At 40.5% G+C, this 288,358-nt stretch overlaps 4 protein-coding genes and 3 pseudogenes across 12 annotated transcripts in view; 4 read left to right on the plus strand and 3 right to left on the minus strand.

The window, feature by feature from the left end:
• The window catches only part of TOR1AIP1 (torsin 1A interacting protein 1), a 40,610-nt gene extending 9,855 nt beyond the window's left edge, over window positions 1–30,755 (plus strand). For 2 of the 4 annotated variants that reach the window (XM_032393011.1, XM_032393012.1), the window contains exons 5-12: window positions 7,853–7,894; window positions 8,694–8,780; window positions 11,764–11,820; window positions 14,838–14,879; window positions 15,628–15,696; window positions 25,460–25,504; window positions 25,868–25,924; window positions 28,355–30,755. In XM_032393011.1, coding sequence (XP_032248902.1) covers window positions 7,853–7,894; window positions 8,694–8,780; window positions 11,764–11,820; window positions 14,838–14,879; window positions 15,628–15,696; window positions 25,460–25,504; window positions 25,868–25,924; window positions 28,355–29,139 — 1,184 coding nt within the window. In that variant the 3' untranslated portion in view covers window positions 29,140–30,755. The remainder of the gene's footprint in view (window positions 1–7,852; window positions 7,895–8,693; window positions 8,781–11,763; window positions 11,821–14,837; window positions 14,880–15,627; window positions 15,697–25,459; window positions 25,505–25,867; window positions 25,925–28,354) is intronic. The other 2 variants (XM_032393013.1, XM_032393014.1) reach the window with 1 other exon arrangement.
• On the minus strand, window positions 19,692–20,864 carry LOC116624819. Its single transcript, XM_032393018.1, has one exon. The coding sequence runs from the start codon at window positions 20,766–20,768 to the stop codon at window positions 20,253–20,255; it is 516 nt and encodes a 171-aa protein (XP_032248909.1). The 5' UTR covers window positions 20,769–20,864; the 3' UTR covers window positions 19,692–20,252.
• Window positions 30,756–51,030: 20,275 nt separating the features above from the next.
• On the plus strand, window positions 51,031–206,976 carry CEP350 (centrosomal protein 350). 5 transcript variants are annotated; one of them, XM_032393212.1, is made up of 39 exons: window positions 51,031–51,474; window positions 77,443–77,528; window positions 78,502–78,548; window positions 80,403–80,517; window positions 81,550–81,709; window positions 85,269–85,882; window positions 90,931–91,029; window positions 94,382–94,495; window positions 97,978–98,124; window positions 99,581–100,239; window positions 100,999–101,120; window positions 103,856–104,913; window positions 106,399–106,549; window positions 107,972–108,144; window positions 116,478–116,664; window positions 119,058–119,278; window positions 119,637–119,800; window positions 122,953–123,063; window positions 123,511–123,651; window positions 125,450–125,586; window positions 126,369–126,491; window positions 134,493–134,662; window positions 140,507–140,703; window positions 141,295–141,479; window positions 141,957–142,044; window positions 149,772–149,918; window positions 153,636–153,793; window positions 160,733–160,855; window positions 161,949–162,148; window positions 167,660–167,871; window positions 171,016–171,160; window positions 176,372–176,532; window positions 179,293–179,429; window positions 182,120–182,202; window positions 183,835–185,837; window positions 186,689–187,096; window positions 187,198–187,344; window positions 190,851–190,973; window positions 203,079–206,968. In XM_032393212.1, exons 2-39 carry the CDS (start codon window positions 77,456–77,458, stop codon window positions 203,241–203,243), a joined length of 9,468 nt encoding a protein of 3,155 aa, XP_032249103.1. In that variant the 5' UTR covers window positions 51,031–51,474; window positions 77,443–77,455; the 3' UTR covers window positions 203,244–206,968. The 5 variants fall into 5 exon arrangements, with proteins under 5 accessions (XP_032249103.1, XP_032249105.1, XP_032249101.1 ...); XM_032393210.1 differs by having other exon boundaries at window positions 51,032–51,474; window positions 90,916–91,029; XM_032393211.1 differs by having other exon boundaries at window positions 51,032–51,474; window positions 78,505–78,548; window positions 90,916–91,029.
• Window positions 112,870–113,160, minus strand: LOC116624941 (annotated as a pseudogene).
• Window positions 165,404–167,234, minus strand: LOC116624845 (annotated as a pseudogene).
• A 5,362-nt stretch (window positions 206,977–212,338) lies between the features above and the next one.
• Window positions 212,339–213,338, plus strand: LOC116624907 (annotated as a pseudogene). The gene has a single exon (XR_004297972.1). The product of XR_004297972.1 is annotated as an oligosaccharyltransferase complex subunit OSTC-like (transcript).
• A 28,332-nt stretch (window positions 213,339–241,670) lies between these two features.
• On the plus strand, window positions 241,671–274,476 carry QSOX1 (quiescin sulfhydryl oxidase 1). The gene is made up of 12 exons (XM_032393175.1): window positions 241,671–241,957; window positions 248,860–248,960; window positions 256,312–256,357; window positions 256,913–257,015; window positions 258,570–258,660; window positions 259,985–260,130; window positions 261,902–262,036; window positions 264,065–264,194; window positions 266,383–266,505; window positions 267,223–267,370; window positions 270,727–270,906; window positions 272,627–274,476. The coding sequence occupies exons 1-12, from the start codon at window positions 241,696–241,698 to the stop codon at window positions 273,361–273,363; spliced, it is 2,202 nt and encodes a 733-aa protein (XP_032249066.1). The 5' UTR covers window positions 241,671–241,695; the 3' UTR covers window positions 273,364–274,476.
• The last annotated feature ends 13,882 nt before the right edge of the window (window positions 274,477–288,358 follow it).

Genomic DNA, 288,358 nt, shown 5'->3' on the forward strand with positions numbered 1-288,358 from the left:
TTTGCAGGTACTTGTAAATGTCTTGTAATAGACATCACTATTTATCTTTAGAGTCTGTGCAATATGAGAAATTAAACTCTTCTGCATTAGAGACAACAGTCTCTGATTAGCTGTGACTCTGAGATATGTTAAATAACTTTTAGGATGACATTCTAATAGTAGATTTGGAATTCTTGACCTTCATTTACTAAAATGAAAATCATGTTTTAAAAAATTGTAAATATAGGCAAGACAGTGGGTAGACTGATACAATGATGGTTATTATAAAATCAAATAAACCTATAGGATTTATTATTAGAACATCTAATTCATAAGATATCATTGGATTATGCATAGGCACAATGATATTAGTGATATCATCAAGACAACCTTGTTTAACAAGTTACTGTTCATGTCTTGAATACTATTGATAAATATTGTTAGAAACATAAAATTCTAAAGAAAGGACTTAAAGACTAGAATCAAATCTTTAAAAGTGTTCAAAAATAGATAAAATCCATGAAATAGTGAATACTTCAAAAATAATGGTATAAAAAATAAATGGGGAGCTCCCTTATATAAGTTGATTAAAAAAATAATTCTTAAATTCTCTCCCAGGCTAATTAGACAATACATACATAAACAAGACAAAAGAAACTGAATTTTAGGCAACCTTTATATGAGGGATTGATTATTAGGTGAATTGGCTCTGAACAAATTGACCTGGAGTTTAAAAAGTATGCGGAAATAAATTAGGATCAAAAAGAGAGGGATAACTACACTATTCATTTTTTTTTTACTGGTAGCTCAATGAAGGAGTATATAGATTCTAAAATCAATTCGGCCTTAAGTTTTGCTATACCAAGTAATTTTTAAATTATATAAAACATAATGCCCTAATATAAATGTGACTTTAGCAAAGCTGCTGTTGTAAATGAGTTACCCTTAGAAGTTATTGTTTGTTGGAACCTCAGAAGAGTTCAGCCCCTCTGTCTTTTCTTCATCAATTTATTAAAAAAATTATTGAGAGAGATTTCTGGTTTCCCTCCCATTCCACATGTAAGAAGCTTGGAAGTCACCACACCAACCTAACAACAAATAAACACAACTGAAAAATCAAAAGCTCTTTTTGGATCTGTGAGAAAGGAGAGAACACAGGGCAAACCCCTGCCTCCCAGAGTAGAGAGACAAATACAGGATATCATGGCTTCTCAAGAGCTGACTCAAAAGTGGAGATTTCTGCAGGTACCAGTTCTGGGGTAGAAAAACCTGAGCTGTAACTGATGAATTGCAGGAGGCTCCATGTGGAGAAGTCTGAGAGTGAAAAATGCCAAGGAGACCCAGTCTCATGGGGCCCTCACTGTACCGTGAGATTTACCTCCAGGAGCTCAGCCAAATCCCCGTAGTATATATCAGAGAAAAATCCCGTCATGCTTTGGCAGGGAGAGGGGAAAGGAATCATTTTGAAATATGTCAGAGCACTCTGTTCTTAACAAGGCCTGCCTTCAGGGCAGTCTAGTTAACCAGAGCCTGACCTACTGGAGTATTATCAGAGCCCAGCTGAGCTAGGGGAAGGAAATACCCTACTTTGGGCCACTCTAGACATCCTGTGCCACCTAAGGAGGAAAGAAAAACATTGAGAACCAAAGTTCACAGTTCAGAGGCATAAAGTCACTGAAAAACTAAGAATTATAGGACTATGGAGCCCTTTCCCTCCCCTCAGACCTCATCACCACATTACTAAAGGCCTGTTTACAGCAGTTCTTTTACCCAGTACATCATGTTCAGCCATCAGGACATAATCTTGAGATTAAGATTTGGTATCAAGACATACCAAAAGGCGGGGTTCCTGATTTCGGCTCAGGTCATAATCTCAGGGTCGTGAGATGGAGGAGCCCTGTGTCAGGCTCTGCGCTGGGCATGGAGCCTGCTTAAGATTGTCTCTCTCCCTCTTCCCCTCACGTGTGTGTGTGCATGCATTTGTTCTCTCTCTCTCAAAAGAAAAAGATACCAAAAGGCAAAAAACAATTTGAAGAGACAGCCAACATCAGAACCAGATATGGCAGGAATGTTGGAGTTACAAGACCAGAAATTTAAAACAACTATGATTAATATGTTAGAGATTCTATTTTTTTTTTTTTTTAAAGATTTTATTTATTTATTTGAGAGAGAGAGAGAGAGCACATGAGAGGGGGGAGGGTCAGAGGGAGAAGCAGACTCCCCGCCGAGCAGGGAGCCCGATGCGGGACTCGATCCCGGGACTCCAGGATCATGACCTGAGCCGAAGGCAGTCGCTTAACCAACTGAGCCACCCAGGCGCCCAATATGTTAGAGATTCTAACGGATAAAGTAGACAGCATGCACAAACAGATGGACAATGTAAACAGAAATAAAGAAATCCAAAGAATCAGAAAGAAATGCTAGAGATTAAAAATAAAAACAAAAACAAACACTCTAATAGAAATGAAGCCTGCCTTTGATGGACATACTAGATTGGACTGTGCTAGAGGGCGTATCGATAGAATTCTCAAATGATAATGTGATGTGTTAGAGGTGTTAACTAACACTGTGGTGGTGGTAATGCAGTATATAAATGTATCAAGTCAGCATGTTGTATACAAACTTACACAATGTTATGTGTCAGTTATACCTTAATTTTAAAAACTAGAATTCTCAACCAAAAAGCAGAAGAAACAAGGACTAAAAAAAAAACATCCAAGGACTATACAGCTATAAAATGTGTAACACACATAATCAGAGTGCCAAAAGAAGAAAAAAGGAACAGAAGAAATACTTGAAACAATAATGATTAAGAATTTCCCCAAGTTAATGTCAGACACCAAATCACAGATTCAGGAAGCTCAGAGAACACCAAGCAGAATAAATGCTAAAAAAAATACACGTGGGTGTTTATCATTTTCAAACTACAGAAAATCAAAGATAAAACCTGAAAGAAGCTAGAGGAAGAAAACACCTGACCTATAAAGGAACAAAGATAAGAATGACATCCAACTTTTCTTCAGAAACCATACAAGCAAGAAGAGAGTGGAGTGAATGATTTTAAGTGTTGAGATTAAAAAAAAAAAAATGACCAAGCTAGAATTCTGTACCTTGCAAAATTATCTTTCAAAGGTAAAGCCTTTAGCCAGGCTAACCAAGGAAAAAAGAAAAAAGAGAAACTAAGAAAAAAACGACACAAATTACTATAGATAGAAGCAGAGGAAATACTTCCCAACTCATTCTGTGAAGCCAGCATTCCCCTAACACCAAAACCAGACAAATACAAGAAAACAAAACTACAGATCAATATCTCATGAACATAGATGCAACAGTCTTCCACAAAATACCAGCAAAATGAATCCAAACTACAAAAAGAATTAGGGGCACCTGGCTGGCACAGTCAGTAGAGCATGGGACTCTTGATCTAGGGATTGTGAATTCGAGCTCCACATTGGGTGTAAAGATCACTTAAAAATTTTTTTTAAACCTTAAGAAAAAAAAAGGCACACTAGAACCAAGTAGGATTTGTTCCAGGTACGCAAGGCTGGTTCAACATTTGAAAATCTATCACATCAACTAACTAAAAAAGAAAAGTCACATGATCATGTTGATAGATGCAGAAAAAGCATGTGACAGAATCCACCACCCATTCATGATAAAGACTCTATCAGTAAACTAGGAATAGAGGGGATCATTCTCAACTTTATAAGACTACAAAAAATCTTAACAGCTAACCTCATAATAGTGAGAAACTGGAAGCTTTTGTATTAGTATCATTGCTAAAAATAAATAAGCTATCAAGCTATGAAAAGACATAAAGGAACCTAAATGCATATTTAGGCAGAGATGGCCCTGCTCACCATTCCTTATCAACATTGTGCTGGAAGTTCTAGCTAATGCCGTAAGACAAAAGGAAACAAAAGGTATACAGGTTGGGAAGAAAAAATAAAACTGTTCACTGGTAACATGATCATCAGTGTAGAAATCTAAAAGAATGGACAAAAAATAGGAACTAATAAGCAATTATAGCAAGGTTACAGGATGCAAGTTTAATATACCAAAGCTAATCACTATTGTACATACCAGCAATGAACAAGAGAAATTTGAAATAAAAAACAATACAATTTACAATAGCATCCCTTCCCCAAATGAAATACTTAGGTATAAATCTAAGAAGTTATGTACAAAATCTGTATGAGAAAAACTACAAAACTGATGAATAAAATCAAAGAATTTACTTAAAAAAAGGAGGGAGATTCCTCATTTATGGATAGGACGGCTCAGTGTTGTCAAGGTGTCAGTTCTTTTCAACTTAATCTATAGATTCAGTGCATTCCCAATGAAAATCCCAACAGCTTATTTTGCAGATATTGAAAAAATGATTAAGTTTATATAGAGAGTTGAAAGATCCAGAATAGCCAGCACAGTATTAAAGAACAAAGTAGGAGGGCTCAACCTCCAGTAATCGAGACAGTGTGGTATTGGTGAAACAGTAGACAAATAGATCAATAGAATAAAATAGAGAACTCATAAATAGACCCACGTGTAGTCAGCTGATCTTTGACAGAGGAGTGAAGGCAATAGAATAGAGGCAAAGAGAGTCTTTATTAAAGAGTGCTGGAACAACTGGATCTACAGGTAAAAAAATGAATGTAGACACAGACCTTAAACTCTTTGCAAAAATTAAAATGTATCACAGACTTAAATATAAATTTAAAAAAAAGTAGAAAACAACTGGAAGATACCAGGAGAAAACCTAGAGGACTTTGGATGTGGTGATGCCTCTTTAGATATAAACCAAAAACACAACCCATGGAAGAATTGGTAAGCTGAACTTCACTGAAGTTAAAAACTTCTGCTCTGCAAAAGACAATGACGAGAGAATAACACAAGCCACAGACTGAGAGCAAATACTTGCAAATGACACATCTAATAAAGGACGGTTATCCAAAATATACAAAGAACTCTTAGAACTCAACAATAAGAAAACAACCCGATTGAAAAATGAGCCAAAGACTTAACATTGACACCTCAACAACAGATACACAGATGGCAAATAAGCATATGAAAAGATGGTCTACATTAAATGTCATCAGGGAAATGCAGTTTAAAACAAGATACCACTACATACCTATTAGAATAGCCAAAATCCAGAAGACTGGCAGCACCAAATGCTAACAAGAATGTGGAACAAGAGGAAGTCATTCATTGTTAGTGGGCATGTAAAATGGTACACTTTGAAGACAGTTGGATAGTTTCTTACAAAACTAACCACATTCTTACTATATGATCCAGCAATTACACTCCTTGATATTTACCCAAAGGAGTTGAAAACTTAATGTTTACAAAAAAAAAAACCTGCACACACATTAATAGCAGCTTTATTCATAATTGCCAAAACTTGGAAGCAACCAACATGTCTTTCAGTAGGTGAATGGATAAATAAACTGGCACATCCAGACAACGGAGTATTATTCAGTGCTAAAAAGAAATGAGCTATCAAGCCATGAAAAGACATGCAGGAACCTATATGACATTCTGGAAAAGGCAAACCTATTGAGACAGTAAAAAGATTAATGGTCATCAAGGATTTGGTGGTGGTGGTGGTGGTAGGGGAAGGATGAATAGGATAGAGCACAGAGGATTTTTTAGGGCATAAAAATACTCTGTATGATACCATAATGATGGGTACATGTCATTATACATTTGTCTAAACCCACAGAATATGCAACACCAAGAGTGAATTGTAATGTAAATTAGGGTCTTTGGGTGATGTGTAAATATAGATCCATCAATGACACCACTTTTCAACAAATAGAACACTGGTGAGAGATGTTGATAATGGAGGAGGCTAGGCCACGTGTAGGACAGGGACCATATAGGAAATCTATCTGCCTTCCCCTCAATTTTGCTGTGAATTTAAACTGCTCTTTATTTTTTTATTTTTTTAAAGATTTTATTTATTTATTTGACAGAGAGAGAGACACAGTGAGGGAGGGAACACAAGCAGGGGGAGTGAGAGAGGGAGAAGCAGGCTTCCCCGGAGCAGGGAGCCCGATGCGGGGCTTGATCCCAGGACCTGGAATCATGACCTGAGCCGAAGGCAGACGCTTAACGACTGAGCCACCCAGGCGCCCCTAAACTGCTCTTTAAAAAGAATTAATTAAAAAAAGTAATTACGCCATTATAAATGAGACTGATGCAGTGGTAGATGGGTAGTAGACTAGAAATCAAAAGAGCTTGTGTTCAGGTCCTTTTTTCATCATTTGTTCAGACACCCTTAGAAAAGTCACTTAATATCAATGAGCCTTACCTAGGAGAGTATTTCCTTATGACGTTATGGGAATCAGATTGCAGACATGAAGGTTTTTTTTGAAAACTAGCAGCATGCAAATATCAAGGGCTTAACTGTTTTTAAGATAACGACTTAAGGCGTAACCATTGATTCTTCTTTTTTTTTAAAGATTTTATTTTATTCATTTGAGACACAGAGATACAGAGAGAGAGCATGAGCAGGGGGAGAGGCAGAGGGAGAAGCAGGCTCCCCGCTGAGTCAGGAGCCCCATGTGGGGCTCGATCCCAGGACCCTGGGATCATGACCTGAGCCGAAGGCAGACGTTTAACCATCTGAGCCACCCAGGCACCCTGTAACCATTGATTCTTAAGAAAACATCTTTTGTTTGCGTGCTATGAGATTAGTTATATGAATAAAGAATGTAAACTGCTGTACAAAAGATAAGTACAATAATAGTTACGTGCTTAGAAAACTCCAAAAGGGGAATGATATCTTTTTGTATGAATGGAAGTATTTATGAAAAAATTTTAAGAGAATAGCACTAAGGCAAGTTTGACTTTCCATTTTTCTGCTTGGAAAAGAAAATTGAAAAGACAGTCTCCCTAAAGATCCTAGATTAAAATGCAATATAATATACCAGATTCTAGCTTTTTAAGAGTACATAGTATGTGTAGTTACGGTTAGTTTTTTTCTTCTACCAAAAATACTGGCAAAAATATTTACATGTTGATTTACACTTGCCACTATTGTAGTAGGAGTAGTTTGACTAGTGTTATATTAATATTATTAAACTGATCTGAAGAAAAGATTCCCAAATTCACCATATAATGTGTTGGCACTTGCCTTCCACAGTGGTTTTCCCTTTTGAAAAGCAAATAGGGATTAAAATCATTAGAAGGAAAAGCTAAAAAGAAACAGATTCAGCTTTGTGAGCAGTCTGATTCATGCTACTTCTCAAATGATCACTCAGCAATGTTTTAGCCCAATTATGCAATGCCACATTTGGGTTTATCTCCCTTTAATAAAAATCTTTCAGAATAGCCCTACATTTAAAATTTGTTTGATACATTTTCTCATTTATCTTTGTCCAAATTCTCTGGCTCTTAGAAATAGTGGTGTTCATGAACTTGCTGGAGCTAGACAGTTTCTTTCCCTCTTTCTTCCTTTTTGGATGTATCAGTGCAATAAAAGAACTGGTTCATCAGTTCTGCCAGGATGGTGGGTTTCTTAAGAGAGTGTAGGGAATCTGGCAAATAGGAGAAGGAGAATACAGTTAACCTTTATAGGGACTGGAATATTTGTCAACGGAGAATTTAATGTTTTCTGCAAACAGGGTACATTTAGAGTACAAATGGACCTGCGGCTAAAGGAAAAATAAACTCTTCCTGATTCTAGTTTGTATCAGACTTATTTCTGAAATAACCTAGAGGGATATAATATATATATTTTTAAGATTTAATAGAAAAAAAAGCTTAGTTGGTCTGTCTTTATGTTCACTTTCCTAAATTGTATGCTCTTGTTTATTCCTGAGCTTTAGCTTCTGATACTATGTATGACATGTCTGCTTTTCTTTTCTAGAAGCCACCGGTGTCCAACAGAAGGTCAATTTTTCTGAAGGAGGTATTTTCTTTTAAAATATTCTAAATCTTTTTTTCCCCCATTAACATGAGGTGCAATTTTGACAGGTATTGGAGAGCAGAAAATCGTGTATTTTTCTTCACAAAAAAAGAAAAAAATCCATGCTTATCTGATGGGCCAGTAAAATAGGATAGTGTGAGCAATGATAGTCTTTATATGCATTTTAAGCATCTTTTTTCTGAGTTAATAATTTTAAGCAAAGTTAGTAAAAAAAAGGTTCTGGCATATGCTGGCCTATGACTATGGTATTAAAATAATCATTTTTTCAAAATCAGTCTGTGAATAGTACAGTAAAATTTAATCCATTTTAGAACCCACCATAATCTAAGGTTACCTGCATACTGAAATGTTTGTTATGGGTGTATGTGTACATCCCCCTTTCAGAAACACAGATGGACATATGTAAACACATATGTGTGCACATACTAATCTTGTCTGAATTTGCACACTGACTATATGTAGTTCCTCCCATAAGGTAGAATTTTTCCACTATTTAATGTTCATTTGCTTACTCTCTGACTCTACAGTAAATATAATCAGAATATCATCGTGTAGATACTACTCTGAATATTTGAGATATAATTATGTACCTCAGAGAACATTAATGTGCTCGATTTTAGCTTATATGAAAATTTGTGATCCAGAATAGTAAGCATAATAAATAGCAATTCTGTATCTGATATTTAGAGAAGCTTCATTTTAATGTTGAATTACTTATTTTTCTAGATCTTTAGAGCATTAGAATAAAGACTATACTAGTGTATTATTTACTTCTTTTTAGGAGAAGCTGAACAGGATGATCAAGACAGCTCTGACAGTGATATCACTACTGTTAAGGTCATATCTGGGGATTCTCTTGATTCTGGAGGTAACATTGCTTTATATACATATGACTGTATTTTAGGAGCTGTCTTTTTAGTTAAAATATAAAGGTATTTGTGAATCTGCTTTTTAAAAAAATACTTCAAAGTATTTTATAAAAACTACTTTTTAAAAAGTTGTGTACTTTTTAATATTTATTAAAATTATTGATTTCATGTGTGCATCTAATCAGTAATGTAGTGCCATGTAACATCTAAACAAATAAGTCACTTTTTAGCCTACTTTGATATTGATGAAATAGAAGATATTTTTTGTGCTCAAAAGAAATAGTTTTTTAAAAAAACATTATAGAGAGGGACGCCTGGGTGGTTCAGTCAGTTAAGCATCTAACTTAGGCTGTGGTCATGATCCAGGGTCCTGGAATTGAGCCCCATGTTGGGTTCCCCTCTTAGCAGGGAGTCTATTGTCCCTGTCCCTCCACCCCTCCCTCCTCTTGTGTACTTATGCGTGTGTGTGTGTGTGTGTGTGTGTGTGTATGCACGCCCTTGCTCTCTCCCTCTCAAATAAAATCGTTAAAAAATTTTAAAAATGTTTTGGAGAAACTGATCTCATTGGCAGTGGTACTCATTACACTATCAGGAATGTTAGTTAGCTTTTAGGAAGTTTTGTTTTTGTTTTTGTTTTTAGTTTTATTTTATTATGTCATGTTAATCACCACACATTACATCATTAGTTTTTGATGTAGTGTTCCATGATCCATTGTTTGCGTATAACACCCAGTGCTCCATTCAATATGTACCCTCTTTAATACCCATCACCAGGCTAACCCAGCCACCCACACTCCGCCCCTCTAGAACCCTCAGTTTGTTTCTCAGAGTCCATAGTCTCTTATGGTTCGTCTCCCCCTCCGATTTCCCACCCTTCATTTTTCCCTTCCTACTATCTTTTTTTTTTTTTAACATATAATGTATTATTTGTTTCAGAAGTACAAGTCTGTGATTCAATAGTCTTACACAATTCAGAGCGCTCACCATAGCACATACCCTCCCCAGTGTCTATCACCCAGCCACCCCATCCCTCCCACCCCCCCCACTCCAGCAACCCTCAGTTTCCTGAGATTAAGAATTCCTCATATCAGTGAGATCATATGATACATGAAGTTTTAATATACCTAGGTAATTGCTTTTATCTCTGGATTGTTCAAATTCACACCAGGTCAATAATAACAGTTTATGATTGTTCACATGAATTTGTGTTTTATTAAAGGAAAGAATTGACTGAAGAGAAAAAAAATACCAATTGAGGCTTAAGAGAGTGCTGAACCAATTTGTAAACTCTGTAAATAATGAATAATTTGTATTTTAGTCCTCTGAAAGAGTAATTCTCCACTTTCCCTCACCACCTTTTGAGAATTTCTGTAATTCCAGTTTTACCTCATCATTCCATTTTAAAAATAAGCTCATAAGCTGGTTTATGGGCATTTGGTATTCTCTATATTTCCCACCCTTCCTCATTTTCCCCCATTCTTTCTTGATACAGAAATCCCAAAGGAGATATGCACCATTCTAGCATAGTGGTTAAGAACATGGGCTCTGGAGCCAGAATCCCTGGGTTCCTTCCACTCCTCCACTACTAGGTTGGTGCCCTCAGGCCATTGTTTAACTTCTGTGTTCCTCAGTTTCCTCATCTGGGTTGTTAAGAGGTTAAATTAATTCACATGTGCAAGCACCTAGAAAGTACCTGTCACGTAGTAAACACTTAAATTAAGTGTTCTTATTAGTTTTGGTATATGTATACACAAAGCTCTAAAAATTAGAGACTGATTAAGCCATTCATATAGCCAGTGATTTGATGCCATTGCCACTAGCATATAGCTCTTCAAAACTACATAAACCGCAGGCTCTGTGATCCCTTTAGAACTCTAATAAATTCTTAATGAAGCACAGACCCACATGCAGAAGAGAACTCTAGCTAAAGAACAAAAAGGGGAGCATATTAAGAAGACTACAGATCTTCCTAGATTATTTTCTGGGCTATTATCACCGAAGAGGTACAAGAATAAACAAATGAGCAAAGGGGATAAAAAGAGAGAGAGAGAGGCAAACCAAGAAACAGACTCTTAACTGTAGAGAACAAACTGACCAGAGGGGAGGTGCGGGGGGGCGGTTGGAATGGGTGAAACAGGTGATGGGGATTAAGGAGTGCACTTACTGTGATGAGCACCAGGGATTGTGTGGAAATGTTAAATAACTTAATTGTACATCTGAAACTAATATTATACCATATGTTAACTAACTAGAATTTAAATAAAAACAAAACAAAGATCCATTGGAGTACAGGAAGAAAATACTAGAATCTCATGTATATTTGTATTTTATTTCATTTAAAATGTCTATTTTTATTTTATAATAAATGCAACACATTAGTTAATACATTATTTCGGTAATACATGTAAATGTTTTGGAGATAGATGCTCAAATTTTTTTAGTAATGGGAATACGGTAGCAAAAATATTTAGCTACCACCCTGAATATGTCAAATGCTCCTGCTTCTGATCGCTTTTGAACAGGTTTAGGTATGATTTCCATTTTTATATGAAAACAAGATTTTAAAGAGAGTAGACTAAAATATGTAATGTATTGGCCACTTACAAGAAAAATTTGAGGCAAAATGGGTATTAATGAGGCAAAATGGGTATTAATGATTTCAAGAAGATCCATTATAAACTTTCAAAATGTTCCCCAACTCAAAGCTTTTTATTATCTCCCTTACCTCATGCCATGTTCTATATCTTACATCTTTTTCTTTAGGAAGTGGTTAAGGAAAGAGATAATTAGTTAATTTTTTAAATACAACATGACTCTTTAGAAACTTTTTAAAAATAAATTGTGAGCCCAAGTGTTGAATTCCCTGGGGTATTACTGAATATCTTTGCTCCTTTGATTATTCATTGTTCTCTTATAAAATATGCATTTAAAAAGTATAATATACTTTACAGTGTACTATATTTATTTTTGTTGTTTTTTTAGATCAAACCCCCAGATCATCAACTCAATATCCAGAATCATTTTGGCAGTCATCACGAAGTAAGTAAAACCATGTCTTCAACTCTTAAAAGTCTACCTGTATGTGTGGTTAAATGTTTTTATTTTTGAAGATCCTCTTTTCCAGTTTAACATGAAGTGTTGAAAAAGAGGTCTAGTGAATGCTAAAAAACTCACCCAGCATCTTGAATTTGCTTCAGCTCTGTACTCAAGCTTGAATTTTATTTTAAAAAACAAGAATCTGCATTCCGTGACTTGTTGAATGTCCTTGCTTCCCATATAAATTTGTTGACTGTTTTAGTTTAATTTAACTAATGTAGTTTGAACGTACTTATATGGACATTTTCTAATAAGAATATAAAATTTTATATGTAGTATGATTTGAGCTCTATTGCAAAAGTTTGGAAGGTTGAATAAGTAATAAACCAAGGTATAGTAAAAAGTTAATGATAAGCTAGGTGGTAGGTATATAAAAATCTTAGAACCTCGCTTACAATCTTGAAAATTTTCACAATGTGTTGAGCAATTTTAACAAAAGAAAAGATTGGAAAGTAATATACTAAAATGCTAATAACGATTTGTTGAGGATGGTAGAATAACTGGTGACATTTTTCTTTTCCTTTTCTTCTGTATTTTGCAGATTATCTACAGTGGATATGTATTTCTTAGGTTAAGCAGAAATGATCTGTTTTTTCTTTTCCATTTTTAAACCAAGTCCCAGACTTTGAGTTAGTTATTAATCAACCTAAAATATCCTTGTATATAAAATCTTCAAGGACTTATTTTTCTTTCCACATCACCTTTTTTGAAATACGAGACTGTATTTATTTATTTACTTATTTATTTATAAAGATTTTATTTCTTTATTTGACAGAGAGAGAGACAGCACAAGCAGGGGGAGCGGCAGGCAGAGGGAGAGGGAGAAGCAGACTCCCCTGCTGAGCAGGGAGCCCGATTCAGGGCTCGATTCCAGGACCCTGGGATCATGACCTGAGCCAAAGGCAGACACTTAAACTGACTAGCCACCCAGGCATCCCATGAGACTGTTTTTAAGGAAAAAGTCTTTAGAAATCTGTTTTGTAATTACTGTGTGTAGAATTCCACTTTATTTCACTTTATATATATTTAGTTTTTAGAAGGTTCTGGGTTTGAACTTAAAACTGCAAAAAAACAAAACCCACTAAGACACAAAAATAAATCATTTGTGGAAAATTACTTGCTGAATCATCTTATATCTTTGCCCTTTGTTATTCTACATCTTTGATTTTTGGAAGCTCTTAAAAGTATCTCCCTATATAAATTATGCTACATGCATACAGTGGAATACTTTTTAGTTATGAAAAATTAGTACTTTGTATACTAATGAATAGGTGATCAAGATATATATCCTTAAATCTAAGATGCCATTATTTTATGTGTCACTGAGAAAGATAAACCATCCAGTTAAACTATGACATATCCTTGATTATAAGATACAGACCTAGGTCAGAGGTGTTTTTTAAAAAGTACTTCTTGGGGTGCCTGGGTGGCTCAGTCGGTTAAGGGTCTGATGTTGGTTTCAGCTCAGGTCATCATCTCAGGGTTGTGGGATTGAGCCCCGTGTTGGGCTCTGCACTCAGCACAGAGTTTGTTTGAGATTCTTTCCCTCTCCCTCTCCCCCTCCTTCCCTTCTCCCCCCCCCCCCCCACACCACTCTCTCCCTGCCCCCTCACATGTACACACGCTCTCAAATAAATAAATCTTAAAAAAAAAAAAGTACTTCTAGGGCGCCTGGGTGGCTCAGTTGTTTAAGCGACTGCCTTCGGCTCAGGTCATGATCCTGGAGTCCTGGGATCGAGTCCCGCATCGGGCTCCCTGCTCAGCGGGGAGTCTGCTTCTCCCTCTGACTCTCCCTCTCTCATGCTCTCTCTCTATCACTATCTCTCTCAATAAATAAATAAAAATCTTTAAAAAAAAAAAAAAAAAAGTACTTCTAGAGGTGCCTGGGTGGCTCAGTCGTTAAGCGTCTGCCTTCGGCACAGGTCATGATCCCAGGGTCCTGGGATCGAGCCCCGCATCGGGCTCCCTGCTCAGCGGGAAGCCTGCTTCTCCCTCTCCCACTCCCCCTGCTTGTGTTTCCTCTCTCACTGTGTCTCTCTCTGTCAAATAAAATCTTTTAAAAAAAAATAAAAAGTACTTCTTAAAATCAATGATGAAAGACATTTTAAAAAGCATGTGTCTATTTTTTTTTAAGTATTTTGTTGGTATAGACTGAAAACAAATCTAAAAGAATATTCATATGTCTTATTCACCATGGTATTCCTGCACATAGTAGGCACTTAATAAATATTTATGAATTTTTAAGTTGTACATTTCTAGAATGTTTTATTTCGTTTACAGCTAGCATATATTGCATTTGTATGCAGAAAAAAAATGGAAAAATTTACAGTGATTCTTGTAGCAATGGGTAGAAATAACTCATTTCTTTAGGGCAGATTTGGAAATTTACTTTGTTATAATTGTTTGAAATACATTTCTCATCATCCCATTGTATCATTTTACAGTTGTTAGATACCATCCCAAAACAAAAAATAGCATCTCTCTCTTCGTAACTACTTTGCAATGCCCACATTGCTTACATACTATATATTAACATATGTGGACTGCCTGGGTTTATATCTCAGCCCTACTACCTTTAGATATGTAATCTTGGGAAAATGATCAGTTTCAGTGTCCTGATTTGTAAATAGGAATAATGGTATATCAACCACATAAAGTTTGAGAATTAAGTAAAATTATACTTCATACCTGGTAAGCATTCAGTACATGCAGCCATTATTTTGATGGTATTGATCCTAAAGTTGACTTATTATTATCCAATTCTTGAATACTTTGAAAGTTTAGAAAAGGGAAAAAAATGGATATATCGCATGTTTGGGACTGATGAAAGAAGGGTTTGATTTTTGTGGGGATTTTTTTGGTTTATAGTATCCATATTATACAAGTAGAATATCTATGCAATATCTTCACTGTTCTTATTTCCAAGCATTGTATGACCTTATCTTTGTTTTCTGTTTTAGGTCGAGACTTCATAACTCTTGAGAAGCAACCTTCTGTGCTAAGTAAGTGGTTGGTTGTCTGTTCTTTTATCAGTCAAGTAATTCTGACTTTGTCAAATTTGGCTTTGAATAGGGTTTCAAGTTATTTTACCCTCTTTGCCTTTTAATCCCACCACACATTGGTACCAAATGTGTAATTATTCTGTGATGTGGAAATGTGTTTAGGACTATTTTACCTAAAGTAACTTATTTACAAGAATAAATGGTTGGGCGCCTGGGTGGCTCAAATGGTTGGGTGTCTGCCTTCGGCTCTGGTCGTGATCCTGGGGTCCTGGGATCGAGGCCCACGTCAGGCTCCTGGCTCAGCGGGGAGCCTGCTTCTCCCTCTCCCTCTGCCTCTCTCCCTGCTCATGCTCTCTCTCTCTCTCGCTCTCTCTCTGTTATCTCTGTGTCTCAAGTGAATAAATAAAATCTTTAAAAAAAAAAAAAGGTTAACTTTTTTCTTCTTAATATTGAAATCAAGTTCAAATATTACTGAATTCAGTCATTCTCAGACCAGAACAAAGGACTTGTACATAGTTTTGTCTATTAGGTGATTATATATTTATTTGCTGCCTATTTTGCTGTAAGTAGTGGTTCATCCTTCACTGGTATGATCCTTTAACATTATCTTTTACTTCTGAACCTGTTGCTTTTGTTGTTTTCCTCCCCAAATTTGTTTTGCCTTTCTGATAAATTTACCTTGTAAATTTGTATGGTATACATTTTCAAAGTATGTGAAATGATATTTTGATATATGTATTTGCTTCAGGCTCGGGATATCAAAAAAAACCTCAGGAATGGTTTGAACAAACCACAAGAACAAGGGCTAGGATGCAAAGTAAGTTGATAAATCTCTACCTATTGTTGAGGTAATTTTAAGTTTATTTGCTGTTTTTCTTTATTGTTCAACATACAAAAATATTTAGTTCTTCAGATAGACATTTAGACTGTAATTTCATTAATAAAGAACAGCTATGATTACTAGTTATTTCCAGCTGCTTGGAGGAGCAGGAGATGGTCTGGATGTAAACTGTAAATAGTGGTGTGAGAAAGCCTGCGGATGGTGGGTCTAGACTTAACAGATTGTCAGCTCTATCTAGCAGCAGTCCAGTCTGTACATGATCATGAAATCTACTCTCTTAACAGCACCTGTTTTTTATTTGTAGCGGATTTTGTTTACTTTTATTTAAATAACCACTTAGAGCAACTCTGCCTGCCCATTATATTAAGTAATAAAGGTTGAAACCTACAAGTAGTATATTCATGTTTAGGTTTAGGGTGGATTAAATGTCACAGAATTTGAGAAATACCATAGATAGATGTGATGAAATAATCATGCTTTGAATTCAGTGTCTGTCATAATTTCTGTAGTTGTGTCCACATTAAATCTTGACTGTTTTAAAAAAAAAACTAAGTCACTCTTAACCTTTTATCCCTTCTTTATTCATCTAACCACAATAAATCTCAAAGTCATTAGGTACTCCCTTACTTTTATTTAGATAATATAAAAATCCCCATCACATATCTCTTGCTCAAGAAATGACTTAACTATAGGGGGGCACCTGGCTGGCTCAGTCGGTAGAGTGTGTGACTCTTGATCTCGGGGTTGTGAGATCAAGCCCCGTGTTGGATGTAGAGATTACTTAAAAATAAAATCTTAACAAAAAAAGAAAAGAAAAGGAAATGATGAACTGTAATAGGACAAGATTACCTTGTGGTAAACAAACCTCTGTGGCTTTGTTTTTCCATCAGCAAAGTAGTGATGGTCACAATTCATTCTTTCCCACTAGTGAAGTTTTATCCCACATGTGAGTTCTTCAGCTGTCTAAAACTGAAATAACATTCTGTCCTTGCTTTATTGTTGACTGTCATTCCTTATTGTTGTATGTACCTTGCTATCAGAAAACCATTTCTTCTTACAGTTTGCTCTTTCTGACCTATTATAATTAGGAAGGCAAATATTCGTTATTTAGCTTACTAGGGTTGTGTTTATAGCAAGTATCAAAAATTAAAACCTATGGGGCACCTAAGTGGCTCGTTAAGTGTCTGACTGTTCGGCTCAGGGCATGATCTCAGGGTTGTGAGATGAAGCCCCACGTCAGGCTCCATGCTGGGTGTGGAGCCTGCTTCTCTCTCTCCCTCTGCTCCTCCCCGCCCCCCCTCTCTCCCTCCCTCTCTCTCTTTCTCTAAAAAAAAAAAAAAAAAATTAAGACTTACTTTATAGATCTGAGATATATACTCTTAGAAGTAAAAATGGATGAGTTTAAGTATATACACTATGTAAATCTCAGGGACTTGTTATGTTGTTTCTTAGTTCTTAACTATATATTCTGGGTAATTTATAACAGATACATTTCTTCCACGTAAGTGAAGTGTAGTACACATTGTTACCAAAAAATGTTTGTATAATTTTTATTTCCTCTGATAAGACAGTGTGCAAATGCAATGCAGAAGGGAAAATAATTATATTAAAGATCTGATTGGAATGTAGAAATAGATCTTTTTAGTTGCTAAATTGATAGCTAAGTCTTAGTACTTTATCTTTTTGCATCCCTACTTTGTCTTAACTTAGTGCACTTATTATGGCTTAAACGACGGGTATACTGATTAGTAGCCATCTACCATATGTAGTTTTGAGAGTTATATAGAAATTATATACCAGAAGTTTGTGCAGTAAGGTGCAGATAACAGAATTTTTTAGACCTTTAACCACATGAGGACTTTAAGATAAGAACAGTGAACACGAAGAAAATATTTTCAATAAAAGTGCAAGACTGCAGGGGCGCCTGGGTGGCTCAGTCGTTAAGCGTCTGCCTTCGGCTCAGGTCATGATCCCAGGGTCCTGGGATCGAGCCCTGCATCGGGCTCCCTGCTTGGCGGGAAGCCTGCTTCTCCCTCTCCCACTCCCCCTGCTTGTGTTCCTGCTCTCGCTATCTCTCTCTCTGTCAAATAAATAAAATCTTTAAAAAAAAAAAAAAGTGCAAGACTGCAGTGATTGTCATACAGCCTTACAGATTCCTTTTCAATCCAAGATCATTTAAAAAAAATTGGTTGCTTAGCATTCTGAATTTCATATTTCATTAAGTTTACATTTCTGCCTGCTTTAGTGAGAAAAAATTAATTTTTAGATTTAGGTGTTCAAGAACCTGGAATTTTAGATCCTTATTGTTATCCCATGTTAGCACCAGTTTCCTGGGTAGACAGGTCCCAGTTTGGGTTTCTGCCTGTGTCCTAACCTTTAGGGGAAGATGGTACCACTGTCTTTATATTTCCTATTTCCCAGGGGATAAAACGATGAGAATAGGGAAGAGTTTCTATGGAGAGGTCAGACCTCTGAGTCAGTGCTTCATCAATACATATGCTTTGGAACCTATCTCTAAAAGTAGTGCAGAGACACGAAAGAGAATTTGGAGTTAGAGCTCCAGTCCCAACCTCTCCTACTTAGTAATTGAGTGATACTGGTAAAGCTACTTAACCTTTGTGAACCTCAATTTTCTTACCTTTAAAGTAGAGACAATAGTGCCTATAATTAAGTTATTCTAATTAGTTTAAGTCTAAATAACAAATGAATAATTACTAATGTTTATTGTTAACAATATATTGTGTAGTAATCAATAATAACTACTCTGAAAGATTCATGCCCTCTGCTCTTGACTTTTATAGAGTGATTGATTGTTATCGTAGTCTTCAAACTGGAAAATCTTGAGTTTTATCTTTTGTATGTGTGTTTTTGAGGAATTTCTGTCTCTATTTCTAATAATATTTTTAATAAGAGGGGTAGAGATTATCTTAGAGAATGCTCTGCCGGAGCAGTAGATACCTTGCTAAGTTTGTGTTCTGTGAATTTTATAAATATTACATGTTATATAATAACTTACTTAGCTATCCTTCATCATCAAAATCATCATAGAAGAGCACTTAACAGAATTTTCATATATTATCTCATTTGAACTTTGCAACCGTGGAGTAAAATATTCAAGATAAACATTATCTTGATGGATTGTTTTTTCTAAGACAATTGTATTATGTTTCACATGCTCTTTCACTGCAGGTTCCTCTACTTGCCATCCTCATATAATAACTTTTTTAGTCATTTTATTAAAGTATGGTTGGCATGCATTTAATGTATACAACTCAATGTGCTTGGAGATAAGTATACATCTGGAAAGCATGACCGTGTGGGAAACTATGCCATAAGCATATCACCTCCAAAAGTTTCCTCCCACCCTCTTCATTTATTATTATGTGTGTGTATGATAAGAGCACTTAATATAAGATCTACCCTCTTGGCAAATTTTTAAATATACAGTACAGTATTGTTAACTATAGGTACTAGGCTTTACAGTAGATTTCTAGGACTTACTCATCTTGTATAACCGAAACTTTGTGCCCTTTAATACCTCCTCATTTTCCCCTTCCCCCAGCAACCACCATTCTACTCTCTGCTTCTGTGAATTTGACTATTTTAGATTCCTCATAAAATGAATTGTCTGTCAGAACCTACAACTCTATTGTCTTATATGATGCAAAACATTGTAGATTTTATATGTATTATTGACACTAACCATTAAAAATGAGAAGATAGGGGCACCTGGGTGGCTCAGATGGTTAAGCGTCTGCTTTCGGCTCAGGTCATGATCCCAGGGTCCTGGGATCGAGTCCCACATCAGGCTCCTGACTCAGCGGGGAGTCTGCTTCTTCCTCTCCCTCTGCCTCTCCCACTGCTCATGCTCTCTCTCTCTCTCTCTCTCTGTATCTCTGTGTCTCAAATGAATAAATAAAATCTTTAAAAAAAAAAAATTAATTAATTAAAAAAAAAATGAGAAGATAATATGAAAAAGAAATTTGTATTTATTTACAGGTATAATGATTCATAAATTGATAATGAAGAAGCAGCAGTATGGTTGTTTTATGGTAGCCTAGTGTAATTGATTGCTTCATAGTAGCCTAACCTATACACTAATAAATGGATCATTATAACATTTCTATAGCATACAGTAAGTATTACAGTCATATTCATAATACAGTATTGGAAACATTGTTACTTAAAAAAATTTTTACCTGTGAAGATAGGCCAATAGGCAGTTTCTCCAGTTACTAGAGAGAGAGGTATACAGTATCCTATTTCCTTGAAAGCAAAGTAATGAAATAGTAAGAAAACTGACATTATTAATTTTATGTTAAGTATCACTCATCTTGTGCCTATATAAGGATAGGCTATCCTCTTCCATACAAGTCTTGTACACAATGTTCTACACAGTGAGTACTTAGGAGACGATGATGACACAAAAACATCTTCTACAGTTCTTGCCATACAGTTAATTAGATTTTCACACAAAGACACTCATACACATCCAACAGATAAGCTCCTTAACTGTACAGCATGATGGTTATTTACTGTTCATTAGGTGGAAGTGCATCATCATAAAGGTCTTCAACCTCGTCTTCTTTGTATTGAGTAGGCTGAGGAGGAAGAGGGAGGGTTGGTCTTGCTGTCTTAAGGGTGGCAGAGGCTGAAAAGGTGGAGAATGTGGAAGGGGAGGCAGGCACATTCCAAAATAACGTAACTTCTGTCTGACTTTGTTGCCTTCTCATGTCTCGAAAAATGTGTCTATATGGTACCAACTTACTTCCACCATTTTCTTTAGTTTCAGTGCCTCTATCATAAAAGGGTCCATGTCGTAAAAGAAGTAGAAGGCAGTCTTGAATAATTGGAACCCTTCTTGCCAGATTATCTAATGTCGGTTTGTTTTCTGGCACTTCTTCTAGGTCTTCTGCCTTCTTCCTCAGTGTGGGAGCACTCATCTCCATCAAGTCATGGTCTTTTAATTCTTCTGCTGGGTCTATTTGCTCTAAAGTTTCTCTAAGATTCGTTATCTTTTTTTTTTTTAATTCCAGTATAATTAACATACAGTGTGATATTAGTTTCACATGTACAGTATAGTGACTCAGCAATTACTCAGAGCTTATCACAATAAGTGTGCTCTTAATCCCCTTCACCTATTTCACCCATCCCCCCACCCACCTCCCCTCTGGTAACCATCAGTTCTTTATATTTAAGAGTCTGGTTTTTTGTTTGTCCTTTTTTCTTTGTTTGCTTTCTTTGTTAAATTCCACATATGAGTGAAGTCATATGGTACTTGTCTTTCTCCGACTGACTTATTTATTTCACTTAGCATTGCACCCTCTAGATTCATCCATGTTGTGCAGATGGCAAGATTTCATTCTTTTACACACATACACACACACACATATATACCACATCTTCTTTATCCATTTCATCTATCAGTGGACACTTAGATTGCTTCCATAATTTGGCTATTGTAAATAACGCTGCAATAAACATAGGGGTACGTGTATCTTTTCAAATTAGTGTTTTCATATTCATTGGGTAAATACCCAATGGTGGAATTACTGGATCATAGGGTAGTTCTATTTTTAATTTTTGGAGGAACCTCCATACTGTTTTCCACAGTGGCTGCACCAGTTTGCATTCCTACCATCAGTTCAGTGAGGATTATTTTTCTCCACAACTGTGCCAACACTTGCTTCTTGTGTTTTTTATTTTCACCATTCTGACAGATGTGAAGTAATACCTCATTGTGGTTTTGATTTGCATTTTCTTAGTGATGAGTGATACTGAGCATCTTTTCATGTGTCTGTTTGCCATCTGTGTGTCTTCTTTATAGAAATATCTAGGTCATTCTCCCGTTTTTAGTTGGATTATTTGTTTTTGTGTGTTGAGTTGTAGAAGTTCTTTCTCTATTTTGGATACTAATCCTTTATCAAATATGTCATTTGCAAATATTTTCCCTTATTCTGTCTTTTAGTTTGTCTTTTAGTTTGTTAATGATTTCCTTTGCTGTGCAGAAGCTTTTTATTTTGGTGGAGTCCCAATAATTTATTTTTGCTTTTGTTTCCCTTGCCTCAGGAGACCTATCTAGAAAAAATGTTGCTACGGCTGATGTCAGAGACGTTACTGCCTGTGCTCTTTCTTAGAATTTTTATGGTGTCAGCTCTTACATTTAGGTCCTTAATTCATTTTGAACTTATTTTTGTATATGGTATAAGAAAGTGGTCCAGTTTTATTCTTTTGCATGTAGCTGTCCAGTTTTCCCAACACTGTTTGTTGAAGAGACTTTTTCCCATTGCATATTCTTGCCTCCTTTGTCGAAGATTGACTATATAATCATGAGTTTATTTCCAGGCTTTTTATTCTGTTCTGTTGATCTATATGTCTGTTTTTGTGTCAGTACCATACTGTTTTGATTACTACAGCTTTTTAGTATATCTTGAAATCTAAGATCCATATCTTGAAACCCTTCATCCCCTACCTTTTTTGCCATAATCATGATCTCTTTCATGATTTCTTTGATTGGCTGTTTTGTAAATCCTGTGAGGTCATACACATCTGGACAGTTTTCTCCAGCAGGAATTATTGTTTTGGGTTTGATGGCTCTTTCTGTAAAAACTATGGCATTATTAAAGTATGTACTACCATTAATTTTATGCAATTATTATTTAATACTGCATCTTTATGTTTGTTTACATTTCTTTCAGTTGCAAATGGCACCATGTACAGTCTGTGCGTAAATTCTGATAAATTTTAACTTTTTGTAGTTTGTGTGTATTTTATGGTAGCAAATGATAAAATAGCATCTATATATATTTTATGCATTCATGAAATATCTAACTTTTTCTTAATATTTTAAAATATTTCTAGGCTATGCAGTTCGACTGAGTTTTTTCAAATTGTTGCAAATCTTTAAAAATTTTCCAATGTATTTATTTTTAAAAATTCACATATGGGGCACCTGGGTGGCTCAGTCAGTTAAGCGTCGCCTTGGGCTCAGGTCATGATCCCAGAGTCCTGGGATCCAGCCCCACATTGGGCTCCCTACTCAGCAGGGAGCCTGCTTCTCCCTCTCCTCCCTGCTTGTGCTCTCTGTTGCTGTCTCTCTCTTTCAAATAAATAAATAAAATCTTTTTTTTAAAAAAATCCACATATAAGTGGACCTGCACAGTTCAAACCTATATTGTTCAAGGATTAACTGTATATGCTACATTTTTTTATCCATTCGTCCATCACTGGACATTTAGGTTGCTTCCGTGTCTTGGCTGTTGTGAATATTACTGCAGTGAACATGGGCACACGGATATCTCTTCAAGATCTTAATTTCATTTCTTTTGGGTATATATCCAAAAGTGGGATTGCTGGATCATATGGTAGTTTCATTCTTCAGTTTCTGAGGAGCCTTCATACTCTTTTCCATAGTGGCTATAGCAATTTAAATTCCTACCTACAGTGTACAAGGGTTCCCTTTTCTCTACATCCTCTGTACATAACTTGCTCTGGTTTTTTGGATAATAGCCATCTTAAGAGGTGTGAGGTGAATCTTACTATGATTTTGATCATGTAGCTCATCATGTTTTTTAAGTGTGCTATAATCCCATGGTATATTTTTGCTTTTGTTGCCTATGTTTTTGGTGTCATATATGGGAAATCATTGCCAAGACCAATATCAGGAAGCTTTTTCCCTGTTTTTTTTTCTGGGAGTTTTATGGTTTGGGTTCTTTTTTTTTTTTTTTTAGTTTTATTTATTTAAGTAATCTCCACACCCAACATGGGGCTCGAACTCACGACCCCAAAATCAGTTGTCACATGCTCCTCAACTGAGCCATCAAGGCGCCCCCTATACTTTTGGTTCTTATGTTTATGTCTTTAATCCATTTTGATTTTTTGTGTATGGTCTGAGTCCAATTTCATTTTTTTGCTTGTGGATATCCAGTTTTCCCAGCACCATTTATTCAGGATACTGTCCTTTCCCCATTGTTTTTTCTTGGTACCCTTGTTAGAGATCAGCTGACCGTATCTGCATGGATTTATTTCTGAACTCTGTTCTCTTCTCTTGGTCTCTATGTCTTTTTTTATGCCAGTACCATACTGTTTTGATTACTCTAGCTTTATAAAGTATTTTGAAGTCAGGAAGTGTGATGCCCCCAGCTTTGTTCTTCTTATTCAAAATTTCTTTGACTATTTGGAATCTTACGGAATCTGTGTTTCCATACAAATTTTAGGATTGTTTTCTATTTCTGTAAAAAATGCCATTGGAGTTTTGATTGGGATTGTACTGAATCTGTAGATGGCTTTGGGTAGTATAGACATTATAAGAATATTAATTCTCCAGTCCACGAATGTGGGTATCTTTCCATTTAGTTGTGTCTGCTTTAATTTTTTATTGGTGTTTTTTTTTTTTTAAGATTTTATTTATTTATTTGAGAGAGAATGAGAGACAGAGAGCATGAGAGGGAGGAGGGTCAGAGGGAGAAGCAGACTCCCTGCTGAGCAGGGAGCCCGATGCGGGACTCGATCCAGGAACTCCAGGATCATGACCCGAGCCGAAGGCAGTCGCTCAACCAACTGAGCCACCCAGGTGCCCCTATTGGTGTTTTATAGTTTTCAGTGTACAAGGTTTTCACCTGCTTGGTTAAGTTTATTCCTAAATATCTTATTCTTTTTGATACTATTGTAAATGGGATTATTTTCTTAATTTAATTTTAAAATTTAAAATGTTTTCTGAGTTATGTAAATATTACATTTGTTACATAATAAGTGTATAACTAATGTTATATGATAAGTATAGTATATATTATTATAGTTATATATTGTAGTTAGGTATAGTATAAAAAATTACCTCATTTGATCTTTTTATATAATAACTACCATATTATAGTTTTATATTATTATAGTTATGTATTATTATAATATCATATATTATTTCATTTGATCTTTGCAACCATAGAGTAAAGTATTCAAGATAAACATCATTTGATGGAATTTGTTTGTTTTAGTAATATACATGTTAACTTGGTGACCTAACTTAGAAGTTTCTAAATAATGTAATTTCCTAGGCTAAAGCAGTAATTATAAAACAGTATGCCTTTAGAATGAAGGTTGATGTCATTTTGTTTCATTTGAGGTTTTTTTTGTCATATGACCAAAAATAAGACTATTTTTATATCTTAGCAGTGCTAATTTTATACCTCTAGTTTAGTCCAGTGTTTCTCAAATGAAAGCTCTTGCTAAACACCAGGAAGGTCATTTATAGATACATAAGTTATAAAACTCCAGGCAAATAATAGATGGCAGAATTGGTAAAAGTAGGTCATACGAATTAGTAATTCAGCCTCTCCACCTTCTGAACCCTGTCCTTCCATTTCTTCTTTCTTTTATAGTAAAATCTGTGGTCATGCCAAGAAGGATGAACGGGAAAAGTAAAGAGTTAGGATAGTTTTTGTTTGCTAAAATAATGATAGAAATAGAGATTTGGTGGATTCATGAGAGAAAATTATTTTTGAAATCTGTGGTTTAACCACAAACCTAAATAAAACAGAATTGTCTATTAATAAAAATGGTGAAGAGTTTTTAATATAATTTAAAAAATATTACTGATATTTGAAATGATCAGAGGCACCAGAGTAAATATTTGTATCAGTCTGAGGTAGAGAATAGGATTAACATTGCATTTTACCTTAAAACCCCTTAGCCAGGTAGCTCTGTAATCCATAATCCATATTTTGTCCTTTTTTCCTTCTTACAGCATCGTCACCAAGCAAGAGTTCAATATATGGCAGTTTTTCCGATGGTATAACATGTTTTCTTTTCTTTTAGTTGTGCTTATTTTCTTCTCTTAACTTTGTGCCGTAAGTTTCACTAGTTCCATTAAATAATTTGGGTCAAATACTTTAAGGCTTTCTCACAAAACAAATGTATTAAGAGTATGCTTTATACTAGACCCCATGGCATGCTGTGAATAATTATGAAAGAAATAACTCTTAAGTCTCAAGGAGCTGTCAGTCTAATGGGCACTTAGATCTTTTACTTTTTCTTCTACTTCTGGCTGATTTCTGCCTTATATTCTCTTGGTGGAATTTGTATTTTCTTTCTCTGTTGGAAATACTTAAATTATGAACCATAAATTGATAGTCTTTATTACTCCTATCATTAGATGACAGCAGTCAGAAATCAGAGCTTGGAAACTGGTCTCCATCAACCTCCAGCCAACGTAAGTTTGTCTGTTCAGTTTTTATTAAGTGAGTTTCTAAAATTGGTCATTCATAATTGTTTTAAATTTTTTTGACCACAAATAAACAATGCCATTTGAAAAATTGTATTTTAAGCACTTAAGAGGAAAAAGTATATATTTTACTAGCAGTGAAATTCTTTAAGGACAAACTGTATGAAACAACATCTGGTTTTCCCCTTCGCTTAATTAGCCGTAAGACCAAAAGTAAAAGTTAATAAGCAGAACTACTAATACCAATAACCAGGTGAACCTTGCTGAGTCAAAAGAAAGATGGCACATAGCATGATGTAATATGTTTACTGTGGGTTTTAGAGTCCACAGACCTGTATTTAGATTAGATTGGACCACTTAACCTTCTGTTACAGCCTTGCAGCAAGCTTTTTTAATTCTCTAAGCCTGTTTATTATCCCAAATGAGTACTAAGAAAATAACTTCACAGTGACTCTCACTTTGGTCTCAATACCACTTTCTACTAGCAAAATTAGTACCTAAAAGAGCGTTGTTTTTTTTTTTAATATGGGCTATACCTATCCATGTTTACCTAGAAATTAAAATTGAAACATTTTAAAAATACCTATTTATTTTTTAAAAATTTAGTAAGAATAGTGACAAATTGCTTATATTTTCTAATCTCTTTAATGTCTGGCTTAATAAAATAGAGCTGGATTCGCATCTGCTTCTGTATTCAATCTGTTACAATATATTGTTTTGGTTGTAGTATATACAAAAATCCAGCTTTATACAGATAATATAGATTTTTTTAATAGTCTAAAGATAATTTTGGATATTCTCCTTTGATACTGTCCAAAACTCAACAAGTTACTTAAAATGTGAGATCTGAAACCAAATTAATGAACTTTTTTGTTCTATTACATTCAAATCCATTGGTCTTTCTTGTACTTTGAATGGAATATCATGCACTGATCATTTGGAAAATAAAGGTTCACTAAGTTATGTAGATCTTCCAAATTTTGACACATTTCTAATACAGTATAAAAAGATCACATTTGTTAATATCACCACTAATCTCAAGACAAAAAGTCTTTAAGGATTCAGGAGCTGTCAAGCTTATAGTGGCAGATACAGTATTTCCACAATCCTAATTTTCACTTTAAACCGTGAATTTTATAATTGGCAACAAATATTGTCAGTTGTTTTCCTAGAAACACAGACTCACTTTGTTCATTTTCAAGAAAATGTCTGCCAAATACTCAAGTCTAACCATAGTTTGTCACTTGTTCTTAAAAGTACTAGTTCAGCTCAACTGAGTTGCACAAAATTCCTTTCCTTGAGAAAACTGTACTGTGCTAGGTATCAGAAGTGCTTTATGTATATTTCTCAGTTCTTCATATACTCTACTGGATTTGTACTCAAGGGTTGAATTTTAATAAGGTGAATAATTTTAACTGCTTTATGAAACAGTTTCACTGATAGCCTTAAATGCATGGCTGTGAATACAAAGACTACATTAGCACTGCCCTGTGGTCCATGCTAAGGTATCATTTGTTTTTCCCACCGTGGCTTTGCACCATCAATGCAAATGTCAACATGCTGGGAAAAGTTAGATAACATCCTAGTGTTAAGAGACTAGCTTTAACCTCAAGGACCCTCTTGGAAGGATCCTGAGGTACCCAGCAATTACACTTTGAGAACTATTGCTCTAAAAGGTCCATAGTACAAATAAAATAGAAGGTGTAAAAGTATTATTGTTGCTATCCTATTAAATGAAGTGGTATGTGACAACGTGCTTATAAACTGAAAAGCACTAGGTAAATGTAAATTGGTATCATTATTGCTAATAATAATTAGGGATGAAATGCATACTCAATTTTACTGGTATTAACTTGCATTCCACAAAAGGTGGGCATCAGTGCAATTAAAGGGACAGTTAGCTATTATAATATATGGAAGATGTTCAACTTACAGTGCATCCTTTTTCAATCCCTTTACATACTTCAGAAACATTCCACCTTGGATAATAAGCTGTATGAATTCTCAGTGTCTAAATTTAAAAATATTTTATCAAGTGACTTTTATTATTGCTTGCCTCCCAAATATTAGCAGTAGTAATAATAGTTTTGCTTTATAAATTATATTATTTCTGACTTGCTTATGCCACTTCATATCTTTGAATTCTACTTTTTCCTCTAAGGCTTTTTATCATTTTGACATTGAAGAGACACATGCATACTTATAATACACCTAAAACCTATGGGTGTGAGATTTTCTTAAATACATGTGATGAACATTTCTTTAAGAAAGTAAATTACCAGCTCCATTCTTTAAATTCCTTCCTCTTTTATCTAATGTTTGTGAAGATTAATACTGATTTTAAAAGTCACTTGTCCTTGAATCTAAGAAAATGGTATTTGAATCTGTCTTTTTTTTTTTTCTTTTTGTCCTGAGCAGAAGTGACTGGACAACCCAAAAGTGCATCTTTTATCAAGATGTGGTGGTGGCTATCTGTTCTCATAGTTTCATTGGCTGTTGGGAGTTTTTTGTTCCCTCGCAATCCTGAGGTAGAAACCACTGCTGTTCAAGAGTTCCAGAACCAGATGAGACAACTAATGACTAAGTATCAAAGTCAAGATGAGAAGCTGTGGAAAAGGAGCCTTACATTCCTGGAAAAACATCTTAATAGCTCCCAACCTCGGCCTCAGCCTGCTATCTTGCTGCTCGCCGCTGCTCGGGATGCTGAAGAAGCGCTCAGGTGTCTGAGCGAACAAATTGCTGACGCCTACTCTTCTTTCCGGAGCGTCCGTGCCATCCGGATTGATGGGGCGGGCAAAGCTACTCAAGACAGCGATATTGTCAAACAAGAGGTAGATCAGGAACTGAGCAATGGATTCAACAATGGCCAGAATGCTGCTGTGGTACACCGCTTTGAGTCCCTGCCTGCAGGCTCTACTTTGATCTTCTATAAATATTGTGACCATGAAAATGCAGCCTTCAAAGACGTAGCCTTAGTCCTGACTGTATTGTTGGAGGAAGAGACACTGGGAACCAGTCTAGGCCTAAAGGAAATTGAAGAAAAAGTGAGAGATTTCCTCAAAGTCAAGTTCATCAACTCTGACACACCCAACTCCAGCAAACATATGGACCCAGACAAATTGAGTGGGCTCTGGAGCCGTATTTCTCACTTGGTCCTGCCTGTCCAACCTGAAAATGCCCTGAAAAGTGGCATCTGCTTATAAAGGGTGACAGACGACAAAATCATGTCTCAAGTTCTGAGAATTTTTCAGACTTTCTAGCCAGAGACGGGATTCAGAGCTCTTTTTGAAAGAACTGGTTTCTTTTTAAAGGAAATTAAGTTCTTATCTAAACATAGAACATCTAAATCATTTATTCAACCTAAGTATCTGTTACTTGAGAGAATCATTTCCCTGTTTCCATTGAGATCTGTGTTAATGATCTCTGAGGACTATAAATTATATGCAGTCCCATAGAGGATCTGTTTAGATTCGGGGTTGAAACATTATTGCTATGGTATGACCAGACCAGGTTGGGGGGGATTGGGCTCCTTCCTATGAATCCTCTCAATTTTTTAAGTTAGATTTTTCAGAGTTTGCTATTAGTAAGGCAGCTCTCTAAATGCAACTGTGGGTTTTCCCATTTTGTTCTCTTTTACATCATTTAGGTGCGAGTTCCTTAGTCAGCTTCCCCTCATAGGAATAAGAGTAATGAAAGGTCACCTGAGTGTGTGTTTGGATTTTTTTTTTTTCTTTGTTTTTGGAGGGCAGGAGAAGGGGGCTAGGGAAGAGAGAAATTGTGGAATAAGGAAGGAAAGGGGGAAAAAAAGTCTTCAAGATGAAATTTAAAATAAGCCACTGAGACTTAGGTCACTCAGGCATAGCCATATGAACTCCATTCTCAGTGAATTCTGTTGGGGTTTGTTTTTCACATGTCCTTTTTTTCCTTTAAGAAATTTTTGGTCCTCCCAAGGATTTTGAAGCATGTATATTACAAGGTTTAGCGTATTTGTTCATTTGACTCTGAAGGGTGTGGTCAATTCAGAGCATTTTATTTTGGACATATCCTGAAGCCTTTGTTTTGAATTCAGAAAATATAGTTGCAGGAATTGGTAAACCATCAGTCAGCCAGGACTGTCTGTCCTGGACTGTCGAAGAAGGATTTGGTTTTCTGCGTGCAGTCTTAAGTCCTTTAAAGACACTCTTATGACAAATGTAAAGATTTACTATGCATGTGATAAATTTTATTAAGAGTGCCTCAAGCCAAAAGGAAATGAACTTGACCATATGTGAAGAATGTTGAAATGTACTATTGTGCATTCCTGTACTACTGTTGCATTTCAGGTGTCACTTTGCTTCTGTAACTGAGCTTTCTCAAAATCTGTCGCCTGCGTTGTTTTTCTTAAAATCTTAAGATTCTGGATCTACCATGTTTTGTTTTTAAATGAAAATACTGTTTTTAGAATAAGAGAGGCAGTCATTGGCTTTACGCTTTACCTTTTGAGGATCCCATGCCTGGTAGTGGAGTGTGGTCTGGTTTCTTCCAACTAGAACAACCACTGTTCATAAATTTATACCCTTTATTGAAATTTGCTCCTGACTGTCACAAGTCAGGCCATCTGATTTATAGAGGATTCTAAAACAAGAGTTTTTGAAAAGGCTTATTTTATACACATATATTATATGGAGAAACAAATGTTTTTATTAAATGTTTCGCTGACCAAAATAATTTTAAAGAAATTAATGTTACTTATATCTTTCAGGAAAAAATAATTGTAGCAGCTGATCTGTAAATGACTTTAGAAGCTATTTTAGTAATTTAAATAAATTTACTTTCTTGGTTTGTACTCTGTGTTGTGAACTTAATGATTCATAAACCTTTTTTTTTTTTCCAGTTAATCCTAGAGTTTTCTTTACACTTGAACAATTTTAGTAACTTTTTTTTTTTTTTTTAAGATTTTATTTATTTATTTGACACAGAGAGAGAGAGACAGTGAGAGAGGGAACACAAGCAGGGGGAGTGGGAGAGGGAGAAGCAAGCTTCCCGTGGAGCTGGGAGCCCGATGCGGGGCTCGATCCCAGGACCCTGGGATCATGACCTGAGCCGAAGGCAGACGCTTAACCGACTGAGCCACCCAGGCGCCCCCAATTTTAGTAACTTCTGCTAAGAGAAACAAAGGCCAAAGGACTGGAGCCATTCACAAATACATTGTTTAAAGATATAATCACCATGGTTTTCTGTTTCATGCTGGTATTTGAATTACCACTATATTGGAATTAACTTAGGTTTTCCTGACTTGGCAAAAGTATCTACAGCAGTGTTTCTCAAATTTTTCCTTCTCACCTTGCTAAAGAGCCTTTTTAGATAATTTTTTTACTAATTGTCTACCCCCTTGAAATTCTAATACCACACATATACTATATATCTGTTTATGGACTATATTTTTGTCCTTTATACATAAGAAGAGTAAGATTTTTTGCCCTCCAAGAACCAGTATTTGTTGCCACTGAGAATGCATGCTCAAGAACATCTGTCTATCTATACTTAATTTATGTATGTATGTATGTATTTATGTATGTACTTATCTATTCATTAACTAGACTCCATGCCCAGTGTGGAGCCCAATGTCAGGCTTGAACTCAGAACCCTGAGATCAAGACCTGAGCTGAGATTAAGAATTGGACGCTTAACCGACTGAGCCACCCAGGCACCCTGAGAACACCTGTATTTTTGATGCTGCCTAAAACATTCTATTTTCGGTTTATGTTATTACCCTTTTGGAAGGGAAAATTTAATAAGTCATCAGCTTGAAAATAGGAGCTAGGGTTTCTAGAAATCAGGCACATTGTGACTTTGGGTGGCAACACTGGCCCAGGGAAACCACAACACAGTACTGGTCTTACAGATTTCTAGAAACTTAATTTGCTTCCCTTCCTTTAATGACTTTCTTATATTATCTTTAGGGAAGTTTTCTAAACCTCCAATTCTCAAAAGAAAGGTTGGAAGTAAACTTGATTTTCATTCTATGAAGAGAACTGTAACTTGTTTGCATAGTTCATGCCATTAGTTAATGCCTAAAGATACAAAATCCAGTTTCCCTTTGATCTTAGGTCTTTGGAAAGTGGCCTTTATGTCCTATTGAACAGATAATGGACTGTTCTGCTATACTGTCTCTATCAAGGTCATAGAGTAAGATCTTACAGAGGATTCTACTGGCATTAGCCACCTGGAAAGAAGATGTGAGTCCTGAGCTGGAAAACAAGCCGAGAAGGTTGCCATCGACTAAAAGGAAACTCCTGCCTGGAATATCTTTCTCTCTTTGGCCTAGGTTCAGAGAAGTCCTGGTTTGCTTGCAGGCAGGCTCTTGGGGATTGTAGGGAAGATAGCCTGCACCTGAGCATAAATAGGCAGAAACCTCTCACCATTTACATATTGTACCCTTGTCTTTTGCCCATTCTTAGACACGTCTGGAATATTTCCTCCTTTCCTGCCCTCTCCCTTTCCCCAATTTTATGCTTTGCTAATTCTTACTTGTTTTTTCTTCAGGGCTCAGTTTTTTAGGCAGAACTTCACTGAAACCTTCACTAGTCTCCTTCCCCCAATACTGATTTAGGTGCCTCTTTTTTATGCTCTCATTCATCGTATATTCCCCCTGACAGAGCAGTTAGCTCACTGCACTACCGTATGCCTCTTGAGAGCAAGAGACTGTCATCAGTATATGCACAGTGGTAACCACAGCCTGCTCAAATACTTGTTGAGTAAAAACTGCACACACTACCTAGCTAGCTAAAATAGGGAAGTTGCATCTTAGTACTTTACTTGCTTTTTCCTGTTATTCCTGAGCCTTTTTCTAAAGCTATATAACTACTTCAACCTCAATTCAGTAGTGCTATGAGTAATTTAAGGTAGAGGACTGATGCCATGGGATACTGGCACTTCTACTTCTTGTAGAAGCAAGGATTATTAGTGGGGGATCCCCAAGGGCAAGGTGAATGGTAAGAGACAAAACTGGGAGGCCATGAGGTCTTCACGCTGAGATTTGGAATTTGAGTTTTCTTTAAAAAGCAAGTTTCCTTACATCTCATATTGCCTAAGAGGGTAGTATAGTCCCAAATAAGAGATGGCTATAGGTGTGGAGAGAAGACGGATAAGAAAAAATACTTAGGTAGAAATGACAAGGTGTGGTTAATTGAATATTAGGAAAAATACCTCGTAGAGGTCTTTTCAAAGGGTTGTACTGCTAAAAATACCTCTTCATTCAATTTAGCCCCTGTATCTTCTCTCCCCCAAATACTGAGTACACAGTGGTAAACTCTTATCTCTGTATGTCTTTGTTGACTTTTAGCAGTTTGAAGTACATAGACATGTATTTAGTCAGGAATTGTTTGATTGTAAAACACCCTGTCTAACCAGAAGAGAAAAGGAGGGGTGGGGTGGATGTTGTAAGAAAGCCTTTCAGCCTCCAAGACCAGAGACTGGGCACGAGAGGACTGTTGATGGACAGATCAGCTGCCATTCCCTCTGCCTCTCCACTTCTGGCTTGCTTCACCTTAGTAACCTCGCCTTTGTGACTTAACCACGTCAAGAGGATGAATTTGATTGGCTCAATCCAGTATATGGATGATCCCTGAAAAGAATATATAATGAAACAAAGATGCCTAGGTCACTCCTTTAACACGGACCATGGGGTGGGAATGGGGAATGGCATTCTCCTGAAGTCAGGCCAACAAGTGGGCAGATAGGGTTAAGGGACAACTAAAAACATCTTCAAATTTATAAAGACCTTTATATGACATGATGCTGGTTATTTCATTTCATTTTCACTTTAAAAAATGAAATAAAATGATGGAAACACTATTAAAATTTTAAAATCTGGGTCTTGATCATGGCTCTGTCTAGAGAAATTTGACCTAAGGAAGTCCTTGATGTGGCTCTGCTACAAATGTGTTCTGATTTCTTCCCGTTGCTTCTGCGTTTTTTATGCTGAAAAAAGAGAACAGTTATCAAAACCTCAGGTACTATCTTAATATATAATGGCTGTTATTAATTTGTTATAAGTCCCTCAAAAGAACACTGAGCTTTCTTTAGTTTTCAAACTGTGTCTTGGGCAAGTGTAGTGGTAGGAGACTATGTACCTGATTCAAATTTGATTTTTTAAGTTTGTTCCCCCCCCACCCCAATTTTAGAGAGTACCATTCTTAGGCTAAACTTGAGAATCTTCTCCATGTTATGCAGCTCCTTACAGAGAACATCGACTCAGTAGTTATTCTTGATGGGCAATTTTTAAAAAATCTCTCAATCTCTCATAGTTTAAGTGGACTTCCTCGCATTTTGTCTACCATATAGATGGAAAAGATCTACATAAAGATCTTCATATTTGAATATGGATTAAGTTGTCTGTCACCCTTTCCTATTTTTTGTCAGCTACTTACTAAGTTTATTAAAGCTCCAAACACCGTTTCAAGTGCCTCACATGTATTAACAGGTTCCAGTCTCATGATAGCCCTGTGAGGTAGTATTGTTATCCCAATTTAATAGGAAGCTGAAACACAGAAAGGTAAAGTGACGCTCAAGAATACCCAAGGAAAAAGTGGGGAAGCAGAAATTTGAATTTAGGCAGTCTGGCTTTAAAACATCTATTGTCAACCACTATGTACATAGTTTCTAGAACCCCTAAATATGGTATTTCCCCCAATCTATTCAGGTTCTATACAGCTTGGAGTATTTTTCCATTTTGTAGGTTATTTGTGGCTCTCCTTTAAACCTCTGTCTTTCTTTCCTCCTTGCCCAGCTTTGTGGAATCCAATATTGCACACACTGAGAGTCTGAAGAATTTTGAGAAGGGTGAGACAGTCATCACGCAGTCTTACCTGTTGACTCATACTCCTGCTTCTGGAACTAAAGACCTGCAGTGTGGACTCACAGTTGAATTTTTTGAAATACCTATATGTAGCCTAGGTGTTAGCTGTCCCTGCAGACCACATAGCCTCTGTTTGCCCTCTCTCAGTCTTGATGCAAAATGGCACCTCTTTGAATTACTGAGAAAGAGTCTGCATCAGAAACATTGGTAATTGCACAGAAACAGAGGGGAAAGTTGGACCAAGAGCACACCCCCTACAGTCTGGAGTCTGGAGTCTGACTACCTGAGTCCAAATCCCAATTCTACACCTTTCTCGCTCAACGACATTGGCAAATTACTTAACTTCTCTCTGACTCAGTTTTCTCATCTCTAAAATGGGGAAAATAATGTAAATACTATCTTATAGTGTGGTTGTGAGGATTAAGTCAGTTGATCTATGCAGAGCACTTAGAAAGTGCTGAGGACACCAAAGGGTACAATGTTAGCCATTTTTGTTCACTTAATTGTTACTATTAATTCTCCTCTCTTCTGTGTGACATCAACTGGCTGGCTTCTATTTCCACCTTCCTAAGCAACCCTTATTATGCAGAGTACTTGGGCTTTTTCCTAGCCTCCACCACCACTACAAACCCCAACCCTTCGCAGTTCATTAAAGGTCTTCCGGTGAACCAGAATCCACCCTCTCTAAAAATCTGGGGAATTTTAAAGAATGAGAAAGCTGTCACACATAGAGACCTCTTTCTCCCATCTTTCCATGGCTTGTTCAGCTTCACTATCCCACTTCCATCCTTAAAGACCTCACTTTTATTCAAGCGATTGTAATTGGTTGAGATTCTTTTCCAAGTGCAGCACAGAGTATCCTGTGTTGAACACAAAGATGTACCACCTAGAATCCCTTAAAGGAAGGCTGTGTTGCACCCAATGCTGGGTGTGCAGTCAGTGAACAGCCTTCACCATCAGCCACTTCGTGGATTACTTCAGCTGCAGGGGATCATTTTGCCCAAGGTCATGCCAGGTAAGGGGGAGGGTGGTACGCATCCAACGACTGATAAAGAGAATGTAAAGGCTCGAGCTTCTCAGCCCAACACAGTGCAATTTGGACAGACCATTTGCACTCCAAAGTTTTCCCATGGAGTTAGCTGAGGCTATAGGACCTGTATTATAGTGTGACGCCCCCCTCAACCGCATCCTGCTTCCTCCGCCTCCTCTCCATAGATGTTCATACCAAGGACATTCCCTAGTAAACATCCAGCACGCTAAATTTTGTCTGAGTCTGCTTTTCAGAGACCCCAACCTGTGCCACACTCTAAACTTAGTGTATAAATGGAGTGAATGATAGCTAACGTTTTTTGAGCACTAGTGCCAAGCACCATGACCGGCATCATGCACGTGGTATCTCATTTAATTTTCATAGTGTTTGGAAGTACATACTATTACTATCTCCCTGTTATAGATGAGAAAACAAAGACACAAAGTTATACTTTGGAGATAGAATTTGAACTCAGACCATGACTCCAGAACCTACATTCTTAACCATCATACTACATTCTATCCCATCATATTATCTACTTTAAAAAAAAAATTATTTTTAAGTAATCTCTACACCCAACGTGGGGCTCAAAACTGCAACCGTGAGATCAAGAGTCACATGCTCTACTGACTGAGCCAGCCAGGTGTCCCCATAGTATCTACTTTTTAAGTGAAATATTAAACCATATCTTATAAACCATAAACATATAATAGATACAATTTAGGGAAACACAGTGACTGACAGAATCACTTCATTATCTGGTGAAATTTACACCTCTCTATAGAGATAAAACCTGGCAAAAAGATTTGAAGCTCTGTTAGAAAGAATACCTTTCTAATAACAAAGGCAAGCTGCGGTTCTGATTTTCCTAACTCAAATGTACATGCAACTAGATATTTAAAATCTCTGCCAATGCCAATTCTATAAAATTGGCAAAGGTTCTAATATCTGAAAATACTGTAAAGCCCAGAGTATTTTGCTCCATGTCTCCTCTGAAAGAGTCTTTATCTCTGGCAGTTCATTATCTGTCCATTGTTCAACAGATGATTCAAACTGTGGTTGCATAGTGTAATACTTGCTGTTCGAAATAGAACATCTTCGTGGGCAGATTCCAATGAAATCTTTCTCTTTGGAAATAGTCCCAAAGAATTAGATTTTCTATCGTTAGCTGGTAGGTTCCAAAGACCAAAGGTTTGCTCCTCTGAAAGATTTGCATTAGTCTTGGATAGGCAAGTTGACAGAGAGGAAATGAAGTGTTTTTCTGTTCCGGAAACGTAGCCAACTTTCTATCTCTGACTTCACCTCTAAGTACTAATTGTTACTGAATCAGCAGCTCTGCTTTTTGAGTGATGTGGTTATTCTTGAAGTAACTATTTGGCCTTTGCCATCCCCTCCCCCTCCCCGGGGAGATCAATGTATATTAGACGATTGGACTATAATTTAAGCTCAGATTTAGTTCTAAGCAACGAATCTTTTGCCTTTGTATCATGTTATCTCATTAATGCCTCTAGGAAAGTGGCACAAACATCAAAATTTACAACAGTCTCAACATCTGCCTTAAATCTTTCACAGTGTTCAGGGAGGAATGTAAATATATATGTGCATCCTAAAAATTACTTTTTAATATGAAATAAAATATAAATAACACAAACAAGTGGGATGGATGGATAAGGTCAATATAATTCACATAGCTATGTCTCCCATAATTAGAAAGTTGTTTAAGGGAGCCTGGGTGGCTCAGTCGTTAAGCGTCTGCCTTCAGCTCAGGTCATGATCCCAGGGTCCTGGGATCGAGCCCCGCATCGGGCTTCCTGCTCCGCGGGAAGCCGGCTTCTCCCTCTCCCTCTGCCCCTGCTTGTGTTCCTGCTCTTGCTATCTCTCTCTCTGTGTCAAATAAATAAATAAAATCTTTAAAAAAAAAAAAAAGGAAAGTTTTTTAAGTGCTCTATATTTGTTTCAAATCTTAAACATAAGCATATGAGTTTAAACAAACAAACAAAAAACCCCAAACCAAACAAATTAAAGCATGGTCTCGTGGTTTCTTCAAGGAATCAACTCTCCTCAAAACAATACAAACAGCACAATGAAGTTAAAATATGTAAATAGTATAGACAGAAATGTGTAAAGCCAGAAAGCAGCTGAACAGAAAAAGTTTGGAATTAAGGTGCTGGGATAATCAACAAGCCTGGTAAAGTCCATTTTTCAGACAGTATGAGGTCATGCTTAAGATAGCAAAATACTTCAGGCGCCTTTCATCTGAGGTTCTCCAAGTGCTTTGCTGACATTATCTAATAGCAAATATTATTACCCCCATTTTATAGGTGGAGAAACTAAGATACCAAGAGATTAAATAACTTACTTAAGCATGTACAATGAGTCAGTGGTGGAACCAGAAATTTATTTCAGGAATCTAATCTACTTTTCTGTTCATATCACTAGGTCAGCTTTCCAGATGCAAAAGACATTTATCGGTGTAAATTTGTATTAAATGTACTTTTAAAACCAATATTATCTTCTGTAAACAATTAAATGAAAATGCTTTTGCTGGAAGTCATGGTTGCTTTTCATGGGAGAAATTTAAGAGGTGATTCAAAAATAAATTATCTCAGATTCAAAAAAGTAGCCACATTAGGTTTAGGTTATTTAGTAGAACCTATGTTAGGTATCTAATATAGAACCATACGAAATTATGTCAGCTTAGTATCCAATGTCCTAATGGTTATTCTGTGTGTGTGTGTCCTACATTATTTTTAGTAAGGTAGACATGAACAGAAAAGGTTTAGGGATTATTCTATACTTTCTACTCCCACTCAGAACTGTCCCTGAAAATTCTGTAATTTCTATGGGAACAAATTATGAGGGGAGAGGGTGGTTCTTGTTTGTTGTCCTTTCAAGACTGTTCCTTTGATTTTAGTCCTAATCTCTAAGCTCCTTTAACTCTTTTATAGTCTGCTTTATGAACACAAACTTTTCAGTGCAGAGTTGGTATTACTACTTCTGACAAAAATCACAAAAACAGGGGTGCCTGGGTGGCTCAGTTGGTTAAGTGACTCATTCTTGGTTTTGGCTCAAGTCATGATCTCAGGGCTGTGAGATCGAGGCCCATGTCAGGCTCCATGCTGAGCATGGAGTCTGCTTGAGATTTTCTCTCCCTCTCCATCTGCCACTCCCACTTGTGCTCTCTCTTTCTCTAAAATAAATCTTTTTTAAAAATCACAAATACAAATTGTTATATTTATATATACTGATATCAAATACTTGTGCTAGAAGTAAACTAATCACAGGACAAAAAGTTTGATAATATTAACTGCATGCGAACTCTAACTACATTTCAAAATGGAGAATTCATAAATTTCTCCTTCATTTTGGCCTGAGCTCAGGATTAAAGTTACTGATGAGAGATCAGGTTAATTTAGGGCAGAGAGCTACATTTATTTAAACATTCACAGATATACACGTCCTTTCGTTTATCACCTGTGTGGTATGGTTAAAAGGTTACCAGATAGTTGGGCAAAGAGAGGAATCATGAACCCAGCAAACAGAACTATTTCTCCCTTAGTCACCCCTACCTTATTTGTTCAGCCAACACACAGAAATCCACAGCCCAGTGGGGTTTTTTGTTTGTTTGTTTTTGTCAGACAGAGAGAGAGAGCACGAGAACACAAGCAGGGGGAGCAGAAGGAGGAGCAGGCTCCCTGCTGAGCAAGGAGCCCGATGTGGGACTCGATCCCAGGACCCTGGCATCATGACCTGAGCCGAAGGCAGACGCTCAACCGACTGAGCCACCCAGGCGTCCCTTCCAGTGTTCTTTCTACAACTGCTTAGAGTGGCCACACTGTGTAGCGGAACAGGCACACCTTCTGGACTCAGAAGATGGGGGTTTCACATGTAGTTCTTCCAGTCTTCAGCCCGTGACCGAAAGCAAGCTACGTCATGGCTCCAGGCTTCAGCTTCCTCATCTCTGAGGGAGGGGTTGTGGTGATACTGCATTAAGGTTTTACTGATCATTAAGCAAGACAATGTGTGTGAATTACTGAGGTTACTAAAGGTTGTACAAGAGTTATTTATATATATATATATATGTTATATAAAATTAGTTATATGTATTAGTTATAACCATTTATATACGTAAAATAATTATCAGCACGTGTTAGGACAGTACATATGTTTGCACAAATTTTTCCATCCATGCTTAATCTGTGCAGTCACTTGTATTTCCAAAACCAGCTCTCTCTTCACCATCGCTCTTCTTCCCGCCTGTCCGTTTTTCTGTCTGGCGGCTCCAGCTGCTTTTTGCCCCCTTATAACATTTGGTTCAGGCAGTAGGATTTGTAAGCAAATGCTCACATGTTCTCATTTCTTGTTTCAACAGGTGGGGAGCACCCAATCCTGGGATTCCAGGAGTGTTTTTTAGTGGCTGATAAGCCCCATTAAAACCTGTGGGTCTTCTTCCACGCTGGGCACCCAGCTGCCTTTTTCTATTTTTGGAAGGGCCACAGAAAATCTCCTGTCAAGAGTTTAAAACTTTCCACAGCCTGAAAATAGGGTGGTTCACCCCTTGCAAAATATAACCTGGTCTGGTTACATGTAACCTTATTCTGACTTATATTCTTCAGCAATTTTTTTTAATTGCAGCTGTCTTGCTCTGCAATGTTCCACTGCATATTTCATTTGTATTATTGGTCCATAAAACAGCATTGAAACAGAGAGATGCTCCAAAAAGAGACACTCTTCTCTTTAAGAGTGTTCTGAGGAAGAGGGGTTGCCTTTGTACAGTAAAGGGATTTCCATGCCTGTTAGCTAAGCTATTTAAAAGAAATGCCAATAGGGAAAATACTAAAAAGAAGGCACTCAACATTAAAAGAGACTAACCTTTGAAGGTGCATGGAGGTAAAAATAGGAAAATAGAATTTTTAAAGCTTAAAAAATTTCAAAATCACCCATTTCAGAAGTACTCTTGTTCTTAACAAGTATAAAACTTAATTTGTGGAAAATGGCAAAGACTCGGGACTTAAATTTAGACATATTGGTTGTTTCATTCACAAATCTTGTTGAGGAATCCTAAGAAGATGAAAGCAAATCATAGTAATAAAATGATCAAAAGTCAGCCTCACCTAATCCAGACCCACTCCCCAACACCAGAGTCTATTATTTTTATGTACTGTTATATACTGATATATAAATATGTATATATATATACCTAGAGAATACGTCTAGAATTATTTCGATTTTTATTTACATAAAAGTCAGATGGCAGACATCGTTTAAGCAAGTTTTTTTTTTACACTCAACAACGTTTTTATTAAAAAATTTGGGGGGGATGTACCCATTGTTTCCAACATCTCACAATTACTACAATAAATTAATCTATGATTTCAAGCCTTTATATTAAAAAAAAAATCAGCCTCAGATTTGTTTTAAAGCCTAGTTTGCTTTTGACCTTATCAGAAATAGAAAAAGGAAGAAACTCACTAACCCCACTTCTTGGCTCTATTCCAACAGCACTTCAGTACTCATTGTAAGGGAGGGATTAACCATCAAAAAAAGTGTGGATTTGAAGTAATTTTCCAGATAATTCAATCCCCAAAAAGCTACTTTGAACTGAACAACCATATATCTAAGGAGTGGACTTTGTTCTTTCTTAAATTTTCACCTAATTTTCCTAGTCTACTTCCTTGGTAGAATGAATTCATCCATCTGTCCATTCAGTGAGATTTTCACTAACTGTTAGACCTAAAGGCACAGCACTCTGTTGAACAGGTTTTATTTATTTACATTATTTGTTTTTATTTTTTAAATTTCAGTATAATTAACGTAGTGTTAAATTAGTTTCAGGTATACAAAATAGTTATTCAGCAATTCTGTTTTTCCTTTTAAGATTTTATTTATTTATTTGACAGAGACACAGCGAGAGAGGGAACACAAGCAGGGGGAGTGGGCAGGCTTCCCACAGCAGGGAGCCAAATGCCTGGCTCGATGCGGCGCTCGATGCGGGGCTCGATGCGGGGCTCGATCCCAGGAACCTGGGATCATGACCTGAGCCGAAGGCAGAAGCTTAATGACTGAGCCACCCAGGCGTCCCAACAATTCTACACATTATTCAATGCTCACATCACAGTAAGTGTGCTCTTAATCCCCATCACCTATTTCACCCATCCTCCACCCAACTCCCCTCTGGTAATCACCAGTTTATTCTCTATAACTAAGAGTCTGGTTTTTTGTTTTGTTTTTTTGTTTTGTTTTGTTTTTAGAGAGAGAGAGAGCATGAGCTGTAGGAGGGGCAGAGGGAGAATCGCCAGCAGACTTTGCGATGAACGCAGAGCCCAATGTAGTCTCTATCCCAGGACCCTAAGATCATGACCCGAGCTGAAATCAAGGTTGGGGTGCTTAATCAACTGAGCCACCCAGGTGCCCCAGTCTGGTTTTTTTAAACAGGTTTGTTTTATTTGTGATCATGAAGAAGGGGCGTGCCCTTTGTGAAGGACATGTTTATCCTTTTCATGTTAACTTTACACAATACAGGATGTGCTTCCTAAATTCTAGCTACCTTTACCAACCAGTATGAATGAATAACTCAAAAACAGGGTGGGAGAAAGTGTAGATCCTACTGCCAATTTAACTGCTTGTCCTACAGTCCCATTACATCTTGAAGCCATATCCTATACCTCAAGAAAAAGATACATACCCTAAAATCAGAATCCCTACTAACGTTAGGTCCATTCAGGTTACTTTCCTTGTTCTAGAGTCACAGGGCAAGTCATTGTGAGTAGAGGGTTTGTAATCAGGTCTAGGCTGGTTGAATAATGCCCTGCTACTCAATATGAAAGTTTCAAGCCCTTATAAACCCTGAGGTGTTTTATCACAAGGATTTCATTCTCAACAACGGGTTTGTGCAAAATCAATATTAATTGTATTTAGAGCTTATTTTGAGTGGGTTTTTTTTTTTTTTTTTAAGACAGAGAGAGAACACATGCACACAAGAGTGGGAGGGAGAGGCAGAGGGAGAGAGAATCTTTTTTGTGGGGGGAGGAGAATCTTAAGCAGGCTCCACACTCAGCACAAAGCCCCAAGTGAGACTCAATCTCGCAACCCTGAGATCATAACCTGAGCCAAAATCAAGAGTCAGATACCTAACCGACTGAGCCACCCAGTCACCCCTGGAGTGGAGTTTTAAGATCTTTTTTAATATTAGAAAATAAATCCCCAGGCCATCTAAATACAAGTTTGTGCTTACTTAGGCTTGTTTGCTGCTAAATTCATTTGAAAATCTCTGATCTTTTTCTTAAGAGTGATGTCTTGACTTTCCCAGATAAGGATAAACCTTTTACCTAGGGGTAAAGCAGAACCAATCTGTTTTAATATTTACACAGGAGGTTGTAAGTAAAGTAAATGAAGTAAAGGGCTCTGTTTTAGCTTTACTAGACCTGTTTTATTGGAATTTCTTTTCTTCCAAGCTACAGCCTTTTGCAATGGTCAGGTAACTTTTTACATTAAAGAAGAATGAGATTATGAGCCACAAATGAGCTCAATTCCCAAGTTCCTCTTTTTCAGTGAGGTAGACAAACATTACTTGCTGCCTTATTGGTATATTTTATCTGTGACTATGAATGACTGAATCCTCGAAGAACTTTTAGGTACATTCTACATTATGTATTTCTGGCAGCAATATGCTTCATAATGTGCCCTCTCACAGAATCTCAAAATCTCAGGGCAATTCTGCTGAGCTGAGTCATGGTCTCAGGACTGATTAAGTGACACCAAGCATGAGAAACACAATATTGTTAAGCATAGACTTATATCTACAAGTTTGTCCAGTAAAAAACAGACTCTGCTGAGATGGTCCAGTGTGTTCTTACCATAGGTAAATTCTTGCCATGTTTTTCATTTAGGGCTGTAAGGATGATTAAACCAGTGGGCCAAAGCCCACTGCAAACCCTGTAATAATATCATACCTAATTCTCAGCTGACATTTAGTCTGCACTGGTTTGGTTGTTCAAATATTAAAATAGTTCTGCACTAAATGACATATCTGATAAAGAGTTAGTATCCAAAATATATAAAGAACTTATAAAACTCAACACTCAAAAAACAAATAACCCAATTAAAAAATGGACAGAAGACATGAATAGACATTTTCCCAAAGAAGACATCCAGATGGCCAACAGACACATGAAAAGATGCTCAACATTACTCATCATCAAGGAAATACAAATCAAAAGTACAATGAGATACCACCCCCCCCACCTGTCAGAATGGCTAAAATCAACCACACAAGAAGCAACAGGTGTTGGTGAGGATGCAGAGAAAGGGGAACCCTCCTGCAATGTTGGTGGGAATGCAAACTGGTGCAGCCACTGTGGAAAATAGTATGGAGGTTCCTCAAAAAGTTGAAATAGGACTACCCTATGATCCAGCAATTGCACTACTAGATATTTACCCTAAGAATACAAAAAATACTAATTCTTTTTTTTTTTTTTTTTTTTTTTTTTTTTAAAGATTTTATTTATTTGACAGAGAGAGACACAGCCAGAGAGGGAACACAAGCAGGGGGAGTGGGAGAGAGAGAAGCAGGCTTCCCGCGGAGCAGAGAGCCCGATGTGGGGCTCGATCCCAGGACACTGGGATCATGACCTGAGCCGAAGGCAGACGCTTAACGACTGAGCCACCCAGGCGCCCGAAAAATACTAATTCGAAGGGTTACATGCACCCCAATGTTTATAGCAGCAGCATCTGCAATAGCCAAATTATGGAAAGAGCCCAAATGTCCATCAACTGATGAATGGATAAAGAAGATGTGGTGTACATATGCAATGAAGTATTACTCAGCCATAAAAAAGAATGAAATCTTTCCATTTGCAAGCTAGAGAGTACTATGCTGAGTGAAATAAGTCAGAGAAAGACAAATACCATATGATTTCACTCCCATGTGGAATTTAAGAAACAAAACAAATGATCATAAGGAAAAAGAGAGAGAGAGAGGCAAACCAAGAAACAGGCTCTTAACTGTAGAGAACAAACTCATGGTTACCAGGGGAGAGGTGAAGGTGTGGGGGGGGTGGGGGAAATAGCTGATGGGGATTAAGGAGTGCACTTGTGATGAGCACTGGCTGTTGTATGTAAGCATTTACTCACTAAATTGTACACCTGAAACTAATATTACACTGTATGTCAACTAACTGGAATTTAAAGAAAAACTTAAAAAAAAAATTAGTTCTGCACTGGTTGCTAAATAGCTGCTGTCCCTTAGCAAACTGATTCCCAAGATCTAACAACTAAGACGTTTATTCTGGCCAAAAAGGGAGGTCTCTAACCCTGCTCCATTCTGCTTGGCTTCCAACCTTACTGGTTATTGTAAAGTTTTAGTGTCACTCCGGCCTAAAACAAATGTGAAAATAAAAGTGAATGACATAACCAGGGTGTGTGTGTGTGTGTGTGTGTGTGTGTGTGTGTAAAGAGAGAGATACAGAGAGAAGATGTAGGTTGGATCAACAATGCCCTGCTACTCAAATATGAAAGTTTCTTTTCTGTTTTATCACAAGGTTTTCATTCTCAGCAACTGGTTTATGCAAAAAAAAATGTTAATTTACTTATAGATTATTTGGAATGGGAATTTTAAGATTTTTTAAGGTTAGACTTTTTAATATTTTTTAAGTATTGTATGCATTAATGATATATGATAAATATATCATGTGTGATATATTTATATTTTATATTTATATGTATATTTATATGTCATATATGACATAATATATTAAAATATATGATATATTTATGTTATGTTTAAAATATAAATATATGATATATTTATATGTTATGATACATAAAATATCATACATAAAACCTATACTTTATATATTTTTATAAATATATCATATATTTATATTTTATATATCTATCTTTTACTCTTCCATTTTGGCTGTTCTTCCTCCTATTCTCTACATGTATTTTAAAATTCTCATTTATTTATTTATTTATTTATTTATTTATTATTTTTAAAGATTTTATTTATTTATTTGACAGAGAGAGAGCACAAGCAGGGGGAGTGGGAGAGGGAGAAGCAGGCTCTCTGCTGAGCAGGGAGCTCAATGCAGGGCTTGATCCCAGGACCCTGGGATCATGACCTGAGCCGAAGGCAGACGCTTAACCTACTGAGCCACCCAGGCGCCCCTGATTCTCATTTATCTTTATGTTTAAAATATATTATTTAATATTTTGGAAATATAAAAGCGAAGAAGAATAACAATACAAACATCCACACCTAGCTTGAGAAATAAAACATTACCACCAACACTGTTTTTTTCGTGTCAACATATTAATTCCCCTTCTGCTACCTCAGACATAATTATATTTCTGAACTTACTCTTTTTTATTCTTTGGCATTTAAAAATATTTAGCTACATTTGTATGTATTCTTAAATAACATTTACCAATACTGCACGTTTTTAAGCTTTATGGAAGTGGTATCATACCGTTTATCTCCTTTTGTAATTTGCTTTTTAATTTTTACTTAAGTTTTATTTTTTTTGAAGATTTTTTTTAACTTATTTATTTGAGAGAGTGAGCAAGAGAGAGAAGGAGAGAGGCAGAAGCAGACTCCCGGCTGCAAAGGGAGCCCCACTCTGGGATCATGACCTGAGCCGAAGGCAGGCGCTCAACCGACTGAGGTTCTCTGGCGCCCCTGTATTTCACTTTTTAAAAACTGTATTTGTGAGATTTATTCTTTAACTGATTTTCATTGCTATTTGGTGTTTCACTGTTTAATTTTCCTCTGCTTGCTTACTCATTCTCCTACTGATGGACATATTATTTTCTATTTTTTCTATTATAAACAATGCTTCCGTAAAAATTCTTGTATTTGTCTCCTTGTGCACCTGGATTTTTTATGTGAGTTAGCTATTTAATACAAATCTGAGATGGGATAAGGATCTTGGGTCAGAATATAAATCAGTATACCATCTCCTTCGTCAAGAAAATCTTACCTCAAAAAAAGTGTCAGCTCACCTGAAATGTGCTTAGTGATGCATTTGATTTATATAAATGGACAAGCTCTTCATCTTATTGTGGTCCAGTAACAATGAGTTTGAGAATGTGGACCACTTTCAGTGAAATTGTTGGGTCATAGGCACATCTTCAACTTCACTGCGTATTTCCAAACTGTTTTCCCAAATCGTTATACCAATTTATACAGCTATCAGAAGTGCATAAAAATTCTCATTGCTTCATGTCATTGCCAACATGTGGTATTGCCAATCTGGTGGGAGTGAGATGGTTTTTCATTATGGTTTTATTTTGTCTCTCTCTAATTGCTAGTGATTAGAACATCTTACCATTTAAAATTTTTTAAAATTATTTTTTATTGGGATATAATTGACATAAACATTGTGTTAGTTTTAGGTGTACAGCATAATGGTTTGATATATGTGTATATTTTGATCATACAGTATTTGTGTTTCTCTGTCTGATTTACTTCACTTAGCATAATGTCCTCAAGTTTTATCCATGTTGTGGCAAATGGTTGCCATTTTTAAAAATTGGTTTTTAGGTTGTTTTTTTTTTTTTTTAAGATTTTATCCTTAAGTAATTTCTACCCCAACATGGGGCTTGAACTTACAACCCTGAGATCAAGAGTCGCATGCTCCACTGACTGAACCAGCCAGGCACCCGTTTTTTGTTTTGTTTTGTTTTGTTTTAATCACTGAACTTTTCTGAACTGTTGCTACTAATCTGCAATTATTTTCTGCATTTGTACGTTTTTTTTATTCAATGTTCCAAAGGTGGACCATGTCGCCTTACTGCTTTTTATTTATTATTATTGTTATTATTATTTTTTTGATGGTGGTATTTTTATATTTATTTATTTATTTTATTTTAAACCCAGTATAGTTACCATACAGTGTTATATTAGTTTCAGGTGTACAATATAGTGATTCAACAATTCTATACATTACTCAGTGCGCATCACGATAAAGGTACTCTTAATTCCCTTCACCTATTTCACCCACTCCCCTCTGGTAACCATCTATTTATTCTCTCTGGTTGAAGGTTTGTTTTTTTGGTTTGTCTCTCTCTCTTTTTTTTCTCTTTGCTCATTTGTATCGTTTCTTAAATTCCACAAATGAGTGAAATCATACGGTATTTGTCTTTCTCTGACTTATTTCGCTCAGCATTTAACTCTCTAGATCCGTCTATGTTGTTGCAAATGGTGGGATTTCATTCTCTTTTATGGCTGAGTAATACCACATTGTATGTGCACCACATCTTCTTCTCCATACACCTATCAGTGGACACTTGGGCTGCTTCCATATTTTGGCTACTGTACGTAATTCTGCAATAAACATAGGGGTGCATATGTCTTTTCAAATTAGTTTTTTTGTATTCTTTGAGTAAATACCCAGAAGTAGAAGTACTAGATTATATGATAATTCTATTTTTCATTTTTTACTCTTTTCTACAGTGGCCGTACCAGTTTCCTTGTGGCTTTTTAAATCTCCTCCTCCTTCTCTCCCTTTCCCCATTTTTGACCATTCCATTCTTGCCTGTGGAATGTTATTGATGCTCCTGTGACTGCCCCTCCTTCAGCTGGGCACTCCCAATGTCCCCTCATCTTCTGCCCCCAGCCAAATACACTTCTTTCTCTGGGTTCTACTCACCCTGGCAGGCCACTGTTCTAGGAGGATTCCTTCAATTTTAACTTCTTCTTCTTCTTTTTTTTTTTTAAGGAAAATACCTAATCTTTATTTTAAAATACTTATTTTTATTTTTTTTTTTTTTTTTTTTTTTTTTTTTAAATGTGTCCTTCGCTGAGTAGTCTTTTTTTTTTTTTTTTTAATTTTATTTATTTGACATAGAGACAGAGAGAGAGGGAACACAAGCAGGGGGAGTAGGAGAGGGAGAAGCAGGCTTCCGGCTGAGCAAGGAGCCCGGACATGGGGCTCGATCCCAGGACGCTGGAATCACGACCCGAGCTGAAGGCAGATGCCCAACCATCTGAGCCACCCAGGCACCCCAAAATACTTATTTTTAAATGGTTAATATTTTCACATGGTTCAAAATTCTTAAAGTATAAAAGAGTACATCTGATAAATCTCCCTCTTACTCCCAGTCATCAGTTTCCTTCCACACAGACACCCAGCATTAGCAGTGTCTTCTGCATCCATGTAGAGATAGCTTATACATGTACAAGCAAATATTATATATCTCTCCACCTTTTCTTAACTCAAATAGTAGGGTACTATTTACATGGGTTCTGACTTCAGGTTCTGTTATCTCTGACTTCTCTTTTGGAGCCGGAACACTTAACTTGATGGATACCATTCTCTACTTGGCTGCTGAGGCTTCTGTATCTTTTTCAGGCTGAATCTAGCCTCTGGTTCCTCTGGCTTCCAAATTCTGGTGCACACATCAAACTTTACATGTTGTCTCATCAAAGCCCTTCTCATTAGTTTGAGGTAAAGAAGCAGCTACCTATGCACCCCTCTGCCTGTTCTCTCCAAAAACCTCCCTCTCAAATCGTGTGAATCTACAATCTCTCAAGCCTTTCATATCACTGACCAGGTTGAAGGGTCTTGAGAGAGCAGCCAAGAATTGCATAACTGGTGTCAGATTACTTCTTTGCAAATTTGCTACTTGGACGCCTGTCTCATAATTTACTTGCTGTTATCAGTTTGTCTTAGGACCTCACTCAAAAATCGCAATTTAATATTCATTATAGTCAAATATGGTTAAATGCTGTAAGAGTTAACGTGTAGGGTACAAACAAGAGTTACGGCATGTCAAAAAGGTGGCTGTGTTTGAGGTATTTGGGAGGCGAAGGAGAGGCAGGGATCAGCACAAGATATGAGAGGTGGAAATTGGGCATAGGCTGATATGAGGATAACATTGCACTCCACACAGTGACAGGAACTTTTGGTGTTTTCTCTGTTACCCAGGAGGCAGCATGGGGGTAGAGAAGTATAAATAAGCTTTAGAGTAAAGGAGACCTCCAATCCTATATTTGCCTTTTACTGATGGTATAATATTGGGCAAATTGCTTAGCTTTTCACAACCCAATTCCTCTTCTAAAAAAAGTTTTACAATACTTAATAAGGTGGTTGTATAAATTCAGCGAAATAACATATGAAAAGCATCTATCCCACTGCTTTACATAGAATGGATGGGGAAAACAACTAAATAACTCTTTCCTTATGTTGTTTTTCTTGCTACCGCTGGCACCATTGGGATACCCACATTTCCTGTTCTTCCCTCCAGCACAGCTTCCTAGAGACACAGTACACATTTTACATATGTGCAGGATTTTTGTACATCCACTTACATCCTATTCAGGCACAGCTAGAGGCCCTACAAAGAGGGGGCAGTTACTGTCTCCCGCTTCTCCTGATGAGATCTATTCAACAAGCAGTTATCGAGCACCTATAATGTCCTAGTTACTGACCTAGGCCCTACTGGGGTACAGAGAGAAGAAAGGGTCTTCAAAATACTTAAAGATGAGAAACAGTCTCTGGATAAACAGCTATCTGAGTTCAGAAGGGGGAGGAAAGTTATGGGCAGAGAGCTTGTGTGAAGTGAGCACCTAGCGGAAGGTGGCATTATTTGCAGACAGGTCATTTAAGCTCAGTCCTGACACATGACAGAATTCACCATGCGGAGACTGGGGAAAGAGGATAAAGATATTAGAAGATATGTTGATCGCAGATAGTTTCTCAAAGCACTGTTCTGTCGATGCCTATACCTAACGGGAGGAAACTCCGTTTTACTTGCTCTGGAATCTTTAGCCATTAGACGGCATGCTGAACACAATTGCAACTCTCGCGAATAAGACCGCCACAGTGACAGCAGTGGGTAACTGCAGCAGCCACAGAACTGCAATTACTCTGAAACTGACTGGGGTAAAGAAGATTTACTTGGACGACAACTGGTGAAACATCGTAAACTCTGAGAAGCTGCAATTTCCACTTTGGAGTTCACCCTGGTCAACCCCCCCCCCCCTTTTTTTTTTTTGGCCGGGGACGAAATGCGCAGCAAGAAGGCCCAATTAGCGTCCGAAGAAGGAGGGCGGGGGGAAGGGGGGAGGTCTCCGCTGCGGATCTACTCTGGCTCCTCCCGAGTCCTGCAAGGCACAAACTAGCCACACTAAATATGGCGTTTTCGAGTGTCCTTTCTTCGTTTTATTTCGCTCTCACCTTTAGCCACACTCAACATGGCCCTAACCGAAGGTTTTATTCCTGTGGAACCGTCTCGGGACAGTTATCGCGAGGCTTGCCTGGGCCCCGACTGCTCCCGCCCTGCCTCGCGCGGCCGCCACTGCCACTGCCGCCGGCGCCGCTCCTCCTCCGTGTCAGTTGTTGGGCTGTAATGGCGACTGGGCCGCCGCTGCCGAAGTGACTCCCAGGCGGGGGAGCGGGGCCGGACCTGCGCCAGAGGGAACTGCAGAGAGCCGCAGCTCGGGGGGAGGCTTGCTGTGGGGGAGGGGAGGCAGCCTTTCCGCCTCTCCTTCCTTCTCTGCAGCCCGGCGGATCCCGGGAGCCGGTGCGAGGCGGGCACCCGGTGCGTCCCCGGAGCGGGGAGGCCAGGCCCGGCAGCCCTGGGGCCGGTCGGTGCGGCATCACTGCACCCTCCGCCAGGCCCCGCGGGATGCACCGTGGGAGCCGAGGGCGGAGGCGACACTCTCAGGTGAGCCGCGGGAGGACGTGGCTGGGACCGCGGACGCTCGCTTAGCCTCTGCTGCCTCTGTCCGCGGTCCCGGGTCCCCGGTGGCGGGGAGAGAGGCGGGGCGGGGCGCCGGGAGCCCTGGCCCTGCCTGGCGTCCCCCTCGGGGAACCTCCCTGGGTTCTGAGCCTTTGCGGGGAGGGCCATCCTGAGACCTGGATTTCAGGTCCCATCGGTGCCTGCCGAAGACGGATTTCCTTCCTTACCTGTCGGTGCTCCCCCCCCACCCCCGTTCCCCGCCACCCGCCCCTCCTCTCGTCTGCGAAAGATGTAGGATACATCTCGCCTTTGGTCTCCGGAGAAGTGCTCCTTCTTCACTTGCAGATCAGGCATATTTTAGGAAATTCCGGGCCACTGGCTCCAGTGGCAAGGATGACTGGTTTCTGTTCCTTTTTGGTGAGGATAAACATTCTCAAGTATAGGGAAAACTTTGATCTTCTGCTCCAGTCTAGCAGCTGCTGAATGTAGTCTACCGATTTATTCACAAATAATTTAGTGGGGGATTTAAAAAGCTTTACGCTTTGAAAGTTGTCAGTATTTTTCCCCGCCTTCTTTTTAAATGTAGCCCAACATGGTAAATAATATTGAACTAATGTCACAAATACGGTTTGGAATTTCGCTGGGTATTTAGTTTTCAGATAGGAAGTTGAACATAGATATAAGATTTTAATGTGGTTTTAGTGTAGTAGCAAATCTTTCATAAAGGAAAAGGTCCTTCATATAGGACAGGTTGTCAGTAGTAATCGGTATCCATGCACTCCACCTGATTGTTTTGATTTTTTTGTTTTGATGGTGATCCTTGTTTTGAATTTGGAAAAGTCGTTAATGGTTATGTTGTCATGTTAGCGATGCCTCCTGTCTTGTAATTAAAGGTTTTAAAGAAAAGGCTATCTTAGGCCAACCTAGCAACAGCTTGAAAAGGTTTGTAAAAGCAAAGATAAAATACTGAAAGCTGCTCTCCACTTCAAACATTTCTTAGTTGAAAATACTGTTTTTAAACAAGGCAGTGTGCAGCTAATAACATGAGATTGTGACTTTGGGGGATTGGTTGTTAGACCCATGGTAGAAGTTGCTTCAAACCCATGGGTGTGTAATGTGAATTAGTTTTGGTGTGCAAAATTGACGAACTCCACTCAGTGTAATAAAATCTGAAGCATTGAAGCGTGATTGCATTGAATTTAAGATGCTTTGATCAGAAAATAAACATCAAGCTAAAATACATTGTATGTGTGGATAAGTACATGTATCTCATTTTTTCCTAGTAGCAGGACCTGTGTTTGTAATGATGGTGAGGTCTAATAACTAAACAATTTCATACATACGTGAGGTAATTTCTCTGATTTTTTGAGATAGATTATTATGTAAGAGTGTTACTTAAACAACCAACCCGTGGGGGTAAATCAATTTATGAATTATGAAGTTGTGAATTTTTTCCTAATGCTTTTGATTGCCAGTCTTTTGCCCATTTTACAACACTTCTGTCATATCATGGACAGAAGAAAGGAGATGGAGTCCCTGTCTAACCAATTTTATTTGTTAAGTTGCTATGTTATAGTGGCAGCAAAAAAGGAGCAGCTGTTTAAAATAATTGACATCATTTTTTGGTGTATCACCACATACGTTATTTTATTTAGTCTTTATAGCAGTGCGAGGTAGGTTTGGCAAATATTTTTGTTTTGCAGTTGTGGAAATTGACACATAAGGAAGTTCATTTATTTATATGAATGATGCTCTTATTTCTGCAGCTCTAGAATTGTTTATTTTTAGAGGTATAATTTACAGATTAGTTTCAGGTGTACAACGTAATGTTCTGTATATGTATGTATTGTGAAATGATCACCACAAGTCTAGTTAACATTGTAGAATTAGTTTTATTTTTAAATTGAATATTAATATAGATACTTCTGGACCTTGGTATTTTTAAAATCTAAAAAAATTCTATTTTTGTTTCTTTTGACATGCCACACTAACTCCTTTATGCTGATTGTCGTTCTTTAAAAACAGTACTTTCAGTAACTTTTGTTTATTATGAGCAAATCATGAATCATTATAATGGATGGCTTTATGGCTGTATATACTTTTTGCTTGAACAGTGTTCTTAAGAAATTGTAGTTGTCATCTCTCATTTTGTTTGCATACTCATAGTTCTGTCAAGTTTGGTAATTCAAATCATTTATACTCTTGGTTATGAAAAACCAGTATTTGGGCCACATGGTAGCATAACTGAAAAGTAGTAACATCTTGGTGATATTATTGTAGAACTGATGATTTAAAAAGTTAACTTGCCATCTACACTTGTGATTGCTCTTTTTGCAGCGTGGGACAAGTTGTGAAATAATTTTCTTTATTGACGTTTTCTTCCCATGTCAAACCATTTCTAGTGTCGCAAATAGTCCAAAAAACACAACCAAAAGATTGAATAGTGTTTTTTTCCTGCTCTAATAGCTTTTTGTTTATTATTATCACAGGTATAACTTTACATATACTAGTGATTATTTTGGTTGGTTATTTGCCTTTCTCATTTAGTCTGTAAGTTCCATGATGGCAGAGATCTTCTGTTAACTATTGTGTGCCCAGTGGCTAGCATATAGTAAACTAATCAATAAATATTAGTTGAATAAATTGACTAAAGAGTGGTCTTGGCATAATATTTAGAAAACAAAACAAAACACTGGTTCATGTTCCTAGGCACACATCAACTCTTATTAAGAATATACTCTAGAGATATGTTCAAGTTTGCTAGGTAGCAGGGAATGACAGCCTGGGATTAAAAAGCCACTGAGAATAAGCCACAGGTGGATCCTGAAAACTTTATTGGATATTTTAATGATTTGCCTGGGTGTTCTGGCAATAGTTATTATAATTTAAAGAAAATAGAAGGTTTAAGACCCTAACCTAATTAGTACTATAATTATAGGCTCTTAATAACTTTAAGTCACTTCTTAATTACAGCATTGGGAGTTTTAAATCTTAAAGGCCAGCTAGTCCAATTCCCGCATTTTACACGTAAGTGAACAGTATCATATAGGGGAAATATCTCACCTTAAGTGGTTTCATAACTGGATGAGGAATTCACTATACAGCTGCTAAGTCTTCACTTGTTTAATGTCAGATAATTATCAAATCAGACCATGATTGTGACCAACTGGGCAATGTATTCATTCTACATTAGAGTGAAAATTCAAAATAGACCTCTCCATGAATCAAAAATATTTGTTAACTTAAAAATGAACCTCAACCCTCCCCTCTGTCGTTGGGACTATAAATTGGTACAACTAGGACAATATCCTGGAAGGGAATTTGGTGTTACTTATCAAAATTAAAAGTGCACATATTTGATAGAGTCATTTCATTTTTAGGAGTTTATCTTACAGAAATTTTAACACAAAGCACAAGAGCAAATCTGTAAGGATGTTCATTTGAACATTATTATAAGTAAATGCTAGTAGTATTTATAAATAAAAAATATTCTAAATGTCCCATTGGTAGGGGAGTAGTTGAAATTATAGTATATTTATGCTGTGAAGTACTATGCATTTGTTAACAGGTTGAGGGATAGCTTTCTTTACTTCATGAGAAGCACCTGAGTGTATCACTGAGCGCAGGGACCATGCAACTAACTTTCTGGGTTCAAATCCCAACTGCATCATTTATTAGATATGGCCATTAGCAAATTACTTAAACTCATCTATAAAGTGGATATAACTATAGTTCTCACCTGACAGGGCTGTTGTGAGAATTAAATGAGTTGCTATTTAAGCCATAAGTAAGCATAGTAAGCACCAAGTTTAAGTGTTTGCAATTACTGTTATGTACTGACATGGAAGAACGTTCATGATATAATATTGAGTGAGAAAAATAAGTTGCATAACACTGTGGGATATGATTTGGTTTTGAAAAAACAAACACGTGAGCAAAGAAATTCAGTTTGATTTTATTATGATTTTGTATGTGCATAGGAAAGAGTCTGTAAGGATAGATATTAAACTATTAGCTGTGTTATCCCTGGGGGAGTGGATGACTTTCCTTTTTTTTACTTTAGACACTTTTGTTTATTTTAAGTCCCACTTTTACAATTTTTGAAACATTTTTTTCTAAAAAAGAAAACATAGAAACAGAGTTTCTTCTATTAAACAGTCATATAAATGTATTTTTGAATGTAGTTGTTTTTCAGAGATCTGTAGATTTCATCAACATGATATCACAATGAGATTCTCTTTTAAAACTTTTGTTGATGGAAGGCTAAACTTATAAGTGTACTTATTTTCTTTTTTTTATTATGTTAATCACCATACATTACATCATTAGTTTTTGATGTAGTGTTCCATGATTCATTATTTGCGTATAACACCCAGTGCTCCATGCAGAACGTGCCCTCTTTAATACCCATCACCAGGCTAACCCATCCTCGCACCCCCCTTCCCTCTAGAACCCTCAGTTTGTTTTTCAGAGTCCATAGTCTCTTATGGTTCGTCTCCCCCTCCGATTTCCCTCCCTTCATTCTTCCCCTCCTGCTATCTTCTTCTTCTTCTTTTATTTTTTTTTAACATATAATGTATTACTTGTTTCAGAGAAGTGTGCTTATTTTTTACTAGCTTTGTGACCTTAAGTGTCATTTCTTAATTTACAAATTAAGTACATAGGCTAGATCAGTGTTTCTTAAACCCAGTATTCCCAGATTGTGCCATGAGGTGCCTTAGAGCACTGTAGTGAACTCACACAGGTACTGTGGAATATTTAAAAATTTTCGAGGGAAACACAGTAATATTTGACAGCTGTGGGATATCTGTGTGATATTTGACGTCTGTGGGACACTGTTCAACTATTAGTTTGAGGTAGTGTCTGTGAGATTGTGCTACATTCCTTTGGATGACAGGATGTCTTCAAAAAGCTGGGTTTGGGGGGGCTGCTGTAATAAAAAGCAAGTACTGTGCAAAAATCAGTGTGAATGGTAAATGAAAGTGGCAGTGTCCAAAGTGATTTTAAGGTTTGAGAAGTTGTGTAATGTATAGCTGGTGCATACATCCCATTAATAAGTAATTGTGGTTGTATAGTAATAAAACATTTCTTTCAATTTATATGTATTTTTTCAAACTGCTACTAAGTTGTTAGGACACAAATACTTATTAGATTGTATGGATCTAATAAATGGAACTGGTAGGTATTTTTTGGTGCCTAGGGGCACCATGGGAAAATTACTGAGACACTGAGAGTTCTGTGAACTGAAAAGGCTTGGCAACCTCTCCAACTCTTTTGACTAGGACACTCACAGTAAGAAATATATTTTTTCATAGGGATATAATATACATATATATGTATATACCTATATATAAATGAATTTTATACTTTAGGGCAAAAAATAATCCTGACATGTGAACCATGAGACATTTTTATAGACATATATTCCTTGAAATTAATTTGGAAGAGTAAGCATTCAGGATAACTAGATGGTGGGTGAGCAAAGTATAGGCTCATATTTCTAGGACCCCCCCCCCCCCTTGTTCCTGGTCTTGTTCATTGTCCTTACTTTTCCTTAAGTAAAAGAGGAGGTGCACCTGTATTCAAGTATCGCTCATCTGTCAGTGGGGGATAGGACGTTGTTTGTGAGCCTCACCCTGCCATTTACGTTGCAAAGGCCAAACTGGTACCAAATGTTACATAGTTTTCTTCTGGATTTCCTAGATTACAGTAGATCAGCCTTATATTTGTAAAAGTAGTTGTTGGGGTTTTTGTATTTTAAATGTAGAGAGAGGTGAGGCTAAATTCTCAGGTCATTTGTATTTGTGTATTATACTATATTATGCGAGTATTGGTTATTCTGAGAATTTACTTGGAACAGTGTAATAGGTCTGACCTAGAGCTAGAATGTTTTCTCTTTTTTCCTAGCTGGTCCCTACTAAATTTGTCCATTTTATATTTAGACGAGATAGTATGACTATTGCAGGGTTGTCTTTTCTCATTCTTTCAGGCAGCCGTGGTTGTTACATAGGATCTGATAGAGGTGAGAGAACGGAAATGTAGCAAAGGTACCATGAGAGCCAAAACAAAGTAATTTCTTTCATCTCTATCCCCAGGGCCGGGCACATAATAAGAGCCCAATAAATAATTGAGCCAAGGTGCACCTGGGTGGCTCAGTCGTTAAGCCTCTGCCTTCCACTCAGGTCATGATCCCAGGGTCCTGGGATCGAGCCCCGAATTGGGCTCCCTGCTCGGCGGGGAGCCTGCTTCTCCCTCTCCCACTCCCCTTGCTTGTGTTCCTTCTCTTGCTGTGTCTCTCTCTGTCAAATAAATAAATAGAATCTTTAAAAAAAATAATTGAGCCAAATCTGTGTGACTGAATGAGAGCCCTATCAATAAATGTAAAGGGAAAATTTGCAGCTAGAAGATACTTGAGAATTGGGTATTTCAAAGAATGTCATCTTGTATCTTATTTGTATATGTACCATAAGTATAGATCAGCATTTCTCAAACTTTCTGGTGTCCAGACCACTTCATACGCTTGAGTTATTAAAAACTTAGAGCTTTTGTTTACATGGGTTCTATCTATTGATATTTACTATGTTAGAAGTTTTAAAAGTATATATTAGTTTTTTAAAATTTTAATTCCAGTATAGTTAACATACAGTGTTATATTAATATCAAGTGTATGATACAGTGATACAGCAATTCTATACATTACTCAGTGTTCATCATGATGAGTGTACTCTTAATCCCCTTCACCTATTTCACCCATCCATTTGTTCTCCATAGTTAAGAGTCTGTTTTTTGGTTTGTCTCTTTTCTCTTTGTTCGTTTGTTTTGTTTCTTAAATTCCACGCAGTGAGTGAAATCATATGATACTTGTCTTTCTCTGACTTGTTTCACTTAGCATTCATTATACGCTCTAGATACATCCATGTTGTTGCAAATAGCAAGATTTCATTTTTTTCATGGCTGACTAATAGTCCATCACACACACACACACACACACACACACACACACACACACATCTTCATCCATTCATCTATCAGTGGACACTTGGTCTGCTTCCATATTTTGGTGATTGTAAATAATGCTGCTATAAACATAGGGGTGCATATATCTTTTCAGATTAGTGTTTTTGTATTCTTTGGGTAAATACCCAGCAGTGGAATTACTGGATGGATCATATGGTAGCTCTATTTTTTTTTTTAAAGATTTATTTATTTATTTGACAGAGCACAAGTAGGCAGAGCAGTAAGTAGATAGAGGGAGAGGGAGAAGCAGGCTCCCCGCTGAGCAGAGAGCCCGATACGGGGCTCCATCCCAGGACCCTGGGATCATGACCTGAGCTAAAGGCAGAGGCTTAACCGACTCAGCCACTCAGGCGCCCCGTAGCTCTATTTTTAATTTTCGGAGGACCCTCCAACTTTTCTGTGGCTACACCAGTTTGCATTACCACCAACAGTAAAATGAGGGCTCTTTTTTCTCCACATCCATGCCAACACTTTTTCTTGTGTTTTTGATTTTCACCATTCTCACAAGTGTAAGGTGATCTCTCATTGTTTTGATTTGCATTTTCCTGATGGTGAGTGATGTTGAGCATCTTTTCATGTGTCTCTTGGCCATCTGTGTGTCTTCTTTGTACAAATGTCTGGCTCATATCTTCTGCCCATTTTTAATTTCAATTTTATTATTTTTTTCTAGAGAGGGAGGAATGGGGGGAGGGGTAGGGAGAAAGAGAATTTTAAGCAGGCTCCACACGCAGCATGAGCCCAACGTGGGGCTCGATCTCACAACCCTGGGATCATGACCCGAGCTGAAATCAAGAGTTGAACACTCAGTGGACTGAGTCACCCAGGAGTCCCCTCTTTTGCCCAATTTTTAAAATATATATATATATATATTTTAAAGATTTTATTTATTAGGCAGAGAAAGTGACAGAGAGTATGAGTAGGGAGGAAAGGGAGAAGCAGGCTCCCTGCTCATCTAGAACCCTGGGATCATGACCTGAGCTGAAGGCAGATGCTTAACTGACTGAGCCACCCAGGTGCCCCTCCTCTTCTGCCCATTTTTTAATTATTTGTTTTTGTGTGTGTCTTGAGTTGTATAAGTTCTTTCTATATTTTGGATACTAACCCTTTTTTTTGGGATATGTCGCTTGCATCTATCTTCTCCCATTCAGTTAAGTTGTCTTTTAGTTTTGATGGTTGTTTCCTTAGCTGTGCGGAAGCTTTTTATTTTGGTGTAGTCCCAATATTTTGCTTTTGTTTCTCTTGCCTCAGAAGACCTAGTAAAATGTTGCTACAGCTGATTACTGCTTGTGCTCTCTTCTAGGATTTTTATGGTTTCAGATCTCATGTTTAGGTCCTTAATCCATTCTGAGTTTTTATTTTTGTGTATGGTGTAAGAGAGTCCAGTTTTATTCTTTTGCATGTAGCTGTCTAGTTTCACCAACATCATTTTTTGAAGACTGTCTTTTTCCCATTGTGTATTATTGTTGAAGATTAATTGACCATTTGTGGGTTTATTTCAGGGTTTTCTAGTCTGTTCTTTTGATTTATGTGTCTGTTTTTGTGCCAGTACCATACTGTTTTGATTACTACAGCTCTCTAATATATCTTGAAATCTGGGATTGTGATACCTCTAGTTTAGTTATTTCAAGATTGCTTTGGCTATTTGGGGTTTTTTGTGGTTCCATACAAATTTTAGGATTATTTGTTCTCGTTCTGTGAAAATGCTGTTGGTATTTTGATAGAGATTGCATTAAATCTGTAGATTGCTTTGGGTAGTTATGGACATTCTACTTTATTGAGGGTTTTTATCATGAATGGATGTTGTACTTTGTCAGATGCTTTTTCTGCATCTCTTGAAGTAATCATATGGTTTTTATCCTTTCTCTTGTTGATATGATGTATCACATTGATTGATTTGTGAATATTGAAACCACCCTTGCATCCCAGAAATAAATCCTGCTTGGTTGTGGTGAATGATTTTTTTAATGTATTGTTGGATTCAGTTTGCCAATATTTTGTTGAGGATTTGCATCTGTGTTCATCAGAGATTTTGACCTGTAGTTCTCTCTCTCACTCTCTCTCTCTCTCTCTCTTTTTTTTTTTTTGTAGTGTCTTTATCTGGTTTTGGTATCAAGGCAATGGTAGCCTCATAGAATGAATTTGGAAGCTTTCCTTCCTCTTTTATTTTTTGGAATAGTTGAAAAGAATAGGTATTAACTCTTCTTTAAATGTTTAGTAGAATTCACCTGTGAAGCCATGTGGTCCTGGACTTTGTTTGTTGGGAGTTTTATTTATTACTGATTTAATTTCATTGCTGATAATGGATCTACTCAAATTTTTTGTTTCTTCCTGATTCATTTTTGGGAAGTTATATGGTTCTAGGAATTTATTTCTTCTAGGTTGCCCGATTTGTTGGTGTATAATTTTTCATAATATTCTCTTATAATCCTTTATAATTCTAGGGTTGGTTGGTATTTCTCCTCTTTCATTTGTGATTTTATTTGAGTCCTCTCTCTTCTTTCTTTTTCTTTTTTTAACGAGTCTGGCTAAAGGTTTATTAGTTTTGTTGATCTTTTCGAAGAACCAGAGCTCCTGGCTTTATTGATTGTTGTGTTGTTTTTTTTTAGTTTCTATTTCGTTTATTTCTGCTTTATCCTTTTCTGTTTCCTTCATTCTATTGATTTTGGGTTTTTTTTCTTTTTTTTTTTGTATCTCTTTTAGGTGTCAGGTTAGGTTGTTTATTTGGAATTTTTCTGCTTCTTGCAGTAGGCCTGTGTTGCTATCAACTTCCTTCTTAGAACACCTTTTGCTGCATCCCAAAGATTTTGGACAGTTGTGTTTTCATTTTCATTTGTCTCTATGTATTTTTTGATTTCCTCTTTGATTTCTTGGTTGATCATTTATTTTTTAGTAGCATGTTATTTAACCTCCATGTATTTGTGTTTTTTTCCATATTTTTTCTTGTGGTTGATTTCTAGTTTCCTAGCATTGTGGTTGGAAAAGATGCATGATATGGAAGTTTTAAATATACTTATTAATTTATTTAAAATAACAAATCCATATTAAAATAAACAGGTAACATTTTTTAAATGAAAAGTGACTATTTTTCCAAAACAGAAACATTTAGTGAAAGGAGTGACATTCTTGGACATTTTTCAATTTTTTTCTTAATGTCTAGCTTAATAGAAGACATCTGGATTCTCCTATCTCCTTCTGCATTCAGTCTGTTGTGATATCATATATCATGTAGCCTTTGGGAGCCTGCACTGTACATACTCAGAATGAAAGTGAAAAAGAGGAATAATGTCTTAATGTTATTATGGAAATAGTTTTGATTTCAAAGACTCCCCCTGAAAGGTGGACCCTCAGAGATCCCTGGACCATGGTTGAAACTGGTGATAAAGATTATAAATTTAGAGTAGAATAGGACCTTAGAGGTCATGTAGTAATAATCACCTCTTGTGGATATTTCTGGCTTTTACATCTGGACTGAGAATACCTTGAATACCTTAAGCTTGGTTTTTGGGAATAATCATAAGTTGGCTTTTGGAGATGTTGAGTAAGATGTGCCTTTGAGGTTTCTGAATAAGAGGTTTGATATGTGGGTTAGCATATCAGAGATAAGATCTGGGCCAGAGTTTGGCAGTCATTGGCATATACATGGTATTTGAAGCCTTGGGCATGGTTATGTCACCCAGAGTATAGTGTTAGAAAAGAGCCCATGGTCAAACCTGCTTGACTCTCTAGATTTTAGAGAAAAGGACTAGCTAGCAGAGGAGACTAAGAAAGAGAACTAGAGAGAAGATGGAAAACCAGAGTGTAGTGTATGGAAGCCAAGGAAATGAGTGTTTCAAGAGAGTAGTTAACTGTGATGAATGCTGCCAAGAGGCCAAGCAAGATGAGGACTTTTTATTTGAAAATGCCTAGGGGTGCCCGGGTGGCTCAGTCGGTTAAGCATCTGCCTCTTGATCTCAGCTCAGGTCTTGATCTCATGGTCATGAGTTCAAGCCCTGTGTTGGGGGGGAGAAAATGAAAATGCCCATTAGATTTATTTATTTATTTTTAAAGATTTTATTTATTTATTTGACAGAGAGAGACACAGCGAGAGGGAACATAAGCAGGGGGAGTGGAAGAGGGAGACGCAGGCTTCCCGCTGAGAGGGGAGCCCGATGCGGGGCTCGATCCCAGGACCCTGGGATCATGACCGGAGCCAAAGGCAGATGCTTAATGACTGAGCCACCCAGGCACCCCTGCCCATTAGATTTAGAGATGAAGAGATCTTTGGTGATTTTAGTGAGAGCTGTTGTGGAGAAATGGGGATGCCAGCCACATTGGAATTGCTTGAAGAGTGAGTGAAAAGTATCTCTAAATGGAGACTGAGTGTATTTAGTCAACTTCTTTGAGAAGTTTATAAAGGAAAAAGAGAGCAGTAGTGGAGGAGGGTGCTGGGTTGTGGGACTTCGGTGTTGTTTTAAGTAAGAAGTTTAAGTATAAATGCTGATTGGAGAATCTTGGTGAGAGGAGGAGGCCAGACATACACATGAGGGAAAATGTAATTGATGGTTGAAGTTTCTTGAAAGAACTTGGAGATGGGGAGATCTTCAAACAGATGAAGTATTCATATGGCTCCTTTCCTCTAAAAGTTACTTTTTGTGTTGTTTTCCCATTCTCCCTCTTTATGAACTCTTAGCCTGCATGATAAGTGGAGAAGTTAAATGGTAACTGTAATTCTTTTAAATTTCTTGACTATTGTTAGTTTTCTCTGAGCCTTTGTGCTTCCCTTATGAAGTGAGTATTTGGGTGATACTTTGAAGTGTGGACTTCTTGTTTGCTCAAGTAAGTAGTTTTTTTAAAGTTGCATACTTGTTTGATATAAGGTGCTTCTGCCTTTTATATGTTTAATCTTAACCAGATTCTTTTATATTGTTTTTATAGCTTTAGTGAAATTCTATTTGTTTTCTTTCTTTTTCTTTTTTAAGATTTTATTTATTTGACAGAGAGCACAAGTAGGCAGAGAGGCAGGCAGAGGGAGAGGGAGAAGCAGGCTCTCCACTGAGCAGGGAGCCTGACGTGGGGCTCGATCCCAGGACTCTGGGATCATGACCTGAGCCGAAGGCAGCCGCTTAACTGACTGAGCCACCCAGGCGCCCCTATTTCTGTTTTCTTTTGGCAAGTTACAGTGTTCCTTAGCTAACTTTTGGAAGTTGATTATTGTTTGAGCTTTTCATATTTTACGTGATGTAAGTAGAACCATGTCAAATATAGTTTCTTTTTTAGTCCTCGTGATATTTGACTTTAGTCTGAACAAAGGAGCATTGTTCATTTATGCTTCTGACTTTTGCATGAAACAGCCTGTTTCTCTGCAAGATGCCAGTTAAACTCACTTACTGTAAAATGGACATTAGAATGAAACTCTTGAGTCACTTAAATGAGTAATAAAAGTATTCTTAAGTTTGGGGTGTCTGGGTGGCTCAGTCAATTAAGTGTCCGACTCTTGATTTCAACTCAGGTCATGATTTCAGGGTTGTGAGATCGAGCCCTGTGTCGGGATCTGCGCTGGGCATGAGCCTGCTTGGGATTCTCTCTCTCCCTCTCCTGCTACTCCACCCTTTCTCTAATTAAAAAAAAAAAAGTATTCTTAAGTTTTCTGAAATTTAAGAAGCTTTGCAGTATAGTAAGGAGACAAAATGCAATAGACTGATAGAGATTCTGTGTTATTGGTTTCTCAAAACTGGGGTCATAAGAGAGGAGTGGCCAATAATTGATCCTTTAAAAACAAATCATGTTGGAAACCCTACATGATCTTGTTCCTTTCCTTCTCCAGCTTCATCTCTTGACATTTTTCTTTTCCAACACATGGGACTTTTTGGTTTTTTAAACTGTGTCGCATCTTTTTTGTCTCAGGGCCATTCTAAATATTGTTCCTACTGCCTGGAAAGCTCTTTCTTGCCCACCTGTATTCATCCTTTAGGTCTTAGATTTAATGACACTTTCCTCTCCACTACCCAGATTAGATGAATTTCCTTCTGTTACATGCTTCTATGGCATTTTCCTTTTTTTTCCCCTTGGTTATTTTCATCCCATTTGTAATAGTTGTTGAATATCAACCTTCTGAGTAAACCTGTAGATTACTTTAGTGTGGGGGCCATGTTTCTTTTCACTGCTGTATCCCCAGTACTTAGTACTTTTCATTCCCACTAATGCATGGCACTCAGCAGATATTTGTTAGAGTGGATGGCATGGGTCAGATTGAGGAAAAGGTTTTTCATGAGTGAGGAAGAACAGTCTGATGCAACACCAAGGAGGTTGCTGAAACATCGTACCTGCCCTGTTTAGAATGGAGGGTGGAATAAAATGCTTCATCTGTAGACAAATGTGAGGAAGTCCTGTCCTTTCCTGTGAGTTTGAGAATGGTCAAGATGTGTGGGTTAAATGAGCATTCTCTAAAGAAGTTAACGTGCCTTGAACTTAATGGAACAGAGGTTCTAAAGAGGATAGAATTGAGGTGAGAAAGCCAAGTGCCTTGTGATGAAATTATGAGAGAGGATAGGGGATAATGTTATCAATAGTGGCTGAGTTGGAATATTCAGAGAGGCATTATGTGAATGCCTGTTAGAGGCTTTCAGAGGTTTGAGAGAGAGAGAGAGATATCTAGATTTAATTTCCAGATCTGTCACTGAATGACCTTGGACTGTTTCCATAGTCTGATACTGTTTCTTCATCAGTAAAATAGATACATAAATAGTTCTTTTTCACACTTTAAAAAGCTTATATAAAAAACTCTTTTTTTTCTTTTTTTTTTAAGCATTAACAAGAGAGAAAGAAAAACAGAAAAAGGTATGGAGCAGAAGATATGTCCCTTAATAGTGTTCGGTGGGAGGTGGAGTTTTTGGTTCTCTGGAATTGAATGTTTAGTGTTTTTATAAACAAAAAAGAAAAAAAAATGTTAAAGGTTCCCCAAAGCCCATGGCTGTTCTGTTACACACACCCCACTGAGAAAAAGAGCACCAGGAAAAGAGCAGAAGAGGACAAGAGAAACCGAGAGCAGAGCCAAGTGCAGATGGGGGCAATTTTCTCTGTGCCGTATGTTGTTAGGGTCACAGAGAGGAAAAGCCTCTTTTTTTTGCCAGAAAAGGAGTGGGAAGAAATGGGGGCGGGGGGGAAGGGTAAATAAGGGATTTTAACGCATAGGGGAAAGGGTGGGGGGTGGTGTGTTGTGCACTTTTCTCCTACCCTGTGGCCTCAATATATAAGGAAAGGGGGACAGAAAAGGATAAAGATTTCCAGTTGCATTCAACAGAGCTTTAGGTTAAGGGGAAGAGTAAAAGGCAAACAAGGAAGAGGTTTGTGGGTTGTAACGGAGACTGAAAATAAGATGTGGAAAGCAATACAGTCCTTGGCCCACATATAAGGAACACAGAAAATGGTAGGTATGATGATTAACTATTAACTGCCTTCATGGTCACGCCCCCCCCCCCCCCCCCCCCCCCCCCCGCATTGAGGTCTGTAGCTTTAGCTTCTGGTTTAAAGGTTTTTTTTTGCTTTCAAGTGTTCTGGAACTTCAGAAGAGAAATGGTCTCAGGTAGTTGGGGAATAGGATTAGTTTTCTCCACTGATGCTCATCTTTATGTGTTTTTTAGAAGCTTTGGGCTTCAAAGAGTAGAATTGAAAATAATCTCTAGAGCTATAGTTCTCAAAGCTGAGCGTGTATTGGGATCCCTGTAGACCTTTAAAAATACAGGTTTTTGGCCTTTCCTCAGACTCACTGATTCAGAATCTCTTGCGGGTGGAGCGTCACCATCTCAGTTTTTAATGTTATCCAGGTGATTCTTCTCCTAGAGCTGCTTGAGAAAGCCGGCTCGGAGACAAGAACTCTAGCTGCTTAGAGGAGGGCAGTAAGTAGCTGCTCTGAAATTCACTTGCAGTGGGAATGATTGACAATGTACGTGTGGGTTATTTGGGAAATAATTATCTTTATAGGCTTAAAGACTGGCTATAGAGGATAAGTAGAGGGAGTAATGATTTTAAAATACTGTATTTAAAATCCATTTAAATACGAAGTATGTTTTCTGTGTGTCCCTATTTGCTATGGATTAAATAGCAGCGATGATGACTTTATGAGTAAAGGTACATTTTGAGTAAAGGTACATGTTATACTGGCATGTTAAGACTAATATTTTGTATGTTATCCTTAATACTAGTTCACATCATGTGCCCACATTTTTTAAAAAGAAGCCAAGCATATTATCAGAATATGTTTAAATAAATGTGTATTTGTGTGTTGTGTGTCTTGTGTGTGTGTGGGGTGTGTGTGTGTGTGTGTGTGTGTGTGTGTTGTATATCTCATTCATTGTAGTAAGGGTCTTTTTGAGTTTCCAGAGAATTTTTATGTTGCAGGTTTATTCGTACCTTTTTTTAGAATTAGAAAAATTAATCATAAGCACGTTTGGTATAAATATGAAATAGAGATAAAAATAGGGAAACTAAAGGTGAGAAAGGGAGGTGAGGAAGTCAGATAAGAGAATAATATGGAAAACAAAAGGAGTGAGAGGGAAAAATGTAGAAGAAAATGGGAGGTAAATGGGGAAGAAGAGGAAAAATATCCTAGTATTTGAAGAGAATATAATAGATTTGTTTTTTAGTGAATGAATTTTAGAGAATTTCTCTAATTTTAAGCAGATTTTCTTAAGTAAAACTGTACTAGTGAATGAAAGAACCAGAGATGATAATAGAGAAAAGTATTAGGAAACCCACTTTCCCCTTTTAGCTCACTTTAGCTTGTAGGATTTTAGAAGAAGGAATGGTATGGTATGGGTTTTAGGAGAAAGGATACATTATTTACTGATTGAATTAATCGAATATGATCTAGGACAGTGTGCCTAGATTTCTAATTCCATTTAATTCAATTTTTGTGTTAGGATTCTGGCTTCTTACTGTCAATTAGAGACTCTTGGCATCTTGGAATCTTTGTCACTAGGTTTCATTGTCAGTCAGAGTTCAGGTCTGTTGAGGATGGCACTCAGCAGTATCACCATACTTCCAGAATCGGGGAACTTGATTGCTAACAAAGTATTCTTAACAAGGTAGATGTATTTGTCAAATTGTAGCCTGGTAGTTAATGGTACCTCTCTGTTAATTCCCACAAAGAATCTGTTTAGATGGGGCTACTCCATTCCCCTCTAAGAAACACTAAGACTTTATATGAGGTTGCAGCCATGGGTCTAGTAGTTCATCTTTGCTCTGGGTGAGTAACTGGGAGAAATGTCTTCCCTTTCTGAGTAGTTTCTGCTGTTCATGGGCTCTAGATGGTAATGTTTTACTGCTCCACTTTAACTGCTCATTACTTTGTTCATGTCCAGAGTGAATAAATGAACTTCCAATACAGTTTATACATAATTCTTGTACTTTTTTTTTTTTTTTTTTTTTTGCCTAATCATAGTAAGGCTTTTACTTGGTTATATAGGCAAATCAAAAGCATTATCTTTTGCTCCAGTCATCTATTCATTGCACATTAATGATGATATGCTTTTATCAAATGACTCCCATTGTTTCCATGGTATCATATATTTATTATATAGTCACCTGTAGCCCTCTTCTTTACACTGTTATTATCAGCAAGGTCAATTATGCTTTTTGGGTGTGGCTTGTTTCTTTTACTATATAATCTTACAGACTACTTGCAAAATAGTATATGAATTTCATTCCCTTGTTTTACATTTCTTTTTTTTCCTAGCTTACTCGCCTAGTGATGATTGTTAATTGTGTTCTTTTTCCTTTCTTTTTTTAAAAATGATTTTATTTATTTGAGAGAGAGCATGCACGCTCAGACTTGAGAGAGAGAAAGCATGTGGGTGCCCATGAGCAGGGGGAAGGGCAGAGTGAGAGGGAGAAGCAGACTCCCTGCTGAGTAGGGAGCCTGGGTCATGACCTGAGCCAAAGGCAGATGCTCAACCGACTGAGCTACCCAGATGCCCTCCTTTTCCTTTCTTATGGGTAGTTTTCCAACCTGGCTTTTTAAACCATCTCTTCTGCTGCTGTGATCATGTTTCTTGTTACTTCTGTTGATTTACCCCGCTCTCTTCCCTGTTTGTCCTTTCACTGGCAACCTTGCCTTTGATTCCTCTATTATTTTCTAAGTTGAGATCATAACAGCTTTCAACATTGCTGTTTGTTTTTCTGTTCATGGAAGGTCTCTGTTGATGGGAGGGTAAATAAGACGTAGTCCTTAAGGACCATACAACCTTGTGGAGAGACTGATACACATGTGCTATTTGTAACTTTATAACTTTACCACATTATATACTATTTGTTTATGTGTGTCACTGCATTGTGAGCATTAAGTGCTCAAGGAATATTCATTGAATGAATGAATGGTGTGTGTGTGTGTGTGTGTGTGTGTGTGTGTGTGTGTGTGTCTAATGATAGGGCTCTAAAAAGTTAACAGAGTGTGGGACGCCTGGGTGGCTTAGTCGGTTAAGCGTCTGCCTTCAGCTCAGGTCATGATCCCGGGGTCCTGGGATTGAGCCCCACATCGGGCTCCTTGCTTGGTGGGGAGCCTGCTTCTCCCTCTGCCTGCCGCTCCTTCTGCTTGTGCTCTCTGTCTCTCTGACAAATAAATAAATAAGGTCTTAAAAAAAAAAAAATTAACAGTGCTGTTGAGGAAACAGATGAAGTAGTAATTCTGTTAAGGAACAGTTGGGGAAAGATTTATAGTAAATGGCATTAACATTTGGACTTGAAGGTTATTAACTGCCAGAGAAAATTTAGGAAAAGAAGATACAGAGGTAATGAAAATTTCTGCATGTTTAGGGAATGCACTCTAACTATGGCTTTTTGACAAAGAACAACTGGTATACAGTGAAGATAGCAAGGGGGTTAAGACTAAATTAAGGTTGTGGAGGATCCCAAGTTCCATCATGCTAAGGAATTTGGAATTTTATCCCATAGGTGATAGTCATTGAGGAGCTATAAAAACAGAATTGCTAGGTTCTGTTTGCTGAAAGATAATTGTGGTTGCAGTATGGAGAATAGATTAGGAACAGAATAATTTAGGAAGCTTTTACCACAATTTAGGCTAAAGATAATACTCTGAACAGAGGTAAGGGGAAGAGAGAGAGAGAAATTAGAAATATCTTGAAAAATTTTTTTCAACAGCTTTATGGAGGCCTATTTTATGAGAGAAACATCTTAAAGATAGTATTGACTTGGTAACTCAGTAAATGGTGGTGAGAGAGAGGCAGAAATGTCAAAGATAAACTGGATGCATGGCAACCCCATTTGCTAAGAGAAAAAGAAGGAACAATTTTGAAGATAGACAATAATGAGTTTGGTTCTGAACTTGATAAATTTGAAGTGCCAGTGGGATTTGGAGCTGGACAATCTAATAGACTGAAAACTTGGGTCCAGAGTTCAGAGAAAGACCTAGGACGGAAATAGGATGACATTTAGGAAGTGGTTTGAAACCATGAAAGTGTGTGAGATTGCCTGGGAAGAAGGAGCTAGGAAAGAAGAGGCCTAAGAATGGAACCTTTGGAAATGTTACCATTGATGAATTGGACCAAAGTAGGGAAGCCATCAGTTAAGGAAAAAAAAAAATCAAGAGGTTAAAGAAGGTAGGACAGATATGTTTTACTGATCCCAAGAGTAGTGAGTATTTCAAGATGAAAGCTTAAAACCCCAAATGTAATAGAGTTATAATACCCAACTGGAAAATTGTGTTACTACAAAGGTATATTTCCTAGATTTTCTGGACAGATAATTATATATGTGTACCTATATGTATATAATGTTTCATATGTATATGATGTTTAAACTTAGTTTTAAGACCTTCATAAAAAACAAACTTACAAATCAGGAAAAAGAATTTTTAGATTTTAGAAAATACGGACTTTTGGGGGCACCTGGGTGGCTCAGTCGGTTGAGCATCGGACTCCTGATTTTGGCTCAGGTCATGATCCCAGCGTTGTGAGATCAAGCCCCGCAGGCTCCACGCCGAGTGTGGAGCCTGCTTGAGATTCACTCTGCCCCCCTGTGCCCCTCCTTCCCTGCTCATGCTCTCTTTCTCTCTCTCTCTAAAAAAAAAAGAAGAAAGGAAAAGAAAGTATGGACTTTTTAGTTGAAGGACTGTTTATAAGAAAATGAATTTGAAGGATAAAGGGAGATTTTCTCAGTGGATCAAAAAGAAAAATGGTTTCTGGTGACCAGAGATAACCCTCTCTCAAAAGAATTGTCATAGAAATTGTCATTGAAATTTTCTGTATTTTCTTTCCCTTTTTTTAAACAATGTATTTAACACATTTTTTTCTATAGTATATTTGAAATATATTTCACATATATTTCTCTTAACTTATTTCCTCTCTATGAGTTAGAGGCTTGAAATGAATGATTTCATGGGATCCTCTTTTTTTTGTAGGATTCCCGTTTTCCCTTAAATAAAGAGAAATAAAAAGAAGTTTGTTGTAAGACTTCAGAGAGGTCTCAAGGAATGCAGGGGCAGAAAGTGAGGTAGTGGTATTATGGGAACTGGAAAATGGCTAAGAACAAGGCCACTTTTTCCTTTTCGGGAAACTACATGATCTCTCATTTGTTTTTCTTTGATCTTCATCTTGCTTTTCATCATGATTTTTCGACTTGACTCCTCACAGCTCATTGACTCAGTTGCTTAACATTTCATTCTAAAATTCTTAGATCTCTTCTTGCCAGGGACTGGATAGGCCACTCTTGAGTTAGTTCTTCACTGTTCTTCAATCAGCTATAGCGGGGGTGAGGGGTTATGGATGGGAATGGGGATATTTGTTCTTCAGAGAGGGGGCTATGGTTGGGCAGACACAGTGATTGACATCTGTAATATATTCATACACACTTTGATTTAATAAATCTTTTGGGGAACATTATATATATATGTATATATAGTTGCCACACAATGTTACATTAGCTTCAGGTATACAGCACAGTGATTACGACAAAGGTACTTTGAGATCATTTGTTTTGTGCTGAATAGGAAGGATTGCCATTTGTATTTTGGAAAATGCTGAGAGTCCAAGGAGGACATACATGATAAGCATTGAGTTTAGGATAGTGGATGTTACTTCTGGATGGGGGGAGATGGATATGAGTAGAGGTATACAGGGGACTTCAGCCAAATTTCAGTAGTTTATTTCTTAAACTGAGAGATGAGTACCTAGGTGTGTATTATTATTTCTTAGACCTTTTGGTATGCCTTAACTATAGTAAGGGGCAGAGGGAGAAGCAGACTCCCTGTGGAGCAGGGAGCCTGATGCAGGACTTGATTCCAGGACCCTGGGATCATGACCTGAGCCAAAGGCAGACTCTTAACCGACTGAGCCACCCAGGCGCCCTGTAGTATCTTAAAACACAGTAAAGAAGAAAGTCTACTTTGTGGATGATTGACAATCATTTAAATTTGGACTTTCACAGATAATGTCTTAGAAAATAAAGCAGTCTGACAGGCTCTTACAAATTTGTTAACCCTTTCCTGAAATCATAGTTATTGACATTATGGGTTTTAGCTAAACTAATACAATTCATAAAATAACTTTTAAAAATGTCAACTTAATGAGATGATCTAGTCTAACTCTTAGAAACATAAGAAAACCATGGCTATCTGCCATTGTAGAAGTGAAGGGTTGTGACAAATCTATTACTAGATAACAGAATACTTAACTTTTATGAACATGGTATGCTGATGCCATTAGGGCTCCTGATGCGTAATAGTCTCTGTCCCTTCTTTCTCCTTCATACCAAACATATAGTAGGCATGTCCTAATTAATATGGTGTCTTTAAGGATTTACTCCCAAAAAGCTTTAACAGGTCTCCACCAGTAGAATTAGGCTCCCCTCCCTGTTCTTAGTCTTAACAAAGATTATTACATTGGATTAAAAAGTTCTAACTATGGGGCGCCTGGGTGGCTCAGTCGTTAAGCGTCTGCCTTCAGCTCAGGTCCTGATCCCAGGGTCCTGGGATTGAGCCCCGCATCAGGCTCCCTGCTCAGTGGGAAGCCTGCTTCGCCCTCTCCCTCTGCTCCTGCTTGTGTTCCCTCTCTGTGTGTCTCTCTGTCAAATAAATAAAATCAATAAAAAAAATAAATAAAATCTTTAAAAAAAAAAGTTCTATTTTCTGTATACAGGATGCATCTAAAATAGTGTCCCAGAAAGCTTAGAATTGAAAGGATAGGGCAGGTATAATAGAATAAAGCAATACTTGCTTTTTATTAATAGCATACATAATAGAACTGAATACTAAAACATAGTTCTCTATGGACAATGATGGTTATTTTTTATTGAAGAAATATAAAACCCACATGACAATATAACAACCATGAACCTTTATGTACTAAATAATCCTATCAAACTATATAAACATTAGTTTATAGAAATAAGAGAAGGAGACAAAAAGTAGTTATGGTAGTTTTTTGTCTGCCTTTCTTAATTCTTGACAGATTAAGTAGGCAAAAAAGAATGCACAAATGTTCAATAATTCCAAAATTCCCATATGGCTATAGAATAAAGTTGTCATGTTGCCTATAAAACATTTAACTGGGAAGGTAGTTTCATTATTTCCTAATAAATGATCTTGAATAAGTTTAATCTATTTGACTTAGTCATCTTAAAGTGGTTAGAAAAGGCATTTTACAGATTGAGATTTATACTTTAAAGATAGTAAGAGTTTTGACAGATTAGATTCTCTTCTTTCTATGAGGAGATTTTTTTCAGTGTACTTTTTCCTCAATTTTTCTATTTTTATAGAAAATGGTGATATTTACATATATATTCTTACATAAAGAACTGTTCTACTTAAATAGATTCTATTTATAATAGAATTAGATTCTATTCTATTCTATTCTTCATGTGTGAATTATTTTTTCATGTCCTTTGCTCATCTACCTACCAGGTTCATCATGTTTTTCTTATCAATTTGATGAGTTCTTTACATTATGAATATATGACCTTTGTCACGTGTGATAAAAATAATTTTTTTCAACCACTGTTTGCAAAGGCAGTTCAGTACGTTGTATATTAAAGAACCCTAGATTAATAGATTCTATTAATAATACTTACTAGGTATGGGATAACCTGGGATTTTGAAAAGTAAAATATTGAAAAACTGACATTCATGAGACTAGACATACTATAGAACTGAATTAAAACTGTAATTATAAACCTAAACCAGGCATGTTATCAGAAAATACTTTTAATTGATGTATAATGTACATTGAAACAGCATGTAAGTGTACAGCTTGATGGAAGTCTCATACACTGAACACACTCATGTAATCAGCACCCATATGAATAAACAATATTATCAGTACCTCAAAAACCCTTCCTTGCTCCAATTCCAGTCACCACCCTCCTGCCCAAACTGTATGTAACCACTATTCTCACTTCTAACACCAAAGATACTTTTGCCTGTTTGATACTTTATAAAATGGAATTATACAGCATGTACACTTGTTTCTGGCGTTCTTCACTTAACATGTTTGTAGCATGTAGTTGTAATTAGTTCGTTCTCATTGTTAAATGGTGAATATAGGGGCGCCTGGGTGGCTCAGTTGGTTAAGCGACTGCCTTCAGCTCAGGTCATGATCCTGGAGTCCTGGGATCGAGTCCCACATCGGGCTCCCTGCTCAGCAGGGAGTCTGCTTCTCCCTCTGACCCTCCCCCCTCTCATGCTCTCTCTATCTCATTCTCTCTCTCAGATAAATAAATAAAATCTTTAAAAAAAAAAAAATAAATGGTGAATATACTATAATTTATAAGATGAAATTTTACATAAATGTCACACTCCTGATACTGAGTCACTTGCATTTGACGATTAACCATTAAGAAAGTTTTTATTTTGAAGTAGATATAAATGCATTTCTTTTTACTCATGTACTTTGTCTCAGCCTTATCAGTGCTGGCCCCTGAACATAGAGATTATGGAGATATATGCAGTTTTTATTATTTAGTCTATTTCTCCTTCTCATTGGAAAATTGAGAATTAATATATATTTTAGCATTTAGTTTTAAAGCAAAGAGAGGTCTGCTCAAAGAAAACTTTTGTCAAATCGTTGATAAATTATTTAGTAATACAGAATAACTCATGTTGTTATCATTTTGATAGTTGGCTAGGCCAAAAGCATTTTTATGAGAAGGAAAGTAAAATGAGTTGATTTTTTGAGCTATGTTGGCACCACTGATGGAAGTTTTTATGGTTGGAAAATTTTTGAACTATTGGCATATGTGTTGATTTTAGTTTTTCTATCATTCCTATCTGACTTTTTAAAAACAGATTGACATTTCTTAGAGACGTGTTATATAATTTATAACAAATTTTATTTTTAGAACATTTTTGAAGTTTTTTAAAAGAAATTTTAAAATGAGGATTATTTACTGTGGGTGAAATTAACTCTCCTAAAAATTAATTATGCCTTCAGTTTTATGTGTTTGTATTTTAGTAGGTAGGTTTTTTCTTTAAATTTATATATTTTTTAAGATTTTATTTATTTTAGACAGAGAAAGAGAGAAAGCACAAGCACGAGGGGGAGCAGAGGGAGAGGGAGAGAGAGAATCTCAAGCAGACTCCGTGCTGAGCGCGTAGCCTGACATGGGGCTTGATCCCATGATCCTGAGATCATGACCCCAGCCGAAAACAAGAGTTGGTGGCTTAACCGACTGAGCCATCCAGATACCCCCTCTTTTCCTTAGATTTAAATTGGGTTCTTTAATATACAATATACTGAACTGCCTTTGCAAATGATGGTTGAAGAAAATTATTTTTATCACACATGACAAAGGTCATATATTCATAATGTAAAGAACTCATCAAATTGATAAGAAAAACATGATGTTCCTGGTAGGTAGATGAGCAAAGGATATGAAAAGATAATTCACACATGAAGAACTAAGATTAAGATCTATGGTAGAATGTTTAGTCCTGCTAGCAATCTGTTGAATTCAAATTAAAACAACCATTTTCTTCCTATTAAATCAGCAAGTAAATAGAATAGATATGATGCTGAATATTAAAAGATGTTAATGAAACTAGTAGGCTCATTGTAAATAAAAACAGTTGTAAATTATAAATTGGAAAACAGTGTAACATTGGATCTCAAGAGCAGCATGTTCTTCACATTCTTTAGTTCAGTTTTAATATTACACTTTGTAGATCCTGTTCTAGATAAATCCAAATAAGCAAAAATTCACAGATACACAAATATGTTCATTTCAGTGTTACTTGTAATAGAGAAAATGAGGCATAATATTGTACTGGTAATCTGTTGCTATGTAACTCCAGAGAACAAGCAATGCCTTTTGTGACCTAGACTTAAAAGTCACATATTGTCACTTCTACCACATTTGATTTGTTAAAAGTATATCCTTACCACATTTGATTTGTTAAAAGTATATCCTTAAGTCCAGTCTACATTTAATGGAAGAAAATTAACCTCTACTTCTTGAAGAAAGGAGTATCAGAGAATTTGTGAATATATTTAAAAACTACCACAAACATCCAGCAGTTAAGTGGGACACAAAAATAAAAATTTTTTACTTTTTACACAAATTAGAGTAAAAATGGGAAAATTAGAAAGAATAGAAGGGACTATCCAAAATAGCTTAATGATCGTATTAAGATTTGGGGAATAGGAATGAGTTTTCCCCTCCTGTATTTTCCAAACTTTCAGTGTTTTGTGAGTTTTATAACAGAATAATTCTATATTCATAGGAAAATATGACTATTATCAAGCTGTCTAGTCAGCATAAGCAGATCATGATCTTTCTCTTTGAGTCATATAATATTTTCTTTTTTTCTTTCATTTTTTGTTATGATAAAATACACAATATAAAATGTACGACCTTAACCATTTTCAGTGTATAATTTAGTGGTATTAAATACATTTTTTTTTTTTTTTTAAAGATTTTATTTATTTATTTGAGACAGAGAGAATGAGAGAGAGAGAGCACATGAGAGGGGGGAGGGTCAGAGGGAGAAGCAGGCTCCCTGCCGAGCAGGGAGCCCGATGCGGGACTCGATCCAGGGACTCCAGGATCATGACCTGAGCCGAAGGCAGTCGCTTAACCAACTGAGCCACCCAGGCGCCCGGTATTAAATACATTTATAGCATTGTGCAAGCGTCATCACTATCCATCTTGCATCACTTTCCATCTTGTAAAACTGAAATTCTATACCCATTAAGCAATAGCTCCCCAATCCCCCCTTCCTCAGCTCTTGGCAACCACTATTTACTTTTCTGTCCCTATGATTTTGACTACTCTAGTCTAGGTACCTTACATAAGTGGAATCGTACAGTATTCATCTTCGTAACTGGCTTATTTCTCTTAGTTGATGTCCTCAAAGTTCATCTGTATTATAGAAAATGGCAAAATTTCCCTCTTAATGCTGAATAATATTCCACTGTATGTATATACCACGTTTTACTTACCTTTTCATATGTTGATGGACATTTTTGTTGCTTTCACTTTTTGACTATTGTGAACAATGCTGCTACGAACATGCGTGTACAAATGTCTCTTTGAGACCCTGTTTTCAGTTCTTTTGTGCTGGATCATATGGTTAATTCTATTTTTAATTTTTTGAGGAACTGCCATACTGCTTTCCATAGAGGCTGTATCATTTTACATTCCCACCAACAGTGCACAAGAGTTCCAGTTTCACCACATCAACACTTGTTATTTTCTGTTGTTGTTTTGTTTCTTTGTTTTTGATAATAGGCATCCTAGTTGGTGTGAGGTGGTCATGATAGACTTTTTAATGGTTTAGTTTTCCAAGGAAAAATAAAGTTACTGGATTATAAGGGACTCTAAAGAGGGCATAAAGATAACTTTTAGAGTTGACAAAATCCTTTTCTGACTTTCATGAAAGTTAAGATAAAAGAGTATTTTCTTTACTAATATTATAATATTGATGTTTAATGAATGGTGATGATGTGATTGTAGGTAATTTGGCAGGATGAGGAGCAGCAAATCAAAAGAGGTGCCTTTACCAAATCCAAGGAACTCTCAAAGCAAGGATACTGTTCAAGGTATGATTTGTTTTTTTTTAAACTTTAGAAGTTAGTGCCTGCCTTGTTTAGGTCATGTGTATAAAATCCTGGACTAATCAATAAATGAAAATTATACATATACTTTGATTTATAAAAAATGGATAATTTTTGAAGTTCAATTTGTTTTAAATATGCAAGGTACCTCACCTTCAAAGGCGTCCTATGGCAAACTGTTTTATAAAGGAAAACAAAAAAGAATCAGTATATGTAAAATTGGTTTTATAGAGTTTCTTGGAAATTCTGATTAATGTCAATAAATGATATAATATAGCTCCTAATACAGTTTTAGACCTATCATGCACAGATAAGAAAAGGCAAAGTCTCATTGAACTATTTTTTTTTTAAATGATGCATTGGGGGTTACTTTAATTAGGACATGATATATTTTGACGTGCATTGACAAACTAGAGTATATCTGGAGGAAGATTATCGGGTTTATGAGGGATCTGGAAATCATGTCACATGAGGAACATTTGGAGGGAAGGATGATTTAAGGGAACTAGGTGGCCTTGTACCATTTGAAGGGCTGTTATCTGAAAGACTAGATTTTACCTTTGTTTCTACTGGTAGATTGAGGTGTGGAGTAATTTTCTAATCTTTTCAACATCATAATTGTGAAATACACTACAATACAAAATTTTTTGTTTAGGTCACTGAGATAAATCGAGGATATTGCTTATTGATGTCTGATGGGGCTCTGAGTGGGGGTGTTGTCCTAAGAACTAATAGGATCAGTGTCTAATACAATTCTAAACTGTGTACTAGGAAGCTTGGCTTTATAGAATGGGAAAAGAACCATGTTTTGGTTCAATATGATAAAGCATTTGCTGAGAAATAGTTCTGCCTAATAAAATGGTTCTCACACTTTTGAGTGCATTTAGGAGCTTATTAAAATGCAGATTTTGAGGACTACTTTAGAGATTCTGATTCAGTAAATATCAATGTTCCCCAGCAGATAAAACCACATCGTGGGATGCACTTTCTCAGACTAAGGCTGCTGTAAGTAGTTAGAGCTTCCATTTATTTCTTTCTGGTTTAAAAGTGGTTTCCTGTTATGATTGAATAGATTAAATTTTTTTCTATAGTACTTTTTTCATAGGAAAATAAAGATTTTGGTAAGAAGTTAAGTACCATATATTACAAAATGAACATTAATAATGACTATTAAATAGTAAAAGGATAATCAAGACACTACTTTAGGTATCAGGAACATTAACACTATGGCATATAAATTACTAAAGTAATTTGTGCTATTTATTTTCCTTTAATAAATTTGTTCATTTGGTATATTGAAATGAAGATTTAAAACAAAAATGATTTGGGAATGTGGGGCTTTGTCTATGTAGAAGGCCCAGAGTCAGAGAGGAAAGGAAAGGAACAGTTTCTTTAATGGACTAGGTATTACCTCTTTTGTGGCAATGACAGACTGCTTTCTCTCAGTACTGCTGAAGAATAACTATGGGCAACCTGTTTTCATTTGTATTCTGTCCAGTCTTGTCTGGAGTTTAGGAATCCAAATTTGCCAACTGATGCATAGTCCCTTTGAAGGGAGATTCTTTGCTTTTTCTTTTCTTTTTCATTTGCTCTCCAGGAAAATTACTCTCCTAATATGTCCTTTCTTGTTTTCTTTTGTATCCTACCTAAATTTGAGTCACCTGTTTCTTTACTGTGTAAATATGGTATTTTCTGTCCCCTAATCTTTTGAACTGGTATGAAAATGCATCTGGAAAAGGTACTATAATCTAGATTTGGTCATAATGTAGGGTCAAATACAACATTACACATGAGCATTATATATCTACAATGTAGGAATAGTTTTTATCCCCAGTTTAATTTAGAGTTAACCTAATTTAGAGCTGAACTGTTAATAGTCGTTTTTCAAAACTATTGTGTTTTTAGAAATTATTTTTAAGGATGATAAGGGGCTTATAATATAAATGGGAGAAAAAGCCTGATACAGATTATGAAGATTTATTCCAATTTTGTGAGTACATTGTACCACAAAAATTTGAGAGAAGATAAATCAGGATTTTACATAAAGTGTTTATCTCTATGTGGTGGAATTTTGATGATTTTAATTTCGCTTTTTATACCTTTTCTGTGTTTTCCAAGTTTTCTCTTGTAAGCATATAATTAGGGGAAAATGCTTTATTAAATAATTAAGAACATTGGTGGTTTTACCGGAAGTTGACTTATATTGTAAAGTGTATGGAAACCTGAGTTTTCTATCTTGTGAATTTTATCTTTATTGTGAAACTTATTTTATAGACATAAGACTATTAAAAAGTTGTAGTTGTTTGAACAGTTCTAAATTTTAGTCCATCTGAATTGTTCTTTCCTAATTTTTGCATGTAAAATGCACAGGATATATAGCATAATGATATGTGACATATAATGTTAGAAAATATACTGCTTGCTTAAAAAAAACTCAACAATAAAAAAAATTGGTCAAGAAGACAAATAGAAACTTTTTGATATTCTTCAGAATCTTTTTGATTTTGTTGTCCAAATTTGGGCAGCATTGTACCACTTCTTACTATAGGTGAAGTAATAAGTAATGAAAAAATGAATATTGAAAAAAAATATTGAAAAAATTCCTGAGTTGTTTTGACTTTGGAGAAAGGTATTGGACAATATAATTTAAATAACTTTGTAAATTGGGGCGCCTGGCTGACCCAGTCAGGAGAACATGTAATTCTTGATCTCAAGCTCATGAGTTCAGGCCCCACATTGGGCATAGAGCTTACGTTAAAAAAAAAAAAGGTAAAAAATAAAAAATTAACTATGTAAATCAATGGTAGCTGGTTTATTTACAGAATTAACCTATTTGTTGTGATGGTGTTTAAACTTTAGCTGAGACACATTGAAAACAAATTAGAAGTAGCCCCTACAAGTACAGCTGTGTTTGATTCTGTCATGGATACCAAGAAATCTTCTGCAAGTGCTACCCGAAAAATAAGTAGAAAAGGTATGTATAAAGTTACTTCCAAAGATACAAATATATTAAATATAAATTTTGATATTAGTTTTGTTTCAGTTTAATTTCTCTTTATAGTCCCTTATATTTGCTAGCTCTTTTGTCAGAGATGATACCTCATCAACATTTAATTTTTTTGTCTTTGGTACTGAGTAGTTATGAAGCTGCCTCATGTTCAGTGACTGTAGATGATGTTTTCACCATCTTTTTTTTTTTTTAAGATTTTAAAATTTATTTATTTTAGAGAGCAAGAGCGAGCAGGGGGAGGGGCAAAGGGAGAGGGAGAGAATCTCAACCACGGAGCCCATTGTGGGGCTTGATCTCACAACCCTGAGATCATGACCTGAGCAGCAATCAAGAGTCGGATGCTTAACCGACTGAGCCACCCAGGTGCCCCATGTTTTCACCATCTTTTGATCAGGGACTTTAGCATCACTACATCACCTTTGACAGTGAGTTTTCATTGGTTTTTAGTGATGAGAATTTGATTTTAAGTGTTTGGAATTATCTGTGTCTTTTTTAAAATTCATAGATCTATCAACTTTGAGATTTAGTTGACTTAATGAGTTTTACATATTTTTAGGGGATTTAAAATCATAATTGGAATATCTAACATACTGTCATAGATTGACAAAATGCAAATACTTTCTTTGATTATCTTTCATATATGTAATTCTGTGGTTTCTTAATTAGTGGGCTAAAACCTAGAGGTTAGTACTTTCCATTAAAACTAATTTTTTTTTTTAACCTGTGAGTCTGATGGGTTTTACTTGATAATTCTTTTTTTAAGTGGGTGGCAGCCTTTGACAAAAAATAATTTTATATGTAGAGTTTTTCATTGTTTGGAATAGTTTTTTCTCTATAGATTGAGTTACTATAATAATTTAACCTGAATGTTTCCCATCTACTTATCATATAACATCCAACTAGAGAGGCCAGAAATAATAGATACCTGTTATTGTCACAAATACTAGTCAAATTCAGAGGCAGTCGTATGTTCTTACAGATGTCCTTTTTCTTCAGATGGTAGATACCGGGATGATTCTTGGGCTGATGCTCCAACCGCCAAATCTTGCACATCACGGAAAGAGAAATCCCGGAGCCCTCTCAGAGTTACCACCCTGGAGAGCAACGTAAAGAAAAATAACCGTGTGGAGTTTCGTGAACCTTTGGTTTCTTACAGGTTAGTGTTCAAAAACAAATTATCAAGTAGGTTTAGCCTGTAATATTTACAATAAGATTATGGTTTATTTTCTGAGTTTTTCATAGCACTCTGACTCTAGTATTATTACCTCTTTCATTTTCCAAAAGGATAAAGCAAAAATCTTTTATATTATGAAATACTGACTTGCCACTCTTTTACAGATTAAATATTTGGGGGGAAGAAGTAATAGCCCAGGCTAAATAAACACCCTTATATGTATTGAGCGTTGAAGCGATAAAAATGGTGAAGAAGATACAGAGAGAAGGCCAGCGAATTAATCTGGGTAAAAGTTCATAGTTTAGTAAAAGGAGAAAGAAAAAATGTGAATAACAACCATTGTAATATATATGTTTCCTGCAGACAGATTATTCAGTCTCTGGAAGTATGGATATTTTTTTCCTTAATATCTCAGATTAGGTGTTGTGCATAATGAACTTTTTATAGCTTAGTTTCTTCTTTTTTTTTTTTATAGCAGTAATCAGTTACCTAAAATTTCTTTCCTATTGAGAATGTGAGTTGGTTTATTATTTCACTTTGTTGTTAGTGGCTCCTTTCAGCAACTTATTTTATCAGATGTTCAGGAATGATGTATGAGTTTTGATAGTATGGGTAATATCAAATGATACGTATTTTTGTTAGCTGATAATTTAGGATATTCAATAGATAAAATGATAGAATTTTATATTTGAGGAACATTTTACTAATGTTATAAAATATGTGTTAATGCTCTCAGTATAGCAAATAGTCATAAGTAATAAACACTGGACCTTTTATTTCTTTGTTTCACTTATTAACATTTTTAGTGTTATAAAATGTCAGTCAGTAAGTCAAGGAGTTTCATGATGTGCCAGATATTACTGGGTGTATGATTGTACTCTTAAATTTGAGATAAAGAATTTGGGAGATGGAGGTAGATCATGGGTTCATATCAGTTCATAATATCAATATTTGATTTGATACAGTTTTGAAATAATCTAGGTGAAAATATTCAGTAGGCATTTGAAAATTTGAGCAGGAATGTGTGTGAAAAGGTCAGGGCTGGGAATATAAATTTGGGAGTTTTTACTAGTGTTGAAGCGATAAAAATGGTGAAGAAGATACAGGGAGAAGGTCAGGGAATTAATCTGGGTAAAAGTTCATAGTTTAGGGGTGCCTGGGTGGCTCAGTCAGTTAAGCGGCTGCCTTCGGCTCAGGTCATGATCCCTGGGTCCTGGGATCGAGCCCCATGTCTGGCTCCCTGCTCAGTGGAGAGCCTGCTTCTCCCTCTCTCTCTGCCTGCCTCTCTGCCTACTTGTGCTTTCTCTCTCTCTGTCAAATAAATAAATAAAATCTTTAAAAAAAAAAAAGAAAAGAAAAGTTCATAGTTTAGTAAAAGGAGAAAGAAAAAATGTGAAAAATAATCAGAGTTCAGAAGTCTTTAACCACACAAATATTAAGCAACTTGCCTGGAAACATAATCATCATCGGAATTGAAACTATAAATTACTCTTTATCCATATTCTGGTATTCTTCCTGCAAAGAATACTACTTGATATTTAAAATTTTGTAAATTATATATCTTTTAGGATTAAAAGAAATACCCATAGGATAGCTGTGAATAGAACATCCTTCACCTGGCTAACTCCATCACTTAAGACTCACTGTTAGCACCTTTTATATGAAACATTGTCAGATCTGTTTCTATTCCACTCCATTCCCGCAGCCTATTTAATCCTTGTTGTGTGCTCTTATAATACTCTATAACTTCCTCTGTTAAAGCATTTTCATGTTGCATTATATTTTGATTCCATATCTACCCATTACATAGCTTATGTAAGGCTGTAAATCTATCTTATTCTCAAAACATTAGCTTAATGCCTGTCATTTACTAAGTATTCCATAAATATTTTTTCCTAACATTTATTATGAAAATTTTCATATTTACAGAAAAGTTGAAAGAATTGTGTAATAAACACCCTTATATGTATTTAGTAAATATTTAATGAATGAGTTAATGAAAGACTGAAATTACTTTTTTTTTGGTGGTGTGGGCTCAACTGTCCTTCCCTTTTTAAGATTGTGCCATGTTACGTAAACTACCTTTTTATGCTTTATTTTATTCTTTATATGTGCTAATTTTATACCTAAATTATTTTAACTATGAATTATTGTGGTCTGGTAAAGGTAGTGCAAATAACTGAATTTAGTCTTGATCTCTAGTGGAAGCTACAGGAGTCAGTTCTCAGCCCCCATCTTGTGTAATAATCAACCATTCAGAACAGGGTCTAATGTTCTTTGGGTCATGGATTCCAAAGAGAATTTGATGAAAACTGTAGACTATCTCCTTAGAAAAATGTACATACCCATAGACTCACAATAGATATAATTACTATATTACACTGTAACCGAATTACGGCTTTAAGAATTTTTGTGGTATTTAGAGTTTTATGCCTTTACATGAAACATCTAAATCAGTGGTATATAATAGAATTGTTAACGTGAGCCACACATAATTTAACTTTTTTAGTAGTGCCATACCTAGACACATGAAGATGTTTTACATTCTTTTTTTGTTGTCATTGTAAGTCTTTAGAATCTGGTATATAATTTACACTGTAGCATATCTCCCATTTGGGCTAACCACATTTCAAGTGCTCAGTAGCCACATGTGGCTAATGTCTACACTTTCAGACATTGCAGATCCAGATTGTTATGTTCACTTTTATAATTTTGTTGGGTATTTTTTCATCAATTATGTGCTCTTCTTACTGCTGAGGCTTGTCTTCATTAACCTCCCTTATAATAAACTGTTTCTGTTCCTAAAATATAACTTACTAGAATGATCATATAAATAAAATAATAAATAAATAGAATAAAATAAAAATAGCCTCTGGAGGAAGACTTTTGCTAATGTTTTTATGAGTAGAGAATATGGACTTTGTGAGGTACTTTGGCAATGCCTAGTCTTTGCTTACTCCACAATTTCTAGATGTGCTTTACGTTGTTTGAAGATACCAAAAAAAGTGGCCTGTGGTTCAGAGACACTTAACTTTACTAACTACATTTATTTGGAGGAAAATATTTATTGTACCCCCACTTTACTTCTACTTCCAATCTGTTTGTTCATTTGGTACATTATTTAGAAGTTACAAATACAAAATTTGAGAACTTTTTTTCCTGTATTTAAGATTTCATAGGGGGAAAAAAAGATTTAATAGAGAAGTAAAATATACATTTTGGTAATAGATGTCAAGTGAATATCCAAAGTCAGATTGTCATCCTGTTTTCTGTCATCCTATATCTCTCCATATATCTTCTGCATATTTCTTATTTTATAATATGCAGATTAATGATTTAGGTTATTTGCCATCTAACTTGATAGAGGGTGCATTGAGCATTGAATCTTAATATTAGTAATGGTTATTTTGTTATTTAACCTACTGGAATTCCAAGACTTTTTTGGGGTCTCTAATGTTAGAGTTCTCCCTTCAGTTTGTACGACTGGTTTCAATTTGGTTTTTGAAATCTTTATTCAAAACTTATTATTTTTTAATAATAGGGAAATCCATGGTACAACTTCCAATATAAGTCCTAGCCATCTAGAGTCAAAGCATGTATATTGTGTGGATGTTAATGAAGAAAAGCCTGAGAACAGGAACCGGATGATATGCAATCGAGAAGAACAGAATATACATTGCTGTGATTTTGAGAGCTCCCAGTCATCTGTCATCAATGATACAGTGGTTAGGTTTTTAAATGATCGACCAGCAATTGATGCATTGCAAAGTTCTGAATGTTTGATTAAGATGGCAGCTCCTGTGAGAACTGAGGAAGAAAATCCTAATAGAGCAAAAGGAAATGAGAAGGCTTCTGTAAGTAACATGGGCCATGATGTTGATCCAAAAGTGTTACGGATAACTGACTCTTCTCCGTCCTCTACTAGTACTTCTAATTCCCAAAGGTTAGATATCTTAAAGCAGCGACAACATGATGTCAAACTGGAAAAACTCAAGGAGCGAATTAGAAAACAGTGGGAACACTCAGAAGAAACAAATGGCCGGGGTCAGAATCTGGGTCATATTGACCATCCAGTAATGGTTGTTAATGTTGATAACTCAGTGACAGCAAAGGTCAGGAAAGTGGCAACAGCACCACCTGCTCCAACATATAAAGGTTTGTAATCAGTCTTTGTGTCTTTCTGTCTCCCTGCCTTCTTGTCCCCCTTTCTCCCTAGGATGTATTTGAATAGAGAGGATTATCTTCAGAACAGGGTGTGATTCTCAAATCAAATGCTTAAGAAATTAATTCAAGGTACAGGTTAAAAACTCAGATTCTTGGATGCCACACTGGACCTAAATCAGAATTTCTGGGTATAGAGTCCAGAATTGGAATTTTTAACAAGTCCCTCAGGAGATTCTTACAGTTTAAGAACCCCTATTTGAACAGTTAATAAGTTGAACAAAAGAGAAAATAAGAATTAGTACCATTTTCAGAGAACTGGAAGAATATTACTCTTATTCTGCCATTGTATTTGGATTGCTGTTAGGTATTCTTTCAAAAGTAAATATTTAAAAGATAATTTAGTCAATTCCAGTTACATTTGGTTACAGAATATTTTGGCACTGATATTTTGATCCTGTTGTTATTTTAAGTTTTGAGTTTTGACAAAAAAGGTTTTCCCCCCATGTTTGAGAAATATTTAAATCAGATTTATACCAATATAGATAGATTTTCATTGAGAAAATGCTTTTCCCAGAGAATTTCTGTTTTGTAGGCAACTCAAGTTTTTACATATGGTGGTTTTAAGGAGTTTGTATTTTTATGTTCCTGAAATTATTTTCAGGGTTATTCATGCATGTGAAGCTTTTAATATAAAGAGTTGATTCGGGGCGCCTGGGTTGCTCAGTTCTTAAGCGTCAGCCTTCAGCTCAGGTCATGATCCCAGGGTCCTGAGATCGAGCCCCACGTCGGGCTCCCTGCTCCGCGGGAAGCCTGCTTCTCCCTCTCCCACTCCCCCAGCTTGTGTTCCCTCTCTCACTGTGTCTCTCTCTCTGTCAAATAAATAAATAAAATCTTTAAAAAAAAAAAAAAAAGTTGATTCATTGACCAGATTAATCTCTGTTAGACTTCTGTCATTAAAACTTCTGCTACCATAGCCTTTCTTTTTTGATACTTTTCAAAGTTCAGTTTTTCTAGATCAGTATATAAAGATCAAAATATTATCAAGATTCATTTTTTTCCTGTTAATTTTAAGTTGTTAACAAACTAGGACAGTTTTTGCTATAGTTAATTTTGTTTTGTATTTTTCTACCAAGTCTAACTTTTCTCTGACCAGCTTTGCAGTTCTTTGTAGTCCTAAGGTATTTAGTCTTTTTCTCCAGAACAAATTTTATATATACAGTTAGAGGAATTATCCATTTTATTTTGTGTTGCTTATCATGTTTTGCTAGTGCTATTCATTTTGAATTAGGTAAAAGATGGATGATTTGCATTTTATTCTTGCTAACTTGTGATAAAATTGTGAGCAGTTACCTTTAGGGAATACTGAAAACTTGCTCTGTTATCCAGGATTGGTCTAATGTATTATTAATTAAATTATTTCATATCCTTCTAGTCATTTGTGTACCATGTAGTAATTGTCCACACTGTTAACAGAGCAAATAGCAAATGGTGGGGTCAAAATGTTCTTGTTGGTTCTGAGATAGTGATTATCTAGAACTTTTGCTATATAATGTCAGATCCATTAAATGAAGATTGTACATTTAAGATGTGTTTATTCTAGAAGTCAAAGTTCTGAAATTCCAAAAGTTATTCCACTAAGGCAAACTTAAGATGGTCAACTTAAATCCATATTTTATTTAATAATTTACAAAAATCTAAAAATTAAAAATAGAACAAAACAAAACACAACCCTAAGAACCAGAGTGAAAATCTTAAAATCTTAACTTCCTTTGAGTTGGTGGCTGTATTTCCCATATATTCTCCTTTCAAGGAAACATTTATCTTATCAGAGCCTTTCTTTATATTTGCATCTTTACTTATAAATTAACTTGAAGAAGCTTTCAATATCTACAACAGTTTCTTTTTCTGTCCCCCAATTTTAGAGTAGTCCCCCCATTTACACTTTCTGCAGTTTCCGTTACCTCCTGTCAATCATGCTGGCTTATTAATTTTTAATATTTTAATATTAAATAATAAATAATTTAATATTTTTAATAGTTAATATTAAAATATTTTACAAATAGAACTTTTGGGGGGCTAATTTATGAAATGTAGCATACATTTGAGAAATCATAACAATATGGTTTCCAGTGTCCTGAGCAATGGATTTATTTTTTCCAACAGTGAAGAACTATTTTTTGTCAACTTTTTGGCTTGTAAATGTAAATGAAAAGGATCTTAATATGCTGTATTCTAAAGTGACATTTTAATTTCATTTGTTCAAATACTTAATAAATATACTTGGTTCACAATTCAAAAGATGAAAAGGGTGTACCTTAAAAAGCTCTTGTGCTCCAACTACCTGTTCCCTTTCTGGAGATTACTTGTGTTAACAATTTATATATCCTTCCGGAGATAATTTTTGCATACACAAACTGTGTGTGTTTATTTTCTTTCTTTTTTTTATAACTTTGTTAGTATATAAGCCTATTCTAAACCTTGGTTTTTCATATATGTTTTTTCTTTCTTTAAAGACATAGGAAGTGTTCTATGATTCTGCTTTAAAATTTGAAGTGTGAACACAAACAGTGTTTATGTGATTTTTGTTTTATACTTAGTTGTTTGCATACATTTTTCTCCCTGGTGTAAATGCCCATGAAGTTTACGACCTTATATTGGTCATCCTTATTTTATTTCAGAGCCTAGTACGGTGTCTTGAACATAAATGCACCGTAAATTTTTTGTTCTATTTAATAAGTTCAGCTGGTAAGAAAAAAAGGGGACAAAGAGTGGAAATATAATGGTCCCCTCTATCCTTGGGGGATACATTCCAAGACCCCCAGTGGATGCCTGAAACTGGACAGTACTGAACCCTATAAATACTCCTTTTTTCCTATACATACATGCCTATGATAAAGTTCAATTTATAAATTAGATACAGTAATATATTAACAACAATGACTAATAATAAAATAAACAATTATAACAATGCCCTGTAATAAAGGTTATGTGCTGTCCTCACCTTGTTGTGATGCTGTGAGGTGATGCAGGCCTGTGTGAGGAGATGGAGGGGGGACACGGGCACTGCTGTAGCATTAGGCTACTGCTCTTGGCCTTCTGACAACGCGAGGATCACCTGATCCCGCACTGTGGTTGACAGGAGGTAACAAACTGCGGGAGGTGTAAAGGGGGGCTCTCTAAAATTGGGGGACAGAAAAAGAAACTGTTGTAGATATTGAAAGCTTCTTCAAGTTAATTTATAAGTGAAGATGGAAATATAAAGAAAGGCTCTGGTAGAGAGAAATGTTTCCTTGAGAGGAGAGGGGAAAAAAATGAGAGTTGAATGTAGAGACATGAGTTGGGGGTGATGGTGATGAAAAGTTGAGAGAGAGAGAGAGAGATTGGCATGGGATTGCCATACTTTCTTATTACAGACCATAGTTTGCAATAAACTAGATGCTACATTTATAAAATTTCTCCTCGTATAGGCATGATCGCATGCCCCTTGCCACAAATGTCAGGTGAAATTAAGCTTATGCTCTTGTGCCCCAGAGCTGAATAGGTTAATTTCTATTAGACATGTAATCAATTTAGTACATTTTATTTAACACTTCTAGAGTGCTTTTACCAATTTCTGACTCCAGTCTATTCTTTACATTGATTTAATTTTACAAATATTTATTGGCTGCCAATTCTTTGGTAAGTTGAACCCATCTGAAAATATAAATCTTTATACTACCCTGGTTATCATCCATACTCATTATTTTATTATTTTGTAAAATAACATTCCAAGTTCAGTGTATTTCTTAAAGAGTAGAGATCAATTCAAAATAGGAAATCAGAATATGAATCCCTAGGAAATAGCACATGTGTAATGTTTGTTGATTGTTGAGAAATTGAACAAATATGTTTTCAAGACCTGTTTTCCACACTTTGGGTGCATTTTGCTTGTATAGATAGCAGCTTGTCTGTTTGTTCAGCCATAGGCAAAAATCAGACAGACAGTAGCAATTAATGCCTCTCTCCAGAGAAAGAAGAATTAGTGTTGTCTCTTTCTTAGTCCTGAGAAGAGTAGTTCTGTGTCTGAAATCCATAATTTATGAATGATATTCACTTATCATTTAATTTAGTGCTTCTCCATTTCTAGTCTTTTTGAACAAATGTATATTGCTTCATCTCAGTGAAGCTTACTTTTTCCAAAGAGTATTTACCAGTACATTATGTGGTAGCTAATTATGCATCCTTCTTTAAAAAGCTTATAAAGCTGCTCAACACCATTTGTTATCAGGGAAACACAAATCAAAACCACAGTGAGATACCATTCACAACCACTAGGATCCTCATAAAAACAAGACAATAACAAGGATGTGGAGAAATTGGAACCCTCGTACATTGCTGATGAGAATGTCAGATGGTGCAGCTCCTTTAGAAAATGGTTTGACAGTCCTCAAAAAGTTAAACATGAAGTTACCATATGACCCAGCAATTCCACTCTGAGGTATAATATGCAAGAGAATTGAAAACATATGTCCACTGGAAAACTTGTACATGAATGTTCATAGCAGTGTTGTTAATACTAGCCAAAAAGTAGAAACAGTTCAAAGGTCCATCAGCTGATAAGTGGATAAACAGCGTTGGTATATTCATACAATGCACTGTCATTCAGTAATAAAAAGAGATCTTTGATACATGTTACACAGTCATTGAAAACATTATGTTAAGTGAAAGAAGGCAGACACAAAAGCCACATATTGTATGATTCTATTTGTATGACATGTCCAGAATAGGCAAATCCATGAAGATGGAAGGTAGATTAGTGGTTGCCAGGGAATAGAGAGAGTGATGGAGGAGTGGCTACTAATGGGTACAGGAAATTAGATAGTGGGGATAAGTCCATAACTTTGTGAATATACTAAAAACCATTGAACTGTATACTTTAAAAGAGTGAATTTTATAGTATGTTAATTATATTTCACTTAAAAAAGTGTAACAGAATTTATAAAGCAATTTTGATAAGAATGTTTTGTATTGTTGGTATAAATTAGGCTTCAATCCTTCAGAGACCAAGATTCGAACACCTGATGGGAAAGTGTGGCAGGAGGCTGAATTTCAAAACATGAGTAGAGAATTGTATCGAGACTTAGCACTTCACTTTGCAGGTGAGAGTAGAGCTTTCTTAAATTTTGCATATTTTATCATGTATGCTATCTAACATCATATTTAAACATAAAATTGTCACCTAACTAAAGATATTTCCCTTTTTTAACTGCATGGTATACTTAAGTTGTTGTGGTTTCAGTCATAAGGCTCTCTTAGCCTCTAGGCTCTCCTCCAGGATTAAAATTAGTATACATGTCTGATGATACAGAAACTAGGCTATTTTTAACCTGAGGGACTTTCAAAGTCAGGCCTGTCTGATTTGAAGGAAACATAGCTGAGTCTAGTTGAAGTTTATTTCTACTAGGCCTCTGAGATCTTTGAGATGGTCAGTAATTTGGCAGGCAGCAGATAAGATGATACGAACAAGAGGGCAAGATGCAGAAAGAAAAACATCAAAGGAAAGGAATACATTTACAGAATTGGAAATAGAAGGGAGTTATGAAAGATTAGAAGAGGGAAATAGGAAGATCATATAATAATGTTACTAGTTATTGAACACTTGCTGTGATTGGGGGCAAGGTGCTGCATTCTTAGACTTTTGTATTTTTTTATAGTTGTGGAAATGGAGGCTCACAGAGCAATTTTCCCAAGGTTGTATAGGGTAGTTTAGAATTGAAGCCAAGATTCAGAGCCAACCCTGTCTGACTCTAAAGCCCGAGACTACTAAGCCCCAGTAGAGATTTTACTAGTAAATTTTGTGGTATTAAGTGTCCAGTTTTCCTACTATTATTACTGGAACACTGTATTTAGAATTTTTTCCCTCAGGTGGAAAGGGAGTATAATATAATAGTTAAGAGCAAAGATTGTGGAATCAACTTACAAGTGGAGTCAAATTCTAGCTCTGCCTCTTATTACCTATGTGTACTACCAGTGTTACATAACCCCTCTTCCTTGGTTTTCTCATCTCTAAGATAGGGATAATTAACAGTATTCCTTCATAGGTCAGACTAGTAGAATGATGTACACCAAAGAATTCTTCAAGAGGTCTATTAAGACTGCCTTCTCGCGGCGCCTGGGTGGCTCAGTTATTTAAGTGTCCAACTCTTGATCTCGGCTCAGGTCATAATCTCAGAGTCATGAGTTTGAGCCCCACTTTGGGCTCCATGCTGAGCGTGGAACCTGTTTAAAAAAAAAAAATCCTTCTTTCTCATGGTGGTTGAACTCTGTTCTTTTGGCTAGGACTGACCCATCTACTTGTGTTTTAGATTCCATTTACTCTTGTGTACTTAAGGACATTACTTTGTCCTTACTTCCTTTCTTTTGTGTCATCAAGTTTTCCTTCTCTACAAGGGCATGCCCATCAACACACTGATGACGTGCTGTTATCTCAGCCATCATAAAAGAACCCCTCTTTTGGCCCTGCTCTCTTCAGTTATTGCCTTGTTTCTCTCCTATTTACCTTATACTCATCGTCTCCAGGTTTTTTCCTCCCTTTCACTCTTGAATCCTTTCTATTTGGTTTTTGCTCCAGCTTCTCTGTGGACTGCTAATTTTAGGGTCATCAATGACTTTCGCATTGCTAAACCCAGTGTTTAATTCTCAGTTGTCATCTTGATCTCTCTGCAACAATTAGACATAATCAGTCACTTCTTTCTTGAAACTTTTTACTTGACATCTAGGATACCTTAAATGTTTGGTTTTCCTTCTGAGTCTAGGTGCTGCTTTTCAGTTGTTTGTTTGTTTTTTCCCCCTAATCGGCTCCCTGATATCTAAACAGAGCCATGCCCTGGTCGCAGTACTTGGATCTATCCTTTTTTTTTTTTTTCCTCTTTTCTTTTCTCTTCCTCTCTCTCTCTTTCTTTTTCTTTTCTCTTCTTTTTCTTCTACTTCTCCTTCTACTGCTACTACTACTGCTACTTAATTACATACACACTAGGCAAACTCATCTAGTCTCAGGGATTTAAATATTTTCTGTTGCCGATGATTCCCAAATACATGTCTCTAGCCTAGACTTCTCTGAACTCAGAGTCATATCCAGCTACTGACTCCACATCTCCCTTTGGATGTATAATGGGTGTCTCAAACTTAATATATCCAAAATAGAGTTAACTAAATGGGGTCATGATATATCCCTTAAACCTACTCCTCTGATAGTCCCTCCGTCCTATCTTTCTACTTGTTCAGGCCCCAAATCTTTTTTTTTTTTTTTAATTTAAATTCAATTAGTTAACATATAATGTATTATTATATAATATTATGTAATAATAATATATAATGTATATGTATTATTATTTATTTCAGGGGTGTAGGCCCCAAATCTTGAGTTTTCCTTGATTCCCGTATTTTTCTGAGACCTTATATTTCATATTGTCCAAAATATGTCTAAAAATATAACCACTTTCCCCACCTCTGTCACTACTCCCTAGGTCTAAACCACCATGAGTCTCTTGCATGATTATTGCAGTAGCCTTCTCACTGGTCTTCTGCTTCTCCTTCTTCTAATTCATCTTTTCTCATCACAGCTGCTAGAGTAAGCTTGTTAAAATTTAATTTAGATCATATCACCCCCTTGCCCCCAAACTTCCAAAAACATCTCAATCTCATTCTTAGGAGAAACCTGAAGTTCTTACAGTGACTTATAAAGCCCAACACGATCTGGTCCTCAGTTATGTCTCGGACTCTAGTTCTTAGAATTCTGCTTTTCTCTCTGTTCATTTCACTCACACCGGCCAGCTTGCTGTTTCTCAGGTATGCTCCTGCTTTAGGGCCTTTGACTCACACTTCCACTTTGCCCAGAATGCAGAGCTCTATATGTAGTTTAAGTTTACACTTCTTCAGATCTGTAACTGAGGTTGATTTTTAAATTTTTATGTATAGCTAGTCTATTCCCCTAGATTGGAATTTAAAAAATTAGTGACAAGTGATTTATATGTGAAATACCTTGACATTATTTGGGAATATTATACTGAGTATTTTATAAAGTTTTATTCTAGAAGTTCATGAATATCTCAGTTACATAGGAATTTTTAAGTGAAATAGGAATCTGTGAAAGTGCTCACCTGTGAGATTCTATAAATGATATGACCCTGGTTTGGAAAGCATTACTTTTATAGCTTCTTCTAGTTTGCGAAAGTGAGGTAAATTTCTCGAGGGTTTTCTGAAAACAAAACAAAAATGAAAGACAGAAAATAAAGAATTAGAACCTAACAGTGGGGGTAGTGGTAATCTGTAGACTGTTCCATATGAGGAGTTGGCATTGGTAGCTTATGGGTCACAGAAATAGCCTCAGCGAAGGTTTTTTTCCTCCCTACCTGAATCATATACTTTACAGTGATTTTTCATACTGGGGAGAAGATGAGTGGGTGGGTAGGAATCATTATAATATTTACTATAAGTGTTTCTGCTTTTCAGATGATATCTCTATGAAAGAGAAACCTGCTGAAAAAAGTAAAGAGAAGAAAGTGGTCAAGCCAGTACGAAAAGTCCAAAAGGTAACACAGTTATCAAGTCCAGAAGGCAAAACAGGTTAGTTTTCTCAATATCATGTCCAACCTAAAATTACATAATACTGAAATGGCATTCTATATGGAAATAAATGTTTGTTAACCAAATGGCACATAGAAAAATTCAGTACATTTTATGTATCTTTATTTTATATATGTGTTTTATTGAGGTATAACTGACAGAATAAGATGTACATAGAATGTTAGTTTGATAACTTCTCACATCTGTTATACCCATGAAACCTTATGTTCACCATAATACTGAACACATCTCTCCCCCCCCATTTTTATATCATTTTTAATAGAAATTAACTAGATTAAAGATAATGATTTTTATGTAGTGAACTTTTATATATATAAAGGGATTGCTTATAACTGTCACTAAGTCCCTTCACTTAGTCTCACAAGAGAATGAATGTTGCATAAGAAAAGCATGGCAGCCCATACCAATAGTGGTCAGGCCAGACTCTAAATAGATCAGGACAGGGAAAAAGAGAATTCCCTAGTTTTGTTTTTTTTTTTTAAGATTTTATTTATTTGACAGACACACAGAGAGAGAGGGAACACAAGCAGGGGGAGTGGGAGGGGGAGAAGCAGGCTTCCTGCGGAGCAGGGAGCCCGATGTGGGGCTCGATCCCAGGACCCTGGGAACATGACCTGAGCCGAAGGCAGACGCCTAACGACTGAGCCACCCAGGCGCCCCGAGAATTCCCTAGTTTTATAGTGATTAATACTTCAGGCCCAATTCAGGTTGTGTGGATTTATAGCCTAGTCCTGTCATGTCTAGCTTTGTTCCTTTAGTAAGTTAATTTTAGTGTCCCTTGGTTTCCCCATATGTAAAATGGGAAAGCAGTAGTACTTCTCTCACAGGGTTGTTGTGAAAATTAAAATAGTTAATACCTAAAGGAACTCAGTATTTGACACGTGGTAAGCACTCAAATGTTAGGTATGATTCCATTAATAATAATAATAATTTCTGGCTGTCCTGAGAATGGTTATTTAGCTGTCCTATTCATGTTAGTGGGTAATTTGGGCTGAGAGAGTGGAGGAAGTTTGGAATTTGTCACTTTCATTTTGGAGACATTCAGAATCAGTCATTCTTACATTCATTCATTATGTAGATATTTGTGAGCACTTGTTATATGTGAGGCACTGTGCTCTACTAAGCTTAGGCAACACAGTGGTAGGCAGGATACACATGGCCCCTGCCTTCTTGAAACTTATAATCTTGTCAGGAAAACAGTAGATACATAGTTACAATAAAATGTGATGAATGTATAGTAGGGACTTTACAAGGTCTAATGGGAACATGGAGCAGGAGTGATGGGGCACTGGTTTTTAACCAGGTACTTGTTTTTCTGGTCATAGACTAATCTATAGAATGTCAAATAACATATTTTGTGACATTCATTGTTAACTCTAGATGTCAGAATGACCTGGCTATATACAAATAAAAAATAAAAATTTTTAAAAAAGATTTTATTTATTTATTTGAGAGAGAGGGAGAGAGCACGAGCTGGGGGGAGGGGCAAAGCAAGGAGAGAGAAAAGCAGACTCCTCGCTGAGCAGGGAGCCCAACGTGGGGCTCGATCCCAGGACACTGGGATCATGACCTGAACCAAAGGCAGATGCTTAACTGACTGAGCCACCCAGGCACCCCCAAAAATAAGATTTTATAAGAACATGAATTATTGGAATATAAACTAATTTTTACATGAAAAAATAACGACAAAGTGTTATTTTCATGTGGTATTATCTGATATTCTTGCCAGGGGCATAGTTTGAAATGAAGCATTGAGACCAGTATAACTTGTAAATACTGATCTTGGATTGTATTTATCCAGTTTTGTGTTAGGCTGATTCCCATGTATGCACTGTGAAGTGACTGAGGGACAGAGTCATTAAATGTGCTAAAGCTGTATTAATAGTTTATCTATACTGAAAGTCTTCTTTTTCTACCATCGACTGCATGAGACTATTCCAGAAAGCCAGAATTTAGAAATAACCACACAGCATATTCAGAAGCCAGCATTTATAAATAACTACCCAGTATATTCATGGTTGCTTGCTTTTGATTTGGAAAATTAAGCTGAAATCGAAGAGAAGCCTGTTCTCTCATTTTGCTTAAGAACATAAAGTTTCTTATAAATAGATTCAGCAATAGACTTAAAGCCATTTAAATATTTTAGATAGATCATTTAAGGTTAATAACAAGGTGCCAAAACATAAATAGCACACACAGATTTATAATTTTGTTTCTTTGTACTGGATGTTTTCATTAAAACTGTACTTTCACTTAAACTTTTAAATTGAAGCCTTTTTATCTTTTTTAAAAAAGATTTTATTTATTTATTTGAGAGAGAGAGGGAGCACACAAGCAGGGAGGAGGGAGAGAGGGAGAGAGAGAAGCAGACTCCCTGTTGAGCAGGGAGCCCGATGCCGGACTCGATCCAGGGACTCCAGGATCATGACCTGAGCCGAAGGCAGTCACTTAACCAACTGAGCCACTCAGGCGCCCCTGAAGCCTTTTTAAAAGAACTCTAAATACAATAATTATAAATACAATAAAATAGGATCACAGAAAGCTTGAAAAATAGAAGAAAACAGAGAAAACCACTATCCTCACTTGAAGAACTAGTATTTTATTTCCTTACAGTAGTTTTAAAATCATAATAGTAGGTGATCATAATCATAACATTTTATCTTTTTCTCTTAGCATCTTACCACAAGAGCATTTCTCTAATTTCTTATGGAAATTATAATTTAAAGTAGCCACACAGTAGTACTCCACCTATGTTGGAGTATGATGGTCTAATTTTAATTTTTTTACAATCTGAAAGTAGTAAATGAAAAGTTTCTCTCTTGGTCAACAGCTATATTTATTGGACCATACTTTTATTTTTATGAACTTTTATAATGAGGGCAATTTAAAATGTTGATGATACTTGCTTTTTGAGTATCATTGTTTTATTCATAAAAAGGTAATGTGTACTTCTGATATGTATCTATAAATATAATGTGAAATTCCCTGTAATACTATCCCCTTCAAAGGTAATCACTGTTAACTGTTACATGTTTCTTCAGATTTTTTTCCTATGCTTAGTTTAAGTCATTTGTTCATTCAGCAAACATACATTTTACTATGTGCCAGGTACTGTTGGTAAGCCAAACCCTTACTATAATTAAGACATATTTTTGTTCTGTGTCCAAACTGTTGGATTCAGTGTTCTACTTGAGGTTGAGGTTTTGGGAATCGTTAACATTTGGTACTTAATTTGCAAAGCATTTTACACTTATTTGAGGTGTGTGGATAAATCAAAATTTAAACAAACTGCTATTTGATTTTTGGGACATTGTGTTAAAAATTAGATTGTAAACCTTTTGACTTTGGTGTAAGATAAGCATAAGATTAATTACAAAACCTGTATGGTTGACTAGATATACTTGTTAGAGATAAATTTGAAGTTTTAAATTCAACCCAATATGTACGTATATATTTTTTAGGTAGCAGTCGTCTGATAAGTACATCCTCTTGGCGAGATGGACAAAAATTAGTAAAGAAGATCCTGGGGCCTGCACCCAGAGTGGAGCAAAAAGAGCGAAGAACAGCATCAAGTGACAGAAGTGGAAGAGAAAGAACTACTAAATCTGGTGAGTAATTATTAAATTGTTTCGATAATTAAAATTGTTGAGAAGAGCAATTAAAAATTGCTTGTGTAAGTACTTAGAGGAGATGAAAGTACTCTTGAGAATGCTTTAAGAATTTGGTTTATAATTGTGAATGTGGCTCATAAAAGAAGAAATGTTCTGTTGGGCTTATCTATGGATAATTTCTATATATAGACATTATGATGACTTTTATTGTTTGTTATATTAATTACATTTAGCTGCCATGTATCATTTAATTAGAGTTTATTAGACTTTTATTTTTTATTTTATTTTTTAAAAATTTTTTTTTTTTAATTTTTTATTTGCGAGAGAGAGAATGAGAGAGAGCACGAGAGGGAGGAGGGTCAGAGGGAGAAGCAGACTCCCTGCTGAGCAGGGAGCCCGATGTGGGACTCGATCCCGGGACTCCAGGATCATGACCTGAGCCGAAGGCAGTCGCTTAACCAACTGAGCCACCCAGGCGCCCGAGTTTATTAGACTTTTAGAGACCTTAAGGGAATTAAGTCCAATCTGTCTTATCCGTGTATACAGAAACACAGGCACACATTCACAGTATTGGGTTTTTTTATTTGACAGATTAGGAAACAGGCCCCAAGAGAGAAGTGATTTTTCTCAAGGGTATATACATTAAGTGGGTGGCAAAATTTGATCTAGGATCTACAGCTCTTTGGTTTGACCCTCAAGTGCATTGCTTTTCTCTTTTTGAAGTGTCTTAAATGCTCTTTGAAATAACTAGTTATCATTAACACTAATTTTGGGAAATGAAATGTAAATACCTACAGGCCAGCTTTCCTTTTCAGTAACAAAATTTGCTTGAATTAATTTGAACTTCTAGAATGGATTCAGTAAGAAATCAATTAAAACTATAATTAGGTATATATAGAAGTCAATATATACTTTGCATTTACTCCTCTTCACTCTCCTCTAGCTTGTAAAAACTCACATGCATTCTGTTTCAAATTAACCCACATCAACAAACATTTAGATTATAAAATGATTGTTTTTCTGTATATTTAATTTCTTTTCTGTTACTCTTTGGAGAATTGTGGCAGCTTAACATTGTTGGTTTTTAAACACCTGTTTTAGGGGTTTAGGGATGGAGAGAGATAGTAACATTAAATATGTGCATGGGAGAGAAATAGTAACTCTCTATTAATAGTTAAATATTCACGTTAACAGTAAGATCTGTCTTTACTTCAGAAATATTAAAAATCCATTTTTTAAATGCCAAGTAAGTGTAGTTCTTTTTAAAGATCGAAATTATTCTCTTCTAAAAAAAAGTTTTTCTTTCCTTCTATAATATTCTTTAAACAATTTCATAGGATATTTAAATTTGAGTTTAAGATAAAGTGAAATTCTCTAATTTTTTCCTCACTACAATAAATCTTAGGAATGAATATAGGATTTTAATACATCACTAACAGTTCATACTTTGCAGGGGGTCATATTGGAAGAGCAGAATCTGATCCTAGATTGGATGTTTCACATAGACATCTTCCACGAAACTCAGAACGTTCGAGAAGTAGAGCTCGGTGTGAAAATAATACAAAGAAATTAGCTCCATCTCTTCCAGATAATAAACAGGAGGAAAATACTGCCTTAAATAAGGACTTTTTACCTCTTGAAATTCGTGGAATTCTTGATGACCTACAGCTGGATTCTACAGTTCAGGCTGCAAGGCAAGAGACAGGAGAGTTACAGAATCAGAAGTCATCAGCACCAGCACAAGCTCCTAGGAGTCACAGCCCAGTAAAAAGAAAACCTGACAAAATAGCAGCTAATGAAGATCCCCCTGTTATTTCCAAAAAGCGCCACTATGACACAGATGAGGTACGACAGTACATTGTTAGACAGCAGGAGGAAAGGAAGAGGAAGCAAAATGAGGAGAAGAAGGCCCAAAAGGAGGCCACAGAGCAGAAGAACAAACGATTACAGGAGCTCTATCGGAAACAGAAAGAAGCCTTTACTAAAGTAAAAAATGTGCCTCCTTCTGAGCCATCAGTAGCTAGGCGACTGCAGGATACTTATTCCAAACTGCTACTAGAAAAGACCTTGCTCGAAGAGCCGCCTCATCAACATGTGACACAGGAAACACAGGTAATAGTAGTGCCAGAAATGCAAAAGGAAGTCATTCGTGATTAGAAAAAGCTTATTCGCCATTTTGTTGCTATCATTCCTAATATTCAGGCATATGCTCAGATAATATTTGTAGTAATGTTGACCTTTTCATGAAATTTATTGTATGTGGAGAGTAATTTGATAAACATGATTGAAAACAAGTGCTCAGTTAGCATTTCCTAGAGTGATTGTTGCTGATCTCTATTCCTCTCATCACTGCTATTAGTTACATCCTTGCCTGGTTTTCATTGTATTACTGAGCAGAAAGTTAGATTATGTCAGTAAAAGCCTGTTTTTGTGATCTGTGCTGAAATGAGAGAATATCCTACTGTATGTGATAATTTTGTGAGTATTGCTTTTAAGAAGAATGTTGAGTATGTACCGTGTACCACAGACTGTTCTAAAGGCTTTATAGGCTAAAGCTTCAGTAAATCCTTATAACCCTGAGAAGGTAAATGCTACTAGTATTTCCAGTTGAGAAAACTGAGGTTTAGAAAAAGTATTACTTCAAATTATGCAGTTAGTATTAGGTGCCTTTCTTGGATTTCAGATATAATTTTGCTCTTAATTATAATGGCTGCTTAAGGCAACCAAATTTGAACCAGTTTTATTTAAGAGAAAAAGCCCCTACATTTCATGATCTTTCTAAAGTTGAAGTGACTTAGTATTTGTCTTATGTACTCCCTGAGTATATCTTTGTGATAGTAGTCACATAAATTTGATGTCCTTTTCTCCTAGACCAGACCAGGGTATCAGCCTTCTGGAGAATCTGACAAAGAAAACAAAGTACAGGAACGTCCCCTAAGTGCATCTTCTAGTAGTGACATGTCTCTGTCAGAACCTCCACAGCCTCTTGCAAGGTAAAAAGGAGAGAATGAAAGATGATTAAGCTGCTTTTTTTCCATGAAATTTAGTATAGTGATCTATGTGTAGTGAATTTTGTTGACTGACCTTCTACGTGAGCAAGTTGTTTATTTAGAAATCGGTTAATATCTTCTGATGGGTACTTAAGCATGGTGTACAACTATACATATGCAAAAATACCCTCTTCTACTGTTCAACTTTTACCTGTCCTTTTATATCCAATGTAAATGTCAGTCCTCCCAGGGATCCTGCAGTTGCTTTCTCTGGACTAAACACACAGTAAAACTGTGTGGATGAATGAATCACAGTGAAATTAATATTTTAAAGTATTTGTGGTGAATAATTTTCAAAAGCTATGTTTGTATCTATTACTAATCAAACTTTCTTCATATGACTCATTCCAGTTTATCCATTGTACCTTTCAAAAGCTGTATTTGGATATGCATGTGAACATATGAACAGGGGCTAGGAACAAGGGCTAGATTGTTGATCAGGGACTATGTTACCTTAAGTTTTCTTAAGAAAAATTTTTTTCTTGCTGTAATGTATTATTTGCAATGAAGTAAAAGTAAACTGTGTATGGAATTTGAGGGGATTTTGAGATGATATAGTTTTAAATACTTTAACCATTTTGGCTTCCTGTCTTCTGTTTTACCTTTCCCTGAATTTCCTTCTAATTCTAAATAAGTTATACAGTGTTAAAAACAAATCAAATGTAAAACAGATCTATTATTACCTTGCGTGTGTTCCTTTCCTTTTCTTTTTAATATCAGATTTCTTCAACTTGTGATATATAATCTATTGCCTCCACTTTTCCCTCTACCCATTACTTAGGTTCCCCATTTCTGTTAGTAGTTTCAACATATCTCTGTTACTTTATACTTAGAGGCATGGCATTTCTTTTCCTTGCCCTTCATGTCCCATATTCTTCATTAGCTACCTGGGAGGCTCCAAATTACATATCTGACCTTGAAGACCTTGAAGATCTAGCTCAAAAGCCACTTTCCTTGGCTAGCAGAGTTTATTGTTTTCTATCTACACTCTATTGAACTTTACATGTCTTTATATTAGTATTTATGACATTCTATTTTAACTATTTATTAGTCTCTCATCCCTGCTAGATCTTGAGGAACTAAAGAGTAAGGATTAAGTCTTAACTAGATTAACTGAATTTTTGTCTCCCCTGTTACTCTAGCATCAACATAGTGCCTGGCACATAATTGGCATTTTAAATACTTGAATTTAAAGATCTTGGATTTTTACTCAGCAATATCTTTTATATTTATAACTTTCTTTGTATTCCCATTACTACCAGCTTAGTTTGAGCCCTGATAACCTCACACTCTATATTTTGTGGCATAGAATCTATGCACTAGTCTTCCTTCATTCCGTTTTCATAGCATCCCTTCAGTACACAAGACTGTACAATATAACTTCCAACCAAATCTTGCATGACATGCTTTGCAATTCTCTTATCACTCTGGTTACCCTCCTCCAAATGATTCTTTTGAATTTAATTGGTAAGACTTTACATTTACCCATACTAGTTTGGTCAAGGTTGTAGCCTGTCCAAATCACTTTGAATCATAATTTGATAATTTTTTGGGTTAGCCATACCTCCTAGCCTTCTGTCATCTGCAAATTTGATAAGCATATCTTTATGTCATCATCCAAAAAAATGGACAAGACCAAGGACAAAAATCTCATGTTGTTTTTTTATAAGCATCTACTTAATAGTTAACATTGACCTTTCATGTTTTTATAATATCCCTTAATATACACGGTGTCCATGGTCTGGAAACATGTTATTTATATAATGTCATCTGGGACATCTTTATTCTGACTTTATGAACTTTATGACTTTCTGACTTTATGAACACCCTACTCTGTGTTGTATATTTATAATTGGTATTCATAGTTTTGCAATGATACTCATTGATGTTCATTAATTTTTTAAAATTGAGATTATAATGATCTCATTTCTTCAGTATGTACAATGTTAAACATAAACATTTATTAAATATTTGTTGATTAGAATAATGAATATCATGCCAATGTTAGTATTTAGCAATCTTAAGCATTTCTCTTTATATAACATTATTTTTTTTAATTTTAATTTTTTTTTAAAGATTTTTATTTGGGGGAGAGAGCGAGCATGAGCGAGAAAGCACAAGCAGGAGGAGGGGCAGAGAGAGAGGGAGAAGCAGGCTAGGTGCTGAGCAGGGAGCCCGCCGATGCAGATCTTGAACTCAGGACCCTGGGATCATGACCTGAGCCAAAGGCAGACGCTTAACTGACTGAGCCACCAGGCACCCCTGTATAACATTATTTTTAGAGGAACGGGTAGAGCCAATGTTGTAAAGAATTTTGTTTACCGAGTTTTAAAGGTTATGAAGCCTTCTCTTTAATTAATAGTTTAAAAATATGTGTTAGTTGAAGAAAGCAGTTTGCATGATAACATTCCATTTTTATGAAAATAAAAATGCAAAACACATCACACACATAGAAAAATGTTTTGGAAAGTTATAATTCTAAATGAAATATTAGTAGTGCCGCTTTCTCATTGTTTAGCTATGAGTGATCTTTACCTTTTTTTATCCTCTTTGCCTGTCCTTTTTTTTCCAGTGGTGAGTGTGCATTACTCTTATGAGAAAAAAAAAAAAGTTAAAAAAACTGGTGGCTTAGTCATGAGTTACTGTGTTAACTAACATACTATGACTCTCATTTCCAGAAGGGACTTGATGGAACCTACATGGATGCAGCCTGACAGATTGAGCCCACGAGTCCAGAATTCTCAACCACAGGCTCTTGTTGGAACAGCTGGAAATTTACTCTCCCATCTCTTGAGTCTAGAGCATGTAGGAATTTTGCATAAGGATTTTGAATCTATCTTACCAACCAGAAAGAATCATACTGTGGCCTCGGGGCCACTAACTTTTACACCTCAACCATATCTGACCTCACCAGCTGCTCATCCAGATGCCTTGTTAAAACCTAGTGCCAGCCAATATAAGAGTAAACTGGATCGTATTGAAGCCTTGAAAGCAACAGCTGCTTCTTTGTCCAGCAGGATTGAAAGTGAAGCCAAGAAATTAGCTGGGGCTAACATAAACTATGGGTCAGTCTGGAACGCTGAGTATGATATACAGCAAACACCCCAAGAAGAGGGACCGTGGACCAAGGCTATAAGTCCACCTGTGAAAGAAGATACTGAAGATGTTTTCTCCGCCCGAATTCAAAAGATGATGGGAACCTGTGTATCTCATGCAACTTTTGATGAGGATCTTCCTGGTGTAGGCAACCTCAGTGAATTTAAAAAGCTTCCTGAGATGATAAGACCTCATAGTGCCATATCAAGGTTCAGAATGAGATCCCCTGGTCCCAAACCAGAAGGGCTCCTGGCACAGTTGTGTAAGAGGCGGACTGACTCTTCCAGCTCTGATATGCAAGCTTCTCAAGACAAAGCCAAATTGTCTCTTGGTTCCAGCACAGATTCAGTCAGCGAAGGGCCTCTTCTTAGTGAGGGGAGTCTTTCTGAAGAAGAGGGAGGCCAAGATGGACAGCCCACGTTGAAGGTAGCAGAAATCTTAAAGGAAAAGGAATTTTGTGCTGGAGAAAGAAATGGTTATGAACCCATAAAAGAGTTTCAGAAGGAAGCTGAAAAATTCTTGCCACTTTTTGGGCACATAGGTGGTACACAAAGCAAAGGACCATGGGAAGAATTGGCAAAGGGAAGTCCACATAGTGTCATTAATATTTTTACAAAGTCGTATCAGTTGTATGGAAAAGGTGAGAAAAATAAGTAAGCCTTGTGCTATTTGTATGTTATCTTAAGATAAATCATTTAATAATTCTGTACAAGGTAATACTTAAGTACAAATTTTCATTTGTTCATTTATGAGGATAATAGAGACTTACCTAAATTAATCTAAATTATCTGTAAGCTTCAACTAAAGTAGTGCAATTTCATTGTTAAAATTTCATTTTTTGTTGTTATTGTCATGAACCAATAATTGATTGGTAGTTGTAGAAATTTTGGTCTAATTTAGAGAAATTCATTTGTGGTGTTCAGGATTTGTGTGTACCAAGTGTATGCTAGATTTTCTGTGACCATAGTTATGTGTTTAGATAGAAAATAAGTATATTAATACAGTGATTTGTGAGTCATTGGGAATATAGTGGTCAAGAATCAAGAGGGGCAACTGTAGTAACATTCTAATATGGAAACTATTAGTGCTTGTTAGAACTAATTTTAAAAACAGACTTTGCTCTTGATCTTGGGGTTTTGAGTTTGATCCCCATGTTGGGTTTAGAGATTACTTAAACTGAAAAAAGAAATAGACTTTGGACAGAAATGTAACTACATTTATTTGGGTCATGAAACAACTGACTTCTAAAGTTTCTTATCTCTGAAATCCTGCAGCATGATTTTCCTTTTCTATGATAAACTCAGTTCCTTCAAGTCCCTTTCTCTTTTCTTCCTACTCTAGGTAGATTCTACCCATTTTATGCTAACATAACTTTAGAATTTCCAGGTTGGAGAATGAGGCTGACCCTTCAGTCAGCTATCCATATGCTGTGGTTTTTTATTTCCCTTCTACATAGTGAACAACTTACTTGATAAATGAATTGATTTCATCTGTTCATCTTATGCTTAACTGGTATCACAGTGCATTTTCCTAGAATTCATATTTAGCTACTTTGTTATGATCTTGTGCAGACCTATACATGCCATCAATCTCTTTTGTTAACACTTATTCCTATAGGTGGTAATTTTAAAGTTTTTTTTTGGTGAAAGCAAAGTGCTTTTAAATCAACACCCTCATTTTTTTTTTTTTGCAAGAGAATTGTGTTTTTTTCTTAAATTGTATTAGGTTTTCATTAAGATTTTATAATTATACTGAAATACTTTGAGTTGAAATGATGTGTTATCCAGGATTTGCTTCAAAATAGTCTGGGAGGGGAGTGAGAAATGGGGAGAATAGGAAATTTAGTTGAAACTAGATTGGTCATGTATTCATAATTGTTAAAGCGGGGTGGTGGATACCTTGGTTTCATTATGCTATTTTCTCTACTTTGTTGTATGTTTGAAAATTTCCTAATAAAAAGTTAAAAATGTATTGTTAGATATAAAGATAGATTGAAAAGAAGCACTAATAAAGCAAACTAAAAAGTTCCTAAATCCATGTTGTTAATCCGCATGTTGTGGAATGCTTTGCTTGTAGTTTTTTAATTTTTGTTTTAAAGCACATTTCAACGACTTACTTTTGACAGGGTTTGAAGATAGGTTGGAAAGAGGAACCTCAGCATCGCTTCCTTTAAATGTCATTACAACCCCTCTAAGCAGTGTTTCATATGAAGATGATTTTGTCTCCTCTCCAGGGAGTGGGACTTTGACAGAAAGAAAATCAGCTCTTGAACCTAAGTAAGAATATGTTGACAATATGGGATAAAATCCAAAGAGTGAGAAAAATTTATAAATGAGAAGTGTGGTGTGACTATGAGTCAATTTGTTTAAAGATACATGTAGAGTCTGCATAGCATAGAGATTATTAAGAGCATGGGCTCTGGATCCAGACTGTCTGGGTTTAAATCCTGGCTCTCCTGATATTAGTTATTTGCCTTCAGGCATATTTACTTAACCCCCTGTGCTTCAGTTTCCGTCTTTGTAAAATGGGGAAAATAATCGTACCTGCCTCAGAGTGTTATGAATATTCAGTGAAATATAAAGTACTTAGAACAGGGCCTGGCACACAATAAGCAGAAAATACATTGTTAAGTCAATCTGTGAATTCCAGTAGAGGATGGTATTGGGCAAGTCTCCCATGGTATACTAATATAAAAAGATTAAGTAATGGTTTTCTGTGATAGAATCAAGGATGACCAGATAGATCCTTGACTCCATGATCCCAAGTAAATCAATACATTTTTTTTCTAATTGGGAGAACATCTAAACTTTTGCAAGGCTTTGAAAAATAACAGTATTACAATATTAATATTTATTGGACACAATGTGCAAGGCACTGAGAGGACTGAGGGGGTTTTGCTTGTATTAACTCATTCTTATAATAGCCTGATGTGATAAGTATTTTTGTTACTGTTCCTACTTCAGAGAGGACACTGAAGCATCCAGGTTATGTTACTTGTACAAAGTCATACAGTAAGTGAATCAGACTTTGCCAGAGAGAATTTCCTCCCTAAATTTTGTTACCATATAAAGTAATCTGTAATTACTCACATTCAATATAATTTGCTTCACAAATTACAAATTATAGTCCACATAAAATTATTGGGTGATCTTTTGAAAATTAGTTATATCTGATTAAACTTATGAAAATAAGTATTACTAAAATTAAAGTGGGCAAAGTAGAGTTTTAACTTTTGAACTCTAAAGAAAAGATTAAATTTTTAAAACAAAACTTAAAAAGATTTAATTGTGACATTTAATATCAATCAAGATGATTTATTGCATTTTATTTCTAGGTTGAACATATTATTGGGAGGAAAATAATTATAACATATTAAATGATGAATTTGAATGGAAATTGAGACCACATTTTCCATTATCCAACATTATATTTTTTCTTTTATGTGTCTGAATTATCCATTTTTTATTAGTTTCACTTCAGTAGACAACTCCCGTAGATTTTTCTCAATAATAAATTGAGCCATAGGGAACAATCCAAGCTTATGGTAGTAAGAAAACAAAAAAAGAAAAGTGGAAGCCATCTTCAATTATAGTTATATTCTCCTTGTGATTAAATAGATTTTAAAATATCCATAGTTTTAGCTGTGTTTTAAGACTTTTTATTTTGTTCTTTAACCACTATTGCTTGTTCTTTGACAGTATTAGTGGTAGCAATTTGGGCGTTCAGGAGGACCATTCTAGCAGAAAGTCTGCCTACGATCTGTCCTCTGTGGATGTTACCTCCCAGCATTCGTCAGGAACCCAGTCTGCTGCATCGTCTCGTTCATCTACTTCTTCTAAAGGGAAGAAAGGAAAAAAAGAAAAGATAGAATGTAAGTGGAATTCTACATGGTGACTTTTTCTCTTACCAATCATTTTGTGGTAGTGATCTAAAGTTATAATTTGATTCCATAAGAAGTTAGATTTATTTCTTTATGATAAAATGTGATTAGTTTTCATATTTATTTGTCATTACAGCAATACCTTTTTGATATATAACAGTGTAAATCCTTTGCTTAAACAAAAGGAATACATTTGCAATGATAAAAAATTAAGGATTATAGATAAACAACTGTAAAAGAAGTATTAGTCCCCATTGATCCCTCTGCTCAGAGATAAACTATTAACATTTTTGGTGCCTGTTTTTCCAATGTATACATAAAACCATGTATACCCACACACCCCTTTATTTAAAAAACAGAAATGAAATCATTTAGTTTTGCAACTGCTTTTAAAAAAACTTTAGGGGCGCCTGGGTGGCTCAGTTGTTAAGCATCTGCCTTTGGCTCGGGTCATGATACCAGGGTCCTGGGATCGAGCCCTGCATCAGGCTCCCTGCTCAGCGGGAAGCCTGCTTCTCCCTCTCCCACTCCCCCTGCTTGTGTTCCCTCTCTCGCTGTATCTCTCTCTGTCAAATTAAAAAAAAAAAAATCTTTAAAAAAAATAAACTTTAGAGTATATCTTGTACACCTCAAGCATAATTAAAAGTACTCAAATTTCCTTATCTCTAAAATAAAGATGACATCAATAAATGGTATCAGTAGATGTTTCATATGGTAATTTTGGAAGCTTATGTGAAATTAACAGATAAAATGTATACGTTCCAGTACTTGGCCACAGTACCTGGCCTTTGGCACTCTAAGTATTTTTGAGTGATTGAGGAGAACATCTATCAGTCCCTTCAGTTCTACTCTTGGCTATAATTTGCTCTGTAAGCCTAGAGGTAAGAAGATAGAGTAATTAGGAAAAGCCTCTTAGACTCACAGGATGGCCCCTAGGGAATGATTTTGCTCCCAAAATTGTTTTTTCTTTTCTTTTCTTTTTTTTTAGGATTTGATTTATTTGACAGAGACACAGTGAGAGAGGGAACACAAGCAGGGGGAGTGGAAGAGGGAGTGGGAGAGGGAGAAGCAGGCTTCCCGCTTAGCAGGGAGCCCGATGCAGGGCTCGATCCCAGGACCCTGAGCCGAAGGCAGGCGCTTAGTTACTGAGCCACCCAGGTGCCCCCAAAGTTGTTTTTCCCAGTTGCAAAAATTGTTCATTAACTTAGCAAACCACAGGGGGAGGAGAAATCAGTAAAAAAACCCCAGAAAACTGTTTAAAAATTAAAATCACCTATAATCCCTTTACTTGAAGATAACCAATGCTAATGTTTTTTTAAATTTTGTTTTAACAATTGTGGTAAAATACACATAACATAAACTTTATCATCTTAACCATTTTCAAGTGTACAGTTCAGTGTCATTAAAACACATTTACATTGCTGTGCAACCATCACTGCCATCCACCTCCAGAACCTTTGCATCATCCCATACTGAAACTCTGTATTCATTGAACAGTAACTCTTCCTTCCTCCCATTCCCCAGCCCCTGCAAACCACTATTGTGCTTTCTGTCTATGAATTTGACTACTCTAGATACTTCTAGATGCCACATAGTGGCATCATACAACATTTTTCCTTTAGTTTGGCTTAGTAGCATGTTTTCAAGTTTCATCTGTGTGGTCGCTTGCGTGAGAATGTCCTTTTTGAGGCTGAATAATATTCCACTGTAGGTATACACAACATTTTGTTTATCCATTCATTATTTGATGGACATTCTGGTTGTTTCCACCTTTGGGCTATTGTGAATATGTTGCCATAAACATTGGTTTATCTCCCAAATAACTGTTGGGAGTCCCTGCTTTCAAGTTTTTTGTGTATATCACCAGGTAGGGATTTGTTGGATCAAATGGTATATCTATGTTTAACTTTTTGAGGAAATGGCATACTGTTTTCCTTTGTGGCTGTGGCAGTTTACGTTTCTGCCAGTAACGCACACAGGCTCCAACTTCTTCACATCCACGCTAACACTTTCTCCTTTCTTTTTTTTTTTTTTAAGTAATAGATATTCTGATGGGTGTGAAATGTTAAGATTTTTAGTAAGTATCCTTCCAGATAATTGTAGGCATATATAAATAGGAAATGTTACATGTAAGGGACCGCATTTGTTTACATGCTCTTTTGTTTTGTCAGTGGGTTATAGATCTCTTTCTCTGTCAGTAAATATGGATAACCCTTGTTATGATTATCCAGTGTTTTATTATTTTAATATATTATAATTTATTTAGCAAATTGTTAGACATTTAGGCCACTCTATTTCTTTTTCCCATTATGAGCACTGCTCCATTGAATATCCTTATAAATGTATCTTTATGCATTAATCTGGTTCTTTCCTTTAAGGTAAAATTCTAGAAGTGAGGTAATGGGGCAAAGAGTATGTCATGTTTAGAATTTGGGTACATTTTGCCAAATAACCCCTTAGACAGCTAATGCCACTTTATACTCCCAATATGAGAGTGCTAGGGAGAAATTATTGCTTAATCATTAACCTAGTATAACTCTCTTGCAGATTGTTCTGAAAGTTTTTGGTGGGAATTAGACATCATTCCACCAGCACTTCCCAATGTCTGTCTTTTCTTGTGAAATACTGTTTCAGTTGGATAAGCTGTCTCATAAGTGTTCTGAGTATAAAAGAGCTCCATGGTTCCATAAATTTGGGAAATGCTTTTAGAGTGAAACAGGCTTCTTTTCTACAGGATTTATCAATACTCCTGATATACTAACATGCATTATTTATTTTAGGATGAGGATGAGGCTGTAGTATGAAGTATTTTCCAAATTTATTTGACCACAGAATCATTTCTTCCATCAGCATGTTAAGGCATTTGAATTCAGCTGAACATATTTTGGGAAATGCTGAACTTACTCAGTTCTTTTAGTTTGCAGTTGTTTTGCATTGTTTTTTTAGTGTCTCACCTGAGGTTACCAACTAGTTATTGGTAAAGCCTGGATCATGACTTCTGACTCCCAAATCCAGTTTACCTGCTACTATAATATACTGTAAACAACTTAAAATATCATGATATATTGGATATATGAGTATAAGCAATATGATTCAGTACAGGTTTTTAAAAATTGTTATCTGAAACATAATTAGATGAAGTACAGGTAGTGTTTTGTGGCTTTCTGTTTCCCTGATCCCCTCTCACAAGGCCTTAAAAAACCTCTTTGTATCGTATTTGATACAGCATTATCTAAAACTTAGTTTCTCCTTTATCCCCAAGTTCTAAAGTTAGTGTCGTTTTTGTTGTATATGCTCCATCTGGTGGTGAGAAATAGTGTCTGCCTGCTCTGTGCAAAAACTTCCCACGTGATTGCAAGTGGTTGGTAGATTAAAGTGGTAATTATCATAAGAAAAAATTTTTTTATCTTAATGTAATTTAAAACCTATAAATAGAATCTTTTATTTATTTTTTTAAAGATTTTATTTATTTATTTGTTTGCTTATTTGTTTAAGAGAGAGGGAGAGCGTGAGCATAAGCATGAGCCGAGGGAGAGGCAGAGGAAGAAAGAGAGAAGCAGACTCAGCTGAGCAGGGAGATCAATGTGGAGCTCGATTCCCAAGACCCTGGGGTCATGACCTGAGCTAAAGGCAGATGCTTAACAGACTGAGCCACCCCGGCGTCCCTCATTTGGCAATCTTTTAAAGTAGGGGCACATATTTCCTTTGTGTATGGGTCCCTTGGTTGGAGTTTAGGTCTTTCTTGCATAGACCGTTGTATTGTCTACAATTTCTGGTTGTTTGAAATCAAGAGCAATTTTTAAATTGTGTATTTATTTTCAAAGGTTAATATTAAATGAGTAAAGAAATGCATTTTTATTATGAAAAAATTAGAGATACCCAGTATTAACAACTTGCTTTTAGTCTAGGGATTACAAATAGATTTTAGATTATAGAGTCCATTCAAACTGATTGATAATCCTTTAGATTATTTGTGTGTCTCCCCCCACCACCCCCCCGTTGTGGTAATGCATTCAGCATATCTAATTCATGGTACACATCTTTACATAGCTTCCTAGGATGAATTACTATGAATGAGATGAAATTTCTGATTCAAAGGGGATCAAAAATTATTTTCATGCATATTGTAAGTTGTTCTCCAGGAAGAATATATCATGAAAACAATGTATGAGTATCCTTTTCTGTGTGTGCTGAATAACACTCAAGGCTTTATTATTTTAAAAATATTTGCTAATCTAGTAATGAAAAATGGTATCTTATTTGAGGTGGTTTTCATTTCTTTGTTAATATTTTCATATGCTATGACTTTTCATTTTTCCTTTTTTAAACTAAATTTTAATGAAAAGTTGTTATCCTATTACTGTGACTACAACAGAGTATATTTATTTGTTAGTTTATTTTTTATGTGGTAAAATACACCCAACATAAAATTTGCCATTTTAAATATTATTTTCTTTCTTTGATTTTGTTTACTCTTTTTTATTTTTTTAATCCAAAATGCATTTATTGGGATAGTTTCCACTCATCTTGATTCAGGGTGCTTTTTTTTTTTTTTAAAGATTTTATTTATTTTTTTGACAGAGACACAGCGAGAGAGGGAACAGAAGCAGGGGGAGTGAGAGAGGGAGATGCAGGCTTCCCGCTGAGCACGGAGCCTGACGCAGGGCTCGATCCCAGGACCCTGGGATCATAACCTGAGCCGAAGGCAGACGCTTAACGACTGAGCCACCCAGGCGCCCCGATTCAGGGTGCTTTTATTGCTGCTCCTGCCTGAAGGAGCATCCTTCTGTAAGCCTTGCTTTTCTTCCTGTGGGCTGGCAGAGGACAGTGGAGCAGCCAGCACACAAAACTACCATTTGTGCATGGCTAAAGACAGTGGTGCTTTTGTAGCATCCTGGGTACTTCATGTCCATGAAGGAGGAGTTGGGGCTCAGCACCAGGTGCATCCTCTTATGCTTCCTCTTCTCCCCTTCCGGGCAAGTGGCGGAGGTCCTTTGTGAGGAGCATGTTTTCATGGGGAGGTCATCACCACCGGAAAGCTATGTACACTTTTTTTTTTTTTTTAAAGTAGGCTCCACATCCAGTGTGGAGCCCAGCGCAGGGCTTGAACTCACGACCCGGATCTCAAGACCTGAGCTGAAATCAAGATTTGGATGCTTAACTGACTGAGCCACCAAACACTTTTTTTTTTAATTGAAGTATAGTTGACACACAATTACATTAGTCACAAATACACAACATAGTGATTTGACAACTGTAATTATGCTATGCTTACCGAAAGCGTAGCTACCGTCTGTCACCATACGGTGCTATTACAACACTATTGACTTTTTCCTATGCTGTACCTTTCATCCCCATGACTTAGTCCATAACTGGAAGCCTGTACCTTCCACCCCCCTTCACCCATTTTGCCCATCCGCCTATCCCGCTTTCCCTTAGGCAGCCACCAGATTGTTCTCTATATCTACGGATCTGTTTCTGCTTTGTTTTTTTGTTCAATTGTTTTGTTTCTTAAATTCCCACATACGAAATCAAAAGGTATTTGTCTTTCTCTGCCTCATTTCACTTAGCGTAATACCTTCTAGGTCCACCCAGGTTGTCACAAATGGGAAGATCTCATCTTTTTTTATGGCTGAATAATATTTTGTGTGTGTGTGTGTGTGTACACACCACATCTTCTTTATCCATTCATCTATTGATGGACAATTAGATTGCTTCCATATTTTGGCTATTGTAAATAATGCTGCAATAAACATAGGGGTGCATATATTGTTTCAAATTAGTGTTTCAAATTAGTGTTGAATAAACACCCAGTAGTGGAATTACTGGGTTGTATGTATGGTATTTCTATTTTTTATTTTTTGGAAACCTCCATACTGTTTTCCACAATGGTTGCTCCAATTTACATTTCCACCAACAGTGCAGAAGGACTTCCCTTTCCTCCATATTTTGACCAACACTTGTTATTTCTTATCTTTTTGATACTAGCCATTCTGACAGGTGTAAGGTGATATCTCATTGTGGTTTTGACTTCCATTGCCCCAATGATTACTGATGTTGAGCATCTTTTCACATACCTGTTGGCCATGTGTATGCCTTCTTTGGAAAAAATGTCTATTCAGGTTCTTTGTCCCTTTTTAAATCAGATTATTTGGGGTTTTTTTGGTGTTGAGTTGTGTCAGTACTTTATATATTTTGGATATTCACTCCCTATCGAATATATCCTTTGCAAATACCTTCTCCCCCTTATTTTAACAATTTTAAGTGTCCAGTTCGGTGGCATTGAGTTGTTTTTTTTTTTTTTAAACACTGTTTGCAACCCTTATCATCATCCATCTCTGTAACTTTTTTGTCATCCCATACTAAAACTCTGGGCCCATTAAATAAACAGTGACTTCCCTTCCTCTGTTGTTGCCCCTGCCGCACTCCTGGCAGCCACGATTCTACTTTCTGTCTTTGAATTTGATTAGGCGATTTAACTGTTGCTAAGTGTACATTTCGGTGGTATGAAGTACATTCATGTTGTGTAGCTGTCACCATTGTGCATCTCCAGAACTGTTTCAGCATCTCAAGCTGAAACTCTGTTCCTCTAAGTAATAACTCTCATTTTCTCTCCCCCTTGTCTCTGGTAACAAGTGTCTACTTTGTGTTTCTATGGATTTGCCTACTCTACGTACTTGTTATAAGTGTATGATCATACAATTTAGTCCTTTTGTGATTGGCTTATTTTAGCATAATGTGCTTTAAGATTCATCCATGTTGTAGTGTGTGTCAGAATGTCCTTCCTTTGAGGCACCTGGATGGCTCAGTCAGTTAAGCATCGGACTCTTGACTTCAGTTCGGTCGTGATCTCAGGATTGTGAGATCGAGCTCAGCTTTGGGCTCCATGCTCAGCGCCTTGGCTTGGGATTCTTTCTTTCCTTCTGCCCCTCCCTCCCTCACCTTTCGCACGCACCCGTACATGCGCGTTCTCTCTCTTAAAAAAAAAATAAAAAGAATGTCCTTCCTTTTTAAGACTGAATAATATATCATTGTATGTAAGTACCACATTTTGTGTATTCATTCATTGTTGAAGGGCACTTGGGCTGCTTCCACCTTTTGGCTACTGTGAATAATGCCGCCGTGAACATGGATGTACAGCATAATTGTTTCCTTTTTCATTTACTTTTGATCTTTAACCATATATCTACATTAGAAATATTTTTGCTGTCATTAAAGTGTATATGCAGTTCTTTTTTCTACTTTTTAAAATGTAACATTTTTTCTCATGTTGCTATTGAAACATAAAATCAGGCTGCCCTAGACTTAAAGTCATGAGACCTGTTTTTATGTTTTATTTCTGTGTGACCATGTATATCCTCTAGCAAGTTATATAGCTTCATAGATTTCTAGTTACCTCATCAGTAAATTGAGCATATGGTATTCAGTTCATAAGATGTTTAAGAGTGATAAAGTAATATATGTGGAGTGCATTTTAAATTACAAAGTGCTAGTTAATGTTCAAGTTACTATTATCTATGTAATTTAGACAACTCTTCAGTTGTTGGAGATTTAGGTCAAAATTTAAAAAATTTTAAAGTTTTACATTCAATATCATGCATAATTTTTGTTTATTTCAATAATCTCCTTAAGATACACCTAGAAGTAAGATTATTCTGAGTCAGAAAATATGAGCAGTTATATGAATCTGGCTACGTAGTTCTTGTCAAAAAGTTTTTCAAAATGATTGTGTAGTTCAGTTGGCTTTTTTTTTTTTTTTTGAAGATTTTATTTATTTATTTATTTATTTGACAGAGAGAGAGAGAGACAGCGAGAGAGGGAACACAAGCAGGGGGAGTGGGAGAGGGAGGAGCAAGCTCCTGGTTGAGCAGGGAGCCCCATGCGGGGCTCGATCCCAGGACCCTGGGATCATGACCTGAGCCAAAGGCAGACGCTTAACGACTGAGCCACCCAGGCGCCCCGTTCAGTTGGCATTTGATACTGTTTTTCTCCCAGCTCTGGGTTTTATCCTTAAAGGTCTTCAAAAGGTTACTTTTTCATAGGGATAGAACAGTACTTCATTCTTGCTTAATATGCTTGTCTGTTTTTTACCATTTTATTTAAGAACAATTTATTTTTTAACATCAAGTGGGGGTTGTTAATAGAAGAAACTTTATTCTTCTTAAACGGAAGCAGAAGGATGAACTACTTTATTTTATATATGAAAAATAACTTCTAAGAAGTCTGATCTGTACATTTTATTACTTTCTTGAAATATAGGTATCAATTATTTCTCAGTAGCTTCTGACATTGGCAATCAGCTTTATAAGAAATTTGCTTTATAGGGCTGGATTCACTCCCTGGAAATATTCAGAACTCACTTCTTGACGAGGAGAAGGTACACTCTGGCTCGGAACGTGGCTCTCATCAAGGAAAGAAATCTGGGACCAGTAGCAAACTTTCTGTTAAAGATTATGAGCAGACTCTTGACACTGATAGCATTTTGGAGGATCTTTCTGGGCATTCTATGAGGTAAAGTAATGTATATTTTGTACCTGTAATTCATATTTAATTAAAGTTATAATATCATTGATGTTCAGAGAATCCATTCAATAAATTGCTGTATTTTCTGAATAGACTTGGTAGTTTTGTTCATAGTTTGGGTCTTTATATTTTAAAATATGGTCATCTCTCACCTAAACTATTACAGCCTCTCTCAGGAATACTTTGCCTGTAGCACAATCCACCTTTCTATTCTAAATGCCATTGCCACTGTTGTTATCTTGAATCAATCCTTTGACCAAGAAACTGTTCTCCTTAGGGTATCCTGGGAGCTCACAGCTACTCTGTGGATGAACTCCCAAGAACTTAACTTTATTTGAAGTGTTTCACTAGGCTACCAGAGACTATCTCATTTCCTTTATCTATACATTTCTTCTCATCTGTGTTCATCCACTCTTTCAACACAACTACTTAGCATCCTTTTGTCTCATCTGTTTCTTCCTGTGAACTTTTCTCTCCTCAACTTATTTGTTGACTCAAGCAGATTTTGAAATCTCACTCTTATAATGATTACAGAGAGCTTGCATACTCTTTTTTTTCCTTCTTTTTAATTATCATACAGTATTATACACGGAGTCTGTGGCTTATATATGACGTTTTGTGATTGCTTCATATGCAGTTTCTACTCCTTTGTCTGCATGGCTTTTTATCTATTGCACTAGTTTTGTCCTTCTGGAAATTTAAGCTATGAGAAGACATGGATTTATTTTTTTCTTTTAAAACTAACTGTTTGCTTTTTCTAGTAGAGTCACATACAGATAATCAATTTTAATGCTTTCATGTTGTAAATCTTACATTGTTAATTCCATCATTGCTATATTTAAAATTGAATTTTAATTTTTTTGTCAGAAAACTTTACCTTTCCTTAGAGATATTCATGATAATTTATTTGGCAAAATCTGCAAAGTTAAACATTTCTAAAACAGAATCCACAGCCAAATAAATTTGATAAATGCCCCACACTATAGAATAGACTTCCCCCACCACCTTCCTCACCTATAATTTAAGGCTTTGATGAAGAGGTGTTCACATTTTAAAAAAAATAGTTAACGTATTTTTTTCTTTACTTATTTGGCTATAGTCACTTTCTGTCCCCAAGCTCTTTACTTTTCTGTCCTTTTTATTTTTTGGAGAATTTATTAACATCGTTGGAAGCATAATTTTGGAAATGCTAGTCTAGGTGAATCTTCTTTGCAGAGCAAATACAAATTCAGTTTGTAAAACCACAAGATGAGATTCAGGCAGAGTACTTGGGTTTTGATATTGTGTTGGAATTCTTTCTTGGAAATCTAGTAAGAGACAGAAGTAATAAAATTATTTTTCTGTTCCATAAATGAGGTTGTTAGACTATTAGAAATAGTAGTTCTCTAAACCATCAATAGTAAATTAAAGGTCACTGTAAACAAGTGAGTATCTCTCAAGACTACTTTTATTCAAATACTTATATGCTGGATTTAAGAGAAATGTCTATCTTTGAAAACTATCTCCTGGTTTTATTAAAGCTAAAAGTAAACTTCTTTTACTATGTTAAAAATATGTTAACTGGGCTAACTTGCTTTATGAAGTATCTTTAAGTAATTTATTCAATAAATGAATGTTTAGTGCGTGGCATCATCTTTTTGTTATGAGAAACAGTAACTTTAATGAGTCTAATTTCTCAGAGAGGGGCTAGGCATGTGCCTTGTATTGAAATAAATACATTAAGAGTTATTATAATCAGACTGCTTATATGAGAGGTTACTTCTTATTAGAAAGTGCAGGAAAGAACTATAACATTAAAAGATAGATGAAAACAAATGAGTACATATAAAGTACTTAGAGATGGTTAGTAGGAAAATAATTTTTTGCTGTGACTTTTTGGGTTAAGAGGAATAACAAAAGAGTGGATTTTGTCATTTCTTAATTTTTAATACAAAATGATAACTTTATTCTCTTTCAGAGATAGATTTTAAGACATTTTTTATATGATAGGCTTGACCTTACCTTTTATATATGACTGTAATTTTATTGCTATATGAGGTCTATGTATTTTAGAAGGTTTTGCCTCATACTGTAATAAGTGATTCATTATATATGTACGTTGTAGAAGAAAGAGTTAAGTGCCAATTTAATTGAGACTCCTTTTCTATTTTATTATTTTGGGCAGGGTTTGTGCCTGGCTCATTCACCACTGTAAGTCTAGCAATGAGAGCCATACTCAGTCATTCATTCAACATGGCAACTATGTTGAATTATTAAATGCCTGAATCACAGCCTTTTAAATGTCAATAAAGAATGTAATGCATGATGTTCTTATGAATTGTTTAGCTGGCTCTTGAAGTAGTTTTCCTTTCTCTAACGTCTTTATGAAACAAAACTTCTAGTGTCTCATCAGACAAGGGAAGATCTCAGAAAACTCCAACTTCTCCTCTGTCTCCAAGTTCCCAGAAATTGTTGCAGTTTGACCTTCCAGGAACTTCATTAGAAAGATCTAAATCCTCGGTAATAACGCCTCCATCTATAACAGGATTTAAGCCTAATGCACCTTTTACCGATATGAACCTTGCTGCCAGCAGAACAACTACAGAGATGGCCTCAACACCAGGCAAGTAGATCTATGCACTTGTAATTTAAGATACTACTTTTGTCCCTTAAAATCCGTTTTATTTCAGTTGAACTGTAGGGAAATGTTATCCCATCAAGTGAATGTGATTACTTTTTGAAGTATTCAAAATTGTGCAGGAGAAGAAATATTGAAAAGCATGACAGATTCAACATTGGTGATTTTTCCCCTTTTGCCAGCCTGAGTCAGAACACACCTGGAAAATAGACACCGTGCTAATTAAGTCACTGTCTTTCATGCAATGGAAAGCAAACTCTTTTTGGTTCTTAAAATGAAAAATGAATTTCAAAAATCTGAGAGGTCGTTTCTTTTACATTTGACAGTTGCTTATGCCTTCTAGGTTCTAAGCGCTTTTCTCCTGCTGGCCTCCAGCATCGTATGGCGGCAGAACTCAGTTACCTGAGTGCCATTGAGGAGTCAGTGCGCCAGCTATCAGATGTGGAAAGAGTTAGAGGCATATCACTTGCTCAGCAGGAGAGTGTATCTCTGGCTCAGATCATAAAGGTATTTTTGGAGTTTTCTTCTTTAGCTTTCTGTGTTTTTTCTCTTTTCTTTACTATTTAAAATAGTTTCAATGATGAGGTAAAAAACCAAAAACCAGCACACAAAACTTTAACCTGCTAAGTAGAAAAAAATAGTCTTGCCATATAGCACCTATGAATAACCCTGGGGAAAACTGTCATATAGAGTACTAAAAAAGTTAAACATAGAATATTTGACAGCAGAACAGTAATTCAGCCATTTTCTCTCAAATATTTCATTTTCCTCATTCTTTATTTTTTTTAAATGACTGTAAAAATCAGCTCATCAAGCAGTTCTCAATATTTTCTTTCATTGACAAATCAGAGATGACTGAGTTTTTATTGTTTTGTTTTTAATGCTTTATTTGTACCAAAAAGAAAAGTTTCTGAGATCCAGGTATTTAATAAAGCCAGGATAATGTGGACTTTTCCTTAGCTAACAAAAATCCAGTAAAGGTAGAAGCAGTGTTCTAATGTGGAGTTGCTGTTGCTATCTTTAAAAAAACAAACAAACAACAAAAAACCCTTAGTATTTACATATAAAATACACAGATTTTAAGTGCATAGTTTGATGAGTTTTGATCAATGTAACCACAACCCTAATCAAAATAGAGAACATTTCTGTCACTTCAGACAGTTCACCCATGGACCTTTTCAGTTAATCCCCTCTCCCAGAGGCAATTACTATTCTGATTCCTAATCACCACAGTTTATTTTTGCCTGTTCTAGAACTTCATATAAATGGAAATATACTTCGTACTTTGTTGTGTTTAGCTTATTTTATGTGGTATAATGTTTTTAAGATTCATCCATGTTGTTGTATCTGTTGTTTTGTTCGTGTTGCTTTTTTGCTGAGTAATATTCCATTGATCAATATAACATAATTTGTTTATCCCTTCTCCTCTTGATGTACATTTGTATTTTTTCCAGTTTTTGGCTATTAAAATATTCCTGTTATGAATATTTTTTACAACTCTGTATTCAGCATATGTTTTCATTTTTCTTGCTTTAATACCCAGGAGTGTAATTGCTTGGGTCAAGTAAAAGTATATACTTAATTTTATATGAAACTGCTATACCGTTTTCCAAAGTTGTTGTACTATCTTATACTCGTACAGCAATCTATGAGAGTCCCAGTTGCTCCACATTTTTGCTGTCATTGGTATTCTAGGCATTCTAGTGACTATGAAATAGTATGTCATTGTGGTTTTAATTTGCATTTCTTTTATGACTGATGAGGTTAATAATCTTTTTGTTTATTTATTGACGATTCTTACATCATCTTTTGTGAATGTCCAGATTTTTTGCCTATTTCACATAATAGGGTTGTATATCTTTTATTTATTGTTGTAGAAGTTCTTTATATATCCTAGAAACAAGTCCTTTTTAGATATATTTCAAATACTGTTTCCCAGTCCTTAGCTTGCCTGTTAATTTTTTAAAAAATTTTTTTGTCTTTTCATTTTTAAACTATCTTTTTAAGTGCAGAATATTTTCATTTTAATGAAATCTAGTTTTTAATTTTTTTCTTTTATGGTAGTGCCTTTTGTTTTCTACGAAATCTTTGCCTACCCTAAGATGTTAAGATACTTTAACAAAGATATTCTTTTATGTTTTTCTAAAAAACTTTATAGTTTTGGCTTTTATATTTAATTGTGTGAGCCATCTAGTTACTTATGGAGTGTGAAGAGGGACCAAAGTTCATCTTTTCCTCCATCTGGATTTTCAGTTGTTCCATCACCATTTTCTTAAAAAGACTTAAATTACCTTGGCACCTTTGTCAACAGTTAAGTAATCACTTATATGGAGGTCTATTTCTGGACTCTCTTCTTTTCCATTGATCTATTTGTCTATCCTTAACACCAGTGCCATACTGTTTTACTATGTCTTTAGAGTGAGTCATGAAATCAAGGTGTAATTATTTGTTCTTTCTCAAGGCGGTTTTGGCTATTCTAGGTTTTTGCATTTCTATATAACTTTTAGAATTAGTTTGTCAGCTTCTACAAAAAAAAAAAAAAAGGCCTGGTTTTTTGTTTTTACTGATTTTGATATGACTGGCATTGAATCTGTCAATCAGTTTGGGGAGAGAATTTACAACTTAACAGTATGTCATTTTCTCATTTGTGAGCATCATACCTCTTTCTATTTAGGTTTTAAAAATATTTCTCTCTGCAATGTATTTTTCAGTGTAGAGACCTTACACATTTTTAAATTTATTCCTAAAGCTTTTATGTCTTATGATGCTGTTGTAAATAATTTTTTCTCAATTTTGTTTTGCATTTGTTCTTCCCAAAATACTTAAAGACCGTTCTTTGTGTGGAACTGTCCCATACTTTTCAAGGAGTTGAGCATTCCTGCACCTCTCCCAAGAAATAACAGTAATGCTGTTCAGTCATCATGACAGCAAAAACTCCCCAGACATTTCCAAGTCTCCTTGATGGAGACTGGAGACGGACTGGTAACAACTTGGTTAAAAATCACTGGATTGGGGAAATTGGCCCCATTGTAGTGGCCATTACCTTGAAATCTAAAATAGTACTGAGATTTTCTACCATTTTAGGGATACATTATAATTCTGGGCTTCCAGATTTGTACAGGGCATTACATAACTTTATACGCAGCCTTTCCACCTTTAGAAAATCTGTATTTAGCACTATTCCAGAAGAAGTGAAAAAATATAAATTGATTGATAGTGTTGTATGAAATAGTGGAAAGAAAGGGTCTTGGCGAGAAGGAGACCTTTTCTGGGGCAATATTTTCATGAAACTACTCCTGTAAAGCCAAAATAAAGGAATCCTAAAATTCTGTTATCTTTATTTTTACACATAGGACATTTTAATCTCTTTTAAAGAGTTGGGTACTATAGCTTTTGCTTTAAAACTAGCTTTTTGGTATGAGTTCTTAGTCCTGTATGCCTTGGAAATTTTTTATGCTATTGCATTATTTGACACACGGTAGGTGGTCATTAAATATTTTGATAAACTATTTAGTTTGCTGTCTTTACATTCTAATTGGTTGCTTCAAAAAATATTACGTTAGGAAAATAGTATTACGGGTAATATCGTCACTGTGTTAAAATGGTTTAGTATATTAGAATTAATAGTTAATCTTTTTTTTTTTTTTTTTTTTTTGAAGGCACAGCAGCAACGCCACGAAAGAGACTTGGCCCTTTTGAAATTGAAGGCTGAACAAGAGGCTTTGGAGTGTCAGAGACAGTTAGAAGAAACCCGAAACAAAGCAGCTCAGGTACTTATGTTTGCAGCAGGCACTGGTTTTTTAAATCTAAATTTGTATCTTTGAAATCACTTCAGTATTCTTTTAATTATATAGGAGTAAAAAAGAAAAGATACAATAATGCTTTAGTACATTATGCCATTATGGGTTAATTTCATGTCATTTGACTCTTGTAGCAATCCTGTGAGTTAAGTTAGTCAAGATTTATCCCCAATTTAGAGAAGTGGAAGCTGAGGTACATAGTAGTTACTTGCCTAAAGAAACATCAGCTCATGAATGGTGGAATTAAAAATTACACTCCAGCAGTAATTTTAAGACTCTAAACTCTAGATTTTAAGACATGAAATCCAGATGATAGTCAAGTGTTTTGTTTTACAAGGCATTTGAGCCATGAAACACTTGGGGTGGGGAGAGACTGAGACATAACAGATTCTCTTTTTTACTCCCTTTTATTTTCAGGTCCATGCAGAATCCATACAGCAGGTGGTCAAATCACAAAGGGAAGTAACTGAGGTCCTGCAGGAAGCAACTTGTAAAATAGCCGCTCACCAAGCAGACACTGCTCGCCTCACCACAGATGCGGCTCGCCAAATCTGTGAAGTAAGGCCATTGAGAAACCCTTTTCTTTTTAGTCAGTCTGAATAGATTTGGTCTTAGGAATTTCTGACATCTAGCAAATACGTACTTTTGATTGGTGACTTTCAGTGGGAGCCATGCATTGAATTAGGAGGCACCATTTATTGCAGTATGTTGTACGTGTGAGTGATACAGAGGCAGAAAAAATGGAGAACTCTTAATGTCTGCCCTTGAGTAAGCTTTTTAAAAATGTGTTGATTTTATTGATGTATAATTTACAGACAATAAAATATATCCATTTTAAGTATATTATTTGTTGAGTTTTGACAAATATATAGATATAGGTATCTAATCAGATATATGTATCTCTACCTACATATTTCTGTGTCTTTTCTTATCTATCTGTCCATCCCTATAAACACCACCATAATCAAGAAATAGAATACAGTTGAATCTTGAACAACATGGGTTGAAACTGTGAGGGTCTGCTTACGTGCTCAATTTTTTTTGACAAATACAGTACAGTACTATAAATGTAATTTTTCTTCCTTAGGATTTTCTTAATAACATTTTCTTTTCTCTAGCCTACTTTATTATAATAATACACTATAAAATACATAAAATGTATAAGATATGTGTTAATCAACTATTTATGTTATGGATAAGGCTTCTAATCAACAGTAGGCTATTTAGTAGTTCCGTTTTGGGGGAAATAGAAGTTATCCACGGATTTCGGCTGCTTGTGGATTGGCACCCCTAACCCCCATGTTGTTTAGAGATAACTGTATTTCCAACACTAAAAAGTTTCTTCATGCCCCTATCCAGTCAGTCCCCAACTTCGGTCCCAGGAAGCCATTGATCTGCTTTGTATGAAGATGATTCCTTTTCACCTACAGTGATGTTAGTGTCTTGTCTTTTACTATACCAAGGATAAAGCCAGAAATAGTTTTACTCTTGTCTGTATATGGAATATCATAATCTATAGCTGTAGTTTCAGTTTATTTTATCTGGTACAATTTAGGATTGTTTGTGAAATGATTCTGTTATTAATATTAAAAAGTCAGGAACCTACTGGGTTGGGTACTATGGGATTGTGCAAATAAGTGTAGATTCTTTTAAGAAAATTTTAGACAACATTAGCAAGGATTTCAAAAACACTTCAAGTTGTCAAGGCAGTGATTGAATGAACACCAAATGAATAATACATGCAGCAGTTGCAGTAGTGGCGAAGAGTAGGGAAAATACCTCACATTTTAAGTCAGAAAACAGATATAGGAAGTAGTAATTCAGTTGATTCTTAAGATTTATTTTTGGTTTATTATGGCTTGTTATATGACTTGAAGATTTTGCTTTAATTCATAGGTTGCTATAGCTAGATGAAACCTTAGAAATCTTGTGGTCCATCCAACCCTTTATTTTTATAAGGAAGCTGTTGAGACTTAAAAAATCTAAATGACTTGCCCACAGTGTTTTACCTATTTTTTTTTTTTTTTTAAGATTTTATTTATTTATTTGAGACAGAGAGAATGAGAGAGAGAGAGAGAGAGCACATGAGAGGGGGGAGGGTCAGAGGGAGAAGCAGGCTCCCTGCCGAGCGGGGAGCCCGATGCGGGACTCGATCCCGGGACTCCAGGATCATGACCTGAGCCGAAGGCAGTCGCTTAACCAACTGAGCCACCCAGGCGCCCCGTGTTTTACCTATTAATGGCAGAATTTACTTGGTCTTAATCCAGTGATCTTTCGAAGACACTGTGCTCCTTCTCAGTTTTCTGTGATTTTTTTTTTTCACATCTACTTTTGCCTTGTGTGTGTTCTTATTTAGATGGCAGAGTTGACTCGAACTCATATCTCAGATGCCATCACTGCTTCAGGAGCTCCCCTGGCAACGCTATACGACCACCACCGACAGCATGCTCCAGACTTTGTGAAACAGCTGAGGACCAGAGCTGAAACGGATAGGTTAATATTCATTCGTTCAGCTAATATGCAATGAGTATCTCCTATGTCCCAGGCACTGTTGTGGGTACTGGGAATATAGTTATGGGCATACAGTGTAGTGCGGAAGGTAGATATTGTAATCAGATATTCACTTAAGTGAATGAACACTTACAAACTGAGACAAATGTTATGAGAGAAAAGAACATATATCCCTGAGACATATAACAAAGGAATTTGAATAGCCTGGGGGTACAGCAACGTCAGAGAAGGTTTTCCTGTGGAAGGAAAGCTTATGGTGAGATCTAATGGATGAAAAGGAGTCTGTGATTAGATAAAGAATAGGCAGGTCAGTAGGAAGAGAAAATGAGGGAAGAATGTGACTGGAGGCAGAGAACAAAGGGGAGAATGGTAGGAGATGATGCAGGGATCAGATTATGGTAGGACATTGCAGACCTTGCGGATTTTGGAGTTTATTCTAGGAACAATGAAAAGTCATTAGTTTCTTAGGCAGCCTGGGTGTTGTGATCATGTTTGTGTGTATTTTTTTACATCACATTTCGACTGTCTCAAATTCATAGATTTAAGTCCTTATTCACGTTTATTGATACTTGGGGTGATATGTGTTTATTTCTCATAAAGCAAAAGATACTCTTTTCTATGAGTGAATGTCTTTCTTAAATACTTTTTTATAGCTATTTCATAATTTCTCTTCAAGATTTTATCTCATTAATATTAAATGACATTTAAAATCCTTCTCTTATAAGAGACTTTAAATGTTTAATCAGTTTTTATTCTCTTTGCAGGAAAAGTCAATCTGTTTCACTCTCTCAGAGTAAAGAAGGGACCCTTGACTCAAAGCATCAGAAGTATTCCCCTTCATTTGATAGTTATTCTGAGTCTTCAAGATACAAGAATCATGATCGAAGGTGAAAACACTTTGATTTAGTAAAGTGTGATAAATGGCTTAGACATTGCTTTCTTTTTTTACTTCTTAATCTCATTTCTTTAAATAAAATAGTGTCTTCCCTTCAAAGTTCTGACTTTCCCCTATTTGACTAGCTGATTTATAAAATAGTTGTTCTATGTAATAATGTAACTACCATTCCTTGAGAGCCTGCCTTGTATAAGCTCCGTGTCAATTTCTTTTTCCTGCATTTAATCTTGACGACAACCTTCCAAGACAGATATTGTCCTCTTTTTATAGTAGGGAACAGAGGCTCATGGAGTTGCTAAGAAACTCACCTAAGGTCACATAGATAGTAGCACACCAAGGAATTGAACCTTGGTTTATCTGGCTCCAAGGCCAATGTTTATTGGGCATTGCTTTGCTAACATCCATATTTCTTGACATTACTGTATGTACTAATTGTTGTAATTATAAAAGAAGATCGAATACTTTGTCATTGGTTCTTGCATTGTATTAACATCTGTAGTTTTCAATTATGGTTCTATCCTTGGATTAGAAGATTTTCGAAGCTCCTTTTCCAGCATTCTTAGAGGTAGGATACCTACATTGTCAAAGTAAAACCTCATTTAAAAAATTAAATCATGAGACTAAAAAACATTAGTGTGGGGTATTAAGTACCTACTATATCTCTGGAACTATGTGACTTTCATTTGACCTTCACTGACCCTTAGTTCATTGAGGCCGTCAGCTGGGTCACTACAGGGGATTCCTCATAGTTTTCCCAATCTCTTCCCAAACCATTCCCTAATCTCTTCACTAACTACTTGGTAACTAGAGTGATTTTTCTAAAATTTGCAGCCAATTTGTTACCTGTTTGAAACCTTCAGTATTCCTTTAGAGCCACTCACTTGAGTGGAGTAGAGCATTTATTATTGAGGCTTTGGTCCATCTCCAGCCCTGTCTCTTGGCATTTCCCGTCTTATCATATTCCACTAATTATAACTACTCTAATGTAATTCTCTAATAAAAGAGCCATGCTCTCTCTCTCTTTTGTGCCATTACATATGATATACCTTCAATTTTTAAAATTTAAATTCAATTAATTAACACATAATGTACTATTTCAGATTTAGAGTTCAGTGATTCATCACTCGTATAATACCCAGTACTCATTACATCACATGCCCTCCTTAATGTCCATCACCCAGTTACCCCATCCCCCCACCCACCTCCCCTCCAGCAACCCTCAGTTTGTCTTCTATGCTTAAGAGTCTCTTATGGTTTGTATCCCTCTCTGACTTCATCTTGTTTCATTTTTCCCTTTCTTCTCATATGATCCTCTGTTTTGTTTCTTAAATTCCACATATGAGTGAGATCATATGATAATTGTCTTTCTCTGATTGACTTATTTCACTTAGCATAATACCTTCTAGTTCCATCCATGTCCTTGCAAATGGCAAGATTTCTTTCTTTTTTTTTTTTTTGATGGCTGAGTAGTGTTCCATTGTATGTATATACTACATTTCCTTTATCCATTCATCCGTTGATGGACATCTGGGCCCTTTCCATAGTTTGGGTATTGTGGACATTGCTGCTATAAACATTGGAGTGCACGTACCCCTTCGGATCCCTGCATTTGTGTCTTTGGGGTAAATACCTAGTAGTGTAATTGCTGGGTCATAGGGTAGCTCTATTTTCAACTTTTTGAGGAACTTCCATACTGTTTTCCAGAGTGGCTGCACCAGTTTGCATTCCCACCAGCAGTGTAAGAGGGTGCCCCTTTCTCCGCATCCTCGCCAACATCTGTCATTTCCTGACTTGTTAATTTTAGCCATTCTGACTGGTGTGAGGTGGTATCTCATTGTGGTTTTGATTTGAATTTCTCTGATCCTGAGTGATGTTGAGCATTTTTTCATGTGTCTGTTGGCCATTTGTATGTCTTCTTTGGAGAAATGTCTGTTTATGTCTTCTGCCCATTTCTTGATTGGATTATTTGTTCTTTGGGTGTTGAGTTTGATAAGTTCTTTATAGATTTTGGATACCAGCCCTTTATGTGATAAGACACTTGCAAATATCTTTTCCCATTCTGTCAGTTGTCGTTTGGTTTTGTTGACTGTTTCCTTTGCTGTACAAAGGTTTTTTATCTTGATGAAGTCCCAGTAGTTCATTTTTGCCCTTGCTTCCCTGGCCTTTGGTGATGTGTCCAAGAAGAAGTTGCTGCGGCTGAGGTCGAAGAGGTTGCTACCAGTGTTCTCCTCTAGGATTTTGATATCTCACATTTAGGTCTTTCATCCATTTTGAGTCTATTTTTGTGTGTGGTGTAAGGAAATGGTCTGGTTTCATTCTTCTGCATGTGGCTGTCCAGTTTTCCCAATGCCATTTGTTGAAGAGACTCTTTTTTCCATTGGATATTCTTTCCTGCTTTGTTGAAGATAAGTTGACCAGAGTTGAGGGTCCATTTCTGGGTTCTCTATCCCGTTCCCTTGATCTATGTGTCTGTTTTAGCTTGAAGTCTGGCATTGTGATGCCACCAGCTTTGGCTTTCCTTTTCAACATTCCTTTGGCTATTCGGGGTCTTTTCTGGTTCCAAACAAATTTTAGGATTATTTATTCCAGCTCTGTGAAAAAGTTGATGGTATTTTGATAGGGATTGCATTGAATATATAGATTGCTCTAGGTAGCATAGACATTTTAAGAATATTTATTCTTCCAGTCCATGAGCATGGAAGGTTTTTCCATTTCTTTGTGTCTTAATTTCTTTCATGAGTGTTCTGTAGTATTCCAAAAACATACCCTTTGTCTCTTTGGTTAGGTTTATTCCTGGGTATCTTATGGTTTTTGGTGCAATTGTAAATGGGATTGACTCCTTAATTTCTCTTTCTTCTGTCTCATTGTTAGTGTATAGAAATGCAACTGATTTCTGTGGATTGATTTTATATCCTGCCACTTTGCTGAATTCCTGTATGAGTTTTAGCAATTTTGGGGTGGGTCTTTTGGGTTTTCCACATAAGAGTATCATGTCATGTGCAGAGAGTGAGAGTTTGACTTCTTCTTTGCCAATTTGGATGCCTTTTATTTCTTTTTGTTGTCTGATTGCTGACGCTAGGACTTCTAGTACTATGTTGAACAACATTGTAGTGGACATCCCTGCCGTGTTCGTGACCTTAGGGGAAAAGCTCTCAGTTTTTCCGCACTGAGAATGATACTTGCTATGGGGTTTTCATAGATGGCTTTTATGATATTGAGCTATGTTCCCTCTATTCCTACACTGTGAAGAGTTTTAATCAAGAAAAGATGCTGTACTTTATTAAATGCTTTTTCTACATCTATTGAGAGGATCATATGGTTCTCGTCCTTTCTTTTATTAATGTAGTGTATCACATTGATTAATTTGCGGATGTTGAACCAACCTTGCAGCACAGGAATGCATCCCATAGGTTTTGAATAGTTGTGTTTTCATTTTCATTTGTTTCCATGAATTTTTTAAATTCTTCTTTAATTTCCTGGTTGACCCATTCATTCTTTAGTAGGATGCTCTTTAACCTCCATGTATTTGAGTTCTTTCCAACTTTCCTCTTGTGATTAAGTTCTAGTTTCAAAGCATCGTGGTCTGAAAATATGCAGGGAATGATCCCAATCTTTTGGTACTGGTTGAGACCTGATTTGTGACCCAGTATGTGATCTATCCTGGAGAATGTTCCATGTGCGCTCAGAAGAATGTGTATTCTCTTGCTTTAGGTTGGAATGCTCTGAATATTATCTGTGAAGTCCATCTGGTCCAGTGTGTCATTCGCAGCCCTTGTTTCCTTGTTGATCTTCTGCTTAGATGATCTGTCCATTGCAGTGAGGGGGGTGTTAAAGTCCCCTACTATTATTGTATTAATATCAATATGTTTCTTTAATTTTGTTATTAATTAGTTTAATTGGCTGCTCCCATTTTAAGGGCATAAATATTTAAAATTGTTAGATCTTCTTGTTGGATAGACCCTTTAATTATGATATAGTGTCCTTCTTCACCTTTTATTACAGTCTTTGGTTTAAAATCTAATTTGTCAGTATAAGGATTGCTACCCTAGCTTTCTTTTGATGTCCATTAGCATGATAAATGGTTTTCCACCCCCTCACTTTCAATCTGCAGGTGTCTTTGGGTCTAAAATGAGTCTCTTGTAGACAACATATTGATGGGTCTTGCTTTTTTTAGCCAATCTGATACCCTGTGTCTTTTGATTGGGGCATTTAGCCCATTTACATTCAGAGTAACTATTGAAAGATACAAATTTAGTGCCATTGTCTTACCTGTAAAATCACTGTTTCTGTATATTGTCTCTGTTCCTTTCTGGTTATGTTACTTTTGGGCTCCCTCTTCGCTTAAAGGTTCCCCTTTAATATTTCTTGCGGGCTGGTTTAGTGATCACAAATTCTTTTAGTTTCTGTTTGTTCTGGAAGCTTTTTATCTCTCCTTCCATTCTGAATGACAGCCTTGCTGAATAAAGTATTCTTGGCTGCATATTTTTCTCATTTAGCACCCTGAATATATCATGCCAGTCCTTTCTGGCCTGCCAGGTCTCTGTGGATAGGTCTGCTTCCAGTCTAATGTTTCTACCCTTGTAGGTAATGGACCTCTTGTTCTGAGCTGCTCTCAGGATTTTCTCTTTGTCTCTGAGATTTGCAAGTTTCACTATTATATGTTGAGGTGTTGACCTATTTTTATTGATTTTGACGGGGGTTCTCTGTGTCTCCTGGACTTGAATGCCTGTTTCCTTCCCCAGATTAGGGAAGTTCTTTCCTATAATTTGCTCCAGTATGCTTTCTGCCTTCCCCTTTCCTCTTCTTCTGCGATCCCAATTATTCTAATATTGTTTTGCTTTATGGTATGCCTTATCTCTCAAATTCTGCCCTCGTGATCCAGTAGTTGTTTATCTCTCTTTTTCTCAGCTTCTTTATTCTCCATCATTTTGTCTTCTGTATCACAAATTCTTTCTTCTGCCTAATTTATCCTAGCAGTTAGAGCCTCCATTTTTTATTGCATTTCCTTAATAGTCTTTTTTATTTCAACTTGATTAGATTTTAGTTTTTTTATTTCTCCAGATAGAGATTCTCTAGTGTTTTCTATGGTCTTTCAAGCCCAGCTCGTATCTTTATAATCATTATTCTGAACACCAGTTCCAACATCTTACTTATATCCATATTGATTAGGTCCCTGGAAGTCAGTACTGCCTCTTGTTCTTTTTTGAGGTGAGTTTTTCCATCTTGTCATTCTTGCAGAAAGTGGTCGCTTTTCTATTTGTGGAGTTGTAGATATCTTCTTAGATCTCCAGTTGAGTTCACAGGTGTTCAGAATGATTTAGTAGCTATCTGGCTAAATTCCTGGGCTCAGATAAAGCTAAGGTCTCCTATTCCTCTGCCATCTTGGACTCTTCCAAGATATACCTTCTTTCTAGACTACTGTTTTGGTGGTCTATTTCATTTAGTTTCCTTTTGCTCCCCTCTGAGTCAGTGTTACCCATAGTCTGTTTTAGATATCCCTTCTATGTTCTCCTATAATACTCCATATATAACTGTTAGAGCCTTTACCACCTTCTATCTCCTGTTCCTTTACTTTTCAGTTATGGACTACACTAGAAATTCTTTGAGGTCTTCATTTTCATCACCCCCAAAAAAAGGCCTCTACCCATTAGCAGTCATTTCTTATGCCCTCTCTTGTTCATCTTCTGACAACTACTAATCTACTTTTTATTTCTGTTCTCTGTGGATTTGTCTATTTTGGACATTTCATATAAATGGCATCATACAATGTATGGTCCTTTATGACTGGTTTTTTGACTTAGCATAATGTTTTTAAGGTTCATCTATCACATATTAGTATGTTATTCCTTTATATGGCCAAATAATACTCTTTTGCATGGATATCCCACATTTTATTTACCGTCAGTTGATGGACATTGGATTGCTTCTACTTTTTGACTATTATGAATAGTGCTGCTACGTACATTTATGTACAAGTTTTTGTGTGAACATAGGTTTTCATTTCTTTTGGGTATACACTTAGGAGAGGGATTGCTGGGGGGCGCCTGGGTGGCTTAGTCGGTTAAGCGCGTCTGCCTTCGGCTCAGGTCATGATCCCGGGGTCCTGGGGTCGAGCCCCGCATCGGGCTCTCTGCTCAGCAGGGAGCCTGCTTTTCCCTCTCCCTCTGCCTGCTGCTCCCCCTGCTTGTGTTCTCTCTCTCTCTCTCTCTCTCTGTCAAATAAATAAATAAAATATTAAAAAAAAAAAAAGAAGAGGGATTGCTGGGTCATATAATAACTCTGTTTAATTTTTTGGAAAATTGCCAAACTTTTCCAAAACAGCTGCTCCACTTCACATTCCCATAAAAATATAAAATTATTTTTACATCCTCACCCAACATTTGTTATTGTCTCTCTTTTTTATTATGGCCATCCTAGTGAGGACCATCTTATACTGCTATCCCCAGAACTTAGCAAAATACCTAGCACACAGTAGACAGTTTACTACATGTTTACCTAGTGAATCATTGGCACATAACTGTTAAGTGGAATAATTGAGATTAATTCCATATCCTTCTGACTCCAAAGCACTTGCTCTCTCCTGCATTATATCTTTTACCTTATAGCTGTATTATATGGTTTATACTTTCCAAAACGTTTATTAAACCAGACAAATAATTGCACAATATTCTGATAAATACTATCATAGAAGCATACAAAATAAAACAGTATAAACACAGAGAAGTGACCAGACCTTCCTTGGGAGTGGGAGAAGGTATCCGCAAGCACTTTGCAGAAGTGATACTTGAACTGAGTCTTAAATCAAGGAGGCAGAACAGCCTTAAATAGGAAGACAGGGAAGGAAGGGCATTTCAGAAGAGGAGATAGCTTATGGAGTGGATCTCAAAACATGGCTTGTGATTGGCTCTCTCTCTCTATATATATTTAAATGAATGAATAAACTAAGGAAAGCAAAGGGGGAGGAAGAAAAACACTGACCTTATACACAGCTAATGAATCGTTGAACACTATATCAAAAACTAATGATGTACTATATGTTGGCTAACTGAACATAATAAAAAAAAATAAAAGAAAAAAGAAAAAAAGAGAAAACAAGTTCACTAAGCATTTGGAAACTTGAGGCTTAAAGTCAGGGGAAGGGCAAAAGTTGTTGGTATAGGTTTAAGGCTCAATCTAAATGATACTAGTTAAAATTACAGCGATGCATAAGATTGCCAAGGGACAGTATGTAGCATAAAAGAGAAAGAGACCAGAAACAAAACACTGGGAATCACCATCATTTTAAGGAAAGCCAGGAAAATTCAAACAATATAAAAGAAACAGAAAAACTGGTTCGGGAGATAGAAAAGCAGGTGAGAGTAGAACAAGGAGTGTAAGAAAGGAAAGTCTTTTATTTAACATTTAATTTTGATTTAATTTCAAGCTTACGGAAATGTTGCAAGAATAATACAGAGTTCCTAAATATTTTTTTATCCTGATGTTAACATTTTACTACATTTGCTTTAGCTAGTGGAGCTTTTAAAGAAGGAGGTAGAGATCAACACCGTATAATGTTGCAGAAAAATTATCCATTGGATTTGGGAATTCAAGTTTAGGTAGAGGTTGAAAGGACAATTCCAGTAGAGTAGTTGGGATTGAAGTAGATTTTGATAAGTTGTGATGTTGATGAAAAGTAAGGGAGTTGAAACAGCCAAATAGAAGCCCCTTTTCCTAGTATTTTGATTTTAAAATGAAAGGAAAAGGGGAAGTGGTAGCCTGAGAATAGTGCTTACTTACCATGGCTATTTAAGAGTGAAACCTTCCTCTTTTCTACAACAGTTTCTTCTCAGACTTCTGTCTACTTAGCATTTTATGTTTTATGTTACTTGTTTCATCATTTCATATCTTGATCATGAGGCACATTCCCCTTGCCAAATAAATTTACTTTGAATTTATGAACCTTATTTTATCACCCTTTTTCTTTTTTGTTTGTTTCCATAATATCTATAAACAGAAGTAGTAGTGGTAGCAGCCGTCAAGAAAGCCCTTCAGTTCCATCTTCTAAGGAAAATGAGAGGAAACTTCATGGTGAAAAGATGGAGAGTTCTATTGATGAACAGGTTCAGACTGCTGTGGATGATTCTTTACGAAGTGACAGTGTGCCATCTCTTCCTGATGAGAAAGGTAATGTTCCTTGCGTGTGTATATACAGTTCTTTGTTTGGGAGGCTTCCAGAACCCTTTGACATATTTGTGATTGAGCTAGTTAATATAATTAGAACATGGTTGTGTGTGTGTGTGTGTGTGTATGTGTGTGTGTATTTGAATCTGATATTAAGTGTATCCAGGTGAAACTATTTCAAAGCTATACATTATGCCAGTAACCCTTGCCAATATTTTAAACACGATTGTGTGTCGTGATCCTAAGGGGAGGCAAAACTAAACCTAGGAGAGCATACATGTGAATGGAAAATAGATATTCAAAAAAATTACTTTTATCCTATCATCAATATATAACATAATCATAAAAAAGAGAATACGTTATTAGAACTTTAAATTTTAAGCAACTTTAAATTTTAAGCAATATAAGCAATTTCTTATAAATAATGATAACATTAGATATAGCAACTAGATTAAAATTCATTAGTTCTTTCTAGATCGTAGGTATATCCTTATCAAATCATGGGTAGTAGACAGTATAATTAAGAAAACAGAATTTGGCAACAAATGACACCTTTAAGAATTTTTTTTAAATGACTGGCTCTTAAGCAGTGTATTTGATTGATGGCCTAGAGAACTGTAGTCTTCAGAGCAGGATGGGCAAGACAGTCTTTAAAGGGAAAGAAGATGTTTAAATAATGATTTTTTTCTCATCCTTTAAATTTGTTTGTAAATTTTATAATGAATGTAATTTATGGGTATAGTAGTCTATATTTAATGAATAATTAACAATACAGATCTTGTTACCAGAAGTAATTAATTAATACCACCTGGCTAATGAATATAGATCTTGTTATGCAGAAGTAGGGTGTTCCTATAACAAATGCCAAATACGTGGAAGTGGCTTTAGAACTGGGTAATGAATCGAGACTAGAAGAGTGTTGAGGTACATGCTAGAAAAAGCCCCCAATGCCTTGCAGATCCTGTTGGCAGGAATATGGATGGTTAAAATGATTAAAATATGGTTAAAAATGATTCTGATAAAGTCTGATGGAGATGGAAATTAGGAATATATTATTGGAAACTGGAAGAAGGTCAGTCCTTGTTCTAAATTGAGAAAGAATTTGGCTGAACTGTGTTTCTAGTGTTTTGTGGAAAGTGGAAGTTAAAAGTGATGAACATGGATAGTTAGCCAAGGGGATTTCTGAGCAAAGTGTTGAAGGCATGGCCTTGGTTTCTCCTTATTGCTTTTAGTAAAATAAGAGAGGAGAGATAAATTGAAGGAATTGTTAAACGAAAAGGAACCAGAACTTGAAGATTTGGAAAATTCTCAGGCCATCCATGTTGTGAAAAATGAAAAAGCATGTTGTGGACAGAACACCAAGGATATGACTGGACAATCACTCCGTAAAAAGATTATCCATGGATCTAAGCAGCCATCTCAGCAGAAGCCAGTAGTAGTAGAGATGGGATTATACCGGCAGAGGCACTGCCAATTTGGACGAAAGAGCACAGAGATGGGATGAACTTTTGGACTTCTGGGCTTCTACTAGATGAGACAGTAGAGCTAGGCTGTGAACATGCCTTATCCTTCCAAAAAAGGGAAGAATGACCCCGAGGGTGATTCAGAGATCAGCAGGGCAGCCACCGCCACCACAGGCCCAGGCCTACAAGCCCAGATGGCAAGGCTCCCTCACTGATTTCAGAGCGTGGGGCCACCTCCTTGGTTTCAGTTGTCCAGGTTGCCCTGGCTTACGGCCTCAGGAGCAAAGCACTGCCAGTGGCTGAGGGGATGGTGCTACCACACAGGGTTGAGAAGGCAAGGCCACCCCAGTGGGCCGGAGGGCAGAACATCCTTCCAAAGAGGACCATTCTTCAGCCTTCAGAGCTAATGGAATTTGCCCTGCTAGGTCTTGGACTGGCTTGAGACCCATCACCCCTTTCTGATTTCTGTCTTTTGGAATGGGATTGTCTATTTTATGCCTGTCCCACTATTGTATTTTGGAGGCACATATCTGGTCTTGTTTCACAGGTTTGCATCTAAAAAGGAATTTTGCCTCAGGATGAATCACACCTCGAGTCTCACTGATACCCGATTTAAATGATATTTAGATGATACTTTAGACTTGTAGTTGGTGCTGGAATGGGTTAAGACTTTTGGGACTGTTAGGATGAGATGAATGTATTTTGTGTACAAGAAGGAATCAATTTTGGGGAATGAGAGGGTGGAATAATTGGATATCCTCAATATTGATACAGTAAAATTCTAACTTCTAGTGAAGTTAAGGAGGTAACTAAGGTTAAATGAGGTCAGAAGGGTGGGCCTCTAATCCATAGGACCTGTGTCCTTATATGAAGAGGAAAAGACCTCAGCAGTGCACATGCATAGAGAAAAGGTCTTGTGAGGACACAGAAGGCATCAGCCTGCAAGCCAAGGAGAGCGGTCTCACCAGAAACCAACCCTGTCAGCACCTTGATCTTGGATTCAACCCCTCCAGAAGTGTGAGGAAATAAATTTCTGTTGTTTAAGTCAGCAGCTTGTGGTGTTCTGTTATGGTAGCCCATGCAGACTAATACATTGGTGTTAAATATCGAGAGGCATGCTCATATTTTTATACTGATTGATGAATGTTTTTCAGAATGTTTTCAAAAATGTTTTATGGATTGCTGGATTAAAAACTAATGAAATTCATTCTAGGATCAGACTTAATAATAACTTCTACATAATGAGATAAATAAAGGATATAGGAAAACAATAAAGAAATTACCTGTTAATTTTCTCCTATAGGATGAATTTAATCTCTGCAAAATTTTATCTTAATAATAGTGCTTGTAATTAAAACAGTGAAGACAAGTTTATTTATTGAAAGTGTCTTTGAGTCTCAGAAGGAGTAAATAGTAATCATCCGTGACTTGTTTAATGTTGTTCTCAAGTTGTTTGCAATGGTGCCTGGCTCCAATAACTGCAAATTTATCATTGTCAAGTGACTAATCTGAAATGTCATGAACCATGACTTTTTGATATATTTCACTTCTTTAAACAGTATAAAATTGAACTACTTGGACTTCTACTTCTGGCCACAATGGAGGAACAGGATCAGATTTACCCTCCCTCCTAAAACAAATACCAGACAAAACATATGAAATAACTGTTTTTTAAGACATTGAATATCAGGCAATGAATGCTATTGATTCATGAAATATGAAAAGCAGATGAGGTGAGCACTATGACTGCTCCAGCTTACTGCCTGAAGGGAGTCTCCAGGCCGCACGGCATGGAGTTCCAGTAGTCTTCCTGAGTGGAATAAGTGGAGTTGGGAGTCTGGAGAGACTGAGGCAACTAAAACTCACAGGACAACCAAGATCCAAAGAAACTACACCATTTTAAAAACCTGTATGTAGAAGAAAAGAGAAGAAAATCCAGGTCACCTTTTGTTTAGCAGTGACTTCTTAGATACAACACCAGAAGTACAATCTGTGAAAGAAAAAACTGATAAGTTATGCTTTGTTGAAATTAAAAAACTGCTCTGTAAAAAACACTGTTAAGAGAATTGAAAAGAGAAGCCACAGACTGTTAAAAATATTTGTTAATCACATATTGGATAAAGGACTTATATCCAGAATTATATAAAGGACTCTTAAGACTCAACAACAAAAAAATCAACAACCCTATTAAAAAATGTGCATAAGATCTGAACAGACACCTTACTGAAGAAACTATACAAATGGCAAATAGACTTAGGAAGGGTGTTCAATATCATGTGTTGTTAGGGAAATGAAAATTAAAATCACAATGAGATACTACAACATGCCTATTAGAATGGCTAAAACCCAAAAAGCTGACAACAAAGTGGTGACAGCAAGGATGCAGAGCAACAGGAACTTGAATTCATTGCTGATGAGAATGCAAAATGGTACAGTTACTTTGTAAGACATTTTCACAGTATCTTCTAATGATCCAGCAATCACATGCCTAGGCAAATGAGTTGAAAACTTAGGTCCTCACAAAAGCCTATACACTAATGTTCATAGCATCATTTTTCAACTGGAAGCCACCAAATGTCTTATGAAGAGAATGGATAAGCAAACTGGTAAATCTGTACAATGGAATACTACTATTCAGTGATTAAAAGGAACAGGCTATTGATTCATGCAACATAATGGATGAATTTTAAGTGAATTTTACTAAGTGAAAGAAGCAAGCCCCAAAAGGCTACATAGTGTATGATTCCATTTATATGACATTCTGGAATAGGCAAAACTTTAGGGAAGGAAAACAGATTAATGGTTCTCAACTGTTAGGTAAAAGAGGAAGTGGTTTAACTACAAAGGGGATCTACAGGAGAACTTTTAGTGTGAAACAACTTATGTAAGGGATGTCCTGTATGGTTCTTTATGTACTGACTGATGCTGTGCATTTATCAGAACCCTAGAGCTGTATTTCCCAAAGAGTAAACTTTAACATGTGCAAACTAAACACACACATCAACCAGGATGTTGGGAGATCCTAGAATGGAATGCAGTCTATGACAAATGAATCTAACTGTATTACAAATGTATGGCATAAGCACACTGAAGAGGGTGGAAGAAAAAGGAGCTGACCTAAGTAAACTTGGAAAATGGCATTTTTGAGTAGAAATTGTAAGCCTAAATATAAACAGAGCAGTATATAAACACTGTATTCTAATTGGTAAATGAGCTTTTCACAGGGGTACAGGTAAACAGTTCTTAGTATGTATGGGGTTGAACAAATAAGTAAATTGATGTTGGATGGTAGGAGCCGGGTTTCTCAGTGGTGGAGAAGGATATTAGATACACAAGAAAGAAAGACTAAAATGAACCCTATGGTGCTGGATTAGAGTCAGTGACATCAGTATGAATCCATCTTTGGATGGATGGATGGATACAGGATCTACTTACTCGGTGTGTGTGTGTGTGTGTGTGTGTGTGTGTGTGTGTGTGTGTGTGTGGGTTAGTATACATGCTCTAGCTCTGTCCACTGACAGAGGAGAGAAACAGTGATGCTCTAGTAGTAACAAGAATAACCCAGTGCTGGGGTGCCTGGGTAGCCCAGTTGGTTAAGTGTCTGCCTTTGGCTCAGGTCATGATCCCGGGGTCCTGGGATTGAGCCCCATGTCGGGCTCCCTGCTCAGCGGGGAGCCTGCTTTCCTTCTCCCTCTGCCCCTCCATCCCCCTCTTGTGCTCTCTCTCACTCTGCTCTCTCTCAAATAAATAAATAAAATCTTTAAAAAAAAAAACAAAGAATAACCAGTGCCCATAATTGTGGTTTCTAAATATTCTCCAATGAAAGAAATTAGAGCTCTTTGGAGAAATGACTGATTCTAGGACTGGGCAGGGAAAATACAAAATGAACCTGGAATATCTTATAGTACTAGAAAGTAAGGCTGTCCAAATAAGAAAAGGATTGGAGGTGAGGCGTGCATGTCAAAGGCACACAAGAACCAAACTAAAAGAGCGATCGTGTTTTAAATTACCATGGTATTGATGAGTTCTAAAAAAATTTTGATTTGCATTTCTTTGACTGCTAATAATGTTAAACTTTTTTTTTTTTACTTTATTTTGGCCATTTATGTTTTCTTCGTGAAGCATTTGATCATGACTGTTTCTCGTTTTTCTATAGGATTATTAGTAGTTTTCTAATTGGTTTGTAAGAGCTCTTTACATGTAAAGTGTATTACACTTTTACCATATTTCTTGTACTAGTATTTTTAGATCAGTGAATTTTTATTATTCCATACCGATCAATTCTATGAATTTATGTTAGATTGTCCCATAAAGAGGCAGCAGGGGCTACTAATTGATGAAAACTGTTATAATGATAAAATCTACTTGTTCCAAATTCTTTTAGATTCCACTTCTATTGCAACAGAATATTCCCTGAAATTTGATGAATCTATGACAGAAGATGAAATAGAAGAAAAATCATTTCGATCTTTACTACCTTCTGAGAGTCATCGCAGATTTAACATGGAAAAGAAGAGAGGCCATCATGATGACTCTGACGATGAAGCCTCTCCAGAAAAGGCAACACTGTCTTCTGCCAAGGTGCGCTGCGGTTTACCTGTGGAGAGTACTTCATACGTAGTCGTGGATGCGTTCTCTCAAAGAGATGACCATGCATTTTGTACTTGAACTCAGTTGTCATCTACCAGAATGATTTTCCTAAGATAGCAGTTTTATATTATATTTTTGCTATAGAATCTGGCTTCGCTTTCCTTACAGAGTAGAACACAGACTTACTCCTTGGGGTAATTCAGAAGGCCTTTGAGGATTGGAGCCAGTGTTATGTCTCTAGTGTTTCATTTGCTTCACTCTTATAACACTTTATTCCAGTTTAAAAGTTTATATCATCTTGCTAAATTGTTAGCCTTTTGGACAACAGGGACAATTCTTACTGGGCTTTATGCCCCTGGGACAGTACCTGGCTTATGTAGTTCTTTGTTCAAATTTCACTGGCTGAATAAATTAGCTGATGCATGTTACGACCTCTCATGTGCCTTTTTTGAGGAGTGTTCTCTGACATGGTCAGCAGCCTTTTTATATACACAGCTTACTTTTATAAGTGCATGCCTCTTTTAACAATGTTAATTAAGTTCCAGAGGCTTAGATAAACTTGAAATAAAATCTCCACTTTAGGAGCTGAGCATGCCATTCTCAGGAGGACAAGATAGTTTTTCTAAATTTACTATGGAGATGGTTCGACAGTATATGAAAGAAGAGGAAATGAGGGCGGCTCACCAGTCTTCACTCTTGCGTCTCCGTGAGAAAGCCTTGAAGGAGAAAACTAAGGCTGAATTAGCCTGGCTAGAGCATCAGAAAAAGTAAGTTGTTTCAATGAACATAGTTTTCGCTTTCCAATTTCTTCTTTAATTGAAAGGAAATGCTTGTCTTTAAAGATGTTTTTGTTTCCTCATTTAATTTAATTTGATTTGACCAACCCAGTTTCTTAACCTAGAAGTATGGCAGTCGTCTTTGAATCCTGTTGCTGTTCAGATCTCCTACTCATAACATTCTCTTTGCATTTCTCTTTTATCAACTAACTGACTCTCATATTGTTATTTAATACTTAATTCCTTTACTGTGTTGTAAATTTCTCAAAGCAATTTTATCTTTAAAGGACACAGTCTAGAGTTTGCATATATTATAATGCAATAAAATATTTGATGGGGTAGGCTTTGCTGCATGTTTTCCGCGTTTGAAAATGTTAAATTGTTTTAGAGACTTTTTAGTGGTAGAGAATTCTTGACGTTATAATAGAAATTTAATCTACTCTTTGTCTCAATGTGAAATATTTGCAGACATCTACGAGACAAAGGAGAAGATGATAAAATGCCCCCACTTCGGAAGAAACAGCGTGGTTTGCTTTTAAGGTTGCAGCAAGAGAAGGTATGTTAGAAAAAAACACTTTTTAAGAGAATTCCTCCTAAGGCAAATTAGATGGTGGAATCTATTATTTTGCCTAATCTCTTTTTCTTACTATCATCTTAAATGAGATTTAGTTGATATTTATCACTGTCTTTGCCTATACTACTATAATTACAGAAACTGCTTGGTAGTCTGCTATATTTCTGATTTTGTGTCACTGCTAACTTAATACAATATAGAGTCAAACCTGCCTTCCTTTGTTAAATAAAATAGTATTTGAAATGCGTATTTAGGGAAGCCTGTGGCTCAGTCAGTGAAGCGTATGCCTTCGGCTATGATCCCAGGGTCCTGGGATCGAGTCCCGCATGGGGCTCCCTGTTCAGCAGGGAGCTTGCTTCTCCCTCTGCCTGCTTGTGTTCCCTCTCTCGCTCTCTCTATCTCTCTCTGACAAACAAACAAACCAAACAAACAAATAATAAAATCTTTAAAAAACGCATATTTAAAAAATTAAGATATTTGTAAAAGAGTCTATTTGGGGCGCCTGGGTGGCTCAGTTGGTTAAGCGACTGCCTTCGGCTCAGGTCATGATCCTGGAGTTCCAGGATCGAGTCCCACATCGGGCTCCCTGCTCAGTGGGGAGTCTGCTTCTCCCTCTGACCCTCCCCCCTCTCATGTGCTCTCTCTGTCTCTCTCATTCTCTCTCTCAAATAAATAAATAAAATCTTTAAAAAAAAAAAAAAAAAAAGTCTATTTGGATTAATTTTTTAGTCACTATTTTCCTGAATAGACTTTCAGGACATACTCATTACAAATTGAGTAATATTTTGGCTCAGTGAACTCAGAAACACCTCAGGTTGGAATCCTGGAGAGATAACATGGTTTGGTAGTTAAGAGTTCAAGCACCAGAGTCAAGTTGCCTGGGTTAAAATTCTAAATCTACCAATTATTAGTTTCATAACCTTGGACAAGTTACCTGACTTCTCTGTGCCTCAGTTTCTTTATCTCTAAACTGAGGATAATAATGATAACATACTAATTCAGCCCTAGTTTTCTCCTTCAAGAAAGTTGGTTGTTGGGAGGAATAAATGAGTTAATACATATAATAAATTTACAGTAGATCTTGGCACAGTGGTAAATGCTCAGTGAATGTTAGCTGTTATCTGAATTCCAGTTTTGTCACTTGCAGCTCTGTAATAATGGTCAAGTTTAAGTAACTCTCTGAGACTTAATTTCCTCATCTGTATGAGTAAGATATTACTTCATGTGGTGGTTGTGAGGATTAAAATGAGGTAACATGTGTAAAATGTGTTTCACAGTGCCTGGTAAGTATTCAGTGGATTCTAGTTTTCTTTTCCCTTATTGACCTGTTACAAGGTACTGGCTCCTATGTTGGATGAACTGTGTGAACATAATCATTTAAGTTATAGATTGGATTATTGCTCAACTAGTTTTTTTGGTTTTTTTGTTTTTTTTAAATTCACCCCAGGGAAACATCATTGACTGTATGAACTTTAAAAATTTAGAATTTTGGGGGTGCCTGGGTGGCTCAGTCGATTAAACATCTGACTCTTGATTTTGGCTCTCCTTTGACCTCTGCCCCTCCCCGCTCCTCTCTCACTCTCTCAAATAAAATAAATAACTCTTTAAAAAAATAAATAAAATAAAAATTTGGAATTTTTTTAAAGAAGTTTTATCTTTTTAATCCAGAAAAATTGGTTTCAAGAAAATAAAATATTCTTAGTTAAAATAAGTAAATAACTTTTTACATTACAATAGCTTTCTGTTTGTAAAGTAGAGTAAAAGCTAGATTTACCAGTATTTTCTCTCATTCTGTGAGGTTGTGTTTTCTTTCTTTCTTTCTTTCTTTCTTTTTCTTTCTTTCTTTCAAGAGAGAGGGAGCAGTGACGGGCTGGCTGGGGGTTGGGGGTGGGTGGGGAGGGGAGACAGAATCTTAAACAGGCTCATGACCCTGATATCATGACCTGAGCCAAAATCAAGAGACCCACGCTTAACTGACTGAGCTACCCAGGCACCCCCATGTTTTAATTTTCTTAATAGTGTGCTTTGAAGCACAAACCTTTGGATTTTGAGGAATCTTAATATTTTACTGCATGACTGCTGACAGCACATGCAGTTTTTGTTACTTGGAAAATACACTTGTTTCACCTTCATTTTTGAAAGATATTTTTACTAGCATAGAATTATTTTCTTTCAGCCTTTTTAAGGATATTTTCCGTTGTCTACTAGTTTCCATTGTTTTTATGAAGAGGTCAGTTGTCTTAATGTTTTTTTGAAGGCTGCTTTTAAGATTTTTAAAAAATTTGTATTAGATTTTTTTTTCAGATGTGCTTAGGTGTGATTTCTATTCATACTGTTAGGATTTGCTGAGCTTCTTGAATTTGTTGTTTGTTGTATTTCAGTTTTTGAAAATTATTTCTTCATGTGTTGGTTCTGCCCCACTCTCTCTCTCTCTGCTTTTCTTCAGAGACTCCAAGTAGAAATATTCTGAAAGTAAATTCTGACCATTTACTACATCTTTCTTCTGCTCTGTTTTGGTTTTATATCATTCTTTAGAAACAAACAAACAAAAAAGCCCACTAGCTTCAATTTGGAAAGTTTCTATTGCTCTGTCTTTAAATTCATTAGTTGTATATTCTGCATGTCATGTGTCTTGTTAGTCATCCAATGATTTCTTAATGTGATGTTTTTTGTTCTATAATCTCTCTTTTCTTCTTTTTTACAGATTTTTTTTAAAGGTTTTATTTATTTTTAGAGAGAGGGTGGGGGGAGGGGCAGAGGGAGAGGGAGAGAGAGAATCTCAAGCAGACTGCACTGAGCATGGAGCCCAACGCGGAACTTGATCTCAGAACCCTGAGATCATGACCTGAGCTGAAACCAAGAGTGAGACAGTTAACTGACTGGTCCACATAGGCACTCCATCTTTTTTATAGATTTTGATTCTTTGTTTACCTTTTTATCAATTTTTCTATTTTTTCCCATATTTTTTTGAACACATTCATAGTCATTTTAGCTTTCTTGTCTGCTAACTAGATATTTGGACATCTGTGTGTCTGCTACTGTTTTCTCTTTATATTTTCTATTATCACATGATTTCTTTTTCTTTGCATGTCTAAATAGTTTTTTTTCATTTTTTAATTTAAATTCTAATTAGTAGCATACAGTGCAATATTGGTTTCAGGAGTACAGTGATTCATCACTTACATATAACACCCAGGGCTCAACACGACAAGCGCCCTCCTTCATACCCATCCCCCTTCTAGCCCGCTCCTACCCACCTCCCTCTATCAACCCTCAGTTTGTTATCTATTATTAAGAATCTCTTAATTTGTTTTTTTTAAAGATTTTATTTATTTGACAGAGACCCAGCGAGAGAGGGAATACAAGCAGGGGGAGTGGGAGAGGGAGAAGCAGGCTTCCTGCTGAGCAGGGAGCCCGATGTGGGGCTCGATCCCAGGACCTGGAATCATGACCTGAGCTGAAGACAGACGCTTAACGACTGAGCCACCCAGGCGCCCCTCTTATAGTAATTTTTTATTAAATGCTGGATACTGTATAAGTAACTGCAAAGGCTCCAGATGATGTTATCTCCCCCACCAGAGAGGACTTATTTTTTCCCTCTGCTGTGCTGTTAGAGTGCTCAGCAATTCACTTAAATCCATTCAGGAACTAAGCTGGGTTAGTGTTGGGTTGCAGAGTTGGCAGGCCTCAGTCTGCTTCTGCTTTGCATTGACCCTAGGTTGTAACTTTCCAGGGATTTCAGTTGAAAGCCAGGTAAACCAGCACAAAAGACTGTGGGGATTTCTACCTTGCTGCTGAGAGGTTTCTGGTGTGTAGCTCCTTAGCCTTCTGTCTGTGCTGCTTAAGAATAGGCAAATGATTTGAGGGAGAGACTGAGTTGGAAGCCTTTTAAGTCTCCAGTTTTGTCACCTGAGATCTCTGTACCTGTGGAAATGGTGACTGGTGTAACCACTTAGGAGCAGTTTGACTATATCTGGTTATGCTGACAACACATATAATTTGTGAATCAGCAGTTCTGTGTCTTGGTATATATAGTAGAGAAGTTTTCACACATGTACGGGGGAAATGGAAACAGCTTAATTCTTTCATTAAGAGAATAGATGAAACAAAGCATATTTCTGCAAGAAAGTACAATACTGCAGGAAATGAATGCATTACATATCAGCACTGTTCAATAGAGATTTCTGAAATTATTATTAACGTTCTGTATTTGTGCTGTCCAATACAGTAGCTACTAGTCACATATAATTTTCGATATTTAAAACATGGCTAGTGCAACTGAGAAACTGAAATTTTAATTTAAATAGCTACATGGAGCTGTGGCTACCATATTGAATAGTTACAGCAGTAGATCTTTATCAAAAATCATAATATTGGTTTTTATAGAAGAGCAAGATGCAAAAGAATATGTACAGTATGATACCATTCTCGTAAATATTTTTAAGGATTTATTTCTTTGTTTTAGAGAGAGCATGTGAGCAGGGGGGATGGGTAGAGGAAGAGAGAGAGAGAGAGAATCCTCAAGGAGACTCGCTGCTGAGCACAGAGTCTGATGTGGGGCTTGATCCCAGCACGTGAGATCATGACCTGAACCAAAATCAAGAGTTGGCCGCCCAACTGACCGATCCACCCAGGCACCCCTATAGTACTTCAGAATGTTTTTTAAGTAAATGTGCAAAATCACTCTGATCTATCTGTCTACCCCTGGAAAATTACCCTGCAGAAATAAAAGCACCAGCGTGGAAGGATGTATGTACTAAGATATTTACTACAGTTGTATCATAAGAATTATTTTGACTGGTAGTGAGATTGTATAACCACTTTGGCCACATATCTTCGCACAGCTGTATCCAAAACGAGAGAGAACATATTTTCCTATGTCTTATTCTTTTTTTGTTTTTTGAGATAAAAATCACATAACAAAATAACCATTTTAAAGTATAATCCACTTACACCATTAACTGTTTTAAAGTGAATAGTTTGTACAACCTTATAGCTTATTCTGAAAAGAAAAGCAAACCTCTTCCCTCAAGAATCCCCTTGAAACAGTTTCTTTTCTAGGCTTGGATTGGGTGAATGTATACAATAATTGGTTTAGAAACTCATGGCTAAGCTAATAGCAGTTTTTCAAAATGTGCTCTGTGGAACTCTGGGGTCCCTGATACCCTTTCATGCGTTATGGAGGTCAAAACTGTTTTCCTAATAGTGGGATATGAATTTGCCCTTTTCATGGTTTGACATTTGTACTAAGTGGTACAAAAACAATGGTGGGTAAAACTGCCAGTGCCTTAGCACAAATCTGGGCAGCAGTGGCCCCAGACTATACTAGTAACTGTCATGTTTTTCAATGCCACACACAGTGAAACAAACAAAAAGCAGTAGTTTCACTGAAGAATGTCTTTTTTTTTTTTAAAGATTTTATTTATTTATTTGAGAGAGAGAGTGAGCAAGTGAGAGAGAGAGAGCACGAGCAGTGGGAGAGGGAGAAGCAGACTCCCTGCTGAGTAGAGAGCCCGATGTGGAGCTTGATCCCAGGACCCTGAGATCATGACCTGAGCTGAAGGCAGTCGCTTAACCTAACAGACTGAGCCAGCCAGGAGCCCCTTCACTGAAGAATGTCTTGCTTAAGTAGTAAAAATTATTACTTTTGCTGAGTGTTGACCTTTGAGTACTTTCATTGTCATACTCTGCGTGACAAAAATAGGAAGTCCACAAGGAAGCACTTTTACCAGATGCCAGAGGACAGTGATTAACTCAAGGAAAGGCATTTGTGCAGTTGTTTGAGTTGCAAGCTGAACTAGCCATTTTTTTTCATGGAATACCGTTTTTCCTTGAAAAAATTATTCAGAGACAAACTGTTTATTCAGATTTGGGTATTTGACAGTCATTTTCTCAAAAATGAACAAAGTGTGCCTGTTAACTTTATAGAAAACAGCTGTAACACTATTTGTTGCCAGTGACAGAATTCAGGCTTTCAAGGCAGAATTTTAGAAAATTTCTGTCCACCACCTAATACTAAAGAACTTTTCTTTTGAGATCTGTGGTGATGTGAAAGAATGTGATTTTTTTATACTGTATAATGAAATGTGTCAACACTTGGAAGATCTGCATAACTCAGTGAACTGATATTTTCCAAATGACCAATGCATGATGTTTCAAAAAATCAAGTCAGTAAATAAAGAGATTTGCAAAAATCTAATAATACTAATTATTTGTTTGTTTTGGAAGATACGGTTATTTTCTTTAAAACGCATACAATGCCATTGTATACTCCTGAGAGAGTGAGAGTGAACAAAGGCAAATAGTGTCTTAGTATTATGAAGATTGTTTGACTGAGAGTCCCCTGAAAGGACCTTGGGAATCCTCTAGGGTCTATGGACCACACTTCAAGAACTACTGCTCTAGAGAAACTCATACATGTGCCAAAGACAAAAACTATAAGGCTGTTCATTGTAGCATTGTTTGCAATAGTGAACAACAACTTTATCTACACATGGGGTAATGGATACATGAAATAGTATATGCTTCCAATGTTATGCAGCATTTAGGTGTAAGTCAACACAGAGAGGTAGCAAAAGCAATGTCCAGTAAATAAAGCAAGGTTGAAAATATATATGTGTGATATTATTTATAAACTACTTAAAAACATACAGACCAAACAGTGTGTGTTTTTTGCAGGTAAGTACAAATATCTGTAGAAGAATTTTAAAAGAATGTGCTGGAAGGATATATACCATGGTAGTGATTACCTCTAAGGATGTGGGATTGCATACTGGTTTTATTTGTAATGTTTTATTTCTTCACAAAATAAAGACTAGGATAAAATATGACAGAATATTAACAGTTGTTAGTATGAGATTTTAGAAATTAGATACTTTTGTGCACGTCTCTGCATTTTCAGATAGTTTACAAAAATCAAACATGACTAAAAGAAATTATACATCGCTAATTATTACTGTCTTTATAGGCTTACATTATTGACAGGAACACAGATTAAAATAAATTTATGGGAAAAAAAAGGACAGGCTCTTAAATTTTAACAATTATTAACAGTGAAGTGTATCATCTTTTGCCCATTTAGTTAGTAACAGAAAACTTAACAATACCCTGTGTGGAGAGAGTTTGATGCAGTATAGTCTTAAATGTTTCTGGTGGAGACCATTCTTTTTTGAAAGCAATCTTTAAATGATTTTAAGGGCCATAGTATGATTTATCCTCTTTGATTTGTTTGTCCTACGTTTTGGAATCTCTCCTAAAGAACAAATCCATAGTATGAAACAGTTATAGACATTAAAGCATTATTTGGAATGGTAAAAAATTATAAGGGGCCTAAGATTTTAGCAGTAGAATAATGGTTACGTTAACTACTTTACTTGTTATGCAGCTAATAAATAAGTATAAAGACCAAGTAACACTATGGAAAAATATGAAGGGTATCTTAAGTTTAAAAGGGGGATAGAAAATTGTCAGTCTGTTGTAATTATAATTATTTAAATTAAGGGATCATGTTTATTATTTTAGGATGATGGGGTTATGAGACTCTTTTTTCCTCCTTCACTACTTCAAAATTTTTCAATATTATTACTTTTATCTTGAATATACTGTATGTTTTTATTTTTGATACATGTGATGATTGGGCTTTCTTAACATACTACTTTGGACTTGTATCCTCCAAATTTCAGTTGCTCTTCTAATTCTTTAAACCTTAGGCAGAAATTAAACGTCTTCAAGAAGCCAATAAGGCAGCTCGGAAGGAAAGACAACTGATTCTGAAACAGCAGGAGGAGATAGAAAGGATCCGACAGACCACCATAAAGTTACAGGAGAAGTTAAAGTCAGCAGGGGAGAATAAATTGGTAAATTACACGAAATTACTATTTGTTTGTTTTCTCTCTCATGTTGCTTGCTAATACCTAATCCTGCCTCACTTTCTCGTCTGATGGATATGTTCATAGATGTTAGATGAACTAGAATAAAGTTCTATGTATGTATCTTTATGTATAGTGAGAGTTTTTATTTTTTTTCCCATGGAATATTCAAGTTTTGAAAGGGACACGTTGGTTCATATGATAGTTGAAAAATGTTTTCCACTTATAAACTCATTTGGGACAGAGATCCTTGTTCTTGCTTATCAATCCAGATATATTCCTCAGAATTAATGAGACCATTTTTGCTCTTGGTACTTAATTTTAGCTATTCAGTATTAATATAATGATACAAGAGTCAAAGGAGGTATTCAGATAAAAGCAAAATTTGGATCTATTCTGACATGCTGTGAAGTGTTAATATAGTGTTGGAGAACCCACACTGGATAATTGTATAGTTAAATAAATCTTAGCATTTTCTGCTTTGATGTTTAAAATACACTTTAAATTTTGAAACAATCTTAAATTTATAGAAAATTTCAAACACTGTACAAAGAATTCTATCTTCCTGGAGTATGACAGTCCTCCAGTTGTCACAATAATGTGCTTTTATCAGAAGGTAAGTTCAAGGGGGCGCCTGGGTGGCTCAGATGGTTAAGTGTCTGCCTTCGGCTCAGGTCATGATCCCAGGGTCCTGGGATCGAGCCCCACATCGGGCTCCTGGCTCAGCGGGGAGTCTGCTTCTCCCTCTCCCTCTGCTTCTCCCACTGCTCATGCTCTCTCTATATATATATCTCTGTGTCTCAAATGAATAGATAAAAAAAAAAAAAAAAAGAAGGTAAGTTCAAAATCACATATTGCATTTAGTTCTCATATCTCTCTAGTCTCCTTCAGTCTGGAAAAGTTACTTGACTCTCATGACCTTGACACTTTGGAAGATTGCATGCCAGTTACTTTGTAGAATGTTTCTCAAACTTGAATTTGTCTGATATTTCCTCATAATTAGGTTCAGATTGTGCATCTTTAGCTGGAATATTACGGAAGTGATGCCATGTTCTCACTGCATTCAATCAGGTGGTGCCTGATTTTGATTTATCCCATTACTGATGATGTTGACTTGATCACTCGATTAAGAGGGCGGCTGTCAGACTTCACTATAAAGTTACTTTCTTTCCCTTTGTAAATAATAAGTACTTTGCATGAGTTATTTTGAGACTACATAAATTTCTGTTCTTCTTTAAACTTACTCTTTTATTTATATTAGTATGGACTTACAGATTCCTATTTTATTCAGCATTAAATCTGTTACTATCATTTGTTTTGATGCTCGCTTTGTCCCAGGTCAGACCATTAGGAGCCTTTTCAAGTTTCTGTGTGCTTTTGATATGTCCCCAGCAGTCTGTGAGCACTTCCATGTTTTCTGCAACAAGGTGTCTCAGTGTCATCTTATACCTTCCCTGCCCCAGACTTGGAATCAGCTGTTTCTCCGAGAAGGAAAGTTATTCAGAAACCAAGATCTGGTGCTAAGCATGCTCATTACTATTCAGGTTTTGGTCCTCCTAAAAGCAACAAATCTAGGGGCGTCTGGGTGGCTCAGTCATTAAGCATCTGCCTTCGGCTCAGGTCATGGTCCCAGGGTCCTGGGATCGAGCCCTGCATCGGGCTCCCTGCTCAGCGGGAAGCCTGCTTCTCCCTCTCCCACTCCCCCTGCTTGTGTTCCCTCTCTGGCTGTCTTTCTCTCTAGCAAATAAATAAAATCTTTAAAAAAAAAAAAAAAAAAAAGCAACAAATCTAGACAATATGTATGTTTATGTAGATGTAATAAAAAATACATTTTACATGTATGTTTATTTCTGTATGTTCATATACAGTATACAGTATATATACATATATAGTATTTAGGTATTATGAGTTCATACTGATCCTTCCAGTTCCAATGCAGCACCATAAGGTTCCATTCTAGTTTTCTTTTTTTTTATTAAAAAAGAACAGTACATCATTAGTTTTTGATGTAGTGTTCAGTGATTCATTAGTTAGGTATAACACCCACTGCTTATCAGATCACATGCCCTCCTTAATGCCCATCATCCAGGTACCCCATCCCTCCACCCCCCTAGTTTTCTCTCTTTTGAAACTTCCTTCTCTGATAGACAGCTGGTTAACATTTTCCTTAATATAGATCATGATTTGCTCATTCCTCTGTGTAACCCATCTCCCATAACCACTGCCACCCCTTTCCTCATGTGGATATCCTCACCACCCCTGGATTCTGACTCCCAAGTCAAGCTATTCCCCCATCTCCTTGCCCTTTCTCTGTACTCTCCTTAACCTTTCTGTACTCTGTGGGAATGCCACTTCACTCTATTTGGGCTTGTAACATGCCATGTAGGGCCACTCCCCTGTGGACATCCTCTTTGTTCCACTTGAGTAATAACCCTCCTGTATTAGATGCCCTCTTCATCTCACTCCAGTTGGGACACCCCACTCTAGGTCCCCTTGTCCACCTCTACCTTTGCATGGACCCCTATCTTGTGCTGTTCCACCTAATGACTTTAGGGCTGAATCATTTAGGAGGCAGAAAGGGAAGGAGAAGTCCTCTGCTATATGTATTGTTCACAAAATAAAAATGGTCACAATTGTCCCTACTCATCTTCCTGAAAAGTTATGAGAATAAATGACTATTCTCTTACTTAAGCATTTAGACTTATTTAAGCATTTAAAGTTAGTTTTTGCTCATGAGAAATAATATATCAATTAAACCAAATGTTCTAAATGTTTTTTTCTTTAAGATTTTATTTATTTGTCAGAGCACAAGCAAGGGGAGCGGCAGGCAGAGCAGGCAGAGGGAGGAGCAGGCTCCCCGCTGAGCAAGGAGCCTGATGTGGGACTCCATCCCAGGACCCTGGGATCATGGCCTGAGCCAAAGGCAGATGCTTAACTGAGCCATTCAGGCGTCCCCTAAATGTTTTCATTATAAATTTTGCTCGTGAGAAATAATGTATCAGTTAAACCAGTATTTCTAAATGTTTTCATTTTAAACTTTTTAAATTGAGAAAATACTGTTTTTCCCATTAGAATTTGGAAAGAAAAAAGATCCATCCCTCAGTAGTATTAAAATAAGTTTATGTGTTCTCTTCATTCTTATATCTGTACGTGTATATATAGTGTTTATATTCCTTTTGAGTGGTTCAATTTAAAAGAAATTAGGATAGTGAAATACTAGATTGCTAGTAGCAGAAGATTTTTTTATTTTTTTCAATCTTTTAAAGAAATTGTACTTTGGGGGGCGCCTGGGTGGTTCAGCTGGTTAAGTGCCTGCCTTCAGCTCCGGTAGAGATCCCACAGTCCGGGGATCAAGCCCCAAGTCGAGCTCCCTGCTCAGCGGGGAGTCTGCTTCTACCTCTCCCTTTGCCCCTCCGCCTACTCATATTCTCTCTCTCTCAAATAAATAAATAAAATTTAAAAAAAAAGAAATTATAATTTGTGATTATATATAAATATATGTAAGATATATATAACAAAATCTATATTTTAGCCATTTTTAAATGTTGTATATAATTTTTTGTCTTTTAAGTAATTCCTTAATTGCAGCTATTTTATAAATATGGTTTTGAGGATAAACTTAATTTTGAAACAACAATGTTTGAAGTCATTTTGAGATCTTAAACTCCAGTAAAATTATAAAACTTTACCCTCTTTTGTTTTTAGGACTCCCATAGTGATGATGATACAAAGGATAATAAGGCAACCAGTCCTGGTCCAACTGACTTGGAGACCCGAAGTCCTTCCCCCATTTCAATCTCCAGCAGTGAAACTAGCAGCATTATGCAGAAACTGAAAAAAATGAGAAGCCGCATGGATGAAAAGTAATTTATTTTTATAAATATTATCCTGTTCACACTGAAAATGATAGCAAAAATATTTTTAATGTACTTCATTAGATTAGATTGATAAAATGTAATATTTTATGAATCCAGTAGCATTTTAGCAGAACTTACTATAAAACAGATTTTCTTGTTTTTAATACAGTCAGGTTTCTTATTTTAATAAAAACCAACATAGTAATTGCACATATACCCAGGACAATGTTTCCATCTTTCTTTTATTAAAAGCTAAAAGTAAGTGTGAAATTTATACCTTTCCTGAAATCTGAGAATATGTGTACTAACTTGGGGAAGCAATTAATGGTATATCCTGAGATCTCATCCTATGGCTCTCTGACCACTCTCATGCGTAGGTCAAATAGAAATTTTAAGCTGTGAGAAGGTGTGGATTGCTCATTTGAAACCAGAAAAACTGAAATTCTTCTGGGATGTTGAATGATTCTGAAACATTTCTAAGTATTATTTTTTTAGAGGCTCCTTTAAAGAAAGCTGCTTCTACTTAAATGTAGCTCAGTTGTATGTCAGTGTTGACCATGTAAAGTTACATTTATGTGAGAGTGTACTCTTCTGGGTATACATTTCATTAAATATGCTTGTGAAATATCTGCTTGCGGACCCTATCCTTTACTTTATAACCTCTACCTTCTTTAAATATGAAAGAGAGACCCATGAAAATGTTTTGCTGACTGTTATTTTATTTTGTTAACAGTTTGAACCACAGTTGTATCTTGATATCCTTTGTCAGTGTACCACACATTACCAAATTTAATAATGCTCTATATTTATGTGACATCAACCTATGATTCAATTAGTTTCTGAACAGTCAAGCATTTGTAAATCAAACCTTACCTACTATAGGTACAGTGTTACACATTGGCGCTTTATTGCTTGTTAAATTGCATTTCATAACTTTAAAATACCTAAATTGGTGATGAAAATAAGTTTTAAAAAATAAATACAGAATTTTAAAATAAATATAAGGGGGTAAAACCAAATATTTATAAACGTGTAAATACTCCTTTTGGATCATTCTGTGGGATAGACTAAATAAGGCTTTTTCATATAGGAATTTATTGAAATGTAGACTAAAGATGCTTTCTTCCTTTCCTGATAAAATTTTCCCATAGTCTGTATAGGCATACTGTTTTGCTTCATGGATGTTTGAATTCAGAATAATCTCTCTCATGAATTTTTATAACTGACTTGACATTTTAAATATGCTTCCAAATGTCTTTGAATGGTAAATATTGGAGGAAAGACAGTTTCAGTGGTAATTTCTTCATTGATCCCTTGCTCATCTATATTAGTAAGGTCTTCATTGCTGGTCTTTATGAATAATATTCTAATAATTTTAATCACATTTGTAGAAGAAACTGCTAATCCTAAATCTGTTTATGAGATGAATCCGTTTATGTGGTGCTTATTTCACATTTGGTTAAAGCTTTAAAAATTCTAAATAACAAATTGAAGATTACATTTATTGATTTTGTTCCAACTTTTATTATTTTCTCAGAATCTGAAATATTAAACACATGGAATTTTTGTATTATTGTTCTACCTTCTACCTTCCTTTGTCAACTACTAGAGGAACCATTTGAGCAATTTGTCAAAGAAATAGGCTTTGAAGTATTCAGTGACTTGATTTGTTCTTTGAAGCAATGAAGTTGTGTTTGTGGGTAGGGATGGGGTAGGGACAGCAGTGGCAAAGGAATCATTTTTAATGTTTTATGATGGTGCTGAAATTTGAGGATAAACTGGAGTATTTTTCAAAATTAGCAATGTACTATAAAGGAAAATTATTATGTGATATTTTTTAATGTCTAGAACAAAATAATGTGAAAACTGGTTTTTAAATACCATTCAGATCACCAAAACTTTACAATTAGATTTCCTTCAACAGTATTGGAATGTCAGTAAATAAGTGTCAATAAATAGAGTTAATTTTATAGTCGTTTGCTGCGGTAGATACCTAGTAACTAAATCATTTGAGCCTTTGCTACGAGACACTATTATTTGTGGTGTAGATTTGCAAAGGCAGTCTTCCAAGAGATTACTATTTTACTGATAAAAGACACCTGGCATAAAGCAGTCCTCCCTCAGTAAGTTTAGCTAACTTCTGGGAAGAACTTTTTCATTATATGTCATTGCTTATTGTTAATCCTCTGAACTCTGATTCTGTGACAGATTTTTTTTGAAACTATCAAACTATTCTTGGCTACAGTGAAAGATTTCCTTCTTTAATGTTTCATTGAGACAGCGATGCCTTTGTTAAAATTTATATTTCTAATCTGTGGCTTTTCCTGACCTTTTTATTGATCTGACATATTAATAATTTTCATTTCTCAGTGTAGTGAAAAGCAAAAGGAATTTAAGCTGTGAAAAAGATTAGTCATAATGAATGTATGTTTGCAAAAGCCACAGACTGAATAGCCGTCAGTCTTTTTGGTACTGTTGATAAAAGAAATCTGAGTTTTGTTTATTACTGTGAGGGGCATTATTTATAATATAAGTGCATTGTCTGTAATCCTGAAACATATATTCATAAAGAAAACACTATGCATTGACTTTTTCTGTTAATTTGCCAGTTCCCTTTCAGGAAAATTTTTTACTGAGCAAATGAAAAACAGGATGGGTTTATCTTCATCTTCAAGTGTTAAAATAAGACACAGTGTATTTTCTCTTTAATAGCAGCTATTCTTCCATATTATTTATTAAATATATACTTACTCTTAGCAGTTATTTGTTGGGAAATGTGTGAATGTGCTAGGTTCTGAGAGATATGAAGATGAATCAAACATAAACCTTGCCCTTAAAAAGCATATGGTCTAGGTGGAAAAAAGAACAAATATCAGTCCTATAGAGAAGTGTATATAAATTAATTGCTAAGGAAATTCAGAAGACGAAGAAATTTTTACTGAAAAGAATATATCAAGTCAGTTTTCAATGGATGAGTGTTCCAAGTTAAATATACTTTTGAATTAGTAAGTACTTTATAGCATAAGAAGAAGCAAAAAAAAAAAAAAAATCCCACAAACATAAGTTATATTTTGATTTGATCATCGCAGACTAAGTTAGCATGGAAAAATGAAGACAAAACTTCTCAGACATTCATTTTAAATATTTAAATATTTTATTTACTTAAAATTTAAATTTTTAAAAATATTCCCAGTTAGCTTAGAACCACTAAAGGAACAAATTAACTTATTTGGTTTTAAATAATCATAAAGTTAAACAGATATTGTATGACGCAGCTCTGATAACAATATTTGTGGTATTGTCTGGTCAGTATTAAAATCTTCATTAATCTGCTGAGTTTAAAAAGTTAAGGATTTGCAGGGGAAGACTTTTGATATTCCATTAAAGAAGAATTCTAAAAAATATACTAAGTACTGTTGCCTTAAATTAGAATTTGCCAGTATTTTTTTTTTTCAAGCCGAAAGTGGGGCTTGAACTGGTGACCTTGAGCTCAAGACCTGAACTGAGATCAAGAGTTGGGTGCTTAACGACTGAGCCACCCAGGCACCCCTGCCTTAAATTAGAAATAAAATTTCTTACAAGGTTCTAGTTTAAGTGTGGTAGCTGGATAAATCCTGATAACCTGATAATGGTTTTTATTTTCTTTACTTCCTAGGTTAGGAATAACGTACCTGCATGTTGTTTAATTATATGCAAATCATTAGACAGTTTTAAGTAATAGAATAAATTTTGCTTAGGAAAAAATACAAGAGTGCATTTTCTTTTTTCTTTTTTTTTAAGATTTATTTATTTTTGAGAGGGAGAGAGAGTGCGTGCATGTGCAGGCGTGTGAGTAGGGGGAGGGGCAGAGGGAGAGAATCTCAAGCAGACTCCCTCCTGAGTGTGGAGCCCAAAGTGGAGCTCGATCTCATGTCCCTGAGATAAACACTATGTTTCATTTTTATTTATCATAATAAAAAATTTAATTTTTGGTCCAGAAAGAATTTTAAAATGATTTAAAGTATTAGGTTTTTGCTTGTTTTGTTTAATATCTTTCAGAGTCAAATTATTTTATAACTCAAAATTTCATTTAAAATTTACATCATAATTCTGCTCTTTCAAATGATAGCGTGGTTTTATAATGTGTTGGAACACAATTTACAATTATACTAGCTCAATGAAAAAAAAGTTCTCATTTATGTCACGTGGTCCAGCAGTGTATTGAGGTATTTAAAAAAGTGTGAGGAGGTACTTGAATGGAGAAAGAAAGCATTATATACTGCTGGAACTAAAAGGGCTCTTTGAGAAGTCATCTAGTGTAGTCCTTTGGTTTCACAGGAAGAAGAAATTGAGGCCATGGAGATAAGTAACTCATCCCAGGTCACACAAAGAACTAGAACTAGGACCCTGCCCTCTGGACCTCAGCCAGCCAAAGTTAAAGTTGAGTTAAGTTAGCATATCTGCTTTCAACCTCATAGCTTTTTTTTTCTTTTTTCTTTTTAATTAACATATAATGTATTATTTGTTTCAGAGGTACAGGTCTGTTATAACCTCATAAGTTTTTTTTAAATCTAAACTACAGTGATGACTTAAAGTTATCTCAATAGAAATTGACCCTTGTAAATAGGATCTGTTTAAATTGGAAAAGTGTTCAGTGGCTGATTACTGGGCTTGAATAGCTGTACAGTTCAAGTTTAGAGTGTGAAAGTGTGACTTTAAAAGAGAACCAGGGGTGCCTGGGTGGCTCAGTCAGTTAAGTGTCTGAGTCTTGCTTTTGGCTCCTGTCATGATCTCAGGGTGGTGAGATTGAGCCCTGCATTGGACTCTGCACTCAACGTGGAGTCTGCTTGTCCCTCTCCCTCTGCTCCTTCCCATGCACGCGTGCTCTCACTCTTTTTCTCTCTCATAAATAAATTTTTAAAAAAGAGAACTAATTACTAATGAATTTCTTAAGATTAAACATTATAAGAACACAGTGATTTACATTATGATTAAATCTATTATGTCTAATCCTATCCAGTCCAGTGTTCTGTTACCATCAGAAGCCTTGCTGGGGGATGCCTTGACACCAACCATTAAGCATGTTAGCAGTGTTTTCTGTTAGTAGGCATTTATGTCTCCATCATTCACAAATTTTATTTATTTGTGCAGCATCTTGAAGGATTGTTAACTCTAGTGTGAAGTACTGCTTCTTTTATTTCAACTTTATTTAGCTTTTAAATGACACTATTTCTAGAATATACATATATTAAATAAGGAATATATGTTTCTGGGAAGAAGTTTTAAGTTAAACTGTTCTCACACTATTTCTTAAACTATTTTCTTTCCTTTTTCTGTTAGCTATTTCTTTTGTTGTCCATTTCTAACTTAGAGCTTTTGAATATATTTAATCCTTATAAATGAAAAATAAATGGTCAGTACTTGTGCTAGTAGAGAAAATGATTAGTCTCTATATTGGGCTGGACAAATTTAAATTGTAATTTTTTTTACAGTTTATTTTACATGTTCCAATACTATTCTACTTTTTGTACTAGGTCATGCATGCATTTAGCAGTTATATACTTAAGAGGGTGGGTGATATTTGAATATTATGAATAGATTTTTTGGACCTTTTGCCGAGTACATTTGTTTTTGTGTAATATTTTGATAATTAGCACTAAAATAAGTTATACATTCATAAAGAATGGCAAGGAAGATTGCAGTGTCTTACTAAAATTTGGCAAAATTGTTTTTCCTTGAACTTCGGTGCAGAAAATCAAGGCAATCCAGATATGAATGTGTATGTATGTGTGTGTGTGTGTGTGTATATATATAAGTAAATGAAGGGGAGGTGAAATATTAAGTTGTATGTGGGGAAACAGACATTGAAATAGTCTGTGTATCTAAAGATACATGTATAGGCAAGATTGTACATATTTTTAAAAATCCAAATGAATAGCTGGATTTATACCTAGATTTTCTCACTTCTGTGACATACTGATATTATTCCTTGCCCTTCCAAGGCAAAAAATGTTGCCTTGATCTACAGGTTATTGTTGTGTGCATGTGAACAGGAGCATGCTCTGTCAAAGAGAACTAACCTTTCAGACTATTACTGGACTTACTTAACCTCTCAAATATATATATTTATATTTACATATATAAATGATCTATTTACTGTTTAAAAAGAAGAGAATTTTCTACTTTTATAACTTTAACATATGAAATTTTCTTCTTTTAACCTTATGATTGAGCTGTCCATAGCATGATTTTTTTTTTAGCCAGGAATATTTATTGTGACTAGCTTAGTTTATTCTTAATTATGCATTCTAATATTTTATGGAATGGATATTATATTTCAATCTTACTAAAGTGGGCCTTTGTTAAATATAAAGCAAGATATCTTCAGTAGGTCCTGTGAGCAGTAAATTTTATGCTGTAGAGGTGAACAAGGTATTTTTAACTCTAAATTTATTTTCTAAATTATTATTTTCAAGCTAGATCACGATGATAAAGGTTAAGTGAGGCAAACATAGTGCTTTTTATTTAATTTCAAGCTTAAAATATATGACAAGGTACAGATATAAAAGTCATTTGCTTAGGATTATATATGTGTGTAGAATTACTGATGTACTAGGTTCACAGCCATAATTGTTGTACTCTATGTTAAAGCTTATGGGAAAACTTATTTAGCTCCATAGTGTACTTCTCATAACTTTACTCACATAAAGTAAATTTACCTGAAACTATAGATGATGGTTAAGCAACATCTGAGAAGAAAGGCATGTTTATTCAGAAATCATTGGTAAGATCTGTAATAGTACATGTTTTATATGTCACACAGAGTATAACAACTTGCTTTGAGTAGCTTATAATGTTATTCAGGAAGCATATTAAAAGTTCTCCACTCAGCTCTTTTGCTTTCCCTTTCTCATTCTTTCTGCCTCTTGATCTCTTGGTTTTAAAATCTTCCTCCTTATTTTGTAGACACTGCTCTCCTGTTCACTACTTCTTCTCTGTCTTTACGTCTCACCACTGGGCCTCTCTCAGTGTCTGTTTTCCCAACCTTCATCCCAAATTCCAGCTGTATATCTACAACCAGTTGGTCAGGTAACTTTGCACCTTTTTCAGTGCACTCTTTGATAGAGCATGCTCTGTTCTTTTTGTTTGTTTTGTTTGCTTTTCTTCTTTTTTTTTTTCTTAACAGCCTGGGGGCCTCTTGTCAAATGTCCCATAAATTATTTTTGTTTCCACATTAATTTGATATGCTGATTGTTCAAGAAGTGGAATGACAGTTTTTGTGCTTTTTATTAAGTGTTTGTTGGATGTGTGAATGCATTTTTGTTGATTAGCCACCAGTACAGATCTAACACCAATAATATGAGCAGCCCACCTTTTGTTTAGCTTTGGCATCTACATATGAGGAGCGCTTAGTAATAGCTTTTTAACTACTTAGATAACTTTTTCCTAAATCCGTAATTTCTTTTAATCCTTTGGAGCTAAGATATATTGGGCTATTTAATTTCAGAAATTGGGTTAAATTGAGAAATTTGAGGCATTTGCTGCATCCTTTTACATAAGAAAATAATTAGTTTTGTCTATATGCAAAAGGCATCTGACCGTGGTGCTCAGTGTTCTCTCCGTAATTATCACCTCCCATTGCATCTCTTAGGCAGTGGGAACCAAAGAGCAGTGTAGTGATACCTGAAATAAAAACAGACTGAATTTGAAAGTAAAAGTCAAAAAGGGACATGAACATATCTTTTTTGTTTGCTTGCTTGTTTGGGGGCTTTGAGATTTGTTTTTTGTTGTTGTTTTGGTCTTTGTTGTTTTGGGTTTGGGTTTGTGTGTTTCTAGTCTGAACCTTCAGAATAAATTCCTTGTGTCTTCTGTTATGAAAAAGAATCACCTATGAGAAGTGAATATGTAAGTTAAGTATTATCAGCCATGGGTGTCCAGATATTCTGAAGATTTTCTTTTCTGAATTTGTCTTTACAAACAATCACAAGTAAAACACTAATTCTTTCATTTTCTAAATATGTTGACTCATCAAAGCTTCTGTTATTTCAAAGTTTTTTCAAAGGAGTAGTATGAATGTCCTGTTTTTACACAGCTTGTTGATAAGGCAATGAGTGGTAGAGCTCTCAGAGTGATTTCTGCCCCTAGATTTGTTCTCTGACTGTTCTTCATGGTGTGACCATAGGTTTCTTACAAAGCGAGAGCAAAAACTAATGCAACGGCGACAACATGCAGAGGAACTGCTCGAGTGGAAGCGACGTTTGGATGCAGAGGAAGCCGAAATTCGTCAAATGGAAAAACAAGCTTTGGCTGCCTGGGACAAAGAATTAATAAAACCTAAAACTCCTAAGAAAGAACTTGAGGACGCGAGAACAGAACAGAAAGGTAATAAATACTAACTCTGTTCAGACTACAAACCAAAGCCTAAGATAACTGGAAGATTTACTTCATTATATTTTGAGTGTGAAGAAGGCAATACAATTGCAAATGCCACCAACATTGGAAATATGAGAATATTGTGAATAACTTTATGCTAATATACTTGAAAACTTAGAAGAAATGGGTAAATTCCATGAAATGAAAATGGGTTATTCCATGACCAAGTAGGATTTAACACATTCTAAAAAAATCGATCATGTGGCAAATTACTTAAACAGATTAAAGGAGAAAAATTACGTGACATCTCGATGGATTTAGAAAAGGTACTTGATAAAATCCAGGAAGCATTTGTAATAAAACAAATTTCAGATAAAGTAGCAATAGAAGGGAGCTTTGTTTACCTGATCTAGGTATCTATTAACAAAAATGAAAAACCAAACCTACAACAAGGTACCATACTTAATGATAAAACATAGAAAACTTTCCCTTTGAATTTGGAAATAAGACAAATGCTTTTATTGTCACCTAAGGAGTGAAAGGAAGAAGCAAAACTCATTATTACAGATTTTAAAGCTGTGCACATAGAAAATCCTGCATTTATATGTCAGTTATTAGAATTAACAAGTGAGTTGAGCATAGTTGCTGGATATAAAATTCATAAACAAAATTCAATTACATGTCTATAGAGCAGCAGAAATTGGTTAGAAAATCGAATTTTTAAAAGAGGTACTATTTATCATAGAAATAAAAAATAGGAAGTACTAGGTATAAATTTAAAAATATGCAAGATCTTTATGGAGAAAAGTTTAGAATTGTATTAGGATTATTAGAGAAGACCAAAATATATAGAAAGCTTTTCCATACTCACAGATTCAGTGTCATAAAGATGTTAATTCTGCTTGAATTTATTTATAGATTCAAGGCAATTTATATCAGAAACCCAGCAGGATTTCTTCATAAGTTTGACAAGCTCATTTTAAAATTTATATGAAAGAACAAAGGACCAAAAAGCAAAGACACTGCTAAAGAAGAACCACAAAATGGAGAACTTACTTTAGTAGATATCAAAATTTGTAAAAGTGTATAATTAAAATGGGATTATTTGCACAGAGATAGACAAATAGACTATGAAACAGCACAGAAAAAGACCCTTGCATATATGGAAAGTTGACTTCTGACACAGGTAACTTTACAGAGCAGTGACGAAAGGAGAGACTCTCCAATAAATTTGGGGGGCAGGGAAAAATGAATTGGATCCCTACATTGACAATCTAGAAATACTCAGCTAAAGGGTTAAAAAAAAAAAAGACTTAAATCTAAAAATTAGAATTATAGAACTTTTAGAGGACCATGTAAGAGAATATCTATATGACATCAAGGGGAGGGAAAGATTTCTTTAAGATGTTATACAAAGCAAAACCATAAAGGAAAAGATAAATAAATTTGACTCAATAAATTAAGAATTTCTATTCATCAATACACCATAAAAAAAGTAAAACAACAAAATAAGATATTTGCAGCACATATGACTGTCAAAGGAATAGTATAAGAATATGCAAGCAACTCCTATGAATCAAAAATAAAATGACAAACATTTTAAAAAATGGGCAAAAGAGCAGATAATTCATAAATGAAGAACTCCAAATTATCAACAAACATCTGAAAAGATGATCAACTTTATTAGTAATCAGGGCATTAAAACCATAAAGAAATACTATTTCATACCTGTATTCATTTCCTAGGGCTGCTGTTACAAATTACTACAAATTTGGTAGCTTAAAAAATGTTTTATTCTCTCACTTCTGGAGGGCAGAAGTACAAAAGCAAGGTGTTGGCAGTACTGTGCTCCCTCTGAAGGTTCCAGGGAACAATTCTTCCTTCTTCGAGCTTGTGGTGGCTATAATATAGGTATTCCTATGTCTGCCTAACTCCAGTCTCACACTGTCTCTCCTCCATGTCTGCTCCTCTTTTTGTCTCATAAGGAAACTTGTCAGTGGATTTAGGGCCTACCCAGATAATCCAGGATGATCTCGTCATGAGGTCCTTCCATTGTTTTATTTATTTTTTTATTATGTTAATCACCATACATTACATCATTAGTTTTTGATGTAGTGTTCCATGATTCATTGTTTGCGTGTAACACCCAGTGCTCCATGCAGTACGTGCCCTCTTTAATACCCATCACCAGGCTAACCCATCCCCCCACCCTCTCCCCTCTAGAACCCTCAGTTTGTTTGTCAGAGTCCATAGACTCTCATGGTTCGTCTCCCCCTCCGATTCCCCCCCCTTCATTTTTCACTTCCTGCTATCTTTTTTTTTTTAACATATAATGTATTATTTGTTTCAGAGGTATAGGTCTGATTCATTTTATTTTTTTTTTTAAGATTTTATTTATTTATTTATTTATTTAAGAGAGAGAGAGAGAAACAGCATGAGAGGGGAGAGGGTTAGAGGGAGAAGCAGGCTCCCCGCTGAGCCAGGATCCCAATGTGGGACTCGATCCCAGGATTCTGGGATCATTACCTGAGCCAAAGGCAGTCACTTAACCAACTGAACCACCCAGGCACCCCCTTCCATTGTTTTAAAACGATTTTATTTATTTATTTCAGAGAGAGAGAATACGTGTGCACACAAGCTTGTGAACAGGAGGTGGTGGGGGTGAGGGTGGGGGGGTTCCAGAGGGAGAATCCCAAGCCAACTCTGAGCTAAGCACAGAGCCCAGTGCGGGGGTCAATCCCACAACCCTGAGATCATGACCTGAGCCAAAATCAAGAGTCAGACACCTAACTAACTGAGCCACCCAGGCACCGCTCATCATGAGATCCTTAATTACATCTGCAAGGAAATTTTTTCAAAATAAGATTACATTCATAGGTTCTGGGGGTTAAGACATGGACATATCTTTTTTAGGACCATCATTCAGCCCTTTCACAATACCCATCAAACCTGTTGGTATGTAGGTAGAACAAGGAACTGCTGGTATATTAATTGTTAAACCTAGTTTGAAAAACAGGTTGAAAAAAGAGGCATTAAAAATAATCAAGGGTCACCTGGGTGCCTCAGTCGGTTGAGCCTCCAACTCTTGATTTTGGCTCAGGTCATGATCTCAGGGTCGTAAGATCGAGCCATACATCGGGCTCCACACTGGCTGTGGAGCCTGCTTAAGATTCTCTCTCTGCCCCTCCCCCCCTTATGCTCATGCTCGCTCGCTCTCAAAATAAATAAATAAAAATAAAAAATAAAAACAATAAAAGAATAAAAGTGAGGTACACATATCCTGCAATTCAGTGGTTCCAATCCCAGGTATGAATCCTAGAGCAGTGGTTCTTAAAGTATGGCCCATGAAACCCTGGGGGAGTCTCTGAGATCCTTTCAGGGGGTCTGGGAGGTCAAAATTGTTTTTATAATAATACTAACATGTTGTTTGCCTTTTTCACTGTGTTGACATTACACTGATGTAGCAAATATAATGGTGGGTAAAATTGCTGAAGCCTTAGCTTGAATCTAGGCAGTGGTGCCAAACTGTGTTAGTAGTCGTTGTGTTCCTCACCACTTCGCACTAATGATAACATGCCAGTTTTATGTAAGAATGTCCTTAAATAAGCACTTACAAATACGAATTTTGTTGACTCTCAACCTTTGAGTGTATATCTTTTTAATATTTTGTGTGACAAAATAGGAAATACGCATAAAGCACTTGCATGTGCCTAAGGACAGTGGTTGCCTTGAAGAAAAGCACTTAATGCAGTGATTTGAATTGTAAGATGAATTAGCCATTTTTTTTATGGAGTACCATTTTTACTTAAATGACTAAAAACCATGGTTACTTATACTTAAGTATTTGGCAAACAGTTTTTCAGAAATAAATGAAGCAACTCTGACTCTTGAAGGAGAACAAGTGACAGTATTTATTGTGAGGGATAAAATTTAAGGTTTCAAGTGAAAGTTTAGGATTTTAGAAATGCTGTTTTCCCCATTGTGAGCTGGACCGCTTTCCAATACTTAAAAGACTTTCCTGATATGATAGGTGATGATATTAATCGGAATCGTCTTTTTTTTGGGCGGGAGGGGGCAGGGAGAAAATCACTATTCTAATTAATTCACAAATGAGAACATCACAAAAGGTGATTTAAGGAGGCACACAAACATCTGCCCAGCCCCAAATTCTGACCATCTCGATGAACTTCTATATAGTAAGAACACCCTTTTTCATTCCAGTTCTCAAGAAAGCTGTATTTAATGATGAAGCAGAGGTTTAACTGGTGGTTTTATACTTTATATATTCACTATTAAATATATTTTTATGCTAAATTAACCTGGTCATGAGAGATGATTTTCCATATCTTCAGTTTGAACTTCTTGATTAGGCTAATCCTTTTGCCCATCTGCACTGTTTCAGCACCTCGCTGAAACCTTCACAAAGCTTCAGGTCACCCTGGTTCTGGGCACACTCCAGAAACTGTTTCATCTCCTAGTGGCATGGTCCAGTCTGCTGCTGCTGCTGCAGGTACGCTGGCTGGGTTCCCTGAGGCTCCTGGTAAGTGATGTCAGGCCTTGAAGGCTCAGCATTACTTCCTCAACCGAAGCCCCCAGTGATGGCACGATCTATCCGGTGCCCAACAGCAGAGCCCACAGCCACGCCAGCTGCAGCGGTTGCCATCTGGGCCATGAGACCTGGCCGCCGAGGCACAGCAGCAGGTGAGCCGACAGCAGCTGATGGAGCCGCTGCTGGCGCTGGTCTAGCTAGCAGCTCTCATCTGAGGTGCCTGGCTGGCCGGAGGTGCGGCTCCGGCTTCCACGCGCCATGGTTACTTGCAGAGCAGCTCGGCGTCTAGAAGTCCGAGATTCAGCCCAGAATTCTCTTTTCATATTGTATGATGCAATATGTCAACATTGGGAAGATCTTCATAACTCAGTGAACCAATGTTTTCCAAATGTCCAGTGCTGATTTAGAAAATCATGCATGAGTAAAAAAATCCATTGACTAAAGGATTGTAATGTAACATTACAAAAAGTTTATTGATATGACTTCAAATTCCACATTACAGCTAACATGTAAGAAACTACCAATTGTCAAGTTTTGGTGTAACATCAAAAAAGAATATCCACAATTATCTGTAGAGACTATTGGAATACTCTTCCTTTTCTAACTACATATATTCTTTGTGAGGCCAGATTTTCAGCATGTGCTTCAACCAAAACAACATAAAGCCACAGATTGCAGACAGAAGCAGATATGAGAATCCAACTGTCTTCTGTTAAGCCAGACATTAAAGATATTTTTTAAAATGTAAAACAATTCCTCTCCTTTCAAACTAAGCCCTTCTCTCAGTTTGCATCAGCCAAAATTCTTAGACTAACAGACTTTATAGTAATGTGATTCATTAAGTGATGGGATTAAAAATTATATCTAAATGCAACAATTGAAATTATGCAAAAGCAAATGTAAAGTATAACAGTTGAACATTTCTTTTGACCAAGATTGTGGACTTTTTCTTGTTTTTACTCTCTCTGTAGAAATAGCAAGTGAAGCAGAATCTCCACTACCTTCTTACTCTCACCTACACAGTGAAAGCTCTATTCCAGAAGAATTGGGCAGCCCTGCTGTTGGATATATACCATCTGAGTCTATAGCTCAGGAGCAGCCAGGGAGTCCAGATCATAGTGTACTTACTGAAGAAATGGTTTTTTCACAAGAACTGGAATCTTCTACCTCTCCTAGTAAACATGTAAGTTAATATCTGTTTATCCCTTAAAACTTCTTTGGACAAAAGCCTATCTAAAAGGTATATTATTAACAGTTGTTTTCTTTTCTTTTTTTTAGCAGTTATATTCTTGTAGTTCATGACAGTGTTGACTATCGCCCATACCTGTAACATACATGACATTTGAACAGGAGTGAAGATTTTCATTGAATTCTAAAGATTTATGAGTATATGAATTTTAGCTTTAGTGGCAGTTATAAAATTATATATTATTAAGTCTCTTAATATTGAGGGAATAGGAACTTCTAAAATCTTTTAAGATATTTACTTATTTATCTGACAGAGAGTGAGAGAGAGAGAGCACAAGCAGGGGGTGGGGAGCAGCAGAGGGAGAGGGAGAAGCAGATCCCCGCTGAGCAGGGAGCCTGACATGGGGCTCCATCCCAGGACCCTGGAATCACAACCTGAGCCAAAGGCAGACGCTTAACCGACTGAGCCACCCAAGTGCCCCAGGAACTTCTAAGATCTTTAAAAGATAATTTAAGGTTGGGACACCTGGCTCGCTCAGCATTAGAACACGTGACTCTTGATCTCAGGGTCATGAGTTCGAGCCCCACATAGGGTGTAGAGATTACTTAAATAAATAAAACTTTAAAAAAAAGATAATTGAAGTTTAATTTAAAGATAATATGTAAGAATAATACAAGGTCTTATTAAAATCTGTATTCTGTCATATAATAGAAAGAGGATCTTAAACTGTAATACCATTGTGGCTATCTATAATTTAGTTAATAACTGCCCTTATAAATCAGAATAAAAGTAGTGGTTTCATCTCTTTAAAGCAGATCTGAAATGGTTATTGACTCTAAATTAGAATAATGGTCACTATTAGAATAAGGTTTTCCACATTGTCCTTAATTCTGTACTTTATTAAAAAAAACCTATCTGATAAAAACTTAAGCTAGAAACTTAACTGTTTTTCTTTTTAAATTAGATTTTATAAAGTATATAAAGGAGTTAGCATAATATTATTAAATATTATGGAGTTAGCATAATATTATTAAATATTATGTGAACAGAAACTTTGTTAAAGTTTCTCTATGTCTAAAAAAAAGGAATATCCTTAAATTCAGAATGGAATATCCTTTGGTAGAGTATTTTATTGTGGATATGAAGAATGAATTGCATTTCCCCTATTGAAAAATCAGTCAGATTCATGTGTGTTATGGCACCTGAAAGATTTGGGGGGAAAACATTTTTTAAACAATGATCTAATGAAGAATCTGTTCTGTGCTGTGTTGCAAAATATTCCAATGCCTTGGGCGCATACCTGAAAACAGAGGTTTTAGATTATAAAAGGCTTCTAATTAAATTATGTTAGCAAATTCTTAGTTATTATGTGAAAATAGGCTTGTATATATAATTGTAGCATGGAATTTACAACCAAACTATGTTTTTTGACACAATCTTATTATTACTTCCTGTGAATTGATTAGATCATACCTAGCATTGAGATTCAGAATAGCCATCACCTGATCAAACTCTAAAAATTAGTTTTTTTCCTCACAAGAAAATATGTCAAAGAAATAAAACTAGTGTGTCTTAAAGTGGCTTTTATAATAAAAAACTAATATTTATTGAGTGCTTACTTACCAAGTGTCAGCTAATAATGCTAAATGCCTTATGTGGATTATCCTCACAACAATTCTGTAGATACTGTGTTAAGCCCCACTCTGAAGATCTGCGGGCTAGGAAACTTGCCCAAATTCACAGATATAAGAAGTAATGATAGCTAGATATCAAAGTAGGCATTCTCACTTCCACCTGATGTCAGGGTAGAAATTATGTCCTTTGTAATACTCTCTTGTGGACAGTCTTCTTATGTTCTCTTTTCTTCCCTTCCTCTTGCCTCTCTTTTTTCCTTCTTTCCACAAAATTAGTACATTTTTAGTATTTTTAAAGTTTCTTTTTTCAGTTTTATTGAGATATAATTGATACACAGCACTGTAGAAGTTTAAGGTGTACAGCATAATGGCTTGACATGTATATATTGTGAAATGCTTATTACAGTAAGTTTAACTGAAATCCCTCACTTCATAAAGTAACCAAAAAAAGTCTTTTTCTTTATAATGAGAATGTTTATGCTCCTCTCTTAGCAATTTTCACATGTACCATACAGCGATGTTAACTATAGTCATCACATTGTACATTACATCCCTGGGACTTATGTATCTTATAACTGGAAGTTTGTACCTTTGCCCACCTTCACCCAATTCTCCCCACCTCTGGTAACCACAAATCTGATCTCTTTTTCTGTGACTTTGGTTTTTTTTTTTTTTTTTTTAGATTCTACATATAAGTGAGATCATACAGTATTTGTCTTTCTCTGTCTGACTTATTTCTCCTAGCACAGTGCCCTCAAGGTCTGTCCATGTTGCAAATGGCAGGATTTCCTTCCTTCTTTATGGCTGAATAGTATTCCCATGTGTGTGTGTGCACGCGCATGCACATGGGTACATACACCACATTTTCTTTATCCATTTATCTTTCAGTGGAGAACTACCATATGATCCAGCAACTCCACTTCTGGGTGTATATCTGAAGGAAATTAAATTACTATGTTGAAAAGATACCTGCACCACGTTTAGAATTTTTTTAATTAAAAAAAATCAGAGGGTAAATATAACTTAAACAATAGCCACTCCTACTTTAATATAAACATTTTTTTATTTATTTTTATTTTTTTTAAAGATTTTTATTTATTTATTTGACAGAGAGAGACACAGCGAGAGAGGGAACACAAGCAGGGGGAGAGGGAGAGGGAGAAGCAGACTCCCCACCGAGCAGGGAGCCCGATGCGGTGCTCGATCCCAGGACCCTGGGATCATGACCTGAGCCGAAGGCAGACACTTAACGACTGAGCCACTCAGGCGCCTCTATTATAAACATTCTTAAAAAGCATGCTTCTTTATAAGTTTTTTTCTGTAACTTTAAAAAAAAGTTGAGGTCTTATCCTTTGTATAATTTGTACTGTTTTTACTTTTCATGTCACAGAGTTACTTAAAACTCTTCGTAAATATTATCTTTAACCGCTTGGTATCTCAAATGTTAAATAGATTTTACAAATGTATCACAAAACCGTTCCCACTTGGTTTTCTGTTTGAACAGTCACCTCCCAAAAGCTGCACATCCATGTCAAAGCAGGAGTCTAGCAAAGGAAGTCATAGGACTGGAGGACAGTATCGTCTACCTGTCAAATCCCATCAACACTGTTACAGTTGGTCTGATGAGTCATTATCTATGACACAGTCAGGTAAGACTAATAACAAGGAGTTAGTTTTCTTTGTATTATATTTGAATTCCTCTTTAATAAGCTTTGTCTATCCATCTGTTAGTATAATGTTATCCTTTGTTGCATTTTTAAAGGCTTTTTGCTTGCCAAAATTAAATCACATTTCATTGCTTTTCATTGATAATTATTTCCCTTATTATACAAAATATGACAAACGGTTATATTCTTGGGTTGCTAATGGGCAGTCTTTTATTTATCAGACATTTGTTGAATTTTTTTTCTATGTGCCAGATACTGCTTATGTGTTCCCATAGTGCTCTGTGCTTCAGCTTGTTATACCAGACAGCATATAAATTGTAACCAGACTTTACCCAGTGGGTCTCCCTTACTAGCATGTAGACTCCTGGAAAGGAGTGTCTGTACCTTGTTAACAGCTGTGGCACCAGAACCTCGCAGGTACTTTGCATTGCAAATGGCAGGTATTTATTAAATGTTTCTTGAATGAATTAATGATGACCATGAGGAGAGATAGGAAGAGGTAGTGCAAGATAGTGTAAGTTTCAAAGGAGGAAAGGTAGAGAATAGACTGCAAATGGCAGTGGGGGACATTGTCTATTTTTCTGTAATCTCTATGCTACTATAAAACTCTGTGCTATTAAACTATGAAAGAATGAACAGCCTCTATTCTATAAGACTTCAATCTACAAGATTTGATCTTGGGAAACATACCTGTATAGGGAGTGCTCAGTTTATGTAGGGTTCCACGGATAATTAATACTGTATTGAGTGTATGCCTTTTGGGCTCATTTTTAGTTTGCATTTGAGAGTAGAAATTTAATAGAAAAAAAGTGAAAAATATTATTCATATTTTGGTCTTTGATCCTTTTCTGTACCCCCTGTTTTCAGTGTTTCAAATGATAGTAAATCATGGGATTTTCCCACACCCATATTTATTTTATTTTATTTTATTTTTATTAACATATAATTTGTATTATTTGTTTCAGGGGTACAGGTCTATGATTCATCAGTCTTACGCAATTCACAGCGCTCACCATAGCACATGTCTATCACCCAGCCACCCTGTCCCTCCCACCCCCCTCCACTCCAGCAACCCTCAGTTTGTTTCCTGAGATTAAGAGTCTCTTATTATTTGTCTCACCCATATTTATAAATCACTCTTTTTCTTTGAATAACTGCATAATATTTCAAAGAGTAGTTATACCATAACTTTTATTTAACCATTTCCCTAGTGATGATCATTTAGATTTTCTCAAAATAGCCAATAATGCTCTAGTGAACATCTTCATGAATATATTCTTGATGAATATTTCAGTAAGAATAAATTCTTAGAAATGGAATTACTAGGTCAACCCAGTTGAAGAATGTTGTCTACCATATTTATTTGTTGAAAATTATTATTATTTTATATATTTGCTTTCACGTACTCTGGTGAAAAGTTACAGCCAGTGGAGTAACATGTCAATAGACATAAACTTGATAACTTGGAAACATGAATTCTTATCTTGTCTCTCTTACTCACTAGTGACTTTCTCCAAGTTTCTTTCCCATATTGAATAATCTTTTCCATCTGTTCCATGGAATAATATTGTAACCATCCTTGCATGAGTTACAGACCAAGGATTAATGATAATGTTAATAAGATACTGTTTTATTGATAAAATATAATTCAAGTAAGAATAGTTTTAGAGAAATAGCTCTGAGATTTTTAAACTATAGATGTCATCTACCTATTAATGATGACATCATATATGCAGTGTTTGTGGTCAGTTTTAATGTAGTGGAGTTATATAATGCCTTTCTCACTTAAGTGATGGAGAGTTTGTTACCAGCCAAATTAATATAGGCCACATGTGTCAAATAATCAGAAACTTAATTTTTTGATTAGAGCATTCTGTCCATCTTGATGTGTTTAAAAAAATTGAAGTATCATTTACCTGTCCCCCCTTTCTCCCCCACTACCCAAAATATCCCCGTAGGAGAGAATTCCATAAAGGCAATAAATTCATCTAGAGATTCTCTTAGATGTTACTAATGATAAGTACTATGCAATAATACTATAATTGATCAGATTAAATATATCAGATATAAAGTCCCATTCACTCTCATAGACTTTAATAATTTCTACCCTTCATTTGTATACTTTTGGTTTCTTTAGTACTCAAAAGTAGAAACATTTTCCAAGGTCTTTCATCTAAAAACTCCCAAGTTTTTCATCATCCACTGTTAAATCTTTACAACCGTAGATGATGAATATTTTTATTAAAATAATCACTGCTGGTATATGCAATTTTCAAAATATATTAATTTAAAATAATCATTTTGGGAGGGGGGCAAAGTTGAAACTAAGTCTGCAGGAGTGTAATCGTCCTGTATATAATTTTATCAGAGTAATGGCTCAGGTTTTGGAAGCACATAAAAGCTTATCAAGCTAAAGAAGCACAGTTTTAGAAGATGCAAAGGTATGGGATTATACTTCATTTTAGAAAGATTTTAATTTTTAGATCAGCCTGCAGTCCTACTCAGAATCGTTATACTAGAATCATCGAGTCTCTACAAAGCCTGCCACTAAGTGTTCAGAACCTTTTAACCCTGAAATCAATTGATTATTTTTTCAGAAATTAAAAAAATAAATAAATAAAGGAGATAGTTGCTCTCTCCCCCCCACCACCATTTTTAGCTTTAGACCAAAAAATATATTTCCTAAAATATAGCTACATAAAATGTTGGTCTTACGTGATTATGAATCCTACCACCATTTATTGAGTTTTTATGGTAGTTGAGGTGCTGTGCTGTGTGCTTTGTTCACCTTATTTAATCTTCCCATCAATTCTAGAAATCAGTAGGGGTCAGACACCTTACTGACTACCAGTAGTAGATCTGGAGTTGAAAATGGCCTTTATTATTACGTTATTTTGTGAGTGTTGATCAGTAAATAGTGAGCTTTGCCCATGCTCAAGGCTCAGTATCATGCTACTGCTGGTATAAGATGGGTGTAACTTTCCTGAAGTATCTTAAGTCAGTGGTATGGAAGTGACAGGAACTTAGATTTCATTATTTCTAATCCAGATATTGGATCACACTATCAAAAAAGACTATAATCCTTTTGCATTTAAATAAATTCCATAACTAATTCTTATGCAATTTAATCTGAAGTACCTGGAAAACACCCGGTTATTTATGGTATAATGTTGTAGTGTACATCTGAGTCTTCAGATCTATATACTATAGTATTTCTATTGTAATAGTATTTCTATTGCTATTAAATGTCTCGCTCAACATTAGTGTGTGGAAATGATACCATTGCGTGATTTTAGGAGGAAGTGTGAGGAATAGTCATTTTTATTCTATGTAATTTCCATATGTAGTGAAATAAGCAGCATGTTATATTGGTTGATTGATTGATTGGGGGGCAGCAAAGCAATGGCAAAGTGATAGTACAAAGCTCCCGAGGAAGGAGGGGACTCGAGAGGATTGCGCTAAGCGGCATCTTTAAATGATACTATTTTCATAGCATGTGTGTGGCACTTATTATAATGAAATGTCTTTTTCATGATTTTGCTATGACTGGACATCTACTTTGTGTGTTTGGGAACTGTTGGGAAGAAATTAAGATTTAACTAGCTTCATTTCAGTTATTTTAAATATTTTAAGAGCTTCTAAAGAAAGGTTACAGCAGAGTATATTTCTTTTTAATTTCTCTCTTTCCTTTTATGTGGTATTAAGACATCATCTGATGATTCACAGTCAGTTTAAAATGACAAAATTTCAGGGCGCCTGGGTGGCTCAGTTGGTTAAACATCAGACTTTTGGTTTTCACTCAGGTCATGATCTCAGGGTCATGAGATCGAGCCCTGCGATTGGGCTCTGCACTCAGTGGGGGCGTCTGCTTGGGATTCTCTCTCTCCCTCTCCCTCTGCCCCTCCCCCCGCTTACACACACACACACACTCTCTCTCTAAAATAAATAAATCTTTAAAAAAAATAAAATGACAATTTCAGGGTGTCTGGGTGACTCAGTTAAGTACCCGACTCTTAATCTCAGCTCAGGTCTTGATTTCACGGTTGTGATCAGGTCCCACAGTGGGCTTCATGTTGGGCATGGAGCCTACCTTAAAAACAACAGACAGAATTTCAGTTTGATTTTATTTTTTTATTTTTTTAAAGATTTTATTTATTTGACAGAGAGACACAGCGAGAGAGGGAACACAAGCAGAGGGAGTGGGAGAGGGAGAAGCAGGCTTCCCGCTGAGCAGGGAGCCCGATGCGGGGCTCGATCCCAGGACCCTGGGATCATGACCTGAGCCGAAGGCAGACGCTTAACGACTGAGCCACCCAGGCGCCCCTCAGTTTGATTTTAATATGACTTAAAAACTATTAACAACTAAGGGGAAGGACAGATAAATATGATTATCTTGTCATCAGGAAATAATTCCTTACAATGTCCAAATTTTACTAACCTAAAAGTTTTTCAACTTCTAGTTGCTTATCTCACCAAGACAGGGTACCTTGAGATTTATTTGCAATTTCAAATAGTACAATTAGAAAGTGAAAATAAATAGGAGGAGACCCCCTGCTCCGCCCATTAGAGATTTAGGGGACAGGAAGGGGAATGTAAATCACTAAAAAAATTTTTTCAAAGCTCAAGTTCCTTAATTTTAAATGTTAGATTGACTTTAAGTTTATTTATTTATTTATTTTTTTAAAGATTTTATTTATTTATTTGAGAGAGAGAGAGAATGAGAGACAGAGAGCATGAGAAGGAGGAGGGTCAGAGGGAGAAGCAGACTCCCTGCCAAGCAGGGAGCCCGATGCGGGACTCGATCCCGGGACTCCAGGATCATGACCTGAGCCGAAAGCAGTCGCTTAACCAACTGAGCCACCCAGGCGCCCCTTGACTTTAAGTTTAATATCACATTGCTGCTTTTCATTAATAATATAATTAATAGTTATTGAATTAACTATTCTTTTTTTTTAAGATTTATTTATTCATTTGAGAGAGAGAGAGGGAGGAAAGGGGGCTGGGACAGAGGGAGAGAGAGAGAGAATCTCAAGTAGACTCCTTGCTGAGTGTGGAGCCTGAAGCAGGGCTCAATACCAGGACCCTAAGATCATGACCTGAGCCAAAATCAAGAGTCAGACACTTAACCAACTGAGCCACCCAGGTGCCCCAAATTTAAAGTTAAAGTAATAAGAGATTTTGTATCTCTTTCAGAAACAACATCTGACCAAAGTGACATTGAAGGTAGGATCAGAGCCCTAAAGGATGAGCTGCGGAAAAGGAAATCAGTTGTGGACCAGCTGAAGAAGGAACAGAGAAAACGGCAGAAGGAAAGATTGAAAGCCCAAGAAGCCAGTCTGATCAAACAGTTAGAGGTTAGACATAGGAGGAAGTGGGTTCAGTATCAAGGCTAATGTATATGTGAAGCCTAAAATGTTTTTAATGTTGTTAATAAAGTAATGGATTAGAATTTTTCAGTATTAGTTTGGTGCCACATTTTAACCTCTTTTTAAAAAATCTGAGACTATCTTACCAAACTCTTGCTTAAAACATTAAATTAAATATTAAAATAATCTTATAATATCAAGTATTAAGTAAATATTAAAATCAAGTATTAAAGAGTTTTTTCTAAATAAGAAAGATTAAGCCTATGAAAGATTGATATCCATGCCCTCTGAAGCAAAGAATCATTAGATAAATAATTCTATTTTTAAAAAAGATCAATAATTCGAGCTATTGGAATTGTTACTGCCTTTTTAAAAACAATTTGTTTTTTAAGCAGAGTGATATTTCTTGCTACACAGTTTATTAATGTGACTCTTTGTACTATTTGAATGGCTCCAAAATGATAATTCTAAACTTGACTCTTCTCCCAAGCTCTAGCAGCCTTCCCTGATTCTTCCCCAGGCTGGAAACCTGGTTTTGATAGCTTCCTTATTCTGTTTTCTCCTATCCATTCGGTCGCCAGATCCCATTGATTCTTTTCTTTATAAATCTTCTTGCTTGTCATTTTCCATTCCAACCGACATCACGCTGTTTGGAACCTCATGACCTCTCTGCATAGCTACTTGAATGTCCCTGTCTGTGGTTACTTCCCTATTGCTTGCATACCTTCTGCCAGCTACGTGTTCCTAAAATGCTACATTCATCATAGATTCGATCTAAACTTCTTGCTCCTCACAAGAATTCCTTCTCATGACATCACCAGAGAAGATCATTCAGCTTCTACCTGAACACTTCCATTAATAGGAAATTTCAAATTTTCAAGGCAGTTGGTTTCATTGTTGGGCTCTAGGTTCTCTAAATGTTAGAAAGCTTTTTGCTATGTTTAGCCAGTATTTCTGTCTTTTTAATGGTCCTTGTTGTGGTCACACCAAATATGTGTTCCTCCTACCTTTATTAGTTTAATCATCAGATATTTAGGTGCCTATTTGTATGCCAGGAACTCAGCTAATTACTTCATACATATTCTTCATTTATCCTCAAGCAACAAGGTATGGCTTTACTGTCCCTGTCTTATAGATGAGGAAACTGAGTTTGAGGGAGATTAATGATACTCAGGGACACACAGGTCATAAATGGTAAAGCTAGGATTTTAATATATCTCTAATTCTAAATTTTGTACCCTTACCATTATACTGCACTATCTTCCACATAGAAAATGAGGCTGTTAACAGATGTGGAGAAAATAGACATTTACACAGGTACATGATACAGAGATGGGAACAGGGATTATAACTTGCACAGATGTTTGGAAGTAGGAAAAGTGGCTAAGGTAGAATGACCATACTGGCAAGATCATGTTGGAATGTATTAGGAAACAATACTTTATTTAAATTATTTAAAAATAAAGATCATGTTCAGGACCTTAGAATCAGACTGATGAGTTTGGACTTCCAGTCAGCAGTCTTCAGCCTGACCACCACACATTAGAATTAACTGAGGAGCTTTTTGAAAAATACAAATATTCAGGCTCACTCCCAGAGGTATTAATTGGTCTAGGGTGGGGCCCAGGATTTAAAAGCACTAGTGTAGGTAATGAGGAGCCATTGAAAATTAAATGAAATACGCTTAGATTTAAAAACGTTGCTCAAAAATGTTCGTTAATGGATATGCCAGCCAGAAAGACCTCTAGAGAAGTGCCATAGGATCCATGTCATTCAACATTTTATTAAATGGTTTACAGACAAAAGAAAGTTCTGTATTTAGGTTTTAGAATTATAGTATATGATGGAGAAATACATAAAATATAGCATTTCATATAAAATCTTTTGGATTTTATTTAATCACAGATGTAATCAACTACATTCATGTAAGTATAGCTTTCAGATCAGAATTCAGAGGAAGGTAATATGGATAGTGAAAGTTGTAAAAGTAGAGATTTTAGCCCAAGTTTTAGGGATCTGTAGCAATTGAGTAGCATCCATATGTTCATTCATTCAGTCTTAATATTTATTGACAGCCTATTTGGGGCCATGAGTAGGTATTGAACATACAGTGTTAAACAGAACAGCTGTAGTCTCAGATAATGATGTAAAAGTGGGATTTTAGGCCAGAAAATTAAAAAATATAACAGATGAAGGGCTTCCCTTAGATTTCATCCAAATTAGAATTATATATTAGTGATAATGGATACAGAATGGCTGATAACATTTTTTGTAATTCTGAAATCATCATATTCTTCACCACACCCTTCCTTCTTCCTCAGGATTTGTATTCCCTAGTATTCCCAAGAAGGTGCCATTGAAGTCAGCATCATGGCTAAACTTCTTAAAAATAACATGGAAGTATTAGGACAGCCTTTAAAGAATAATTACATGATCAGCTAAAAAAGTTTCTTAATATGGCAGAGCCTGAATTATTTCTTCATTAAATTTTTGTAGAGTGGAGACTGTCATTTCCTAATTGATTTAGGGTTATAGTTACACATCTTGCTTATATGTAGACTATTTCAAGAAGGATCTATGAATAACTATTGATAGCACTCTGGGGAATGACACTGGTACTGGGAGAAAGATTTTTACATTACATCTTCTTTACTATTTGAATATTTTACCATAAAATATACTATTTTCTTATTTAAAATAGTTTTTAAAAATTCTGTATAGTGACTCCTCTGATTTTTCTAAACTTAGTCATATGATGAATTCATTAAGAAAACTGAAGCAGAGCTTAGCCGAGATTTGGAAACATCACCAACAGCCAAGCCTCAGATTAAAACGCTCTCCTCAGCTTCTGAAAAACCCAAGATCAAGCCCCTTCCATTACACAGGTAGAAATTTGTGATAACTTATCTATATTCTGCCTTGTTTGAGAAAAGTTTGTGAAAAGCATAAGGAAAGACTTTTAGTAGAGCTATCTTTTAAGTAATTGTGAAATTGTAGAAGTAAAAATATTGGTTAATATTTTTATTTTCACTAAAGTAATTTGTTATGTATGATACAATCACAAATCAAATGTATAATAAGGTACAGATTTAAAAATATATTTTGAATTCTGAAATCTGGTGGTTGCAATGAAAATAGTATCCACCAGTATTGCTATAGTAGCATTGTAAGTTGATATAGACCTTTTGAAAAGCAGTTTGCCAGTGTTTCAAAAGTAAAAAACAATCTGTAACTTTCGACTCAGTAATTCCACTTCTGGAAACCTAACTTGAGAAAATATGGGCTACCAGAAGTCTCAATTTGCGTGAATATGTTTCTCATAACATCCTTTATCTTAATATAATACATTGGAAGCAATCTTTATGTCCAAAAATGGGTGACTAGCCCAATAAATTATGGTTCTTTCCAGGGATAGAATATTATGCAGCCAGTTAAGGCAAATACAGAAGATATTAGGTAATGACATTCAAGTATATAAGATAGTGTATAAAAAAGTTGCAATATTTAAAATAGATTTTGAACAGTGAGTAGGGGGTAAACAGTCAGTGGGACTGAGAAATTGGGGGCATTTCAGAGAGAAGGGCATTCATGAATGACCAAAAGCAGCAAGGAGCTTGGCATATCATAGAAACTAAGCGTAATAGGATGTTCATTGCTAAAGTTAGAAGAGACTGGAAAAATAAAAACCAAATTGTGAAACCTTGAACTCACTCATTCTTAGTAGTTTCTACCTTACTTTTCAGAAGAGGTGAAGCCTTTGAAGGTTTTTAAAGAAAATATTTAGGGATTTTTTTTTGTCTGTTACAAAAGTAATGTAGACTTATTATAATTAATTTCACATTACCCGAGTTTGAATCCTGGTTTCAATACCAGCTACCTGTTTAACTTTGTTGGGCAAGTTATTTAATCTCTCTGTGCTTCAGGTTTTTTTAATAGGGATTTATATCCTATGATAACACCTGACTAACTTGTTATGAGGGTTAAAAGATTTAACTTAACTTAGAACAGAGCTTAGCATACAATTAGCACTATGTATTAGTTACTATTATTACTATTATTATTATTATAATACTGAGGGAAACAGTAAAAAGAAGAAAAGTTTAAATTATGTACCCAACTACCCCAAAATTGCAAATGTCAATAATATTTCTTTTTAGGATTTCTTATGCTTAGATTTTATGTATATTTTTCCACTATATTATAAACTGTAAATTTTATTTTTAGATTTCTACATAATATACTATTGAATAGCTTTATAGTTTTATTAACCAGGCTATTGGAAGATTTTAACAAGAGAATGATGCAATCACACTTATGTTCAGAGAGATCTTCCTGACTACTCTATGAAGGAAAGATAGAAAAGAGTAAGCTTAGAAGCAGGGAGAACAGGAGTCTAAGCCAGGCCTCAAATAATCAGTGGTAATAAGAATAGAGATAGGAGATAAATTTAGAAATATTTAAGAAGTAGGGGTGCCTGGCTAGCTCAGTCAGTAGAGCATGCAACTCTTGATCTCAGGGTCGCAAGTTTGAGCCCCACATTGGGGGTAGAGTTTACTTAAAAAAAAAAAAGAATTTATCCTTAAAAATACTTAAAAAAGAAATATTTAAGAAGTAGACCTGCCTAATCAAAGTGCTAGATAGTGAAGCAGGAGAAATCTAGAATGACTCCCAGGTTTCTCTTAAGTAGTTGGTTGGGTCAGAGTTCCATTAACCTAAATGGAAAATCGGATGTTCTTTTGTGGGGATCTTATGATTTTGGTTTTAGAATACTAATTGTGAGATGCCCATAGTTCACCTAAGGGAAATTATCCAGGAAAGATGTCAGGGTGAGATATATGAGGATAATCAGCATAAAGACGGTGGTTGAAACCACAAATATAACAACCATCACCCAAAGAAGATATGCATTCAGAGACAATAAAAGGGAGCCAAGTACTAAATATGATAAAATAGTATTTAAAGGAATTATAAAGAGAGAAATAGAAGGCAAATACTGTGACTTCACAAATAAAGAGCAGGCAAGAAAATGAAGAATGTACTCTTCCTGTTAACTTAATGAATAAAAGAGGACAACAGCGGGATGTGGAAGAATAAAGAACTGAGGGGCAAAATTTTGAGGCTCATAACATACTTACAAGCTAAGGGGGAAAAAATCTCCAGGTTGAAGGACTAAAGATTATAGAAAAGAGAATGTATAACTGAGGAGCACCATTAATGTGGGACTGTGTGAGTTTTTAGGAAGAAAGAAGTTCAAATAATCAGTTTTGAATAAGAGTGAAAGACACCCCTTTTTCTTTCCTGCAGACGGGAAGAAAGACTATGAATATAGATATATTTGTAGGTGGAAAGTTTGGTGGTAAGAAAGTTCATGCTGGTGGTCTCTGGTTTTCTCACTAAAAGAAGCAAGATCATCTACTCAGAGTGATGAGGCCCAGAAATAGCCTTGATGAAAGTGACAGGGTGGGGTGCCACCTGTGAAGGAGAAGTAGTTGTCTAAGACTTGACTGCTTTTTGTTACCAATTACTTTAGTATCAGCAGTACATTTATTTCTGCTCATTAATTTTTCTGTTTCAGATCTGAAACAGCAAAGAACTGGAAATCACTAACAGAATCAGAACGCTCCAGAGGATCATTGGAGTCCATTGCTGAACATATTGGTATGTAACTAGAAAAAATAATTGTTCTGTGTCTACATAGACAGGATTAATGCAAATGCCTGCACAATTCTACCTCTATACCTTGTTGATTAAAAAATAAATTTCTTAAAGATAATAATTATTGAAATTGTCAGTTACTTTGATATTTTAAAGTGATTTATTGGTTATATATAAATTTTTTGAGTAAGTCTTTATTGTCCCAAATTTACGATAAAAAATGAAGCATAAAGACATTAATCTAAAATGGTTGAGTGTATCATTGGCATCATTAATCAGATTTTATAACTGAGTATATATTTTTTAGCTTATATTATTGTTCAGGGTTAAGTGGTCATATATATTTTTTTCAACTTAATCCAAAAAATGGTAAGAATTACAGAAAATAAAGTATAATTCAATGAGGAAATAAAACTGAGGCATAAAAAAGCCTACTTACAAGTAATGACAAAATAGAGATTTGAATTAAAAACTTTTTTTTTTTAAAGATTTTATTTATTTATTGAGAGAGAGGGAGAGTGAGAGAGAGAAGCAGACCCCCTGCTGAGCAGAGAGCCCCATGTGGGACTCGATCCCAGGACTCTGGGATCATGACCTGAGCCGAAGGCAGACGCTTAACCGACTGAGCCACCCAGGTGCCCTGAATTAAAAACCTTTAATTCTTAAAAAAAAAAACAACTTTTAATTCTTGGTTTGTTAGCTCATCACATCTTTTTTTTTCTTCTGCAATTTTAGCTCTTAAAATGCTATATTTGGGGTGCCTGGGATCGAGGCCCACATTGGGCTGTGTGCTCAGCGGGGAGTCTGCTTAAGGATTGTCTCTCTCTCTCCCTCCCCCAACTCGAGTTCTCTCACTCTCACTCACTCTCTCTCTCAAATAAATAAATTTTTTAAAAATGCTGTATTTGCAGAAATAGTTTTCTTTTTTCTTATGTTTTTTTTACATTTGAGAGCTTAGTTGAAGTCCCCAGGAAAATTCATTCTTATCAAAGTATATATAGAAGTATATTTGTCCGGGTGCCTGGGTGGCTCAGTTGGTTAAGCGACTGTCTTCGGCTCAGGTCATGATCGTGGAGTCCCAGGATCGAGTCCCGCATCGGGCTCCCTGCTCGGCAGGGAGTCTGCTTCTCCCTCTGACCCTCCCCCCTCTCATGTGCTCACTCTCTCTCATTCTCTCTCTCTCAAATAAATAAATAAAATCTTTAAAAAAAAAAAAAAAAAGAAGAAGTATATTTGTCCTTCCTTCATTGTTTTTCTATATGAAATATGTATGTAATATCCATTGTACAGTTCTGGTTTTGCATGGTTTGAGGATGATCATGCAAATGTCTCCATAAACTTAGAGTCATTTTTCTTTACTTTATAAGTGAAGACATTTAAGAAATTGATAAGTTAAGACAACATTTAAGAAATTATTTCAAACTTTAAATTTTCAGTCATTCTAAATGTTCTGGTTATTGTTGGTACAATATATTCTCTTAAAGGAAAAATTTACCTTATAAGGTAACAAAACAGGTTATAGTTGTTGACCAAGTTTTTCCTCATAAAGATTTGGCTTTTATTTAGCCTTTGGTTCTAGAAGTTGAAAGATTGTAATTAAATAATTTTGATAATGATTTTTTCTTTTCCTTTAAGATGCTGCACTGGCAGGTTCTGAGAGATCATTATCAGAAAGGTCTTTATCTGCATATGCAAAGAGAGTGATTGAATTGGATAGACAAACAGAAGAGCATTTTCAGACTTCATCTCCAATTCTTAGATCATCAAGGAGAACCAGAACAGAATCTGGAGATTCTCTAGAAAATGTACCTTCATTACCTCTTCTCAAAGAATTGAATGCCCCTAATAGAATTCTGGATGTGTCAGAGGCCAAGGTTGAAGAAGACTCTAGTCAAAAATCAGAAATACAAGAAGTAGACTATACAAAACTGGAGGCGAGTGTGATTGAAGATGCCTATTCGAAACAATCTAGGAAGTCTGACGTCTTACTGAAACTAGACCTGGAACAGGGAGATTCATCTGAAATTCTTTCAAGGAAAGATCTTCCTTTAGATTCTGTAAATGTTCAGAAAGACTTAGTTAGATTAGCCATTGAAAATCTTCATAGAAAGGAGTTGAAAGAGAAAGAGTCAGATCAAGATACAGATCATAGTCCAAACATCAAATCAGAAAAAGACATTCAAGAACAAAAGAACATAAAGGAAAGGGACTTGTCTTTGTTAGAACATTTTTTTGCTCCTAAAGAGATAGCATACTCTGAAGATTTTAAAGTGTCTTCTTTGAAGAAAGACATTTCATCTGAATTATACAAAGATGACTTTGAGGTGTCATCTTTGTTGTCACTCAGGAAAGACTCTCAGTCTTGCAGAGACGAATCACAGCCAAGCAGGAACTCTACAAGTAGAGCCATTAGCTTTGGCAGTGATGATGAAATCAGTGAGTGCCTCAGTGAGAAAAGCCTTTCTGTTCGTAGCAGTGTCCACTCTGAGAGGCTGTTGGAACTCAAGTCCCCTACTGAGCTTATGAAAAGTAAGGAGCGCAGTGATGTAGAGCATGAACAGGGAGTTACGGAGTCCCCTTCCTTGGTTTCAGTTTCTGTGGCAGATGAGTTACATGATTTCCACATTGGTGATAGGGTGTTGATTGGCAATGTTCAGCCAGGAACTCTTCGATTCAAAGGTGTGACTAGTTTTGCTAAAGGATTTTGGGCCGGAGTGGAGTTGGATAAAGCTGAAGGAAATAACAATGGAACATATGACGGCATTGTATACTTTGTGTGCAAAGAGAAGCATGGTATTTTTGCTCCTCCTCAAAAAATATCTCATATTCCAGAAAACTTTGATGACTATGTAGACATAAATGAAGATGAAGAGTCTTACTCAGATGGACAGTATCAATACTATAATCAAGAACAAAAAGATAGAACAGATTCCAAGTTTGATAGAGAAAAGGATGCAGTTGAATATTTTTATGAGAACTCTCTACCTAGTATGCATGATATAGAAGCCTCACTTGATAGAAGCCTTAAAATAGAAACAGACAACATTCAGGACATTTCTGGAGTACTTGAAGCCCATGTTCACCAGCAGTCCATGGTGGATTCACTGATCTGTTCAAAGGAAAACAAAGACCTTGTTTCTGGTGCCACAGAAAAGGTTTCCATTGCTGTAGAAGGCGATACTTTAGATAATAACTTTTCTGAAGAGTTAAAGAAGCAACAGCAGTTTACAGAAAAGGAAGAGAACCTATATTGTGAGGTCTCGGAAAAGCTTTCTACTCCACTTCTGGATCTTTTAACAAGAGAAAAGAACCAATTGGAAGCCCAGCTGAGGTCATCACAAAGTGAGGGAAAAAAGTCAAAGCAACAGCTAGAAAAAGTCAGCTTACTGACAGACAGTTTACTAACAGTCTTTGTGAAGGACACGGTCAGTCAACTACAGGAAATCAAAAAAGCTAGGAATGAGAAAATCCAGCTTAGCAATCAGGAGCTTCTTGATGATGATCAAAAGAAAGTACCGCCCCAAGCCCTATCCCCAAATCATGAGGAGCAGTCATCAGGTGTTCCAGGTTGCTTCTTAAGGTCTGAATTGGAAGATGAAAAAGAAGAGATTTCTTCACCAGATATATGCCCCAGACCTGTAAGTATTTTATCTAGACAGAATGTCAATTAACCTTATCTTTGTAGTGCATTTTAATTCTGTAGCTCCTGGTAGGTTTTTTGTGACATGTTATTTATTAGATAAAAATCACTGTACTAGTTTTTAAAGGCCTTGTCACTGTTTTTCTGTCTGAAGTATAATTGTCCTCTGTTATGTCATGAGTGGTCACTATAGGGTTGTCACAAATACTAGCAGCTTTATGCTGGATTGATGACCCTCGTGTGCTGTCCACAGGTTAGAGTCCCTTCCAGATTCACTGAACAGATTTATTCCATGGAGCTTTCCAGTGGTTCTCAATCCAGTTCCTTTTTTGCCTATAAAATTATTTGTCCACCTAGCTACTCAGTTACCCTGCAGATATTACCAGTTGTGATGTTGATTGTGGTAAAAAAATATATCCACTATGACATATACTCAGACCATCAGCTTACTTAGGTTGCCCATGGACAGTTGAACAAAAGTAACGATTTTGAGTAACTTGAGCCAGATAATCACAAAAGGTGAGAAATTTTGTATACAATTTCCATACCCCACAGACAAGAGAGTACCTCAGAAACAAAATAATGATGAGTCAAAAAGAAACAACTAATCAATAAACATTTTATAAAAATTCAATTTTAATGCTTATATAAGCATAATTATGGGAAGCAGGGTAGTTTTTTTTTAATTGTTTTTTTAGTAGCCACCATATTGTTTTTGTTTTGCTTATAGAGAAATAATAAATATACAAATAATATATTTGCTTTGTCTTTAAAAAAAAAAAAAAAAACCCAAATGAGTGATCTGAGGTCACTAAATGGTGCTCTATTTGAATGGTTCCATTTCTGTAGGAGAGTCCAGTATTTGGTGCCAGTGGGCAGGAAGAACTTGCGAAGAGACTTGCTGAACTTGAGATCAGCCGGGAGTTCCTGAGCGTGTTAGGAGATGATCAAGACTGGTTTGATGAAGACTTTGGTTTGAGCTCTTCTCACAAGATCCCCAAAAATAAGGCAGAAGAAACTATTGTACCTTTAATGGCAGAACCTAAAAGAGCTCCCCAGAAGCCATGTGAAACACTATTGGCAGTTCCACATACTACAGAGGAAGTAGAAATTCTTGTACATAATGCAGCAGAAGAACTGTGGAAATGGAAAGAATTAGGTCATGATCCTCATAGCATCAGCATTCCTACAAAACTGCTTGGCTGTGCCAGTAAGGGTCTAGATATAGAAAGCACTAGTAAAAGGGTCTACAAACAGGTATGTAACATGAAAGGATAATTTTAATTTTTAAATTTTTCTCCGTTGTCTGAAATTCAGATTCTTAGCCATTTTATTTTGTTTTATTTTTCTCTATCAAGGCGGTTTTTGATTTAACAAAAGAGATTTTTGAGGAAATATTTGCAGAGGATCCCAACTTAAATCAGCCTGTCTGGATGAAGCCATGTAGAATCAACTCCAGTTATTTCCGACGAGTGAAAAATCCAAATAACCTTGATGAAATCAAGGTAAACTGCAAACTAGAGAGTATCTCCTTTTTTGACTTGCTGTTCATTTATGCAGATCTATAAATGCCATAAAAGCAGGTACTCTTCTGTATTATTCACCCTCTGTCCTCAAGGCCTGTCACATAGTGGGTATTCAATAAATGTTGAGTCACTGAATCCATGAGCAGTGGAGGGATGGGGGAGAGGGAATCCTAAATCCTCAGGATTTTGCAAAGCATAATTTTAACAGTCATTTCCTATATATACATAACTATAATACTTAAGAAAAAATTAGGAAATAGGAAGATAAATTACTGTGATTCATTGGAGTTTTAGGTAAATTTTTGGCAATTTAGAGATAGGTATTCTAGAAGTACACCTGAAAACATGCCATCTATCAAACATGCCAGCCCAAGACAGGTGTTACCTTTTCATCTTTGATTTTGCAGGTTTCAAATTAGTAATGTGGTTTTGAAGTATGTGAGATAGTAATATGATATATAAAATATATTATTTGTTATCTAAGAAGCCTCTGAAAAGATTAAGTGCCCTGAGGCTACAGTGACTCCCAGCAAAACTTCAGTCACGTTGGTGGAAATCTCTGCCTGTTCACATGTTTCTTTAATATAGCAAAGGTTATATTTCCAGTGCAGTACCTCTCAAACTGTAATGTATTGAATATGAATCATCTGGGGATTTTGTTAAGATGGAGATTGTTACAGGTCTGGAGTAGGACCTGAGATTCTGCATTTTTAACAGGCTCCTTAGTGATGAGGATGCTATTGACCCTAGAACCACTCTGAGTAGCAAGGCTCTGGAGTTGTGTTTTCCAGACTATTTGATCATAGAAAGCTAATTTTTCCCACAGATAGCATACCTCCAACTATAGTTGATCCTTGAACGTTGTCGGCGGTTAGGGATGCCAACCCCCTACTCAACTGAAAATCTTTAGATACTAATAGCCTACCGGAAAGCTTATGGATAACATAGTTAACACATATTTTGTATGTTATATGTATTATATACTGTATTCTTACAATAAAGTAAGCTAGAGAAAAGAAATGTTATTAAGAAAATCTTAAGAGAAAATACATTTATGGTACTGTTATGTATTCATTGAAAAAAATCCGTGTATAAGTGGACCCACACAGTTCAAACCCATGTTGTTCAGGGGTCAACTGTACTCATCTTACTGGTGTATTTTCTTAAAGTCATCGAGGAGTGTATGTGGACTATTAAAATACAGTAAAGAACATATATAATATTCTGGTATATAATGTGGAGGCATTGCCTGAACAATTTAGTCTTTTTTAATTAAAATATAGTTAACATATGACATTATATTAGTTTCAGGTGTACAACATAATGATTCAATATTTGTATATATTGTGAAAAGATCACCACAAGTCTAGTTAACATCCATCATCACATATAGTTACAAATTTTTTTGTATGATGAAAAATTTTAAGATCTGCTCTCAGCAACTTTGAAATGTTCAATACAGTATTAACTATAGAGAGCTTTTGAAAATATTTTGTACTCATAGAACGCCAACAGATGTCTATGAGATGCAGTGTATGCTTACATCGAAGTTAGGCAAACTGTGGCCCACAGGCCAAATGCAGCCTACCACCTGTTTTTATAAATGAAGTTTTATTGGACCACAGCCACACCCATTTGTTTAAATATTGTCTATAGCTGCCTTCCTGCTGTAACAGTAGAGCTGAGTAGTTGTGACAGAGACCACATGGCCCACAAAGCCTAAAATTGTTATAGTTCGGCCCTTTACTGAAGTTTGCAGACCCCTGCTTAAATTGAAGTAAGTAGTGCCAAAAAAAAAAAAAAGTTTTCAGAGATTAATTTGATTCATTAAAAGAAAAAACAAGTTTAGAATGATTTTCAACTTTGAAGAATAGAGTATCAGAACCACCTGGGGAGCTTTTTCAAAACACAGGTGTACTCCATTTCTTTCAGCCCTCCAAAGTTGATACATCCTTGAGAGAGAGAGAGAGAGAGAGTGGTGGTAGAGTTTGGGGACATATTGGTTTGAAAATCTTCTCAAATGATTCTGATTCATAAATGTATCTTTTCCCCCATTAAGAACATTGCTTTTTTGTTTAATTTTATTTTATTATGTTATGTTAATCACCATACATTACATCATTAGTTTTTGTAGTGTTCCATGATTCATCGTTTGCGTATAACACCCAGTGCTCCATTCAATACGTGCCCTCTTTAATAAACAGGCTAGCCCATCCCCCCACCCCCTCCCCTCTAGAACCCTCAGTTTGTTTCTCAGAATCCGTAGTCTCTCATGGTTCGTCTCCCCCTCTGATTCCCCCCTTAATTTTTCCCTTCCTACTATCTTTTTTTTTTTTTTAACATATATTGTATTATTTTCAGAGGTACAGGTCTGTGATTCAACAGTCTTGCACAATTCACAGCGCTCACCATAGCACATACCCTCCCCAATGTCTGTCACCCAGCCACCCCATCCCTCCCACCCCTCACCACTCCAGCAATCCTGTTTGTTTCCTGAGATTAAGCATTCCTCATATCAGTGAGATCATATGATACATGTCTTTCTCTGATTGACTTATTTCGCTTAGCATAATACCCTCCAGTTCCATCCATGGCGCTGCAAATGGCAAGATTTCAGGGGTTTTTTGATGGCTGCATAATATTCCATTGTATATATATACCACATCTTCTTTATCCATTCATCTGGTGATGGACATCTTGGTTCTTTCCATAGTTTGGCTATTGTGGACATTGCTGCTATAAACATTGGGGTGCACGTACCCCTTCAGATCACTACATTGTTTTTTAACAGAACAACCATAAAAAGTAGTAAAAACCCAACTTACTTTATTAATAACAAAGAATAAGTTGAAATAAGACAAGATACATAATATATATCAACAATCATCAGAATGCATATATCAGTATAACACATAATGATGCTACCCACCAATTTCATTATTGAAATAGCATTTTGTAAAGTTTTTTTTAAGGGTAATAGTTTAAATATTGTTAATAAAATTATCATGGTTTGTATACTGAAGTGTTGATTAATATTTTTTAATTCAATATATTCAGTCATGGTGCTTCAAAATAAACTGTCCTAGCCTAAGCCTGTACTTGGCTCACATGGCATTGCTTCCAACATTTATATGGGATTTTTCAGATGCAGAGATTTATTTTATGCTTCCTTTAGTAGTTTTGCCAGCTTGAAGTTAGCTGATGGTGGTTCTTGGGTAGAGGGGACTCTAAAGTGATTTTTCTTTGCAGATTCATCAATGGGTTTTACTTTTGTGTGTTGTGTAAAAACAAAAATTCTTTAAGTGAATAAAGTCTGAGCATTTGGAATGCTTTTGTCTTCAAAATGCTAAGTGGAACTGTAAGTGGAAGAAATTTGTATGATCTTTTATTATAAATACCATATTATTAGCATAAATCTGCATTGTAAGCACTAAATCTCAGGAACTTGGTTGTTTGTGTTTCATTCCCTCCTCTTATTTTCACAGAACTTTATAGCCACAGAAGTACTCAAGTTGTTTAGTCTTAAAAAGGAACCAAACCACAAAACAGATTGGCAGAAAATGATGAAATTTGGAAGAAAGAAAAGAGATCGAGTGGATCATATCCTGGTCAGTGCATATAACTAAAATATCTTTATTTTAACTGTCTCTTCTAAAATCAGAATGTAATTAGAGTCTAAAAAGAAAGGGAAGGGGCACCTGGGTGGCTCAGTAGGTTAAGTGTCTGTCTTGGTTTCGTCTCAGGTCATGATCTCGAGGTTGTGGGGTCGAGCCCAGTATCAGGCTCTGTGCTCAGTGTGGTGTCTGCGTCACATTCTCTCTCCCTCTCCTTCTCATTCACCCTCTCTCTCAAATAAATAAATGAAATCTTTTTGAAGAAAAGGGAATATAGGGGCACCTGGGTGGCTCAGTCGTTAAGCGTCTGCCTTCGGCTCAGGTCATGATCCCAGGGTCCTGGGGTCGAGCCCTGCATCGGGCTCCCTGCTCGGTGGGAGGCCTGCTTCTCCCTCTCCCACTCCCCCTGCTTGTGTTCCCTCTCTTGCTGTATCTATCTCTGTCAAATGAATAAATAAAATCTTTAAAAAAAAAAAAAAGGAATATAATTGATCTTAAGTCTATGATAGTAAAGCCTTAAATTCTTCATTTGCTGCATTTCTGCCCCTCAGTTTTGGAACTTGCTTTCTTTTGAACTTGGTAGATGAATATTTAACTTAACAGTATTTTGTGAGTATGGAGAACTTGAGAAATAAAAAGCTGAGTGGAAGCAAAGTTTAAGGTACCAAATTAAAAAGAGACCAGTGTAGATTCTGGGGCCAGATTGCCTGAGTTTAAATCTCTTTTCTGCCACATACCTGGTCTGTAATCTTGGACAAATTGTCTAACCTCTTTATGTCTCATTTCCCTGCCTGCAATCTACCAATACAGTTATTAAGAGAATTAAATGAGTGTTTATATATGTATATGTAGAAGAATTCCCTGTATATAACTTAGTAAATACTAATTGTTATCATTTTGTCATCATTATTATTATCCAGAGCTTTAGCTGGATAGGATTTATTCCATTTTGTGATATATTTCTCTAGCATTAGAAAAATGTTTATCAAGGTGTCTTGGCTCAGTGGGTTAAGTGTCTGACTTTTGATCTCAACTCAGGTCTTAATGTCAGGGTTGTAAGTTCAAGCCCCGCATTGGGCTCCATGCTGGACATGGAGCCTACTTTAAAAAAAAAAAAAAATTGTTTGTCAAACAAAAAAAGAAAGAAAGAGTAAAGAAAAAAAGGTCTTTCATCCTTTTCTTTCTTCTGTAAAAGAACGTTAAGTAATAGCAAACTTTAGGAAACTCGTTACTTGATTCAGGTTTATCTCTAAACATTTTCATTCTGGACTTTCTATCCTGTTTATATTCATATAATGAAAAACGAGTGTAATACTTAATCAGTTTTCCGCAAGTATATGCCTTTCCATTGCTTCATTTGCTTAGTAGCAGCTATACTTATTAGATAAACATTTATTTAGTGTTTATAGCTTGCCATTCTTTTTCATGCCTTTTTCATGCATGAAGAGTGGCAAACTGTAAAACATAGTAATTATATGAGGTAGGAAGGACTCATGTGATTCTGTTTTATAAATGAGGAAGTTTAGACTCAAAGATATTAAATTGTCCAGCAAATGAGAGCCAAGATTTTTTTTTTTTTTTTAAAGATTTTATTTATTTATCTGAGAGAAAGAATGGGAGACAGAGAGCATGAGAGGGGGAGGATCAGAGGGAGAAGCAGACTCCCCGCTGAGCGGGGAGCCCGATGTGGGACTCGATCCCGGGACTCCAGGATCATGACCTGAGCCGAAGGCAGTCGCTTAACCAACTGAGCCACCCAGGCGCCCCCTGAGAGCCAAGATTTTAACCAACTGGTTCTTCATAGATCTTTGCATCTCAAGAATGTGAACTTATTCTCCTGTTTCAACAAGATTTTATTTATTAGAGAGAGAGAGCATAAGTGGTGGGGGTGGGGAATGGGCAGGAGAGGGAGAAGCAGACTCACCGCTGAGCACGGAGCCCGACTCGGGGCTCGATCCCAGGACCCTGAGATCATGACCTGAGCCGAAGGCAGACACTTCAACTGAGCCACCCAGGTGCCCCTCAAATAAATAAAATCTTAAAAAAAAAAAGAAGAAAGCATGTCAAAAACATTCATTTATCCTTGTATCAGTTCAATTGATCACATCCTCTATAAATCATCTCAGTGTATACATTTGAGTCAAGAACTGTGCTAATTAAGGACTGACGTGACAGTAGTAAGCAAGACATGCATAGAGCCCGCCTTCATGGATTTACAGTTTGCAGCCAGAAACTAGCCGTTGATATATAATTTACACACATGTGTAATTCTAAATTAAACGATAAAAATAGAGGAATAGGGAGCTGTTGTAAAAGCATAAACCAGAGGAAACTGACCTAATGAGGATGGTCAGGGCAGGCTTCCCTGAGGAAGTGACATTTGAGCTGAGATCTTAAAGATGAATAAGCATCACCTGAGTTCTAAGATAGAAGAACAATTCAGGGGGAGCAAACCACATTTGCCAGACCTGAAATGAGGAGAAACATGGGTTTGAGTGGAAATGTTAGTGGTTGGAGGTGACATAAGATAAAACTGGAGAGGTAGGTCTATATCCTCCAGTGCTTTGTAAGCCATGTTAAGGATTTTGGATCTTATTGTAAAAGCAAGAAGTTTAAGCAAGAGAAATTACAAGATCAGATTTACAGGTTTAAAAATGCTTGGAGGGGGTGCCTGGGTGGCTCAGTTGGTTAAGCGACTGGCATCGGCGCAGGTCATGATCCTGGAGTCCTGGGATCGAGTCCCACATCGGGCTCCCTGCTCAGCAGGGAGTCTGCTTCTCCCTCTGACCCTCCCCCGTCTCGTGCTCTCTCTCTCTCTCTCTCTCTCTCATTCTCTCTCTCAAATAAATAAATAAAATCTTAAAAAAAAAAAAAAAAAGCTTGGAGAGTGCAGCACCTGGGTTAAGCATCCGACTCTTGATTTCAGCTCAGGTCATGATCTCAGAGTTGGGGGATCGAGCCCCGTGTCAGGCTCCCCGCTCAGCGGGGAGTCTGCTTGATATTCTTCTCTCTCCCTCTGCCCCTCCCCCCCAAATAAGAATAAATAAATAAATCTCTTTTTTTTAAAGATTGTATTTATTTATTTGACAGAGAGACACAGCGAGAGAGGGAACACGAGCAGGGGGAGTGGGAGAGGGAGAAGCAGGCTTCCCGCGGAGCAGGGAGCCCGACGCGGGGCTCGATCCCAGGACTCTGGGATCATGACCCAAGCCAAAGGCAGACGCTTAACGACTGAGCCACCCAGGCACCCCTAAATAAATAAATCTTAAAAATATATATATATATATGTTTATATATATATATATATGTTTATATATATATATATGTTTATATATATATATATATAGTTATCTGCTGAGAGAATGCTTCAAAAGAACCAAGTGTGTGGAGGAAAAAAGACCAGCTAGAAGAATATAGCCTATATGGCGAAGGTGGCTGTTGTTTATTAAAGCAAAGCTTCTTAGCTAAATTTCTCTTGAGCATACGTCAAAGTAAATGAGGAAACTAGCATTGTGTGCCAGTTCAAAATGACACACAGAGTGAAGGCGTGCTACATACAGCCTCCAGCTAGTTACAGACGGCTTTTACTTCACATGGTTATAAAAATGTCATCTTAATAGTGAAAGGATTAAATACATTGGAAGGGGAGGCAGCGATATGGAGGCATCTTCAGACTTGAATTATTAATCAGAAATGACAAGTAACGTATCTCACAAGTGAACAGTAAGCAGATTGGTTTGTGGCTCTTTATTAGACGTACCAAAAAACAAGATACTGTCCTTGGATGGCAGAGGCTTCCAACAGTGCCAAATAGGGTCACTTATACAGAAACATCTCTCTCTCTAGCAGTTCTCAGAAAATTCTCAAATAGCAAACAAAAAATTCTTTTGCTTGTATAAGATTATTATAGTTTGGGTGAGGGTGACGTCTGTGTATAACAATTCAAGAGATTTAGGAGTTGGGAAATAGTAACATATATATATGTTATGTGAATATCCCCTTTACTGGTCATAAAATACCTTTCACCTTCCTACAGAGAGACCTGGGCCTATGTAACTTGTTTCAAAAGTTCGCTCTTCTTTTTTCCCGCCCCCACTCTTCTTAATATGTAGCTAAATGGTACTGTTAGCTCCTCAAGTTAATTATTAAGAAATGCTAAATAAACTTCTCTCCCATAATTAGATTTAGCCAACCTAGCATTTGGAGATTCTAATATTTTTGCATTTTAGAGAGATTGAGATTCAAAACAACAATTCTTTTAAAAGGTTTATTTATTTGTTTTAGAGAGAGTGCACACATGCATGCGCAAGTGTGGGAGGAGGGCCAGAGGCAGAGGGAGAGAGAAATTTAAGCAGACTCCATGCTGAGCACTGAGCCTGTCGCAGGGCTCGATCTCATGACCCTGAATCATGACCTGAGCCGAAACCAAGAGCCAGCCGCTTAACCAATTGTGCCACCCAGTGCCCCTCAAAACAACAATATTTTATAACACGTGAACCAAAAATTCTTCCCTTAGTACAAAAGAAAAATCATGTTTATTATAATCATGCTCATTTTAGAAAATTTAGAAAATACTGATAAATCAAAAGAATATCATGATAATCTCATCACCTAGATAACTTTTAATATTGTGATGTATGGTCTTAGAGTCTTCTTATAAAAAGAATTTTTTTAAACAAATGAGATCATCGTCTCTTTTTTGTGATCCGATTCTTTTTACTTAATAAAATGAACTCTTTTTTTCTTGTCAGTAAATGTTCCTCTTTTATATCACTTTTAATAACTTTATACCATTTTATTTTCCTGGAAATATAGTAATCAATTGAATGGATGTACCATTATTTAACCAGTCAATATTTTTTTTGCTCTTTTAAACAGTGTTGTAATAAACATCTTGCAGTATGAGATTTTTGTACTTATTTCCAATAATTTCCTTAAACTCCTAGAAATAGAATTGCTGATTAAAAGTATATGCAGAATGTTAAGGCTTTCGTATGTGTTGTCAAATTGTTCTCCAAAAAGGTTGTACCAATTATACATACTCACCAACATAATACAAGAATGGAGGTTCCCGCCTTTGCCAATACTAGCTGTTACCAATTTTTAAATCTTTACCAAAAGAATGAGCTCATTGTGCTCTATAATTTTATTATTAATGTGGTTAATTTTTTACTTGTTTATTGGCTATTCTAAATCTTTTGCATGCTTAGTATATGTGCTGCTGAAGTGAGCACTCTTTTGCATGTTTAATCATTAAATATTTCAAAATTAGAAAATAGTACAGAAACCATTGTTTCTGAATCCCCCTCTTTCATTTAGTCCAGTTTCCATCTTCCTAAAGTATGTACTTGAGTATTTCATTAATCTCACTAACTTAATGTAAGCTCTGTCTTTGTCTGCAGATGTTTTTATTTCAGCTCTTACTCTTGAATTATAGTTTACTTAAGTTTTGAATTCTAGGATGATAGTTCTTTTACTTCAGCAATTTGAAGGTACTCTTTTATTGTAATCTGACCTCTGTTGTTGATCTTAAGAAATTTGCTGACAGTCCTGTAGGGGAATCTGTCTTTTCTTCTTGGTTTCTATTGAAGATTATGTGTGTGTTGTTTGTGTGTTCATTTTACAATTTCTCTGGATATGTCTAGATATGGATTTCTTTTTATTTTTCCTGCTTTGGACTCACTGTGCTTATTAAATCTTTACTCAATTCTGGAAAATTCTCAGCTATTGTCTCTTAGAATGTTACCTCTCCCCAAGTCTCCAGTTCCTTGTGGCACTTTTCTGGACACAGCTTTGGCCCTATTCTCTCTTTCATGGTCCTTAATTCCTCTCCTAAGTAGATGCAACACTTGCTGCTTTTTTAAGTTCCTGTTTGTTCTGGTACTTAAGATTTTCCTCTTTTCTCAAGATTTCTTTATGCATTACAAATATTGTTTTATTTTATCCAATATTTCTGTGTTTATATGAGAGCTTTCTTGCATTATCTTACTCTGCTGTTTGCTGCTGCTGCTGCTGGTGGTGGTGCTGTTGTAATGTACTCCAGGTGTTTTTCAAATTTTATTTCTAAGTAATATTTGGATATTATAATTTAAAAGAGCAGGAGAAGACAGCGGTTAATATTTTGGTCAGCACAATACTATAGATAAAATGAAGCCATCTTTTCTTATAAAATTGATGGGTTTTATTGTTTTTGTAGAATTTTGACTGTTGGTAATTTTGCTTAGGATCTTAAGTTTTTAAAGGTCCTGAAACTTCCTGAGCCTCATTTAATATTATTTGATGTAATGAACCTCAAATGCTCCCATGGACGTTAGTGCCACTAAAATGAGAAAATAAAGGGGCGCCTGCGTGGCTCAGTTGTTAGGCGTCTGCCTTCGGCTCAGGTCACGGTCCCAGGGTCCTGGGATCGAGCCCTGCATCGGGCTCCCTGCTCCCCAGGAAGCCTGCTTCTCCCTCTCCTCCTGCTTGTGTTCCCTGTCTCGCTGTGTCTCTCTCTGTCAAATAAATAAAATCTTTAAAAAAATAAATAAAAAGAGACAATATGGCTTAGCAGTTAAGAGCAAGATCTATGGAATCAGACCTCTTGTAAGGTTCCAAACTTGTCTCTACCACTTAATAACAACAGTGTGACTTGGGGTAAGTTACTTCTTTGTGTCTCAGTCTCCCCATTTGTAGTGTGGCAGCCTCATAGAATTGTTGTAATGATCAAGTGAGCTACTCTGTGTCCTAAGTGGCATATAGGAAGCTCTCAAAAGTACTAGGTATTATTAATACCATTTTTATTGATTTACAATCATTTTCTTACTTGGTCCCCACCCTCCCTGTCTGCAAACAGCCAGAGTCTAAATTATGTCAGAACTTGGGTCAGAAATTTGACTTGGTGCTATGAGATATGTAACTATGAAGCTTTTTGGTTTTTTTGAGTTGTGAAAATTCCATCTTTTTATTAAAAATGTACATGCCCTTCAGCTGTGTTTGAATTTGCCACCTATGCCTGATCTAGCATTCTTGATAAAAGCACTTTGATTCAGAATAAGCAGACACTGTCACCTCTGCCTAAAGATCCTAACAATACTAGTAGATTTAATTCCCAGAATGTTGTGGCTCTATCTTTCTATATTAGATAATATAATATGTCAGCCATATTGTCAAGGTTTTTGGTACAATTTTCTGACCAATTCCATTATTTTCTTTCATCACACTGGTTCGTCACCACGCAGTCCAGTGTGATAAAAGAAAAGATGATTATTAGTACAGAATTAAATCATGTGAAAACAGTTTAATTGGAAAAGGGACTCTGATGTGTGTATGCATAAATACCATGCTTCACAATAGTTAAAGAAAGAACTAGAGAAAACTATTCACATGTTTGCCTGTTAAAGCATTATTGAAAAGGATCCACTGAGCTCCTAGGAGCACCTATGGCCAGTTCAAATTAACCCAGTCACTCGGTTATTTCTTATGTACCTGCTGTGTGCTAAGTGTAATACTCTAGGCCCTGGGAATACATTAGTGAACAAACCAGACAAAATGCGAGGAGCTTTCATTCTAGTGAGGGAGACAGATACACAAGAAAAATAAGTTAAATATATAGAGCCATTAGGGAATATTGGGGTTGCAGTTTTAGATAGGATGGCTGGGGAAGGTCTTGCTGAGAAGATGACATTTGTTTAAAGGACTGAGGGCAAACGTGAGCCAAGCACTCATCCAGGGGAAGAACATTCTGGGAAGATATATTGGCCCTTGATTACTGGGGGAAAGTCATTGGGTATGGAGCAGAGTGCAGGGTCAGAAATAGTAGTGGGAGATGATGTTCCAGAGGTATTGGGGTGTGTGTGTGTGTGTGTGCGTGCGTGCCAGATCATGTAGGGTCTAATAGGCCTTTGTAAAGACTATAGGTCTTACTCTGAATAAGATTGGCAGACATTTAACGATTGAGCAGAAGAGTGATGTGATGTGATGTACATTTTAACAGGATCACTGTGGCTGTTGTGTTGAGAATGGACTGAAGGAATGGTAGCAAAGGTGGGAGGAAGGAGACCAGTAGGATATTGTAATAATCCAGGCAAGTGATGATAGTGGCCAGAACCAGTTTGGTGATATTTAGGTGATGAGAAGTGTTCAGATTCTTGACATATTTTCAAAATAGAACAACAGAACTGCTGATAAATTGAATGTGGCATATAAGAGAAAGAAAGGTAGTAAGAATAACTCCGTTGGGTTGGTGGGAGCCACTGGAAGGATAGAATTGCCATTTGCTGATTTGAGAAAGACCGAGAAGAGTGGGTTGGCAAGGAATATCAGGAGTTCTGTTTTGAACATATTAAATTTGAGGTGTCTGATAAACATCCAAATGGAGATACTGAATAGGCCATTGGATGTATGAGTCTGGAGCTCAGGCAAGAGACCTAGGCTGGAGATATGAATTTGGGAGTGGTGGACATAGAGATGGCAGTCAAAGCCATGAGGCCAAGAAAGAGGAGGGCCAACGACTGATTCCTGACACACTCCAGTGTTTCAAGCATTCAGAAGATGAGGAGGAACCAACAAAGGAGACTAGAAAGGAGCAGCCAATGAAGTAGAAGAAAGCCAGGAGAGTGTGGCGTCCTGGAAGCCAGGTGAAAGCATTTCCAGGAGGAGGGAGGAATGAACTGCATGGGCTACAGCTAATTGGTCAGGTAAAATAACTGAGGATTTACCATGGGATTTAGCAATGTGGAGGTCTAGACTGTCCTTAACATTAATGAGGAAGTAGATTGGGAGCACAGAGGAAAAAGCTCCTGAGTCTTAAAGGCGGAAACTTCCTTGCAGGTTGGTGGTTATGTTGTCCTTTAATCAAAAAAGCACAAATCCATTTAACTGACCTGTTTCTATTTCCCCATCTTGTTCACAAGGATATGGTGGAAGACCGTGCCATGTGCTTGCTGAAATCTGGCCACGTTTTATTTCCCACATTTCTCTTTTCTAAAACCAGCCTCATACCCTGTCAAAATAAAAGAAAATAAAGTTATTATTAGACTGACTTTTTAATATAATTTAATTTATGTAATATATATTAACTTACCATACATGCATAATACATGTGTAGGAGCAAGGGAAATGTGTAATAAAATAGAATAGACTCCAAAAGCCAGAAGGAAAAAAATGGAGGCAGATCTGCAGGCTGTGAGACCCCTTGGTTGCCATAGTTGAACTTCTGAGTTGGGCTTTGTGCTTTTGGATGGCCAAAGCAAAATGGAAAGCATGATGTTGGTCCTCACCAGCTGAGAGTGAAGTGGTTCTTGCTCTAAGGAGGAGCAAAGCTTTTGCTAAATCTGACAAGGGCACTGTGGGGGCCCATCATCTTTGTGCTGAAATAGCGGGTCATGTCCCGAGCATATATTCTAAGCCACAAACGATTTCATCAGGACCGTGCTTCCTAAATTTTGTCACTGAGGAAGAAATTGCTCAAAGAAAAAATTTAATATTAAAGGTTGAGAAAACTTATAAAAAGGAAAGCTGTGCAAGTTTGTTTGGACAAAATTTATGGGAGATAAGAAAGGTTTTGTAGGGACACACCTTTTTTAGCTTTCCCAGAACATGGTTCTCCCTCAACAACAGTTTGAGAAGTGTTGCATTAGGCTGTTGCTTACAGCATCCTTCATGAGAGGAACACCAATTCCTTGGTAGGTTAATAATATTTCTTACACAGCCATACAGAATAATTCTTTGATCAAATATAAGAAACTGAATTAAACAAGTTTCTTTACTGGTGGACTTCTTTTTAATAAGCTAATATGCAATGTGAACCTCGCAGAAGGAGTTTTCTAAAACTTATTTGGCCATGGAGCCCTTTTTGGTGGCATATCTGTTCATGGATCATAAATTAGGGAACAAAGGAAATGGATATTGTGCAAATCCTTCAAACACCCTCCTCCAAGAGAAGGAACGTGGCAGCCACCGTGTCATATATTTGTCAGCCCTGGCCAGGGGCACCTGTTGGGCTCTCCTTCCTTCTTGTGCTCTCAAACTCCAGGGCGACAGGCTCGCTCTCCCGAGAGCCTTCTCATTTGCCTATAACAGGAAGCAGAGTACAAGTTCCTGTCCTTGCTTCCTCAACCTTTTTCGAGATGAAACTATGATCAGTGCAAGCCAGGCGTCTGTGGTCCCATGGCCTTTTCGCCAAGTTAGACTTCTGGTTAGACACCCCCATCACTGCAGTTGATTTCACTGAATTTTCACTAGATCGGGGTTTACAATCCACTTTCACCACCTGGCCTCCATGCCGCGCACAGTCTCATTGTGTACTGTATGTCCCATATGTTTCTTTTACGAGTTAGTCTTTAAAAACTATAAACAAGCAAAAAATCTTGGACAAATAAATAAAATCATAATAAACTTAAGCAATAATACATTTTAAAAATACTCTAATGAATATTAAACTTTATTCATTTATTTATAATACTCTAGAATCACATTCAGTATTTTCTTTGGATATATGCATTTTAGAATTGTAAATAATTGGACAGTCCTAATTTAATTAGTTTTGGTTTTCTGTAGGACTCCCCAAACCCTAAAATGTAATTAATATTATAATAACGGTGTATGGTGGGACGCCTGGGTGGCTCAGTCATTAAGCATCTGCCTTCGGCTCAGGTCATGATCCCAGAGTCCTGGGATCCAGCCCCACATCAGGCTCCCTGCTCAGCGGGGAGCCTGCTTCTCCTCCCACTTGCCCTGCTTGTGTTCCCTCTCCCACTGTGTCTCTCTCTGTCAAATAAATAAAATCTTTAAAAAAAAAAATAACAGTGTATAGTGACAGATGGTAACTACACTGATCACGTCGAGCACAGCATACCATATGGAGTTGTCGAATCACTATGTTGTACACCTGAAAGTAATATAACCTTGTGTGTCAGCTATGCTTCAACTTAAAAAAAAAAAAAAAAAAAAAGAGCAAGTATTGCATAACTGATTTTTTTTGAAGATTTATTTATTTATTTTGGAGAGAAAGAAAGAGCAGGGGACAGAGGGAGAAGTTGAGAGAATCCCAGGCAGACCCCCCGCTGAGCACAAGAGCCTGACATGTGGCTCAGTCCCACAACTTCGAGATCATGACCCAAGCCAAAATCAAGAGTCAGTCAACCAACTGAGCCACCCAGGGACCTCGCATAACTGATTTTTAAAATAAACTTAAGTAAGGGCGCCTGTTTGGCTCAGTCAGTTAAGCATCTGCCTTCAGTTCGGGTCATGATCCCAGGGTCCTGGGATCGGGCTCCCTGCTCAGCAGGGGAGTCTGCTTCTCCCTCTCCCTCTGCTTGCCGTGCCCCCTGCTTGTGCTGTCTCTCTCTGTGTCAAATAAATAAATAAAATCTTAAATAAATAAATAAAATAAACTTAAGCAGTAATACATTTAAAAAATACCCTAGGAATGCCTGGGTGGCTCAGTCGGTTAAGCGTCTGCCTTCACTCAGGTCGTGATCTCAGGATCCCGGGATCGAGCCCCTGCATCGGGCTCCCTGCTCAGTGGGGAGCCTGCTTCTCCCTCTACCTCTGCCCCTGTTTGTGCTCTCTCTCTCTCTCTGACAACTAAGTAAATAAAATCTTTAAAAAAAAAATAAAGATACCCTAATGAATATTAAACTTTATTCATTTATTTATAATACTCTAGAATCACATTCAATATTTTCTTTGGATATATGCATTTTATAATTGTAAATCCATATATCTAATAATTTACATGCTTCTCTCCCCCTTAAATCCTTATACACATTCCCTTATATTGTCATAGACAACAATATACTTGTAAACCTTAGTATGTATAAAATCCTGGAATATTATCAAATTCCATTTTGACAGATTTGAAGCCATTTTGACAGTTTTGAAGACACTTTTATTTGGCAGTTGAGTCTTTTCAAACTTCTTGCAACTTCAAAAGGGGTATTGATATCATATAAACTACCTTTTTCTCTAATTTCCTTGGGCTGTATTCTCATGGGAAGTGGTTGAGAATATAATTAATATGTCTATATAATAATATATAATATAATATCAATACAATTAATTTTCTAGCTTTTGTGTGACACTAATTTTCTGACCTTTCTGTTCTCTAAATTCTAGGTCCAGGAGCTCCACGAAGAGGAGGCACAGTGGGTGAACTATGATGAGGATGAATTGTGTGTGAAGATGCAGCTAGCTGATGGGATCTTTGAGACCTTGATCAGAGATACTATTGATGTTCTGAATCAGATCAGTGAGAAACAGGGGAGAATGCTACTTGTGTGACATCTTGCAAATAAACCGAACACTGAGTGCTAACATGAGTCCTGGGCCTTTCTGCCTCCTGATACACACCCCATCTCCATCATAGCAAGAGTGCTTCTGGACTTGCTACCTTTCCTTAAAGACTACTGGTTTGGAGTTCATGGGACAATGCGGTATATCTGGTACGGCAGCCCTTGCCTTTAGAGACTGCCCACTGGATTAGCTGGTGACGTTCGGTGGGCAGGGTTGCACTCCTGATGTTGACACACAGTATAATCCTACACCCCTTGTTAATACCCCTACTGGGTCTCAGATACGGGCTGAAAACACCAGACTTACCTCTTAGCTTAGACGAGGCTATCACTTCGTTGAGTCTGAAGTCAGGCAGGAGAGGTATATAGAATTCTGCGTCCTACCGTTTTTGAAAAGTAATCCTGGTCTACACCATGAAAGTCATAAATGGACATTATAGTCTCTAAACAGTATTAAACCCCTAACCACTTCTAAATAGGCAAGTCTAATAACGTGTGCCTATTTCACATTCTGGAATTCATTTCATTTCTTTTTGAAGACCATTTTCTTCCATTATTGCAGTTGAGCAGCACCAAGTGGACTGTCGAGTTAACAGAAGTCAATGGTAGCCTTGCTTTCTGAGCACCATCTAAAGAATTTTAAACCTTTGCATTATTTTTAGTTTTCTCTGTGTGGGCATGAAAACAAAGAATGCCCCCACTGAAGACTGGGCTCAAAGGACTGATGCAGGGCTGGTTCTTCTACCCCTTCTTCTCTCCCTGCACTTTTCTTACTCCTTCTGAACCTCTACCAGCTGCTCCTAGAATCACAGATCCTCAGGACCATCTCAGGCATCCAGGCATGGCAAAAGTGGAAATAATTCATTTTGGCCTTCAAACTCTCAACTCCCATCTCTCCCCAAGAAGTCAGAGACGCTGTTACTTGAATGATTTAGGAAATGAGTGTGTGCACCAAAGACAAAAAGATATTGTCTATTGTTCGTGTGCTTGTTTTGCGCTATGGAACGTTTTTTAATTTATTCTGAGATAAATTATTAAGTTGAAAATGTGTGTCCCTATTCAGAAGTGAAAGATTCTTCTTGTAAAAGTTAAACTTCTGTCTTGAAACTTCTGTGGTTCATAGTCTTTGCACAGGAAATCTCCGGTTTTAACAAACCCATACACATATCGAAGAAGGCAGTTTAATTCAGTGAAAAGAAGATGAGCTTTTCCAAGATCACCTGCAGTAGCAGGAATGGAATAAGATGATTTCAAGACACTGTATAATTCAGTTCTGCCTCTCTTGCAGCATTGCTTCTCACAACTATTACCTGTACCTGAAAAAAAAATATATAGACTCCAGCTGCTACATTAGAGCATACGTGATGCTCTCTGGGACCTCAGTACCCTGCCTTCTTGACTGGTTTCTCTTTATCAGTCCTGTTCTTCTTCAAGTAATCTAGAAGAATGTGGACAATCTTAGGCGTGAATGTAAATGCCTTAATACTGAAGGTCCTGATTAGAAGCATGATTTAAGACATCCACTGGATTCATATTTACAAATATCCTGGAATGTTATAGCTTCAAAATACGTTAGAAAAACCCCAAAGATGGTATAATCTTTAAGTGTGCACGTTCGTTCATTTCTGCATCTTTCCTCCCAACCTGCCTTTGCGTCTCAGATGTTTCACTATGCACACTTCCATTCCTCCTTGGTTTCATCTTGTCATTATGAGAAACTTATCGAAATAATCATTGGAATATTTGCATTTTGCACAGTGACTGGTATGATAGCTCTTGACAAATAAGGAAAGCACTGAAATGTGGTGATTGGGTCTCGGGAAATGCGCAGATTGATGTATCGCCAGCATTTCTTCTGGGCTCTTGCTGTTGAGCTCTAGTCTTGTAGCCATAATGAGCAGATGGACTAAGGGAAGCTAGGGTTTCTTGGGGTTATTAACCAGTAGTGTGGAGATATTGTTTTCACATTGGCCAAGGAAAAGCAAAGGCCTTTCTTTTTAGTTTGTGTTATTTGAAAGACAGAAAAACATCTTATCTACACCCTTTGGCTGTTCGTAGGATTACATTGTCCTTATGATACTGAAACTTTACAGCTGCTATAAATTTTTTATAAGTGAATATAAAAATAATATAATAGGAATATAGGTTGTTTTTCTACATTCTCATTATTTGGACCTAAGTCAATTTTTAATAAGAAAGGTAATCTTTACTCTTTATGACATTATGATTCCAGAAAAGGAAAAAAAAAAGTGTGTGGAGTCAGCTATCAGGACTTGGGGTTCCGTGGTGAGGATACGGCCGGGACCGTGTGTTGGCCCCCCCCTCGCGCGCTCCCGCTGTCTCCCCTGTCTTCAGAATCCCGGGCTCCAGATGAGAGGCAGCCATCGGTCTGTCTTACTCCTTGTTAGAAATGGTTGTCCATAGTTTGGTAGCAGAAAACAGAGGAATCTAGAATTAGCAGATTTCTTAGAATTTTAACTATTGGATATAATTGAAAAGGTATTTATTGTTAGCATTAGGACCAGTGACTATGGATACCCAGCCACTCGTTCCATATTGGGATCTTTTTAATCAAGTTCTGCCTCTTAACCAAGAATCTAAATATTCCCTCTTTCTAATCTTTGTTCCTTCTCCCCACGCTCCCATCCTCTTTCACTCTTTCTTCATAATTCCTCTAAGAAAAAGATCTTTGCATCAGCAGTAATATCTTTTAGAATAGCACTATCAGAATTTAGTAGTAAACCAACATAGAGGCTTCAGATTTAGTTCTGAGTCCAAAATAATTTGTGCTATCCAGGGTACTGAACTCTGGGTTAACCAAGTACAGGGTATAGATTCCCTCTTCAGGTCTAAACAGAAATTTTTATTCTAGGGAAAAGTGGGAAGAGCTCAAAAGTAGTTAATAAGGAAGGTAATTGGTTTTTCTTTTACCCAAAAGAAAAGAAAATTCCTTCTGTGACTACAGGTCTCTGAGAAATTATCTTTCAAAAGAGATTTCATTGCTCATAAGAGTGTTGTGGCCTATTGATAAAAACAATTTTGTTCACTTTCTTGTCTTGAAAAAAGTGGCCTTAGCTTTTTGCAATACTTGAATCAAGTGTGTCCTCACACAGCATTGGAGACTCTTAACTTTTCTGCAAGAAGTTCAAACTTACATCTTCTTTTACTACCTTAAGAATACTAGTGAAGAAAACATTAATTCAAAGAGCAAATGATAGAAACTACAATGATGTTTAATGCAAATTGTAGGAATTTACATGTTTACAAATCATCTTGAACTGGTTGTGCAGCAATTCAATAAAATATCTTTGTATTATAAAAATGTGAAGAAAACAATGTAAACTGATGTAAAGGAGGTACTGTCATTTTAATTAACCTATGTTTAATAGCTTTTCCTTCCGGACTTTGCAAAGCCTTCTTGGTAAACACATTGCAAAGCGTTCTCTGGGAGGCCTGGCCTCCGTGTGTGTACTGTACTGTGCAGACATGAAAAACAAACCCGTTTACTGTGTATGTGTAAATAGCCTGCTCATCAGGCCATTTTCAGCCAATAGTCACATCCAGTGCAGCTTTGCACAGAAGACTTGGGGTGTGGTTTGTAAGTATGATCTGTAAAATAACTGGGATGAGTTCCCGTGTATACCTGTGTAAATAGATTTGTTAACTGAAATGTACTTTAAGAAAAAATAAAATCTGTAAATAAACTGATTTATAAACTAAGTTTGTGTCCCGTGTCTGTTTTTTCACCTTCTGAGCCGAGATTAGAAGCCGGTCCCCATGAAGTTGTGGACTGGCTAGCAGAGCACATGCGCTCGGGCAGCAGCATGAGGGGAGCTGAGTGTGGGAGCTGTCCCCTCTGTTCATAAACGCCGTCGCCGCATACACCCGAGCAGCCTGGGCTCTGACATTCGTCACTAGTGTGTACGGTCCCTGAGCACACTGTCATGTTCTGAGCACTGTGCCGAGTGCTGGGCAGGTAGCGGAGGCCACAGCCATGGTCCCTGATGTCCTGGAGCTGAAAGTCTAATCAAAGAGTCATCAAAAGAGAATTTGAAAAGCAGTACGCGACAAATCGCAGTAAGTGCTGCAAATGAAGCACACGCAGGGTTTGAGCATATATAATAAAAAGAACCCAGCAGGGGTGGGGATGGGTCAGAGAAGAGCTCCCTGATAAATTATAACTCTCTCTTCTATATTGATGGGCTTCTTCCCTGTAATTCATGGCAAATATCTTTTCTCCCAGATGGCTTGAATTTTGATCACCCTTGCAAAATAACACAATGAAAAGTCACAATTAAATGGGCCGCAAAAAACAGCAACCATCTGATGACTAGGTGTGGAGGCTATAATTTATTTCTAGAAATACAAGCTTGGAGAAGAATGGAGCTAGAGATCTAGAAGAATAAAAGAATTTCCAAGATGGAAGTGTATGGCACTCAGGGTAATGAATCCTCGCTAGCCCAACAGATTAGAAGTAACCACCATGGGGCGCCTGGGTGGCTCAGTCGTTAAGCGTCTGCCTTCGGCTCAGGTCATGATCCTAGGGTCCTGAGATCGAGCCCCGCATCGGGCTCCCTGCTCAGCGGGAAGCCTGCTTCTCCCTCTCCCACTCCCCCTGCTTGTGTTCCCTCTCTCACTGTGTCTCTCTCTGTCAAATAAATAAAATCTTTAAAAAAAAAAAAAAAAAAAGTAACCACCATGGTCTCCCTGAATTCTTCTAGGAGCCTCCTGATGGCCATCCCTGCTGTGCTTTTAACCCCTACACAGCCATGAACATTAAAGGAGTTCTCAAAAGAGGACTGACCCCAAATTGCTGCAGAACCTAAGAAATCCTTCCGACTCCCAGAATAGATGTATGAGTGTCCACTGTGTGCCAGATACTGTGTTTGGTGCTTGGTAGACACAATAGTAACGACAGGTTGAATCTTGGGAGGGAAAAAACCCAAATATATCTTTATCCTTGAATGCAAGTATGTGAAAGTGGTAGCCAGCGCTGGTAGATGGCAGAGCTAAGAATGGGGAGCCCAACAGCAGTGAGACCTACAGTGGTGAGTGCCCACAAAAGTGAATGCTGAACTAGCCAGTGCCCTACAAAATCCCAGAAAAGCTCAGAAATCGAAGGCAGTGACTGCCACAGAAAAAGGTGTGAAGCAGGGGGACTGTTCCATCACTCACTGGCTGGCCAGGCTATGCGCGGCCAAGGTTAAAAGGCAGGTAATTGGCATCCAGGGAAGAGATCAGGACACGAGATGAGATCACTGAGCACAGACAACAGCACCCCAGGCTCAAGTGGGACAGCACTTCCTTCCGGCCGGAGAGGAAAGGAAGTGCACAGGGGCCAGCCCCTAGCAATGCGTGGGGTCCCCGTGGCCAGAGGAGTAGGAGATGTGACCGCACGTACCCCATACCGCGCCTCAGTGGAAGGGCCAGGACCCGCCCCATGGGGTCTGAAATAGTCAGCTGGGGGTGTGCCTGAGGGCCACTGACACACGCGCTTAAGCAGAACAAAGGAGAACACATTGAGTCTGAAGGAGGGAAGGGTATTCCCACACAAGCTGGTAAGGCCAGCACAGGCTGGCGGCACTCTCTCTCTTGGTTTGGGAAGTGGGCCAGGTCCCAAGGCCCATTCTTATGTGACCCTGTAGAAGGCGAGAAGCTGTGCATGACTGCCTTTCCCAACAGGGATGAAAAGACAGAACTTGGTTGAATTCTGAAAGGAACAGCTAGATCCCCTTGGTTCCCATCCCTATCCAGTGGGTGTGGGTCCCTGCCAATCCCCTCTCAAATGCTCTCAGAAAATCATTTTTTCTCTGGAGAAACTGAACCACGGTGTCCCTGAACTTGAGGACTCCAGGCACAACAAAACACGAGGCAACAAATGGAAAATAAAAATTAACTTAAAGCCTGTGGACTGAATGGAAGGATCTAGTCAGGCTTATCCAGGACCCCTCCTCCAGGAAAAAGACTGAAGGATCCTCCTTGGAAAAAATAGAATGAATGGCTTTGGAAGAAAGCCCTCTAGGTACTGACATTGGGAGATTCCCCTAGAGAAAAAATTGGTTTGTTACCTGATCTCCTTCCAGGGAAGCTGACCAGTCAAAGCCGCACACATGCCTACTGAGTTACTCAACCACATTTAGCGCATCACCCAAATAGCCATCTCCAGACATTTGAGGAGAGCCACCTATATGAGCCAGACCAAACCAAAAAGAAAAAAACAAACAGGGATTCTGGTGAAACAATGCATGGCACAGAAGGAAACATCACAAGACACAAAAACCACAATTAAAATGAAAACCCTCAGATAGCTCCACAGTATTGTGTCCATGTAATAGGAACAGGATGCTCTAAAAGAGTAATGAATCAGAACGAGATGAAGCTCTTGAAAATTAAACCTATAGCAGCCATAATTTAAAATTCAGTAGAATGTTAGAAGGCAAAGTTGAGGAAACCTCCTAAAAAGTAAAACAAAAAGGTACATAAAAATGAGAGAGAAACAGATCCAGTTAGAGAACCAGCCCAGGAAATCCAACATCTAATTAACTGGAATCTAGCAAAAACAGAGAAAACAGGAGGAAATTAGACAAGAAAAGAATTCAGAACTTACCTATGTGAATTTGCCATTGGAAACTGTCCAATGAATGCCTTTGCACGAGAAATAACTCCCCAACAAGGCCGATCATGGTGAGATATCAGGACTCTGCGGGAAAAGAAAAGGGCTAGAAATAAAAATGTCATCACTCTCCTGAACAGAAATATTGGAGACCGTAAGAAAACACAGCAGAATTTTCGTAAGTGAAATGAAAATTGTTTTCATCCAAAAGTCTACACTTTGCCAAATCATGAATCAAGTGCTAGGGTAGAATATGAACGTGTTCGGGAGTGTCCTTTCTTCTCAAGCATCCTTTCTAGGGCGGGGGGCATAAACCCTGAAAGACAAAGCCTTGAGATCCAGAAACAGGGGCTCCACCCAGAAGCCTGTGAAGGAAATCCCCAGGATGACTTGGAAGGCGTTCCCAGGATGACGGCTATCTGGCACACCTAGGGAGCCACCAGTCCAGATCAGAGGCGGGGGGGGACAGAGAGCTCCAGAAGGAATATCTCCAGGAGGCAGGGAGGGGGAAGAGAGAGGAACAAATAGCATATGTTTTTAACAACATGAAATTTTTTATTGAGAAGCTGTTGGAGAGCGAGGAAAAGATGGAGTAATAGGTTCGAAGAGTGAGTAATGAAGAAACAAGGAAAAGCAAAGCATTGTATGAGTAAGAAACAATTATAATACACTCCCTGGCTCACCCTGGAATAATATTTATAGTTACAATAATGTAAATACTGTGATATCACTAAATTGAGAGGATGAGGAAAGGGAAGGGAGGTGTCAAGAGAGCTAAATCTACATCTGCCCTATAAGGAAGCATGACAATTAATTTTATATGTCAACTTAGCCAGGCCATGGTACCCACATATTTGATCAAACACAGGTCTAGATGTTTCTATGAAGGTATTTTTTTAAATTAATTAATTAATTTATTTGATGTAGTGTTCCATGATTCATCGTTTGTGCATAACACCCAGTGCTCCATGCAGAACGTGCCCTCTTTAATACCCTCACCAGGCTAACCCATCCCCCCACCCCTCTCCCCTCTGAAACCCTCAGTTTGTTTCTCAGAGTCCATAGTCTCTCATGGTTCGTCTCCCCCTCTGACTCCCCCCCTTCATTAGCGCTCACCATAGCACATACCTTCTCCAGTGTCTATCACCCAGGCACCACATCCCTCCCACCCCCCACGACTCCAGCAACCTGAGGGTTGTTTCCCGAGATTAAGAATCCTCTATCAGTGAGATCATATGATACTTGTCTTTCTCTGATTGACTTATTTTTATGAAGGTATTTTTATATGAGACTAATATGTAAGCCAGTAGGTTTTGAATAAAACAGGTTACCCTTCACACCCTCCACTATGTGGTGGGCCTCGTCCAATCAGGTGAAGGTCTTAATAAGAACAAGGTCCCACAGGGAAGAGAAAATTCTACCTCCAGACTGACTTTGGACCTGAGCCACAACATCAGCTCTTCCCTTGGTCTCCAGCTTGCCAGCCCCTATAATCACAAGAGCCAATTCCTTCTCTCTCTCTTTTTCTCTCTATCTCTCACCACACCCCGGCACACCCTCTGTCCCTTGTTCTCTCTCCATACATAATTCATCAGTTCTGTTTCTCTGGAGAGTTGGAGGAATACAGGAAGTCAACAGCTAAAGTATAAAACTAGTGATTCAAGATATAACATATTTTCTTGAATACAGAGGTAAAGACCAGAGAAAAGATGCTGAAATGAAGTGATTAACAGTGGGTGTCTCTGGATGAAGAGGAGAAGAGGAATGGGGCTGAAGACTACTTGTGTGTTTCATGTGTATGTGTGTTGCTGAATAGCCTTTTTTTGCTATGTACAAGTATCACCTTGATAATAAAAATTAATATTCCTTCCACCAAGAAGTAAAGCATCACCAAAAAGGACAAATTCAGCATCTCTATTTACTTCCTGCTAAATGTGAAGGGGCATATTTATTTTTTTGAGATTTTATTTATTTATTTATTCATTTGAGAGAGACAGCACAAGCAGGGGGAGCGGCAGAGGGAGAGGGAGAAGCAGGCTCCCCGCTGAGCAGGGAGCCCAGTGCAGGACTGGATCCCAGGACCCTGGGATCGTGACCTCAGCCAAAGGCAGACACTTAACCGCCGGAGCCACCCAGGCATATTTAGATGGAATTATAACCCCCTTCCTCTTATAACTTTAAAAGTATTCCAATACTATTGTCTGTAGGAGCTAAATTTGGGTTACAGCTTTTCAACCTGAATATTTTTCTATTTCAAGTTAGAACTAGACTCAAAGTAATTAAAACGTGTTGCTGTCAGGCGTAATTTAAGTGGTGCATTTAACATAATTAAAAATATTTTAGTACTTCTGCATATTAAAAAAGGTTAAAGACGTGCGTTTGATGGTAGGTAGATAGTGCAGGGAAAGGAGTCACCGGGTTGTGTAAAAAAAAAAAAAAAAAGAGGGAGAGAAACCCCTGCCGCCACCAGCATGCAGACTTTGTACCGCGTTCCGTTCTGAGTGCTCGAATGCCCCAACCTGAGGCTGAGGAAGCCGCCCTGGGTGCACATGCCGTCGGCCATGACGGTGTACGCTCTGGTGGTGGTGTCTTAATTCCTCATCACCGGAAGAATAATTTATGATGTTATTGTTGAGCCTCCAAGTGTTGGTTCTATGACCGATGAACATGGACATCAGAGACCAGTAGCTTTCTTGGCCTACAGAGTAAATGGACAATATATTATGGAAGGACTCGCATCCAGCTTTCTGTTTACAATGGGAGGTTTAGGTTTCATAATCCTGGACCGATCGAATGCACCAAACATTCCAAAACTCAATAGATTTCTTCTTCTATTCATTGGATTCGTCTGTGTCCTATTGAGTTTTTTCATGGCTAGAGTATTCATGAGAATGAAACTGCCGGGTTATCTGATGGGTTAAAAAATGCCTTTTGAGAAGAAATCAGTGGATACTGGATTTGCTCCTGTTAATGAACTTTTAAAGGCTGTACCAATCCTCTGATGTAAAATATGGAAAAAGAGTGAAACAGCAGAAAAGAAGCATCTAGTGAAAAATCGGAAGCATATTAATGCTTGAACTAGAATGTCTGCTTGGTATCAAAGAGACAAGCTTATCACGGTATTTTTCCTGCTGGCCTATACTGATGTACCAACGATGTTAAGTGACATTTTCTTCTTAGTTTTTCATTTCTTAAAATATACTCCATTTCTACAACTATAATTGAATAAAGTGATTATTTTTTACAGCCCCCTTAACATTTTTTGGAGATGACATTTCCAACTTTCAAAAATTAATGTAAAATCAGGAAGCAAGATCCCAAAAGCTGAGAACTCTGGACAGATGATCAGCTTTACCTGTGGTGCTTTGCCTTTAAACAGAGTGTGTGACAGTACATTATTCAGATACGTATGCAAGACTGTTTCCGTGCACAATAAGATGTATGAAAGGAGCAGAAATAAATAATTTTTCTAATTAATAAAAAAAAAAAAAAAGAGGAATCACCATGTTGTATCACTAACTAGTGGCTTGTGGGCACATACACCCTGGGGGCCAGTATTTCTCTTGGGGCTGTGATTCTATGACCTATCCAAATATATTTTTACCATGATACTGGCACCTTTTGCAAGCAGATATAAAATTTTCTTGTGCTTTTGTTTTGAACAAGAGTACCATTTGAAAACACATTTTATGCAACTTGTCTTCCCCACTGAAGAATGCAGGTCGGGAAACTCAAAACCACTCTTTTAGCTCCAAACACATTCCAGGATTCTGAGTTTCCATAGCACAAAGAGGCATGTGTGATGACCCACTTTAAGTAGAGTCAAAATATTTTTTTAAATGATAATCATCTAAATATTCCCTGACTGGTCTGTTAGTATGATTGCTACTATTTTGAAAAAATTAATTCAAACAATTAGGTGAGCAAAATGGTATTAAAAGTCCAAATTCTTACTGTAAGTCTCCAGGTTGAGTTTCCTCAGAGAAAAAGGGCAGAAGGGGCATTGACTCACAAATTCCTTGGGAACTGCAATATTGATAATCCCTGCTTCTGGCCTTTGAGATCATTATCTTGTTAATCCTATTTCCTGGAAGTAGCATTGCCCAAAATATACAGAAAGAAAGAATTTGTCTTAAGAAGTATCTGTACTGTTTTAACTATTTCTATTCTGGAGACCCAGAATAGAAGAGAGGAGAATCTGCTGGTTTCTGGTGAAGAAGTTGAACCATTTAAGAGTTTTGCTCTTCCCTAAGATGTCCATCAACAGATGAATGGATAAAGAAGATGTGGTATATATATACAATGGAATATTATGCAGCCATCAAAAAACCCCTGAAATCTTGCCATTTGCAACGACGTGGATGGAACTGGAGGGTATTATGCTGAGCGAAATAAGTCAAACAGAGAAAGATATGTATCATATGACCTCACTGATATGAGGAATTCTTAATCTCAGGAAACAAACTGAGGGTTGCTGGAGTGGGAGGTGGGGTGGGAGGGATGGGGTGACTGGGTGATGGACACTGGGGAGGGTATGTGTTCTGGTAAGCGCTGTGAATTGTGCAAGACTGTTGAATCTCAGATCTGTACCTCTGAAACAAATAATGCAATATATGTTAAGAAAGAAAAGAAGAAGAAGAAGAATGTAGCAGGAGGGGAAGAATGAAGGGGGGGAAATCGGAGGGGGAGAAGAACCATGAGAGACGATGGACTCTGAAAAACAAACTGAGGGTTCTAGAAGGGAGGGGGGTGGGAGGATGGGTTAGCCTGGTGATGGGTATTGAGGAGGGCACGTTCTGCATGGAGCACTGGGTGTTATGCACAAACAATGAATCATGGAACACTATATCTAAAACTAATGATGTAATGTATGGGGATTAACATAACAATAAAAAAATTAAAAAAAAAAAAAAAAGAGTTTTGCTCTTCCAAGAGGGGCTAGGGCATGGACACGAAGTCATTGTGATGAATGTGGTATATGTATATACAATGGAATAGTATTACTCAGCCATCAAAAACAAAATCTTGCCATTTGCAACGACATGGATGCAGCTAGAGAATATTATGCTGAGTGAAATAAGTCAGACAAAGACAAATACCACATGACTCACTCATATGTGGAATTTAAAAAACAAAACAAATGAGCATAGGGAAAAAAGAGAGAGGCAAACCAAGAAACAGACTCTTAACTATAGAGAACAGACTGCTGGTGACCAAGGGGAGATGGGTGGGGGATGGGTTGAATATGTGATGGGGGATGAAGGAGGGCACTTGCGAGGAGCACCACATGTTGTGTGGAAGTGCTGAATCACTATATTGTACTCTTGAAACTAAAAGTACACTGTAGGTTGACTGGAACTTAAAAACGTTAAAAAAAAGATCGTTTTGGTTTCTACATCTTTATTTATAAGAAGAGCTAAGAATCTCAATGTGTGAAATAACCACTATGAAAAGTAAATTTTAGGGACGCCTGGGTGGCTCAGTGGGTTAAGCGTCTGTCTTGGGCTCAGGTCATGATCCCAGGGTCTTGGGATCGAGCCCGTGTCGGGCTCCCTGCTCAGCGGGGAGCCTGCTTCTCCCTCTCCCTCTGCCCCTCCCCCTGCTTGTGCTCTCTCTTTCTATCTCTCTCTCTCTGACAAATAAATAAAATCTTAAAAAAAAATAAATTTTACTAAGAAGAACTACAGCAGCTGGTATGCATTTGACTGCAAGGAACCGAATACTTGATTAAAGCTAAGTCAACAATAGGGACTTATCCTTCTCACTTAACAAGGAATCCGGAGGCGACAAGGTCAGGGTTGGCGGATGACTCCACGGCGTCAGCACTTTGTGTCAGCACCTCCTTGACCCTCTCGACCATGATGGCCGAATGGCTGCCGCAGCTCCAAGTACCCTGTTCTAAAATTTAAAATATAACATTTTAATATGTTACTTTAAAAATTACTTGAAAGTGTTTCCATAAGTCCTCAGCAAACTTTCCTTTATGTGTTGCTGACAACGATGCCCTCCCTCAAATTGTTAGAGAGACTCAGAGAGCAAGTTTCTAGAATTTTCAGCTTCTGAAGGCAGGTCGTGTGGGTAAAGAGGAAGAGTGGGAATAGGGCTGTTTATTTGACAACCAGCTCACGTACCCTGAGCTGCTGACTTTCTTGGAAAAATTATGAGTCTGTGACGAAATAAAGGCGTAACTGGGTACCCCTGCTGGCTTGTTGCATCATCATGCCAACACCCTTCCGTGGCTCTATTATGACCAGACGTGCCTTGAGCGCTCATCTTCTCCATCCCTCTGCCCTTGGGCACAACCATATGTCCAGCAGCCCCAAATGGAGCAATTTCTCTAGCTTTCGAAGCACCAGAGAAGCCATCATTCTTGATCTCATTCATTAGCCAAAGGGTTTTTCAAAGTTCTCTTGTGTGACTTATGATCAGGGTGTGGAGACAACACATACATGTTAATAAGTAAAGGACACCGGGGCGCCTGGGTGGCGCAGTCGGTTAAGCGTCTGACTCTTGATTTCGACTCAGGTCAGGATCTCAGGATCATGAGATTGAGCCACACGTTGGGCTCCGTGCTCAGCGCAGAGTCTGCTTGAGATTCTCTTCTTCTCTCTCTCCCTCTGCCCCTCCCTCCCTCTCTCTCTCTAATAGATAAATAAATCTTTTAAAAAATTAAGTAAAGGGCACCATTAGGCAATAACCAAGGCTAGGTTCCTCCTCCATTCATCCATTCCACAAATAGCTACAATTTTCTGGCACAATCCTCTACGCTGTGGATCCCAACAGAAGACAAGAAATCAAGGTCCCCGTTCTAATTACTTACATGCGAGGAGACAGACGATAAATAAATAAACCGATGCAAAAAGAGGGTAGTATTTGGGAAGTCTGTGGGAAGACTCTAGAACAGGTGACGTGAGACAGGGGATGTGGGCAGGAGCTCCCGTACCCAAGGTCAGGGAAGGCCTTTTCTGAGAAGCTAGCATTTGAGCTGAGACCTGCTGATGAGAGAAGGAGCCACGTGTGAGGAGATCTGAAGGAAGCACGTTCCAGGCAGAGGGAACAACCACGCAAAGGCCCTAAGATACGAATGGGGACTAGAGAGAAGATGGGCGTGTGGGCGGCAGAAGCTGAGATCAGCCTACATGACAAAGGGCCTCGCAGGCCACGGGGAAGGGTTGAGATTTATTCAAGGTACATACAGTGTGTCGCCTTGGAGAGTGGTACCCAGGGGAGTGACAAGGTCAGGTCTACACTTTTACAAAGCTCATTCTGGCTGCTGGGTGCACAATGGATTTGAACTGGGCAAGTGCTAAGGTAGAACAGGGACGATGGTAACATGGACTAGAGTGTGAGCTGGAAATGAGAGGAGTGGGTAGCGAGGGGCCGGCTGGCTTGGAGTGGGGCCACGGGACTGCGTGGGGTGGTGAGGGAAAGAGGGGCTTTGGCCGCTCACCAGGAGGAAGGCTGGAGCCGGGGCCCAGGGCACTTGTGAATTCAGGTTGTTCAGAAGGCGGGGGGTGGGAGGGAGGGAGTTGTGGTCTGTGGTGCTAAGAGACCTTTCAGAAGTGTGGGTCCTGAGCATTTGGAGAGATCCGGGAAGCTGTTTCATGCAGAGGGAAAACACGGGTAGAAACAGGAAGGCGGGCTGACCTGATCACAGCAGTGTTCTTAGGAGGAGAGGGTTGAGGAGACATGGTGAGACCATATTAGGGCCATTCTTGACCTCATTTAGCAAACGAGTCCCTTTGCCAGTTCCTTAGCCCCCATAGGGTGGCTGTTACGGGGGCAGGTGTGAACGTGAGTTGGGGGGGAGACCTCAGGAGAGGGAGCCCGGCCCCCCAAGAGGCCTCACCGGGAGGCATTAATACTTAGGATAATTCACCACAACCCGGGCTCCCATCCCCAGCCTGAGAGGTCTGGCCACTGGAATGTATCAGTTCTCCCAGGGCTGAGCAGTGCGCTGGAGAAGTCAGAACAAGTCTCATAAATTGGAAGAAAAAAACCAGAAAGCCTCCTTACTACTTTACAGTGGGGGCCTCATTTTCCCAAGACCCAGGTGCCCCCATCCGGTATCCCCGGCCTGCCCCTTCCCTCTCTCCTCAGAATTTGCATCACTAATGGAAAGCGCGTTTGGTGAACATGTGTTAATTATCATAAAAATCAATGAAGTAAGCATTTCATTGTGTGATTGAGAAAACAGAGACTCGGACATGATATAAATTAGAGGAGTGGTGGACAAAACCCTTGGAGCTGACTTCTGACCCAATTCTTTCTCTTCTGCTTCCCTGTTTCTTTTTTACTGAGGCCTGACATAGGACACAATATTAGTTTCAGGTGTACCACATAAGGACGTGACATTTGTGCATGTCGGGAAATGACCTCCATTTGGCCACAGACCAGACCAGCTCACAGGGGGAAGGGAGTGTGGTTACCATCTGTCACCATACAAAGTTACCAAAAATGTTTTTTCTTGCCATGGGAACTTTTAAGATTTACTTTCTTAGCATCTTTCAGAGTTGCAATACAAGATTATCGACTGTAGGCGCCATGTAGTCCATTACACCCCATGACTTAACTGGAAGTTTGTACCCCTTAATCCCCTCTACCCGTTTTGCCCACCCCCCACTCGCCCTCCCCTCCAGCAACCAGAACAGATCTGTTCTCGGTATCCGTGAGTTTTGTTTGTTCATTCATTTTGTTTTTCGGATTCCACAGATGAATGAGATCAGACAGTATTTTTTTTTTCTTTATCTGACTTACTTCCCTTAGCATAGTACCTTCAAGGCCCATCCATGTTGTTGCACGTGGCAAGATTTCATTCTTTTTTTTACAGCTGAGTAGTATTCCACTGTGTGTGTGTGTACCACACCTCACATTCCACCCGGGCATAGCGGGCCCAGAACATGCTCTCTCTTCCTCTCACACCTGGACTGCTCCTGTCTCCGCTCAGAATGCCTCTCCCTGTCCCGAACAACCCTGACCCTCACAACCACCGTTTGCTGCTCAGACTCTCCAACAAAAGCCCTGACAATAGATAGGACGAAATCACTGAGCACAAGCTTACTCGCTATGTGCTGAGCACTTGGCATGCATCCTCGGCTTTGGTCCTCACAACCGCCTCTGAGGCCGGTCCCATGTCACAGGTCAGGAAACTGAGGTTTCAAAGGCTAAGCACCTCGCCCAAAAACACAACCTGGACTCACCTGGGTCTGTCTGGTTCCCAAAGCCACGCCTTTGATCCTATGTTTATTTCTGATCATTGTCCCTTCACCTGGACATTGTCCCTTCCTCAGGACTCAGAATGAGTTCCATCTCCTCCCATGTAAGTCTGGGAGGGCGAACTCAGACCCCAGGTCACCACATCCTAGATAAGACCACAAGACCTGCCTACAGCAAAATTTTAAAAAATTTTAAAAGATTTATTTATTTATTTTTGAGAGAGAGAGATTGCGGGGGCAGGGACAGGACAAAGGGAGAGGGAGAGAATCCCAAGCAGACCCCGCACTGAGCACCGAGCCGACAGGGGGCTCGATCCCATGACCCTGAGATGGTGACCCGAGCCGAAACCAAGAGTCGGGTGCTTAACCAACTGAGCCACACAGGCGCTCCAAAATTAAAAATTTTTAAATACCTCCCCATTTGTTCAGAATAGAGCCAAACCCCTTAGCAAGGCTGCAAAGCCCCACAGCCTGGGCTCATGTCCTCATTACATACCTATGCTCAGGTCAGCATCACTATCACGGGGGGCTTATTAAAAGTGTCGTGCGTTGGCACCATTTCCCAAGGCTCTGGCCTGGTCCCCTCAGATGAATAATAATAATGATAAGCAACACGACTCAGTATTTACTCTTGCAGTTGCCGTTCTAAGTGTGTTCTGTATCTAAGTGTTTACATGTATTAATGTACGTTAATTCACTTAATCTGAAAAATTACCCTATGAAACAGATACCATTAGAAGATCCATCTAATAGATGAGATGACTGAGGCCTAGGGAGGGTAATTCACTTGCCCAATTTCATCCAGCTAGCCAGTGGTGAAGCTGGCCTGGAATCCCAATAATCGAATCAAGAGCTCTGGGCTGCATCTGTCTGTAGACGCCCATCGGCGTCAGCTCTCAGAGCCTGAAGGTGGATGCTTATTTTCTTCTGAAAACAGGCTGCTGAAGCCCGACTTCCAGGTATTGGCGCAGAGAAGAGAGAAAACCACCTGGGTCTGCAGCCAGCACTTGGACCAGGCCCTTCAGAGAGTCACTGGGCCCCGGTTAGGATCACAGAGGTTCACTTCCTGTGAATTCGGACCCCGCATCTGCCCAAATAGGGCAAAGAAAGGAATGCCAATTTCAACATCCTACTGTGTAGAAATCCCTGGTCCTTTCCTCCCCAACCCCACCCTTAGTAACATCTTACTTGAGAAGGGCTTCATAATGAGTTGAAAGGCAACCCTGCATTTCTCAATAAGAGTATTAAACTCTTGTCAAACAATGATCTATAATTAGTCACTAAAAATTACTTCATCTAAAACAATTTGCGTGTCTGTGGATTTGTGTGTGTGTCTGAGTGTGTGTGGTCCAATCAGCACTAGTGAAGGGAAGGCCACAGACCAGACCAGCTCACAGGGGGAAGAATGTTAAAGGGAAGAAGAATTCCGAAGGCAGAGGTTGGGCCCAAGCTGTTCGGGCCCGCAGTGGCTCCTGGCGGCCTGCAGAATCCTGCTTTGGGGCGCCGCGGGGGGAGCCTGCACCGCCCCCCTCCCAGCTCAGCTGTGCCCAGAACCCAGGACTTAAGCACGAGGGGTCCCTGCTGCCCCTTTCTTTGGTTCCTGCCAGCCCTGTGGTAGGGGTCGGTTTGGGGCAGCTTCCCAGAGAGGCAGCTGGGCCACACCCCAGGCCTCAGAGCAAACGGTAAGAGGGTATGATGACGGGGATAAACGTTACCAAGTATGGACTCTCCCATTTCGTCTTTGAAGGTAGAACACAGGCTAGACTAAGGAGGACGTAATTTGCTCAAGGTCACACCGCTTATAAACTGTGGAGCTGGGATTTGAACCCAAGGCATATATATGCAGCACCAGCCAGAGCCGGCCTCCCTAAGCCCTCAGCCTCGGGGGCACCATGAGAGGGTATCAGAGGGTTTGCTGGATACAGAGATGACTGATATGTGAGCTCCCATGGGACAAGCAACCGGAGGGCAGGACTGGACAGCCAGTGGGCAAAGCCTCCCTGGGAGCTGACGGTCCCGACGCCTGGGGAGGCGCACGGCTCAGAGCACAGAGGCTTCCCAGTTCCGGCTTGGGACGTAAGCCCTGAGCCAGGCTGCCCGGGTCCACTCAGCCCACCCCCGACGTTTGTGTGAGGACAAATGGAGGCCACAGAGCACATGAGTAAAAATTTAAAATATTTTAAAGTTTTCAATCCAGCTAACACACTGTCAAGTAAAACACGTTCTCTCCTCCTACCTTGACACAGGAACCTTCACGAAGACCTGGGGGGCCCGGTGTGGACTTCACATCCTCGCAGTCCACAGAGTCCTCTGTCTGGATGAGGAGCTGTGGGGAAAGTGGCCCCCTTCTCTCCCAGGCCCCGCTGTGCCGTACCTCCTGAGGGGCCTTCCCCACAGCACACGGACCCCGGGACTGCACATTCGAGCTCTGCCCAGGCCTTTTGCAAAAAGCTGCCACTGGGCCACCATTTGGGCTCACTCAGGGGCGCAGTCCACTCTCAGGAAGATGAACCCAGGGAAGAGGCCCTGGAAACAGACTTGTGGCCCTTTGGGCCGGGAATTCCACAGTCCCAGGTGCCCAAGCTTGGTGTACAAGGGGGCTGGGGGGCTTTCTCCTCGGCCCCACGGATCCTGTGCCCTGGGGGCAGGGACGGCTCCAGAGCAGGGGCTCAGGGAAGAGGTCCCTCCAGTCTGAGCCTAAGGATGTTGTCGCTGCCAAGCCCTTATTGTGAAACTTTGAGTCTGCTCGTTAATCTCTCTGCGCCTTGTTTTCTGCGTCTGGACAATGGAGATGAAGACAGCAAGGAGTAACAGGAATACACGAGCTTATTCTGAATGGGCCAAGTGCTGAGGGCAGTGCTGGGCAAAGCGTCAGTGAGTGCTGTCCATTAAGTGTAATTATTACTTGGACTCAGGCGTCCTCAAAGTCGTTAACAGATTGAGTGCTCTGTGGAGCCCTAGAGAATTCCAAGAACCAGGTACTCTGGCTACCTGATCTGTTGTCAGGCCGGAGCTCGTGACTGCGACAGAAACCGTGGAAGGCCGGGAACAGAAGCGAATGGGATAGAAGGGAAGGTCGGTATTTGCTGCCAATTTGTTCAGAGAGTGTTTCTGGGGCAGGTACTCTTCTAGGCGCTGTTCCAGGTAACAGGACTGAGCAAGACAGACAGGATCCCCAACTTCATTCATCCTTCCTTCTTGGGGTAGGGGAGGGGCATAGAAGGAAGATATTTAACAAGAAAGCAATGAAATAAACATGAGCCATGCAGACAAAGATAAGGGGTGTGAAAGAAATCCAATAGGGTTAATTGAGAGTGAACAGCTAATGATGGGAGGTGGCGAGGATGAACTGCATGCGGTAGGCTAGTCCCTCATGGCCACTGAGGAGGAGACATTAAAGCTGAGACCTGAGGGGGCGCCTGGGCGGCTCCGTCCATGACTCTTGATTTCGGCTCAGCTCAGGTCATGATCTCAGAGTCTTGGGATCCAGCTCCGTGTCAGGCTCTGTGCTCAGCAGTGGGTGGGCGGTGGGGTGGGCCTACTTCAGATTCTCTCTCCCTCTGCCTCTCCTCCTGCTCACGTTCACAAGCACGCGATCTCTCTCTCTCTCTCTCTAAAATAAGTAAAAATCTTAAAAAAAAAAAAACAACAACAACTGACACCTGAATAATTAGGAGGAACCAGCTGTATAAAGAATCAGGAAAAGGCCATTCCAAGAAATGAAATTGGCTAGTGCCAGGGCCCTGAGGTGGTCGTGTGCTGGACACAATACGAGAAACAGAAGACCTGTGTCACTTAAAGGTAGTGAGCAAAGGGAAGAATGACAGGAGACAGAAGTTAGAAAAGCAGAGGGGGACCCGGTGATGCACTTCTCAGAGTTTAATATGCCCACACACCCCCTGGGGATCCTGTTAAAGCACAGTTTCAGATTCCATAGGTCTGAGGTGGAGGCCTGAAATTCTGCATCCCTAACATGCTCCCAGGTTGGGCCGATGCCACCGGTCCGTGGACCACACTTTGAGAAGCAGGGCTTTAGGCCACAGATTCTATCGTAACTATATTGAGAAGACTTTGGGTGACCTTAAGCAGGGATGTGACTCAGTCTGGCCGTATTTTTCGAGCTTGCCCTGGCTGCAGTGTGGAGGCCAGGTCAGGGGTAAGACAAAAGCCTGGACACCAGTGGGGATGCAATTGTAGTGGCCCAGGTGGAAGGTGGGGGTGGCCCGCCTGGGGCTGGGCATTGTGAGCTACAGAGAAGTAAGTGCAGAGCAGGTCAATGAGCCTAAGTCACGAAGGGGGTGAGTGAAACACAGAACTCCAGCATGACGACTCCTAGGTCTGAGGCCTGAGCCAAAGCTGGCGTGGTGCCTTCACTGGTGTGGCCAAGGCTAGGGCTTTGTTAAAAAAAAAAAAAACAACAAAAATTAAAAGCCCAGAGTTTCAGTTTGAGATGGTAGTCACAAATTCAAGTGGAAATGTTGAGTCAGATAGATGAATCTTGAACTCAAGAGTGAATCTGGGGCTTTCGAGCATTAGGAGCGTTGGTTTGCGGATGGTGTTTTAAAGCCACAGGACTGGATGGACTTGCTTACGGAGACCGTGTAGCAGAGGAGGAGATCTGAGAGCTGACGCCACAGGTTCCTAGCATCTAGAGGTCATGGGCGAAGGAGGAGCCAGAAAAGGAGAGTGAAGAAGGGCTGGGGGAGTGGGAGCATAGGAAAGTGGTGTGGCGGGCCTAACAGTGGACCCCAGAGATACCGTCACCCTACTCCATGGAACCTGTGACTCTATCACCAGATGTGGTAAAAAGGACTAAGCAGATGCAGTTAAGGTTAAAGAGCTTGAGGGGAGAGCTTATTCTGGATTATCTGGGTGGACCCAATCTAACCACTGGAGTCTTTAAAAATAAAATGGAAGATAGGAGAGGGGGTCAGAGAAATGGAAGAAGAGGAGCAAGAGATTTGAAACACGAGGAAAACTTGACCCAGGATTGCAGGCTTTGAAGATGGAGAAGCCAATTCCAGAACATAGGAAAGGCCCTCAGCAGGCAGGTAGCAAAGACATAGGACCCAATTCCCACAACGGCAAGTATTGAATTCTGCAGAAAACCTGAATGAGCAAGGAAACAAAGTCTCCCCTAGAACGTATAGCAAGGAATACAGTGCTGCCAGAACCTCGATTTTAGCCAGAGACCTGTGTTGCGCAAAGATAAATTTGCATTGTTTTTATTTCATTTAAATTCAATTTATAGTGTATCATTAGTTTCAGAGGTAGAGGTCAGTGATTCATCAGTTGCATATAATACCCAGTGCTCATTCCATCACATGCCCTCCTTAATGCCCATCGTCCGGTCACCCCATCCCCCACCCCTCTCCCCTCCAGCAACCCTTAGTTTGTTTCCTAGAGTTAAGAGTCTCTCATGGTTTGTCTCCCTCTCTGATTTCATCTTGTTTTATTTTTCCCTCCCTTCCCCTATGATCCTCCGTTTTCTTTCTTAAATTCCACATATGAATGAAATCATATGACTGCCTTTCTCTGATTGACTTATTTCACTTAGCATAACATACTCTAGTTCCATCCACGTCGTTGCAAATGGCAAGATTTCATTTGTTCTGATGGCTGAGTAGTATTCCATTGTAGATATACATATATATGTATATATATATATATATATATACCACATCTTCTTTATCCATTTGCATTGTTTTAAGACACTAGTTTGTGATGATTTGTTACTGCAGCAATAGAAAATGAATTCACGTGGTTTAGAAGCCAAAGAGGAAATCACTTCGGGGGAAAAGGGAGCTATCAGCTGTGTCAAAAGCTGTGTGAGGTTGAGTAGGAGGACGACAGGTGTGCGCTCTGGATAGGGCAACACAGGCTTGTTGTCGACCTTGACAAGCCGTCTCAGCAGAGTGGTGAGGTCAGAGACCAGGCTGGAGTGGGTTGAGGAACAAAGGGCAGGGTGAGGAAGTGGGGCAGTGAACACAGACAACTCTGTTGTAAACTTTGGTTGCGAAGAGAAGGAAGCAAATAGGCCGGTACTGGAGAAGGCTGTGGGTTCATCCAGGAGTTTTGTTTTCCTCATCTTAGCGGGAGCCAGAGAGCTGGTTTGTTTGCTAGAGGAATCAACCTAGTAAGAGTAGTTAGGTTTGCAAGGGGGTGGGCGTGGGGATCAAGAGCAAAGTCCTTGCAAGAGCAGTAAGAGGAGCCTGACACCGGGTACAAGTGAAGGGAGGAAAGAGCCGGAAGGGAAACAAAGACACGCACAGGGGCAAGACGGGTTGTAGTCGTGTCTGTGTGTGTGTGTGTGTGTGTGTGTGTGTGTGTGTGTGTGTGTGGAGAGGGAGGTGTGTCGGAGGTTTAAGGAGACAGAAAAAGACACAGAATGGTTTTTCTTGGAATGTGGGAAGCCCCCTGATGCCAGAAGGTGAGCAGTGTTGCTCCAGGAAGGAACTGGCCTTTGCTGTCTCTCTTCTGCCCCTGACGCTGAGACTGTGAGGGGTCTGTCGGGTCCAGGTTGGGCCCCAGGGTATGTTCCGTCCTAGACCTATAACCCTACACAACTTTCTTAGTCGGCTGGAGCCTCCAGTTTCTTTAGCTTCTGCATTTTAATCAGGCGTGGCCCCCCTACTTCCTGCCAAGGAAAGAGCATCTGCCGAAGTGCTCCGTGGCCTGCCGAGCACTGTATTTCTGGACGGCTGGGGTCCGTCCTATAGCACCGGGCCACCGTGGAGATCCCTCGAAGGCTGGAGATGTGTGCAGGGGAGGGCTCGGCAGCCTGAGACCACTCCCTCCCGAGGCGTGGGCAATTCCTTCCACCTCCACCCAGTCCTGAGAAAAACTCAGGCTTGAGTTTGCTCTCCTGGTACCTGGAACAAAGAGAGTAATAATCTGGGTCGGGGCTTGCTCTCCATGGGGAGCTCCTCCAGGCCTAACGTCTGCAGCTATCATCTGGCCCATCCTGCCCTCCGCTTGCTGAATGTCTGCTCTCCAGGATCGCCCCAGAGCGGCAGGAAGCACGCTAACTTCGGTTCCCTGGGAGAGCTCTCTGCTGGGTTAGGACTTGTTGTGGAGGTGGTTTGGAGAAGGGCTACTTTGTGAAAAATTAAATACGCCTCACTGTGATGAAAGAGAGAGAACATTCTCCCAGCGGAAAGCAGGGATCAGAGAGCAAGAGGACATCGTCCAAGGTCAGACACAGGTCAGCTGAGGAACTGTGAGTCCAAATCAGGTCTATTTGACACCAAGCTCATGTTTTTTCCCCACCATATAACACTGCCTTCCTGGATCCAAGAACCTGCACGCTTCCAGGAAAGGGAAGAGGAGGGAAAGTACCCGCGGCATTTACAGAGTGCTTGCATACCAGGGGTCATGCGTCTGTTCTGACCCTCTCTGCGGGGGTGGTGGGGGGAAGGCACACCTCTGGGTGGCTGAGAGCCTCTCAGTGTAACACAGACAGAGGTGGTTTTGTGACTAACCCCTGGCAATCAGAGATCTATGGGAAACGGGTATGCTCTGGCACGGAAGCTATGCTGAGGTCAACATTCGGTCCTGGTTGCCTAAGACAGAAGATCCGGGAACAACAACAGGGCACTATGTTCTTTTCTGCAACCACCTTCTCTACTCCTCCTGCCAGTCCCCCCCCTTTTTTTTCTCCAAAGTAGGACGCAGTAGACAAAAGAAAATTTTCAGGGGAATGAAGATGGAAAGGAACCCCTTCAAAACTCACAGAAACATTCAAATGGTAGAAAAAGAAGTAAACTGATTTTGAGCTGATTCCCAAGGAAAGTGTTTGTAGTTTGTGTCTAGCCAAGTGAATTGCTTGCTAAAACCCAAACAAATCAAATCCAAAAATCAACTCTTCGTATTCCTCTGAGGAATCCAGAGTCTCTAAAGCATAATATTCACAATGTCCAGCAGATAATCCAAAATTATTTGACACATGAAGAGACAAGGAAATGTGGCCCATTCTCAGTAGAAAACAACCACAAATGACTCAGATGCTGGAATCAGGAAACGACTTCGAAGCAGCTATATGTCTATGTTCAATGATGTAAGGAAAAATATGCTTGCAATGAATAGAAGGGTAGGGAATCTCAGGGAAAAACAGAAATCATAAAACATAACTAAATGGCAATTCTAGAACAAAAAATTGCAAGCTATGAAATAAACTAAAAATTACAATATCCAAAATAAAAAAAAATTATATAATGGGCTTCACCACAACCAACATGACTCAAAAAAAATTCAGCGAACTCAAAGGAAGTTCACTTAGCATAACATACTCTAGTTAACAGAGAGAGAAAGCAAAAAAAAAATTTATTTTTAAATCAGAAAAGGGGGCGCCTGGGTGGCTCAGTTGTTAAGCGTCTGCCTTCAGCTCAGGTCATGATCCCAGGGTCCTGGGATCGAACCCCGCATTGGGCTCCCTGCTCGGCGGGAACCCTGCTTCTCCCTCTCCCACTCCCCCTACTTGTGTTCCCTCTCTCGCTGTGTCTCTCTCTGTCAAATAAATAAATAAATAAATAAATAAATAAATAAATAAATCTTTTTAAAAAAATCAGAAAAGACTTTCAGACACCTATGGAACTCATGCAGCACATGTCTAACATACTTATAACTGGAGTCACAGAAGAAGAAGAATGAGAAAATGGAACAAAAATATTTGAAGAAATAATGGCTGAACCCTTTCCAAATATGGTGAAAGACATAAATTTATAGATTGAAGAAGCTCAGTGAACCTGAGGCAGGGTAAATATCTTGAAGAGAACTATGCCTAGGCATCAAACCATTGAAAAGCAAAGATAAAGAGAAAGCAGTCAGAGAAAAACAACATGCTACATACAGAGGAACAGTGACGTGAATGACTGTTACCAGAAGCCACGGAAACATCTTTAAAGTGCTGAAAAGGGAAAAAAAAAAAAGTGTAATTCTAGAGCTAGTGAAAATATTCTTCAAGAATGAAGCCAAAGACAATTTCAGATAAAATAAAATTAAGAAAACTCATTGACAACAGAGCTCCAGTCCAAGAAATGATGAAATTCTTGATGCTAAAGGAAAACATTACCAGATTGACATTCAGATCTTCAAGAAGGAATGAAGAGCTTCGGAAATGGAACCATCTCGACAGAAAAGTTTATTTTTCCTCTTAATTCCTTTAAAATATGTATGACTCTGAAGCAAATAAATATTTTCTTGTGGGTTTTATAACATAGGTCGATATAATTAATATACATGACAATATAATATAAAGCATGAGACGGCACACTTTTCCAGGAAAGGGTAAGAGGGTAAATGCTGTGGATCTGAGGGCCACAGGGTCTCCGTCACAGGTGCCCAACTCTGCCCTGTAGTGTGAGAGCAGCCACAAACACAAGCCAAGGTGCCTGGCTAGGCTCCAATAAAACTCTAGGTACAAAAATAGGCAGCAGGCTGGATCTGGCTCACTCACCACAGGTTTGTCCACCCCTGGCATAAAGGAAAATGGCAGTAGGATGGCAAAAGGCTTTATACAGGGCCAAAGTTTCTGCATTTAAATGAAGTGGTACAATATTAATTCTAAGTGGACTGTGAAAAGTCAGTGTCTCTCAATAGTGGCAGTATGGACCTTTTCAGTCAGATCATTCTTCACTGTGCGTGCGTGCATGTGTGTGTGTGTGTGTGTGTGTGTGTGTGTTGGCAGGGGATGTCCTGAGCACTGGAGGATGTTGAGTAGCATCCTTGGCTTCAACCCACTAACTGCCAGTGGCACCACTCTTCCCAGTTGTGACAACCAAAACTGTTTCCAAACACTGCCAACTGTTCCCCGGTTAACATTAACAACCAGTGCCCTAAAGCAACCACCAGAAACTCCAGAGATAGAACTAAAAAGCCAATAGGTAAATTGAAATAGAAGTCTAGGGGCGCCTGGGTGGCTTAGTCCATTAAGCATCCGACTCTTGATTTTGGCTCAGGTCATGATCTCAGGGTGGTAAGATGGAGCCCCATGGAGGGCTCAGCGCGAGTCTGCTTGAGATTCTCTCTCTCCCTCTCCTGCCCCTCCCCCTGCTCATGCTCTCTAAACAAACAAACAAATAAATAAAATCTTTTAAAAAATTAAATAGAAGTCTAGAAAACACTTAAATAGTCCAAAAGAAGGCAAGAAAGGAAAGTTTCCTCCCTTGTGTGTTCCTCTCTCTTTCAAAGGAAAAAAGGGAGGAAAAACAGAAAATAAATAACAAAATGATAAATATAAATCCAACCATCTCAATATTGCATTGTATGTTAATGAGGGCTAAACACTCCAATTAAAAGGCAGATATTGTGAGAATGAATGAATAAAAAGCAAGACCCAACTCTATGCTGTCTCAAGAAACTCACTTCAAATATGAGGGCACAAATAACTTGAACGTAAATGAACAGGAAAAGATATACTATATAAACAGTAAGGAAGAGAAAACTATAGAGAGTATATTAAAGATATACAGATAAAATCAAATTCAAGGTTAAAGAGCGTTACTAAGATAAAAAGGGATATTTTGTAATGTAAAAAATAAAAGGAAGATGAAAGACCTGTACCCCCAGAACTATAAAATATTGATGAAAAAGCTGAAGATGACACAAACAAATGGAAAGATAGTCCATGCTCATGGTCTAAAGAACCAATATTGTTAAAATGTCCATACTACCCAAAGCAATCTACAGATTCAATGCAATCTCTATCAAAATACCAACATTTTTCACAGAATGAGAACAAATAATCCTAAAATTTGTATGGAACCACAAAAGACACCAAATAGCCAAAGCAATCTTGAGAAAAAACAAAGCTGGAGGTATCCTAATCCCAGATTGCAAGATATACTACAAAACTGTAGTCATCAAAACAGTATGGTACTGGCACACAAATAGACACATAGATCAACAGAATAGGATAGAGAGCCCAAAAATAAACCCATGCCTATATGGTCAATTAATCTATGACAAAAGAGGCAAGAATATACAATAGGGAAAAGACAGTCTCTTCAACAAATGGTGTTGGGAAAATTGGACAGCTACATGCAAAAGAATGAAACTGGACAACTTTCTTATACCATACACAAAAATAAAATGATTAAAAACCTAAATTTGAGACTTAAAACCATAAAACTCCTAGAAGAAAACATAGGCAGCAATTTCCTTGACATCAGCCATAGAATCATTTTTCTAGATATGTCTTCTCAGACAAGGGAAACAAAGCAAAATTATTGGGACTACACCAAAATAGAAAGTTTTTGCACAGCGAAGGAAACCATCAACAAACAATAAGACAACCTACTGAATGGGAGAAGATATTTGCAGATGATATATCCTATAAGGAACTAATATCCAAAATATATAAAGAACTTACACAACTCAACATGCAAAACAAACAAACAAAACAACCCAGTTAAAAAATGGACAGAGGACCTGAATAGACATTTAATTTTTTGTCTATTCAATTGTCTATTTAATTGTCTATTAATAATAGACAATAGCTCTGGGAAAGGGTCCAGAGGAGAGGGTCTGGGAAGGACTCTGCAGCTGCCTCTCGGCCTCTGTCCAGGACCGCTGCTTCAGATCTGGGCTGCGGGCACGGAGGTCTGGTCAGTGACAGAGCGGCGGCGGCATTAGGAATCCCCTCCCCTGCCTCATTCTCTACTCGCCCCTTAGCTCTCAGCTCAGGGAAGCTTCTCTGACACCTTCTGTATTATTTTATTCGGGATACTCCATAGCTCTCCTTCATGACCTTTTCACGCTTTAAAATTATAGATTTATTGGTGCAATTCTTTGATCCGCATCTCTTCCTCTAAACTGTAACCTTGAGAGCAAGGACCATGTCTTGTGCTCACCACCAGGGGCAGATTCAGGTTTTGTGGGGACGGAAGATTTTTATCGTTTGGGGAGGGGGACCCTCTTTAAGAAAATAAATATATAATTATAAAGCTCAAATTAACTATAAATAAATATTCATTTAGAGGGAGCATTGGAATTGCCACGAACTCCTAGAGCTTAGGAGATGTTCTGAGGAGCTCACTTAGACAATTTAGTAGACATACTTACATAGAAATGCTTCCTGGTGGTAACCAGGCTTCCTCTGGCTACTTCAAACATCCCACAGTTCCCAGCACTCACACGGGCTGCGCAAGTGAGGAGCCTGAAGCTTCATCTTCATTAGCTGCTCAGTATGTCCATCTCTGTTCATCACCATGTCCCCAGTACCTAGCACCACGCTGGATATACGGTAGATGCTCAAGGATTCACAGCTGCCGTAATGGTAACGATGATCTTTCTTCTTGCCCACATCTGAGTGTTGACCAGGATATGCAAAGACAAGAGAGGAGAAGAGAGATCTCATCTCATCTCACACCACCAGTAAATGGGTGAGGTAGACAACCACAAGTGTGATTACTTTTTAGGACTAGATTAATACGTCACCAGAAAGGACAGGAAGGTGGGTAACTTTTGTTCCAGATGGCAAGGCAAAGTTGGGAAGAGAAGACCAGGGAGGTCAGTTGGGAAAATTCAGGCCCACAAAGTGGCTGATGGGGCATTTTATGTTTTTATGAAAGTACAGTAGCAGATAACACATTCAAACTTCCATTTTATTTGATTTTTAAAATATTTTATTTATTTATTTGAGAGAGAGAGAGCATGAGCAGGGGAAGGAAGAAGGAGAGGGAGAAGCAGACTCCCCGCTGAGCAAGGAGTCCAATGCGGGACTCAATCCCAGGACCACGAGATCATGACCTGAGCTGAAGGCCCGCGCTCTGAGCCACCTGAGCCACCCAGGCGGCCCTTATTTTTTATGTTTTAATATATTTTTAAGTAGGCTCCACACCCAGCATGGAGCCCAACGTGGGGCTTGAACTCATGAACCTGAGATCAAGACCTGAGCTGAGATCAAGAGTCAGACGCTTAACCAACTGAGCCACACAGGTGCCCCCAAACTTCCATTTTAGACCAGAGGTTATGGTGCCCAGCTGCCTATGAGACAAGGCTAACCACCGAACTGCAGAGCTTGGCACTCAGAGAGATGTGATGGCTCTGTGCCCAGACATAGCCCATCTAGAAAGCCCATCCGTCCAACAGGAACATCCTCTCAAGGAGCTGGGCAGGAGGGTGGAACCCAGGGCTGAAGGGGTGTGGCTGAACCACGGGCAAGAGCATGGAGCAAGTGGTTTCCATAAAGAAGGAGGGTGAAGCCTCAAGAAATCTTTCAGGATGTTTGCTGATAGCAAGGCCATCATAAAATAAGAATGCAACATCTGGATTCCGATATGGTCACCTGAGAACATAACACTCCATATTTCATTTGGGCAATTGATTCAGCAAGCACTGAGAGCTACTGTGGGCTAGGCAAGTTCTTGCAAGGTATCCTTTCTTCTTTATGTATGTTTCGTCCCATTTTTGCACCCAAATGGCTTGAGTCAAGTTTATCTGGACACCTGAAAATCTCTAGTATATTCATGATACATCTTGACATAGGTAATGTGACCCCCAGATGTACTCAGACCTCAGCCTTCCCTACTATTTTTTAAAACAACTCTTAGTTGTGCCCTACTGTCCCAGGCACTGTGCTAGACTCTCACATTCTCCCATCTGATCCACAAGTCTTCAGCTAGCTCGCCACAGGGCCTGCAGACCCATTCGACTGCATGAGCTATACTGAGAATTGCTTCATTCTCACCCCGAAGACGTGGCAAAAGATTTTAGCAATCCAGCCTGGGAGCCCTGCTTGCTAGCTGAGTCTGACCACACATAGAGAGCATGGTTTAAAACATTAGCTAATTTTAAAAAATTAAAACATGGCAAACCAAATCTGATTTATAGATGCAATGCAATCCCAATCAAAATCCCAGCAGGCTTTTTTTTTAAATTTTAGAATTCATTAGCTGATTCTAAAATTCACATAGAAACGTAAAGAACTAGAATAGCCAAAACAATTTTGAAAAAGAGAAACAAAATCACAGGATGTCTGCTAATTAAAGAATTACTATAGCGATTCCTTGAAAAGTTAAACATATGTAAACAAATGTAAAAGTTGAAACTATAATACTTCTAGAAGAAAACATATAAGAAAATCTTTGTGACCCTGGGGTAGGCAAAAATTTCTTAAGACACAAAAAGTACAAACCTTAAAAGAAAAAAAAATGGATAAATTAGACTTCATGAAAATAAAAAACTTTTTTTTTTTTTTAAGATTTAATTTATTTATTTGAGAGAGAGAACGAGACAGAGAGAGAGCATGAGAGCGGGGAGGGTCAGAGGGAGAAGCAGACTCCCTGCTGAGCAGGGAGCCCGATGCGGGACTCGTTCCCGGGGCCTCCAGGATCATGACCTGAGCCGAAGGCAGTCGCCCAACCGAGCCACCCAGGCGCCCTTCCACTCTGCAAGAGACACCATTAAGAAAATGAATAGGCAAGCTATTAGCTGATAGAAAACGTCTGCAAAGTATATAACTGACAAGGATTTGCATCTAGCAAATATGCACATATATATGTGCAGAACTCTTACAACTCAGTAATAAGTCAACCCAATCTTTCAAAAAGGTACACAAAGGGGCACCTAGGTGGCTCAGTTGATTGAGCGTCTGACTCCTGATTTCAAGTCAGGTCATGAGCTCAGGGTTGTGGGATTGAGCCCCGCATCAGGTTCCACATTCAGTGTGGAGTTGGCTTGAATTCTCTCTCTCCCTCTCCTCCCCCCTGCTTGTACTCTCTCTTTCTCTCTCTAAATAAAATCTTTGAAAAGTAAAAATAAAAAGGTACCCCAAATTTTGATACTTCATATACAGAAAAAGATTTAAGAGCCATGAAAAGATGTCCAATCATTAGTTACCAAGGAAATGCAAATTAAAACCAAAATGAGATGCCACGACCACCTACCAGAATAGCTAACATTAAAAAAAGATGGACACCACCGAATCTTGGCAAGGATACAGTGCATGCTGGACTCTCATACATTGCTGGTGGGAATATAAAATGCCACAACCACTTTGGGAAAAGATCAGCAACTTCCAATACTGAATACTGTAATCCCCCCGTATCTGCGGGGGGTTTGTTCCAAGACCCTCAGGGGATGCCTGAAACCACAGATAGTATTGAACCCTATATATGTGATGTTTTTCCTGTACGTACACACCTATGATAAAGGTTAATGAGAAATTAGGCACAGTAAGAGATTAACAACAATAACTAATATTAAAATAGAATAATGATAACACCACACTGTAATAAAAATTATGTACATGGAGTCTCTTATTGTACTGTCCTCATCCTTCTTCTTGAGATGAGAGAATGCCTGTGTGACGGATGAAGCAAGGGAATGACGTAAGCCTTCTTCAGTCAGCAGAAAGATCATCTGCTTCTGGTTCCTCTTGACAGCAGGTAACTGAAACCATGGAAAGGAAAACTGTGGACAGAGGCAGAGGGGGGGACTACTGTCCACACCAAACCTGTGACACAGAAATCCACCCCCCCTCCAAGATGGAGGTCTCTTGGGTGTAGAGGCTGAGTCTCCTCAGATCTGCCAGCCTGCGGGAGGGGGAGGTCAGCTTGCTGGCCAGGCTCAGCCCCTGTAGAGAGGGCCTGTAGTCGAGAGACATATTTAATTACAGGGAGAAGTGTAAGGAACACTTCGTGGAGGCACCTCTAAGCCTCATGCTGCAGTCAGCTTGATCTGTAAGAAAGCAGAGGAGTTGGCATCTCTATTTGTTTCTTGTGCTTGTTCCTTACTGGAGAGGGGACACAGTGGTATTACTCATTAACACAGACCCTCAACCCCCTCCCCAATCCCCTTTGCTGAGCAGCGTGCTGCTCGTAAGCACTTGATTATCCCAAACTGGGAGGTGATTACCGTTAGCTTTCTGTTGAGACCCGTGCACCGTATGCCTTCTAGACAGCTCACCAGGACTTCTTGCTCCAAGCTCCAGATTCCAGACTGGGAACAATGTCTTTCTGCAGTGGGCAGCTGGCCCCGGAAATGCCCTCACTCTGATGCCAACACCGGGCCTCTACACCTAAGTGTGGCCTGACCTTTACACATTCGACTGCAAGTCAACCAACCACTCAAACTCTTTTCCTGTTTTTTATGGGCCATCAAAATTTCCAAACTATTTTGGGGACCAAAATAGGGTGCCAACTTTTCATTTTATTCATCCTCTATCATCATCATTCATTTTCAAAAAATAGATTGTATCTTTTTTTAATAGATTATATCTTTTAGAGCAGTTTTAGGCTCCCAGCAAAACTGAGCAGAAAGTACAGAGAATTCTCACACACCTCGCTGTTACTACACATACTTCTCCCACCATCAACATCCTGCTGCAAAGTGGTACATTTGTTATAACCTATGACCCTCCTTTGGCACATCATTATTGCCCGAAGTCTATAGTTTACATAAGGGTTCACCCTTGGTGTTGGGCATTCTACGCTTCTTGAAAAATCTATAATGACCTGGATTCACCATTACGGGATCACACAGAGTAGTTTTGCTGCCCTAAATATACTCTGTGCTTATCTATTCATCCCTCAATCATTTCATTTTTTAAAAAAACACTTAAGAAATCAGAAAAGAATCTCAACATAGAAATTTTTAACCTGGGCGCCTGGGCGGCTCAGTCGGTTAAACGGCTGCCTTCGGCTCAGGTCATGATCCCAGGGTCCCGGGATCAAGCCCCACATTGGGCTCCCTGCTCAGCGGGGAGCCTGCTTCTCCCTCTCCCTCTGCCTGCCACTCCTCCTGCTTGTGCTCGCTCTCTCTCTCAGATGGATGGATAAAATCCTTTTTTTAAAAAAAGATAAAAAAAAAAAAAGACATTTTTAACCCTTGGACTGGTGAAACTAGTCTGAGGACAAGTGAACTGCAGCCAAATAAGACAATCACCACAGCGTTCATAGACAAGAACTCTGCACCTCAAGTGGTCTCTGTGCCCATTTTACAGATGAGGAAACTGAAGCTCAGCCAAGTAGAGGTAGTGGCCAAGGACTGAAACCCAAGGACCTTAACTCCAGAGATCAAGCGCTCAACTGCCACACTCCAGCATCTTCCTAAAGAGTTCCCAGACCAGTAGCTTTGAGGTAGAAGGAGGGTGTCCCCATGCTAGCCCCAGGTGACTGCTCTCTTCCGACCCCTCCCTCCACACGCACATGCAATGTGCAACTTCCAACATGTACGATATCATTGTATTGGTCTTCTCTTCAGGCAAATTCTGAGAAGGCTTTTTGTCATAAACCAAGAAGTTTATAAATTCCGTCCCTTCTCAGGCCTAGTGTTACACTTTATAGTTACGTGTATTTATCTGCGATACAGGAACTACAGGACACACCCTTACACCGCGGCAGAAAATATTTTACATTAAGACCCCTACTCCAGAAACCTAAAGGTCTCTCAAATAAATCGCACAGGATCACTAAATTGGCAAAGTCCCCAGAAGCCTTCTACGGGGAGCACTGGGCAGCCTCTGCCCAGCACTCAGTGATGTGGTCTTCTTGCTTTTGACCTCAGGCCTCATTTGATGACTTGCAGGTTCCCAGAAGCTTTCACTCCTGATATGAGCCAGAGAGCCCAAACAACAAGGCCTCGAGTTTATAGCCTTTTATCTTCATTCCACTTTAAATAGTTTGTCCTTCTGGGGCGCCTGGGTGGCTCAGTCATTGAGCATCTGCCTTCTGCTCAGGTCATGGTCCCAGGGGCCTGGGATCCAGTCCCGCATCGGGCTCCCTGCTCAGCGGGGAGCCTGCTTCTCCCTCTCCCACTCCCCCTGCTTGTGTTCCCTCTCTCGCTGTATCTCTCTCTGTCAAATAAATAAATAAAATCTTTAAAATAAATAAATAGTTTGTCCTTCTGTGTGTTGGGGTGGGGGTGGGGCTGTTCCCATTGAATTGCCATCACGTGACCTAGGATGAGGGAAACTGTACATGAACATGGGGTTCTGTCCCGGATATTCCATTCACACACATCCCCTTCTCAATACTTCAACCGTCATGTTGGAAAGCCTGACAGAAATGGACTCTACCATTGCCTTGCTGTTGGGGAAGGTCATCAAAAAGACGAGACTGCTAATTGACCTGTGAGCTGGACCCGAGCGCTTGGAGGCTCCTCAGCCCTTCCTCTGTCCTTGGAATGTGGGTTCTGCTTGCCTCTCCTAGAGGCTCCTAGAGGCTGCTCCAAGGACGGAGCCTGGAGATAGTGATGTGGTGTTAAGAACACTTACACGGTTTATGTGACTGAATCCTTTTAAAGGCCTCTTTATGTTCTTTTAAGATTTGGCAGGCGAGTGCAGGAATCCATTAGTCGTACTGCTGCCCAAGACAAGCCTCATACAGAAGTTCCCTTGGTTTATTAAAACTGCCACCTGCCAAGCTGGAGTGGCCTGCCTCTCCCTTCCGTCCCTCCCTGCCCTCCGAGTACAGGGTCCAGTTTCAGATTACACCTGGGAAGTTCCTGGGAGGGTTATGAAGCCATTCTTGCTGTGTGGCCTTGACCAAGTCTCTGGACTTCTCTGGGCCTCTGTCTCCTCTACAGATAAGAATATGGCAACTGGACTAAGTGTGAGGGGGGAAGGGACGTACATGTTGGAAGGGAAGCTGGGAAGGGACGGCTCAGCCCCCTCTTCTGCTGGCTTTCTCTCGCTCCAGTGGTCAGGGGGATCTCCAGCCCTCTGCTCCTACCCAAGAGACTCGCAGAAGGACAGTCAGGGATTTTCGTGTTTCCATTCTCATCTCTAAGGCTTCGAAGGGCTCACGTTTAGGGACTCTGTACAAGGGTATTCTCTACTCTCTACCTCCTTCCAACCCGCCTTTTGTCTCGGAAGCCAACTTCCATGGACTACAGGCAGGGCGCCCTCCCCTCTGGCTTTGACTGGGTTTGGCCAATGGGAGGTGCTGGCGGAGGACTAGCCGAGGAAGAGGTAGAAGTAAGACTCTCCCGGTGCCTCCCCGCTCTCCTCCCCACTGCCCTGCAGCGGCGGCATCTGGCAGTTCCAGCTCTGGTTGGGTGGCCCCTCTTCCTTGACTCCAGCTCTCACAGGTTCCATCACCAAGTTCCTTTACCTTCTCTCCTCCAGTGGAGGGGCGCTCAAAGGACTTCTTGCTGTCGTCAGTCACCCCTTTACCCTGCACACACCTCTGCAGACAGTGCTTCCATTAACAAACACTTCGAATGTGCTTTCTCTTTCCTGCCATACCTCTCTGATGCAGACTCTCAGTACCTCTCTTCTGGCTTTCAGAACTGGTATTCTAACCGACCCCGGCTATGGGGAGGTTCATCTGTAAGATCAAGAGGCGAGTTTTGAAGGGACAAAGCCAAGATCTCTTTGCTGCTGGGCACTTGTCTTCTAGCTACACACACCCTCTCTCCTCCTCGGTGCAAATGAGTGAGTGGAAAGTCATCTAATGGTTGGCTACCGGGTGACATGTTTTACCAAACACAATCCTGTTGCTCACCATAATTATCTGTATTTGTGTATAAGCTGCATTCCTCTGACCATCTGTCTTATTTTTGGTTGACCGACTCCCAAATTCCCTCTCTTTTATTCATGCATAATACATGAATGATTCACAAGTGGGAAAGTCAACAGGGCTCCTTCTACGCCAGTCTCCTCATCTGTAGCAATGGGATAATAAGACTATCAACCTCATAGAGCTGGTGTGAGAATTAAATGAGTAACATCTGTAAGTGTTTAGAACAGCAGGTGCAAAGTATTATCTAACACTATTATTGTACTCTCTCGTCTGGTTCCTCTTGCCTCACCTTCCTACAGCTTGTATGTAGGGAGTAGGGGAGCTGGGTAGGAATTCCTAAGTCCCCCCCCCACCCCACCCCCGCCACTTTCAATGTTTTCCTCAGCTTTCCCCTCCCCCTCCATATCCCACTGCTGAGTAGATTTCCTTCTTTGCCATCTTTTTATCCCAGGAAGCTTCTGGAAGGGCAACCAGGGCAAGTTGTGATCCTTATGTTTTCTGCTTTCAATTCCAGACCAGTGGTTTTCAGATCGTGGCCTGGAGAGCCCTGAGGCTCCCAAGAAGCCCCCCAGGCCCCAGAAAGTGGGTGTCCCTCCAGGTCACACTCTTTAGCTTGCTTTTATCTGTTCAAGCTTCCTTTCAAGATTCTGTTTGATCAAAGGCTTCCAAGACTTTAAAGAGTTGAAAATCCCTGTTCAGAGATATTGCAACTCTCAGTCTTAATTTCTTTGACCCCCATTGCCAAGAAACTTTCTCTACTTCATTCAAAGAGTTTGTATTCTTTTCCACTTCTGATGCTCTGAAATGGATATGTGAACAAGCAAATCTTTGTGTACTCGTCTGGGATGTCTTTCCCAGGTGCTCAACACATTCAGCCAATATTGTCTCCCTAATTCTCAGGCCTCTAGGGAAGATAACTACAGCACTGTTTAACAATAGAGACACTTGAAGGCACTTGGCTTTTACTGGCACCCCAGCCAGCCACTGGAATACTTCCAAGCCCAGGAATCAAAAGACTACTAGGACTCTATCCTGATAAGCCTGGGCCAAGCCTGGCCCTAAGACTGCTAGGAGAGAGGGAAGCTCCCTGGACTGGCAGGGAGGAGCACTCAGCGTCTGGAATTCGCTGTGGGAGTTTGGGGAGGTACTAACACCCCAACCGGTCAACATATAATTTCTTCATGCAGTTCAAGACTTTGGGGACAGAGACTATGAATACGGGAAAGGAGCAAAAGCCCTAAGGTGCAGATCTCTGCCTGGAATGCCTTCACCTTAGATTGCTACACACTCCCTCTCATACTTCATTTGGCTCAAACGTTACCTCATTAGAACTGCCTTAAGACTGGGGGCAAGGGAAGCCCCTACCTTGGGTTCTGAGCTCTCTGGCCCTCCTCTAACCATACCCCTTTCCACAGAGCAAGAAGCCCATGGGCCAAGGGGATGTGCCCACCCAAAACTCCTGCTCCTCACCCCGTCTTAGATCATACTGTGGGTACCCAAGGCCCTAGAATTCTCTGTCCCTATAGCACCAGGCCAGCTTCTAGAGACTGCATTGGCCTTCCCACCCTCTTCAGGAGCCAAGAAACAGCTATTTGTAGGAGGTGTGGATGAAGCTCAGATGTGCAGACCCAAATATGACAGGTGTGGGCACGTGGTCTGTTGAAGTATGGGACAGAGCTGGAGTGGAAAGAGTAGGAGGAAGGTCGAGGGCCAGGGACCAATTACCACCTAAGCCACCCCATTCCAGTGCACATCTTGGGGGAGTCCAGGAATTCTAAACTTAAATTTGGCCTTCTAATTATGATGAAGGTATACTGTCACAATGAAAGGACAGGAATTTTACATACCAGTTTAACTTGGTTTGTAATTTTTAAATATGGAGACATACAATAAGTACTTCTCCATTTGTACTTCTGACCCTGGCCCTGTAAATAGGAGGGGTAGACCCACCCCTGATCACAGTGTGTAAAATAAAATAGCACTTCCTCTGTCACTCTATTCTTACCCTACTGTATAGTTCTTCATAGCATTTGTCACCATTAGATCTACATTTACTTGTATATCATCTCTTTATCCCTATCCCCACTAGAATGGAAGTGGGTGACTGTAGAGTCTTGGTTTTACTTACTGTCTTATTCTTAGTACCCAGAGCAGTGCCTGGCACAAAGAAACCACTCAGTAACCTCAGCTGAAGGAATAATGAGTCGAGTCTCAGATGGCTTACAGATGAGGTGGGCTAACGGAAAAAACACAGGAAAACGATCATGCGTGACAACCCTCTGAGGAGCTCTTTCTCCCCGTAAAATCACTCCGCCTAGGAGCTGCAAAAGGTGACCAGGGAACATCAACCTAAACACCTTAATACACACGAACACAAAATTAGTTATCGGGTTACTTGTGAGAGGGACACTTGCGTGCGGAGGGCTTCCAGTAGCCTGGAAAATTAGATGTGGAGGACCTGGGCTGCTGGGAGCCCCCACTGGAGGAATCTCCGCACAAACTTACGGGGGTGGCCGGACCTGTGTGCCAGGAAACCCTGTGATTGCAGCGCAATGGCCCACGCCATCCGGCCCAGCCTAAAGTGGGGAGAGAGCTTCTCATCCATGACTGTTTCCCTTGGATGGTCACAGGCCTCAGGAGTGTGGGCACATCTCATCCCTGTGGGGCCATGATGATGATCATAGACCCGGAGACCTTCCCTCTTCTCTCTCACCTGCTTCTAACTCACATCTTATTGCGTGGAGGGATCCCCAGAACTTTCTTGCTACGGCATGAATCGGTCCAATCTATTCCAACTTACTCCTTTTCCGTTAGATACGCGGCTCGTGAGAAGCCAAATGACCTCCTCGAGTCCCCAGCAGCCACCGGAATACCGGTCCGGGCCTCTGCCGGGCAAACGCCCCTCTCGTCTGGGGGTGGGGGCTCCTGGCCCGGGCTGCGCTCCCCGCCCCCTGAGCCCGGAGGCGGGAACCCGCTAGCGCAGCTCCCGGGCCGCGGCGGACCGCGGGGCGGGGACGGGGGGCGGGGACGGGCCGCGGAGGGGCGGAGCCCCCGAGGCTCCTCCCCGCGACGGACGCTGGAGGAGCGGCGGAGTGGCGGGGCGCCCACTCGTCCGAAACTGGTGCGAGGTGGTGGGCGCGGCGGCGCAGGATGGGCTGGTGCGGCTGCCGCTCCGGGCCGTCGCCGTCGCGGCTGCTGCTGCCGCTGCTGCTGGCGGTGGCCGGCGCCGGCGCGGCCCCGCGCTCCGCGCTCTACTCGTCCTCTGACCCGCTGACGCTACTGCAGGGAGACACGGTGCGCGGCGCCGTGCTGGGCTCCCGCAGCGCCTGGGCCGTGGAGTTCTTCGCCTCCTGGTGCGGCCACTGCATCGCCTTCGCCCCGACGTGGAAGGCGCTGGCCAACGACGTCAAAGGTGAGGGGCGGGCGGGCCGGGGGAGGGGCGAATCTCCTCGCGCCCCCCGGGCCGATCCCTGCCACCTGCCCGGCCGAGGGCCTCTCCCACCCGGCCCGCCTCCCCCGGCCCGGGGCCTCCGCCCACCTCTTCCTTTCTGCCCCTCGCACTTCCCCCGCGGTTTCCAGCCCTCAACTCCGTTTTTGGCTCCCGCGCCCGCAGTCTCTTTCTCCTTGGCCGGTGTCCCGAGCTTCTCCCCACTCCCGGCGGCCCGGGCCCTCACACCTGCTCTGCTTTCCCGTCGGTCCTCAGCCGGCTTACTGCCCGCATCCCTGCGCCGGCCTCTCCTTTGTTCGTCCTCCTGCTCTGCTGACACCTTACGGCCTCCTCTGCAGTCGCCTGTGGCAGTCCCCTTCCTCTCGCACAGGGACCCATGTCGCCTTCCTGCCGAGTTCCCCGGCTGCCGTGGGATCAGTGCTGGGGAGAAAAGGAACTGGCACTCCGTCTGCCAACCCCTTGGCTAGTTGACCCAGCTGCCACCTAGACGTCTCTTCTCAGCTTTACTTTTGAGACAGAGTTTTCCTGTGTGGGTTCTAGGCCTCTCCTGACCCAGCGCCTCCAGCTCATTAGCTTCTGGGCCACATCTTCTCTCTTCCCCTTGGCCATGCACCCTCTCAGACCCTTCTGTTTTAACCCATGAACCCAGAGGCCTGACTGAAGGCAGCCTCTTGGTGTGTGTTTGGCCCTTTGCTCCATGTTCCTATTCACTGGCCTGACCCTTAGCACCATATTTCCTTGATTCTGAGCCCCTCAGTTGTGAGACATACCATTCATTTACTAACAGCCTGAGGGGCTAGAGAGATAACAAGACCACTAACTGTATAGATATTTAAAGGTGTACTCTATTAGAGAAATGGTAAATTAAAAAAAAAAAACAAAACTTAAGACTAGAACTGAAAAAAATATGGCAATAATAGTCATTAATATTTACAAGTGCTTACTATACGTCTGACACCTTCCTGGCTAAGTACATGACATGCATTATCTCAGAGTTTCTTTTCCAGAATTTAAGGATCTCTGTGGTGTCACCCAGCTGCCTAGCTCAGATAGTGGGTGTTTGGTGGGTGTGGTGGTAGTGATTTGCTTCTGATTTGCTGCCTCTGAATGAAGCTGCTTCCTGATTGTGTTGCTAGGGCCCTAGCTTGGCTCCTGACTGGAAATGATCACTGAATGAGGACTGTGGGCATCTTAGGGAATAGGCCTCTTTCTAGAGAGAACTGGAACTGTTGTTTCCTTGCTGTGCTGTTGGTATTTCTTTTTTTAAGTTTTTTTTTTTTAATCATTTGAGAGAGAGCGAGAGCACAAACCAGGGGAAGGTCAGAGGGAGAGGGAAAAGCAGAATAGCCGCTGAGCGAGGAACCCGACATGGGACTCAATCCCGGGACCCCTGGATCAGGACTTGAGCCAAAGGCAGACACTTAACCAACTGAGCCAGCCAGGCGCCCCTAGTATTTCTTGATCAGCTCAACCATTCGTGGTAGAATAGTGCATTTGTAGGCGTTGGTTTTCAAACTCAGGCTACCGCTTCCCCTGAGCAGCTTGCACAGTGGTTACTGAAGTGGCCAGATGGAAAGATGTATACATCTGTTAGCCGTATGGTCCTGGAAAGTTATTTTTAACAAAACCGATAAACCATTTTACCTCCAGTGTACACGTAGACACTTGTCTGCATGGCTCTCTGGTCCGATCATATGGTCCTGGAAAGTTATTTTTAACAAAACCGATAAACCATTTTACCTCCAGTGTACACGTAGACACTTGTCTGCATGGCTCTCTGGTCCGATCACCTGATTGTGCCATTTCTCAACAGTTCCTTGCACTGTTTTGGTGCTATCAACACATCTGGTCAGGGCAAGGGGGAGGAAGAGTGTTGAGCATGGAACTGGAACACCTGAGGGGACGTTAGGTGTTCAGGGGACCTTGTGGGCCTGAAAATCATAAAAATCTCCAGGTCAGTTTCCACCTTGAGATTATGAGAGGTCTCTAATGGCTGCAGATGAACTCAATCTAGAAGATTCTTATGTCTTAAGAATGCTGGAGGGAAGGTTTAGCTTCCAGTTGACTCATGTGTTTGGCCTCTTGCAACCCAGAGTTTTCCAATGAATCGCATAGCCAGACACTGACCCAGCTTACTCCTGGGCGAGGGTTGCCGCTTCCAAAAGGGGTCTTGCCCTCGTGCATGGAGTGACAGTCTTCCCCTAAAAAACGCAAATCGAAACTTAATCTCCAGGAAGGACAGTGGAAGCATCAGAGTCTGTGGAGATGAACCACAGTCAATGGGAAGTAGGAAACCAGAGGTCTCACACGAGCCACGGGGTTGGGTCAGCCCCCTTAACAAGATCGTGTTGGGGGGAGCACCAGCCGAATCTGGTGTCAGCCTGCGGTGATAAAGAATGCCCCCACTCCCATCCAACGGTGAGGCCCTGCTGAGAAGCCGGGGTTGTGCTTACATCATCTCTGTATTCCTGAGGTTCCTTGAGAAAATGGTTGTGGGTCAGCAGAGGGCTCACGCCACCCCGGAGCCTGTTGGAGTGAGCCCCTGCCTTCTGCCAATGGTAGGAGTATCTGGGCTAGGAGCAGTGAGAGTGTGGAAGGTCATGAGGGGGGAGAAACATCCTGCAACCCTGCCCGGCTGGCCTCAGGCCTTTCTCTGACTGGCTAGGGCGCATTTATTCAGTGACTTGTAGGATGGGTTCTCCGGGACAGTTGTTACCATGGACCAGAGCGCTGGCTTCTGAAGATCTGGCTCCTCCCTTTCTGGTCCAGGAAAGCTCTTCTTGTGTCACCATATGTTTGGGAAATTGATTGTGTTCACCTTAGATCTTCATTACTCTTCACTGGCTAATCAATCCCGTGAATATTTGTTAAGTGACCTCTGTATGCAGAACATTGTTTACATTGCAGTTTGGGAAATGAGCTACACACGGCAGGAAAATTGGCAACAGTGAGAAGCTGTGTTTGAAAAAGGCCAAAGGAGTGGCTCGACCGTTTCTTGTAGGAACTCAGGGCAGGGCGAAGTCATGGAGGGCTAATCTGTCAGCAGGCCTTAATTTAAGCAGTTATTTATTACGCACTTGCCTTATGCACTTTGCTAAGGGCCTTTACAGGCCACTCGTACGTATATATGACCTTTATGAGAAAATATCCGAGCAGTCGATGGGTTTTTTGTTTTTAACAGGTAAGTAACTTGCCCGAGATTGTGCAGATACTGGAGGAGGTTCTCGAACCCATCTCTTTCTCTCTAGAACCTAGGCAGGTGGAGAGGTGGGTGAAGGAGGAGGAGTCCTCCGGGTGGGAAAATGGCCTCTGCCAAGCCACAGAAATGACATTTATAAGGCGTTTGGGTGACACTGAACAGTGGTGGTTTGTCTTTTCTTTTCCACGGTGTAGACCACCTCTCTTGTACCCCGTGACGCCTTAGTGCAGAGCCTGGCACAGGGAAGGAGCCCACTGAACAGTTACGCAGGCCAATGGTGTGAGCCTCACAGGATTCCAAATGAGAATGTAGTGACCAGGCCCTCTGCTGGTGCCGTGGCTCTTCTGGACTCAGGCCTGGGGTGGCAGCCGGGTGTGAAGGCTAGGGAAGGCATTTTGTCTGTCCCGTGACCTCACTGCCCAGAAGTCTGCAACAGGGAGGAAGGGATGCGGTGGTGATGGCAGGGCATGGGCTAACTCCCTGTCAGGACTCCTGGAGACTTGCATGGAGGTCTGGTTCTGACCACTTGACTAGCTCTTGGTGGTTTGGGTGGGTCTGTCCTCTGTATGAATAGGAGCTTGCTTAACACAGGGAGGACTTGTGGCCATTTTTCATGCTGAGAGTTGTTTGCCATCCAGCACTTGAACAGCTGTTCGAGCTGTAAAGGACAGGAGAGACCATCTATCCTGGTCCCCGTTTGACTCATAAGGCCCAGAAAGGAGACCTGTGGCCCTCATGGTGCTTTGGCCACTTAGAGCTATAGGCAAGTCATGTGACCCCGGGTCCATGCCCTTTCCTGGAGTGGTGAGTGGGGGCGGGGATCCTGCCTCTGACTTCAGAAGGAGCCCATGACCCCCCCTCACTATAGGGTGTCTCTTCACTTGCCACCCAGAGACCATAGATGTCCCAGTTATGCTTGTGTCCCCACACGTCCCCCCTCTCCATTTGCTCATTTACTCTGTTGTTAATAGAGAAGTTACTTTGCCAGGGCAGTAATTGTACCAGGAGACTTTTTTCTCCCCAGGAGTAGGGCTGGGCTGATACTGCTGATGTTAGGTGTTCAGCCTGCACGTTGTGGTGTTTAAGGCACCTGACACTTTAAAAAGCCTCCCTCGGCCAGTTCTGTTCCTTGACAACCGTGCACTTTACTTAAATGCAGCTTTGCATTACCAGTGGAGCGCCCCGATAAGGGTCCTCTCCATTCCTTGTACAATGACTAGAATGGATGGTCAGGCCCATGGTGATGAGTATCACATGAGATCTTTATATGTCATTATGGCTCAGTAAGGTATTGACATTGATATTCCTGAGAAACATTCCTTAGCCAGGACTCCCAGCACCTGACTGTCCCCAGCCTACCCCTGTGCCCGGGGCAGGTAGGAACAGGCACCGGTTCCATTTCTTGGAGGGACAGCGAGTCAAGGTATAAAGATAAGGAGTCACAGGGCTACCCAGGAGCAAGGGGCTGATAATTCCCAGGCATCCCCTTTCCCCCCAGCCCCCACTGCTAACGCCCCACTCCCCTTCTCCCCCCCTCCCCCCCGGCTTTCCTGGTTGGGAAGCCAGCAGAGCAGCTCTCTGTTCTGTCTTGGGCCCTCTTGAGACCAGGGGTTCAGATCCCAGATTTACCACTGATGCAGTGTGCCATGGGCATGGTTCTCGGATGTTCTTTTACAGGGGAGGAAAGCAGGTCTGGAGATAATAGCTTCTGCCTTGCCCCCGAGGGTAGTTGCACATGGAATGAGATAAGTTAGGCACGTAGCAAACTCTTCATAAGCTCTCTGTATGTACGATATCATCATCTAAGAGCTGAGTCTCTGATAGTGACTGGGTGCTTGAGTTAAAGAATCATGTGTCGCTTGAAGACGGCACTGTTTTTACCATTCTCTCTTTCACGGGGAAGGTTGTGATCAGAGCAAACAGCAAAAATAGAAGGGTAATATCCTGCCCCCGGTGAGGTGGCGGGGGAAGAGAAGAGGGTTTGAGTCTGGTAGCCCTTGGACAACTTAGAGACTTCAGTTGCTTTTTGTAGAGTTGGGGGGATAGTGCCCCCCGCTGGAGCAGTAGTGGGGAGAGGTGGTGGGCGCCCCCTGAGCGCTAGCTCCCTGTCCCTTCAGTCTTCGTGCCTCAGTGGCAGTGGGCAGACTCTGGCCCCGGCGATGGGGAACTGTACTCTCAGAGAGGAGAGGAGCAGTTGAGGCCTTCAGTCCTTGGTCACCCTGCCAGGTGGCTTTGTGAGACCCCTGCTGGTGGCCCTCCCTGGTGGAAGGACAAGAAATTGTTCCTCTTCCACCCTTTTGTCTAATCGACTTACTCTTTTGAGAGGCGCCAAGTCTCTCTTGGGGGTTACCCTGCACGAAGTGACCAGAGCCCGAGATGCAGAACAGACGGAGCCAAGCCTGGAGCGTGCCAGATGGCCATAGAGGGTGACCTGGGCCTCCCTCGGGCAGGGAAGAAGTCACAGAAGGGCAGCCTGGTGTGCTCTTGCCTGTGATCCAGGGCAGCTCTTCTTGCATGCCTTCCCAGGTGATGGCATCACATTCCCCCCCGGCCTGGACCCGCTAGGCTGGGGCAGAGCTGAGAGACGCCGTTCCAGCACCCGAGCTGCTGAGAGCCGGGCCCTCGCCTGGGTCGACCGTGTCATGGGGTCGGCGGTCACGGAGCACCTATTGTGTGCTGCTCACTGGGGAAGCCAGGCAGTGAGGATGCAGAAATGAAGAGGCGCTTAGGGACGGACAGGCTTGTGTCTGTGGAGGAGACCTGAGCAGGGCCCTGTGCCACATGGTGGGCACCAGTCCATCCCACCCCACGGTGTGTGTGGAGCCTGCCTTCCCGCTGAAGCAGCCTCACTGTGACGGAGAACTTGAGTAGGTGCCCGAGGGGCACCTGACCTGGAACCAGAGCTCGGGGGGCCTGCCTGGTAGAGAAGCCTGTTTTCTGCTTCACAGATCTTGGGCCGTGGCCCAGAATGGTGCCTTTATGTCCTCTGCCAGTGAGTTTCAGCGGAGGGAGGCCTGCAGCCCGGGGCCTGTTGCAGGAGCGGGGTGCCCAGGCAACTCGGGGAGCTTTTCATCTCCCTCCAGACTCTGGCCTCAGGGCTTCTTTCCCGGTGGTTCCTAGATTCCAGGTGCCTTTCCCTTCCTCCCCTGGGCTCCCTGCCTCCCTCTCTGGCAGGGGAGCCAGTCCTCCCCACCTGTGTGCTACCCATGCAGGCTGGGCTGACTGCCAGGACCTCTGGCCGCAGAGACCTTCCTGAGCATCCGCCGGGGAGTTGTAAATCTTCGCCCTTCTGGAACTGATGCTCTCTGGAGGGCAGCAGGGACAGAGGCCATGTCAGGGTTTTTCCCCGGGGGTTCAAGCTCATCTGACATCTTTCTTCAGCCCCTGCAGCCTCCGTGCCCCTCGCCCACCCAGAATAACGGAGGACCGCAGATGCTATCACAGGAGAGCGTTGCTTATGCTGTTAGCCACGTCCTAGGCACGGGCTAAGTGCAGAATGACCAGACTATTTCAGAGATCCTTCCTGAGGAAGGGATGACCTTTCTCGTGAGAGCGTTAGGGGCAGGTGCTCTGGGCATTGGTGTGGGGGGAATGTGGCTTGGGGGAGGTAAGCGGGCAGAGGTGCCGGCCCCTCTTACTTACCTAGTTGTTTTTCTTTTCCCTTCAGACTGGAGACCGGCCCTGAATGTCGCTGCCCTGGACTGTGCTGACGAGACCAACAGCGAAATCTGCAGAGACTTCGACATCCCCGGCTTCCCGACCGTGAGGGTGCGTGACAGGGAGGGGAGCGCAGGCGTGGTGCGGGCTTCCCGTGCTCCCCGGGCCTCGGAGCTCCGTGGGGTCCTCCCATCGGCTTCAGTCACAGCCCCTGGAGCACTGTCCCTGGGCTTGATGAGACACCTGCTATAGAGGCAGCAAAGCATGTGAATTGGGAGGTTCATTGGGTCTGACAAGTTCTGCCCTTTAAAAAGGAAGGGGCTGTGGCAGGGGAGGGTAGTTGCGATGGGCTGATTTCAGCTGTGAGGTGGTTTCCGCCTGGGCTGGTGAGAAACCCCAGCTCCCAAGGGCCTCTTTCCAGTTCTTCTCCCTCCTGACTCCCAGCCTTAGAGGCCTGATCTAACCCTATAAAACCCAATTCAGGCTCTGACCCACCCACGGTCAGGATCAGATTCAGGGGGCCTGATGACCTCCCAGAAAATACCAGCAAGCTTCATCCTCATCAGGCAAGTGCCTTGAGTCCAGGTAGCTCAGAAATGACCTGTCAGGGTAGCCTCACCCCATGGTCAAATGCCAGTGCCTCAGGCGGCAAGGATCCCCGTCACGGGAGTCATCGCAGCCAGCGCATGAGGGCTCTGTGACCCCAGCTCTGGCTGAGAGTAGCGTGAGCTCGCCAGTGAGGCCTTGCCTGACAACCTGCCCGCTGTGAGGCATCAACAGCTTAATTAATGTCTGAGCACCTTCCAAGGCACTCAAGTAGGAGGTTCTGGGAAGCCGAGAATGGCAAGGTTGGGCAGGTGTACTCAGTGCCCTCCCCAGGGCTCAGGCCCAGCTATAATCTAATTAGTTTGCTTCCAAATTAAAGAATCGGAATCTGTCTCCCTACCTCCAGCTATAATTAGCCTCCTTCTACCAGAATGGCATCTAGAAAAGCATTTCCTCTGTAACCACTAAGAATAATTCGGAAAGGCCTCTGAAAGCTAAAATGCCAAGCATTGTCCCCTGAACAAGATCTCTGAGCTCAGGGGCCTCGAGTTCCAAGCAGAACCAGGAGCCGGATCTCAGCCTCATTACTCCGAGAATTTGTCTAGGAAGCCAGGCTCCAGGCACCAGCAAGAATGTCCAGCTTGAACTCCATGTGACCAGGGCCGGCTCAGGACATCCGGGGTGGGGGGTGCGCGTTCTGTGGGACCTGGCACCCGAGGCTTGGTGTTTCCACCTGGGAGAGGCCGGGGCTCAGTGGGTGTGAGGAAGGTCCCGAAGCTCCCAGCACCTACCCCAGTCACGCAGCCAACGTAGCCCGAATGCCTCAAGTGATTAATCATCTCCTGCACCGCCCAGCTGGCTGTGGGAGGGGAGCTGGGAGAGCCCTGCACTGGAAGGGCCCTGGGCTGGTTGTCTTGACCTTCCCCAGCCTCCACATGGGCAGTGCCTCGTTGGGCCCTGGCAGTTCAGTTTCAGCCGGGAGAGGCCCTCAGTGCCCTGTCCTCAGGAATCGAGCCAGGGGGCAAGTGGTTCTAGCTCCCACTGGGTCTCTGCTCTAAGGCCCTACGAAGTAAGATACATACATTTCACAGTGAGATCCAGAAGTTGGTTTGTATGTGATCGCCAACACGAAAGTTTCATAAAACAATATTTATTCTTCCTAAATGCAGTACCCGCTGCTATTTTCTGTTCCATTTTTTTAAATTAATTAATTATTTTTCCAGTTATTTATTTTTTTAAAATACTGGCTGTGATTCGCTAAACTGATGTTACAGTTTAGGTTGCTTCTAATGTTTGGAAAATGCCACTCAAACAGATTGCAGATCCCCAGAGAGTCTAGTGTGCCTGTGGGCATCATGGCTGGACTCCCTGGAAAACAGGGCAGACCCTCAAGGTCAGCCTGGCTGCCAGTGGGCCTGTCTGCTGCCCACCCTGGGGTTGGGCCTGTCCTCACTCCTACCCATAAAGGCTGTGAGAACTCTAAGATGAGAGCACACGTTGAACAGGGGAAGAGAGAGTGTTGCTGGTATGATGGAGACAGATCCACACACGAGGCTGGGTCACCCCCAGGTACATGTGTCATTGTCCCTTTCCTCTGCCTCCTGCCCCTTGTCACCATTTGCAAGCAGTGAGCTGCCACTAGCCCAGCCTGTTTAGCAAACACCGGGCCCTGCAGGCCCTGCTGTGTCAGGGGCCCATCAGACTGGAGCCGGAGCTCAGCTGGAAGAAAACAAAGGTGTGGGGGAGGGAGCGAGGGAGGGAGCGAGGGAGGGAGGGAGGGAGGGAGCGAGGGAGGGAGGGAGGGAGGGAGGGACTAGTTGGCAACAGGTTCCAGCTGGCACTTAGGGAACCTAGAGGCTGGAACTCGTGGGGAGGGGCCTTGCCATGGGCCACAGGAGTGCCGTCAGGGGGTCATCCGTCAGGACCCCTTGTAGCCGGAGGCCCAGCTGGGATCAAGATTCCAGAGAGCATCAGCATTGGGGTGGGAGACGACAGAAGTCTCCCCTTTGCGAGATTCTGAGATAACTGATGTGGGTTCAAATCCTGGTTCCACTGCTTACTGTACGTACTGGATATGACTCAGAAGATTGTTTAACAGTGCCTCAGCAACAGGACTCAGTTTCCTTTGTCTGTAAAAAATGGGATGATAATATCTATACCTAATAGGACTGTTGCCAATGTGACGTGAGGCCTTACATGTGAGAGGGCCGGGACACGGTGTGGGATTACTCGGAGTTCAGTTAATGTTACTGTCCCCTCTCCTCCCTAAGTCACCCTGTGGCGCTCACCATAGCTCGTCTGTGGGCACTGCATTTAGCTAGTCCGTCAGGCAGCGGCTACTGAGTGCGCGTTCCCTGGGGGCCCTGAGCTCACCAGCCCGCCAGTACGCGGGGAGTGATCTGTACGCAGCGGATGCGGGAGGAGCTCCCTGGGCCTCACTGAGCCCTTTCCCTCCCGCATCAGAGAGAAGGGGACTTCCACTTGGTGTTGAGGGCTGCATGGGGTTGGGCTAGGAGAGGAGGAATGCGGGCCGAGGAGGAGGTGAGAGCAGAGGCCCTGTGTGGGCAGAAGTGTGTGACATGTTGGGAAGACTGGTCTGGCTGGGGCAGAGGCTCATGGGCAGGGCTGAGGCAGCACAGTAATGTCAGGGCCCTGAATTCGGGGCCAGGAGGTGGATACCCTGTGGGGGTGCAGAGGCTAGGCTGTTACCTTCTGTGGCTCTTGTGAGGGGGGAGATGTCAAGAAGGGTGACTCTGCCTCTCTCTGAAAGAAGGATATGGGCCCCCAGTCACCTGCTCTCCTCTGGCCTCCACAGTCAGTCTCCGGCGTAGGAATGGTTAGCCCTGTGGATCCTCCTGGGCTCCCCGTAAGCTGTTTGGAGACTGGGTCATTTTCCTTGAAACTTGTTTTAAAAGCTTGGATTCAGTGTCATCGATGGTCACCACTGGAAAGTGTGCTTCCCATTCAGCCTTACTTGACCCCTAGAAAGGCAGTTGATGTTGGTGTTGCTTCTTGACAGTTTGGTAAAGACCCACCTCATGCCTCTGGGGAGATGTGGAGGCAGAGGCTCCTGTGTGAAGAGATGGAAGGAAAGGGACCGGGTGCCGACCGCTCCCAGAAAAAAGAAAACTCACTGCTGACATCTTAATTACCTGTTCCCAAGGAGGAGTTGTGGTTTCCCCTGGGGAGGCACACGCCTCCAACAGCTGACTTAAGAAGGATGCATTTTAATAGGAGGATAAAAATGTGCCCTGACTAGATTTTAATATGATTTTCACATGAGCATCTACAATGATCAAAGGACAGAGGTTCTCTGTTCGACTGAGCAGATGTCTTCTGAGTCCTAGACACTGTGGTGCTTCCCGAGATGCCCAAGTGTAGTCCTGTCCTCAAGAAAGTTCAGGTTTCAGGCCCATCATAGCCGAAGCGTAGGGAAGAGGGGCAGTGGAAGGTAAGTTTTGGAGTTTGGGTCAGATCCTGGAAGGCCTCAAAACATAGTGAGTTTAGACATTATTCACTGGTAATGGGGGGTCATGGAAGAGATTTGAGGAGTGACACAATCAGACCAGAGTGGTGCCACTAAGCAAAGTGGCAATGAGGAGCAGCTGGGGAATTAAAAGATGGAGCAGATTAACATTTCTGAGCTCACAGAGGGACAGGTAGGGACTGGTGCATTAGTCCAGGAAATAGGTGGTAAGCCCTGGTCTGGACAAGGCAGCTGGCCCAGAGGACTGTTGAGGAATCACAAAGGCCAAATTCACAGACCTTGTCCACTGACTGGTGGATGGGAGTTGAGGGAGGAGAAGATGCTGGTCTGGTTAACAGGGGAGGACATGGGGTGAGACAAGGAACACAGATGGAGAAACAGGTTGGGGAGGGGTGACTCGGTCTTGGAGGGGTGACTTGGTCTTAGAGGGGTGGGGGGGGCTGGTACCTGTGTGGAGGGCACCAGGAGGAAACAAGTTTAGGACAGGTGAGGACTTGAGACAAAGGGTTCAGATTGCAAATCATTTAGACCAAGTACATGACGTTGGCAAGGAAGACAAACAGTAGGCTTGTTTGTTCACTCATTCACTTGCTCCTTCATTCAAAAACATGGATTGACCCCCTGGTTTGTGACGATTCTTCCCAAGGCTTTTTATTTTTATTTTTTTATTATTTTTATTTTTTTAAAGATTTTATTTATTTGACAGAGAGAGAGAGAGAGAGAGCACAAGCAGGGGGAGCAGCAGAGGGAGAGGGAGAAGCAGGCTTCCCGCTGAGCAGGGAGCCCCATGCGGGGCTCGATTCCAGGCCCCTGGGATCATGACCTGAGCCGAAGGCAGACGCTTAACGACTGAGCCACGCAGGTGCCCCTTCCCAGGGCTTTTTAAACAGAAAGAGTGTCAAGAGCTGATACATGGCAGGAGGAGAGACTGGGGGGCAAGAGACTGTGGGGGCAGCAGACACAAGACAGTCAGGGAGAAGCTAGGACAAGGGGGTGGGGAAGGCTGTGAAGGTGGCCAAGCAGGCCTGGTCAGTGTCGGGTGAGGCAAGGGAGGTGGCAGCATGCAGGCCAAGAAGGAGAGCGTCGGAGATATGTGCTACCAAACATGGCAGCCCCTGGCCCTGTGGGGAAGGCAGGCAGTGTTAACGACAGACACTGCAGAGAAAGCAAGGGGGGCGGGGCAGAGGGGTCAGCGGAGCTGATGGCTCATGGGCGTGAAGAGAGGGGTGGCCGGAGAGGCAGAGCAGACTCTGCTTTGAGAAACCTGGCAGCCCAGGGAAACGGGACCTGCAGTAACTGGAGAGGGGAGGAGGGCTTCTGTCGATTCCCATCCACCTTCCCTTCCTGTCCTTTTTGTTATTTTATTTTATTTTATTTTTTATTTTATTTTTAAGAAACTAGGAGGATCAGAATCTGTTTGTAGGCATAGGGAAGTTGCTGGCAGGAAAGGGGAAAGGGAGACTGATAGGGAAAAGTTCCTAAGAGCATGAAGTGTGGGAGCCGGGGCTCCAGTGCTGTCCTCACTTTGGAAGGCAGGTGGGAGGCGTCTGAGGACAAAAGGGATAGCTGTGTGGTAGCACAGCATACACGGAGGGACACGGGGGGCCTTCCCGTAGCCCTCCATTCTGGGGCTGTGTCTCCGAGTCCCTGCATTCCCCTGGGTCAGTCTTGCTGGGGCTGCTGCCCGACTCCCCGCTGCCCCCAGCCGGGGCCTTCAGAACGCTCAGCTGGGGGCTGGCAGCCTGCCTTTAGAAGGGGGTAAGGTCAGCCCCCTACAGTAAGGCACCTGCTCAGATCTGGGGGAGGGCGTGGTGGCCGAAAAAAAGTGACCATGCTGCTTTTCATAACTGAAAATAACAGCTGTAGCCGCATGGGTCTGCCCTAAGTTCCCACAATTCAGGGAATTTGTGAGCATTTTTACAAGTGTTAGGATAACGAATAATTTCACTCAAAATTTGTTCAGTAACTGCAAAGAACATTATTATAAATATATGTGGCATGTATCGGCAGATGGTTTCTACCCAGAATAAAAGTTTATATTGATGGTCTAAGAAGAGAGAGAATAAAGCAGTTCGCAGCAGTTAGGAGCCAGGTGAGGGCAGCGGGAACAGGAGAAGGTTGCAGGTGGGAAGAGATGGGCGGCTTCTGTGCATCTCTGTTGTTCCTCAAGTGGGAAGATGGGCAGGTGGCCTCTGAATTTTTGGGTTCTGCCTACAAATGGCTGGAATAAACACACACTAGCTGATCAGTGTTTCCTAGTGTTTAAAAGGTGGAACAAGGGAAGGGGATGATAATAATCCTGCAGTTAACGTTTATTGATCCCTCACTGTATGCACCAGACACAAGCACTTGAGATGTATCATCTTTGAATCCTCACAGCAGTTCCTCATGGTGGATGGCGCTATCCTCATCTTAAAGATGAGAAGGCACAGAGGGGTTAATGGATTGCCCAGGGTCACACAGCAGGTGCGTGGCAGAGCCAGGGCTTGTACCCAGGTCTGGTAGACCCCAGGGCCTGCCCTCAGCCACCAGCTGGGAATAAGGCCAGATGGCCATGCTGTTGCAGGCAGAGGCCCAAGGAAGCTACAGGTGGCCCCCAAGGATCTCAGGAAGAGTCCTCGTCCTGGCCAGCAGGCTCTCTGCCAGTCACTTACGTGACTGTCTGTTTGTCAGGACAACTAAACTTTATTCCCTCCTGAGCCCAGGAGAGCACAGGCCAGAGCTCTGGCAGCAGTCTTGCCACTTAGGAGAAGCCCAGATTGTGATGACTTGTCTTTTGTTCTCTCTGTCCTCTTGCCCAAGGACTGAGCCTGGAGTGTCCTATAAAGGGGAAAAGAGGACAAAGTGATGAGTTAAATTGACCTGTCTGTAACAAGACCTGTGTCTTCAGGGGCTCAGGCCCACCCTTCAGCAGGACCTGACCTGGAGACCCTTCCCTTCGTGGGGTGTCTGCTGAGCCAGGCTGCGAGTTCTTGGTGGACAGACGCCAGCCTCTAAGGACAGATTGCCTCAGAGGGCAGCTAACATTTTCTGGGGGAAGTATGAAGTAACTTTGTTTTATCAGTTAAGTGTGCCTCATCCACTCATTCATGCATGAATATTTTCATGCATTCATTTCAAGACGGAGAGACGGTCCACCACACGTAGAGTGTGTAAGCTGCTGCCTGCATTTCCCTGGGTGCCTCAGAGCCATGGGGGTGGGGATCGGATGCGGAGACAGTGGACAGGAATCTGCGTCCAGCTCCAGGAGCGGATACCTCGCTGTTCTCCTTTTACAGACAAGGAAACTGAGGCTCACAAAAGTTAAGTAATTTGCCCCCAGTCAGCCCCTTCAGTAGGCAGCTGGGTCTTAGACACGGGTCCGTCTGGCCCCATATGGTAGTCTTAGCTCCGTGTGTTACTGACTCTTGCCTGTGTGTTTGCTTCTAGTTCTTTAAGGCCTTTTCCAAGAATGGCTCAGGATCAACACTGCCAGGTGGGTGTCCTGGTTCCAGTTGTCAATATCTTCTTTTTCTTTCTGTTGGGTTACTACTGAGGTGAGGAGAGCCCAGCAAGGTCCACAGGGTGAAGAGTTTCCCAAGTGAAAGCAGAGTTTGTGTTTTCCCGGGGCCTTCCCAGCCCGCCTGGAAGATGCCTTCTGGAAAAGGAGGCTGAAGAAGCCCTTCTGTTTTGGTCCATTGAGGGTCCTGGGAAGAGGGGAGGGTCACCATGTACCCAGGCCAACCCTTCATGTCAAAATGGGGTTGACAACCAGAGGGACAGACCAGACAGCCTCCAGGGAAAGCGCTCCTGGGCTCCAGGCCTGAGGGACTGTTTCCTGCCCTCTGAGGGTTGGGTCTTCTTGTATAACTTAGGGCCACAGAAGAAGACCCACCCCACTGCTCTAACAGAGAAGGACTGACCCGTGCTCTGTTCTCTCAGAACTAGCCTGTGCCCTGGGCCCTTTGTTTCAGTGAAGCTGACAAAGGTGCTGGGATTGTTCTCCCTCCCTCCTCATGCACCCCCCTCCCCCATGTCCGTCTTCATCCAGTGGTTGGTGCTGATGTGGAGACGCTGCGGAAGAGGCTCATCGACGCCTTGGAGTCCCATAGTGACACGTGGCCCCCCACCTTTCCCCCGCTGGAGCCGGCCAGGTATTCGGGGCTGGAACAGACTTGGTGCAGCATGGGCCAGGATCACAGGCCTGGGAGCGAGAGGGTTGCGGGGACAGCGGCGTGGGGGATACGACGGCCTTTGTCTCTGATGCAGACACCTCTGTGGGCTAGAACCCAGAGCCATTTGGGAGCAGCTCATGGAAGAATCCCTATCACTGGAGGTCCTCCCTGAGGAGCTCTGGCCTCGTGGGACCGACAGGGGGACAAGGGACCGTCCTGCCGGGTGGGAAGGAAGAGATGGGCGGGGGTTCTCCAGGCCATACCTGCCTCTGCTTTTCACAGTCTGTCCTCAGGAATGTTTAGGGGTGCAGCGGACGTCACATGGTCTAACCCGGAGGGGGCACGGAGAGAGTGGACATAGGGATGAAGAAGGGAGGCTCAGAGGAAAAGGGAGCACTGTCTGTAAAAGGAAGTGGTCATCTTTCTGAGCGGTGGCTGTGACTGGGGGGTGGGGCACGTGACTTGTGCCGCAGAGCATCAGGCATGGTGGCTGGTGGCCCGTGTCTGCCTGCCAGGCAGGCTGCCAGGATTGCCTCTTCTAGGGGAGGAAGGGGCGCAGTGCCTTGCGTTCGCTCTCCCACAGAGGATAAATCGAGAACACTAGGTCTTGCCCTCCCAGATGAGAACTCGAGACAGGATAGAGCCCACCTCAGGGATTCCTGCCAAGAAGGAACAAATCCAAGGACCAGCAGACACTGCTGGAGGGAGCCCAGCCTCAGAGCACAGTGAAGATTCCAGGGCCTGGGGAGCCTCCTGAAGCAGGCCCTGGTGCCCCAGGCCCTCCACATCGATTTACTGATGTTCTCGAAAGCCATAGCCCTGCTGAGAGAGTGTGCTTCTAAGCATCAGTTGGGGTTGAATCCAACCCACAATTTTTTTTTTTTATCAACTTGCCCAGATGTCCTTCCTCCTGGAGGGTCCCACCGAGACCCTGGGCCCAGCGTTTGTCTTGCTATGGTTTGGGGCTGCACAACTAGACCCTTTCTCTCCAGGAAACATTCACACCAGCCTGCCCCTTACTTACTCATTACATTTCTCAATGACCGTGTCCGTCTCTCTCTCACGCACACACATCCTTCATGGTGCATTTTCAGTCCCAAGGGATCTCAAAAGCCTCAGATCAGGTAAACTTGCCAACCTGATGGGTACTAAACATTGGTCCATATTCACTAAGCCTTGCCCTTACCCAGAACATAGAGACCCCTGGTCTCAAAGCCCCACTCCCCCACCCCCCACCCTCCGCCTCCTCCCCAGACCACCTCGTACTCACTCCAGATTCTTAAAAGAGACAGCGTGAAAAAAAAAAATCAAGGTGGGCCAAATGGAGAACCAGCGTGTGGGGTAGCAGAGGCAGAATCCTCTGAGACTAGGGGTTTGGCTTGCTTCCCCTGGAGGGCTGGCAGGGGGAGACTTCCACGGAGCCTCGGGTGCAAACAGGAGGGCTCTGTATGGCTGTGCCCACAGTGTTGTGCCAGCCGCGCCTGGGTCCCCAGCAGGTCTGTGGAGGGTCACTGCCGCCCTTGTCTCTTGCAGGCTGGAGGAGATTGATGGATTCTTTGCGAGAAACAACAAAGATTACCTGGCCCTGATCTTTGAAAAGGAAGGCTCCTACCTGGGTAGAGAGGTGAGCTGCCCCCAGGTCCCTGCAACCCCAGGGTAGCTGTCGGGAGAGAGCCCAATGAGTTCAGGGGCAGGGCTGTTGCAGTGAATTCTAGGGTCTCGGCCACGTGCGCTTCTTAGCCCAGCGCTGGCCTGACCCCTGCTGGGGGACCCGGGAAGTGTGGGAGCTGGACCTTTCCATTTGAAAACCATGTCTTTTTTATCTTCCTCATTGAACCCGCGTCTGTAACATTCATTGAGCCCTGGACTAGAGTCCTGGCACACGTAGTCACTAATCTTAACAATTAAGGTTGATAATCAGGGGCGCCTGATTTCTGTTTCCCGAGAGGGGAAACAGAGGGAGATGGGGCGGGGCACGGAGCTTTGCTGAAGGACTGCCTGACCCTTCTGGGGTCCCAGTCCAGGTCTGGGGTCGTTCCTGTCACGAGGATGTGATTAATAAATGTTTATTGGAATCAGAACTTCTCCCTACTGTCCCCCAGGGGCAGGGACCCTCTGTCCACGCAGAGGTGCTCAGAGATGGTTAGTTTGAGAAGCAGGAGGGCACAGTAGCCAAGAGCCCAGACTCTGGAGCCAGATTGAACTGGGGTTTATTGCCCAGTTCAGGAGCTTGCTAACTGTCACCCCAACATTTGATTTCACTGCTCAGCCTCCGTGTTTTCATTTGCAATAGGCATTTTAGTTTTTTAATGAACACTTATATACCTACTATGCGCCAGTCACTATTACACATTTTATAAAATTAACCCCTTCGGTCCTCTTAACAGCGCTCTGAGGTTGGTATGTTTGTTATTATTTCAATTTTGCAAGTAAAGAAATTGAGTTGGGGAGGTTTCGGCCAGTGGGGCCAGGATGCAAACCCAGGCAGCCAGAGTAGACTGTACCTGCTGGCTTGGTCTCCTAATAATAGTTCCTGTTTCATAGCATTATTTTGAAGATTCAGTGAAGCAATCTATAAATAGCACATAATACCTACCCAGTAAAAGTTAGCTAATATGATTTTTCACCTTATTTCTTGCTAAAAATAAAATCATGTCTAAGTATGTTTTTCTGATTTGGAATATAGATAGAAAGCCTTATAAATACAAGAATAAAAATGAAACCACGTTTTATTGTGCTTTTTGCAGATTGCTTTCATTGGAAAGAAAATTATATTAAATTGGACTGCCCTAGGAAATCCAGGGTGTGTGGTGTGCAGTTCCAGGGCCCCTGGTCCTGGGCAGCCTGTGACTCATGTCCTCTGTGGGGTAGATGTGGACTTGTCCACTCTCTGAAAGGCTTAGAGTCTGGATGGCCCCCGCCCCCGACGCGTCTGTCTGTCTCCACAGGTGATTCTGGACTTGTCCCAGCACCAGGGCATAGCAGTGCGCAGGGTCCTGAACATGGAGGGTGACGTGGTGAGCAAGTTTGGGGTCACCGACTTCCCGTCTTGCTACTTGCTGTTTCGGAATGGCTCTGCCTCCCGGGTCCACGTGTGAGTGCAGTGCGTCCCTCTGTCCCCTCTCCCCTCTCCCCCTGCGTGCATCCTTTCTGCCCTCCCAGAGAAGCCTGCCGGCCTCTCGCAGGGGCTGCCAGGTTCTTTCTCCCACAGTTCCTCTGACGAGCCCCCTCTGCAGGAGGAGCAGCTGCCTGCCCTGGCGGGGGGCGGGGGGGGGGGTGAGCGGTGGGCAGTGCCAGGCATGCGGCCCCAGCCCCCAGCTCAGGAGTCCCGGCCTCAGGCTCCTGGTGCACTCACCGCGGCTCCGGCACTCTCGCCACCCCAGCCCTGGCCCTAGTCCCCATCCTCCTCCGTTCACAGACTCCTCGCAGGCTGCAGGCCTGGCAGGCACTCGGATAGGCCTGACCACCCCCCCTTTGGTTTTCTAATTGCAGAAAAGTTCATTAGGAGCTAGACAATAGCCAGTTCCAAAATGCCAAGAGAAAACAATCAGGCCAGTCACAGCCGCTCTGTCAGGCTCCTGCCACTGAATGGCCCGATAAATGGTGCCAGATGGTGCCTCGGTGCCCTCCCTGGGCAGATGATTGATGTCGCCTGGCTCCTGTAGGCAGGAGCTCGAGGGCCAGGGAGATCACGACTTGCCTGAGGTGCCCAGTGAGCTGCTCTGCGGGGCCGTTAGTGCTATCCCGGACGGAGGCAGGCAGGACGACGGCCCGGGGCCCTTGCCAGCCCCAGTCGCCAAACAGCCCTGGGCCAGCCTCGTCAGGGAATTCTGCTGCGGGGGGAGGGAAGCCTGACGGCTGGCTGCAGGGGGGCGGGGAGGGACAGAAAGTGCTAGTCCTGCTGGGGGGAGGAGGCATCGTTTCCTCACTTGGAGCTGGTGGAGGGGAAAATTGTTTGTGACGACGCTGCTCCTGAGCCATCTGCTCCTCGGATAAACATCGGGTGGGACCACGGAGGGGAAAGCAGGCTTCCCGCTGCCAGCCCCCCTGGGGTGTCCCATCCCACCCTCCCTCCAGGTGGCCATGACCAGGAGGAGGGGTTGCCTGCCCTCGAGGACTCTCTACCAGAAGAGAGAAAGAAATCAAAAGGATTGTACAAGGATTTGAGAATTTTAGTGTTGTTGTTGTTACTACCTGTTTTTTAAAAATCAGGTATCAAACTCCCTTGACATCCTGGGGAAGTAATGTGGCCTCTGGTACCTCAGAGCAAGCTTGTGAGCGGGCAACCTCCCTTGGTCTGTGGTGAAGGTAGTCTGACCCCGCCATCCTGTCCACGGGCAGAAGTAGCTCCGTCACACAGCCTCTCCGGGACAGGCTGAGGAATTCTCAGGCCTGCTGCTTTTCCAGATGGGCCTTTGACCTCAGACTGGTGTCAGAGGGGCTTTCCACAGCATGAGTGGTGGATAGAAAGGCTAAAGTGAGGCCTGGGTGCCTTGGTTTGACCTCACTCAGGATGAGACAAAACCAGCTTCAAATATTTCTTCATAAACATTTCTGTCAAGGGGCGCTTGGGTGGTGCAGTCAGTTGAGTGCCCGACTCTTGGTTTTGGCTCCGGTCCTGACCTCAGGGTCACGAGATCAAGCCCTGCATCAGGCTCCGCACTCGGCGCAGAGTTTGCTTGAGATTCTCCCCCTCTCCCTTTGACACCCCCCCCTACAATAAATAAATAAATCTTTAAAAAATAAATTAAAAAAATAAACATTTCTGTCAGTTGAGCCACCTGCCTCCTCTCCTGACATGAATTTGTCCTGGCGTCCGTTTCTCCATACTCACTGCCTGCCCTCTGTGGTGTCTTCCCTCACAGGCTTGCGGAATCCAGGTCCTTCTACACCGCTTACCTGCAGAGGTTCTCCAGCGCCCCCCGGGAGGCTGTCCCCACCAAGGTCATGCCAACCACTGCTCACACGGTAGCTCCCATCGTGTGGAAAGTCGCAGATCGGTAAGGCCATGCCCACTGCCCACCCCCCAGCCTTGCCTCTGATCGCAGACCCCGGCCTTCACACCACACTCTGTTCCCTGTCTTGAGCTTAGCACATGCCTTTCCGATCCCAGACCCCCCGAGGCCTGGCCTTGGCCTTTGGGCTCCCCTCGCTGCTGACCGTACACAGAAGAGTTGTGGTTGTGTGGAAGCCGTGTCTGCTGCCTGGGGGAGGTGCCAGACAGCATTTACTGGTGTCCTTCATGATGGCACGAATGCTTTGCGATGCCCATATTCCTTAAACGTAACGCTATTCCAGACCGAGTAGAATCAGCTTAGAAGGATACTCTGTGGCCTTGCAACCAGCTTCCCACCCGAGCAACTATCTCTTCTGCAGATACTTTTGAGAACCTGCTGCACACTAGGCACTGTAATACAGATGCACACAGATGTGCAGGCCCTTCCCCCAGAGAGTTTACAGTCCCTTCTAGGAAGTTACTGACCTCATTTGAATGCCTCCGATGCCGGAGAGCTCACTACCTTCTGGGGTAGCCTGTATCTTTGTGCACAGACTAACCATGAGGAAGCTGCTTTTCTCTCCAAGGCTCCTTGGCTCTGCTCTTGCGGTGGAATCCCTGCTCATTGGGCAGGAGATGGGGCTATAAGCCTCTTGCCCTGGCAGCCGGCGGTAGACCAAGTAGAAATGGCTGAGCGGGGAGCTCAGAGTTGCATCAGGAAGGTGGCCTCCACAAGGAGACTGTACAAGGGAACTGGGGGAAAGGTCATCTGATTTCCAGAGGATTTTGCATCCCAGCATGAAGGACTTTCAGGGTAGAAAGCACTAATGGGGAGATTTTTAAGAAATCAGGTAAGGAAAGAGAGACTGAGAGGTGGGAACGGTCATTACGTTCATTCACATTATGATGATTCACATCATTCAAATTACAATAGCTGACACTTACTGGCCTTAGGTGCCAAACTCTGTGCTGGACACCTTCTATACATGATCTCCTTTAGTCACGGGGCCACATCTTGAGGCAGACCACAAGAATGGAGGGGTACCAAGACCCAGGACAGCACAGTGGGGCCCAGAGGGTGGAGCACAGTGGTCACAGTGCTCACCCCATTAGCTGACCCTGTTGGTTCCCTGCAGTGTTAGGAGGTAGAAAGTAATCAGTTCATTTTACAGGTGAGGTCACAGGCCCAGAGGGGTAGACTGAGTTGCCTCCCAGAGCTGGCTCACTGTAGAACTGAGGCCAGAACCCAGGCCTCAGGAGCAGGGGTGGGGAAGCAGCCAACACATGACGAGCCCTTTGCCTCAGAAGCCCAAGTCCAGACCCCAAGCAAGTATCACGGGCTCCGGGTGGGGCAGCCTGCTTGGAGCCTGCAAGCTTTCCCCCCGGGGCTGGGATCAGCCCAAGAAGTATGACATGGAGCCTCACCTGCTACCCAAGGCCTGGCAGTTGCAAGGACATCAGCCCCCAAATAAAAACACACCACTTCCCCTCCTAACCCCTCAACTCCCGCCATGCCCTGCCTTGGTGGGCAGCCAGAGCCTTGGTCTTTCAAAGAGGGCCCAGCTTTTCCAGAGCCACATTATTTGGGTGCACCTATTGGTCTGTCTGTCCCTAGGGGTCTTTGTTAAGAACAGGGAACAAAACTCAACCTTCTGCCAGCAGCCTAATTAAAAGCACCTTTAAGGAGTCACAGGAGGGACTGGCCCTGAGCCTGTACAAGGGGACCCCCTACTTTATGCGAGGAGCTGCTGAGGGACTTAGAGCTGTGCTTTTATTTATTCCTCTCAGAAACCTACCCATGAGCAATTTATTATTTCTTTATTATAATAAATGGGGAATAGAGGCTCTAGGAAGTTCAGTAATCTACTCAAGGTCACAGAGCTACTTAGTGGCAGAGCTTAGTGCTAACTTACAGGACTCTGTGACCATCGGCATGGCCCTCCCCGTCTGTCCCTGTAGCCCTGGGTGCTTGTCCCCAGCCCCTGGCCTGTGGTTAACCCTTTCTCTCTCCCGCCTCCTTCTGGGTCCTCAGCTCCAGGATCTACATGGCTGATCTGGAATCTGCACTGCACTACATCCTACGGGTAGAAGTGGGCAGATTCTCTGTCCTGGAGGGGCAGCGCCTGGTGGCCCTGAAAAAGTTCATGGCAGTGCTGGCCCAGGTGAGCAGGGCCCCAGCCTCCCTTGCCACACCTCCCTCGGGAGCTCCTGGTCTGGCTGGACATCTGGACCCACAGCTGTCCCCGTCCACCGCGGGCTGCTACCCTGCAGTCTCAGTCATACCCTGCACCGGGCTCGCACTGCCAGGGACAGCGCCCTTCCCAGCCCACCCTGTGCAGGTGGCTGGGTAGGGCAGGGCCAGATGCCCTGGGGAATGTTCTGCGCTGATTCGGTGACCGTGGCTTTGCCTGGGTCCTCCACCGCAGTCTGAGCCTGGAGTGTAGCCGTGGTCACTGGGGAAGCAGGACCCGTGGATGCCACAGGGAAGGAAAGAAGGCTTTTCTGAATCTCCTCTCTTCCCTCCCCGTCACTGATCATAGTCTGACCAGGGCCTTGGCCCTAGCCACGCCTGCCTTATGCCTTTGTAGTTTCCTGCCGACATGGCTACTCTCCGAAGTGTAGCTCCTGCCTACTGGGGGTCTGCTGTGTGTCAGGCATTTAATCCTCTTGCCTTTGCCCAGTGACAAGTGTTACCCCCATTTAAGAGGCCCAGGTTGTTCAAGGGACTCGCCTTATGCCTCCCAGTGAGGAGGTGTTATGAGGATCTGAGATTTCTGGCTGCAGAGCCTGTGGTCCTTTCTTTGCCACACAGCCTCCTCGTCTCTGAAGGTGAGGTGCAGGCCCCCTTCCCCCTGCACCTGTCTCCTTCTCCCTCCCTGCATCCCTTTGTCTGCTTCCAGATCCCCTGCCAGGGCTGCCCTACTTAAAACCCAAGGCTCCGGGCTGCTGAGGACTGCTGAGTCAGATGCGGGCCTGGTCCCCTCCACAGGCTGACTGCTGACTCAGCCACCCCCCCATTCTGTCCCCCCCCCGCCCCGCCCCCTCCACCCATGTCAGGTCTGCGGGCAGCCGGCGCTACCTCTGGGGGTGATCTGGGCCTCCCCATCAGGAACTGCCTGCCAGCCTCAGCCTCAGTCCTGGCCTTCGGCCCACCCGGCTCAGTCTGGGTGGTGCTGTCGCAGCCTGAAGCCCTTGGCCCCTCCCCCAGGTCCCTGCTCTCTCCTGGAAGCAGCGGGCTGGACTGGCCACTGGGTGGCGTGCGGTCACCAGCGTTCCCGCTCCAGGCAGAGGGTGACTCCCTGAAGTCCAGAGCCCTTAATTCATCCTTCCTCCTGACACCAGGGCCTGAGAAGGAGGAAGGGTCCAAGTCAGGATGACGGGCGAAGGTCAGTGAGAAACGCTGACTTGAAGCTGTAAATTCATGTTGAGAGCCCAGAGGCCTGAGTGAGCTGACCGAGAGGGAGCATGTCAGAGACCAGATTCTTCCGGCCACTTCTCCCTCGGGGCCAGTGGCCAGCCCTGGAGGTTTGATGGGAATATGTAATGGTTTTCTCAGGGGACCGGGTCCATGGGCAGGTTTTTCTGTTTCGTGATCATTCTTTGCTCTTTTTCCTCCACAAGTTTCTCAGTGTCTGTCCTCTTGACCTGTGTCTTGGTGGTTTTATCTGACCTGCTCCGCTGGCATCCCTCCCTTCTCCTGCCCCCCGCCCCTGGGTGTGTGTGTGCACGCGCACGCACGCACACATATCTGTCCTCCTCCCTGGAGTCCTTGTGGTTTTAAAGTGCTGATACTAATCAGATTTCAGTTGACTTATTGTCAGAGTAGCTTTTCATGTTCCTCGGAGACTCTCGGGAGTTACCATCAAGGTCTGGACCTTGGCTACAAGCCCCCGGGCCCCCTTGTCCCCACCAGCGGCCCGTGGAATACAGATGAAAGGCTGTTGGCCGGCCTCGCCCAGCAGTCAGCTGGTCTGTCAGAAGATGACCCGCAGAGAGGATCGCGTGGCCCAGGTTCCCAGCAGCCCTGGGGAAGCCATGCAGGTGCTCAGCCTTCCTCCCAGGGGCAGTGTGGGGTCAGGGTCAGCTTTGAGAGAGGGAGGCCTGAGGGCCCAGCCTCACTTGGAGCCTCGGTCCTCTCCCCACCCCTTCCCTCACCTTGCCAGGTGCCCCAGAGCAAAGGTAGTGAGGAACCCGCATTTGTGTCTGAGGCAGAATGTTTTCCTGGTGGTTTCGGAGCATTTCAAGAAACTGCCTCGGCTCACTTCTGTGTAGCCCCCTACCCTCTGTGGGACCTCGGAGCTCCGGGGGAATTGCTTTTCCCTCCCCAGCTTCCCCTTGTGCCTCCCACAGCACTTCCCTGGCCAGCCCTTAGTCCAGAACTTCCTGCATTCCATAAATGACTGGCTCAAGAGGCAGCAGAGAAAGAAAATCCCCTACGGTTTCTTTAAAGCTGCCCTGGACAACAGGAAGGAGGTGAGTGTGGGGGCAACTGAAGTCCTTCTCTGTGTCCTTGGTGACTGGGGGGGTGGAAGGGGTTAACCCTGTAGCCTCTGACCTCCTCTACCCACTTGCATTCAGGGAAGGAGTCCTTGATCTTGGTTGGGCCCTTCCACCAATAATTAATAAACTGCTACTTACTGAGCCGCCTGCATGCACCTCTCACCTTATCTTCCCAGCATTAGCGGGAGGTAGCTCTTATCCCCATTTAGCAGATGGAGAAGCTGAGGTTAAGAGAGGTTAAGTAACTGGTCTAAGATCGTAGAGCCAGTAGGTGGTTGGGCCGGGATTTCAGACCGAGTGCGAGCCGCCAGTTGTGAGCTAGTTTGTCGCCGGTGCTCCCAGCAGCCTGCAGACACACCGGGCCCCTCACACACAGCCATACAGACGTGTCGGATGCCAAAGCTCCAAGGGACCTCAGAGGCCAAACCCCTCATTTTGCAGATGGGGAAGCTGAGGCTAGAATAAGGATGTGACTTGGTCTGTGTCACGGCTTTTCAGATCTGCCGCTCCTCTGATGGGTGTAGCCGGTGGAAGGGAGATGCCACCTTCCAGGTGATAGACTCAGGAGGGACCTCATTTGTCTCAGGGCTGTGTGCTGACCTTCAAGTCTCCTGGAAGCTTCTTTCCTCACTGCCCAACCCATTCTTTCTCTTCTCCATATATGCACTCGTGCACGTGTATGTTCCTCAGGGCGCTGTGATTGCCAAGAAGGTGAACTGGGTTGGCTGCCAGGGGAGTGAGCCACATTTCCGGGGCTTCCCCTGTTCCCTGTGGATCCTCTTTCATTTCCTGACAGTGCAAGCAGCTCGACACAATTTCGACCACTCACAAGAGACAGGTGAGCCCGAGGCCTGTGTCCCCGCCCGGCCTGGCCCTGCCCTCCACAGGCTCCCCACCACAGGCCCAGATGTAGCAGATTCTGCATTTGCAGCGTGCACCCCACACACAAGCAGAATGGGGAGGACCTGGAGGAGCCACCCAGTCCTGTCCCCGGCCCCAGGTGGTGCCCCATGCAAGCTCAGGGGCATAAGGTTTCTTTCTAGCTTTCTTGGAGCCACAAGCTTGCCTTGTTTACAGAACTTTGTGAAAAGTTTGTGGTTCTATTTTTTATACTTCTATAAAGGAAAAAATTCTGTCTGTTTCAGTCTACGTGGCTGATAGTGTGCACTTTGAACAATTTTATTGTTTCCCACGGAAAAATCATTCTTTTTTTTTTCTTTTTTCTTTCTTTTTTTTTAGAGAGGGAGTGTGCAAGCTGGGGAGGGGGAGGAGCAGAGGAGAGGGAGAGAGACTCTTAAGCAGACGGAGCCCGATGTGGGGCTCGGTCTCACAACACTGAGATGGTGACCTGAATTGAAATCAAGAGTCGGACGCTCAACCAACTGAGCCACCCAGGCGCCCCTGAAAAATCATTTTCTAAGGGAAGCTGGGGAAACACATTGCCCCTCCTGCCCTGTTCCCCCCTCAAACTGTGCGGCTGCCCTCCACCACCCACTCTGCCCCCACCCTCGCCTCATGGCCAAAGGGCAGGCGTCCAGTTCAGTCCATGCTGACTGGGGGTTATATCAGGCCCCTGCTCAGCCTGGAGGATGCAACGGTGGGAAAGAAAGCAGGGCCAGACAGCTGGGCAGAGGCAGAGGGAGTTAGAGGAGCTGCGGGGTGCAGCCAGCCAGCCAGTCTGTCGGCCGGTTTTTATGGAACATCTTCGAAGGGTCGGGCCTGCTCTGGGAGCGGGTACGGTGGTGCATGAGACCAGAACCCCCTGCCTCAGGGGACAATATTCCAGGGGCGGGAGACAGTAAGCTTACCAGTAGATGTGATGACAAGTGCTCTGAAGAAGACACACTAGGTGGTGCGGAGGCGGGGGGTGGGGGGGGCTCGGGGAGGCCTCTCTGAGGAGGTGGCCCTGCGCCGACCCCTGACTGGTGAGACCGCCGGGGAGAGAGGTTTCCAGGCTGCACTGGCTTTGCTCGGGCCGCCCTAACAAAGTGCTACACACTGGGGCGCTTACCCAGCGGGAACTTCTTTCCTCGCGGTTCCTGAGGCTGGAGGCCCAAGACCAGAGTGTCAGGAGGGTCAGTGTCTGCTGAGACCTCTCCTTGGCTTGTAGATGACTGTTTTCTTCCTGTGTCTTCACGGGGTCTTCGCTGGGTGTGTGCCGTGTCCGGATCTCTTCTTCTATAGCTTGGAGCCCACCTTAGTGACCTCATTTGACCTTAATTACTTCTTTAGACTCTGTCCAGATACAGTCACATTCTGACATGCTCAACATAGTGTGGGGGGACGCGGTGCAGCCCGTCACACAGGCCAAGGCCTAGCAGGTGCCGAGAACGAGTCTGGTGTGTGTGCACCCCCGAAAGGAGGCCAGTGGCAGAGCCCAGGGTGGGGGGGCGGAAGGGGGGGTGCAGGCCTGGGGGTCTCAGCGGGGGAGGGGTTGGGATTTGTGAGTCAGCGCGATGAGACGCTCCTAGAGAGTCTCACAGGGGAGTGTCACCCACGATCGGGGCTTTAGAGAGACTGCTGCTGGGAGGAGGGCGGGCTGCCCCAGGCGTGGTGGAACGCTCCGGGAGAGGTGGTGGTGGCCTGACCAGAGCGGTAGGTGGCTTGTGGAAGAAGTGGCCAGACTGGGGAGTATTTTGAAGGTGGTGCTGAGAGGAGTCCGTGGATGAAGAGTACGCGCGGGGGCAGGACCCAGGGTGGACCCCAGAGCTGTTGGGCTGAGCATCTGGTTGACGGTGGTTCTGTGAGCTGAGAAATGGGAGGGTGTAGACAGTGGGGGACTCCGTGGTGTGTGCCTGCTGGCTGTGCGAATGGAGATGTGGACGGTGAGTCCAGGCCTCGGGGGCGAGGGCCAGGGTGCAGAGCGAAACCTTTGGGCCTTGTGGGCAGTAGCCTGTGGGTGATGTAGGTAAAGCGTCGAGACTGGGCAGCCAGAGGACGGCGCAGAGGCCTGCGCTCGGGGAGCCAGCGAAGGACATGGAGTAGCCGCTGCGATTTCAAGGGCCCGTGTTGGAAGAAGGAGGGTGTCGTCAGCCGAGCGGGGCCACGGTGCTGCGTGGGTGCTGACGGGCGAGCTCTCGGGCAGGCACTGTCGTGGTGGGGCAGTGTGAGAAGGACCTGGCTAGACGGGGTGAAGAGAGAGTAAGAGGCCGGGAAGGAGAGAGAACGGGGCAGTCCCTGGGGTCCCACAGGGGATGTCTTCATTGCAGTCGTCTTTACCAGTCAGAATGAGCCCCCATCAAGGGGGAAATCGATGACGTGCTAACAAAAGAACGTATGTACAGCGGTGAAATCCTGTGGAGGCCAGAAGGGGTGAGGTTCCAGAGCACAGGGCAGGAGTGGGGAGGCGAGTACAGCTGTGGGCTGGAGGCAGGAGAGGGCAGCAGTGAGGAGGCCCAGGAGGACAGAGGTGAGACCTGGCCTTCAGGGCTGCTCAGGTTGCCAGGAATGATGGCGTGGGGAGTGGTCGTGAGCAGGACGCAGAGCGGGGTGCAGAAATCCTAGTGGATGGAGGGGTGGGACCGTGAGTTCCGGGGTTGGGGTCTTGCAACAGGACAGTTGGGAAGCAACCCACAGCAGTGAGGGTCCTTCCACTACCCCCAGGCCTGACGTATGGGGAGTGTGGAAGACAAAAGGGTCTAAGGGGGGCATGTTTCAGGGAGCCCAGGGTCAGGGCAGGAAGGTGAGGGGAGTATTCAGAGGGGGGTGCCGATGCCAATCCAGGGGGCACCATGGGAGGGAGTGGGGGGCAAGGGGAGATGGAGACAAAGCGGGAGATGTGCAGAGCCAGATCCAGAGGGACCCCTGAGTCAGTGCCTGAGGGAACAGGAAGCCTAAGGTGGGTTGGGCACAGGAGGGGTGCAGAGGACGGGGTGGTGGGCCGTCTGGCCCCTGCCTGCTTCTGCAGACAGGTCTCAAAGAGCCTAAGTGTCCTGCCGACGAGTTTGGGCCTTATCCCGAGTGTCAGTCAGTGACAGGGACCGGGATGAGTGGCAGAGAAAGGAAACTGGGATTCAGGACTTTGGGAGGGGATGGGGTCGACTGTAAAGTGACCCCTGGAGGGTGGACAGGTATGCAAGGAGGCTGCGGGCCCCTCATCAGAAGGTGGGCCTGCGGCAGGGGCAGTGGTGGGCTGGCGGGCGCAGGCGGCCCCCGAGGCCCCCGTGGCCAGAACAGCGTCTCCTCTGCCCATAGCCAGGGCCCAGGAGGTCCTCCAGGCCATCCGAGGCTACGTGCGCTTCTTCTTCGGCTGCCGGGACTGTGCCAGCCACTTCGAGCAAATGGCCACGACCTCCATGCGCCGGGTGGAGAGTCTGAACAGCGCTGTGCTCTGGCTCTGGTCTAGCCACAACAAGGTCAACGCTCGCCTCGCTGGTAAGGAAGGGCCCCCTCCAAGACCGGAGTCACCACAGAGGGAGAGGGAGGTCGGGGGGGGTTGGGGACCTGGACCAGAGGTAGGAGACAGGACATTCATTGTCCCCGAGGTAGCACCCGGTGTTTCACAGTGCACAGAGCCCTTCCACATGCTCTGCCTGTCCTGCTGACGTAGGGCAGTGTCCTTAGACCCATTTTCCTGATGAGGAAGCTGAGGCTTTGACACTCTAGGACTGGGTCTTCCAAGGCCACTGCTCACTCTTTCCCCTGCACCAGGGCCCCTTCCTCGGAACTCTTGGGGCCCCTCTCCTGCCTCCCCTGTTCTGCCTTCTGCCTTTTGGCCCCTTCCTTACTCAAACCAACAGAGAGGAGAGAGCTGGGCTTTTCCATCCACTGGGAGGGGTCTAGCAATGAAATGTGCTGGAAGAGAAAGACCATGTCCTTCCTAGAAAAAATGGACTGATCCCCAAAGCGGGAGGCCTTGTCTTCTGAGGGTCCCCACTTCCAGTGTTTTCTGTCCCCGGGGCACAGGAGTCTGATGTGTCCAATAGGCAGAAGCATCAGACTCCACGGTGACCAGAAGCGGGTGGGTGGGGAGGGAGCCATCTGTGGTCGGGAGCCCGGGCTTATCTGTGGGGAGAGGGGAGAGCACGTGGCGACAGACCCCCCAGTGGTGGGAGGTTAAAGGAGCCGAATGGAGCAGGTGGTGGCTCAGGCGGCTGGGCTTTCTCTGTCTCCTGGGGCCTCCCGCTGGGCTTTGAAAGGAAGACACGTGCCTGAGTCTCCTCTCACCCCTTCCCTCCCTGCCACCCCGCCCCCACCACCACATGCTCCGTTTGACCCTCCAGCCTCATGACCTGGGCGGGCTTCCTGCTTCCCCGGGGACCCGGCCGCCGCTGGAGGCTCGATCTGGGGCTTCTCCTGGAGGGGCCCAAAGGAAGGCAGGACCCTGACCTTTGTGGTGGGGTCCTTCCAGATCAAACTAGGAACAGTGCTCACTTGGCAAGGCTGGTCACTACTGCTTCTCATGGGACTTTGGAATTTACTCGATGTCCCCTCCCCAAAATAACTATTCGGACTTTCACATCACTTGCCGCTGCTTCATTCTGGCCAGCACCTTTTTCTGCCCCTGTGAAATCCTTTAGGAGAGGTGCCTCCTCCAAGAGATCTGGGCTGATGGCTGTCCCCGGGCAACCCTGGGCCAGTGCTTCCTGACTCTCCCGAGTGCCCTCTTCCCCATCCAGGCCGCCAGGCGCCCCTACGCCCACCCCTCAGAGCCCACCCGAGCAGGAAATCCCACTGACCTCTGCCCCAGAGAGGTCTGCCGTGGCATACAGGAGAACACCTGTGGGATGACCACGTGCCACGAACTCTTGTTTTAAAACACATTTTCCCCAAAAAAAACAAAACCAAAAAAAAATAATAATAATAAAACACATTTTCCCTTTAATTACCAAAGTAAGGAAGGGGCAGCAGGGGGCTGTTGTCCACCCTGGCAGGCTGTGGCAGCTGCAGGGTGGGAGGCCTCCGTGGCCGGAGCGGCCCCAGCACCGCTGGTGGGCCCCGCGGGCCCTGTGCTTCTCTCCCACCCGTCACCTCCGAGGGCAGCGGGGAGCCCTTTCTGCAGATGAGGAGGCGAGCACTCTGAGTGAGGAATGGGGTCTGGGCTCCGAGGTGGGCCCCGGGGTCACCGCCAGCCCGTGTGTGCCCCCCTCCGCAGGCGCTGCCAGCGAGGACCCCCACTTCCCCAAGGTGCAGTGGCCGCCCCGCGACCTCTGTGCCTCCTGCCACAACGAGCTTCGGGGCACGCCTGTGTGGGATCTGGACAACACCCTCCGATTCCTCAGGACCCACTTCTCCCCAAGCAACGTCGTCCGGGACATGCCTTCCGCTCGGCCGGGCCTCCGGATGCTTGCCCAGAGGATGGCAGCCGGGAATTTTACTCTGGGCTCCGAGAAGGCGGGGATCGAGGTGGGCCCAGGGACCAAGTCCCCCGGAACCGCTGTTCCTGACGTTCCAGCTGAGAGGCTCAGGGCGAGTCACCCCCAGGATGTGCTCATTGGCCCCGGTATGACCCCAGCCGACACAGCAGAGCTTCAGAGGGACGAGGTGGAGCAGCCGAAAGGGCAGCCACACTTGAGCAAGCGGGACACGGGAGCCGTACTGCTGGCTGAGTTCCTGGCGGAGAAGAACCTCCCCAGAGGCCCTGCAGAGCTGAGGCGATTGGGTCGCAGCTCGAAGCAGCTGGCCAGCATCCCTGACGGGGGGCCGGAGGCTGCGCCCGTGCGGGGCCAGGACCAGTGGCTGCAGGTGCTGGAAGGGCACTTCTCCCACCTGGATATCAGCCTCTGTGTGGGGCTCTACTCCCTGTCTTTCATGGGCCTCCTGGCCGTCTACACCTACTTCCGGGCCAGGATGAGGGCGCTGAAGGGCCATGCAGGCCACCCCACAGCCTGAACCGTTCGACTTGGGAGGGGGGCAGGGACGGGAGCTGCCACTCGTGGTGCTCTCCCAGCCCCCTGCCCCTCGCCCCTCTCCCCGTGTTCCTTGTCCCGGGAAATCCAGGGAAACCAGTTGCTCCAGTGAACCTCCTTGGGCCCTCTGGGAAGGAATGTTCATAGACACGAGAGCATGCGTAGGGTTTGTGTTCATCTGACAGCACAGCGGAGGGCAGCCTTGGGCAGAGGGGTTGGGAGGCTCAGTCCCTGGCCTCCCAGCACCAGATTCCTCTCTCTTACCTTATTTGAAGTCCCGCCTGTTCTCGCTGAAGCTTCCGTGTCTCCATCTGGTCTTGGCCCTAAACTGGGGCAAGCAAGGCCATAGATCCCCAGGTTCCCCACCCAGAGGAGGGTTCCCAGGCCTAGTGGGCTAGAGCAGAACTCTTCACTATATTCCAGGGCTCCGTCCATCCTCCTCCCTTCGGGATGCAAAGAGGCCTTTGTGCCAGAGAAGGAAGGCCCTCTGTGGCCTGGACATCCTCCAGCCCCTCGTATCTTCAGGGCGGGGTGTGCTTTTGGGTGTGTGGGGGGTTGGTCTGGAAGCTTCTGAAAGTCCTGCTGGTCTCCCAGGTGAGGCTTGGGGTCAGGGTTGGAGGGAGGAGAGCTTCTGGCTCCTTCCCCAGACCTCTGCTACTGGAGCTGGTGTGGACTTGGGCGGGTGATGGCCACGGGGCTGGGTGGTGAGCGGCTGGCTAGGCGGGACCTGAGGGGGGCTAGTATGGGATTTAGGGAGGGGTACTGGTGTCTTTAGTGCCTTGGCTCTGGGCCTAGCTGTGAGGGAAGAGGGGAGCCTCAGGGAAAAGATGGTTGCTTCAAATGTGCTTTGGCTCCTCCCTAGTGGACTCTACCCCTTTTGGAGCTGGGTCTTTTGTCTTTTGATTTTGGTCTCTAAAACAGATGCTAATCTTTGAATGTGGAGGGTCCTGGAGTGAGGGGCGTATCCTCTCTTGAGGGTCCACCTCCCATCGTGTAGAGGTTAAAAGGGTCAGAGGGGAGGGTGGCTCTGTACACACGCTTGATTCCCACTCTACCCCACTGCCTGGGAGGGTTGTGGAATAAATTATTTTTGTTAAAGCAAGCCCTGGTGTGTTCTTTAACCTGCTGTTTGGGGACCTCGTGTCCAGAATGCACAGAATCCAGCCTCCGTAGGCATCCAGCCTGATGTGATTGCCCTTGGCTCACGTAGCTCCTGCCCTGCAGGGGACAAGGTGCCCTGGCACCGCCCCTTTCTCCTGGATGGGGTCCTCCTCCGCTGCCCCTTCCATCTCCACGGGCGCCGGGGCACAGAGCTTGGTGGAGGTCTCATGCCGCCGCCTGCTGTTCCCCCAGCCTCCCCTGGAGCCCTTCCTCTGTGCTTCCAGTTCTGCTCCTGGAACCTTCCTCTGCACCTGCGCAGCCCTCCACGGCTGCGCCTTCTCCATCGCCCGCGTGCTCTCAAGGAAGGAGAGGCTTTGTGAGAGCAGGACTGCACCAGCTCTTCAGCAGGGAGGAGTCAGCCGGATCGGAGAGCCTGCCCCTAATCCGGCCTGCCGGGTTTGCAAGGCTCGGAGCAGCTGGTAATGAACCTCATTAAGGGGGGGCAGGAGCCCCAATCCGATTTGGGGTTTTCTCTTTGACATCTTCACTCTGCTCAGATGGCCTTGGCACTGGGTGGAGCAGGGGGGATGCCAAGCAGGCTCCCTCTGCGAGGGCAGCTGGCATGGGGAGCACAGGCAGGGGTCAGAAGCCCCCTGATCCCTGCTTCTGTCAGCCCTGTGTTACCTCTTTAGCCGGATAGAGTCCAGCCTGGAGCCTCTCTGCAGGCCTGTCGTCTGCCTGCAGGTTCCCTCTCTGCGTCCCTCCTCCATCTGTCCCCTCTGCTCTCCTAAGCCGGCTCTGCCCCTCTCCCCCTGCCCCACTGGGGCCTGGCTGGGAGGCTGACAGGCCAGCACCCAGGGCAGGGTGACCCTGGCCTGCAAGAAGGAGAAAGAGATCCCAGGGCCAGTGCACACTGGGCCAAGACCACCTGGGACCTGACACAATGTCAAGGGCAGAGAGCCCTTCTAGCGCCAGTGAGTCAGGCCCCAGGAGGGCCCCGGCAGTGGGTGTGGGCCTCCTTCTCACAGCCAAGCCTTTCTTGGGCTGTCCCAGCCGCTCTGATTGATAAACAAGGGTGGGCCCCCTCCTTAGCGGGGCTGCTGCCTTTCACCTTGATTTCCCCAGGGCGCGCTCAGCGGCATCGGCCTCGGTAAACTGGCTTGCCCACCAGCCCGTCCCCTCCCTGCAACCCATCTGCCAGGCTGGGAGCCCAGGCTTCTGCAACTTGAACTCTGCTTGCCGTTCTAGATGGTTCTCTGCATCCTGGGAGAGCCCCCCACGCAGGAGAGGGTCCTCAGAGGAGTCCTGCAAAGCAAAGGCTAGTTGTTCTGGGACCGAACAGAGAAATTCCCCGCTCCCTGGGATGCTACCTACTGAGCGTTAAAGAATGGTTTCTTAAGAGATGGAGGCAGCTGAGCTGCCTTTTGAAAAATGAGTGGGTGTTAGCAAGGAAAATGAGGAAGAAAAAGGCATCACAGGCCGAGGGGAAAGCACATGCCAAGTCCAAGAAAGAAAAATAGTGAATACAAGAAATTCTCAGTAAAAAAATGTAGAAAAAATCTTTTGTTAAAAAAAAATTTAAGGGGTGCCTGGGTGGCTCAGTCAGTTAAGCATCTGCCTTCAGCTCAGGTCATGATCTCAGCGTCCTGGGATCAAGTCCCACATCGGGCTCCCTGCTCAGTGGAGAGCCTGCTTCTCCTCCCTCTGCTTCTATGCCCACTTGTGTTCTCTCTCTCACTCTCTCTATCTCAGGTAAATAAATAAAATCTTAAAAAAAAAAATTTAAGGGGCGCCTGGGTGGCTCAGTCGGTTGAGCGTCCGACTCTTAATTTCGGCTCAGGTCATGATCTCAGGGTCTTGAGATCCACGGGGGTGTCTCCTTGAGGATTCTCTCTTCCTGTCCCTCTGCCCCTCTCCCCTGCTCTCTCTCTCTCTCAAAATGAATAAATCTTTAAAAAAATTTAAGGATTTTTTCGGTGCTGCACTGGACTAAAGCCGGGGATACACAGAAGATGAGGTTCCCGCTGTTGTGGAGTTTCCAAGCTAGAGGAAGAGACAGAGGAGAGGAAAATGTGCTAAATGCTCCTTAAGGAGGGACCAGCAGGAGGGATTGGGGGAGGCTTCCCTGAGACCTGAAGGATGAGAAGCCAGGAAGTGGGAGGGGAGTGGGGGGACCACAAGCCCAAGGGGCTGCTTTGTTCAGAAGCCACTGCCAGGCTGGTGAGGTCCCAGGGGGTGGGCCCCCCCCAGCCTGGTAGCCTTGGCATGGGGTAGGGGTGGGGGGCCGGTGCAGCACATCATTCCCTGGGTGTGGGGGTGAGGAATAGGCTCTAGGGGACCCACACAGTCTTGGCCCTGGAGAAAGTCACCAGCAGTGGAAGGAGGAGGAGGAGATCTGGTTCATTCCCCTGGCTTGGCTGCTAACCAGCTGCATCTGACAGTGGGTGAACCATTCCCCTCCTGGGTCTCAGCCTCCTCACATCTAAGGTGAAGGCCTCAGATGAAGCTTCATGGTCCCTAAGGGGCCTTTACATCTCTGAGAGTGATTTCAGCTAATTCCTTGTCAGCTCAGTGCGGGGCTTGTCCCTTCAGAACCTTCCAGAAAGGACTCCTGGCCAAAGGAAATCGTAGCTTATATGATTTGTGTCCTTCTGGAAGCCCAGGACAACTATGAGAAGGGAACGCTCACTCATACCAGCCTGCAGCCTGCACCCCACAGGTGTCCTCTGCCCCTGCACTGCCTGAGTCCCTCCAGGACCGCCTCCCTGGGCCAGCTCCAGGGCAAGCCCAAGGACCCCTCCCTAATGTCCCTCTTCTTCCCCTTTGCCTCATTTCAGGGCCAACCTCCTATGAGGGCAAAGGCTGCTTCTTAGGCAGGTTGATAAGATTTCCCCATTCACATATACACAGCTTTAAGAACGAAACCAAACTCCAAGGAGAACAATTTAATTTTCACCCCTGATCCCCTGTGGCTGGCTTGCCCCTTCCTCAGGCCTGCCTCTGCATCCCCCACAACAGCGAAGAGCCCTGGCTTCTCCTGGCTTTTCCAACCTCGCCCTGACTGTCCCTCACACTTGCTTTCTCCCTTCCTCTGCTGCCCTGGGGGCTCCTTCACACCCAAGAGGAAAAACAACTGCCCTTCTCATTCCTCTCTCTCCTGCACTGGGTCTTAGCCCTCCTGCCTGGGCCCCGGCAGTGCAATCTCCTTGATAGTGAGTGGCCCCATGCCCTCGGGATCCCAACTTCTGGAGCGACTCTGCTCACCACACTCAGGGCCCCCCTCAAAGCTTTGGTCTCTGCTCTGGAAGAGAGCACCCCTAGTGAGCGCCTCCAGGAGGGTGGCTGGAGCCCAGGGGTTGGTGGCCCCATCTCTCTGCTCCCCCTCCCTGGCCCCTTCTCTCTAGGCTTCACCTCTGCCCAGGGAATGTGTGGGCTGGGCTTGGGTCACAGGCAGGAAGGAAAGAATCTAGAAGTCATAAGGCAAAAGTGGGGGACCTCTGCCAACATGAGGCAATGATGTTAGGGGGTGCTCCACGGGGGCATTGACCTTGGGGGAGTCAAGGAAGACTCCAGGAGCATCTGTTTAGATTTTAGGGTGAGATCCATTTGGCTGGGCTCGCAAGTTTCCAGGTACCTCTTTGGCAAGACTTGCTCATCTCTATACTGAGAGCAAAAGGCCTTTCCCTGGGGCTGCCGGGCTCATCCAGAGGAAAATGGGCCTCCGTGCTGCCTGCTAAACCCCTCTCCTCCACCACCGAGAGGGCATGACTTGCCTCTCCCCACTGTGTGTCTGGAAGCCTCTCTACCCCAGAAGTGCAGGGTATGGTTGGGACCAAGGACCTCGTCTAGCGGGGCGCCTGGGTGGCTCAGTCCTTAAGCGTCTGCCTTCTGCTCAGGTCATGATCCCAGGGTCCTGGGATCGAGCCCCGCATCGGGCTCCCTGCTCAGCGGGAGGCCTGCTTCTCCCTCTCCCACTCCCCCTGCTTGTGTTCCCTCTCTCACTGTGTCTCTGTCAGATAAATAAAATCTTTAAAAAAAAAAAGAAGAAGAACCTTGTCTAGCTTGAACCTGCTCTGCAGTGTCCCCGCTGAGTCCTCAAACATCAAAGCTTCTGAGGGTCACAGAGTTCTGCCTTGAAGAGAGAAGGGCTGTTTAGCAAATGATGTGGAGAATATTGATTATTTGAGGAAAATTCAGCTAAGAGCCCACCTTCGCACCATACGCAGTGATGTAAAAAGAACAAGGCATAGGAAAATATCGTCAAATACTTCACTGTTTTTGTAAGCATAAAAGCCATGGAAAATATAACTGAAGTGAGTGTTTGCTCCACCAATTTTAAAAAATAAGTTAAAAGTGAAATCAAGCTACATGTTAAAAAAACTGGGAAAATATGTGCCTTAAATATGACAAAGGGATGTGGCTATTATGAAACGTGCAATTGTAAGAATGAGATCAGTTTGCGTGTATTGACATAGATGCCCAAGAAGGATACATTTCTGTAAACATAAATATTACTACATTTATTTATTATTTAAAAGTGCATGTAGAGGGGGCACCAGCTGGCTCACTCAGAAGAGCGTGCGACTCTTGATCTTGGGGTTATAAGTTTGAGCCCCACGTTGGGCGTAGAAATTACTTAAAAATAAAATATTGGGTGCTTGGGTGGCTCAGTCGGTTATGCATCTGACTCTTGATTTCAGCTCAGGTCATGATCTCAGGGTCGTGGGATCGAGCCCCGCATCAGGCACCATGCTGGGCATGGAGCCTGCTCAAGATTCTCTGTCTCCCTCCGCCCCTCCCCCACCACCACTCGGGCTCTCTCTCTAAAATAAATAAATAAATCTTTAAAAAGATTAAAATAAAATCTTAAAAAACCAAGAATGTATGTAGTTATAGTTATATATAGATATATAAATGTTGATGTTTGTCTACAAAAAGTCTGGAAGACTATACACCAAACTCTGACCAGTGGTTATATCTACAAAGTGAGGTTAGGGTGGCCTGGAATCAGGGTTGGGACTAGAGTGAGGCAAGGAAGTTACCAGGGGCACAAAATTTAAGGAGACCCTTATCCTCAGGGTTGGCACCTGAGAGTGAGCGCCGCCTTAACTTGGGGACCCTGGGTGTCTCCATAGCCTCACCCTAGTCCTGGCTCTGACCTAAATACTTAAATACCTTTTTGAATTTTTGCAATAAATACATTTCTTTTGAAAATGTATTTTCAAATGTATTGAAAAGAAAGAATAACAAGGAAAATATATAGGATTAAAGGATTTTAAAGTTCTTTTTTTTTTTTAAAGATTTTATTTATTTATTTGACAGCGAGAGAGAGCACAAGCAGGGCGAGCAGCAGAGGGAGAGGGATGCAGAGGGAGAGGGAGAAGCAGGCTCCCTCTGACTGAGCAGGGAGCCCGACGTGGGGCTCCATCCCAGGACCCCGGGATCATGACCTGAGCCAAAGGCAGATGCTTTACCAACTGAGCCACCCAGGTGCCCCTACTTGGTTCTTTTTAAAAAGGTTTTGTGTCACTCGTTGTTTTCAATAGGTTATACGCGATTAAGTGTTCTAAAAATTCAGAAGGACCTAGAGTGCCAGGTGTCTGTCCCCGGCCTGCCTGCCAGGCTCTCAGGTCCCTCCCTGGAAGCCGACGGTGCCCCTGGCTTCTCGTGCGACCTTTCAGACCTGTTCTCTGCAGACCCAGGGAGAGACACACACTACGCATACCACCAGCGCCCTGTGTGTCACTTCACGCTACATCTCCAAGACCCTCCCGCGTCACAGACACGGACGGCCAACCCATGCGGGGTCCTGTCTCTGGGGGGCACCCTGCTCTAGCCCCTTCCCGGTCTCCCTTCCAAGCTCCAGTTGCGGCTTCCGGTGCCGCTGACTGCCTTCCCTGGGCACCTCTCTCCAAGTCCCCCCAGGCTGCTGACTGCCTTCCCTGGGCACCTCTCTCCAAGTCCCCCCAGGGCTGCAGCCCAACGTTGACCGAGGCTTCCTCTGCAAGCCGGCTCCCTCTCTTGGCAGCCAGAGGAGTTCCCTTCACTCCTCCAGGCCTGGAAGCCTCCTCCCGCCAGTCCTGTGAGGGATGCTCTCCTCTTTCCTGTGGCCGGCCCCCCTCTGATCCACAGGGAGAGAGCCCACGCTGCTTGGGTTAGCAGCACGCCTCCCCCCAGTGGCCCCAGGAGGCCTCTCCTTGCTTATCTTCCTCAGAATCACAGCCCCTGGGGAATTGGCTACCTCTGCCACTGCGGGACGCTCAGCTTTCCCCCACTCTGGGGTTTTTTTTCAGCAGCAAAGTAGGGTCAGGGACATCTAGGCACTGGGGACACAGGGAGGAGTAAAAGGAGGATCTCTGATGACATTTTGTGACGAGATGGGAGGAAGAGACAGACTCCAATCAGGTAAAGAAATAAAGGAACAAGGATCTCACAGAGTGATCGTGCTATGGAGAAAAGAAACAGGACTTTCTTCTTTAGGACATAAAGATCTCACTACACTGAGAGACAGTCTGTGGTTATGGATGGGCAGGTCAACATTGTAAGAGAGAAAAGTTCTCTTCAAATTAACCTGAAATTCAGTGTAACACCAATCAAAAGTCCAGATGGATTTTTTTTTTTTTTTGGTAGAACTCATGACCTGAGCCAAAACTGGCAACCTTATTCTAAAATGTATATAGGTAATTAAAGGTCCATGGATTACTAAGTCAGTCTGAGGGGGGAAAGGGAGTAGAGTAGGGGACTTGCCCTTTGAGAACTTTTTTTAAGTGTGATTTTTACCATAGGAACCAATGGCTCATAATAAAAAGTTCAAAGGAGGACCCATGACTATGGGGACCCGTGAGCTAGGACTAGGAGAGCAGTAGACATCGATCGGCCAGAGGTGGTGGGAAACTGGCTCACTATATGGAGGAAAAGGAAACGGGACCTCTGCTTTGCACCGAAGATGAGCCCAAATGGATTTAAAACCTAAACGTGAAAGATTAAAAGTTACAAAGCTAATAAAAGAGCATGTGGGAGCATATCACTGCAACACAGGGAGGGAAAAGCACTCTTAAGAACCAAAGAGCACCACCCACAAGGTGAAGAGGAGACAGATTTCGTAGACCACATGAACAGTTTCTGTTTGATGAAGGACACCACAGGCGAGTGAGCACAGGGTTGACAGGCTGGGAGGAGGTATTTGCAGTGTCTAAACCCCCCCTCGGGCCCGAGGACACCCCCTGAACCCGTAGGGGAGGCCTGGCGGGAGAGTCTCAGCACTGGGATCAGGGAGGGGGGCACTGAGGAGGAGACCTCGATGGCAGGACAATGACTGTCCCAGCCCTCTCCCAGCCGAGTGCGAGGGGCTCCCCGAGACCAGTTTCATTCACGGCCAGTCCCGGGCCAGACCATGAGCCCCAGCCCTGAAATGTGTGTGGTAAAATGGACAAATTACCCTGACGAGTTCCAATTTTCACTCTGCAGGAGCAATTCCCTGCAGGCCTGTTCCAGAGTGGCAAGTGTGAAATGCAGCCTTCACGGTGGATTACCAGCCTGAAGGAAGCTGGGGGGCGGGGGGGCGGAACGTGGGGCTAACTCTGCTTCTCCATGGGAGAATTCCTTTCTGTGTTCAGCCGGTGGCCTGAGCAACACTTCCTGTCACCACTGTCCCGTTTCTGTAACTGCACAGACCGAAGCAAAGTTGTGCGTGTGTTTTGGGGGTGGAGGGGACTTGCAACCTCAGGCCACAGTGGCAGACGCTTCAGATTGTGGAACCAAGAGTCTCCCACGGAAGTGCTGCTCCCGACACTTTGTCCCCTCAGTCACAGACCCAGCCCAGAGTCAAGGGGAGGGGGCTCCACAAGGTTGCAAATACCAGAGATGTAGTTCATTTGGGGTCACCAGTGTGACACACTACCACGTGGCCTTTTCTGACTGGTATAAACACCAAAGGTCTGCTTCGGGCATGAGCATGTGGCGTGGTGTGCATAGTCCTCAAGGGTGGGGTCCCCCGAATTGTAAGAGCGATTCATTTTTGTGTTTTCAGGAAAGAGTCAACAATCTAAAACCCAGTGACACGTCAGTGGGCCCCTTTGAAAAAGCCAAGATCTAATTGTGGAGATCACCTCTTACTCCTATCATTGCAGGTTAAGGAAATGGTGGAAAAGCAAGTAACTCCAGATGCTAAAGTCATTTTGAAAGTATTTGCAACAATGTAAGTGCTAACTATAAAGCATCTGTAATAGGCACGCACACACCAGCAAGATCACACTTTCAACCGAATTTATTCAAAGGTAGACTTTGGGGGAATGGTGATAGTCCTGTGCAGAACTGCCTGGAAATGGCCTGGACTGCCTCTGAAAAGAGAGGGCCGCGGATGCCTGCCCTGCAGGGGTGCACAGACAGGGGCTGAGGCAGGGGTGCGCAGACAGGGGCTGGGGCAGGGGCTGGGCTACAAGTCCTCTCAGTCGCTTCCAGTCTGAGGACCTGGTTCTGTGCTGCTGGGGGCACCTGGGACTGGGTGCTGGAGGTGAGGAGGGGCGAGCACTTGGAGAGGAGGAGAGGAGCAGCTTGCATCCTGGGCCTGGGGAAGCCATCTGAGGGTTCGCAGGCGGGAGCCCCCAGCCTCCCTGCAGCGACAGGGACTGAAGTAGGAGGCTGGTGTGGCTTTTCCTGCACCTCCATGACCGGGTCACCATCCCAGGCTTTCCCCTCCTTCTTAAACTCATCACAGGGACCCTGGACCCATGTAATAAAGTCTGCAGAGAGCCGAGGGAGAGCAGGAAGTCCATAAAAAGCCAGGGCCCATTAGGGGCGAGAGGTAAGCGGGGCCCTGACAGCTGTAACCGTGAGGATCCAGCCGGCGACCACACCGATAACGGGTCCGACAGCCTAACCAGGCCTGACAGGGCCACCAGCGGAGCTCGGTGCTCGGGGCACAGCTGCTCGGATCCTCACCACCGCCCCAGGGAGGATGTGCTCAGGCTTCTCCCGTTCCTGGGCTGTAGCAGTGGATGACTTAGGAACTCCCTCTCTCCCTCACCCGTTCACGTAACAAGTATTTACGAAGACGCTGTAATAGGCTGGGCCCTGGAAGCGTAATGGTAAATAAGACCGGTTCTTTATTGTCAGCAGAGAGGTGTAAAGAAAGGGGCAGAGGACCTCATAACAGCATTTGTTACCATCTACGGAGGCCTCTTAAGAGCCCGGTACTGAGCCTCATCCCGAGAGGCAGGTGTTAACTCCATTTTCCTGTGGTTAAACAACTTGCCCAAGGACTCCAGCGCTGAACCCTCTTGCAGTAAGATTGCCTTTGGAGGGTGAGGCCCATGAGAATCAACAGTCCTTGAATGCCTTCTCAGAACCACCCGAGAGGGCCCCCGTAACTATGTGCCTGGACCAGGATAGGGGTACCCAAGTCCAGTCAAGGGCATGTTATCAGGAACGTTCTTGTCATGAAGATCGTTGGAATCCTAAAGGGGGGCTGCCCCTTGTTAGTAAAGGGGGTGAATGGGTAGAGGGTATTCTTAGGGATCAGGGGCCTTGTCAACACTATTGGGGTGTCTGAGGCCGGGAAGCCGGACCTTGGGAGACAGACCAGCAGCCTCCAGGCTATCTGTAACACCAGCTAGTTCCCAGGACTCACCAAGTGCCTCCAGATGCTAAACTCGCACCCTGACGTTGGGCAGGGGGCAGAGTCTGGGTAGAGGCTCACTGGAGCCCATCTCTGGGCAGGAGCCGCCCCACTGACGAGCTGGCCCCAGAAGGCAGAAGGCGCCTGGGCTTCCCTCTTCAGGCCGCAGTCAACAACACCACGAACCCGCCCGCAGCCTCAAGACTGGGGACATCCCCGTCCCCAGCACACCACACACTTTCTCTTTCCCTCCCTCAGGGCCTTCCCTTTCTGAACACCCCCACGGAACACAAATCCCTTGCTATGTGGTCTGGTACAACCACCCCAGCTACATAAATACACCGCTTAACCCTTGGTTTAAAGGTTAAGCTCACTTGGGGCTGGAATCCTGTGTCCCAGGGAACTTGGGTGGGCCGTAGAAGAGCCTGGAAGAGGAGGGTCACAGACACTAGAACAATTCATGCCACAGGCCAGAGACAATGCCTTATGTCCCATTAGGTGTTCTCAGTACCTGTTTCTCCTTGTTCGGGAAACTGTGCACTGTTCTCTTCAAGATACATTTCGGGGGTGCTTAATAAAGTTTTATTAAGCAAATGAAATAATTGTATAGCCAGAAACTGAGGGAAATCAAGCAAACTCTATCACTGGCCAATATTTTTTTTTAATGTTTTTAATTTTTTTTATTATTTTTTTATTTATTTGACAGAGAGAGAGCAAGCACAAGCAGGGGGAGTGGCACGTGGTGGGAGAGGGAGAAGCAGGCTCCCCGCCGAGCATGGAGCCCGATGCGGGGCTCGATCCCAGGACCCTGGGATCACGACCTGAGCCGAAGGCAGACGCTTAACGACTGAGCCACCCAGGCGCCCCTATCACTGGCCAATATTGAAGGAGAGGAGGGACCATCTCCATGGGCAGGTGGCCAACAGGGTCTGGGGGAGGGTCCAGCCAGTTGTGACTGGCCTGTGAAGCAGGGACCTGAAGTGCCACTGGGGCTGGGAGGTTGGGGGCTGGTAAGCGGGCCTTCCCGGCGCCTCAGGTCTAGACCCTGCTGCCAAAGCTTGCATCCAGCGTCAAGTGTATGAACACAGCACCAATGGCTAATCATAAGCCTCAACACTTGCTGAACTCTTAGAATGTGCATTAAAGTGGCACCACTGGGCACCACTACCCAGCCCCGTAAGGTACAATTTATTACGATTATGCCCATTTTCCAGATGAATTCATGACACCATTTACCATTACATTCTATTAGTCATTACATTTGACATTCTCCAAATGTCAGCCACTTATATTTCTCTGTACCTACTTCCAAATTCTGCTGATCTGAGCCCTACCTCTTGCTCCTGTCCTTGTTTTTATACTTGCCCATTCACTCACCGGGCCACCTTCGCTCTTCTCCCTTATCCCCCTACCCAGATCCTTCCTGCTTTCCAGCCTGCTGCCCATCCCAGTGCCCGGTGGGCTCTCCCTCATCAGGGGAAGTCCGGTCTCCATTCTCTCTGGTGTGGCCTCCCCTTGTTTTCCGTGTCTGTTCCAGAACACCCCCACGGCCCGGGATGTTCTAGGCGAACACTGGGGTGTTCATGCCCTCCTGGCCACTTTCAAAGAGCTTGGGGGCTGTGAGTGTTGAGAGAAGGGTCCTCCCAGGGTTGGCTGGGGGGCAAGAGTGGGGAGCAGGGAAAGCTGGGTCCCCAGAGGCCATAAGCCTGGCTCCCCCAGCAGAGGGACAGAGCTCACCAGGCTCTGGGGTGGAGGTGCTGGGCTGAACTAATCACCTAAATGGACGCAGGCTGTTGAGAGACAGGCTCTATTCCCTAATAGAATTTGCCCTCAAGTGCAATTTAATTTTCTCTGAGGCGGTCTCCAGCCCCTCTGCTACCCTCCCCCAGACAGACCCTTATTTCCCCAGCTTCCAGGGGGGAGCAGAGCACCTTCTCTCAGAGAAAAGAGGAGAGGGGCCTCCTCCAGGCTCTGTCCAAATCCATCCATTTGGCCTCCTCCTTTGGAACAGCCCCTGCCCCACCTGCTGAGCCCCTTCCCCAGATGGGGTTGCTGCTCCCCTCCCACTCTCTGACTTTCCTCTAGAGCTGCCCACATTCAGCGACAACAACCACTCCCAGCCTCCAAAGCCTCACCATGAAGGCAGATTCTTCCCCTGACCTCTGGTAAGTTCACATGCTTCAAGAATTCTCTTTGTCCTGCGCAGTGTCAGAGGTTTGGAGGGGATCTCGTCAGGAGGAGGGTATGGGAGCTATGGAAGTGGGATGGTGTGGGCCTCATGTACACATACTCGGCGCCCCATGAAGGGGCAGAAATCAGCTCAGAGCCCGGCGGTTGGGGCAGAGCCCAGTTCCTGGGTACCCTAAGGTTACCCCTGGCTCGCTAGAGCCTTTCCTGGGCTGGTTTTCCCTCCAGACACCCCATACTCCCAGCTCTCAGTCTGCACTGTCCTGAAACCTGACGCTGGTCATTGGCAGTATAAAAGATGTGGGAATCTGGACTGAGTTGTCCTTTCTTCTTCCCTGCTAATTCCAGGGTGGAGGTGGCAGGGGGTGGGGGGGCATCTTCAGAAGCTGCTTTCCATCTCTTTCTCTGAGAGCCCCTTGGGCTGTGATAGGGGCTCAGGAAGGTCTGTGCAAGTTCATGTCTTGCCTGTGCCCCCCTCCCCCCTCCCCGTGCTCATGGGCTTTCCCACCCCCACCCCCCAAGCAAGGATGCGGCGAGGACCACAAAGAGCACCCTGGGGGAGGGGAACAGGTTAGCGGAGGTGGCTTTTGGGGAAGGCAGGAAGCCTGTGTGGTGCAGAGGGGTTGGTCCCTGGACTCCAGGCGATCCCATGACTATCCTCTTTATCTGGCAAGCTCTGGGGAGGGAGCACTAGAATTCCTTTTTTTCTTTGCTATCAAAACCTTGAAAAGAGCAGAGGGTGGGGCTAAGGAGGATGGAGAATGGATGGGTGGCAGGTCAGGGTCAACTGCAAGGGGGAGATGGTGATTCTTCGGGCACGGCCACCTGCTCAGCCCCCGCCTGCTCTCTTGTGCAGCTGAGGTCCCTTCATCAGTGTGTGGGGCCCATGTCTTTTGGGGCTACATTTGTGGGCATCCTCTTTGCACATTCACCCAGCAAGGGCTTATTAGTCCCTTACTTGGTGCCAGAAACTGTGCTAGGTGCTAGGAGGAGAAGGGACTGCTGAGTGCATGAGTGCGTGAGTGTGTGAGTGCGTGAGTGCGTGCGTGTGCGTGTGCGTGTGCGCGTGCGCGTGCGTGGGCGTGCAGCACATCCAAGCCTAAATACCCTAGGATAGCACTGTCCACTGGAAACACAAGGCCAGCCGCTTGAGTAAGTTTCGATTTTCTGGCGGCCATGCCAATAAAAGAAAGAAGGGAAATTAAGAATAGATTTAATTTAATCCAAGATATCCAAAATGTTATCATTTCAACATGTAATAAAATTTTAAAAATCTTAATGAGATATTTTACATTCTTTTCTTTGGATTAAGTCTTTGAAATCCAGCATGTCATTTGCCTCTCTAGCACATCTCATTTCTGACCAGCCCCATGTTGGTTCTCAGTAGCCATCTGTGACCAGCAGCCACCACACTGGACTCCTAGAGCATTCCCACGCGGTGTGGCCTACAGGCCGGCAGCATCAGCATGGCCTGGCGACTTGTTAGAAATGCAGAATCTCAGGTTCCAGACCTGCTGAATCAGAATCTGTATTTAAACAAAAGGCCCCAGGGATTTACGTGCATAGTAAATTTGAGGACCTCTGTGTGCAAGAGCTGGGGAATAGAATGAGCATTCACGGAGCATTCGCCTTAGGAGCTTTTCAAGTTGGATCTCATACAATCCAACTTACTTCTCAACACCCCCTTCTCAGGAGAATGATCTGAGTATTATCATATCCAGTGAACACAGGAACACGGAGGCTCGGAGAGTTTAACTTCTCATAGCCATAAAACTCAGATGTAGAGTCGATCCAGGATTTATGTTTTCTACGGAATGCTTCCTCAGATGAGGTCTTGGAGAAATCCTTTGTCCCCCAAAGCTCTCAGTATTTCTTCCTTGACCATCCAAAGTGGCCATAGTGATAGTGTCCCAGTCCCTTCTCTGGGGACCTGTGTTTTTAAGCAGAAGGCTTTGGTGACCAAGGGCAAGCCCCTTCCTGCTAAGCCCGGGCTATGAGCAGGGGAGGAGGCCAAGCAGTGAGGGATGCAAAAGGTGTCGAGCTCCTTGTCCTTTCACTCTGATCAGAGCTGACA

The sequence above is a fragment of the Phoca vitulina genome, unplaced genomic scaffold (genome assembly GCF_004348235.1).
Source record: "Phoca vitulina isolate PV1807 unplaced genomic scaffold, GSC_HSeal_1.0 scaffold71, whole genome shotgun sequence".
Lineage (NCBI taxonomy): Eukaryota > Metazoa > Chordata > Mammalia > Carnivora > Phocidae > Phoca > Phoca vitulina.

What these genes read in the sequence shown, in the direction of transcription:
- CEP350 (XM_032393210.1), top strand. Translation starts at nt 77,456, where the DNA reads ATGAGGAGCAGCAAATCAAAAGAGGTGCCTTTACCAAATCCAAGGAAC. An exon ending in ATGTGACACAGGAAACACAG is followed by an intron (nt 100,240 to 100,998) that starts GTAATAGTAGTG and finishes CTTTTCTCCTAG; the next exon opens with ACCAGACCAGGGTATCAGCC. An exon ending in CCTCCACAGCCTCTTGCAAG is followed by an intron (nt 101,121 to 103,855) that starts GTAAAAAGGAGA and finishes TCTCATTTCCAG; the next exon opens with AAGGGACTTGATGGAACCTA.
- LOC116624819 (XM_032393018.1), bottom strand. Translation starts at nt 20,768, where the DNA reads ATGTTAATTATACTGGAATTAAAAAAAAAAAAGATAACGAATCTTAGA.
- QSOX1 (XM_032393175.1), top strand. Translation starts at nt 241,696, where the DNA reads ATGGGCTGGTGCGGCTGCCGCTCCGGGCCGTCGCCGTCGCGGCTGCTG. An exon ending in GCTCCTACCTGGGTAGAGAG is followed by an intron (nt 258,661 to 259,984) that starts GTGAGCTGCCCC and finishes CTGTCTCCACAG; the next exon opens with GTGATTCTGGACTTGTCCCA. An exon ending in TCTGCCTCCCGGGTCCACGT is followed by an intron (nt 260,131 to 261,901) that starts GTGAGTGCAGTG and finishes CTTCCCTCACAG; the next exon opens with GCTTGCGGAATCCAGGTCCT.